A 288,358-nucleotide genomic window follows, 5' to 3' on the forward strand; every position below is an offset into this window, starting at 1 on the left:
AGTCCATGCCACTCTCTCCCTTCGTCCCAGCTTCCCCTTCCCCTTCCCCGTGTCCTCAAGTCCATTTTCTACGTCTGCGTCTTTATTTTCCATTCTTAAGTTGGGCCATCCGTTATTTAACCAACCCCGTATTGTGGGATTTTTAGGTAGCTTCTAATATTTTTTCTATTACACTACTGGCTGAGATGAATATTCTTGAACATAAGACTTGTACATAAATTGGACTTTCACCTTAGGATAAGATGCTAAAAGCAAAACTACTGGCTCACAGTGTATGAACATTTTAAGGCTGTTGATACACAAATTGCCGAATTACCCTGCAGAAGGTTCGCACCAATTTCCATCCCCATCAGCAGCAACAGACGAAAACGTCCTTTTCCTTACATCCTTAGCAGCAAATTTTGTGCATTCTTAAAACTTTCTACCAATGAGATGAGCAAAAAAGAAATAGATTTATAACTTGAATTTCTTTGTTAGGTAGTGAAGTTGAACATCTATCCATATCTATTGGGGATAAGATTCTGTTCTATGGTGACTGCCCTGTCGCAACTTCTACCCGTTTATCTATCACTGTGTTGGGAGATGCTGGGATGCAGAACCTTCTTCGGTGCCTGGTGTGGTTCTGCTCCTGCTGACACAGAGTCCTCTCTCAGTGGAAGATGGCTGCTCCTTAGCACTGAGAAAAGTCAGCACCCCTACAGCCCGCCATGGGCCTGGAAGTGATGTCTCAGTGGCTCTGGAGGAATTACATTCAGGTCCCTGGATTTAGCAACTCACCAGCAACCAGAACTGGTACTTCAGGACTAAATGACTCTGCAGTGTATCAGTTCTCATGAACTTGACCTTCTTCCCACCTTTTCACCCAGTGACTGAATCAGGCCAAGCTGCGGTGGAGACACAGCTTCGTCTCTCTTCTCCCGGGAGTGGGACTGAAAAGCCAGTACAGAGCAGATCATCCCTGCAGACACTCGCTGGGTGACCCCGGGGCACAGCAGGAGGAAAGAAGGGTGATCATCCTCACCCTTCTTGGAGGGTGGAGCCACGTTCCAAAAACAGATGCAGTAAGCACGAACCACACAACCACCCAGATGAACTTGAACTCAGCAGTTGGAATGAATAAATAACCCCTCCTTTCTGCAAGTCACTGCTCACCCTGTGCCTCTCTCCATTGGTGAGTGGTTCCTTCTGGCTTGAACTCACTACTGGTGACTTACCACTGCTGGTGCTTTACATTGTTGTTTCCCCCAGGAGAATGTCAAGTTCAGGGCATCCAGTTCCTCCTCGTGAAACCCTTTGTAGTTGCTCTGGGTGAACGGATGAGTGAGAGATAAATGAACAAAACAATTATTCCCTAGCACTTCCATGCTGTTTCTAAATGACAGATTTCCACAGCTCCCTCCCCCATACAACCACAGACTCTTTGAAGATATTTCTCTCTCTTCCCGCATGCCTGGCACAAAGGGGGATAAATGCAAATCGAGGGAATGAATGAACCAAACCTTATCTGGACCACAATAACGCCTACTTGAGCTCATCTTTCTTCTTTTTTTTTTTGATGTTTCAGTTTAAATTTTATTTCCTGCCCCCAAACATCCATTAAGCGCCCAGGAGAAGGAAAAGGGGATGTGACTAGCAATAGAGAGAAATGTTCTTCACAACAATGGCCATGGCAAGCTTAGGCACTTTTGGTGAAATCTCTCTGGGAAGTACTGGCAGAGGAATAAAAGGCAAACTGACACAGAAGTATTGCTTGGTGTGCATTTCCAGGCTCTGCCTTCTTTCTCATCTCTTGGTGGCAGGCGGAGGAAGAGGAGAAAAGGTTAAACTTTTTGATAAACCGGCAGAATAAGCTTATCACATCCTCTCACTATCTCTGCATAGGTTCTAGTCTCTGCAGCATTATATAAGCTTTGCCCAAAGTAATGAACAGTTGAAAGTCAAATGTAATACTTCACCAAACAACGTAAAAATGCTTGCACACCGGAAAAGATTAAGTTGCAGAGAACACAAATGGACCCAGAGCAGCCTTTGCCAAAAGAGAATATTGTGCTAAATGTACAGCCATAGCTCTTTTCCATATGAAGAAACAGTCAGAAGGATAAAAGAACTTGGTCAAAATCACACAAGTAAGTAGGACAGAATCTGGTCTGTCTGTCTCTCCCAAGGGTTGTGTTCTTTAACCACCAGGCTAGCTTTTCTCAAATCTGATTCATGCATAGAATAACTCTACCCCTCTGTTTGCCTTGAATATTCCCTGTATATACGTATGCCTGCTGCAGTTTTTCACATTGCCCACTTTGACTCCCAAAAGCAACGGAGGATACACAATAATTTGGTCAGTCTCTCCATGGACCACTGTGGTGGGACTGCCCAGGAAGCTTATTAAAAGTGCAGCTTCCAGAGCCCTACTCCAGATCTAGATAAGTTTTCTGAGGGTTGGCTCAAGAATCCAGGTACAAGTCTTTTGAAGTGGTTTTGTGCAACCCCCCAGGTGAGTCTCTCGCTCTCTTAAGTTATTAAACCATTTATTCTGCCTCCCGCAGATGCCCAGCCAGGTCCTGTTAAGGTAGGAGTCCCCGCACCACATCAGAGGGATGCTCCCAGCCAAGTCATCTCTGGAGCCTTGGAGAATCTGGATGGTCTCGTGCTGGCCCACCTGCCATGACAAACCTCCTCCAGAGCATTCCCCTTCCCATTTTACCTTCTACCACTCCCAAAGGCAGTCGGCTCCAATGAGGCCTGACTTCGTCTGTCCTAACGTGCACCCGCTCATTCAAGCAGTTTAGGAATACAAGGTGCTGTGGTTCTCAACCAGGGGGGCCCAACCTCTAAAATAGTAGTCCAAGCAGTCTCTACCTCCTGGGCACATCCCCTCTGCAACAGCCCCAGTAAACGAATGTCCCATCCTTGCTTTTTCAAGGTCGGCAACAGGGAGTCCCCTCCTAAAGAAGGTTCTCTCGCATTGCCACACTCTCAAAGGCTGCCCCCAGTGTGCTTCCTTCCTGTGGGCCTGATCAGGCTAAGGGCAGAGTTGTCTCTTTCCTTCTCTGAGTCGGACCAAATCGTCTTAGTAACACCTCTTCACAGTGGTGACCATGTGTTTCACGGGGGCTGCTGCTGAGCCTTTACCTCATCCTTTCATGGTGGAGAGAGGGAGGATTATACTGATTTTTACTTCTAGGGGAGAGGGGAGTGTAATGATTATGTTGTCATTTTGTATTATGTCCTTTGGTCATGAACTTGTTTTGAATTTCATATGAAAATGGGCCCACCATTCCCACTTTGTGAGGTCATTCAGCACCCTCATTTTGCACCTTTAACGTCTGTCTCAGTATCACTTGGAAATGTTTGAAATGGAATGAGCTTGTCCTCACATTCCTATCAGCTGTAAATCCGGAGCCCCAACATGAACCTAACCATTGAGCAGAACACCTCTCCACTACCTGTGTAACACTGGGTAGGCCCCTTCACCTCTTGCTTTTCTTCAGTCCTCAGTTGTGAAAACGTGAGGGTTCTATGAATTTATATTTGGGGCAGGACAAGGGCGAGGAGAATGTGTCTTTGCTTTTATTCTTCCAAACTGGAATGTCTTCCCTCTCTTCCCCATGGGTCCAAATCTCACTTGTCCTTCAGGCCCACTGCCAAGGAGCCTTCCCTGATTCCCCAGTCCACACAAATCTCTGCCTCTTAGGGTCAGTGCCATACAACCTAGCTCTCTCTTACGTTAATCTTGCCTCTCAAGCCAGTCTCAGAATGTGGGTCTCCTTTGCCTTCCTGGGGCCCCTAGGGCTCTGCCAGCCCACCGGCACGCCCCACCTGGGATGTCTGCTAGACTAGGGCATGGGTGGGGAGGCCCAGGTGTGAGGGGCCAGGCAGAGTACATCTGCCCTCCCCCTGCTCTCCTCCACAAAACTGCCCCTCCTCCTGAAGCCTGACCCCCAAGTCACAGGTTCCTTATTATGACCTCACTGGGTAGTGATGACCTCACAGGCCTTCTCACAGTTTCCATGGCAGCGTAACTGCCAACGTGCTGCCCTCAGACAAACTTCCCTGACAGTTCTCCACCAGAAGTTCTCCAATCTCTTTGGTTGTCTGAGGGAGAATGTGTGACCGGATCCTCTATCTTTACTCGAACCTGAGCTCTGTTCCGTGGGTGGGCAGTGCGGCAGAAACACCGAGACCGGGCATCTCTAGAGGAGCCATGGTGTACACACCACCTCACCTGGCTGCCTCATGTTCCTGTGGGGCTTGCCCACTACGTATACCTGAGCGCGTTCCCAGCTGTAAGTAATACCAATGACCTGGGACATCTTCAGGGACCCACAGTGCTCACTGTTGAGGACAAGTGAAAGGTCATCCCTGGACAAGTGTGCAGGATGGTCCTGATCTTTATAAATCTAGCTTCCCCTTTGGGCTACAGGATGCTTCCATTCAGACCCTTTTCTGATTGGCCTCTTAGCAAAAGACAAGTGCATTTTTGTTGGCAAATGGTAAATGGAGCAGTTTGAGGAAGAGGGCCACTCTTGAAACACACCTTCAAACCCAGGCACCTCTGTGCTGTCATGTAGACATCTACATCGGTGCCCTCAGACACATCCCATCCTGAGCTGCTGAGTACTAGGGGAGAGGGTGGTGCCATATTGATGGGAAGACCGGAAGAACCAAGAGGGGTGTTGAAGTGCTAATGAGACTGGAGGGCTGAGGAGATGGTGTCCCAGGAGGCTGGGTTGATGTGAGCCTAGACTTGGTACCCAGAACGCGGGTCTCAGTCTCCTGATCACTCTGCCTCAGTATTTGGCCTTGTTCTAATCTACATAAAAGTATCAGAGGGCTAGAGTTCAGTGTGGTTGAAACAGGCAATATAAATGGGGCCCAAGAGGGGCTGCCAAGGTGGGAGGGGTCCTTAACCAATTTATATTAGATTAGTTTTTTCCAAGACTTGAAAGACATTTCCATTAAAGCCTCAGAAGTGACAGACTGCAAGAAATGTTTTCTCTGGTGTGGAAGGGAGAGATGGAGAGGCTCATGATTGCAATGACTTTCGGGTTCTACTGTTTTCCCTGGAAACGGTGAAGAGACTTCCTCATGTGCTGCAGCCGTAGGCTCTAGGAATTGCTTTTGCAGCCACTGTCCCTTCTCTAGGGACTCATAGAGGTGATGGGCCAAAGCTGTGTTTTGGATGTCAAGTAGATTAAAGGTCTTCAGCCAGAAAGTGGGAGAGACGTGAGAGAGGGAAATTCTGGCAGGAGGCTGTGTACAGCAGAAGTGACTGATCAGTTCTGATTTTCTTTGCAGCAGCAGTGGCTCCCGTTTCTCCCCCTACCCCTGGTCACTACCATGTCCTCTACCGAGGGTGTGGAGAAACGCAGTTGGGCTGGCATAGGGAGACATACTGCCTGGTTGGTGGCTACCGGGCCTACGGGGATGTTCCTTTGGCCACGCCAGCAAAGGTGGAAGCAGAGAAGCCAGTCCCCAGACGTGCTCCCAAGAGAAAGCACTCTCCGGAAATGTCGCACAAAGATCTGGGTTGCCCCAGACCCAAAATCCGGCGATTGGAGCATTCAAGCCATTTCGGACTAGAAGGTGCTTTGATTCTCAAGCAGGGTGGCCGAACCTCTGGGCACATCCCCTCTGTAACAGCCCCAGTAAACAAATGTCCCATCCTTGCTTTTTCAAGGTCGGCAACAGGGAGTCCCCTCCTAAAGAAGGTTCTCTCGCATTGCCACACTCTCAAAGGCTGCCCCCAGTGTGCTTCCTTCCTGTGGGCCTGATCAGGCTAAGGGCAGAGTTGTCTCTTTCCTTCTCTGAGTCGGACCAAATCGCCTTAGTAACACCTCTTCACAGTGTTGACCATGTGTTTCACGGGGGCTGCTGCTGAGCCTTTATCTCATCCTTTCATGGTGGAGAGAGGATTATAATGATTTTTACTCCTAGCGGAGAGGGTGGTGCCATATTGATGGGAAGACCGGAAGAACCAAGAGGGGTGTTGAAGTGCTAATGAGACTGGAGGGCTGAGGAGATGGTGTCCCAGGAGGCTGGGTTGATGTGAGCCTAGACTTGGTGCCCGGAATACGGTTCTCAGTCTCCTGATCCCTCCGCCTCAGCATTTGGCCTTGTTCTAATCTACATAAAAGTATCAGAGGGCTAGAGTTCAGTGTGGTTGAAACAGGCAGTATAAATGGGGCCCAAGAGGGGTTGCCAAGGTGGGAGGGGTCCTTAACCAATTTATATTAGACTATTTTTTTCCGAAACTTGAAAGAGATTTCCATTAAAGCCTCAGAAGTGACAGACTGCAAGAAATGTTTTCTCTGGTGTGGAAAGGAGAGATGGAGAGGCTCATGATTGCAATGACTTTCGGGTTCTACTGTTTTCCTGGAAACGGTGAAGAGACTTCCTCATGTGCTGCAGCCGTAGGCTCTAGGAATTGCTTTTGCAGCCAGTGTCCCTTCTCTAGGGACTCATGGAGGTGATGGGCCAAGGCTGTGTTCTGGATGTCAAGTAGATTAAAGGTCTTCAGCCAGAAAGTGGGAGAGACATGAGAGAGGGAAATTCTGGCAGGAGACTGTGTACAGCAGAAGTGACTGATCAGTTCTGATTTTCTTTGCAGCAGCAGTTCCTTTGGCCACGCCAGCAAAGGTGGAAGCAGAGAAGCCAGTCCCCAGACGTGCTCCCAAGAGAAAGCACTCTCCGGAAAACTCGCACAAAGATCTGGGTTGCCCTAGACCCAAAATCCGGCGATTGGAGCCCGGTGCCAGGAGGTAGACCCCACAGAATCCTGCTGGCTGAGCCATTCTGAAGACAGAGCAATGGTTTAACTGCCTAAGGCAGCGAATGCCACTTCCTGCTGTCACCCAGCCCGTCCCCCTACTGCCCACTGCCACAGATTAGAACTTTGAAAAGATGGGCACATCTATTAAAATGGCATCATATAAAAATAGGAAATGTTATATACATTTGCTTGATTATGCCAACATATGATGATCCTGCTTGACTTCCCTAACCTAATACGTTCACAAGAATTCTTTACAATCTTTAAAATACTTGATTTGTACACATTGTATATTTATGTATATATGGGTTTCCAACCTGCTCTCGCTGAAAGCGTTCAGACCCAAGCGTGTACATGGAGGGTCTGATTGGTGTAGTTCTGGCAGGGGTCTCATCATAAACATCTAGGGAAACACCAGGGAAATAGCTCCCCTTGAAGGAAGGGCAAACAGATCTGGCTTATACACAAAGGGTCGCAATAAGAGGACCTGAAACAGGAAGGTCAAAGCCAGTAGGAGGTACTGGGGCAGGGGACATACAGCAAGCAAAAGACATACCGTCGGCATTGAATAGAGCCGGGAACACAGAGTGATGGTCCTGGGGCTGCGGCCCTCAGAAGTCCAAGCAGAAAGGAGGCACTGGGCATTAGGACAGTCAGCCAGCAGGGAGCAGGGCCCAAGCCATTGAGCTGGATTTATGTCTAGGACTCATGCCAAGAGTGCCCTAGATGGCAACTAAGTCACCACGATGGGACTCGGGAACAGGACAAGAGAGTTTAACACCTAGCCAAAGTATCCAGTGGTCCATGATGCCAGGATAAGTCTTGAAGCAAGCATGACTGAGGCTGGTTTTAAAACTATCGGGGTAGGGGGGCTTCCCTGGTGGTGCAGTGGTTGAGAATCCGCCTGCCAATGCAGGGGACACGGGTTTGAGCCCTGGTCTGGGAAGATCCCAAATGCCGCGGAGCAACTGGGCCCGTGAGCGACAACTACTGAGCCTGAGCGTCTAGAGCCTCTGCTCTGCAACAAGACAGGCCGCGATAGTGAGAGGCCCGCACGCCGCGAAGAAGAGTGGCCCCCATTTGCCGCAACTGGAGAAATCCCTCGCGCAGAAACGAAGACCCAACACTGCCAAAAATAAAAGTAATAAATAAATAATAAATAAAAAATTTAAAAACAAAACCAGAAACGTAAAATCTGGAAAAAAGTTGAACACCTATATACCCACTGCAGACTTTATAATTAGTATTTTTCTTTTTAATAAATTTATTGATTTATTGATTTATTTTTAGCTGTGTTGGGTCTTCGTTTCTGTGTGAGGGCTTTCTCCAGTTGTGGGGGGGGGGGCACTCTTCATTGCGGTGCGCGGGCCGCTCACTATCGCGGCCTCTCTTGTTGCGGAGCACAGGCTCCAGACGCGCAGGCTCAGTAGTTGTGGCTCACGGGCCCAGTTGCTCCACGGCATGTGGGATCTTCCCAGAGCAGGGCTCGAACCCATGTCCCGTGCATTAGCAGGCAGATTCTCAACCACTGCGCCACCAGGGAAGCCCTACAATTAGTATTTTGAAAAAAAAAAAAAAAAAACAAAGAACCTCAGTAAAAATGACTTGAGTCTTCAAATAATCCTTTTTTTGTCTTAGTAAAAGTTGAGGGAGATAAACAACCTTAGTAATCGTTACGGATAATATCCGGACTATGGGTGTGTCATTGGCAATGATATTATAACCATTCCTGGAGTATTACAATGGGCTGGTCATTGTCAAGGGCACTTTCAAATATCGTGCTGCTCTGCCCTAGCGCACTGCAGTGTAGATGTGATGAGTCCCACTTCACAGAACATAAACTGAGACTCAGAGAGGATATATGATGCTTTATAACACCAAATACAGAAAAAGTTAAAGAAAAAAATGTCCCGTTGTCAAATCAGTACTGTTCTCTTAATCACGTTTTCTGCACTTGTATTATTAAATTTTAACAAAATGAAATACTCCATCTAGTATTTTGTACCCTGCTTTTACTCTACTTCTTCCCACCATTAAATATTCTTGGAGAAAATCATTTTTAATGAATGAACTGTTTTCCATCCTTTTTTTAAAAAAACATCTTTATTGGAGTATAATTGCTTTACAATGGTGTGTTAGTTTCTGCTTTATAACAAAGTGAATCAGCTCTACATACACATATATCCCCATATCTCCTCCCTCTTGCGTCTCCCTCCCACCCTCCCTATCCCACCCCTCTAGGGGACACAAAGCACCGAGCTGATCTCCCTGTGCTACGCGGCTGCTTCCCACTAGCTAGCTATTTTACATTTGGTAGTATATATAAGTCCATGCCACTCTCTCACTTCGTCCCAGCTTCCCCTTCCCCTTCCCCGTGTCCTCAAGTCCATTTTCTACGTCTGCGTCTTTATTTTCCATTCTTAAGTTGGGCCATCCGTTATTTAACCAACCCCGTATTGTGGGATTTTTAGGTAGCTTCTAATATTTTTTCTATTACACTACTGGCTGAGATGAATATTCTTGAACATAAGACTTGTACATAAATTTGACTTTCACCTTAGGATAAGATGCTAAAAGCAAAACTACTGGCTCACAGTGTATGAACATTTTAAGGCTGTTGATACACAAATTGCCGAATTACCCTGCAGAAGGTTCGCACCAATTTCCATCCCCATCAGCAGCAACAGACGAAAACGTCCTTTTCCTTACATCCTTAGCAGCAAATTTTGTGCATTCTTAAAACTTTCTACCAATGAGATGAGCAAAAAAGAAATAGATTTATAACTTGAATTTCTTTGTTAGGTAGTGAAGTTGAACATCTATCCATATCTATTGGGGATAAGATTCTGTTCTATGGTGACTGCCCTGTCGCAACTTCTACCCGTTTATCTATCACTGTGTTGGGAGATGCTGGGATGCAGAACCTTCTTCGGTGCCTGGTGTGGTTCTGTTCCTGCTGACACAGAGTCCTCTCTCAGTGGAAGATGGCTGCTCCTTAGCACTGAGAAAAGTCAGCACCCCTACAGCCCGCCATGGGCCTGGAAGTGATGTCTCAGTGGCTCTGGAGGAATTACATTCAGGTCCCTGGATTTAGCAACTCACCAGCAACCAGAACTGGTACTTCAGGACTAAATGACTCTGCAGTGTATCAGTTCTCATGAACTTGACCTTCTTCCCACCTTTTCACCCAGTGACTGAATCAGGCCAAGCTGCGGTGGAGACACAGCTTCGTCTCTCTTCTCCCGGGAGTGGGACTGAAAAGCCAGTACAGAGCAGATCATCCCTGCAGACACTCGCTGGGTGACCCCGGGGCACAGCAGGAGGAAAGAAGGGTGATCATCCTCACCCTTCTTGGAGGGTGGAGCCACGTTCCAAAAACAGATGCAGTAAGCACGAACCACACAACCACCCAGATGAACTTGAACTCAGCAGTTGGAATGAATAAATAACCCCTCCTTTCTGCAAGTCACTGCTCACCCTGTGCCTCTCTCCATTGGTGAGTGGTTCCTTCTGGCTTGAACTCACTACTGGTGACTTACCACTGCTGGTGCTTTACATTGTTGTTTCCCCCACGAGAATGTCAAGTTCAGGGCATCCAGTTCCTCCTCGTGAAACCCTTTGTAGTTGCTCTGGGTGAACGGATGAGTGAGAGATAAATGAACAAAACAATTTTTCCCTAGCACTTCCATGCTGTTTCTAAATGACAGATTTCCACAGCTCCCTCCCCCATACAACCACAGACTCTTTGAAGATATTTCTCTCTCTTCCCGCATGCCTGGCACAAAGGGGGATAAATGCAAATCGAGGGAATGAATGAACCAAACCTTATCTGGACCACAATAACGCCTACTTGAGCTCATCTTTCTTCTTTTTTTTTTTGATGTTTCAGTTTAAATTTTATTTCCTGCCCCCAAACATCCATTAAGCGCCCAGGAGAAGGAAAAGGGGATGTGACTAGCAATAGAGAGAAATGTTCTTCACAACAATGGCCATGGCAAGCTTAGGCACTTTTGGTGAAATCTCTCTGGGAAGTACTGGCAGAGGAATAAAAGGCAAACTGACACAGAAGTATTGCTTGGTGTGCATTTCCAGGCTCTGCCTTCTTTCTCATCTCTTGGTGGCAGGCGGAGGAAGAGGAGAAAAGGTTAAACTTTTTGATAAACCGGCAGAATAAGCTTATCACATCCTCTCACTATCTCTGCATAGGTTCTAGTCTCTGCAGAATTATATAAGCTTTGCCCAAAGTAATGAACAGTTGAAAGTCAAATGTAATACTTCACCAAACAACTTAAAAATGCTTGCACACCGGAAAAGATTAAGTTGCAGAGAACACAAATGGACCCAGAGCAGCCTTTGCCAAAAGAGAATATTGTGCTAAATGTACAGCCATAGCTCTTTTCCATATGAAGAAACAGTCAGAAGGATAAAAGAACTTGGTCAAAATCACACAAGTAAGTAGGACAGAATCTGGTCTGTCTGTCTCTCCCAAGGGTTGTGTTCTTTAACCACCAGGCTAGCTTTTCTCAAATCTGATTCATGCATAGAATAACTCTACCCCTCTGTTTGCCTTGAATATTCCCTGTATATACGTATGCCTGCTGCAGTTTTTCACATTGCCCACTTTGACTCCCAAAAGCAACGGAGGATACAGAATAATTTGGTCAGTCTCTCCATGGACCACTGTGGTGGGACTGCCCAGGAAGCTTATTAAAAGTGCAGCTTCCAGAGCCCTACTCCAGATCTAGATAAGTTTTCTGAGGGTTGGCTCAAGAATCCAGGTACAAGTCTTTTGAAGTGGTTTTGTGCAACCCCCCAGGTGAGTCTCTCGCTCTCTTAAGTTATTAAACCATTTATTCTGCCTCCCGCAGATGCCCAGCCAGGTCCTGTTAAGGTAGGAGTCCCCGCACCACATCAGAGGGATGCTCCCAGCCAAGTCATCTCTGGAGCCTTGGAGAATCTGGATGGTCTCGTGCTGGCCCACCTGCCATGACAAACCTCCTCCAGAGCATTCCCCTTCCCATTTTACCTTCTACCACTCCCAAAGGCAGTCGGCTCCAATGAGGCCTGACTTCGTCTGTCCTAACGTGCACCCGCTCATTCAAGCAGTTTAGGAATACAAGGTGCTGTGGTTCTCAACCAGGGGGGCCCAACCTCTAAAATAGTAGTCCAAGCAGTCTCTACCTCCTGGGCACATCCCCTCTGCAACAGCCCCAGTAAACGAATGTCCCATCCTTGCTTTTTCAAGGTCGGCAACAGGGAGACCCCTCCTAAAGAAGGTTCTCTCGCATTGCCACACTCTCAAAGGCTGCCCCCAGTGTGCTTCCTTCCTGTGGGCCTGATCAGGCTAAGGGCAGAGTTGTCTCTTTCCTTCTCTGAGTCGGACCAAATCGTCTTAGTAACACCTCTTCACAGTGGTGACCATGTGTTTCACGGGGGCTGCTGCTGAGCCTTTACCTCATCCTTTCATGGTGGAGAGAGGGAGGATTATACTGATTTTTACTTCTAGGGGAGAGGGGAGTGTAATGATTATGTTGTCATTTTGTATTATGTCCTTTGGTCATGAACTTGTTTTGAATTTCATATGAAAATGGGCCCACCATTCCCACTTTGTGAGGTCATTCAGCACCCTCATTTTGCACCTTTAACGTCTCTCTCAGTATCACTTGGAAATGTTTGAAATGGCATGAGCTTGTCCTCACATTCCTATCAGCTGTAAATCCGGAGCCCCAACATGAACCTAACCATTGAGCAGAACACCTCTCCACTACCTGTGTAACACTGGGTAGGCCCCTTCACCTCTTGCTTTTCTTCAGTCCTCAGTTGTGAAAACGTGAGGGTTCTATGAATTTATATTTGGGGCAGGACAAGGGCGAGGAGAATGTGTCTTTGCTTTTATTCTTCCAAACTGGAATGTCTTCCCTCTCTTCCCCATGGGTCCAAATCTCACTTGTCCTTCAGGCCCACTGCCAAGGAGCCTTCCCTGATTCCCCAGTCCACACAAATCTCTGCCTCTTAGGGTCAGTGCCATACAACCTAGCTCTCTCTTACGTTAATCTTGCCTCTCAAGCCAGTCTCAGAATGTGGGTCTCCTTTGCCTTCCTGGGGCCCCTAGGGCTGTGCCAGCCCACCGGCACGCCCCACCTGGGATGTCTGCTAGACTAGGGCATGGGTGGGGAGGCCCAGGTGTGAGGGGCCAGGCAGAGTACCTCTGCCCTCCCCCTGCTCTCCTCCACAAAACTGCCCCTCCTCCTGAAGCCTGACCCCCAAGTCACAGGTTCCTTATTATGACCTCACTGGGTAGTGATGACCTCACAGGCCTTCTCACAGTTTCCATAGCAGCGTAACTGCCACGTGCTGCCCTCAGACAAACTTCCCTGACAGTTCTCCAGCAGAAGTCCTCCAACCTCTTTGGTTGTCTGAGGGAGAATGTGTGACCGGATCCTCTATCTTTACTCGAACCTGAGCTCTGTTCCGTTGGTGGGCAGTGCGGCAGAAACACCGAGACCGGGCATCTCTAGAGGAGCCATGGTGTACACACCACCTCACCTGGCTGCCTCATGTTCCTGTGGGGCTTGCCCACTACGTATACCTGAGCGCGTTCCCAGCTGTAAGTAATACCAATGACCTGGGACATCTTCAGGGACCCACAGTGCTCACTGTTGAGGACAAGTGAAAGGTCATCCCTGGACAAGTGTGCAGGATGGTCCTGATCTTTATAAATCTAGCTTCCCCTTTGGGCTACAGGATGCTTCCATTCAGACCCTTTCCTGATTGGCCTCTTAGCAAAAGACAAGTGCATTTTTGTTGGCAAATGGTAAATGGAGCAGTTTGAGGAAGAGGGCCACTCTTGAAACACACCTTCAAACCCAGGCACCTCTGTGCTGTCATGTAGACATCTACATCGGTGCCCTCAGACACATCCCATCCTGAGCTGCTGAGTACTAGGGGAGAGGGTGGTGCCATATTGACGGGAAGACCGGAAGAACCAAGAGGGGTGTTGAAGTGCTAATGAGACTGGAGGGCTGAGGAGATGGTGTCCCAGGAGGCTGGGTTGATGTGAGCCTAGACTTGTTGCCCGGAATACGGTTCTCAGTCTCCTGATCCCTCCGCCTCAGCATTTGGCCTTGTTCTAATCTACATAAAAGTATCAGAGGGCTAGAGTTCAGTGTGGTTGAAACAGGCAGTATAAATGGGGCCCAAGAGGGGTTGCCAAGGTGGGAGGGGTTCTTAACCAATTTATATTAGACTATTTTTTTCCGAAACTTGAAAGAGATTTCCATTAAAGCCTCAGAAGTGACAGACTGCAAGAAATGTTTTCTCTGGTGTGGAAAGGAGAGATGGAGAGGCTCATGATTGCAATGACTTTCGGGTTCTACTGTTTTCCTGGAAACGGTGAAGAGACTTCCACATGTGCTGCAGCCGTAGGCTCTAGGAATTGCTTTTGCAGCCAGTGTCCCTTCTCTAGGGACTCATGGAGGTGATGGGCCAAGGCTGTGTTCTGGATGTCAAGTAGATTAAAGGTCTTCAGCCAGAAAGTGGGAGAGACATGAGAGAGGGAAAGTCTGGCAGGAGACTGTGTACAGCAGAAGTGACTGATCAGTTCTGATTTTCTTTGCAGCAGCAGTTCCTTTGGCCACGCCAGCAAAGGTGGAAGCAGAGAAGCCAGTCCCCAGACGTGCTCCCAAGAGAAAGCACTCTCCGGAAAACTCGCACAAAGATCTGGGTTGCCCTAGACCCAAAATCCGGCGATTGGAGCCCGGTGCCAGGAGGTAGACCCCACAGAATCCTGCTGGCTGAGACATTCTGAAGACAGAGCAATGGTTTAACTGCCTAAGGCAGCGAATGCCACTTCCTGCTGTGACCCACCCCGTCCCCCTACTGCCCACTGCCACAGATTAGAACTTTGAAAAGATGGGCACATCTATTAAAATGGCATCATATAAAAATAGGAAATGTTATATACATTTGCTTGATTATGCCATCATATGATGATCCTGCTTGACTTCCCTAACCTAATACGTTCACAAGAATTCTTTACAATCTTTAAAATACTTGATTTGTACACATTGTATATTTATGTATATATGGGTTTCCAACCTGCTCTCGCTGAAAGGGTTCAGACCCAAGCGTGTACATGGAGGGTCTGATTGTTGTAGTTCTGGCAGGGGCTCATCATAAGCATCTAGGGAAACACCAGGGAAATAGCTCCCCTTGAAGGAAGGGCAAACAAATCTGGCTTATACACAAAGGGTCGCAATAAGAGGACCTGAAACAGGAAGGTCAAAGCCAGTAGGAGGTACTGGGGCAGGGGACATACAGCAAGCAAAAGACATACCGTCGGCATTGAATAGAGCCAGGAACACAGAGTGAGGGTCCTGGGGCTGCGGCCCTCAGAAGTCCAAGCAGAAAGGAGGCACTGGGCATTAGGACAGTCAGCCAGCAGGGAGCAGGGCCCAAGCCATTGAGCTGGATTCATGTCTAGGACTCATGCCAAGAGTGCCCTAGATGGCAACTAAGTCACCACGATGGGACTCGGGCACAGGACAAGAGAGTTTAACACCCAGCCAAAGTATCCAGTGGTCCATGATGCCAGGATAAGTCTTGAAGCAAGCATGACTGAGCCTGGTTTTAAAATTATCGGGGTGGGGGGGCTTCCCTGGTGGTGCAGTGGTTGAGAATCCGCCTGCCAATGCAGGGGACACGGGTTTGAACCCTGGTCTGGGAAGATCCCACATGCCGCGGAGCAACTGGGCCCGTGAGCCACAACTACTGAGCCTGAGCGTCTAGAGCCTCTGCTCCGCAACAAGACAGGCCGCGATAGTGAGAGGCCCGCGCGCCACGAAGAAGAGTGGCCCCCACTTGCCGCAAGTGGAGAAAGCCCTCGCGCAGAAACGAAGACCCAACACAGCCACAAATAAAAGTAATAAATAAATAATAAATAAAAAATTTAAAAACAAAACCAGAAACGTAAAATCTGGAAAAAAGTTGAACACCTATATACCCACTGCAGACTTTACAATTAGTATTTTTCTTTTTAATAAATTTATTGATTTATTGATTTATTTTTAGCTGTGTTGGGTCTTCGTTTCTGTGTGAGGGCTTTCTCCAGTTGTGGGGAGCGGGGGCCACTCTTCATTGTGGTGCGCGGGCCGCTCACTATCGCGGCCTCTCTTGTTGCGGAGCACAGGCTCCAGACGCGCAGGCTCAGTAGTTGTGGCTCACGGGCCCAGTTGCTCCACGGCATGTGGGATCTTCCCAGAGCAGGGCTCGAACCCATGTCCCGTGCATTAGCAGGCAGATTCTCAACCACTGCGCCACCAGGGAAGCCCTACAATTAGTATTTTGAAAAAAAAACAAAAAAAACAAAGAACCTCAGTAAAAATGACTTAAGAGTCTTCAATTAATCCTTTTTTTGTCTTAGTAAAAGTGGAGGGAGATAAACAACCTTAGTAATCGTTACGGATAATATCCGGACTATGGGTGTGTCATTGGCAATGATATTATAACCATTCCTGGAGTATTACAATGGGCTGGTCATTGTCAAGGGCACTTTCAAATATTGTGCTGCTCTGCCCGAGCGCACTGCAGTGTAGATGTGATGAGTCCCACTTCACAGAACATAAACTGAGACTCAGAGAGGATATATGATGCTTTATAACACCAAATACAGAAAAAGTTAAAGAAAAAAATGTCCCGTTGTCAAATCAGTACTGTTCTCTTAATCACGTTTTCTGCACTTGTATTATTAAATTTTAACAAAATGAAATACTCCATCTAGTATTTTGTACCCTGCTTTTACTCTACTTCTTCCCACCATTAAATATTCTTGGAGAAAATCATTTTTAATGAATGAACTGTTTTCCATCCTTTTTTTAAAAAACATCTTTATTGGAGTATAATTGCTTTACAATGGTGTGTTAGTTTCTGCTTTATAACAAAGTGAATCAGCTCTACATACACATATATCCCCATATCTCCTCCCTCTTGCGTCTCCCTCCCACCCTCCCTATCCCACCCCTCTAGGGGACACAAAGCACCGAGCTGATCTCCCTGTGCTACGCGGCTGCTTCCCACTAGCTAGCTATTTTACATTTGGTAGTATATATAAGTCCATGCCACTCTCTCCCTTCGTCCCAGCTTCCCCTTCCCCTTCCCTGTGTCCTCAAGTCCATTTTCTACGTCTGCGTCTTTATTTTCCATTCTTAAGTTGGGCCATCCGTTATTTAACCAACCCCGTATTGTGGGATTTTTAGGTAGCTTCTAATATTTTTTCTATTACACTACTGGCTGAGATGAATATTCTTGAACATAAGACTTGTACATAAATTTGACTTTCACCTTAGGATAAGATGCTAAAAGCAAAACTACTGGCTCACAGTGTATGAACATTTTAAGGCTGTTGATACACAAATTGCCAAATTACCCTGCAGAAGGTTCGCACCAATTTCCATCCCCATCAGCAGCAACAGACGAAAACGTCCTTTTCCTTACATCCTTAGCAGCAAATTTTGTGCATTCTTAAAACTTTCTACCAATGAGATGAGCAAAAAGAAATAGATTTATAACTTGAATTTCTTTGTTAGGTAGTGAAGTTGAACATCTATCCATATCTATTGGGGATAAGATTCTGTTCTATGGTGACTGCCCTGTCGCAACTTCTACCCGTTTATCTATCACTGTGTTGGGAGATGCTGCGATGCAGAACCTTCTTCGGTGCCTGGTGTGGTTCTGCTCCTGCTGACACAGAGTCCTCTCTCAGTGGAAGATGGCTGCTCCTTAGCACTGAGAAAAGTCAGCACCCCCACAGCCCGCCATGGTCCTGGAAGTGATGTCTCAGTGGCTCTGGAGGAATTACATTCAGGTCCCTGGATTTAGCAACTCACCAGCAACCAGAACTGGTACTTCAGGACTAAATGACTCTGCAGTGTATCAGTTCTCATGAACTTGACCTTCTTCCCACCTTTTCACCCAGTGACTGAATCAGGCCAAGCTGCGGTGGAGACACAGCTTCGTCTCTCTTCTCCCGGGAGTGGGACTGAAAAGCCAGTACAGAGCAGATCATCCCTGCAGACACTCGCTGGGTGACCCCGGGGCACAGCAGGAGGAAAGAAGGGTGATCATCCTCACCCTTCTTGGAGGGTGGAGCCACGTTCCAGAAACAGATGCAGTAAGCACGAACCACACAACCACCCAGATGAACTTGAACTCAGCAGTTGGAATGAATAAATAACCCCTCGTTTCTGCAAGTCACTGCTCACCCTGTGCCTCTCTCCATTGGTGAGTGGTTCCTTCTGGCTTGAACTCACTACTGGTGACTTACCATTGCTGGTGCTTTACATTGTTGTTTCCCCCACGAGAATGTCAAGTTCAGGGCATCCAGTTCCTCCACGTGAAACACTTTGTAGTTGCTCTGGGTGAACGGATGAGTGAGAGATAAATGAACAAAACAATTTTTCCCTAGCACTTCCATGCTGTTTCTAAATGACAGATTTCCACAGCTCCCTCCCCCATACAACCACAGACTCTTTGAAGACATTTCTCTCTCTTCCCGCATGCCTGGCACAAAGGGGGATAAATGCAAATCGAGGGAATGAATGAACCAAACCTTATCTGGACCACAATAACGCCTACTTGAGCTCATCTTTCTTCTTTTTTTTTTTGATGTTTCAGTTTAAATTTTATTTCCTGCCCCCAAACATCCATTAAGCGGCCAGGAGAAGGAAAAGGGGATGTGACTAGCAATAGAGAGAAATGTTCTTCACAGCAATGGCCATGGCAAGCTTAGGCACTTTTGGTGAAATCTCTCTGGGAAGTACTGGCAGAGGAATAAAAGGCAAACTGACACAGAAGTATTGCTTGGTGTGCATTTCCAGGCTCTGCCTTCTTTCTCATCTCTTGGTGGCAGGCGGAGGAAGAGGAGAAAAGGTTAAACTTTTTGATAAACCGGCAGAATAAGCTTATCACATCCTCTCACTATCTCTGCATAGGTTCTAGTCTCTGCAGCATTATATAAGCTTTGCCCAAAGTAATGAACAGTTGAAAGTCAAATGTAATACTTCACCAAACAACTTAAAAATGCTTGCACACCGGAAAAGATTAAGTTGCAGAGAACACAAATGGACCCAGAGCAGCCTTTGCCAAAAGAGAATATTGTGCTAAATGTACAGCCATAGCTCTTTTCCATATGAAGAAACAGTCAGAAGGATAAAAGAACTTGGTCAAAATCACACAAGTAAGTAGGACAGAATCTGGTCTGTCTGTCTCTCCCAAGGGTTGTGTTCTTTAACCACCAGGCTAGCTTTTCTCAAATCTGATTCATGCATAGAATAACTCTACCCCTCTGTTTGCCTTGAATATTCCCTGTATATACGTATGCCTGCTGCAGTTTTTCACATTGCCCACTTTGACTCCCAAAAGCAACGGAGAATCCACAGTAATTTGGTCAGTCTCTCCATGGACCACTGTGGTGGGACTGCCCAGGAAGCTTATTAAAAGTGCAGCTTCCAGAGCCCTACTCCAGATCTAGATAAGTTTTCTGAGGGTTGGCTCAAGAATCCAGGTACAAGTCTTTTGAAGTGGTTTTGTGCAACCCCCCAGGTGAGTCTCTCGCTCTCTTAAGTTAATAAACCATTTATTCTGCCTCCCGCAGATGCCCAGCCAGGTCCTGTTAAGGTAGGAGTCCCCGCACCACATCAGAGGGATGCTCCCAGCCAAGTCATCTCTGGAGCCTTGGAGAATCTGGATGGTCTCGTGCTGGCCCACCTGCCATGACAAACCTCCTCCAGAGCATTCCCCTTCCCATTTTACCTTCTACCACTCCCAAAGGCAGTCGGCTCCAATGAGGCCTGACTTCGTCTGTCCTAACGTGCACCCGCTCATTCAAGCAGTTTAGGAATACAAGGTGCTGTGGTTCTCAACCAGGGGGGCCCAACCTCTAAAATAGTAGTCCAAGCAGTCTCTACCTCCTGGGCACATCCCCTCTGCAACAGCCCCAGTAAACGAATGTCCCATCCTTGCTTTTTCAAGGTCGGCAACAGGGAGTCCCCTCCTAAAGAAGGTTCTCTCGCATTGCCACACTCTCAAAGGCTGCCCCCAGTGTGCTTCCTTCCTGTGGGCCTGATCAGGCTAAGGGCAGAGTTGTCTCTTTCCTTCTCTGAGTCGGACCAAATCGTCTTAGTAACACCTCTTCACAGTGGTGACCATGTGTTTCACGGGGGCTGCTGCTGAGCCTTTACCTCATCCTTTCATGGTGGAGAGAGGGAGGATTATACTGATTTTTACTTCTAGGGGAGAGGGGAGTGTAATGATTATGTTGTCATTTTGTATTATGTCCTTTGGTCATGAACTTGTTTTGAATTTCATATGAAAATGGGCCCACCATTCCCACTTTGTGAGGTCATTCAGCACCCTCATTTTGCACCTTTAACGTCTCTCTCAGTATCACTTGGAAATGTTTGAAATGGCATGAGCTTGTCCTCACATTCCTATCAGCTGTAAATCCGGAGCCCCAACATGAACCTAACCATTGAGCAGAACACCTCTCCACTACCTGTGTAACACTGGGTAGGCCCCTTCACCTCTTGCTTTTCTTGAGTCCTCAGTTGTGAAAACGTGAGGGTTCTATGAATTTATATTTGGGGCAGGACAAGGGCGAGGAGAATGTGTCTTTGCTTTTATTCTTCCAAACTGGAATGTCTTCCCTCTCTTCCCCATGGGTCCAAATCTCACTTGTCCTTCAGGCCCACTGCCAAGGAGCCTTCCCTGATTCCCCAGTCCACACAAATCTCTGCCTCTTAGGGTCAGTGCCATACAACCTAGCTCTCTCTTACGTTAATCTTGCCTCTCAAGCCAATCTCAGAATGTGGGTCTCCTTTGCCTTCCTGGGTCCCCTAGGGCTGTGCCAGCCCACCGGCACGCCCCACCTGGGATGTCTGCTAGACTAGGGCATGGGTGGGGAGGCCCAGGTGTGAGGGGCCAGGCAGAGTACCTCTGCCCTCCCCCTGCTCTCCTCCACAAAACTGCCCCTCCTCCTGAAGCCTGACCCCCAAGTCACAGGTTCCTTATTATGACCTCACTGGGTAGTGATGACCTCACAGGCCTTCTCACAGTTTCCATGGCAGCGTAACTGCCAACGTGCTGCCCTCAGACAAACTTCCCTGACAGTTCTCCACCAGAAGTTCTCCAATCTCTTTGGTTGTCTGAGGAAGAATGTGTGACCGGATCCTCTATCTTTACTCGAACCTGAGCTCTGTTCCGTGGGTGGGCAGTGCGGCAGAAACACCGAGACCGGGCATCTCTAGAGGAGCCATGGTGTACACACCACCTCACCTGGCTGCCTCATGTTCCTGTGGGGCTTGCCCACTACGTATACCTGAGCGCGTTCCCAGCTGTAAGTAATACCAATGACCTGGGACATCTTCAGGGACCCACAGTGCTCACTGTTGAGGACAAGTGAAAGGTCATCCCTGGACAAGTGTGCAGGATGGTCCTGATCTTTATAAATCTAGCTTCCCCTTTGGCCTACAGGATGCTTCCATTCAGACCCTTTCCTGATTGGCCTCTTAGCAAAAGACAAGTGCATTTTTGTTGGCAAATGGTAAATGGAGCAGTTTGAGGAAGAGGGCCACTCTTGAAACACACCTTCAAACCCAGGCACCTCTGTGAAGTCATGTAGACATCTACATCTGTGCCCTCAGACACATCCCATCCTGAGCTGCTGAGTACTAGGGGAGAGGGTGGTGCCATATTGATGGGAAGACCGGAAGAACCAAGAGGGGTGTTGAAGTGCTAATGAGACTGGAGGGCTGAGGAGATGGTGTCCCAGGAGGCTGGGTTGATGTGAGCCTAGACTTGGTACCCAGAACGCGGGTCTCAGTCTCCTGATCACTCTGCCTCAGTATTTGGCCTTGTTCTAATCTACATAAAAGTATCAGAGGGCTAGAGTTCAGTGTGGTTGAAACAGGCAGTATAAATGGGGCCCAAGAGGGGCTGCCAAGATGGGAGGGGTCCTTAACCAATTTATATTAGATTAGTTTTTTCCAAAACTTGAAAGACATTTCCATTAAAGCCTCAGAAGTGACAGACTGCAAGAAATGTTTTCTCTGGTGTGGAAGGGAGAGATGGAGAGGCTCATGATTGCAATGACTTTCGGGTTCTACTGTTTTCCCTGGAAACGGTGAAGAGACTTCCTCATGTGCTGCAGCTGTAGGCTCTAGGAATTGCTTTTGCAGCCAGTGTCCCTTCTCTAGGGACTCATAGAGGTGATGGGCCAAAGCTGTGTTTTGGATGTCAAGTAGATTAAAGGTCTTCAGCCAGAAAGTGGGAGAGACGTGAGAGAGGGAACTTCTGGCAGGAGGCTGTGTACAGCAGAAGTGACTGATCATTTCTGATTTTCTTTGCAGCAGCAGTGGCTCCCGTTTCTCCCCCTACCCCTGGTCACTACCATGTCCTCTACCGAGGGTGTGGAGAAACGCAGTTGGGCTGGCATGGGGAGACATACTGCCTGGTTGGTGGCTACCGGGCCTACGGGGATGTTCCTTTGTCCACGCCAGCAAAGGTGGAAGCAGAGAAGACAGTCCCCAGACGTGCTCCCAAGAGAAAGCACTCTCCGGAAATGTCGCACAAAGATCTGGGTTGCCCCAGACCCAAAATCCGGCGATTGGAGCATTCAAGCCATTTCGGACTAGAAGGTGCTTTGATTCTCAAGCAGGGTGGCCTAACCTCTGGGCACATCCCCTCTGTAACAGCCCCAGTAAACAAATGTCCCATCCTTGCTTTTTCAAGGTCGGCAACAGGGAGTCCCCTCCTAAAGAAGGTTCTCTCGCATTGCCACACTCTCAAAGGCTGCCCCCAGTGTGCTTCCTTCCTGTGGGCCTGATCAGGCTAAGGGCAGAGTTGTCTCTTTCCTTCTCTGAGTCGGACCAAATCGCCTTAGTAACACCTCTTCACAGTGTTGACCATGTGTTTCACGGGGGCTGCTGCTGAGCCTTTATCTCATCCTTTCATGGTGGAGAGAGGATTATAATGATTTTTACTCCTAGCGGAGAGGGTGGTGCCATATTGATGGGAAGACCGGAAGAACCAAGAGGGGTGTTGAAGTGCTAATGAGACTGGAGGGCTGAGGAGATGGTGTCCCAGGAGGCTGGGTTGATGTGAGCCTAGACTTGGTGCCCAGAATACGGTTCTCAGTCTCCTGATCCCTCCGCCTCAGCATTTGGCCTTGTTCTAATCTACATAAAAGTATCAGAGGGCTATAGTTCAGTGTGTTTGAAACAGGCAGTATAAATGGGGCCCAAGAGGGGTTGCCAAGGTGGGAGGGGTTCTTAACCAATTTATATTAGACTATTTTTTTCCGAAACTTGAAAGACATTTCCATTAAAGCCTCAGAAGTGACAGACTGCAAGAAATGTTTTCTCTGTTGTGGAAAGGAGAGATGGAGAGGCTCATGATTGCAATGACTTTCGGGTTCTACTGTTTTCCCTGGAAACGGTGAAGAGACTTCCTCATGTGCTGCAGCCGTAGGCTCTAGGAATTGCTTTTGCAGCTAGTGTCCCTTCTCTAGGGACTCATGGAGCTGATGGGCCAAGGCTGTGTTCTGGATGTCAAGTAGATTAAAGGTCTTCAGCCAGAAAGTGGGAGAGACATGAGAGAGGGAAATTCTGGCAGGAGACTGTGTACAGCAGAAGTGACTGATCAGTTCTGATTTTCTTTGCAGCAGCAGTTCCTTTGGCCACGCCAGCAAAGGTGGAAGCAGAGAAGCCAGTCCCCAGACGTGCTCCCAAGAGAAAGCACTCTCCGGAAAACTCGCACAAAGATCTGGGTTGCCCTAGACCCAAAATCCGGCGATTGGAGCCCGGTGCCAGGAGGTAGACCCCACAGAATCCTGCTGGCTGAGCCATTCTGAAGAGAGAGCAATGTTTTAACTGCCTAAGGCAGCGAATGCCTCTTCCTGCTGTGACCCACCCCGTCCCCCTACTGCCCACTGCCACAGATTAGATCTTTGAAAAGATGGGCACATCTATTAAAATGGCATCATATAAAAATAGGAAATGTTATATACATGTGCTTGATTATGCCATCATATGATGATCCTGCTTGACTTCCCTAACCTAATACGTTCACAAGAATTCTTTACAATCTTTAAAACACTTGATTTGTACACATTGTATATTTATGTATATATGGGTTTCCAACCTGCTCTCGCTGAAAGGGTTCAGACCCAAGCGTGTACATGGAGGGTCTGATTGGTGTAGTTCTGGCAGGGGTCTCATCATAAGCATCTAGGGAAACACCAGGGAAATAGCTCCCCTTGAAGGAAGGGCAAACAGATCTGGCTTATACACAAAGGGTCGCAATAAGAGGACCTGAAACAGGAAGGTCAAAGCCAGTAGGAGGTACTGGGGCAGGGGACATACAGCAAGCCAAAGACATACCGTTGGCATTGAATAGAGCCGGGAACACAGAGTGAGGGTCCTGGGGCTGCGGCCCTCAGAAGTCCAAGCAGAAAGGAGGCACTGGGCATTAGGACAGTCAGCCAGCAGGGAGCAGGGTCCAAGCCATTGAGCTGGATTCATGTCTAGGACTCATGCCAAGAGTTCCCTAGATGGCACCTAAGTCACCAAGATGGGACTCGGGCACAGGACAAGAGAGTTTAACACCTAGCCAAAGTATCCAGTGGTCCATGATGCCAGGATAAGTCTTGAAGCAAGCATGACTGAGGCTGGTTTTAAAACTATCGGGGTGGGGGGGCTTCCCTGGTGGTGCATTGGTTGAGAATCCGCCTGCCAATGCAGGGGACACGGGTTTGAGCCCTGGTCTGGGAAGATCCCACATGCCGCGGAGCAACTGGGCCCGTGAGCCACAACTACTGAGCCTGAGCGTCTAGAGCCTCTGCTCCGCAACAAGACAGGCCGCGATAGTGAGAGGCCCACGCGCCGCGAAGAAGAGTGGCCCCCACTTGCCGCAACTGGAGAAAGCCCTCGCGCAGAAACGAAGACCCAACACAGTCAAAAATAAAAGGAATAAATAAATAATAAATAAAAAATTTAAAAACAAAACCAGAAACGTAAAATCTGGAAAAAATTTGAACACCTATATACCCACTGCAGACTTTACAATTAGTATTTTTCTTTTTAATAAATTTATTGATTTATTGATTTATTTTTAGCTGTGTTGGGTCTTCGTTTCTGTGTGAGGGCTTTCTCCAGTTGTGGGGAGCGGGGGCCACTCTTCATTGCGGTGCGCAGGCCGATCACTATCGCGACCTCTCTTGTTGCGGAGCACAGGCTCCAGACGCGCAGGCTCAGTAGTTGTGGCTCACGGGCCCAGTTGCTCCACGGCATGTGGGATCTTCCCAGAGCAGGGCTCGAACCCATGTCCCGTGCATTAGCAGGCAGATTCTCAACCACTGCGCCACCAGGGAAGCCCTACAATTAGTATTTTGGAAAAAAAAAAAAAAAACAAAGAACCTCAGTAAAAATGACTTAAGAGTCTTCAATTAATCCTTTTTTTGTCTTAGTAAAAGTGGAGGGAGATAAACAACCTTAGTAATCGTTAAGGATAATATCCGGACTATGGGTTTGTCATTGGCAATGATATTATAACCATTCCTGGAGTATTACAATGGGCTGGTCATTGTCAAGGGCACTTTCAAATATTGTGCTGCTCTGCCCGAGCGCACTGCAGTGTAGATGTGATGAGTCCCACTTCATAGAACATAAACTGAGACTCAGAGAGGATATATGATGCTTTATAACACCAAATACAGAAAACTTTAAAGAAAAAAATGTCCCGTAGTCAAATCAGTACTGTTCCCTTAATCACGTTTTCTACACTTGTATTATTAAATTTTAACAAAATGAAATACTCCATCTAGTATTTTGTACCCTGCTTTTACACTACATCTTCCCACCATTAAATATTCTTGTAGAAAATCATTTTTAATGAATGAACTGTTTTCCATCCTTTTTTAAAAAAAATCTTTATTGGAGTATAATTGCTTTACAATGGGGTGTTAGTTTCTGCTTTATAACAAAGTGAATCAGCTCTACATACACATATATCCCCATATCTCCTCCCTCTTGCGTCTCCCTCCCACCCTCCCTATCCCACCCCTCTAGGTGGTCACAAAGCACCGAGCTGATTTCCCTGTGCTACGCGGCTGCTTCCCACTAGCTAGCTATTTTACATTTGGTAGTATATATAAGTCCATGCCACTCTCTCACTTCGTCCCAGCTTCCCCTTCCCCTTCCCCGTGTCCTCAAGTCCATTTTCTACGTCTGCGTCTTTATTTTCCATTCTTAAGTTGGGCCATCCGTTATTTAACCAACCCCGTATTGTGGGATTTTTAGGTAGCTTCTAATATTTTTTCTATTACACTACTGGCTGAGATGAATATTCTTGAACATAAGTCTTGTACATAAATTTGACTTTCACCTTAGGATAAGATGCTAAAAGCAAAACTACTGGCTCAAAGTGTATGAACATTTTAAGGCTGTTGATACACAAATTGCCAAATTACCCTGCAGAAGGTTCGCACCAATTTCCATCCCCATCAGCAGCAACACACGAAAACGGCCTTTTCCTTACATCCTTAGCAGCAAATTTTGTGCATTCTTAAAACTTTATACCAATGAGATGAGCAAAAAAGAAATAGATTTATAACTTGAATTTCTTTGTTAGGTAGTGAAGTTGAACATCTTTCCATATTTATTGGGGATAAGCTTCTGTTCTATTGTGACTGCCCTGTCGCATCTTCTACCCGTTTATCTATCACTGTGTTGGGAGATGCTGGGATGCAGAATCTTCTTCGGTGCCTGGTGTGGTTCTGCTCCTGCTGACACAGAGTCCTCTCTCAGTGGAAGATGGCTGCTCCTTAGCACTGAGAAAAGTCAGCACCCCTACAGCCCGCCATGGGCCTGGAAGTGATGTCTCAGTGGCTCTGGAGGAATTACATTCAGGTCTCTGGATTTAGCAACTCACCAGCAACCAGAACTGGTACTTCAGGACTAAATGACTCTGCAGTGTATCAGTTCTCATGAACTTGACCTTCTTCCCACCTTTTCACCCAGTGACTGAATCAGGCCAAGCTGCGGTGGAGACACAGCTTCGTCTCTCTTCTCCCGGGAGTGGGACTGAAAAGCCAGTACAGAGCAGATCATCCCTGCAGACACTCACTGGGTGACCCCGGGACACAGCAGGAGGAAAGAAGGGTGATCATCCTCACCCTTCTTGGAGGGTGGAGCCACGTTCCAAAAACAGATGCAGTAAGCACGAACCACACAACCACCCAGATGAACTTGCACTCATCAGTTGGAATCAATAAATAACCCCTCCTTTCTCCAAGTCACTGCTCACCCTGTGCCTCTCTCCATTGGTGAGTGGTTCCTTCTGGCTTGAAATCACTACTGGTGACTTACCACTGCTGGTGCTTTACATTGTTGTTTCCCCCACGAGAATGTCAAGTTCAGGGCATCCAGTTCCTCCGCGTGAAACCCTTTGTAGTTGCTCTGGGTGAACGGATGAGTGAGAGATAAATGAACAAAATAATTTTTCCCTAGCCCTTCCATGCTGTTTCTAAATGACAGATTTCCACAGGTCCCTCCCCCATACAACCACAGACTCTTTGAAGACATTTCTCTCTCTCCCCCCATGCCTGGCACAAAGGGGGATAAATGCAAATCGAGGGAATGAATAAACCAAACCTTGGAGATTAACCAAGATGGCGGAGTAGAAGGACGTGCTCTCACTCCCTATTGCGAGAGCACCAGAATCAAAACTGGCGGCTGGACAATCATTGACAGGAAGACCCTGGACTTCACCAAGGAAGATACCCCACGTCCAAGGACAAAGGAGAAGCCACAGTGAGACGGTAGGAGGGGCGCAATCAGAGTAAAATCAAATCCCATAACTGCTGGGTGGGTGACTCACAGACTGGTGAACACTTATACCACAGAAGTCCACACACTGGAGTGAAGGTTCTGAGCCCCACGTCAGGCTTCCCAACCTGGGGGTCCGGCTACGGGAGGAGGAATTCCTAGAGAATCAGACCTTGAAGCCTAGTGGGAATTGATTGCAGGACTTTGACAGGACTGGGGGAAACAGAGACCCCACTCTTGGAGGGCACACACAAAGTAATGTGTTCATCAGGACCCAGGGGAAAGAGCAGTGACCCTGGGGGAGACTGAACCAGACCTACCTGCTGGTGTTGGGGGGTCTCCTGCAGAGGCGAGTGGTGGCTCTGTTTCACCGTGGGGATAAGGACACTGGCAGCCGAGGTTCTGGGAAGTTCTCCTTGGCGTGAGCCCTCCCAGAGTCTGCCATTAACCCCACCAAAGAGCACGGGTAGGCTCCAGTGTTGGGTTGCCTCAGGCAAAACAACCAACAGGGAGGGAACCCAGCCCCACCCATCAACAGTCAAGTGGATTAAGGTTTTACTGAGCTCTGACCGCCACAGCAACAGGGAGGGAACCCAGCCCCACCCATCAACAATCAAGTGGATTAAGGTTTTACTGAGCTCTGACCGCCACAGCAACAGTCAGATCTACCCACCACCAGAGCCTCCCATCAAGCCTCTTAGATAGCCTCAACCACCAGAGGGCAGACAACAGAAGCAAGAAAAACTACAATCCTGCAGCCTGTGGACCAAAAACCACAGTTACAGAAAGATAGAGAAGATGAAAAGGCAGAGGGCTATGTACCAGATGAAGGAACAAGAAAAAACCCCAGAAAAACAACTAAATGAAGTGGAGATAGGCAACCTTCCAGAGAAAGAATTCAGAATAATGATAGTGAAGATGATCCAGGACCTCGGAATAAGAATGGAGGCAAAGATTGAGAAGATGCAAGAAATGATTAACAAAGACCTAGAAGAATTAAAGAACAAACAAACAGAGATGACCAATACAATAACTGAAATGAAAACTACACTAGAAGGAATCAATAGCAGAATAACTGAGGCAGAAGAACGGATAAGTGACCTGGAAGACAGAATGGTGGAATTCACTGCTGCGGAACAGACTAAAGAAAAAAGAATGAAAAGAAATGAAGACAGCCTAAGAGACCTCTGGGACAACATTAAACACAACAACATTCGCATTATAGGGGTCCCAGAAGGAGAAGAGAGAGAGAAAGGACCAGAGAAAATATTTGAAGAGATTATAGTCGAAAACTTCCCTAACATGGGAAAGGAAATAGCCACCCAAGTCCAGGAAGCGCAGAGAGTCCCATACAGAATAAACCCAAGGAGAAACACGCCGAGACACATAGTAATCAAAGTGGCAAAAATTAAAGACAAAGAAAAATTATTGAAAGCAGCAAGGGGAAAACGACAAATAACATACAAGGGAACTCCCATAAGGTTAACAGCTGATTTCTCAGCAGAAACTCTGCAAGCCAGAAGGGAATGGCATGATATACTTAAAGTGATGAAAGGGAAGAACCTACAACCAAGATTACTATACCCGGCAAGGATCTCATTTAGATTTGATGGAGAAATCAAAAGCTTTACAGACAAGCAAAAGCTAAGAGAATTCAGCACCACCAAACCAGCTCTACAACAAATGCTAAAGGAACTTCTCTAAGTGGGAAACACAAGAGAAGAAAAGGACCTACAAAAACAAACCCAAAACAATTAAGAAAATGGTCATAGGAACATACATATCGATAATTACCTTAAACGTGAATGGATTAAACGCCCCAACCAAAAGACATAGACTGGCTGAATGGATACAAAAACAAGACCCATATATATGCTGTCTACAAGAGACCCACTTTAGACCTAGGGACACATACAGACTGAAAGGGAGGGGATGGAAAAAGATATTCCATGCAAATGGAAATCAAAAGAAAGCTGGAGTAGCTATACTCATATCAGATAAAATAGACTTTAAAATAAAGAATGTTACAAGAGACAAGGAAGGACACTACATAATGATCCAGGGATCAATCCAAGAAGAAGATATAACAATTATAAATATATATGCACCCAACATAGGAGCACCTCAATACATAAGGCAACTGCTAACAGCTATAAAAGACGAAATCGACAGTAACACAATAATAGTGGGGGACTTTAACACTTCACTTACACCAATGGACAGATCATCCAAAATGAAAATAAATAAGGAAACAGAAGCTTTAAATGACACAATAGACCAGATAGATTTAATTGATATATATAGGACATTCCATCCCAAAACAGCAGATTACACGTTCTTCTCAAGTGCGCACGGAACATTCTCCAGGATAGATCACATCTTGGGTCACAAATCAAGCCTCAGTAAATTTAAGAAAATTGAAATCATACCAAGCATCTTTTCTGACCACAACGCTATGAGATTAGAAATGAATTACAGGGAAAAAAACGTAAAAAAGACAAACACATGGAGGCTAAACAATACGTTACTAAATAACCAAGAGATCACTGAAGAAATCAAAGAGGAAATAAAAAAATACCTAGAGACAAATGACAATGAAAACACGACGACCCAAAACCTATGGGATGCAGCAAAAGTGGTTCTAAGAGGGAAGTTTATAGCTATACAAGCCTACCTAAAGAAACAAGAAAAATCTCAAGTAAACAATCTAACCTTACACCTAAAGAAACTAGAGAAAGAAGAACAAACAAAACCCAAAGTTAGCAGAAGGAAAGAAATCATAAAGATCAGAGCAGAAATAAATGAAATAGAAACAAAGAAAACAATAGCAAAGATCAATAAAACTAAAAGTTGGTTCTTTGAGAAGATAAACAAAATTGATAAGCCATTAGCCAGACTCATCAAGAAAAAGAGGGAGAGGACTCAAATCAATAAAATCAGAAATGAAAAAGGAGAAGTTACAACAGACACCGCAGAAATACAGAACATCCTAAGAGACTACTATAAGCAACTTTATGCCAATAAAATGGACAACCTGGAAGAAATGGACAAATTCTTAGAAAGGTATAACCTTCCAAGACTGAATCAGGAGGAAACAGAAAATATGAACAGACCAATCACAAGTAATGAAATTGAAACTGTGATTAAAAATCTTCCAACAAACAAAAGTCCAGGACCAGATGGCTTCACAGGTGAATTCTATCAAACATTTAGAGAAGAGCTAACACCCATCCTTCTCAAACTCTTCCAAAAAATTGCAGAGGAAGGAACACTCCCAAACTCATTCTATGAAGCCACCATCACCCTGATACCAAAACCAGATAAAGACACTACAAAAAAAGAAAATTACAGACCAATATCACTGATGAATATAGATGCAAAAATCCTCAACAAAATACTAGCAAACAGAATCCAACAACACATTAAAAGGATCATACACCACGACCAAGTGGGATTTATCCCAGGGATGCAAGGATTCTTCAATATACGCAAATCAATCAATGTGATACACCATATTAACAAATTGAAGAATAAAAACCATATGATCATCTCAACAGATGCAGAAAAAGCTTTTGACAAAATTCAACACCCATTCCTGATAAAAAATCTCCAGAAAGTGGGCATAGAGGGAACCTACCTCAACATAATAAAGGCCATATATGACAAACCCACAGCAAACATCATTCTCAATGGTGAAAAACTGAAAGCATTTCCTCTAAGATCAGGAACGAGACAAGGATGTCCACTCTCACCACTACTATTCAACATAGTTCTGGAAGTCCTAGCCACGGCAATCAGAGAAGAAAAAGAAATAAAAGGAATACAAATTGGAAAAGAGGAAATAAAACTGTCACTGTTTGCGGATGACATGATACTATACATAGAGAATCCTAAAACTGCCACCAGAAAACTGCTAGAGCTAATTAATGAATATGGTAAAGTTGCAGGATACAAAATTAATGCACAGAAATCTCTTGCATTCCTATACACTAATGATGAAAAATCTGAAAGAGAAATTATGGAAACACTCCCATTTACCATTGCAACAAAAAGAATAAAATACCTAGGAATAAACCTACCTAGGGAGACAAAAGACCTGTATGCAGAAAACTATAAGACACTGATGAAAGAAATTAAAGATGATACCAACAGATGGAGAGATATACCATGTTCTTGGATTGGAAGAATTAACATTGTGAAAATGAGTATACTACCCAAAGCAATCTACAGATTCAATGCAATCCCTATCAAATTACCAATGGCATTTTTTACAGAGCTAGAACAAATCATCTTAAAATTTGTACTGAGACACAAAAGACCCCGAATAGCCAAAGCAGTCTTGAGGCAAAAAAATGGAGCTGGAGGAATCAGACTCCCTGACTTCAGACTACACTACAAAGCTACAGTAATCAAGACAATATGGTACTGGCACAAAAACAGAAACATAGATCAATGGAACAAGAGAGAAAGCCCAGAGATTAACCCACGCACCTATGGTCAACTAATCTATGACAAAGGAGGCAAAGATATACAATGGAGAAAAGACAGTCTCTTCAATAAGTGGTGCTGGGAAAACTGGACAGCTACATGTAAAAGAATGAAATTAGAATACTCCCTAACACCATACACAAAAATAAACTCAAAATGGATTAGAGACCTAAATATAAGACTGGACACTCTAAAACTCTTAGAGGAAAACATAGGAAGAACACTCTTTGACATAAATCACAGCAAGATCTTTTTTGATCCACCTCCTAGAGTAATGGAAATAAAAACAAAAATAAACAAGTGGGACCTAATGAAACTTCAAAGCTTTTGCACAGCAAAGGAAACCATAAACAAGACGAAAAGACAACCCTCAGAATGGGAGAAAATATTTGCAAACGAATCAACGGACAAAGGATTAATCTCCAAAATATATAAACAGCTCATTCAGCTCAATATCAAAGAAACAAACACCCCAATCCAAAAATGGGCAGAAGACCTAAATAGACATTTCTCCAAAGAAGACATACAGACGGCCACGAAGCACATGAAAAGCTGCTCAACATCACTAATTATTAGAGAAATGCAAATCAAAACTACAATGAGGTATCACCTCACTCCTGTTAGAATGGGCATCATCAGAAAATCTAGAAACAACAAATGCTGGAGAGGGTGTGGAGAAAAGGGAACCCTCTTGCACTGTTGGTGGGAATGTAAATTGATACAGCCACTCTGGAGAACAATATGGAGGTTCCTTAAAAAACTAAAAATAGAATTACCATATGACCCAGCAATCCCACTACTGGGCATATACCAAGAGAAAACCGTAATTCAAAAAGACACATGCACCCGAATGTTCATTGCAGCACTCTTTACAATAGCCAGGTCATGGAAGCAACCTAAATGCCCATCAACAGACGAATGGATAAAGAAGTTGTGGTACATATATACAATGGAATATTACTCAGCCATAAAAAGGAACGAAATTGAGTCATTTGTTGAGACGTGGATGGATCTAGAGACTGTCATACAGAGTGAAGTAAGTCAGAAAGAGAAAAACAAATATCGTATATTAATGCATGTATGTGGAACCTAGAAAAATGGTACAGATGAGCCAGTTTGCAGGGCAGAAGTTGAGACACAGATGTAGAGAATGGACATATGGACACCAAGGGGGGAAAACTGCAGTGAGGTGGGGAAGGTGGTGTGCTGAATTGGGCGATTGGGATTGACATGTATACACTGATGTGTATAAAATTGATGCCTAATAAGAACCTGCAGTATAAAAAAACAAACAAAACAACTAATACTAAACTTTCATTGGGTTATTTGTATGGAAATATGTTAATATAAATGTTTCAGACATTACAAAAAAAAATAAAATAAAAAAATAAATAAACCAAACCTTATCTGGACCACAATAACGCCTACTTGAGCTCATCTTTCTTCTTTTTTTTTTTTGATGTTTTAGTTTAAATTTTATTTCCTGCCCCCAAACATCCATTAAGCGCCCAGGAGAAGGAAAAGGGGATGTGACTAGCAATAGAGAGAAATGTTCTTCACAACAATGGCCATGGCAAGCTTAGGCACTTTTGGTGAAATCTCTCTGGGAAGTACTGGCAGAGGAATAAAAGGCAAACTGACCCAGAAGTATTGCTTGGTGTGCATTTCCAGGCTCTGCCTTCTTTCTCATCTCTTGGTGGCAGGCGGAGGAAGAGGAGAAAAGGTTAAACTTTTTGATAAACCGGCAGAATAAGCTTATCACATCCTCTCACTATCTCTGCATAGGTTCTAGTCTCTGCAGCATTATATAAGCTTTGCCCAAAGTAATGAACAGTTGAAAGTCAAATGTAATACTTCACCAAACAACTTAAAAATGCTTGCACACCGGAAAAGATTAAGTTGCAGAGAAGACAAATGGACCCAGAGCAGCCTTTGCCAAAAGAGAATATTGTGCTAAATGTACAGCCATAGCTCTTTTCCATATGAAGAAACAGTCAGAAGGATAAAAGAACTTGGTCAAAATCACACAAGTAAGTAGGACAGAATCTGGTCTGTCTGTCTCTCCCAAGGGTTGTGTTCTTTAACCACCAGGCTAGCTTTTCTCAAATCTGATTCATGCATAGAATAACTCTACCCCTCTGTTTGCCTTGAATATTCCCTGTATATACGTATGCCTGCTGCAGTTTTTCACATTGCCCACTTTGACTCCCAAAAGCAACGGAGAATCCACAGTAATTTTGTCAGTCTCTCCATGGACCACTGTGGTGGGACTGCCCAGGAAGCTTATTAAAAGTGCAGCTTCCAGAGCCCTACTCCAGATCTAGATAAGTTTTCTGAGGGTTGGCTCAAGAATCCAGGTACAAGTCTTTTGAAGTGGTTTTGTGCAACCCCCCAGGTGAGTCTCTCGCTCTCTTAAGTTAATAAACCATTTATTCTGCCTCCCGCAGATGCCCAGCCAGGTCCTGTTAAGGTAGGAGTCCCCGCACCACATCAGAGGGATGCTCCCAGCCAAGACATCTCTGGAGCCTTGGAGAATCTGGATGGTCTCGTGCTGGCCCACCTGCCATGACAAACCTCCTCCAGAGCATTCCCCTTCCCATTTTACCTTCTACCACTCCCAAAGGCAGTCGGCTCCAATGAGGCCTGACTTCGTCTGTCCTAACGTGCACCCGCTCATTCAAGCAGTTTAGGAATACAAGGTGCTGTGGTTCTCAACCAGGGGGGCCCAACCTCTAAAATAGTAGTCCAAGCAGTCTCTACCTCCTGGGCACATCCCCTCTGCAACAGCCCCAGTAAACGAATGTCCCATCCTTGCTTTTTCAAGGTCGGCAACAGGGAGTCCCCTCCTAAAGAAGGTTCTCTCGCATTGCCACACTCTCAAAGGCTGCCCCCAGTGTGCTTCCTTCCTGTGGGCCTGATCAGGCTAAGGGCAGAGTTGTCTCTTTCCTTCTCTGAGTCGGACCAAATCGTCTTAGTAACACCTCTTCACAGTGGTGACCATGTGTTTCACGGGGGCTGCTGCTGAGCCTTTACCTCATCCTTTCATGGTGGAGAGAGGGAGGATTATACTGATTTTTACTTCTAGGGGAGAGGGGAGTGTAATGATTATGTTGTCATTTTGTATTATGTCCTTTGGTCATGAACTTGTTTTGAATTTCATATGAAAATGGGCCCACCATTCCCACTTTGTGAGGTCATTCAGCACCCTCATTTTGCACCTTTAACGTCTCTCTCAGTATCACTTGGAAATGTTTGAAATGGCATGAGCTTGTCCTCACATTCCTATCAGCTGTAAATCCGGAGCCCCAACATGAACCTAACCATTGAGCAGAACACCTCTCCACTACCTGTGTAACACTGGGTAGGCCCCTTCACCTCTTGCTTTTCTTCAGTCCTCAGTTGTGAAAATGTGAGGGTTCTATGAATTTATATTTGGGGCAGGAGAAGGGCGAGGAGAATGTGTCTTTGCTTTTATTCTTCCAAACTGGAATGTCTTCCCTCTCTTCCCCATGGGTCCAAATCTCACTTGTCCTTCAGGCCCACTGCCAAGGAGCCTTCCCTGATTCCCCAGTCCACACAAATCTCTGCCTCTTAGGGTCAGTGCCATACAACCTAGCTCTCTCTTACGTTAAGCTTGCCTCTCAAGCCAATCTCAGAATGTGGGTCTCCTTTGCCTTCCTGGGGCCCCTAGGGCTGTGCCAGCCCACCGGCACGCCCCACCTGGGATGTCTGCTAGACTAGGGCATGGGTGGGGAGGCCCAGGTGTGAGGGGCCAGGCAGAGTACCTCTGCCCTCCCCCTGCTCTCCTCCACAAAACTGCCCCTCCTCCTGAAGCCTGACCCCCAAGTCGCAGGTTCCTTATTATGACCTCATTGGGTAGTGATGACCTCACAGGCCTTCTCACAGTTTCCATGGCAGCGTAACTGCCAACGTGCTGCCCTCAGACAAACTTCCCTGACAGTTCTCCAGCAGAAGTCCTCCAACCTCTTTGGTTGTCTGAGGGAGAATGTGTGACCGGATCCTCTATCTTTACTCGAACCTGAGCTCTGTTCCGTGGGTGGGCAGTGCTGCAGAAACACCGAGACCGGGCATCTCTAGAGGAGCCATGGTGTACACACCACCTCACCTGGCTGCCTCATGTTCCTGTGGGGCTTGCCCACTACGTATACCTGAGCGCGTTCCCAGCTGTAAGTAATACCAATGACCTGGGACATCTTCAGGGACCCACAGTGCTCACTGTTGAGGACAAGTGAAAGGTCATCCCTGGACAAGTGTGCAGGATGGTCCTGATCTTTATAAATCTAGCTTCCCCTTTGGCCTACAGGATGCTTCCATTCAGACCCTTTCCTGATTGGCCTCTTAGCAAAAGACAAGTGCATTTTTGTTGGCAAATGGTAAATGGAGCAGTTTGAGGAAGAGGGCCACTCTTGAAACACACCTTCAAACCCAGGCACCTCTGTGCTGTCATGTAGACATCTACATCGGTGCCCTCAGACACATCCCATCCTGAGCTGCTGAGTACTAGGGGAGAGGGTGGTGCCATATTGATGGGAAGACCGGAAGAACCAAGAGTGGTGTTGAAGTGCTAATGAGACTGGAGGGCTGAGGAGATGGTGTCCCAGGAGGCTGGGTTGATGTGAGCCTAGACTTGGTACCCAGAACGCGGGTCTCAGTCTCCTGATCACTCTGCCTCAGTATTTGGCCTTGTTCTAATCTACATAAAAGAATCAGAGGGCTAGAGTTCAGTGTGGTTGAAACAGGCAGTATAAATGGGGCCCAAGAGGGGCTGCCAAGGTGGGAGGGGTCCTTAACCAATTTATATTAGATTAGTTCTTTCCAAAACTTGAAAGACATTTCCATTAAAGCCTCAGAAGTGACAGACTGCAAGCAATGTTTTCTCTGGTGTGCAAGGGAGAGATGGAGAGGCTCATGATTGCAATGACTTTCGGGTTCTACTGTTTTCCCTGGAAACGGTGAAGAGACTTCCTCATGTGCTGCAGCCGTAGGCTCTAGGAATTGCTTTTGCAGCCAGTGTCCCTTCTCTAGGGACTCATAGAGGTGATGGGCCAAAGCTGTGTTTTGGATGTCAAGTAGTTAAAGGTCTTCAGCCAGAAAGTGGGAGAGACGTGAGAGAGGGAAATTCTGGCAGGAGGCTGTGTACAGCAGAAGTGACTGATCAGTTCTGATTTTCCTTGCAGCAGCAGTGGCTCCCGTTTCTCCCCCTACCCCTGGTCACTACCATGTCCTCTACCGAGGGTGTGGAGAAACGCAGTTGGGCTGGCATGGGGAGACATACTGCCTGGTTGGTGGCTACCGGGCCTACGGGGATGTTCCTTTGGCCACGCCAGCAAAGGTGGAAGCAGAGAAGCCAGTCCCCAGACGTGCTCCCAAGAGAAAGCACTCTCCGGAAATGTCGCACAAAGATCTGGGTTGCCCCAGACCCAAAATCCGGCGATTGGAGCATTCAAGCCATTTCAGACTAGAAGGTGCTTTGATTCTCAAGCAGGGTGGCCTAACCTCTGGGCACATCCCCTCTGTAACAGCCCCAGTAAACAAATGTCCCATCCTTGCTTTTTCAAGGTCGGCAACAGGGAGTCCCCTCCTAAAGAAGGTTCTCTCGCATTGCCACACTCTCAAAGGCTGCCCCCAGTGTGCTTCCTTCCTGTGGGCCTGATCAGGCTAAGGGCAGAGTTGTCTCTTTCCTTCTCTGAGTCGGACCAAATCGCCTTAGTAACACCTCTTCACAGTGTTGACCATGTGTTTCACGGGGGCTGCTGCTGAGCCTTTATCTCATCCTTTCATGGTGGTGAGAGGATTATAATGATTTTTACTCCTAGCGGAGAGGGTGGTGCCATATTGATGGGAAGACCGGAAGAACCAAGAGGGGTGTTGAAGTGCTAATGAGACTGGAGGGCTGAGGAGATGGTGTCCCAGGAGGCTGGGTTGATGTGAGCCTAGACTTGGTGCCCAGAATACGGTTCTCAGTCTCCTGATCCCTCCGCCTCAGCATTTGGCCTTGTTCTAATCTACATAAAAGTATCAGAGGGCTATAGTTCAGTGTGTTTGAAACAGGCAGTATAAATGGGGCCCAAGAGGGGCTGCCAAGGTGGGAGGGGTTCTTAACCAATTTATATTAGACTATTTTTTTCTGAAACTTGAAAGACATTTCCATTAAAGCCTCAGAAGTGACAGACTGCAAGAAATGTTTTCTCTGTTGTGGAAAGGAGAGATGGAGAGGCTCATGATTGCAATGACTTTCGGGTTCTACTGTTTTCCCTGGAAACGGTGAAGAGACTTCCTCATGTGCTGCAGCCGTAGGCTCTAGGAATTGCTTTTGCAGCCAGTGTCCCTTCTCTAGGGACTCATAGAGGTGATGGGCCAAAGCTGTGTTTTGGATGTCAAGTAGATTAAAGGTCTTCAGCCAGAAAGTGGGAGAGACATGAGAGAGGGAAATTCTGGCAGGAGACTGTGTACAGCAGAAGTGACTGATCAGTTCTGATTTTCTTTGCAGCAGCAGTTCCTTTGGCCACGCCAGCAAAGGTGGAAGCAGAGAAGCCAGTCCCCAGACGTGCTCCCAAGAGAAAGCACTCTCCGGAAAACTCGCACAAAGATCTGGGTTGCCCCAGACGCAAAATCCGGCAATTGGAGCCCGGTGCCAGGAGGTAGACCCCACAGAATCCTGCTGGCTGAGCCATTCTGAAGAGAGAGCAATGGTTTAACTGCCTAAGGCAGCGAATGCCTCTTCCTGCTGTGACCCACCCCGTCCCCCTACTTGCCACTGCCACAGATTAGAACTTTGAAAAGATGGGCACATCTATTAAAATGGCATCATATAAAAATAGGAAATGTTATATACATGTGCTTGATTATGCCATCATATGATGATCCTGCTTGACTTCCCTAACCTAATACGTTCACAAGAATTCTTTACAATCTTTAAAACACTTGATTTGTACACATTGTATATTTATGTATATATGGGTTTCCAACCTGCTCTCGCTGAAAGGGTTCAGACCCAAGCGTGTACATGGAGGGTCTGATTGGTGTAGTTCTGGCAGGGGTCTCATCATAAGCATCTAGGGAAACACCAGGGAAATAGCTCCCCTTGAAGGAAGGGCAAACAGATCTGGCTTATACACAAAGGGTCGCAATAAGAGGACCTGAAACAGGAAGGTCAAAGCCAGTAGGAGGTACTGGGGCAGGGGACATACAGCAAGCCAAAGACATACCGTTGGCATTGAATAGAGCCGGGAACACAGAGTGAGGGTCCTGGGGCTGCGGCCCTCAGAAGTCCAAGCAGAAAGGAGGCACTGGGCATTAGGACAGTCAGCCAGCAGGGAGCAGGGCCCAAGCCATTGAGCTGGATTCATGTCTAGGACTCATGCCAAGAGTTCCCTAGATGGCACCTAAGTCACCAAGATGGGACTCGGGCACAGGACAAGAGAGTTTAACACCTAGCCAAAGTATCCAGTGGTCCATGATGCCAGGATAAGTCTTGAAGCAAGCATGACTGAGGCTGGTTTTAAAACTATCGGGGTGGGGGAGCTTCCCTGGTGGTGCAGTGGTTGAGAATCCACCTGCCAATGCAGGGGACACGGGTTTGAGCCCTGGTCTGGGAAGATCCCACATGCCGCGGAGCAACTGGGCCCGTGAGCCACAACTAGTGAGCCTGAGCGTCTAGAGCCTCTGCTCCGCAACAAGACAGGCCGCGATAGTGAGATGCCCGCGCGCCGCGAAGAAGAGTGGCCCCCACTTGCCGCAACTGGAGAAAGCCCTCGCGTAGAAACGAAGACCCAACACAGCCAAAAATAAAAGTAATAAATAAATAATAAATAAAAAATTTAAAAACAAAACCAGAAACGTAAAATCTGGAAAAAAGTTGAACACCTATATACCCACTGCAGACTTTACAATTAGTATTTTTCTTTTTAATAAATTTATTGATTTATTGATTTATTTTTAGCTGTGTTGGGTCTTCGTTTCTGTGTGAGGGCTTCCTCCAGTTGTGGGGAGCGGGGGCCACTCTTCATTGCGGTGCGTGGGCCGCTCACTATCGCGGCCTCTCTTGTTGCGGAGCACAGGCTCCAGACGCGCAGGCTCAGTAGTTGTGGCTAACGTGCCCAGTTGCTCCACGGCATGTGGGATCTTCCCAGAGCAGGGCTCGAACCCATGTCCCGTGCATTAGCAGGCAGATTCTCAACCACTGCGCCACCAGGGAAGCCCTACAATTAGTATTTTGAAAAAAAAAAAACAAAACACAAAGAACCTCAGTAAAAATGACTTAAGAGTCTTCAATTAATCCTTTTTTTGTCTTAGTAAAAGTGGAGGGAGATAAACAACCTTCGTAATCGTTACGGATAATATCCGGACTATGGGTGTGTCATTGGCAATGATATTATAACCATTCCTGCAGTATTACAATGGGCTGGTCATTGTCAAGGGCACTTTCAAATATTGTGCTGCTCTGCCCGAGCGCACTGCAGTGTAGATGTGATGAGTCCCACTTCACAGAACATAAACTGAGACTCAGAGAGGATATATGATGCTTTATAACACCAAATACAGAAAAATTTAAAGAAAAAAGTGTCCCGTAGTCAAATCAGTACTGTTCTCCTAATCACGTTTTCTACACTTGTATTATTAAATTTTAACAAAATGAAATACGCCATCTAGTATTTTGTACTCTGCTTTTACACTACATCTTCCCACCATTAAATATTCTTGTAGAAAATCATTTTTAATAAATGAACTGTTTTCCATCCTTTTTTAAAAAAAATCATCTTTATTGGAGTATAATTGCTTTACAATGGTGTGTTAGTTTCTGCTTTATAACAAAGTGAATCAGCTCTACATACACATATATCCCCATATCTCCTCCCTCTTGCGTCTCCCTCCCACCCTCCCTATCCCACCCCTCTAGGGGTCACAAAGCACCGAGCTGATCTCCCTGTGCTACGCGGCTGCTTCCCACTAGCTAGCTATTTTACATTTGGTAATATATATAAGTCCATGCCACTCTCTCACTTCGCCCCAGCTTCCCCTTCCTCTTAACCGTGTCCTCAAGTCCATTTTCTACGTCTGCGTCTTTATTTTCCATTCTTAAGTTGGGCCATCCGTTATTTAACCAACCCCGTATTGTGGGATTTTTAGGTAGCTTCTAATATTTTTTCTATTACACTACTGGCTGAGATGAATATTCTTGAACATAAGTCTTGTACGTAAATTTGACTTTCACCTTAGGATAAGATGCTAAAAGCAAAACTACTGGCTCAAAGTGTATGAACATTTTAAGGCTGTTGATACACAAATTGCCAAATTACCCTGCAGAAGGTTCGCACCAATTTCCATTCCCATCAGCAGAAACAGACGAAAACAGCCTTTTCCTTACATCCTTAGCAGCAAATTTTGTGCATTCTTAAAACTTTCTACCAATGAGATGAGCAAAAAAGAAATAGATTTATAACTTGAATTTCTTTGTTAGGTAGTGAAGTTGAACATCTTTCCATATTTATTGGGGATAAGCTTCTGTTCTATTGTGACTCCCCTGTCGCATCTTCTACCCGTTTATCTATCACTGTGTTGGGAGATGCTGGGATGCAGAACCTTCTTCGGTGCCTGGTGTGGTTCTGCTCCTGCTGACACAGAGTCCCCTCTCAGTGGAAGATGGCTGGTCCTTAGCACTGAGAAAAGTCAGCACCCCTTCAGCCTGCTATGGGCCTAGAAGTGATGTCTCAGTGGCTCTGGAGGAATTACATTCAGGTCCCTGGATTTAGCAACTCACCAGCATCCAGAACTGGTACTTCAGGACTAAATGACTCTGCAGTGTATCAGTTCTCATGAACTTGACCTTCTTCCCACCTTTTCACCCAGTGACTGAATCAGGCCAAGCTGCGGTGGAGACACAGCTTCGTCTATCTTCTCCCGGGAGTGGGACTGAAAAGCCAGTACAGAGCAGATCATCCCTGCAGACACTCGCTGGGTGACCCCGGGGCACAGCAGGAGGAAAGAAGGGTGATCATCCTCACCCTTCTTGGAGGGTGGAGCCACGTTCCAAAAACAGATGCAGTAAGCACGAACCACACAACCACCCAGATGAACTTGAACTCAGCAGTTGGAATGAATAAATAACCCCTCCTTTCTGCAAGTCACTGCTCACCCTGTGCCTCTCTCCATTGGTGACTGGTTCCTTCTGGCTTGAAATCACTACTGGTGACTTACCACTGCTGGTGCTTTACATTGTTGTTTCCCCCAGGAGAATGTCAAGTTCAGGGCATCCAGTTCCTCCTCGTGAAACCCTTTGTAGTTGCTCTGGGTGAACGGATGAGTGAGAGATAAATGAACAAAACAATTTTTCCCTAGCACTTCCATGCTGTTTCTAAATGACAGAGTTCCACAGCTCCCACCCCCATACAACCACAGACTCTTTGAAGACATTTCTCTCTCTCCCCGCATGCCTGGCACAAAGGGGGATAAATGCACATCGAGGGAATGAATGAACCAAACCTTATCTGGACCACAATAACGCCTACTTGAGCTCATGTTTCTTCTTTTTTTTTTTTGATGTTTCAGTTTAAATTTTATTTCCTGCCCCCAAACATCCATTAAGCGCCCAGGAGAAGGAAAAGGGGATGTGACTAGCAATAGAGAGAAATGTTCTTCACAACAATGGCCATGGCAAGCTTAGGCACTTTTGGTGAAATCTCTCTGGGAAGTACTGGCAGAGGAATAAAAGGCAAACTGCCACAGAAGTATTGCTTGGTGTGCATTTCCAGGCTCTGCCTTCTTTCTCATCTCTTGGTGGCAGGCGGAGGAAGAGGAGAAAAGGTTAAACTTTTTGATAAACCGGCAGAATAAGCTTATCACATCCTCTCACTATCTCTGCATAGGTTCTAGTCTCTGCAGCATTATATAAGCTTTCCCAAAGTAATGAACAGTTGAAAGTCAAATGTAATACTTCACCAAACAACTTAAAAATGCTTGCACACCGGAAAAGATTAAGTTGCAGAGAACACAAATGGACCCAGAGCAGCCTTTGCCAAAAGAGAATATTGTGCTAAATGTACAGCCATAGCTCTTTTCCATATGAAGAAATAGTCAGAAGGATAAAAGAACTTGGTCAAAATCACACAAGTAAGTAGGACAGAATCTGGTCTGTCTGTCTCTCCCAAGGGTTGTGTTCTTTAACCACCAGGCTAGCTTTTCTCAAATCTGATTCATGCATAGAATAACTCTACCCGTCTGTTTGCCTTGAATATTCCCTGTATATACGTATGCCTGCTGCAGTTTTTCACATTGCCCACTTTGACTCCCAAAAGCAACGGAGAATCCACAGTAATTTGGTCAGTCTCTCCATGGACCACTGTGGTGGGACTGCCCAGGAAGCTTATTAAAAGTGCAGCTTCCAGAGCCCTACTCCAGATCTAGATAAGTTTTCTGAGGGTTGGCACAAGAATCCAGGTACAAGTGTTTTGAAGTGGTTTTGTGCAACCCCCCAGGTGAGTCTCTCGCTCTCTTAAGTTAATAAACCATTTATTCTGCCTCCCGCAGATGCCCAGCCAGGTCCGGTTAAGGTAGGAGTCCCCGCACCACATCAGAGGGATGCTCCCAGCCAGTCATCTCTGGAGCCTTGGAGAATCTGGATGGTCTCGTGCTGGCCCACCTGCCATGACAAACCTCCTCCAGAGCATTCCCCTTCCCATTTTACCTTCTACCACTCCCTAAGGCAGTCGGCTCCAATGAGGCCTGACTTCGTCTGTCCTAACGTGCACCCGCTCATTCAAGCAGTTTAGGAATACAAGGTGCTGTGGTTCTCAACCAGGGGGGCCCAACCTCTAAAATAGTAGTCCAAGCAGTCTCTACCTCCTGGGCACATCCCCTCTGCAACAGCCCCAGTAAACGAATGTCCCATCCTTGCTTTTTCAAGGTCGGCAACAGGGAGTCCCCTCCTAAAGAAGGTTCTCTCGCATTGCCACACTCTGAAAGTCTGCTCCCAGTGTGCTTCCTTCCTGTGGGCCTGATCAGGCTAAGGGCAGAGTTGTCTCTTTCCTTCTCTGAGTCGGACCAAATCGTCTTAGTAACACCTCTTCACAGTGGTGACCATGTGTTTCACGAGGGCTGCTGCTGAGGCTTTATCTCATCCTTTCATGGTGGAGAGAGGGAGGATTATACTGATTTATACTTCTAGGGGAGAGGGGAGTGTAATGATTATGTTGTCATTTTGTATTATGTCCTTTGGTCATGAACTTGTTTTGAATTTCATATGAAAATGGGCCCACCATTCCCACTTTGTGAGGTCATTCAGCACCCTCATTTTGCACCTTTAACGTCTCTCTCAGCATCACTTGGAAATGTTTGAAATGGCATGAGCTTGTCTTCACATTCCTATCAGCTGTAAATCCAGAGCCCCAACATGAACCTAACCATTGAGCAGAACACCTCTCCACTACCTGTGTAACACTGGGTAGGCCCCTTCACCTCTTGCTTTTCTTCAGTCCTCAGTTGTGAAAATGTGAGGGTTCTATGAATTTATATTTGGGGCAGGACAAGGGCGAGGAGAATGTGTCTTTGCTTTTATTCTTCCAAACTGGAATGTCTTCCCTCTCTTCCCCATGGGTCCAAATCTCACTTGTCCTTCAGGCCCACTGCCAAGGAGCCTTCCCTGATTCCCCAGTCCACACAAATCTCTGCCTCTTAGGGTCAGTGCCATACAACCTAGCTCTCTCTTACGTTAATCTTGCCTCTCAAGCCAATCTCAGAATGTGGGTCTCCTTTGCCTTCCTGGGGCCCCTAGGGCTGTGCCAGCCCACCGGCACGCCCCACCTGGGATGTCTGCTAGACTAGGGCATGGGTGGGGAGGCCCAGGTGTGAGGGGCCAGGCAGAGTACCTCTGCCCTCACCCTGCTCTCCTCCACAAAACTGCCCCTCCTCCTGAAGCCTGACCCCCAAGTCACAGGTTCCTTATTATGACCTCACTGGGTAGTGATGACCTCACAGGCCTTCTCACAGTTTCCATGGCAGCGTAACTGCCAACGTGCTGCCCTCAGACAAACTTCCCTGACAATTCTCCACCAGAAGTTCTCCAATCTCTTTGGTTGTCTGAGGGAGAATGTGTGACCGGATCCTCTATCTTTACTCGAACCTGAGCTCTGTTCCGTGGGTGGGCAGTGCGGCAGAAACACCGAGACCGGGCATCTCTAGAAGAGCCATGGTGTACACACCACCTCACCTGGCTGCCTCATGTTCCTGTGGGGCTTGCCCACTACGTATACCTGAGCGCGTTCCCAGCTGTAAGTAATACCAGTGACCTGGGACATCTTCAGGGACCCACAGTGCTCACTGTTGAGGTCAAGTGAAAGGTCATCCCTGGACTAGTGTGCAGGATGGTCCTGATCTTTATAAATCTAGCTTCCCCTTTGGGCTACAGGATGCTTCCATTCAGGCCCTTTCCTGATTGGCCTCTTAGCAAAAGACAAGTGCATTTTTGTTGGCAAATGGTAAATGGAGCAGTGTGAGGAAGAGGGCCACTCTTGAAACACACCGTCAAACCCAGGCACCTCTGTGCTGTCATGTAGACATCTACATCGGTGCCCTCAGACACATCCCATCCTGAGCTGCTGAGTAGTAAGGGAGAGGGTGGTGCCATATTGATGGGAAGACCGGAAGACCCAAGAGGGGTGTTGAAGTGCTAATGAGACTGGAGGGCTGAGGAGATGGTGTCCCAGGAGGCTGGGTTGATGTGAGCCTAGACTTAGTACCCAGAACGCGGGTCTCAGTCTCCTGATCACTCTGCCTCAGTATTTGGCCTTGTTCTAATCTACATAAAAGAATCAGAGGGCTAGAGTTCAGTGTGGTTGAAACAGGCAGTATAAATGGGGCCCAAGAGGGGCTGCCAAGGTTGGAGGGGTCCTTAACCAATTTATATTTGATTAGTTCTTTCCAAAACTTGAAAGACATTTCCATTAAAGCCTCAGAAGTGACAGACTGCAAGCAATGTTTTCTCTGGTGTGCAAGGGAGAGATGGAGAGGCTCATGATTGCAATGACTTTCGGGTTCTACTGTTTTCCCTGGAAACGGTGAAGAGACTTCCTCATGTGCTGCAGCCGTAGGCTCTAGGAATTGCTTTTGCAGCCAGTGTCCCTTCTCTAGGGACTCATAGAGGTGATGGGCCAAAGCTGTGTTTTGGATGTCAAGTAGATTAAAGGTCTTCAGCCAGAAAGTGGGAGAGACGAGAGAGAGGGAAATTCTGGCAGGAGGCTGTGTACAGCAGAAGTGACTGATCAGTTCTGATTTTCTTTGCAGCAGCAGTGGCTCCCGTTTCTCCCCCTACCCCTGGTCACTACCATGTCCTCTACCCAGGGTGTGGAGAAACGCAGTTGGGCTGGCATTGGGAGACATACTGCCTGGTTGGTGGCTACCGGGCCTACGGGGATGTTCCTTTGGCCACGCCAGCAAAGGTGGAAGCAGAGAAGCCAGTCCCCAGACGTGCTCCCAAGAGAAAGCACTCTCCGGAAATGTCGCACAAAGATCTGGGTTGCCCCAGACCCAAAATCCGGCGATTGGAGCATTCAAGCCATTTCGGACTAGAAGGTGCTTTGATTCTCAAGCAGGGTGGCCTAACCTCTGGGCACATCCCCTCTGTAACAGCCCCAGTAAACAAATTCCCATCCTTGCTTTTTCAAGGTCGGCAACAGGGAGTCCCCTCCTAAAGAAGGTTCTCTCGCATTGCCACACTCTCAAAGGCTGCTCCGAGTGTGCTTCCTTACTGTGGGCCTGATCAGGCTAGGGGCAGAATTGTCTCTTTCCTTCTCTGAGTCGGACCAAATCGCCTTAGTAACACCTCTTCACAGTGTTGACCATGTGTTTCACGGGGGCTGCTGCTGAGCCTTTATCTCATCCTTTCATGGTGGAGAGAAGATTATAATGATTTTTACTCCTAGCGGAGAGGGTGGTGCCATATTGATGGGAACACAGGAAGAACCAAGAGGGGTGTTGAAGTGCTAATGAGACTGGAGGGCTGAGGAGATGGTGTCCCAGGAGGCTGGGTTGATGTGAGCCTAGACTTGGTGCCCAGAATACGGTTCTCAGTCTCCTGATCCCTCCGCCTCAGCATTTGGCCTTGTTCTAATCTACATAAAAGTATCAGAGGGCTAGAGTTCAGTGTGGTTGAAACAGGCAGTATAAATGGGGCCCAAGAGGGGTTGCCAAGGTGGGAGGGGTTCTTAACCAATTTATATTAGACTATTTTTTTCCGAAACTTGAAAGACATTTCCATTAAAGCCTCAGAAGTGACAGACTGCAAGAAATGTTTTCTGTGTTGGGGAAAGGAGAGATAGAGAGGCTCATGATTGCAATGACTTTCGGGTTCTACTGTTTTCCCTGGAAACGGTGAAGAGACTTCCTCATGTGCTGCAGCCGTAGGCTCTAGGAATTGCTTTTGCAGCCAGTGTCCCTTCTCTAGGGACTCATGGAGGTGATGGGCCAAGGCTGTGTTCTGGATGTCAAGTAGATTAAAGGTCTTCAGCCAGAAACTGGGAGAGACATGAGAGAGGGAAATTCTGGCAGGAGACTGTGTACAGCAGAAGTGACTGATCAGTTCTGATTTTCTTTGCAGCAGCAGTTCCTTTGGCCACGCCAGCAAAGGTGGAAGCAGAGAAGCCAGTCCCCAGACGTGCTCCCAAGAGAAAGCACTCTCCGGAAAACTCGCACAAAGATCTGGGTTGCCCCAGACCCAAAATCCGGCGATTGGAGCCCGGTGCCAGGAGGTAGACCCCACAGAATCCTGCTGGCTGAGCCATTCTGAAGACAGAGCAATGGTTTAACTGCCTAAGGCAGCGAATGCCTCTTCCTGCTGTGACCCACCCCGTCCCCCTACTGCCCACTGCCACAGATTAGAACTTTGAAAAGATGGGCACATCTATTAAAATGGCATCATATAAAAATAGGAAATGTTATATACATGTGCTTGATTATGCCATCATATGATGATCCTGCTTGACTTCCCTAACCTAATACGTTCACAAGAATTCTTTACAATCTTTAAAATACTTGATTTGTACACATTGTATATTTATGTATATATGGGTCTCCAACCTGCTCTCGCTGAAAGGGTTCAGACCCAAGCGTGTACATGGAGGGTCTGATTGGTGTAGTTCTGGCAGGGGTCTCATCATAAGCATCTAGGGAAACACCAGGGAAATAGCTCCCCTTGAAGGAAGGGCAAACAGATCTGGCTTATACACAAAGGGTCGCAATAAGAGGACCTGAAACAGGAAGGTCAAAGCCAGTAGGAGGTACTGGGGCAGGGGACATACAGCAAGCAAAAGACATACCGTTGGCATTGAATAGAGCCGGGAACACAGAGTGAGGGTCCTGGGGCTGCGGCCCTCAGAAGTCCAAGCAGAAAAGAGGCACTGGGCATTAGGACAGTCAGCCAGCAGGGAGCAGGGCCCAAGCCACTGAGCTGGATTCATGTCTAGGACTCATGCCAAGAGTGCCCTAGATGGCAACTAAGTCACCACGATGGGACTCGGGCACAGGACAAGAGAGTTTAACACCTAGCCAAAGTATCCAGTGGTCCATGATGCCAGGATAAGTCTTGAAGCAAGCATGACTGAGGCTGGTTTTAAAACTATCGGGGTGGGGGGGCTTCCCTGGTGGTGCAGTGGTTGAGAATCCGCCTGCCAATGCAGGGGACACGGGTTTGAGCCCTGGTCTGGGAAGATCCCACATGCCGCGCAGCAACTGGGCCCGTGAGCCACAACTACTGAGCCTGAGCGTCTAGAGCCTCTGCTCCGCAACAAGACAGGCCGCGATAGTGAGAGGCCCGCGCGCCGCGAAGAAGAGTGGCCCCCACTTGCCACAACTGGAGAAAGCCCTCGCGCAGAAACGAAGACCCAACACAGCCAAAAATAAAAGTAATAAATAAATAATAAATAAAACATTTAAAAACAAAACCAGAAACGTAAAATCTGGAAAAAAGTTGAACACCTATATACCCACTGCAGACTTTACAATTAGTATTTTTCTTTTTAATAAATTTATTGATTTATTGATATTTTTTTAGCTGTGTTGGGTCTTCGTTTCTGTGTGAGGGCTTTCTCCATTTGTGGGGAGCAGAGGCCACTCTTCATTGCGGTGCGCGGGCCGCTCACTATCGCGGCCTCTCTTGTTGCGGAGCACAGGCTCCAGACGCGCAGGCTCAGTAGTTGTGGCTCACGGGCCCAGTTGCTCCACGGCATGTGGGATCTTCCCAGAGCAGGGCTCGAACCCGTGTCCCGTGCATTAGCAGGCAGGTTCTCAACCACTGGGCCAGCAGGGAAGCCCTGCAATTAGTATTTTGAAAAAAAAAAAAAAAACAAAGAACCTCAGTAAAAATGACTTAAGAGTCTTCAATTAATCCTTTTTTTGTCTTAGTAAAAGTGGAGGGAGATAAACAACCTTAGTAATCGTTACGGATAATATCCGGACTATGGGTGTGTCATTGGCAATGATATTATAACCATTCCTGGAGTATTACAATGGGCTGGTCATTGTCAAGGGCACTTTCAAATATTGTGCTGCTCTGCCCGAGCACACTGCAGTGTAGATGTGATGAGTCCCACTTCACAGAACATAAACTGAGACTCAGAGAGGATATATGATGCTTTATAACACCAAATACAGAAAAATTTAAAGAAAAAAAATGTCCCGTAGTCAAATCAGTACTGTTCTCTTAATCATGTTTTCTACACTTGTATTATTAAATTTTAACAAAATGAAATACTCCATCTAGTATTTTGTACCCTGCTTTTACACTACATCTTCCCACCATTAAATATTCTTGTAGAAAATCATTTTTAATGAATGAACTGTTTTCCATCCTTTTTTAAAAAAAACATCTTTATTGGAGTATAATTGCTTTACAATGGTGTGTTAGTTTCTGCTTTATAACAAAGTGAATCAGCTCTACATACACATATATCCCCATATCTCCTCCCTCTTGCGTCTCCCTCCCACCCTCCCTATCCCACCCCTCTAGGTGGTCACAAAGCACCGAGCTGATCTCCCTGTGCTACGCGGCTGCTTCCCACTAGCTAGCTATTTTACATTTGGTAGTATATATAAGTCCATGCCACTCTCTCACTTCGTCCCAGCTTCCCCTTCCCCTTCCCCGTGTCCTCAAGTCCATTTTCTACGTCTGCGTCTTTATTTTCCATTCTTAACTTGGGCCATCCGTTATTTAACCAACCCCGTATTGTGGGATTTTTAGGTAGCTTCTAATATTTTTTCTATTACACTACTGGCTGAGATGAATATTCTTGAACATAAGTCTTGTACATAAATTTGACTTTCACCTTAGGATAAGATGCTAAAAGCAAAACTACTGGCTCAAAGTGTATGAACATTTTAAGGCTGTTGATACACAAATTGCCAAATTACCCTGCAGAAGGTTCGCACCAATTTCCATCCCCATCAGCAGCAACAGACGAAAACAGCCTTTTCCTTACATCCTTAGCAGCAAATTTTGTGCATTCTTAAAACTTTCTACCAATGAGATGAGCAAAAAAGAAATAGATTTATAACTTGAATTTCTTTGTTAGGTAGTGAAGGTGAACATCTTTCCATATTTATTGGGGATAAGCTTCTGTTCTATTGTGACTGCCCTGTCGCATCTTCTACCCGTTTATCTATCACTGTGTTGGGAGATGCTGGGATGCAGAACCTTCTTCGGTGCCTGGTGTGGTTCTGCTCCTGCTGACCCAGAGTCCTCTCTCAGTAGAAGATGGCTGCTCCTTAGCACTGAGAAAAGTCAGCACCCCTACAGCCCGCCATGGTCCTGGAAGTGATGTATCAGTGGCTCTGGAGGAATTACATTCAGGTCCCTGGATTTAGCAACTCACCAGCAACCAGAACTGGTACTTCAGGACTAAATGACTCTGCAGTGTATCAGTTCTCATGAACTTGACCTTCTTCCCACCTTTTCACCCAGTGACTGAATCAGGCCAAGCTGCGGTGGAGACACAGCTTCGTCTCTCTTCTCCCGGGAGTGGGACTGAAAAGCCAGTACAGAGCAGATCATCCCTGCAGACACTCGCTGGGTGACCCCGGGGCACAGCAGGAGGAAAGAAGGGTGATCATCCTCACCCTTCTTGGAGGGTGGAGCCACGTTCCAAAAACAGATGCAGTAAGCACGAACCACACAACCACCCAGATGAACTTGAACTCAGCAGTTGGAATGAATAAATAACCCCTCCTTTCTGCAAGTCACTGCTCACCCTGTGCCTCTCTCCATTGGTGAGTGATTCCTTCTGGCTTGAAATCACTACTGGTGACTTACCACTGCTGGTGCTTTACATTGTTGTTTCCCCCACGAGAATGTCAAGTTCAGGGCATCCAGTTCCTCCGCGTGAAACCCTTTGTAGTTGCTCTGGGTGAACGGATGAGTGAGAGATAAATGAACAAAACAATTTTTCCCTAGCACTTCCATGCTGTTTCTAAATGACAGATTTCCACAGCTCCCTCCCCCATACAACCACAGACTCTTTGAAGACATTTCTCTCTCTCCCCCCATGCCTGGCACAAAGGGGGATAAATGCAAATCGAGGGAATGAATAAACCAAACCTTATCTGGACCACAAAAACGCCTACTTGAGCTCATCTTTCTTCTTTTTTTTTTTTTTGATGTTTTAGTTTAAATTTTATTTCCTGCCCCCAAACATCCATTAAGCGCCCAGGAGAAGGAAAAGGGGATGTGACTAGCAATAGAGAGAAATGTTCTTCACAACAATGGCCATGGCAAGCTTAGGCACTTTTGGTGAAATCTCTCTGGGAAGTACTGGCAGAGGAATAAAAGGCAAACTGACACAGAAGTATTGCTTGGTGTGCATTTCCAGGCTCTGCCTTCTTTCTCATCTCTTGGTGGCAGGCGGAGGAAGAGGAGAAAAGGTTAAACTTTTTGATAAACCGGCAGAATACGCTTATCACATCCTCTCACTATCTCTGCATAGGTTCTAGTCTCTGCCGCATTATATAAGCTTTGCCCAAAGTAATGAACAGTTGAAAGTCAAATGTAATACTTCACCAAACAACTTAAACATGCTTGCACACTGGAAAAGATTAAGTTGCAGAGAACACAAATGGACCCAGAGCAGCCTTTGCCAAAAGAAAATATTGTGCTAAATGTACAGCCATAGCTCTTTTCCATATGAAGAAACAGTCAGAAGGATAAAAGAACTTGGTCAAAATCACACAAGTAAGTAGGACAGAATCTGGTCTGTCTGTCTCTCCCAAGGGTTGTGTTCTTTAACCACCAGGCTAGCTTTTCTCAAATCTGATTCATGCATAGAATAACTCTACCCCTCTGTTTGCCTTGAATATTCCCTGTATATACGTATGCCTGCTGCAGTTTTTCACATTGCCCACTTTGACTCCCAAAAGCAACGGAGAATACACAGTAATTTGGTCAGTCTCTCCATGGACCACTGTGGTGGGACTGCCCAGGAAGCTTATTAAAAGTGCAGCTTCCAGAGCCCTACTCCAGATCTAGATAAGTTTTCTGAGGGTTGGCTCAAGAATCCAGGTACAAGTCTTTTGAAGTGGTTTTGTGCCACCCCCCAGGTGAGTCTCTCGCTCTCTTAAGTTAATAAACCATTTATTCTGCCTCCCGCAGATGCCCAGCCAGGTCCTGTTAAGGTAGGAGTCCCCGCACCACATCAGAGGGATGCTCCCAGCCAAGTCATCTCTGGAGCCTTGGAGAATCTGGATGGTCTCGTGCTGGCCCACCTGCCATGAAAAACCTCCTCCAGAGCATTCCCCTTCCCATTTTACCTTCTACCACTCCCAAAGGCAGTCGGCTCCAATGAGGCCTGACTTCGTCTGTCCTAACGTGCACCCGCTCATTCAAGCAGTTTAGGAATACAAGGTGCTGTGGTTCTCAACCAGGGGGGCCCAACCTCTAAAATAGTAGTCCAAGCAGTCTCTACCTCCTGGGCACATCCCCTCTGCAACAGCCCCAGTAAACGAATGTCCCATCCTTGCTTTTTCAAGGTCGGCAACAGGGAGTCCCCTCCTAAAGAAGGTTCTCTCGCATTGCCACACTCTCAAAGGCAGCCCCCAGTGTGCTCCCTTCCTGTGGGCCTGATCAGGCTAAGGGCAGAGTTGTCTCTTTCCTTCTCTGAGTCGGACCAAATCGTCTTAGTAACACCTCTTCACAGTGGTGACCATGTGTTTCACGGGGGCTGCTGCTGAGCCTTTACCTCATCCTTTCATGGTGGAGAGAGGGAGGATTATACTGATTTTTACTTCTAGGGGAGAGGGGAGTGTAATGATTATGTTGTCATTTTGTATTATGTCCTTTGGTCATGAACTTGTTTTGAATTTCATATGAAAATGGGCCCACCATTCCCACTTTGTGAGGTCATTCAGCACCCTCATTTTGCACCTTTAACGTCTCTCTCAGTATCACTTGGAAATGTTTGAAATGGCATGAGCTTGTCCTCACATTCCTATCAGCTGTAAATCCGGAGCCCCAACATGAACCTAACCATTGAACAGAACACCTCTCCACTACCTGTGTAACACTGGGTAGGCCCCTTCACCTCTTGCTTTTCTTCAGTCCTCAGTTGTGAAAATGTGAGGGTTCTATGAATTTATATTTGGGGCAGGACAAGGGCGAGGAGAATGTGTCTTTGCTTTTATTCTTCCAAACTGGAATGTCTTCCCTCTCTTTCCCATGGGTCCAAATCTCACTTGTCCTTCAGGCCCACTGCCAAGGAGCCTTCCCTGATTCCCCAGTCCACACAAATCTCTGCCTCTTAGGGTCAGTGCCATACAACCTAGCTCTCTCTTACGTTAATCTTGCCTCTCAAGCCAATCTCAGAATGTGAGTCTCCTTTGCCTTCCTGGGGCCCCTAGGTCTGTGCCAGCCCACCGGCACGCCCCACCTGGGATGTCTGCTAGACTAGGGCATGGGTGGGGAGGCCCAGGTGTGAGGGGCCAGGCAGAGTACCTCTGCCCTCCCCCTGCTCTCCTCCACAAAACTGCCCCTCCTCCTGAAGCCAGACCCCCAAGTCACAGGTTCCTTATTATGACCTCACTGGGTAGTGATGACCTCACAGGCCTTCTCACAGTTTCCATGGCAGCGTAACTGCCAACGTGCTGCCCTCAGACAAACTTCCCTGACAGTTCTCCACCAGAAGTCCTCCAACCTCTTTGGTTGTCTGAGGGAGAATGTGTGACCGTATCCTCTATCTTTACTCGAACCTGAGCTCTGATCCGTGGGTGGGCAGTGCTGCAGAAACACCGAGACCGGGCATCTCTAGAGGAGCTATGGTGTACACACCACCTCACCTGGCTGCCTCATGTTCCTGTGGGGCTTGCCCACTACGTATACCTGAGCGCGTTCCCAGCTGTAAGTAATACCAATGACCTGGGACATCTTCAGGGACCCACAGTGCTCACTGTTGAGGACAAGTGAAAGGTCATCCCTGGACAAGTGTGCAGGATGGTCCTGAACTTTATAAATCTAGCTTCCCCTTTGGGCTACAGGATGCTTCCATTCAGGCCCTTTCCTGATTGGCCTCTTAGCAAAAGACAAGTGCATTTTTGTTGGCAAATGGTAAATGGAGCAGTTTGAGGAAGAGGGCCACTCTTGAAACACACCTTCAAACCCAGGCACCTCTGTGCTGTCATGTAGACATCTACATCGGTGCCCTCAGACACATCCCATCCTGAGCTGCTGAGTAGTAAGGGAGAGGGTGGTGCCATATTGATGGGAAGACCGGAAGACCCAAGAGGGGTGTTGAAGTGCTAATGAGACTGGAGGGCTGAGGAGATGGTGTCCCAGGAGGCTGGGTTGATGTGAGCCTAGACTTGGTACCCAGAACGCGGGTCTCAGTCTCCTGATCACTCTGCCTCAGTATTTGGCCTTGTTCTAATCTACATAAAAGAATCAGAGGGCTAGAGTTCAGTGTGGTTGAAACAGGCAGTATAAATGGGGCCCAAGAGGGGCTGCCAAGGTGGGAGGGGTCCTTAACCAATTTATATTAGATTAGTTCTTTCCAAAACTTGAAAGACATTTCCATTAAAGCCTCAGAAGTGACAGACTGCAAGCAATGTTTTCTCTGGTGTGCAAGGGAGAGATGGAGAGGCTCATGATTGCAATGACTTTCGGGTTCTACTGTTTTCCCTGGAAACGGTGAAGAGACTTCCTCATGTGCTGCAGCCGTAGGCTCTAGGAATTGCTTTTGCAGCCAGTGTCCCTTCTCTAGGGACTCATAGAGGTGATGGGCCAAAGCTGTGTTTTGGATGTCAAGTAGATTAAAGGTCTTCAGCCAGAAAGTGGGAGAGACGTGAGAGAGGGAAATTCTGGCAGGAGGCTGTGTACAGCAGAAGTGACTGATCAGTTCTGATTTTCTTTGCAGCAGAAGTGGCTCCCGTTTCTCCCCCTACCCCTGGTCACTACCATGTCCTCTACCCAGGGTGTGGAGAAACGCAGTTGGGCTGGCATTGGGAGACATACTGCCTGGTTGGTGGCTACCGGGCCTACGGGGATGTTCCTTTGGCCACGCCAGCAAAGGTGGAAGCAGAGAAGCCAGTCCCCAGACGTGCTCCCAAGAGAAAGCACTCTCCGGAAATGTCGCACAAAGATCTGGGTTGCCCCAGACCCAAAATCCGGCGATTGGAGCATTCAAGCCATTTCGGACTAGAAGGTGCTTTGATTCTCAAGCAGGGTGGCCTAACCTCTGGGCACATCCCCTCTGTAACAGCCCCAGTAAACAAATTCCCATCCTTGCTTTTTCAAGGTCGGCAACAGGGAGTCCCCTCCTAAAGAAGGTTCTCTCGCATTGCCACACTCTCAAAGGCTGCTCCGAGTGTGCTTCCTTACTGTGGGCCTGATCAGGCTAGGGGCAGAATTGTCTCTTTCCTTCTCTGAGTCGGACCAAATCGCCTTAGTAACACCTCTTCACAGTGTTGACCATGTGTTTCACGGGGGCTGCTGCTGAGCCTTTATCTCATCCTTTCATGGTGGAGAGAAGATTATAATGATTTTTACTCCTAGCGGAGAGGGTGGTGCCATATTGATGGGAACACAGGAAGAACCAAGAGGGGTGTTGAAGTGCTAATGAGACTGGAGGGCTGAGGAGATGGTGTCCCAGGAGGCTGGGTTGATGTGAGCCTAGACTTGGTGCCCAGAATACGGTTCTCAGTCTCCTGATCCCTCCGCCTCAGCATTTGGCCTTGTTCTAATCTACATAAAAGTATCAGAGGGCTAGAGTTCAGTGTGGTTGAAACAGGCAGTATAAATGGGGCCCAAGAGGGGTTGCCAAGGTGGGAGGGGTTCTTAACCAATTTATATTAGACTATTTTTTTCCGAAACTTGAAAGACATTTCCATTAAAGCCTCAGAAGTGACAGACTGCAAGAAATGTTTTCTGTGTTGGGGAAAGGAGAGATAGAGAGGCTCATGATTGCAATGACTTTCGGGTTCTACTGTTTTCCCTGGAAACGGTGAAGAGACTTCCTCATGTGCTGCAGCCGTAGGCTCTAGGAATTGCTTTTGCAGCCAGTGTCCCTTCTCTAGGGACTCATGGAGGTGATGGGCCAAGGCTGTGTTCTGGATGTCAAGTAGATTAAAGGTCTTCAGCCAGAAAGTGGGAGAGACATGAGAGAGGGAAATTCTGGCAGGAGACTGTGTACAGCAGAAGTGACTGATCAGTTCTGATTTTCTTTGCAGCAGCAGTTCCTTTGGCCACGCCAGCAAAGGTGGAAGCAGAGAAGCCAGTCCCCAGACGTGCTCCCAAGAGAAAGCACTCTCCGGAAAACTCGCACAAAGATCTGGGTTGCCCCAGACCCAAAATCCGGCGATTGGAGCCCGGTGCCAGGAGGTAGACCCCACAGAATCCTGCTGGCTGAGCCATTCTGAAGACAGAGCAATGGTTTAACTGCCTAAGGCAGCGAATGCCTCTTCCTGCTGTGACCCACCCCGTCCCCCTACTGCCCACTGCCACAGATTAGAACTTTGAAAAGATGGGCACATCTATTAAAATGGCATCATATAAAAATAGGAAATGTTATATACATGTGCTTGATTATGCCATCATATGATGATCCTGCTTGACTTCCCTAACCTAATACGTTCACAAGAATTCTTTACAATCTTTAAAATACTTGATTTGTACACATTGTATATTTATGTATATATGGGTCTCCAACCTGCTCTCGCTGAAAGGGTTCAGACCCAAGCGTGTACATGGAGGGTCTGATTGGTGTAGTTCTGGCAGGGGTCTCATCATAAGCATCTAGGGAAACACCAGGGAAATAGCTCCCCTTGAAGGAAGGGCAAACAGATCTGGCTTATACACAAAGGGTCGCAATAAGAGGACCTGAAACAGGAAGGTCAAAGCCAGTAGGAGGTACTGGGGCAGGGGACATACAGCAAGCAAAAGACATACCGTTGGCATTGAATAGAGCCGGGAACACAGAGTGAGGGTCCTGGGGCTGCGGCCCTCAGAAGTCCAAGCAGAAAAGAGGCACTGGGCATTAGGACAGTCAGCCAGCAGGGAGCAGGGCCCAAGCCACTGAGCTGGATTCATGTCTAGGACTCATGCCAAGAGTGCCCTAGATGGCAACTAAGTCACCACGATGGGACTCGGGCACAGGACAAGAGAGTTTAACACCTAGCCAAAGTATCCAGTGGTCCATGATGCCAGGATAAGTCTTGAAGCAAGCATGACTGAGGCTGGTTTTAAAACTATCGGGGTGGGGGGGCTTCCCTGGTGGTGCAGTGGTTGAGAATCCGCCTGCCAATGCAGGGGACACGGGTTTGAGCCCTGGTCTGGGAAGATCCCACATGCCGCGCAGCAACTGGGCCCGTGAGCCACAACTACTGAGCCTGAGCGTCTAGAGCCTCTGCTCCGCAACAAGACAGGCCGCGATAGTGAGAGGCCCGCGCGCCGCGAAGAAGAGTGGCCCCCACTTGCCACAACTGGAGAAAGCCCTCGCGCAGAAACGAAGACCCAACACAGCCAAAAATAAAAGTAATAAATAAATAATAAATAAAACATTTAAAAACAAAACCAGAAACGTAAAATCTGGAAAAAAGTTGAACACCTATATACCCACTGCAGACTTTACAATTAGTATTTTTCTTTTTAATAAATTTATTGATTTATTGATATTTTTTTAGCTGTGTTGGGTCTTCGTTTCTGTGTGAGGGCTTTCTCCATTTGTGGGGAGCAGAGGCCACTCTTCATTGCGGTGCGCGGGCCGCTCACTATCGCGGCCTCTCTTGTTGCGGAGCACAGGCTCCAGACGCGCAGGCTCAGTAGTTGTGGCTCACGGGCCCAGTTGCTCCACGGCATGTGGGATCTTCCCAGAGCAGGGCTCGAACCCGTGTCCCGTGCATTAGCAGGCAGGTTCTCAACCACTGGGCCAGCAGGGAAGCCCTGCAATTAGTATTTTGAAAAAAAAAAAAAAAACAAAGAACCTCAGTAAAAATGACTTAAGAGTCTTCAATTAATCCTTTTTTTGTCTTAGTAAAAGTGGAGGGAGATAAACAACCTTAGTAATCGTTACGGATAATATCCGGACTATGGGTGTGTCATTGGCAATGATATTATAACCATTCCTGGAGTATTACAATGGGCTGGTCATTGTCAAGGGCACTTTCAAATATTGTGCTGCTCTGCCCGAGCGCACTGCAGTGTAGATGTGATGAGTCCCACTTCACAGAACATAAACTGAGACTCAGAGAGGATATATGATGCTTTATAACACCAAATACAGAAAAATTTAAAGAAAAAAAATGTCCCGTAGTCAAATCAGTACTGTTCTCTTAATCATGTTTTCTACACTTGTATTATTAAATTTTAACAAAATGAAATACTCCATCTAGTATTTTGTACCCTGCTTTTACACTACATCTTCCCACCATTAAATATTCTTGTAGAAAATCATTTTTAATGAATGAACTGTTTTCCATCCTTTTTTAAAAAAAAATCTTTATTGGAGTATAATTGCTTTACAATGGTGTGTTAGTTTCTGCTTTATAACAAAGTGAATCAGCTCTACATACACATATATCCCCATATCTCCTCCCTCTTGCGTCTCCCTCCCACCCTCCCTATCCCACCCCTCTAGGTGGTCACAAAGCACCGAGCTGATTTCCCTGTGCTACGCGGCTGCTTCCCACTAGCTAGCTATTTTACATTTGGTAGTATATATAAGTCCATGCCACTCTCTCACTTCGTCCCAGCTTCCCCTTCCCCTTCCCCGTGTCCTCAAGTCCATTTTCTACGTCTGCGTCTTTATTTTCCATTCTTAACTTGGGCCATCCGTTATTTAACCAACCCCGTATTGTGGGATTTTTAGGTAGCTTCTAATATTTTTTCTATTACACTACTGGCTGAGATGAATATTCTTGAACATAAGTCTTGTACATAAATTTGACTTTCACCTTAGGATAAGATGCTAAAAGCAAAACTACTGGCTCAAAGTGTATGAACATTTTAAGGCTGTTGATACACAAATTGCCAAATTACCCTGCAGAAGGTTCGCACCAATTTCCATCCCCATCAGCAGCAACAGACGAAAACAGCCTTTTCCTTACATCCTTAGCAGCAAATTTTGTGCATTCTTAAAACTTTCTACCAATGAGATGAGCAAAAAAGAAATAGATTTATAACTTGAATTTCTTTGTTAGGTAGTGAAGTTGAACATCTTTCCATATTTATTGGGGATAAGCTTCTGTTCTATTGTGACTGCCCTGTCGCATCTTCTACCCGTTTATCTATCACTGTGTTGGGAGATGCTGGGATGCAGAACCTTCTTCGGTGCCTGGTGTGGTTCTGCTCCTGCTGACCCAGAGTCCTCTCTCAGTAGAAGATGGCTGCTCCTTAGCACTGAGAAAAGTCAGCACCCCTACAGCCCGCCATGGTCCTGGAAGTGATGTATCAGTGGCTCTGGAGGAATTACATTCAGGTCCCTGGATTTAGCAACTCACCAGCAACCAGAACTGGTACTTCAGGACTAAATGACTCTGCAGTGTATCAGTTCTCATGAACTTGACCTTCTTCCCACCTTTTCACCCAGTGACTGAATCAGGCCAAGCTGCGGTGGAGACACAGCTTCGTCTCTCTTCTCCCGGGAGTGGGACTGAAAAGCCAGTACAGAGCAGATCATCCCTGCAGACACTCGCTGGGTGACCCCGGGGCACAGCAGGAGGAAAGAAGGGTGATCATCCTCACCCTTCTTGGAGGGTGGAGCCACGTTCCAAAAACAGATGCAGTAAGCACGAACCACACAACCACCCAGATGAACTTGAACTCAGCAGTTGGAATGAATAAATAACCCCTACTTTCTGCAAGTCACTGCTCACCCTGTGCCTCTCTCCATTGGTGAGTGATTCCTTCTGGCTTGAAATCACTACTGGTGACTTACCACTGCTGGTGCTTTACATTGTTGTTTCCCCCACGAGAATGTCAAGTTCAGGGCATCCAGTTCCTCCGCGTGAAACCCTTTGTAGTTGCTCTGGGTGAACGGATGAGTGAGAGATAAATGAACAAAAAAATTTTTCCCTAGCCCTTCCATGCTGTTTCTAAATGACAGATTTCCACAGCTCCCTCCCCCATACAACCACAGACTCTTTGAAGACATTTCTCTCTCTCCCCCCATACCTGGCACAAAGGGGGATAAATGCAAATCGAGGGAATGAATAAACCAAACCTTATCTGGACCACAAAAACGCCTACTTGAGCTCATCTTTCTTCTTTTTTTTTTTTTTTGATGTTTTAGTTTAAATTTTATTTCCTGCCCCCAAACATCCATTAAGCGCCCAGGAGAAGGAAAAGGGGATGTGACTAGCAATAGAGAGAAATGTTCTTCACAACAATGGCCATGGCAAGCTTAGGCACTTTTGGTGAAATCTCTCTGGGAAGTACTGGCAGAGGAATAAAAGGCAAACTGACACAGAAGTATTGCTTGGTGTGCATTTCCAGGCTCTGCCTTCTTTCTCATCTCTTGGTGGCAGGCGGAGGAAGAGGAGAAAAGGTTAAACTTTTTGATAAACCGGCAGAATACGCTTATCACATCCTCTCACTATCTCTGCATAGGTTCTAGTCTCTGCCGCATTATATAAGCTTTGCCCAAAGTAATGAACAGTTGAAAGTCAAATGTAATACTTCACCAAACAACTTAAACATGCTTGCACACTGGAAAAGATTAAGTTGCAGAGAACACAAATGGACCCAGAGCAGCCTTTGCCAAAAGAGAATATTGTGCTAAATGTACAGCCATAGCTCTTTTCCGTATGAAGAAACAGTCAGAAGGATAAAAGAACTTGGTCAAAATCACACAAGTAAGTAGGACAGAATCTGGTCTGTCTGTCTCTCCCAAGGGTTGTGTTCTTTAACCACCAGGCTAGCTTTTCTCAAATCTGATTCATGCATAGAATAACTCTACCCCTCTGTTTGCCTTGAATATTCCCTGTATATACGTATGCCTGCTGCAGTTTTTCACATTGCCCACTTTGACTCCCAAAAGCAACGGAGAATACACAGTAATTTGGTCAGTCTCTCCATGGACCACTGTGGTGGGACTGCCCAGGAAGCTTATTAAAAGTGCAGCTTCCAGAGCCCTACTCCAGATCTAGATAAGTTTTCTGAGGGTTGGCTCAAGAATCCAGGTACAAGTCTTTTGAAGTGGTTTTGTGCCACCCCCCAGGTGAGTCTCTCGCTCTCTTAAGTTAATAAACCATTTATTCTGCCTCCCGCAGATGCCCAGCCAGGTCCTGTTAAGGTAGGAGTCCCCGCACCACATCAGAGGGATGCTCCCAGCCAAGTCATCTCTGGAGCCTTGGAGAATCTGGATGGTCTCGTGCTGGCCCACCTGCCATGAAAAACCTCCTCCAGAGCATTCCCCTTCCCATTTTACCTTCTACCACTCCCAAAGGCAGTCGGCTCCAATGAGGCCTGACTTCGTCTGTCCTAACGTGCACCCGCTCATTCAAGCAGTTTAGGAATACAAGGTGCTGTGGTTCTCAACCAGGGGGGCCCAACCTCTAAAATAGTAGTCCAAGCAGTCTCTACCTCCTGGGCACATCCCCTCTGCAACAGCCCCAGTAAACGAATGTCCCATCCTTGCTTTTTCAAGGTCGGCAACAGGGAGTCCCCTCCTAAAGAAGGTTCTCTCGCATTGCCACACTCTCAAAGGCAGCCCCCAGTGTGCTCCCTTCCTGTGGGCCTGATCAGGCTAAGGGCAGAGTTGTCTCTTTCCTTCTCTGAGTCGGACCAAATCGTCTTAGTAACACCTCTTCACAGTGGTGACCATGTGTTTCACGGGGGCTGCTGCTGAGCCTTTACCTCATCCTTTCATGGTGGAGAGAGGGAGGATTATACTGATTTTTACTTCTAGGGGAGAGGGGAGTGTAATGATTATGTTGTCATTTTGTATTATGTCCTTTGGTCATGAACTTGTTTTGAATTTCATATGAAAATGGGCCCACCATTCCCACTTTGTGAGGTCATTCAGCACCCTCATTTTGCACCTTTAACGTCTCTCTCAGTATCAGTTGGAAATGTTTGAAATGGCATGAGCTTGTCCTCACATTCCTATCAGCTGTAAATCCGGAGCCCCAACATGAACCTAACCATTGAACAGAACACCTCTCCACTACCTGTGTAACACTGGGTAGGCCCCTTCACCTCTTGCTTTTCTTCAGTCCTCAGTTGTGAAAATGTGAGGGTTCTATGAATTTATATTTGGGGCAGGACAAGGGCGAGGAGAATGTGTCTTTGTTTTTATTCTTCCAAACTGGAATGTCTTCCCTCTCTTTCCCATGGGTCCAAATCTCACTTGTCCTTCAGGCCCACTGCCAAGGAGCCTTCCCTGATTCCCCAGTCCACACAAATCTCTGCCTCTTAGGGTCAGTGCCATACAACCTAGCTCTCTCTTACGTTAATCTTGCCTCTCAAGCCAATCTCAGAATGTGGGTCTCCTTTGCCTTCCTGGGGCCCCTAGGGCTGTGCCAGCCCACCGGCACGCCCCACCTGGGATGTCTGCTAGACTAGGGCATGGGTGGGGAGGCCCAGGTGTGAGGGGCCAGGCAGAGTACCTCTGCCCTCCCCCTGCTCTCCTCCACAAAACTGCCCCTCCTCCTGAAGCCAGACCCCCAAGTCACAGGTTCCTTATTATGACCTCACTGGGTAGTGATGACCTCACAGGCCTTCTCACAGTTTCCATGGCAGCGTAACTGCCAACGTGCTGCCCTCAGACAAACTTCCCTGACAGTTCTCCACCAGAAGTCCTCCAACCTCTTTGGTTGTCTGAGGGAGAATGTGTGACCGTATCCTCTATCTTTACTCGAACCTGAGCTCTGATCCGTGGGTGGGCAGTGCTGCAGAAACACCGAGACCGGGCATCTCTAGAGGAGCTATGGTGTACACACCACCTCACCTGGCTGCCTCATGTTCCTGTGGGGCTTGCCCACTACGTATACCTGAGCGCGTTCCCAGCTGTAAGTAATACCAATGACCTGGGACATCTTCAGGGACCCACAGTGCTCACTGTTGAGGACAAGTGAAAGGTCATCCCTGGACAAGTGTGCAGGATGGTCCTGATCTTTATAAATCTAGCTTCCCCTTTGGGCTACAGGATGCTTCCATTCAGACCCTTTCCTGATTGGCCTCTTAGCAAAAGACAAGTGCATTTTTGTTGGCAAATGGTAAATGGAGCAGTTTGAGGAAGAGGGCCACTCTTGAAACACACCTTCAAACCCAGGCACCTCTGTGCTGTCATGTAGACATCTACATCGGTGCCCTCAGACACATCCCATCCTGAGCTGCTGAGTACTAGGGGAGCGGGTGGTGCCATATTGATGGGAAGACCGGAAGAACCAAGAGGGGTGTTGAAGTGCTAATGAGACTGGAGGGCTGAGGAGATGGTGTCCCAGGAGGCTGGGTTGATGTGAGCCTAGACATGGTACCCAGAACGCGGGTCTCAGTCTCCTGATCACTCTGCCTCAGTATTTGGCCTTGTTCTAATCTACATAAAAGTATCAGAGGGCTAGAGTTCAGTGTGGTTGAAACAGGCAGTATAAATGGGGCCCAAGAGGGGCTGCCAAGGTGGGAGGGGTCCTTAACCAATTTATATTAGATTAGTTTTTCCCAAAACTTGAAAGACATTTCCATTAAAGCCTCAGAAGTGACAGACTGCAAGAAATGTTTTCTCTGGTGTGGAAGGGAGAGATGGAGAGGCTCATGATTGCAATGACTTTCGGGTTCTACTGTTTTCCCTGGAAACGGTGAAGAGACTTCCTCATGTGCTGCAGCCGTAGGCTCTAGGAATTGCTTTTGCAGCCAGTGTCCCTTCTCTAGATACTCATAGAGGTGATGGGCCAAAGCTGTGTTTTGGATGTCAAGTAGATTAAAGGTTTTCAGCCAGAAAGTGGGAGAGACGTGAGAGAGGGAAATTCTGGCAGGAGGCTGTGTACAGCAGAAGTGACTGATCAGTTCTGATTTTCTTTGCAGCAGCAGTGGCTCCCGTTTCTCCCCCTACCCCTGGTCACTACCATGTCCTCTACCGATGGTGTGGAGAAACGCAGTTGGGCTGGTATGGGGAGACATACTGCCTGGTTGGTGGCTACCGGGCCTACGGGGATGTTCCTTTGGCCACGCCAGCAAAGGTGGAAGCAGAGAAGCCAGTCCCCCGACGTGCTCCCAAGAGAAAGCACTCTCCGGAAATGTCGCACAAAGATCTGGGTTGCCCCAGACCCAAAATCCGGCGATTGGAGCATTCAAGCCATTTCGGACTAGAAGGTGCTTTGATTCTCAAGCAGGGTGGCCTAACCTCTGGGCACATCCCCTCTGTAAAAGCCCCAGTAAACAAATGTCCCATCCTTGCTTTTTCAAGGTCGGCAACAGGGAGTCCCCTCCTAAAGAAGGTTCTCTCGCATTGCCACACTCTCAAAGGCTGCCCCCAGTGTGCTTCCTTCCTGTGGGCCTGATCAGGCTAAGGGCAGAGTTGTCTCTTTCCTTCTCTGAGTCGGACCAAATCGCCTTAGTAACACCTCTTCACAGTGTTGACCATGTGTTTCACGGAGGCTGCTGCTGAGCCTTTATCTCATCCTTTCATGGTGGAGAGAGGATTATAATGATTTTTACTCCTAGCGGAGAGGGTGGTGCCATATTGATGGGAAGACCGGAAGAACCAAGAGGTGTGTTGAAGTGCTAATGAGACTGGCGGGTTGAGCAGATGGTGTCCCAGGAGGCTGGGTTGATGTGAGCCTAGACTTGGTGCCCAGAATACGGTTCTCAGTCTCCTGATCCGTCCGCCTCAGCATTTGGCCTTGTTCTAATCTACATAAAATTATCAGAGGGCTAGAGTTCAGTGTGGTTGAAACAGGCAGTATAAATGGGACCCAAGAGGGGTTGCCAAGGTGGGAGGGGTTCTTAACCAATTTATATTAGACTATTTTTTTCTGAAACTTGAAAGACATTTCCATTAAAGCCTCAGAAGTGACAGACTGCAAGAAATGTTTTCTCTGTTGTGGAAAGGAGAGATGGAGAGGCTCATGATTGCAATGACTTTCGGGTTCTACTGTTTTCGCTGGAAACGGTGAAGAGACTTCCTCATGTGCTGCAGCCGTAGGCTCTAGGAATTGCTTTTGCAGCCAGTGTCCCTTCTCTAGGGACTCATGGAGGTGATGGGCCAAGGCTGTGTTCTGGATGTCAAGTAGATTAAAGGTCTTCAGCCAGAAAGTGGGAGAGACATGAGAGAGGGAAATTCTGGCAGGAGACTGTGTACAGCAGAAGTGACTGATCAGTTCTGATTTTCTTTGCAGCAGCAGTTCCTTTGGCCACGCCAGCAAAGGTGGAAGCAGAGAAGCCAGTCCCCAGACGTGCTCTCAAGAGAAAGCACTCTCCGGAAAACTCGCACAAAGATCTGGGTTGCCCCAGACCCAAAATCCAGCGATTGGAGCCCGGTGCCAGGAGGTAGACCCCACAGAATCCTGCTGGCTGAGCCATTCTGAAGACAGAGCAATGGTTTAACTGCCTAAGGCAGCGCATGCCTCTTCTTGCTGTGACCCACCCCGTCCCCCTACTGCCCACTGCCACAGATTAGAACTTTGAAAAGATGGGCACATCTATTAAAATGGCATCATATAAAAATAGGAAATGTTATATACATGTGCTTGATTATGCCATCATATGATGATCCTGCTTGACTTCCCTAACCTAATACGTTCACAAGAATTCTTTACAATCTTTAAAATACTTGATTTGTACACATTGTATATTTATGTATATATGGGTCTCCAACCTGCTCTCGCTGAAAGGGTTCAGACCCAAGCGTGTACATGGAGGGTCTGATTGGTGTAGTTCTGGCAGGGGTCTCATCATAAATATCTAGGGAAACACCAGGGAAATAGCTCCCCTTGAAGGAAGGGCAAACAGATCTGGCTTATACACAAAGGGTCGCAATAAGAGGACCTGAAACAGGAAGGTCAAAGCCAGTAGGAGGTACTGGGGCGGGGGACATACAGCAAGCAAAAGACATACCGTTGGCATTGAATAGAGCCGGGAACACAGAGTGAGGGTCCTGGGGCTGCGGCCCTCAGAAGTCCAAGCAGAAAAGAGGCACTGGGCATTAGGACAGTCAGCCAGCAGGGAGCAGGGTCCAAGCCACTGAGCTGGATTCATGTCTAGGACTCATGCCAAGAGTGCCCTAGATGGCAACTAAGTCACCACGATGGGACTCGGGCACAGGACAAGAGAGTTTAACACCTAGCCAAAGTATCCAGTGGTCCATGATGCCAGGATAAGTCTTGAAGCAAGCATGACTGAGGCTGGTTTTAAAACTATCGGGGTGGGGGGGCTTCCCTGGTGGTGCAGTGGTTGAGAATCCGCCTGCCAATGCAGGGGACACGGGTTTGAGCCCTGGTCTGGGAAGATCCCACATGCCGCGCAGCAACTGGGCCCGTGAGCCACAACTACTGAGCCTGAGCGTCTAGAGCCTCTGCTCCGCAACAAGACAGGCCGCGATAGTGAGAGGCCCGCGCGCCGCGAAGAAGAGTGGCCCCCACTTGCCACAACTGGAGAAAGCCCTCGCGCAGAAACGAAGACCCAACACAGCCAAAAATAAAAGTAATAAATAAATAATAAATAAAACATTTAAAAACAAAACCAGAAACGTAAAATCTGGAAAAAAGTTGAACACCTATATACCCACTGCAGACTTTACAATTAGTATTTTTCTTTTTAATAAATTTATTGATTTATTGATTTATTTTTAGCTGTGTTGGGTCTTCGTTTCTGTGTGAGGGCTTTCTCCATTTGTGGGGAGCAGAGGCCACTCTTCAGTGCGGTGCGCGGGCCGCTCACTATCGCGGCCTCTCTTGTTGCGGAGCACAGGCTCCAGACGCGCAGGCTCAGTAGTTGTGGCTAACGTGCCCAGTTGCTCCACGGCATGTGGGATCTTCCCAGAGCAGGGCTCGAACCCGTGTCCCGTGCATTAGCAGGCAGGTTCTCAACCACTGGGCCAGCAGGGAAGCCCTGCAATTAGTATTTTGAAAAAAAAAAAAAAAAACAAAGAACCTCAGTAAAAATGACTTAAGAGTCTTCAATTAATCCTTTTTTTGTCTTAGTAAAAGTGGAGGGAGATAAACAACCTTAGTAATCGTTACGGATAATATCCGGACTATGGGTGTGTCATTGGCAATGATATTATAACCATTCCTGGAGTATTACAATGGGCTGGTCACTGTCAAGGGCACTTTCAAATATTGTGCTGCTCTGCCCGAGGGCACTGCAGTGTAGATGTGATGAGTCCCACTTCACAGAACATAAACTGAGACTCAGAGAGGATATATGATGCTTTATAACACCAAATACAGAAAAATTTAAAGAAAAAAAATGTCCCGTAGTCAAATCAGTACTGTTCTCTTAATCACGTTTTCTACACTTGTATTATTAAATTTTAACAAAATGAAATACTCCATCTAGTATTTTGTACCCTGCTTTTACACTACATCTTCCCACCATTAAATATTCTTGGAGAAAATCATTTTTAATGAATGAACTGTTTTCCATCCTTTTTTAAAAAAAACATCCTTATTGGAGTATTATTGCTTTACAATGGTGTGTTAGTTTCTGCTTTATAACAAAGTGAATCAGCTCTACATACACATATATCCCCATATCTCCTCCCTCTTGCGTCTCCCTCCCACCCTCCCTATCCCACCCCTCTAGGTGGTCACAAAGCACCGAGCTGATTTCCCTGTGCTACGTGGCTGCTTCCCACTAGCTAGCTGTTTTACATTTGGTAGTATATATAAGTCCATGCCACTCTCTCACTTCGTCCCAGCTTCCCCTTCCCCTTCCCCGTGTCCTCAAGTCCATTTTCTACGTCTGCGTCTTTATTTTCCATTCTTAACTTGGGCCATCCGTTATTTAACCAACCCCGTATTGTGGGATTTTTAGGTAGCTTCTAATATTTTTTCTATTACACTACTGGCTGAGATGAATATTCTTGAACATAAGTCTTGTACATAAATTTGACTTTCACCTTAGGATAAGATGCTAAAAGCAAAACTACTGGCTCAAAGTGTATGAACATTTTAAGGCTGTTGATACACAAATTGCCAAATTACCCTGCAGAAGGTTCGCACCAATTTCCATCCCCATCTGCAGCAACAGACGAAAACAGCCTTTTCCTTACATCCTTAGCAGCAAATTTTGTGCATTCTTAAAACTTTCTACCAATGAGATGAGCAAAAAAGAAATAGATTTATAACTTGAATTTCTTTGTTAGGTAGTGAAGTTGAACATCTTTCCATATTTATTGGGGATAAGCTTCTGTTCTCTTGTGACTGCCCTGTCGCATCTTCTACCCGTTTATCTATCACTGTGTTGGGAGATGCTGGGATGCAGAACCTTCTTCGGTGCCTGGTGTGGTTCTGCTCCTGCTGACACAGAGTCCTCTCTCAGTAGAAGATGGCTGCTCCTTAGCACTGAGAAAAGTCAGCACCCCTACAGCCTGCCATGGGCCTAGAAGTGATGTCTCAGTGGCTCTGGAGGAATTACATTCAGGTCCCTGGATTTAGCAACTCACCAGCAACCAGAACTGGTACTTCAGGACTAAATGACTCTGCAGTGTATCAGTTCTCATGAACTTGACCTTCTTCCCACCTTTTCACCCAGTGACTGAATCAGGCCAAGCTGTGGTGGAGACACAGCTTCGTCTCTCTTCTCCCGGGAGTGGGACTCAAAAGCCAGTACAGAGCAGATCATCCCTGCAGACACTCGCTGGGTGACCCCGGGGCACAGCAGGAGGAAAGAAGGGTGATCATCCTCACCCTTCTTGGAGGGTGGAGCCACGTTCCAAAAACAGATGCAGTAAGCACGAACCACACAACCACCCAGATGAACTTGAACTCAGCAGTTGGAATGAATAAATAACCCCTCCTTTCTGCAAGTCACTGCTCACCCTGTGCCTCTCTCCATTGGTGAGTGGTTCCTTCTGGCTTGAAATCACTACTGGTGACTTACCACTGCTGGTGCTTTACATTGTTGTTTCCCCCAGGAGAATGTCAAGTTCAGGGCATCCAGTTCCTCCGCGTGAAACCCTTTTTAGTTGCTCTGGGTGAACGGATGAGTGAGAGAGAAATGAACAAAACAATTTTTCCCTAGCACTTCCATGCTGTTTCTAAATGACAGATTTCCACAGCACCCTCCCCCATACAACCACAGACTCTTTGAAGACATTTCTCTCTCTCCCCCCATGCCTGGCACTAAGGCGGATAAATGCAAATCGAGGGAATGAATAAACCAAACCTTATCTGGACCACAATAACGCCTACTTGAGCTCATCTTTCTTCTTTTTTTTTTTTTTGATGTTTTAGTTTAAATTTTATTTCCTGCCCCCAAACATCCATTAAGCGCCCAGGAGAAGGAAAAGGGGATGTGACTAGCAATAGAGAGAAATGTTCTTCACAACAATGGCCATGGCAAGCTTAGGCACTTTTGGTGAAATCTCTCTGGGAAGTACTGGCAGAGGAATAAAAGGCAAACTGACCCAGAAGTATTGCTTGGTGTGCATTTCCAGGCTCTGCCTTCTTTCTCATCTCTTGGTGGCAGGCGGAGGAAGAGGAGAAAAGGTTAAACTTTTTGATAAACCGGCAGAATAAGCTTATCACATCCTCTCACTATCTCTGCATAGGTTCTAGTCTCTGCAGCATTATATAAGCTTTGCCCAAAGTAATGAACAGTTGAAAGTCAAATGTAATACTTCACCAAACAACTTAAAAATGCTTGCACACCGGAAAAGATTAAGTTGCAGAGAACACAAATGGACCCAGAGCAGCCTTTGCCAAAAGAGAATATTGTGCTAAATGTACAGCCATAGCTCTTTTCCATATGAAGAAACAGTCAGAAGGATAAAAGAACTTGGTCAAAATCACACAAGTAAGTAGGACAGAATCTGGTCTGTCTGTCTCTCCCAAGGGTTGTGTTCTTTAACCACCAGGCTAGCTTTTCTCAAATCTGATTCATGCATAGAATAACTCTACCCCTCTGTTTGCCTTGAATATTCCCTGTATATACGTATGCCTGCTGCAGTTCTTCACATTGCCCACTTTGACTCCCAAAAGCAACAGAGAATACACAGTAATTTGGTCAGTCTCTCCATGGACCACTGTGGTGGGACTGCCCAGGAAGCTTATTAAAAGTGCAGCTTCCAGAGCCCTACTCCAGATCTAGATAAGTTTTCTGAGGGTTGGCTCAAGAATCCAGGTACAAGTCTTTTGAAGTGGTTTTGTGCAACCCCCCAGGTGAGTCTCTCGCTCTCTTAAGTTAATAAACCATTTATTCTGCCTCCCGCAGATGCCCAGCCAGGTCCTGTTAAGGTAGGAGTCCCCGCACCACATCAGAGGGATGCTCCCAGCCAAGTCATCTCTGGAGCCTTGGAGAATCTGGATGGTCTCGTGCTGGCCCACCTGCCATGACAAACCTCCTCCAGAGCATTCCCCTTCCCATTTTACCTTCTACCACTCCCAAAGGCAGTCGGCTCCAATGAGGCCTGACTTCGTCTGTCCTAACGTGCACCCGCTCATTCAAGCAGTTTAGGAATACAAGGTGCTGTGGTTCTCAACCAGGGGGGCCCAACCTCTAAAATAGTAGTCCAAGCAGTCTCTACCTCCTGGGCACATCCCCTCTGCAACAGCCCCAGTAAACGAATGTCCCATCCTTGCTTTTTCAAGGTCGGCAACAGGGAGTCCCCTCCTAAAGAAGGTTCTCTCGCATTGCCACACTCTCAAAGGCTGCCCCCAGTGTGCTTCCTTCCTGTGGGCCTGATCAGGCTAAGGGCAGAGTTGTCTCTTTCCTTCTCTGAGTCGGACCAAATTGTCTTAGTAACACCTCTTCACAGTGGTGACCATGTGTTTCACGGGGGCTGCTGCTGAGCCTTTACCTCATCCTTTCATGGTGGAGAGAGGGAGGATTATACTGATTTTTACTTCTAGGGGAGAGGGGAGTGTAATGATTATGTTGTCATTTTGTATTATGTCCTTTGGTCATGAACTTGTTTTAAATTTCATATGAAAATGGGCCCACCATTCCCACTTTGTGAGGTCATTCAGCACCCTCATTTTGCACCTTTAACGTCTCTCTCAGTATCACTTGCAAATGTTTGAAATGGCATGAGCTTGTCCTCACATTCCTATCAGCTGTAAATCCGGAGCCCCAACATGAACCTAACCATTGAGCAGAACACCTCTCCACTACCTGTGTAACACTGGGTAGGCCCCTTCACCTCTTGCTTTTCTTCAGTCCTCAGTTGTGAAAATGTGAGGGTTCTATGAATTTATATTTGGGGCAGGAAAAGGGCGAGGAGAATGTGTCTTTGCTTTTATTCTTCCAAACTGGAATGTCTTCCCTCTCTTCCCCATGGGTCCAAATCTCACTGGTCCTTCAGGCCCACTGCCAAGGAGCCTTCCCTGATTCCCCAGTCCACACAAATCTCTGCCTCTTAGGGTCAGTGCCATACAACCTAGCTCTCTCTTACGTTAATCTTGCCTCTCAAGCCAATCTCAGAATGTGGGTCTCCTTTGCCTTCCTGGGGCCCCTAGGGCTGTGCCAGCCCACCGGCACGCCCCACGTGGGATGTCTGCTAGACTAGGGCATGGGTGGGGAGGCCCAGGTGTGAGGGGCCAGGCAGAGTACCTCTGCCCTCCCCCTGCTCTCCTCCACAAAACTGCCCCTCCTCCTGAAGCCTGACCCCCAAGTCACAGGTTCCTTATTATGACCTCACTGGGTAGTGATGACCTCACAGGCCTTCTCACAGTTTCCATGGCAGCGTAACTGCCAACGTGCTGCCCTCAGACTAACTTCCCTGACAGTTCTCCACCAGAAGTTCTCCAACCACTTTGGTTGCCTGAGGGAGAATGTGTGACTGGATCCTCTATCTTTACTCGAACCTGAGCTCTGTTCCGTGGGTGGGCAGTGCGGCAGAAACACCGAGACCGGGCATCTCTAGAGGAGCCATGGTGTACAAACCACCTCACCTGGCTGCCTCATGTTCCTGTGGGGCTTGCCCACTACGTATACCTGAGCGCGTTCCAGCTGTAAGTAATACCAATGACCTGGGACATCTTCAGGGACCCACAGTGCTCACTGTTGAGGACAAGTGAAAGGTCATCCCTGGACAAGTGTGCAGGATGGTCCTGATCTTTATAAATCTAGCTTCCCCTTCGGGCTACAGGATGCTTCCATTCAGACCCTTTCCTGATTGGCCTCTGAGCAAAAGACAAGTGCATTTTTGTTGGCAAATGGTAAATGGAGCAGTTTGAGGAAGAGGGCCACTCTTGAAACACACCTTCAAACCCAGGCACCTCTGTGCTGTCATGTAGACATCTACATCGGTGCCCTCAGACACATCCCATCCTGAGCTGCTGAGTACTAGGGGAGAGGGTGGTGCCATATTGATGGGAAGACCGGAAGAACCAAGAGGGGTGTTGAAGTGCTAATGAGACTGGAGGGCTGAGGAGATGGTGTCCCAGGAGGCTGGGTTGATGTGAGCCTAGACTTGGTGCCCAGAATACAGTTCTCAGTCTCCTGATCCCTCCGCCTCAGCATTTGGCCTTGTTCTAATCTACATAAAAGTATCAGAGGGCTAGAGTTCAGTGTGGTTGAAACAGGCAGTATAAATGGGGCCCAAGAGGGGTTGCCAAGGTGGGAGGGGTTCTTAACCAATTTATATTAGAGTATTTTTTTCCAAAACTTGAAAGACATTTCCATTAAAGCCTCAGAAGTGACAGACTGCAAGAAATGTTTTCTCTGTTGTGGAAAGGAGAGATGGAGAGGCTCATGATTGCAATGAGTTTCGGGTTCTACTGTTTTCCCTGGAAACGGTGAAGAGACTTCCTCATGTGCTGCAGCCGTAGGCTCTAGGAATTGCTTTTGCAGCCAGTGTCCCTTCTCTAGGGACTCATGGAGGTGATGGGCCAAGGCTGTGTTCTGGATGTCAAGTAGATTAAAGGTCTTCAGCCAGAAAGTGGGAGAGACATGAGAGAGGGAAATTCTGGCAGGAGACTGTGTACAGCAGAAGTGACTGATCAGTTCTGATTTTCTTTGCAGCAGCAGTTCCTTTGGCCACACCAGCAAAGGTGGAAGCAGAGAAGCCAGTCCCCAGACGTGCTCCCAAGAGAAAGCACTCTCCGGAAAACTCGCACAAAGATCTGGGTTGCCCCAGACCCAAAATCCGGCGATTGGAGCCCGGTGCCAGGAGGTAGACCCCACAGAATCCTGCTGGCTGAGCCATTCTGAAGACAGAGCAATGGTTTAACTGCCTAAGGCAGCGAATGCCTCTTCCTGCTGTGACCCACCCCGTCCCCCAACTGCCCACTGCCACAGATTAGAACTCTGAAAAGATGGGCACATCTATTAAAATGGCATCATATAAAAATAGGAAATGTTATATACATGTGCTCGATTATGCCATCATATGATGATCCTGCTTGACTTCCCTAACCTAATACGTTCACAAGAATTCTTTACAATCTTTAAAATACTTGATTTGTACACATTGTATATTTATGTATATATGGGTCTCCAACCTGCTCTCGCTGAAAGGGTTCAGACCCAAGCGTGTACATGGAGGGTCTGATTGGTGTAGTTCTGGCAGGGGTCTCATCATAAGCATCTAGGGAAACACCAGGGAAATAGCTCCCCTTGAAGGAAGGGCAAACAGATCTGGCTTATACACAAAGGGTCGCAATAAGAGGACCTGAAACAGGAAGGTCAAAGCCAGTAGGAGGTACTGGGGCAGGGGACATACAGCAAGCAAAAGACATACCGTTGGCATTGAATAGAGCCGGGAACACAGAGTGAGGGTCCTGGGGCTGCGGCCCTCAGAAGTCCAAGCAGAAAAGAGACACTGGGCATTAGGACAGTCAGCCAGCAGGGAGCAGGGCCCAAGCCACTGAGCTGGATTCATGTCTAGGACTCATGCCAAGAGTGCCCTAGATGGCAACTAAGTCACCACGATGGGACTCGGGCACAGGACAAGAGAGTTTAACACCTAGCCAAAGTATCCAGTGGTCCATGATGCCAGGATAAGTCTTGAAGCAAGCATGACTGAGGTTGGTTTTAAAACTATCGGGTGGGGCGGCTTCCCTGGTGGTGCAGTGGTTGAGAATCCGCCTGCCAATGCAGGGGACACGGGTTTGAGCCCTGGTCTGGGAAGATCCCACATGCCGCGGAGCAACTGGGCCCGTGAGCCACAACTACTGAGCCTGAGCGTCTAGAGCCTCGGCTCCGCAACAAGACAGGCCGCGATAGTGAGAGGCCCGCGCGCCGTGAAGAAGAGTGGCCCCCACTTGCCACAACTGGAGAAAGCCCTCGCGCAGAAACGAAGACCCAACACAGCCAAAAATAAAAGTAATAAATAAATAATAAATAAAAAATTTAAAAACAAAACCAGAAACGTAAAATCTGGAAAAAAGTTGAACACCTATATACCCACTGCAGACTTTACAATTAGTATTTTTCTTTTTAATAAATTTATTGATTTATTGATTTATTTTTAGCTGTGTTGGGTCTTCGTTTCTGTGTGAGGGCTTTCTCCATTTGTTAGGAGCGGAGGCCACTCTTCATTGCGGTGCGCGAGCCGCTCACTATCGCGGCCTCTCTTGTTGCGGAGCACAGGCTCCAGACGCGCAGGCTCAGTAGTTGTGGCTCACGGGCCCAGTTGCTCCACGGCATGTGGGATCTTCCCAGAGCAGGGCTCGAACCCGTGTCCCGTGCATTAGCAGGCAGGTTCTCAACCACTGGGCCAGCAGGGAAGCCCTGCAATTAGTATATTGAAAAAAAAAAACAACAACAAAGAACCTCAGTAAAAATGACTTAAGAGTCTTCAATTAATCCTTTTTTTGTCTTAGTAAAAGTGGAGGGAGATAAACAACCTTAGTAATCGTTACGGATAATATCCGGACTATGGGTGTGTCATTGGCAATGATATTATAACCAGTCGTGGAGTATTACAATGGGCTGGTCATTGTCAATGGCACTTTCAAATATTGTGCTGCTCTGCCCGAGCGCACTGCAGTGTAGATGTGATGAGTCCCACTTCACAGAACATAAACTGAGACTCAGAGAGGATATATGATGCTTTATAACACCAAATACAGAAAAATTTAAAGAAAAAAATGTCCCGTAGTCAAATCAGTACTGTTCTCTTAATCACGTTTTCTACACTTGTATTATTAAATTTTAACAAAATGAAATACTCCATCTAGTATTTTGTACCCTGCTTTTACACTACATCTTCCCACCATTAAATATTCTTGTAGAAAATCATTTTTAATGAATGAACTGTTTTCCATCCTTTTTTAAAAAAAAATCTTTATTGGAGTATAATTGCTTTACAATGGTGTGTTAGTTTCTGCTTTATAACAAAGTGAATCAGCTCTACATACACATATATCCCCATATCTCCTCCCTCTTGCGTCTCCCTCCCACCCTCCCTATCCCACCCCTCTAGGTGGTCACAAAGCACCGAGCTGATCTCCCTGTGCTACGTGGCTGCTTCCCACTAGCTAGCTGTTTTACATTTGGTAGTATATATAAGTCCATGCCACTCTCTCACTTCGTCCCAGCTTCCCCTTCCCCTTCCCCGTGTCCTCAAGTCCATTTTCTACGTCTGCGTCTTTATTTTCCATTCTTAACTTGGGCCATCCGTTATTTAACCAACCCCGTATTGTGGGATTTTTAGGTAGCTTCTAATATTTTTTCTATTACACTACTGGCTGAGATGAATATTCTTGAATATAAGTCTTGTACATAAATTTGACTTTCACCTTAGGATAAGATGCTAAAAGCAAAACTACTGGCTCAAAGTGTATGAACATTTTAAGGCTGTTGATACACAAATTGCCAAATTACCCTGCAGAAGGTTCGCACCAATTTCCATCCCCATCAGCAGCAACAGACGAAAACAGCCTTTTCCTTACATCCTTAGCAGCAAATTTTGTGCATTCTTAAAGCTTTCTACCAATGAGATGAGCAAAAAAGAAATAGATTTATAACTTGAATTTCTTTGTTAGGTAGTGAAGGTGAACATCTTTCCATATTTATTGGGGATAAGCTTCTGTTCTATTGTGACTGCCCTGTCGCATCTTCTACCCGTTTATCTATCACTGTGTTGGGAGATGCTGGGATGCAGAACCTTCTTCGGTGCCTGGTGTGGTTCTGCTCCTGCTGACCCAGAGTCCTCTCTCAGTAGAAGATGGCTGCTCCTTAGCACTGAGAAAAGTCAGCACCCCTACAGCCCGCCATGGTCCTGGAAGTGATGTCTCAGTGGCTCTGGAGGAATTACATTCAGGTCCCTGGATTTAGCAACTCACCAGCAACCAGAACTGGTACTTCAGGACTAAATGACTCTGCAGTGTATCAGTTCTCATGAACTTGACCTTCTTCCCACCTTTTCACCCAGTGACTGAATCAGGCCAAGCTGTGGTGGAGACACAGCTTCGTCTCTCTTCTCCCGGGAGTGGGACTCAAAAGCCAGTACAGAGCAGATCATCCCTGCAGACACTCGCTGGGTGACCCCGGGGCACAGCAGGAGGAAAGAAGGGTGATCATCCTCACCCTTCTTGGAGGGTGGAGCCACGTTCCAAAAACAGATGCAGTAAGCACGAGCCACACAACCACCGAGATGAACTTGAACTCAGCAGTTGGAATGAATAAATAACCCCTCCTTTCTGCAAGTCACTGCTCACCCTGTGCCTCTCTCCATTGGTGAGTGATTCCTTCTGGCTTGAAATCACTACTGGTGACTTACCACTGCTGGTGCTTTACATTGTTGTTTCCCCCAGGAGAATGTCAAGTTCAGGGCATACAGTTCCTCCGCGTGAAACCCTTTGTAGTTGCTCTGGGTGAACGGATGAGTGAGAGAGAAATGAACAAAACAATTTTTCCCTAGCACTTCCATGCTGTTTCTAAATGACAGATTTCCACAGCTCCCTCCCCCATACAAACACAGACTCTTTGAAGACATTTCTCTCTCTCCCCCCATGCCTGGCACTAAGGCGGATAAATGCAAATCGAGGGAATGAATAAACCAAACCTTATCTGGACCACAATAACGCCTACTTGAGCTCATCTTTCTTCTTTTTTTTTTTTTTGATGTTTTAGTTTAAATTTTATTTCCTGCCCCCAAACATCCATTAAGCGCCCAGGAGAAGGAAAAGGGGATGTGACTAGCAATAGAGAGAAATGTTCTTCACAACAATGGCCATGGCAAGCTTAGGCACTTTTGGTGAAATCTCTCTGGGAAGTACTGGCAGAGGAATAAAAGGCAAACTGACCCAGAAGTATTGCTTGGTGTGCATTTCCAGGCTCTGCCTTCTTTCTCATCTCTTGGTGGCAGGCGGAGGAAGAGGAGAAAAGGTTAAAATTTTTGATAAACCGGCAGAATAAGCTTATCACATCCTCTCACTATCTCTGCATAGGTTCTAGTCTCTGCCGCATTATATAAGCTTTGCCCAAAGTAATGAACAGTTGAAAGTCAAATGTAATACTTCACCAAACAACTTAAAAATGCTTGCACACCGGAAAAGATTAAGTTGCAGAGAACACAAATGGACCCAGAGCAGCCTTTGCCAAAAGAGAATATTGTGCTAAATGTACAGCCATAGCTCTTTTCCATATGAAGAAACAGTCAGAAGGATAAAAGAACTTGGTCAAAATCACACAAGTAAGTAGGACAGAATCTGGTCTGTCTGTCTCTCTCAAGGGTTGTGTTCTTTAACCACCAGGCTAGCTTTTCTCAAATCTGATTCATGCATAGAATAACTCTACCCCTCTGTTTGCCTTGAATATTCCCTGTATATACGTATGCCTGCTGCAGTTTTTCACATTGCCCACTTTGACTGCCAAAAGCAACGGAGAATACACAGTAATTTGGTCAGTCTCTCCATGGACCACTGTGGTGGGACTGCCCAGGAAGCTTATTAAAAGTGCAGCTTCCAGAGCCCTACTCCAGATCTAGATAAGTTTTCTGAGGGTTGGCTCAAGAATCCAGGTACAAGTGTTTTGAAGTGGTTTTGTGCAACCCCCCAGGTGAGTCTCTCGCTCTCTTAAGTTAATAAACCATTTATTCTGCCTCCCGCAGATGCCCAGCCAGGTCCTGTTAAGGTAGGAGTCCCCGCACCACATCAGAGGGATGCTCCCAGCCAAGTCATCTCTGGAGCCTTGGAGAATCTGGATGGTCTCGTGCTGGCCCACCTGCCATGACAAACCTCCTCCAGAGCATTCCCCTTCCCATTTTACCTTCTACCACTCCCAAAGGCAGTCGGCTCCAATGAGGCCTGACTTCGTCTGTCCTAACGTGCACCCGCTCATTCAAGCAGTTTAGGAATACAAGGTGCTGTGGTTCTCAACCAGGGGGGCCCAACCTCTAAAATAGTAGTCCAAGCAGTCTCTACCTCCTGGGCACATCCCCTCTGCAACAGCCCCAGTAAACGAATGTCCCATCCTTGCTTTTTCAAGGTCGGCAACAGGGAGTCCCCTCCTAAAGAAGGTTCTCTCGCATTGCCACACTCTCAAAGGCTGCCCCCAGTGTGCTTCCTTCCTGTGGGCCTGATCAGGCTAAGGGCAGAGTTGTCTCTTTCCTTCTCTGAGTCGGACCAAATCGTCTTAGTAACACCTCTTCACAGTGGTGACCATGTGTTTCACGGGGGCTGCTGCTGAGCCTTTACCTCATCCTTTCATGGTGGAGAGAGGGAGGATTATACTGATTTTTACTTCTAGGGGAGAGGGGAGTGTAATGATTATGTTGTCATTTTGTATTATGTCCTTTGGTCATGAACTTGTTTTGAATTTCATATGAAAATGGGCCCACCATTCCCACTTTGTGAGGTCATTCAGCACCCTAATTTTGCACCTTTAACGTCTCTCTCAGTATCACTTGGAAATGTTTGAAATGGCATGAGCTTGTCCTCACATTCCTATCAGCTGTAAATCCGGAGCACCAACATGAACCTAACCATTGAGCAGAACACCTCTCCACTACCTGTGTAACACTGGGTAGGCCCCTTCACCTCTTGCTTTTCTTCAGTCCTCAGTTGTGAAAATGTGAGGGTTCTATGAATTTATATTTGGGGCAGGACAAGGGCGAGGAGAATGTGTCTTTGCTTTTATTCTTCCAAACTGGAATGTCTTCCCTCTCTTCCCCGTGGGTGCAAATCTCACTTGTCCTTCAGGCCCACTGCCAAGGAGCCTTCCCTGATTCCCCAGTCCACACAAATCTCTGCCTCTTAGGGTCAGTGCCATACAACCTAGCTCTCTCTTACGTTAATCTTGCCTCTCAAGCCAATCTCAGAATGTGGGTCTCCTTTGCCTTCCTGGGGCCCCTAGGGCTGTGCTAGACCACCGGCACGCCCCACGTGGGATGTCTGCTAGACTAGGGCATGGGTGGGGAGGCCCAGGTGTGAGGGGCCAGGCAGAGTACCTCTGCCCTCCCCCTGCTCTCCTCCACAAAACTGCCCCTCCTCCTGAAGCCTGACCCCCAAGTCACAGGTTCCTTATTATGACCTCACTGGGTAGTGATGACCTCACATGCCTTCTCACAGTTTCCATGGCAGCGTAACTGCCAACGTGCTGCCCTCAGACTAACTTCCCTGACAGTTCTCCACCAGAAGTTCTCCAACCACTTTGGTTGCCTGAGGGAGAATGTGTGACCGGATCCTCTATCTTTACTCGAACCTGAGCTCTGTTCCGTGGGTGGGCAGTGCGGCAGAAACACCGAGACCGGGCATCTCTAGAGGAGCCATGGTGTACACACCACCTCACCTGGCTGCCTCATGTTCCTGTGGGGCTTGCCCACTACGTATACCTGAGCGCGTTCCCAGCTGTAAGTAATACCAATGACCTGGGACATCTTCAGGGACCCACAGTGCTCACTGTTGAGGACAAGTGAAAGGTCATCCCTGGACAAGTGTGCAGGATGGTCCTGATCTTTATAAATCTAGCTTCCCCTTCGGGCTACAGGATGCTTCCATTCAGACCCTTTCCTGATTGGCCTCTTAGCAAAAGACAAGTGCATTTTTGTTGGCAAATGGTAAATGGAGCAGTTTGAGGAAGAGGGCCACTCTTGAAACACACCTTCAAACCCAGGCACCTCTGTGCTGTCATGTAGACATCTACATCGGTGCCCTCAGACACATCCCATCCTGAGCTGCTGAGTACTAGGGGAGAGGGTGGTGCCATATTGATGGGAAGACCGGAAGAACCAAGAGGGGTGTTGAAGTGCTAATGAGACTGGAGGGCTGAGGAGATGGTGTCCCAGGAGGCTGGGTTGATGTGAGCCTAGACTTGGTACCCAGAACGTGGGTCTCAGTCTCCTGATCACTCTGCCTCAGTATTTGGCCTTGTTCTAATCTACATAAAAGTATCAGAGGGCTAGAGTTCAGTGTGGTTGAAACAGGCAGTATAAATGGGGCCCAAGAGGGGCTGCCAAGGTGGGAGGGGTCCTTAACCAATTTATATTAGATTAGTTTTTTCCAAAACTTGAAAGACATTTCCATTAAAGCCTCAGAAGTGACAGACTGCAAGAAATGTTTTCTCTGGTGTGGAAGGGAGAGATGGAGAGGCTCATGATTGCAATGACTTTCGGGTTCTACTGTTTTCCCTGGAAACGGTGAAGAGACTTCCTCATGTGCTGCAGCCGTAGGCTCTAGGAATTGCTTTTGCAGCCAGTGTCCCTTCTCTAGGGACTCATAGAGGTGATGGGCCAAAGCTGTGTTTTGGATGTCAAGTAGATTAAAGGTCTTCAGCCAGAAAGTGGGAGAGACGTGAGAGAGGGAACTTCTGGCAGGAGGCTGTGTACAGCAGAAGTGACTGATCAGTTCTGATTTTCTTTGCAGCAGCAGTGGCTCCCGTTTCTCCCCCTACCCCTGGTCACTACCATGTCCTCTACCGAGGGTGTGGAGAAACGCAGTTGGGCTGGCATGGGGAGACATACTGCCTGGTTGGTGGCTACCGGGCCTACGGGGATGTTCCTTTGGCCACGCCAGCAAAGGTGGAAGCAGAGAAGCCAGTCCCCAGACGTGCTCCCAAGAGAAAGCACTCTCCGGAAATGTCGCACAAAGATCTGGGTTGCCCCAGACCCAAAATCCGGCGATTGGAGCATTCAAGCCATTTCGGACTAGAAGGTGATTTGATACTCAAGCAGGGTGGCCTAACCTCTGGGGACATCCCTTCTGTAACAGCCCCAGTAAACAAATGTCCCATCCTTGCTTTTTCAAGGTCGGCAACAGGGAGTCCCCTCCTAAAGAAGGTTCTCTCGCATTGCCACACTCTCAAAGGCTGCCCCCAGTGTGCTTCCTTCCTGTGGGCCTGATCAGGCTAAGGGCAGTGTTGTCTCTTTCCTTCTCTGAGTCGGACCAAATCGCCTTAGTAACACCTCTTCACAGTGTTGACCATGTGTTTCACGGGGGCTGCTGCTGAGCCTTTATCTCATCCTTTCATGGTGGAGAGAGGATTATAATGATTTTTACTCCTAGCGGAGATGGTGGTGCCATATTGATGGGAAGACCGGAAGAACCAAGAGGGGTGTTGAAGTGCTAATGAGACTGGAGGGCTGAGGAGATGGTGTCCCAGGAGGCTGGGTTGATGTGAGCCTAGACTTGGTGCCCAGAACACGGTTCTCAGTCTCCTGATCCCTCCGCCTCAGCATTTGGCCTTGTTCTAATCTACATAAAAGTATCAGAGGGCTAGAGTTCAGTGTGGTTGAAACAGGCAGTATAAATGGGGCCCAAGAGGGGTTGCCAAGGTGGGAGGGGTTCTTAACCAATTTATATTAGAGTATTTTTTTCCGAAACTTGAAAGACATTTCCATTAAAGCCTCAGAAGTGACAGACTGCAAGAAATGTTTTCTCTGTTGTGGAAAGGAGAGATGGAGAGGCTCATGATTGCAATGAGTTTCGGGTTCTACTGTTTTCCCTGGAAACGGTGAAGAGACTTCCTCATGTGCTGCAGCCGTAGGCTCTAGGAATTGCTTTTGCAGCCAGTGTCCCTTCTCTAGGGACTCATGGAGGTGATGGGCCAAGGCTGTGTTCTGGATGTCAAGTAGATTAAAGGTCTTCAGCCAGAAAGTGGGAGAGACATGAGAGAGGGAAATTCTGGCAGGAGACTGTGTACAGCAGAAGTGACTGATCAGTTCTGATTTTCTTTGCAGCAGCAGTTCCTTTGGCCACGCCAGCAAAGGTGGAAGCAGAGAAGCCAGTCCCCAGACGTGCTCCCAAGAGAAAGCACTCTCCGGAAAACTCGCACAAAGATCTGGGTTGCCCCAGACCCAAAATCCGGCGATTGGAGCCCGGTGCCAGGAGGTAGACCCCACAGAATCCTGCTGGCTGAGCCATTCTGAAGACAGAGCAATGGTTTAACTGCCTAAGGCAGCGAATGCCTCTTCCTGCTGTGACCCACCCCGTCCCCCTACTGCCCACTGCCACAGATTAGAACTCTGAAAAGATGGGCACATCTATTAAAATGGCATCATATAAAAATAGGAAATGTTATATACATGTGCTTGATTATGCCATCATATGATGATCCTGCTTGACTTCCCTAACCTAATACGTTCACAAGAATTCTTTACAATCTTTAAAATACTTGATTTGTACACATTGTATATTTATGTATATATGGGTCTCCAACCTGCTCTCGCTGAAAGGGTTCAGACCCAAGCGTGTACATGGAGGGTCTGATTGGTGTAGTTCTGGCAGGGGTCTCATCATAAGCATCTAGGGAAACACCAGGGAAATAGCTCCCCTTGAAGGAAGGGCAAACAGATCTGGCTTATACACAAAGGGTCGCAATAAGAGGACCTGAAACAGGAAGGTCAAAGCCAGTAGGAGGTACTGGGGCAGGGGACATACAGCAAGCAAAAGACATACCGTTGGCATTGAATAGAGCCGGGAACACAGAGTGAGGGTCCTGGGGCTGCGGCCCTCAGAAGTCCAAGCAGAAAAGAGGCACTGGGCATTAGGACAGTCAGCCAGCAGGGAGCAGGGCCCAAGCCACTGAGCTGGATTCATGTCTAGGACTCATGCCAAGAGTGCCCTAGATGGCAACTAAGTCACCACGATGGGACTGGGGCACAGGACAAGAGAGTTTAACACCTAGCCAAAGTATCCAGTGGTCCATGATGCCAGGATAAGTCTTGAAGCAAGCATGACTGAGGTTGGTTTTAAAACTATCGGGTGCGGGGGCTTCCCTGGTGGTGCAGTGGTTGAGAATCCGCCTGCCAATGCAGGGGACACGGGTTTGAGCCCTGGTCTGGGAAGATCCCACATGCCGCGGAGCAACTGGGCCCGTGAGCCACAACTACTGAGCCTGAGCGTCTAGAGCCTCGGCTCCGCAACAAGACAGGCCGCGATAGTGAGAGGCCCACGCGCCGTGAAGAAGAGTGGCCCCCACTTGCCACAACTGGAGAAAGCCCTCGCGCAGAAACGAAGACCCAACACAGCCAAAAATAAAAGTAATAAATAAATAATAAATAAAAAATTTAAAAACAAAACCAGAAACGTAAAATCTGGAAAAAAGTTGAACACCTATATACCCACTGCAGACTTTACAATTAGTATTTTTCTTTTTAATAAATTTATTGATTTATTGATTTATTTTTAGCTGTGTTGGGTCTTCGTTTCTGTGTGAGGGCTTTCTCCATTTGTGGGGAGCGGAGGCCACTCTTCATTGCGGTGCGCGGGCCGCTCACTATCGCGGCCTCTCTTGTTGCGGAGCACAGGCTCCAGACGCGCAGGCTCAGTAGTTGTGGCTCACGGGCCCAGTTGCTCCACGGCATGTGGGATCTTCCCAGAGCAGGGCTCGAACCCGTGTCCCGTGCATTAGCAGGCAGGTTCTCAACCACTGGGCCAGCAGGGAAGCCCTGCAATTAGTATATTGAAAAAAAAAAACAACAACAAAGAACCTCAGTAAAAATGACTTAAGAGTCTTCAATTAATCCTTTTTTTGTCTTAGTAAAAGTGGAGGGAGATAAACAACCTTAGTAATCGTTACGGATAATATCCGGACTATGGGTGTGTCATTGGCAATGATATTATAACCATTCCTGGAGTATTACAATGGGCTGGTCATTGTCAAGGGCAATTTCAAATATTGTGCTGCTCTGCCCGAGCGCACTGCAGTGTAGATGTGATGAGTCCCACTTCACAGAACATAAACTGAGACTCAGAGAGGATATATGATGCTTTATAACACCAAATACAGAAAAATTTAAAGAAAAAAAATGTCCCGTAGTCAAATCAGTACTGTTCTCTTAATCACGTTTTCTACACTTGTATTATTAAATTTTAACAAAATGAAATACTCCATCTAGTATTTTGTACCCTGTTTTACACTACATCTTCCCACCATTAAATATTCTTGGAGAAAATCATTTTTAATGAATGAACTGTTTTCCATCCTTTTTTAAAAAAAACATCTTTATTGGAGTATAATTGCTTTACAATGGTGTGTTAGTTTCTGCTTTATAACAAAGTGAATCAGCTCTACATACACATATATCCCCATATCTCCTCCCTCTTGCGTCTCCCTCCCACCCTCCCTATCCCACCCCTCTAGGTGGTCACAAAGCACCGAGCTGATTTCCCTGTGCTACGTGGCTGCTTCCCACTAGCTAGCTGTTTTACATTTGGTAGTATATATAAGTCCATGCCACTCTCTCACTTCGTCCCAGCTTCCCCTTCCCCTTCCCCGTGTCCTCAAGTCCATTTTCTACGTCTGCGTCTTTATTTTCCATTCTTAAGTTGGGCCATCCGTTATTTAACCAACCCCGTATTGTGGGATTTTTAGGTAGCTTCTAATATTTTTTCTATTACACTACTGGCTGAGATGAATATTCTTGAATATAAGTCTTGTACATAAATTTGACTTTCACCTTAGGATAAGATGCTAAAAGCAAAACTACTGGCTCAAAGTGTATGAACATTTTAAGGCTGTTGATACACAAATTGCCAAATTACCCTGCAGAAGGTTCGCACCAATTTCCATCCCCATCAGCAGCAACAGACGAAAACAGCCTTTTCCTTACATCCTTAGCAGCAAATTTTGTGCATTCTTAAAACTTTCTACCAATGAGTTGAGCAAAAAAGAAATAGATTTATAACTTGAATTTCTTTGTTAGGTAGTGAAGGTGAACATCTTTCCATATTTATTGGGGATAAGCTTCTGTTCTATTGTGACTGCCCTGTCGCATCTTCTACCCGTTTATCTATCACTGTGTTGGGAGATGCTGGGATGCAGAACCTTCTTCGGTGCCTGGTGTGGTTCTGCTCCTGCTGACCCAGAGTCCTCTCTCAGTAGAAGATGGCTGCTCCTTAGCACTGAGAAAAGTCAGCACCCCTACAGCCTGCCATGGGCCTAGAAGTGATGTCTCAGTGGCTCTGGAGGAATTACATTCAGGTCCCTGGATTTAGCAACTCACCAGCAACCAGAACTGGTACTTCAGGACTAAATGACTCTGCAGTGTATCAGTTCTCATGAAATTGACCTTCTTCCCACCTTTTCACCCAGTGACTGAATCAGGCCAAGCTGTGGTGGAGACACAGCTTCGTCTCTCTTCTCCCGGGAGTGGGACTCAAAAGCCAGTACAGAGCAGATCATACCTGCAGACACTCGCTGGGTGACCCCGGGGCACAGCAGGAGGAAAGAAGGGTGATCATCCTCACCCTTCTTGGAGGGTGGAGCCACGTTCCAAAAACAGATGCAGTAAGCACGAACCACACAACCACCCAGATGAACTTGAACTCAGCAGTTGGAATGAATAAATAACCCCTCCTTTCTGCAAGTCACTGCTCACCCTGTGCCTCTCTCCATTGGTGAGTGGTTCCTTCTGGCTTGAAATCACTACTGGTGACTTACCACTGCTGGTGCTTTACATTGTTGTTACCCCCAGGAGAATGTCAAGTTCAGGGCATACAGTTCCTCCGCGTGAAACCCTTTGTAGTTGCTCTGGGTGAACGGATGAGTGAGAGAGAAATGAACAAAACAATTTTTCCCTAGCACTTCCATGCTGTTTCTAAATGACAGATTTCCACAGCACCCTCCCCCATACAACCACAGACTCTTTGAAGACATTTCTCTCTCTCCCCCCATGCCTGGCACTAAGGCGGATAAATGCAAATCGAGGGAATGAATAAACCAAACCTTATCTGGACCACAATAACGCCTACTTGAGCTCATCTTTCTTCTTTTTTTTTTTTTTGATGTTTTAGTTTAAATTTTATTTCCTGCCCCCAAACATCCATTAAGCGCCCAGGAGAAGGAAAAGGGGATGTGACTAGCAATAGAGAGAAATGTTCTTCACAACAATGGCCATGGCAAGCTTAGGCACTTTTGGTGAAATCTCTCTGGGAAGTACTGGCAGAGGAATAAAAGGCAAACTGACCCAGAAGTATTGCTTGGTGTGCATTTCCAGGCTCTGCCTTCTTTCTCATCTCTTGGTGGCAGGCGGAGGCAGAGGAGAAAAGGTTAAACTTTTTGATAAACCGGCAGAATAAGCTTATCACATCCTCTCACTATCTCTGCATAGGTTCTAGTCTCTGCAGCATTATATAAGCTTTGCCCAAAGTAATGAACAGTTGAAAGTCAAATGTAATACTTCACCAAACAACTTAAAAATGCTTGCACACCGGAAAAGATTAAGTTGCAGAGAACACAAATGGACCCAGAGCAGCCTTTGCCAAAAGAGAATATTGTGCTAAATGTACAGCCATAGCTCTTTTCCATATGAAGAAACAGTCAGAAGGATAAAAGAACTTGGTCAAAATCACACAAGTAAGTAGGACAGAATCTGGTCTGTCTGTCTCTCCCAAGGGTTGTGTTCTTTAACCACCAGGCTAGCTTTTCTCAAATCTGATTCATGCATAGAATAACTCTACCCCTCTGTTTGCCTTGAATATTCCCTGTATATACGTATGCCTGCTGCAGTTCTTCACATTGCCCACTTTGACTCCCAAAAGCAACAGAGAATACACAGTAATTTGGTCAGTCTCTCCATGGACCACTGTGGTGGGACTGCCCAGGAAGCTTATTAAAAGTGCAGCTTCCAGAGCCCTACTCCAGATCTAGATAAGTTTTCTGAGGGTTGGCTCAAGAATCCAGGTACAAGTGTTTTGAAGTGGTTTTGTGCAACCCCCCAGGTGAGTCTCTCGCTCTCTTAAGTTAATAAACCATTTATTCTGCCTCCCGCAGATGCCCAGCCAGGTCCTGTTAAGGTAGGAGTCCCCGCACCACATCAGAGGGATGCTCCCAGCCAAGTCATCTCTGGAGCCTTGGAGAATCTGGATGGTCTCGTGCTGGCCCACCTGCCATGACAAACCTCCTCCAGAGCATTCCCCTTCCCATTTTACCTTCTACCACTCCCAAAGGCAGTCGGCTCCAATGAGGCCTGACTTCGTCTGTCCTAACGTGCACCCGCTCATTCAAGCAGTTTAGGAATACAAGGTGCTGTGGTTCTCAACCAGGGGGGCCCAACCTCTAAAATAGTAGTCCAAGCAGTCTCTACCTCCTGGGCACATCCCCTCTGCAACAGCCCCAGTAAACGAATGTCCCATCCTTGCTTTTTCAAGGTCGGCAACAGGGAGTCCCCTCCTAAAGAAGGTTCTCTCGCATTGCCACACTCTCAAAGGCTGCCCCCAGTGTGCTTCCTTCCTGTGGGCCTGATCAGGCTAAGGGCAGAGTTGTCTCTTTCCTTCTCTGAGTCGGACCAAATCGTCTTAGTAACACCTCTTCACAGTGGTGACCATGTGTTTCACGGGGGCTGCTGCTGAGCCTTTACCTCATCCTTTCATGGTGGAGAGAGGGAGGATTATACTGATTTTTACTTCTAGGGGAGAGGGGAGTGTAATGATTATGTTGTCATTTTGTATTATGTCCTTTGGTCATGAACTTGTTTTGAATTTCATATGAAAATGGGCCCACCATTCCCACTTTGTGAGGTCATTCAGCACCCTCATTTTGCACCTTTAACGTCTCTCTCAGTATCACTTGCAAATGTTTGAAATGGCATGAGCTTGTCCTCACATTCCTATCAGCTGTAAATCCGGAGCACCAACATGAACCTAACCATTGAGCAGAACACCTCTCCACTACCTGTGTAACACTGGGTAGGCCCCTTCACCTCTTGCTTTTCTTCAGTCCTCAGTTGTGAAAATGTGAGGGTTCTATGAATTTATATTTGGGGCAGGACAAGGGCGAGGAGAATGTGTCTTTGCTTTTATTCTTCCAAACTGGAATGTCTTCCCTCTCTTCCCCGTGGGTGCAAATCTCACTTGTCCTTCAGGCCCACTGCCAAGGAGCCTTCCCTGATTCCCCAGTCCACACAAATCTCTGCCTCTTAGGGTCAGTGCCATACAACCTAGCTCTCTCTTACGTTAATCTTGCCTCTCAAGCCAATCTCAGAATGTGGGTCTCCTTTGCCTTCCTGGGGCCCCTAGGGCTGTGCCAGACCACCGGCACGCCCCACGTGGGATGTCTGCTAGACTAGGGCATGGGTGGGGAGGCCCAGGTGTGAGGGGCCAGGCAGAGTACCTCTGCCCTCCCCCTGCTCTCCTCCACAAAACTGCCCCTCCTCCTGAAGCCTGACCCCCAAGTCACAGGTTCCTTATTATGACCTCACTGGGTAGTGATGACCTCACATGCCTTCTCACAGTTTCCATGGCAGCGTAACTGCCAACGTGCTGCCCTCAGACTAACTTCCCTGACAGTTCTCCACCAGAAGTTCTCCAACCACTTTGGTTGCCTGAGGGAGAATGTGTGACCGGATCCTCTATCTTTACTCGAACCTGAGCTCTGTTCCGTGGGTGGGCAGTGCGGCAGAAACACCGAGACCGGGCATCTCTAGAGGAGCCATGGTGTACACAACACCTCACCTGGCTGCCTCATGTTCCTGTGGGGCTTGCCCACTACGTATACCTGAGCGCGTTCCCAGCTGTAAGTAATACCAATGACCTGGGACATCTTCAGGGACCCACAGTGCTCACTGTTGAGGACAAGTGAAAGGTCATCCCTGGACAAGTGTGCAGGATGGTCCTGATCTTTATAAATCTAGCTTCCCCTTCGGGCTACAGGATGCTTCCAGTCAGACCCTTTACTGATTGGCCTCTTAGCAAAAGACAAGTGCATTTTTGTTGGCAAATGGTAAATGGAGCAGTTTGAGGAAGAGGGCCACTCTTGAAACACACCTTCAAACCCAGGCACCACTGTGCTGTCATGTAGACATCTACATCGGTGCCCTCAGACACATCCCATCCTGAGCTGCTGAGTACTAGGGGAGAGGGTGGTGCCATATTGATGGGAAGACCGGAAGAACCAAGAGGGGTGTTGAAGTGCTAATGAGACTGGAGGGCTGAGGAGATGGTGTCCCAGGAGGCTGGGTTGATGTGAGCCTAGACTTGGTGCCCAGAACGTGGGTCTCAGTCTCCTGATCACTCTGCCTCAGTATTTGGCCTTGTTCTAATCTACATAAAAGTATCAGAGGGCTAGAGTTCAGTGTGGTTGAAACAGGCAGTATAAATGGGGCCCAAGAGGGGCTGCCAAGGTGGGAGGGGTCCTTAACCAATTTATATTAGATTAGTTTTTTCCAAAACTTGAAAGACATTTCCATTAAAGCCTCAGAAGTGACAAACTGCAAGAAATGTTTTCTCTGGTGTGGAAGGGAGAGATGGAGAGGCTCATGATTGCAATGACTTTCGGGTTCTACTGTTTTCCCTGGAAACGGTGAAGAGACTTCCTCATGTGCTGCAGCCGTAGGCTCTAGGAATTGCTTTTGCAGCCAGTGTCCCTTCTCTAGGGACTCATAGAGGTGATGGGCCAAAGCTGTGTTTTGGATGTCAAGTAGATTAAAGGTCTTCAGCCAGAAAGTGGGAGAGACGTGAGAGAGGGAAATTCTGGCAGGAGGCTGTGTACAGCAGAAGTGACTGATCAGTTCTGATTTTCTTTGCAGCAGCAGTGGCTCCCGTTTCTCCCCCTACCCCTGGTCACTACCATGTCCTCTACCGAGGGTGTGGAGAAACGCAGTTGGGCGGGCATGGGGAGACATACTGCCTGGTTGGTGGCTACCGGGCCTACGGGGATGTTCCTTTGGCCACGCCAGCAAAGGTGGAACCAGAGAAGCCAGTCCCCAGACGTGCTCCCAAGATAAAGCACTCTCCGGAAATGTCGCACAAAGATCTGTGTTGCCCCAGACCCAAAATCCGGCGATTGGAGCATTCAAGCCATTTCTGACTAGAAGGTGATTTGATTCTCAAGCAGGGTGGCCTAACCTCTGGGCACATCCCTTCTGTAACAGCCCCAGTAAACAAATGTCCCATCCTTGCTTTTTCAAGGTCGGCAACAGGGAGTCCCCTCCTAAAGAAGGTTCTCTCGCATTGCCACACTCTCAAAGGCTGCCCCCAGTGTGCTTCCTTCCTGTGGGCCTGATCAGGCTAAGGGCAGTGTTGTCTCTTTCCTTCTCTGAGTCGGACCAAATCGCCTTAGTAACACCTCTTCACAGTGTTGACCATGTGTTTCACGGGGGCTGCTGCTGAGCCTTTATCTCATCCTTTCATGGTGGAGAGAGGATTATAATGATTTTTACTCCTAGCGGAGAGGGTGGTGCCATATTGATGGGAAGACCGGAAGAACCAAGAGGGGTGTTGAAGTGCTAATGAGACTGGAGGGCTGAGGAGATGGTGTCCCAGGAGGCTGGGTTGATGTGAGCCTAGACTTGGTGCCCAGAATACGGTTCTCAGTCTCCTGATCCCTCCGCCTCAGCATTTGGCCTTGTTCTAATCTACATAAAAGTATCAGAGGGCTAGAGTTCAGTGTGGTTGAAACAGGCAGTATAAATGGGGCCCAAGAGGGGTTGCCAAGGTGGGAGGGATTCTTAACCAATTTATATTAGACTATTTTTTTCCGAAACTTGAAAGACATTTCCATTAAAGCCTCAGAAGTGACAGACTGCAAGAAATGTTTTCTCTGTTGTGGAAAGGAGAGATGGAGAGTCTCATGATTGCAATGACTTTCGGGTTCTACTGTTTTCCCTGGAAACGGTGAAGAGACTTCCTCATGTGCTGCAGCCGTAGGCTCTAGGAATTGCTTTTGCAGCCAGTGTCCCTTCTCTAGGGACTCATGGAGGTGATGGGCCAAGGCTGTGTTCTGGATGTCAAGTAGATTAAAGGTCTTCAGCCAGAAAGTGGGAGAGACATGAGAGAGGGAAATTCTGGCAGGAGACTGTGTACAGCAGAAGTGACTGATCAGTTCTGATTTTCTTTGCAGCAGCAGTTCCTTTGGCCACGCCAGCAAAGGTGGAAGCAGAGAAGCCAGTCCCCAGACGTGCTCCCAAGAGAAAGCACTCTCCGGAAAACTCGCACAAAGATCTGGGTTGCCCCAGACCCAAAATCCGGCGATTGGAGCCAGGTTCCAGGAGGTAGACCCCACAGATTCCTGCTGGCTGAGCCATTCTGAAGAGAGAGCAATGGTTTAACTGCCTAAGGCAGCGAATGCTTCTTCCTGCTGTGACCCACCCCTTCCCCCTACTGCCCACTGCCACAGATTAGAACTTTGAAAAGATGGGCACATCTATTAAAATGGCATCATATAAAAATAGGAAATGTTATATACATGTGCTTGATTATGCCATCATATGATGATCCTGCTTGACTTCCCTAACCTAATACGTTCACAAGAATTCTTTACAATCTTTAAAATACTTGATTTGTACACATTGTATATTTATGTATATATGGGTCTCCAACCTGCTCTCGCTGAAAGGGTTCAGACCCAAGCGTGTACATGGAGGGTCTGATTGGTGTAGTTCTGGCAGGGGTCTCATCATAAGCATCTAGGGAAACACCAGGGAAATAGCTCCCCTTGAAGGAAGGGCAAACAGATCTGGCTTATACACAAAGGGTTGCAATAAGAGGACCTGAAACAGGAAGGTCAAAGCCAGTAGGAGGTACTGGGGCAGGGGACATACGGCAAGCAAAAGACATACCGTTGGCATTGAATAGAGCCGGGAACACAGAGTGAGGGTCCTGGGGCTGCGGCCCTCAGAAGTCCAAGCAGAAAGGAGGCTCTGGGCATTAGGACTGTCAGCCAGCAGGGAGCAGGGCCCAAGCCATTGAGCTGGATTCATGTCTAGGACTCATGCCAAGAGTGCCCTAGATGGCAACTAAGTCACCACGATGGGACTCGGGCACAGGACAAGAGAGTTTAACACCTAGCCAAAGTATCCAGTGGTCCATGATGCCAGGATAAGTCTTGAAGTAAGCATGACTGAGGCTGGTTGTAAAACTATCGGGGTGGGGGGGCTTCCCTGGTGGTGCAGTGGTTGAGAATCCGCCTGCCAATGCAGGGGACACGGGTTTGAGCCCTGGTCTGGGAAGATCCCACATGCCGCAGATCAACTGGGCCTGTGAGCCACAACTACTGAGCCTGAGCGTCTAGAGCCTCTGCTCCGCAACAAGACAGGCCGCGATAGTGAGAGGCCCGCGGGCCGCGAAGAAGAGTGGCCCCCACTTGCCGCAACTGGAGAAAGCCCTCGCGCAGAAACGAAGACCCAACACAGCCAAAAATAAAAGTAATAAATAAATAATAAATAAAAAATTTAAAAACAAAAGCAGAAACGTAAAATCTGGAAAAAAGTTGAACACCTATATACCCACTGCAGACTTTACAATTAGTATTTTTCTTTTTAATAAATTTATTGATTTATTGATTTATTTTTAGCTGTGTTGGGTCTTCGTTTCTGTGTGAGGGCTTTCTCCAGTTGTGGGGAGCGGGGGCCACTCTTCATTGCGGTGCGCGGGCCACTCACTATTGCGGCCTCTCTTGTTGCGGAGCACAGGCTCCAGACGCGCAGGCTCAGTAGTTGTGGCTCACGGGCCCAGTTGCTCCACGGCATGTGGGATCTTCCCAGAGCAGGGCTCGAACCCGTGTCCCGTGCATTAGCAGGCAGATTCTCAACCACTGTGCCACCAGGGAAGCCCTACAATTAGTATTTTGAAAGAAAAAAAAAAAAAAAACAAAGAACCTCAGTAAAAATGACTTTAGAGTCTTCAATTAATCCTTTTTTTGTCTTAGTAAAAGTGGAGGGAGATAAACAACCTTAGTAATCGTTACGGATAATATCCGGACTATGGGTGTGTCATTGGCAATGATATTATAACCAGTCCTGGAGTATTACAATGGGCTGGTCATTGTCAAGGGCACTTTCAAATATTGTGCTGCTCTGCCCGAGCGCACTGCAGTGTAGATGTGATGAGTCCCACTTCACAGAACATAAACTGAGACTCAGAGAGGATATATGATGCTTTATAACACCAAATACAGAAAAATTTAAAGAAAAAAAATGTCCCGTAGTCAAATCAGTACTGTTCTCTTAATCACGTTTTCTACACTTGTATTATTAAATTTTAACAAAATGAAATACTCCATCTAGTATTTTGTACCCTGCTTTTACACTACATCTTCCCACCATTAAATATTCTTGGAGAAAATCATTTTTAATGAATGAACTGTTTTCCATCCTTTTTTAAAAAAAACATCTTTATTGGAGTATAATTGCTTTACAATGGTGTGTTAGTTTCTGCTTTATAACAAAGTGAATCAGCTCTACATACACATATATCCCCATATCTCCTCCCTCTTGCGTCTCCCTCCCACCCTCCCTATCCCACCCCTCTAGGTGGTCACAAAGCACCGAGCTGATTTCCCTGTGCTACGTGGCTGCTTCCCACTAGCTAGCTGTTTTACATTTGGTAGTATATATAAGTCCATGCCACTCTCTCACTTCGTCCCAGCTTCCCCTTCCCCTTCCCCGTGTCCTCAAGTCCATTTTCTACGTCTGCGTCTTTATTTTCCATTCTTAAGTTGGGCCATCCGTTATTTAACCAACCCCGTATTGTGGGATTTTTAGGTAGCTTCTAATATTTTTTCTATTACACTACTGGCTGAGATGAATATTCTTGAACATAAGTCTTGTACATAAATTTGACTTTCACCTTAGGATAAGATGCTAAAAGCAAAACTACTGGCTCAAAGTGTATGAACATTTTAAGGCTGTTGATACACAAATTGCCAAATTACCCTGCAGAAGGTTCGCACCAATTTCCATCCCCATCAGCAGCAACAGACGAAAACAGCCTTTTCCTTACATCCTTAGCAGCAAATTTTGTGCATTCTTAAAACTTTCTACCAATGAGATGAGCAAAAAAGAAATAGATTTATAACTTGAATTTCTTTGTTAGGTAGTGAAGTTGAACATCTTTCCATATTTATTGGGGATAAGCTTCTGTTCTATTGTGACTGCCCTGTCGCATCTTCTACCCGTTTATCTATCACTGTGTTGGGAGATGCTGGGATGCAGAACCTTCTTCGGTGCCTGGTGTGGTTCTGCTCCTGCTGACACAGAGTCCTCTCTCAGTAGAAGATGGCTGCTCCTTAGCACTGAGAAAAGTCAGCACCCCTACAGCCTGCCATGGGCCTAGAAGTGATGTCTCAGTGGCTCTGGAGGAATTACATTCAGGTCCCTGGATTTAGCAACTCACCAGCAACCAGAACTGGTACTTCAGGACTAAATGACTCTGCAGTGTATCAGTTCTCATGAACTTGACCTTCTTCCCACCTTTTCACCCAGTGACTGAATCAGGCCAAGCTGTGGTGGAGACACAGCTTCGTCTCTCTTCTCCCGGGAGTGGGACTGAAAAGCCAGTACAGAGCAGATCATCCCTGCAGACACTCGCTGGGTGACCCCGGGGCACAGCAGGAGGAAAGAAGGGTGATCATCCTCACCCTTCTTGGAGGGTGGAGCCACGTTCCAAAAACAGATGCAGTAAGCACGAACCACACAACCACCCAGATGAACTTGAACTCAGCAGTTGGAATGAATAAATAACCCCTCCTTTCTGCAAGTCACTGCTCACCCTGTGCCTCTCTCCATTGGTGAGTGGTTCCTTCTGGCTTGAAATCACTACTGGTGACTTACCACTGCTGGTGCTTTACATTGTTGTTTCCCCCAGGAGAATGTCAAGTTCAGGGCATCCAGTTCCTCCGCGTGAAACCCTTTGTAGTTGCTCTGGGTGAACGGATGAGTGAGAGAGAAATGAACAAAACAATTTTTCCCTAGCACTTCCATGCTGTTTCTAAATGACAGATTTCCACAGCACCCTCCCCCATACAACCACAGACTCTTTGAAGACATTTCTCTCTCTCCCCCCATGCCTGGCACTAAGGCGGATAAATGCAAATCGAGGGAATGAATAAACCAAACCTTATCTGGACCACAATAACGCCTACTTGAGCTCATCTTTCTTCTTTTTTTTTTTTTTTGATGTTTTAGTTTAAATTTTATTTCCTGCCCCCAAACATCCATTAAGCGCCCAGGAGAAGGAAAAGGGGATGTGACTAGCAATAGAGAGAAATGTTCTTCACAACAATGGCCATGGCAAGCTTAGGCACTTTTGGTGAAATCTCTCTGGGAAGTACTGGCAGAGGAATAAAAGGCAAACTGACCCAGAAGTATTGCTTGGTGTGCATTTCCAGGCTCTGCCTTCTTTCTCATCTCTTGGTGGCAGGCGGAGGCAGAGGAGAAAAGGTTAAACTTTTTGATAAACCGGCAGAATAAGCTTATCACATCCTCTCACTATCTCTGCATAGGTTCTAGTCTCTGCAGCATTATATAAGCTTTGCCCAAAGTAATGAACAGTTGAAAGTCAAATGTAATACTTCACCAAACAACTTAAAAATGCTTGCACACCGGAAAAGATTAAGTTGCAGAGAACACAAATGGACCCAGAGCAGCCTTTGCCAAAAGAGAATATTGTGCTAAATGTACAGCCATAGCTCTTTTCCATATGAAGAAACAGTCAGAAGGATAAAAGAACTTGGTCAAAATCACACAAGTAAGTAGGACAGAATCTGGTCTGTCTGTCTCTCCCAAGGGTTGTGTTCTTTAACCACCAGGCTAGCTTTTCTCAAATCTGATTCATGCATAGAATAACTCTACCCCTCTGTTTGCCTTGAATATTCCCTGTATATACGTATGCCTGCTGCAGTTTTTCACATTGCCCACTTTGACTGCCAAAAGCAACGGAGAATCCACAGTAATTTGGTCAGTCTCTCCATGGACCACTGTGGTGGGACTGCCCAGGAAGCTTATTAAAAGTGCAGCTTCCAGAGCCCTACTCCAGATCTAGATAAGTTTTCTGAGGGTTGGCTCAAGAATCCAGGTACAAGTGTTTTGAAGTGGTTTTGTGCAACCCCCCAGGTGAGTCTCTCGCTCTCTTAAGTTAAGAAACCATTTATTCTGCCTCCCGCAGATGCCCAGCCAGGTCCTGTTAAGGTAGGAGTCCCCGCACCACATCAGAGGGATGCTCCCAGCCAAGTCATCTCTGGAGCCTTGGAGAATCTGGATGGTCTCGTGCTGGCCCACCTGCCATGACAAACCTCCTCCAGAGCATTCCCCTTCCCATTTTACCTTCTACCACTCCCAAAGGCAGTCGGCTCCAATGAGGCCTGACTTCGTCTGTCCTAACGTGCACCCGCTCATTCAAGCAGTTTAGGAATACAAGGTGCTGTGGTTCTCAACCAGGGGGGCCCAACCTCTAAAATAGTAGTCCAAGCAGTCTCTACCTCCTGGGCACATCCCCTCTGCAACAGCCCCAGTAAACGAATGTCCCATCCTTGCTTTTTCAAGGTCGGCAACAGGGAGTCCCCTCCTAAAGAAGGTTCTCTCGCATTGCCACACTCTCAAAGGCTGCCCCCAGTGTGCTTCCTTCCTGTGGGCCTGATCAGGCTAAGGGCAGAGTTGTCTCTTTCCTTCTCTGAGTCGGACCAAATCGTCTTAGTAACACCTCTTCACAGTGGTGACCATGTGTTTCACGGGGGCTGCTGCTGAGCCTTTACCTCATCCTTTCATGGTGGAGAGAGGGAGGATTATACTGATTTTTACTTCTAGGGGAGAGGGGAGTGTAATGATTATGTTGTCATTTTGTATTATGTCCTTTGGTCATGAACTTGTTTTGAATTTCATATGAAAATGGGCCCACCATTCCCACTTTGTGAGGTCATTCAGCACCCTCATTTTGCACCTTTAACGTCTCTCTCAGTATCACTTGGAAATGTTTGAAATGGCATGAGCTTGTCCTCACATTCCTATCAGCTGTAAATCCGGAGCCCCAACATGAACCGAACCATTGAGCAGAACACCTCTCCACTACCTGTGTAACACTGGGTAGGACCCTTCACCTCTTGCTTTTCTTCAGTCCTCAGTTGTGAAAATGTGAGGGTTCTATGAATTTATATTTGGGGCAGGAAAAGGGCGAGGAGAATGTGTCTTTGCTTTTATTCTTCCAAACTGGAATGTCTTCCCTCTCTTCCCCATGGGTCCAAATCTCACTTGTCCTTCAGGCCCACTGCCAAGGAGCCTTCCCTGATTCCCCAGTCCACACAAATCTCTGCCTCTTAGGGTCAGTGCCATACAACCTAGCTCTCTCTTACGTTAATCTTGCCTCTCAAGCCAATCTCAGAATGTGGGTCTCCTTTGCCTTCCTGGGGCCCCTAGGGCTGTGCCAGCACACCGGCACGCCCCACGTGGGATGTCTGCTAGACTAGGGCATGGGTGGGGAGGCCCAGGTGTGAGGGGCCATGCAGAGTACCTCTGCCCTCCCCCTGCTCTCCTCCACAAAACTGCCCCTCCTCCTGAAGCCTGACCCCCAAGTCACAGGTTCCTTATTATGACCTCACTGGGTAGTGATGACCTCACAGGCCTTCTCACAGTTTCCATGGCAGCGTAACTGCCAACGTGCTGCCCTCAGACTAACTTCCCTGACAGTTCTCCACCAGAAGTTCTCCAACCACTTTGGTTGCCTGAGGGAGAATGTGTGACCGGATCCTCTATCTTTACTCGAACCTGAGCTCTGTTCCGTGGGTGGGCAGTGCGGCAGAAACACCGAGACCGGGCATCTCTAGAGGAGCCATGGTGTACACACCACCTCACCTGGCTGCCTCATGTTCCTGTGGGGCTTGCCCACTACGTATACCTGAGCGCGTTCCCAGCTGTAAGTAATACCAATGACCTGGGACATCTTCAGGGACCCACAGTGCTCACTGTTGAGGACAAGTGAAAGGTCATCCCTGGACAAGTGTGCAGGATGGTCCTGATCTTTATAAATCTAGCTTCCCCTTCGGGCTACAGGATGCTTCCATTCAGACCCTTTCCTGATTGGCCTCTTAGCAAAAGACAAGTGCATTTTTGTTGGCAAATGGTAAATGGAGCAGTTTGAGGAAGAGGGCCACTCTTGAAACACACCTTCAAACCCAGGCACCTCTGTGCTGTCATGTAGACATCTACATCGGTGCCCTCAGACACATCCCATCCTGAGCTGCTGAGTACTAGGGGAGAGGGTGGTGCCATATTGATGGGAAGACCGGAAGAACCAAGAGGGGTGTTGAAGTGCTAATGAGACTGGAGGGCTGAGGAGATGGTGTCCCAGGAGGCTGGGTTGATGTGAGCCTAGACTTGGTACCCAGAACGTGGGTCTCAGTCTCCTGATCACTCTGCCTCAGTATTTGGCCTTGTTCTAATCTACATAAAAGTATCAGAGGGCTAGAGTTCAGTGTGGTTGAAACAGGCAGTATAAATAGGGCCCAAGAGGGGCTGCCAAGGTGGGAGGGGTCCTTAACCAATTTATATTAGATTAGTTTTTTCCAAAACTTGAAAGACATTTCCATTAAAGCCTCAGAAGTGACAGACTGCAAGAAATGTTTTCTCTGGTGTGGAAGGGAGAGATGGAGAGGCTCATGATTGCAATGACTTTCGGGTTCTACTGTTTTCCCTGGAAACGGTGAAGAGACTTCCTCATGTGCTGCAGCCGTAGGCTCTAGGAATTGCTTTTGCAGCCAGTGTCCCTTCTCTAGGGACTCATAGAGGTGATGGGCCAAAGCTGTGTTTTGGATGTCAAGTAGATTAAAGGTCTTCAGCCAGAAAGTGGGAGAGACGTGAGAGAGGGAACTTCTGGCAGGAGGCTGTGTACAGCAGAAGTGACTGATCAGTTCTGATTTTCTTTGCAGCAGCAGTGGCTCCCGTTTCTCCCCCTACCCCTGGTCACTACCATGTCCTCTACCGAGGGTGTGGAGAAACGCAGTTGGGCGGGCATGGGGAGACATACTGCCTGGTTGGTGGCTACCGGGCCTACGGGGATGTTCCTTTGGCCACGCCAGCAAAGGTGGAACCAGAGAAGCCAGTCCCCAGACGTGCTCCCAAGAGAAAGCACTCTCCGGAAATGTCGCACAAAGATCTGGGTTGCCCCAGACCCAAAATCCGGCGATTGGAGCATTCAAGCCATTTCTGACTAGAAGGTGATTTGATTCTCAAGCAGGGTGGCCTAACCTCTGGGCACATCCCTTCTGTAACAGCCCCAGTAAACAAATGTCCCATCCTTGCTTTTTCAAGGTCGGCAACAGGGAGTCCCCTCCTAAAGAAGGTTCTCTCGCATTGCCACACTCTCAAAGGCTGCCCCCAGTGTGCTTCCTTCCTGTGGGCCTGATCAGGCTAAGGGCAGTGTTGTCTCTTTCCTTCTCTGAGTCGGACCAAATCGCCTTAGTAACACCTCTTCACAGTGTTGACCATGTGTTTCACGGGGGCTGCTGCTGAGCCTTTATCTCATCCTTTCATGGTGGAGAGAGGATTATAATGATTTTTACTCCTAGCGGAGAGGGTGGTGCCATATTGATGGGAAGACCGGAAGAACCAAGAGGGGTGTTGAAGTGCTAATGAGACTGGAGGGCTGAGGAGATGGTGTCCCAGGAGGCTGGGTTGATGTGAGCCTAGACTTGGTGCCCAGAATACGGTTCTCAGTCTCCTGATCCCTCCGCCTCAGCATTTGGCCTTGTTCTAATCTACATAAAAGTATCAGAGGGCTAGAGTTCAGTGTGGTTGAAACAGGCAGTATAAATGGGGCCCAAGAGGGGTTGCCAAGGTGGGAGGGATTCTTAACCAATTTATATTAGACTATTTTTTTCCGAAACTTGAAAGACATTTCCATTAAAGCCTCAGAAGTGACAGACTGCAAGAAATGTTTTCTCTGTTGTGGAAAGGAGAGATGGAGAGTCTCATGATTGCAATGACTTTCGGGTTCTACTGTTTTCCCTGGAAACGGTGAAGAGACTTCCTCATGTGCTGCAGCCGTAGGCTCTAGGAATTGCTTTTGCAGCCAGTGTCCCTTCTCTAGGGACTCATGGAGGTGATGGGCCAAGGCTGTGTTCTGGATGTCAAGTAGATTAAAGGTCTTCAGCCAGAAAGTGGGAGAGACATGAGAGAGGGAAATTCTGGCAGGAGACTGTGTACAGCAGAAGTGACTGATCAGTTCTGATTTTCTTTGCAGCAGCAGTTCCTTTGGCCACGCCAGCAAAGGTGGAAGCAGAGAAGCCAGTCCCCAGACGTGCTCCCAAGAGAAAGCACTCTCCGGAAAACTCGCACAAAGATCTGGGTTGCCCCAGACCCAAAATCCGGCGATTGGAGCCAGGTTCCAGGAGGTAGACCCCACAGATTCCTGCTGGCTGAGCCATTCTGAAGAGAGAGCAATGGTTTAACTGCCTAAGGCAGCGAATGCTTCTTCCTGCTGTGACCCACCCCTTCCCCCTACTGCCCACTGCCACAGATTAGAACTTTGAAAAGATGGGCACATCTATTAAAATGGCATCATATAAAAATAGGAAATGTTATATACATGTGCTTGATTATGCCATCATATGATGATCCTGCTTGACTTCCCTAACCTAATACGTTCACAAGAATTCTTTACAATCTTTAAAATACTTGATTTGTACACATTGTATATTTATGTATATATGGGTCTCCAACCTGCTCTCGCTGAAAGGGTTCAGACCCAAGCGTGTACATGGAGGGTCTGATTGGTGTAGTTCTGGCAGGGGTCTCATCATAAGCATCTAGGGAAACACCAGGGAAATAGCTCCCCTTGAAGGAAGGGCAAACAGATCTGGCTTATACACAAAGGGTTGCAATAAGAGGACCTGAAACAGGAAGGTCAAAGCCAGTAGGAGGTACTGGGGCAGGGGACATACGGCAAGCAAAAGACATACCGTTGGCATTGAATAGAGCCGGGAACACAGAGTGAGGGTCCTGGGGCTGCGGCCCTCAGAAGTCCAAGCAGAAAGGAGGCACTGGGCATTAGGACTGTCAGCCAGCAGGGAGCAGGGCCCAAGCCATTGAGCTGGATTCATGTCTAGGACTCATGCCAAGAGTGCCCTAGATGGCAACTAACTCACCACGATGGGACTCGGGCACAGGACAAGAGAGTTTAACACCTAGCCAAAGTATCCAGTGGTCCATGATGCCAGGATAAGTCTTGAAGTAAGCATGACTGAGGCTGGTTGTAAAACTATCGGGGTGGGGGGGCTTCCCTGGTGGTGCAGTGGTTGAGAATCCGCCTGCCAATGCAGGGGACACGGGTTTGAGCCCTGGTCTGGGAAGATCCCACATGCCGCGGATCAACTGGGCCTGTGAGCCACAACTACTGAGCCTGAGCGTCTAGAGCCTCTGCTCCGCAACAAGACAGGCCGCGATAGTGAGAGGCCCGCGGGCCGCGAAGAAGAGTGGCCCCCACTTGCCGCAACTGGAGAAAGCCCTCGCGCAGAAACGAAGACCCAACACAGCCAAAAATAAAAGTAATAAATAAATAATAAATAAAAAATTTAAAAACAAAAGCAGAAACGTAAAATCTGGAAAAAAGTTGAACACCTATATACCCACTGCAGACTTTACAATTAGTATTTTTCTTTTTAATAAATTTATTGATTTATTGATTTATTTTTAGCTGTGTTGGGTCTTCGTTTCTGTGTGAGGGCTTTCTCCAGTTGTGGGGAGCGGGGGCCACTCTTCATTGCGGTGCGCGGGCCACTCACTATTGCGGCCTCTCTTGTTGCGGAGCACAGGCTCCAGACGCGCAGGCTCAGTAGTTGTGGCTCACGGGCCCAGTTGCTCCACGGCATGTGGGATCTTCCCAGAGCAGGGCTCGAACCCGTGTCCCGTGCATTAGCAGGCAGATTCTCAACCACTGTGCCACCAGGGAAGCCCTACAATTAGTATTTTGAAAGAAAAAAAAAAAAAAAACAAAGAACCTCAGTAAAAATGACTTTAGAGTCTTCAATTAATCCTTTTTTTGTCTTAGTAAAAGTGGAGGGAGATAAACAACCTTAGTAATCGTTACGGATAATATCCGGACTATGGGTGTGTCATTGGCAATGATATTATAACCAGTCCTGGAGTATTACAATGGGCTGGTCATTGTCAAGGGCACTTTCAAATATTGTGCTGCTCTGCCCGAGCGCACTGCAGTGTAGATGTGATGAGTCCCACTTCACAGAACATAAACTGAGACTCAGAGAGGATATATGATGCTTTATAACACCAAATACAGAAAAATTTAAAGAAAAAAAATGTCCCGTAGTCAAATCAGTACTGTTCTCTTAATCACGTTTTCTACACTTGTATTATTAAATTTTAACAAAATGAAATACTCCATCTAGTATTTTGTACCCTGCTTTTACACTACATCTTCCCACCATTAAATATTCTTGGAGAAAATCATTTTTAATGAATGAACTGTTTTCCATCCTTTTTTAAAAAAAACATCTTTATTGGAGTATAATTGCTTTACAATGGTGTGTTAGTTTCTGCTTTATAACAAAGTGAATCAGCTCTACATACACATATATCCCCATATCTCCTCCCTCTTGCGTCTCCCTCCCACCCTCCCTATCCCACCCCTCTAGGTGGTCACAAAGCACCGAGCTGATTTCCCTGTGCTACGTGGCTGCTTCCCACTAGCTAGCTGTTTTACATTTGGTAGTATATATAAGTCCATGCCACTCTCTCACTTCGTCCCAGCTTCCCCTTCCCCTTCCCCGTGTCCTCAAGTCCATTTTCTACGTCTGCGTCTTTATTTTCCATTCTTAAGTTGGGCCATCCGTTATTTAACCAACCCCGTATTGTGGGATTTTTAGGTAGCTTCTAATATTTTTTCTATTACACTACTGGCTGAGATGAATATTCTTGAACATAAGTCTTGTACATAAATTTGACTTTCACCTTAGGATAAGATGCTAAAAGCAAAACTACTGGCTCAAAGTGTTTGAACATTTTAAGGCTGTTGATACACAAATTGCCAAATTACCCTGCAGAAGGTTCGCACCAATTTCCATCCCCATCAGCAGCAACAGACGAAAACAGCCTTTTCCTTACATCCTTAGCAGCAAATTTTGTGCATTCTTAAAACTTTCTACCAATGAGATGAGCAAAAAAGAAATAGATTTATAACTTGAATTTCTTTGTTAGGTAGTGAAGTTGAACATCTTTCCATATTTATTGGGGATAAGCTTCTGTTCTATTGTGACTGCCCTGTCGCATCTTCTACCCGTTTATCTATCACTGTGTTGGGAGATGCTGGGATGCAGAACCTTCTTCGGTGCCTGGTGTGGTTCTGCTCCTGCTGACACAGAGTCCTCTCTCAGTAGAAGATGGCTGCTCCTTAGCACTGAGAAAAGTCAGCACCCCTACAGCCTGCCATGGGCCTAGAAGTGATGTCTCAGTGGCTCTGGAGGAATTACATTCAGGTCCCTGGATTTAGCAACTCACCAGCAACCAGAACTGGTACTTCAGGACTAAATGACTCTGCAGTGTATCAGTTCTCATGAACTTGACCTTCTTCCCACCTTTTCACCCAGTGACTGAATCAGGCCAAGCTGTGGTGGAGACACAGCTTCGTCTCTCTTCTCCCGGGAGTGGGACTGAAAAGCCAGTACAGAGCAGATCATCCCTGCAGACACTCGCTGGGTGACCCCGGGGCACAGCAGGAGGAAAGAAGGGTGATCATCCTCACCCTTCTTGGAGGGTGGAGCCACGTTCCAAAAACAGATGCAGTAAGCACGAACCACACAACCACCCAGATGAACTTGAACTCAGCAGTTGGAATGAATAAATAACCCCTCCTTTCTGCAAGTCACTGCTCACCCTGTGCCTCTCTCCATTGGTGAGTGGTTCCTTCTGGCTTGAAATCACTACTGGTGACTTACCACTGCTGGTGCTTTACATTGTTGTTTCCCCCAGGAGAATGTCATGTTCAGGGCATCCAGTTCCTCCGCGTGAAACCCTTTGTAGTTGCTCTGGGTGAACGGATGAGTGAGAGAGAAATGAACAAAACAATTTTTCCCTAGCACTTCCATGCTGTTTCTAAATGACAGATTTCCACAGCACCCTCCCCCATACAACCACAGACTCTTTGAAGACATTTCTCTCTCTCCCCCCATGCCTGGCACTAAGGCGGATAAATGCAAATCGAGGGAATGAATAAACCAAACCTTATCTGGACCACAATAACGCCTACTTGAGCTCATCTTTCTTCTTTTTTTTTTTTTTTGATGTTTTAGTTTAAATTTTATTTCCTGCCCCCAAACATCCATTAAGCGCCCAGGAGAAGGAAAAGGGGATGTGACTAGCAATAGAGAGAAATGTTCTTCACAACAATGGCCATGGCAAGCTTAGGCACTTTTGGTGAAATCTCTCTGGGAAGTACTGGCAGAGGAATAAAAGGCAAACTGACCCAGAAGTATTGCTTGGTGTGCATTTCCAGGCTCTGCCTTCTTTCTCATCTCTTGGTGGCAGGCGGAGGCAGAGGAGAAAAGGTTAAACTTTTTGATAAACCGGCAGAATAAGCTTATCACATCCTCTCACTATCTCTGCATAGGTTCTAGTCTCTGCAGCATTATATAAGCTTTGCCCAAAGTAATGAACAGTTGAAAGTCAAATGTAATACTTCACCAAACAACTTAAAAATGCTTGCACACCGGAAAAGATTAAGTTGCAGAGAACACAAATGGACCCAGAGCAGCCTTTGCCAAAAGAGAATATTGTGCTAAATGTACAGCCATAGCTCTTTTCCATATGAAGAAACAGTCAGAAGGATAAAAGAACTTGGTCAAAATCACACAAGTAAGTAGGACAGAATCTGGTCTGTCTGTCTCTCCCAAGGGTTGTGTTCTTTAACCACCAGGCTAGCTTTTCTCAAATCTGATTCATGCATAGAATAACTCTACCCCTCTGTTTGCCTTGAATATTCCCTGTATATACGTATGCCTGCTGCAGTTTTTCACATTGCCCACTTTGACTGCCAAAAGCAACGGAGAATACACAGTAATTTGGTCAGTCTCTCCATGGACCACTGTGGTGGGACTGCCCAGGAAGCTTATTAAAAGTGCAGCTTCCAGAGCCCTACTCCAGATCTAGATAAGTTTTCTGAGGGTTGGCTCAAGAATCCAGGTACAAGTGTTTTGAAGTGGTTTTGTGCAACCCCCCAGGTGAGTCTCTCGCTCTCTTAAGTTAAGAAACCATTTATTCTGCCTCCCGCAGATGCCCAGCCAGGTCCTGTTAAGGTAGGAGTCCCCGCACCACATCAGAGGGATGCTCCCAGCCAAGTCATCTCTGGAGCCTTGGAGAATCTGGATGGTCTCGTGCTGGCCCACCTGCCATGACAAACCTCCTCCAGAGCATTCCCCTTCCCATTTTACCTTCTACCACTCCCAAAGGCAGTCGGCTCCAATGAGGCCTGACTTCGTCTGTCCTAACGTGCACCCGCTCATTCAAGCAGTTTAGGAATACAAGGTGCTGTGGTTCTCAACCAGGGGGGCCCAACCTCTAAAATAGTAGTCCAAGCAGTCTCTACCTCCTGGGCACATCCCCTCTGCAACAGCCCCAGTAAACGAATGTCCCATCCTTGCTTTTTCAAGGTCGGCAACAGGGAGTCCCCTCCTAAAGAAGGTTCTCTCGCATTGCCACACTCTCAAAGGCTGCCCCCAGTGTGCTTCCTTCCTGTGGGCCTGATCAGGCTAAGGGCAGAGTTGTCTCTTTCCTTCTCTGAGTTGGACCAAATCGTCTTAGTAACACCTCTTCACAGTGGTGACCATGTGTTTCACGGGGGCTGCTGCTGAGCCTTTACCTCATCCTTTCATGGTGGAGAGAGGGAGGATTATACTGATTTTTACTTCTAGGGGAGAGGGGAGTGTAATGATTATGTTGTCATTTTGTATTATGTCCTTTGGTCATGAACTTGTTTTGAATTTCATATGAAAATGGGCCCACCATTCCCACTTTGTGAGGTCATTCAGCACCCTCATTTTGCACCTTTAACGTCTCTCTCAGTATCACATGGAAATGTTTGAAATGGCATGAGCTTGTCCTCACATTCCTATCAGCTGTAAATCCGGAGCCCCAACATGAACCGAACCATTGAGCAGAACACCTCTCCACTACCTGTGTAACACTGGGTAGGCCCCTTCACCTCTTGCTTTTCTTCAGTCCTCAGTTGTGAAAATGTGAGGGTTCTATGAATTTATATTTGGGGCAGGAAAAGGGCGAGGAGAATGTGTCTTTGCTTTTATTCTTCCAAACTGGAATGTCTTCCCTCTCTTCCCCATGGGTCCAAATCTCACTTGTCCTTCAGGCCCACTGCCAAGGAGCCTTCCCTGATTCCCCAGTCCACACAAATCTCTGCCTCTTAGGGTCAGTGCCATACAACCTAGCTCTCTCTTACGTTAATCTTGCCTCTCAAGCCAATCTCAGAATGTGGGTCTCCTTTGCCTTCCTGGGGCCCCTAGGGCTGTGCCAGCACACCGGCACGCCCCACGTGGGATGTCTGCTAGACTAGGGCATGGGTGGGGAGGCCCAGGTGTGAGGGGCCATGCAGAGTACCTCTGCCCTCCCCCTGCTCTCCTCCACAAAACTGCCCCTCCTCCTGAAGCCTGACCCCCAAGTCACAGGTTCCTTATTATGACCTCACTGGGTAGTGATGACCTCACAGGCCTTCTCACAGTTTCCATGGCAGCGTAACTGCCAACGTGCTGCCCTCAGACTAACTTCCCTGACAGTTCTCCACCAGAAGTTCTCCAACCACTTTGGTTGCCTGAGGGAGAATGTGTGACCGGATCCTCTATCTTTACTCGAACCTGAGCTCTGTTCCGTGGGTGGGCAGTGCGGCAGAAACACCGAGACCGGGCATCTCTAGAGGAGCCATGGTGTACACACCACCTCACCTGGCTGCCTCATGTTCCTGTGGGGCTTGCCCACTACGTATACCTGAGCGCGTTCCCAGCTGTAAGTAATACCAATGACCTGGGACATCTTCAGGGACCCACAGTGCTCACTGTTGAGGACAAGTGAAAGGTCATCCCTGGACAAGTGTGCAGGATGGTCCTGATCTTTATAAATCTAGCTTCCCCTTCGGGCTACAGGATGCTTCCATTCAGACCCTTTCCTGATTGGCCTCTTAGCAAAAGACAAGTGCATTTTTGTTGGCAAATGGTAAATGGAGCAGTTTGAGGAAGAGGGCCACTCTTGAAACACACCTTCAAACCCAGGCACCTCTGTGCTGTCATGTAGACATCTACATCGGTGCCCTCAGACACATCCCATCCTGAGCTGCTGAGTACTAGGGGAGAGGGTGGTGCCATATTGATGGGAAGACCGGAAGAACCAAGAGGGGTGTTGAAGTGCTAATGAGACTGGAGGGCTGAGGAGATGGTGTCCCAGGAGGCTGGGTTGATGTGAGCCTAGACTTGGTACCCAGAACGTGGGTCTCAGTCTCCTGATCACTCTGCCTCAGTATTTGGCCTTGTTCTAATCTACATAAAAGTATCAGAGGGCTAGAGTTCAGTGTGGTTGAAACAGGCAGTATAAATAGGGCCCAAGAGGGGCTGCCAAGGTGGGAGGGGTCCTTAACCAATTTATATTAGATTAGTTTTTTCCAAAACTTGAAAGACATTTCCATTAAAGCCTCAGAAGTGACAGACTGCAAGAAATGTTTTCTCTGGTGTGGAAGGGAGAGATGGAGAGGCTCATGATTGCAATGACTTTCGGGTTCTACTGTTTTCCCTGGAAACGGTGAAGAGACTTCCTCATGTGCTGCAGCCGTAGGCTCTAGGAATTGCTTTTGCAGCCAGTGTCCCTTCTCTAGGGACTCATAGAGGTGATGGGCCAAAGCTGTGTTTTGGATGTCAAGTAGATTAAAGGTCTTCAGCCAGAAAGTGGGAGAGACGTGAGAGAGGGAACTTCTGGCAGGAGGCTGTGTACAGCAGAAGTGACTGATCAGTTCTGATTTTCTTTGCAGCAGCAGTGGCTCCCGTTTCTCCCCCTACCCCTGGTCACTACCATGTCCTCTACCGAGGGTGTGGAGAAACGCAGTTGGGCTGGCATGGGGAGACATACTGCCTGGTTGGTGGCTACCGGGCCTACGGGGATGTTCCTTTGGCCACGCCAGCAAAGGTGGAAGCAGAGAAGCCAGTCCCCAGACGTGCTCCCAAGAGAAAGCACTCTCCGGAAATGTCGCACAAAGATCTGGGTTGCCCCAGACCCAAAATCCGGCGATTGGAGCATTCAAGCCATTTCGGACTAGAAGGTGATTTGATTCTCAAGCAGGGTGGCCTAACCTCTGGGGACATCCCTTCTGTAACAGCCCCAGTAAACAAATGTCCCATCCTTGCTTTTTCAAGGTCGGCAACAGGGAGTCCCCTCCTAAAGAAGGTTCTCTCGCATTGCCACACTCTCAAAGGCTGCCCCCAGTGTGCTTCCTTCCTGTGGGCCTGATCAGGCTAAGGGCAGTGTTGTCTCTTTCCTTCTCTGAGTCGGACCAAATCGCCTTAGTAACACCTCTTCACAGTGTTGACCATGTGTTTCACGGGGGCTGCTGCTGAGCCTTTATCTCATCCTTTCATGGTGGAGAGAGGATTATAATGATTTTTACTCCTAGCGGAGAGGGTGGTGCCATATTGATGGGAAGACCGGAAGAACCAAGAGGGGTGTTGAAGTGCTAATGAGACTGGAGGGCTGAGGAGATGGTGTCCCAGGAGGCTGGGTTGATGTGAGCCTAGACTTGGTGCCCAGAATACGGTTCTCAGTCTCCTGATCCCTCCGCCTCAGCATTTGGCCTTGTTCTAATCTACATAAAAGTATCAGAGGGCTAGAGTTCAGTGTGGTTGAAACAGGCAGTATAAATGGGGCCCAAGAGGGGTTGCCAAGGTGGGAGGGGTTCTTAACCAATTTATATTAGACTATTTTTTTCCGAAACTTGAAAGACATTTCCATTAAAGCCTCAGAAGTGACAGACTGCAAGAAATGTTTTCTCTGTTGTGGAAAGGAGAGATGGAGAGGCTCATGATTGCAATGACTTTCGGGTTCTACTGTTTTCCCTGGAAACGGTGAAGAGACTTCCTCATGTGCTGCAGCCGTAGGCTCTAGGAATTGCTTTTGCAGCCAGTGTCCCTTATCTAGGGACTCATGGAGGTGATGGGCCAAGGCTGTGTTCTGGATGTCAAGTAGATTAAAGGTCTTCAGCCAGAAAGTGGGAGAGACATGAGAGAGGGAAATTCTGGCAGGAGACTGTGTACAGCAGAAGTGACTGATCAGTTCTGATTTTCTTTGCAGCAGCAGTTCCTTTGGCCACGCCAGCAAAGGTGGAAGCAGAGAAGCCAGTCCCCAGACGTGCTCTCAAGAGAAAGCACTCTCCGGAAAACTCGCACAAAGATCTGGGTTGCCCCAGACCCAAAATCCAGCGATTGGAGCCCGGTGCCAGGAGGTAGACCCCACAGAATCCTGCTGGCTGAGCCATTCTGAAGACAGAGCAATGGTTTAACTGCCTAAGGCAGCGAATGCCTCTTCCTGCTGTGACCCACCCCGTCCCCCTACTGCCCACTGCCACAGATTACAACTCTGAAAAGATGGGCACATCTATTAAAATGGCATCATATAAAAATAGGAAATGTTATATACATGTGATTGATTATGCCATCATATGATGATCCTGCTTGACTTCCCTAACCTAATACGTTCACAAGAATTCTTTACAATCTTTAAAATACTTGATTTGTACACATTGTATATTTATGTATATATGGGTCTCCAACCTGCTCTCGCTGAAAGGGTTCAGACCCAAGCGTGTACATGGAGGGTCTGATTGGTGTAGTTCTGGCAGAGGTCTCATCATAAGCATCTAGGGAAACACCAGGGAAATAGCTCCCCTTGAAGGAAAGGCAAACAGATCTGGCTTATACACAAAGGGTCGCAATAAGATGACCTGAAACAGGAAGGTCAAATCCAGTAGGAGGTACTGGGGCAGGGGACATACAGCAAGCAAAAGACATACCGTTGGCATTGAATAGAGCCGGGAACACAGAGTGAGGGTCCTGGGGCTGCGGCCCTCAGAAGTCCAAGCAGAAAGGAGGCACTGGGCATTAGGACTGTCAGCCAGCAGGGAGCAGGGCCCAAGCCATTGAGCTGGATTCATGTCTAGGACTCATGCCAAGAGTGCCCTAGATGGCAACTAAGTCACCACGATGGGACTCGGGCACAGGACAAGAGAGTTTAACACCTAGCCAAAGTATCCAGTGGTCCATGATGCCAGGATAAGTCTTGAAGTAAGCATGACTGAGGCTGGTTGTAAAACTATCGGGGTGGGGGGGCTTCCCTGGTGGTGCAGTGGTTGAGAATCCGCCTGCCAATGCAGGGGACACGGGTTTGAGCCCTGGTCTGGGAAGATCCCACATGCCGCGGAGCAAATGGGCCTGTGAGCCACAACTACTGAGCCTGAGCGTCTAGAGCCTCTGCTCCGCAACAAGACAGGCCGCGATAGTGAGAGGCCCGCGGGCCGCGAAGAAGAGTGGCCCCCACTTGCCGCAACTGGAGAAAGCCCTCGCGCAGAAACGAAGACCCAACACAGCCAAAAATAAAAGTAATAAATAAATAATAAATAAAAAATTTAAAAACAAAACCAGAAACGTAAAATCTGGAAAAAAGTTGAACACCTATATACCCACTGCAGACTTTACAATTAGTATTTTTCTTTTTAATAAATTTATTGATTTATTGATTTATTTTTAGCTGTGTTGGGTCGTCGTTTCTGTGTGAGGGCTTTCTCCAGTTGTGGGGAGCGGGGGCCACTCTTCATTGCGGTGCGCGGGCCACTCACTATCGCGGCCTCTCATGTTGCGGAGCACAGGCTCCAGACGCGCAGGCTCAGTAGTTGTGGCTCACGGGCCCAGTTGCTCCATGGCATGTGGGATCTTCCCAGACCAGGGCTCAAACCCGTGTCCCCTGCATTAGCAGGCAGATTCTCAACCACTGCGCCACCAGGGAAGCCCTACAATTAGTATTTTGAAAAAAAAAAAAAAAAAAAACAAAGAACCTCAGTAAAAATGACTTAAGAGTCTTCAATTAATCCTTTTTTTGTCTTAGTAAAAGTGGAGGGAGATAAACAACCTTAGTAATCGTTACGGATAATATCCGGACTATGGGTGTGTCATTGGCAATGATATTATAACCATTCCTGGAGTATTACAATGGGCTGGTCATTGTCAAGGGCACTTTCAAATATTGTGCTGCTCTGCCCGAGCACACTGCAGTGTAGATGTGATGAGTCCCACTTCACAGAACATAAACTGAGACTCAGAGAGGATATATGATGCTTTATAACACCAAATACAGAAAAATTTAAAGAAAAAAAATGTCCCGTAGTCAAATCAGTACTGTTCTCTTAATCACGTTTTCTACACTTGTATTATTAAATTTTAACAAAATGAAATACTCCATCTAGTATTTTGTACCCTGTTTTACACTACATCTTCCCACCATTAAATATTCTTGGAGAAAATCATTTTTAATGAATGAACTGTTTTCCATCCTTTTTTAAAAAAAACATCTTTATTGGAGTATAATTGCTTTACAATGGTGTGTTAGTTTCTGCTTTATAACAAAGTGAATCAGCTCTACATACACATATATCCCCATATCTCCTCCCTCTTGCGTCTCCCTCCCACCCTCCCTATCCCACCCCTCTAGGTGGTCACAAAGCACCGAGCTGATTTCCCTGTGCTACGTGGCTGCTTCCCACTAGCTAGCTGTTTTACATTTGGTAGTATATATAAGTCCATGCCACTCTCTCACTTCGTCCCAGCTTCCCCTTCCCCTTCCCCGTGTCCTCAAGTCCATTTTCTACGTCTGCGTCTTTATTTTCCATTCTTAAGTTGGGCCATCCGTTATTTAACCAACCCCGTATTGTGGGATTTTTAGGTAGCTTCTAATATTTTTTCTATTACACTACTGGCTGAGATGAATATTCTTGAACATAAGTCTTGTACATAAATTTGACTTTCACCTTAGGATAAGATGCTAAAAGCAAAACTACTGGCTCAAAGTGTTTGAACATTTTAAGGCTGTTGATACACAAATTGCCAAATTACCCTGCAGAAGGTTCGCACCAATTTCCATCCCCATCAGCAGCAACAGACGAAAACAGCCTTTTCCTTACATCCTTAGCAGCAAATTTTGTGCATTCTTAAAACTTTCTACCAATGAGATGAGCAAAAAAGAAATAGATTTATAACTTGAATTTCTTTGTTAGGTAGTGAAGTTGAACATCTTTCCATATTTATTGGGGATAAGCTTCTGTTCTATTGTGACTGCCCTGTCGCATCTTCTACCCGTTTATCTATCACTGTGTTGGGAGATGCTGGGATGCAGAACCTTCTTCGGTGCCTGGTGTGGTTCTGCTCCTGCTGACACAGAGTCCTCTCTCAGTAGAAGATGGCTGCTCCTTAGCACTGAGAAAAGTCAGCACCCCTACAGCCTGCCATGGGCCTAGAAGTGATGTCTCAGTGGCTCTGGAGGAATTACATTCAGGTCCCTGGATTTAGCAACTCACCAGCAACCAGAACTGGTACTTCAGGACTAAATGACTCTGCAGTGTATCAGTTCTCATGAACTTGACCTTCTTCCCACCTTTTCACCCAGTGACTGAATCAGGCCAAGCTGTGGTGGAGACACAGCTTCGTCTCTCTTCTCCCGGGAGTGGGACTGAAAAGCCAGTACAGAGCAGATCATCCCTGCAGACACTCGCTGGGTGACCCCGGGGCACAGCAGGAGGAAAGAAGGGTGATCATCCTCACCCTTCTTGGAGGGTGGAGCCACGTTCCAAAAACAGATGCAGTAAGCACGAACCACACAACCACCCAGATGAACTTGAACTCAGCAGTTGGAATGAATAAATAACCCCTCCTTTCTGCAAGTCACTGCTCACCCTGTGCCTCTCTCCATTGGTGAGTGGTTCCTTCTGGCTTGAAATCACTACTGGTGACTTACCACTGCTGGTGCTTTACATTGTTGTTTCCCCCAGGAGAATGTCAAGTTCAGGGCATCCAGTTCCTCCGCGTGAAACCCTTTGTAGTTGCTCTGGGTGAACGGATGAGTGAGAGAGAAATGAACAAAACAATTTTTCCCTAGCACTTCCATGCTGTTTCTAAATGACAGATTTCCACAGCACCCTCCCCCATACAACCACAGACTCTTTGAAGACATTTCTCTCTCTCCCCCCATGCCTGGCACTAAGGCGGATAAATGCAAATCGAGGGAATGAATAAACCAAACCTTATCTGGACCACAATAACGCCTACTTGAGCTCATCTTTCTTCTTTTTTTTTTTTTTTGATGTTTTAGTTTAAATTTTATTTCCTGCCCCCAAACATCCATTAAGCGCCCAGGAGAAGGAAAAGGGGATGTGACTAGCAATAGAGAGAAATGTTATTCACAACAATGGCCATGGCAAGCTTAGGCACTTTTGGTGAAATCTCTCTGGGAAGTACTGGCAGAGGAATAAAAGGCAAACTGACACAGAAGTATTGCTTGGTGTGCATTTCCAGGCTCTGCCTTCTTTCTCATCTCTTGGTGGCAGGCGGAGGCAGAGGAGAAAAGGTTAAACTTTTTGATAAACCGGCAGAATAAGCTTATCACATCCTCTCACTATCTCTGCATAGGTTCTAGTCTCTGCAGCATTATATAAGCTTTGCCCAAAGTAATGAACAGTTGAAAGTCAAATGTAATACTTCACCAAACAACTTAAAAATGCTTGCACACCGGAAAAGATTAAGTTGCAGAGAACACAAATGGACCCAGAGCAGCCTTTGCCAAAAGAGAATATTGTGCTAAATGTACAGCCATAGCTCTTTTCCATATGAAGAAACAGTCAGAAGGATAAAAGAACTTGGTCAAAATCACACAAGTAAGTAGGACAGAATCTGGTCTGTCTGTCTCTCCCAAGGGTTGTGTTCTTTAACCACCAGGCTAGCTTTTCTCAAATCTGATTCATGCATAGAATAACTCTACCCCTCTGTTTGCCTTGAATATTCCCTGTATATACGTATGCCTGCTGCAGTTCTTCACATTGCCCACTTTGACTCCCAAAAGCAACAGAGAATACACAGTAATTTGGTCAGTCTCTCCATGGACCACTGTGGTGGGACTGCCCAGGAAGCTTATTAAAAGTGCAGCTTCCAGAGCCCTACTCCAGATCTAGATAAGTTTTCTGAGGGTTGGCTCAAGAATCCAGGTACAAGTCTTTTGAAGTGGTTTTGTGCAACCCCCCAGGTGAGTCTCTCGCTCTCTTAAGTTAATAAACCATTTATTCTGCCTCCCGCAGATACCCAGCCAGGTCCTGTTAAGGTAGGAGTCCCCGCACCACATCAGAGGGATGCTCCCAGCCAAGTCATCTCTGGAGCCTTGGAGAATCTGGATGGTCTCGTGCTGGCCCACCTGCCATGACAAACCTCCTCCAGAGCATTCCCCTTCCCATTTTACCTTCTACCACTCCCAAAGGCAGTCGGCTCCAATGAGGCCTGACTTCGTCTGTCCTAACATGCACCCGCTCATTCAAGCAGTTTAGGAATACAAGGTGCTGTGGTTCTCAACCAGGGGGGCCCAACCTCTAAAATAGTAGTCCAAGCAGTCTCTACCTCCTGGGCACATCCCCTCTGCAACAGCCCCAGTAAACGAATGTCCCATCCTTGCTTTTTCAAGGTCGGCAACAGGGAGTCCCCTCCTAAAGAAGGTTCTCTCGCATTGCCACACTCTCAAAGGCTGCCCCCAGTGTGCTTCCTTCCTGTGGGCCTGATCAGGCTAAGGGCAGAGTTGTCTCTTTCCTTCTCTGAGTCGGACCAAATCGTCTTAGTAACACCTCTTCACAGTGGTGACCATGTGTTTCACGGGGGCTGCTGCTGAGCCTTTACCTCATCCTTTCATGGTGGAGAGAGGGAGGATTATACTGATTTTTACTTCTAGGGGAGAGGGGAGTGTAATGATTATGTTGTCATTTTGTATTATGTCCTTTGGTCATGAACTTGTTTTAAATTTCATATGAAAATGGGCCCACCATTCCCACTTTGTGAGGTCATTCAGCACCCTCATTTTGCACCTTTAACGTCTCTCTCAGTATCACTTGGAAATGTTTGAAATGGCATGAGCTTGTCCTCACATTCCTATCAGCTGTAAATCCGGAGCTCCAACATGAACCTAACCATTGAGCAGAACACCTCTCCACTACCTGTGTAACACTGGGTAGGCCCCTTCACCTCTTGCTTTTCTTCAGTCCTCAGTTGTGAAAATGTGAGGGTTCTATGAATTTATATTTGGGGCAGGAAAAGGGCGAGGAGAATGTGTCTTTGCTTTTATTCTTCCAAACTGGAATGTCTTCCCTCTCTTCCCCATGGGTCCAAATCTCACTTGTCCTTCAGGCCCACTGCCAAGGAGCCTTCCCTGATTCCCCAGTCCACACAAATCTCTGCCTCTTAGGGTCAGTGCCATACAACCTAGCTCTCTCTTACGTTAATCTTGCCTCTCAAGCCAATCTCAGAATGTGGGTCTCCTTTGCCTTCCTGGGGCCCCTAGGGCTGTGCCAGCCCACCGGCACGCCCCACGCGGGATGTCTGCTAGACTAGGGCATGGGTGGGGAGGCCCAGGTGTGAGGGGCCAGGCAGAGTACCTCTGCCCTCCCCCTGCTCTCCTCCACAAAACTGCCCCTCCTCCTGAAGCCTGACCCCCAAGTCACAGGTTCCTTATTATGACCTCACTGGGTAGTGATGACCTCACAGGCCTTCTCACAGTTTCCATGGCAGCGTAACTGCCAACGTGCTGCCCTCAGACTAACTTCCCTGACAGTTCTCCACCAGAAGTTCTCCAACCACTTTGTTTGCCTGAGGGAGAATGTGTGATCGGATCCTCTATCTTTACTCGAACCTGAGCTCTGTTCCGTGGGTGGGCAGTGCGGCAGAAACACCGAGACCGGGCATCTCTAGAGGAGCCATGGTGTACACACCACCTCACCTGGCTGCCTCATGTTCCTGTGGGGCTTGCCCACTACGTATACCTGAGCGCGTTCCCAGCTGTAAGTAATACCAATGACCTGGGACATCTTCAGGGACCCACAGTGCTCACTGTTGAGGACAAGTGAAAGGTCATCCCTGGACAAGTGTGCAGGATGGTCCTGATCTTTATAAATCTAGCTTCCCCTTCGGGCTACAGGATGCTTCCATTCAGACCCTTTCCTGATTGGCCTCTTAGCAAAAGACAAGTGCATTTTTGTTGGCAAATGGTAAATGGAGCAGTTTGAGGAAGAGGGCCACTCTTGAAACACACCTTCAAACCCAGGCACCTCTGTGCTGTCATGTAGACATCTACATCGGTGCCCTCAGACACATCCCATCCTGAGCTGCTGAGTACTAGGGGAGAGGGTGGTGCCATATTGATGGGAAGACCGGAAGAACCAAGAGGGGTGTTGAAGTGCTAATGAGACTGGAGGGCTGAGGAGATGGTGTCCCAGGAGGCTGGGTTGATGTGAGCCTAGACTTGGTACCCAGAACGTGGGTCTCAGTCTCCTGATCACTCTGCCTCAGTATTTGGCCTTGTTCTAATCTACATAAAAGTATCAGAGGGCTAGAGTTCAGTGTGGTTGAAACAGGCAGTATAAATAGGGCCCAAGAGGGGCTGCCAAGGTGGGAGGGGTCCTTAACCAATTTATATTAGATTAGTTTTTTCCAAAACTTGAAAGACATTTCCATTAAAGCCTCAGAAGTGACAGACTGCAAGAAATGTTTTCTCTGGTGTGGAAGGGAGAGATGGAGAGGCTCATGATTGCAATGACTTTCGGGTTCTACTGTTTTCCCTGGAAACGGTGAAGAGACTTCCTCATGTGCTGCAGCCGTAGGCTCTAGGAATTGCTTTTGCAGCCAGTGTCCCTTCTCTAGGGACTCATAGAGGTGATGGGCCAAAGCTGTGTTTTGGATGTCAAGTAGATTAAAGGTCTTCAGCCAGAAAGTGGGAGAGGCGTGAGAGAGGGAACTTCTGGCAGGAGGCTGTGTACAGCAGAAGTGACTGATCAGTTCTGATTTTCTTTGCAGCAGCAGTGGCTCCCGTTTCTCCCCCTACCTCTGGTCACTACCATGTCCTCTACAGAGGGTGTGGAGAAACGCAGTTGGGCTGGCATGGGGAGACATACTGCCTGGTTGGTGGCTACCGGGCCTACGGGGATGTTCCTTTGGCCACGCCAGCAAAGGTGGAAGCAGAGAAGCCAGTCCCCAGACGTGCTCCCAAGAGAAAGCACTCTCCGGAAATGTCGCACAAAGATCTGGGTTGCCCCAGACCCAAAATCCGGCGATTGGAGCATTCAAGCCATTTCGGACTAGAAGGTGATTTGATTCTCAAGCAGGGTGGCCTAACCTCTGGGGACATCCCTTCTGTAACAGCCCCAGTAAACAAATGTCCCATCCTTGCTTTTTCAAGGTCGGCAACAGGGAGTCCCCTCCTAAAGAAGGTTCTCTCGCATTGCCACACTCTCAAAGGCTGCCCCCAGTGTGCTTCCTTCCTGTGGGCCTGATCAGGCTAAGGGCAGTGTTGTCTCTTTCCTTCTCTGAGTCGGACCAAATCGCCTTAGTAACACCTCTTCACAGTGTTGACCATGTGTTTCACGGGGGCTGCTGCTGAGCCTTTATCTCATCCTTTCATGGTGGAGAGAGGATTATAATGATTTTTACTCCTAGCGGAGAGGGTGGTGCCATATTGATGGGAAGACCGGAAGAACCAAGAGGGGTGTTGAAGTGCTAATGAGACTGGAGGGCTGAGGAGATGGTGTCCCAGGAGGCTGGGTTGATGTGAGCCTAGACTTGGTGCCCAGAATACGGTTCTCAGTCTCCTGATCCCTCCGCCTCAGCATTTGGCCTTGTTCTAATCTACATAAAAGTATCAGAGGGCTAGAGTTCAGTGTGGTTGAAACAGGCAGTATAAATGGGGCCCAAGAGGGGTTGCCAAGGTGGGAGGGGTTCTTAACCAATTTATATTAGACTATTTTTTTCCGAAACTTGAAAGACATTTCCATTAAAGCCTCAGAAGTGACAGACTGCAAGAAATGTTTTCTCTGTTGTGGAAAGGAGAGATGGAGAGGCTCATGATTGCAATGACTTTCGGGTTCTACTGTTTTCCCTGGAAACGGTGAAGAGACTTCCTCATGTGCTGCAGCCGTAGGCTCTAGGAATTGCTTTTGCAGCCAGTGTCCCTTATCTAGGGACTCATGGAGGTGATGGGCCAAGGCTGTGTTCTGGATGTCAAGTAGATTAAAGGTCTTCAGCCAGAAAGTGGGAGAGACATGAGAGAGGGAAATTCTGGCAGGAGACTGTGTACAGCAGAAGTGACTGATCAGTTCTGATTTTCTTTGCAGCAGCAGTTCCTTTGGCCACGCCAGCAAAGGTGGAAGCAGAGAAGCCAGTCCCCAGACGTGCTCTCAAGAGAAAGCACTCTCCGGAAAACTCGCACAAAGATCTGGGTTGCCCCAGACCCAAAATCCAGCGATTGGAGCCCGGTGCCAGGAGGTAGACCCCACAGAATCCTGCTGGCTGAGCCATTCTGAAGACAGAGCAATGGTTTAACTGCCTAAGGCAGCGAATGCCTCTTCCTGCTGTGACCCACCCCGTCCCCCTACTGCCCACTGCCACAGATTACAACTCTGAAAAGATGGGCACATCTATTAAAATGGCATCATATAAAAATAGGAAATGTTATATACATGTGATTGATTATGCCATCATATGATGATCCTGCTTGACTTCCCTAACCTAATACGTTCACAAGAATTCTTTACAATCTTTAAAATACTTGATTTGTACACATTGTATATTTATGTATATATGGGTCTCCAACCTGCTCTCGCTGAAAGGGTTCAGACCCAAGCGTGTACATGGAGGGTCTGATTGGTGTAGTTCTGGCAGAGGTCTCATCATAAGCATCTAGGGAAACACCAGGGAAATAGCTCCCCTTGAAGGAAAGGCAAACAGATCTGGCTTATACACAAAGGGTCGCAATAAGATGACCTGAAACAGGAAGGTCAAATCCAGTAGGAGGTACTGGGGCAGGGGACATACAGCAAGCAAAAGACATACCGTTGGCATTGAATAGAGCCGGGAACACAGAGTGAGGGTCCTGGGGCTGCGGCCCTCAGAAGTCCAAGCAGAAAGGAGGCACTGGGCATTAGGACTGTCAGCCAGCAGGGAGCAGGGCCCAAGCCATTGAGCTGGATTCATGTCTAGGACTCATGCCAAGAGTGCCCTAGATGGCAACTAAGTCACCACGATGGGACTCGGGCACAGGACAAGAGAGTTTAACACCTAGCCAAAGTATCCAGTGGTCCATGATGCCAGGATAAGTCTTGAAGTAAGCATGACTGAGGCTGGTTGTAAAACTATCGGGGTGGGGGGGCTTCCCTGGTGGTGCAGTGGTTGAGAATCCGCCTGCCAATGCAGGGGACACGGGTTTGAGCCCTGGTCTGGGAAGATCCCACATGCCGCGGAGCAAATGGGCCTGTGAGCCACAACTACTGAGCCTGAGCGTCTAGAGCCTCTGCTCCGCAACAAGACAGGCCGCGATAGTGAGAGGCCCGCGGGCCGCGAAGAAGAGTGGCCCCCACTTGCCGCAACTGGAGAAAGCCCTCGCGCAGAAACGAAGACCCAACACAGCCAAAAATAAAAGTAATAAATAAATAATAAATAAAAAATTTAAAAACAAAACCAGAAACGTAAAATCTGGAAAAAAGTTGAACACCTATATACCCACTGCAGACTTTACAATTAGTATTTTTCTTTTTAATAAATTTATTGATTTATTGATTTATTTTTAGCTGTGTTGGGTCGTCGTTTCTGTGTGAGGGCTTTCTCCAGTTGTGGGGAGCGGGGGCCACTCTTCATTGCGGTGCGCGGGCCACTCACTATCGCGGCCTCTCATGTTGCGGAGCACAGGCTCCAGACGCGCAGGCTCAGTAGTTGTGGCTCACGGGCCCAGTTGCTCCATGGCATGTGGGATCTTCCCAGACCAGGGCTCAAACCCGTGTCCCCTGCATTAGCAGGCAGATTCTCAACCACTGCGCCACCAGGGAAGCCCTACAATTAGTATTTTGAAAAAAAAAAAAAAAAAAAAACAAAGAACCTCAGTAAAAATGACTTAAGAGTCTTCAATTAATTCTTTTTTTGTCTTAGTAAAAGTGGAGGGAGATAAACAACCTTAGTAATCGTTACGGATAATATCCGGACTATGGGTGTGTCATTGGCAATGATATTATAACCATTCCTGGAGTATTACAATGGGCTGGTCATTGTCAAGGGCACTTTCAAATATTGTGCTGCTCTGCCCGAGCACACTGCAGTGTAGATGTGATGAGTCCCACTTCACAGAACATAAACTGAGACTCAGAGAGGATATATGATGCTTTATAACACCAAATACAGAAAAATTTAAAGAAAAAAAATGTCCCGTAGTCAAATCAGTACTGTTCTCTTAATCACGTTTTCTACACTTGTATTATTAAATTTTAACAAAATGAAATACTCCATCTAGTATTTTGTACCCTGTTTTACACTACATCTTCCCACCATTAAATATTCTTGGAGAAAATCATTTTTAATGAATGAACTGTTTTCCATCCTTTTTTAAAAAAAACATCTTTATTGGAGTATAATTGCTTTACAATGGTGTGTTAGTTTCTGCTTTATAACAAAGTGAATCAGCTCTACATACACATATATCCCCATATCTCCTCCCTCTTGCGTCTCCCTCCCACCCTCCCTATCCCACCCCTCTAGGTGGTCACAAAGCACCGAGCTGATTTCCCTGTGCTACGTGGCTGCTTCCCACTAGCTAGCTGTTTTACATTTGGTAGTATATATAAGTCCATGCCACTCTCTCACTTCGTCCCAGCTTCCCCTTCCCCTTCCCCGTGTCCTCAAGTCCATTTTCTACGTCTGCGTCTTTATTTTCCATTCTTAAGTTGGGCCATCCGTTATTTAACCAACCCCGTATTGTGGGATTTTTAGGTAGCTTCTAATATTTTTTCTATTACACTACTGGCTGAGATGAATATTCTTGAACATAAGTCTTGTACATAAATTTGACTTTCACCTTAGGATAAGATGCTAAAAGCAAAACTACTGGCTCAAAGTGTTTGAACATTTTAAGGCTGTTGATACACAAATTGCCAAATTACCCTGCAGAAGGTTCGCACCAATTTCCATCCCCATCAGCAGCAACAGACGAAAACAGCCTTTTCCTTACATCCTTAGCAGCAAATTTTGTGCATTCTTAAAACTTTCTACCAATGAGATGAGCAAAAAAGAAATAGATTTATAACTTGAATTTCTTTGTTAGGTAGTGAAGTTGAACATCTTTCCATATTTATTGGGGATAAGCTTCTGTTCTATTGTGACTGCCCTGTCGCATCTTCTACCCGTTTATCTATCACTGTGTTGGGAGATGCTGGGATGCAGAACCTTCTTCGGTGCCTGGTGTGGTTCTGCTCCTGCTGACACAGAGTCCTCTCTCAGTAGAAGATGGCTGCTCCTTAGCACTGAGAAAAGTCAGCACCCCTACAGCCTGCCATGGGCCTAGAAGTGATGTCTCAGTGGCTCTGGAGGAATTACATTCAGGTCCCTGGATTTAGCAACTCACCAGCAACCAGAACTGGTACTTCAGGACTAAATGACTCTGCAGTGTATCAGTTCTCATGAACTTGACCTTCTTCCCACCTTTTCACCCAGTGACTGAATCAGGCCAAGCTGTGGTGGAGACACAGCTTCGTCTCTCTTCTCCCGGGAGTGGGACTGAAAAGCCAGTACAGAGCAGATCATCCCTGCAGACACTCGCTGGGTGACCCCGGGGCACAGCAGGAGGAAAGAAGGGTGATCATCCTCACCCTTCTTGGAGGGTGGAGCCACGTTCCAAAAATAGATGCAGTAAGCACGAACCACACAACCACCCAGATGAACTTGAACTCAGCAGTTGGAATGAATAAATAACCCCTCCTTTCTGCAAGTCACTGCTCACCCTGTGCCTCTCTCCATTGGTGAGTGGTTCCTTCTGGCTTGAAATCACTACTGGTGACTTACCACTGCTGGTGCTTTACATTGTTGTTTCCCCCAGGAGAATGTCAAGTTCAGGGCATCCAGTTCCTCCGCGTGAAACCCTTTGTAGTTGCTCTGGGTGAACGGATGAGTGAGAGAGAAATGAACAAAACAATTTTTCCCTAGCACTTCCATGCTGTTTCTAAATGACAGATTTCCACAGCACCCTCCCCCATACAACCACAGACTCTTTGAAGACATTTCTCTCTCTCCCCCCATGCCTGGCACTAAGGCGGATAAATGCAAATCGAGGGAATGAATAAACCAAACCTTATCTGGACCACAATAACGCCTACTTGAGCTCATCTTTCTTCTTTTTTTTTTTTTTTGATGTTTTAGTTTAAATTTTATTTCCTGCCCCCAAACATCCATTAAGCGCCCAGGAGAAGGAAAAGGGGATGTGACTAGCAATAGAGAGAAATGTTATTCACAACAATGGCCATGGCAAGCTTAGGCACTTTTGGTGAAATCTCTCTGGGAAGTACTGGCAGAGGAATAAAAGGCAAACTGACACAGAAGTATTGCTTGGTGTGCATTTCCAGGCTCTGCCTTCTTTCTCATCTCTTGGTGGCAGGCGGAGGCAGAGGAGAAAAGGTTAAACTTTTTGATAAACCGGCAGAATAAGCTTATCACATCCTCTCACTATCTCTGCATAGGTTCTAGTCTCTGCAGCATTATATAAGCTTTGCCCAAAGTAATGAACAGTTGAAAGTCAAATGTAATACTTCACCAAACAACTTAAAAATGCTTGCACACCGGAAAAGATTAAGTTGCAGAGAACACAAATGGACCCAGAGCAGCCTTTGCCAAAAGAGAATATTGTGCTAAATGTACAGCCATAGCTCTTTTCCATATGAAGAAACAGTCAGAAGGATAAAAGAACTTGGTCAAAATCACACAAGTAAGTAGGACAGAATCTGGTCTGTCTGTCTCTCCCAAGGGTTGTGTTCTTTAACCACCAGGCTAGCTTTTCTCAAATCTGATTCATGCATAGAATAACTCTACCCCTCTGTTTGCCTTGAATATTCCCTGTATATACGTATGCCTGCTGCAGTTCTTCACATTGCCCACTTTGACTCCCAAAAGCAACAGAGAATACACAGTAATTTGGTCAGTCTCTCCATGGACCACTGTGGTGGGACTGCCCAGGAAGCTTATTAAAAGTGCAGCTTCCAGAGCCCTACTCCAGATCTAGATAAGTTTTCTGAGGGTTGGCTCAAGAATCCAGGTACAAGTCTTTTGAAGTGGTTTTGTGCAACCCCCCAGGTGAGTCTCTCGCTCTCTTAAGTTAATAAACCATTTATTCTGCCTCCCGCAGATACCCAGCCAGGTCCTGTTAAGGTAGGAGTCCCCGCACCACATCAGAGGGATGCTCCCAGCCAAGTCATCTCTGGAGCCTTGGAGAATCTGGATGGTCTCGTGCTGGCCCACCTGCCATGACAAACCTCCTCCAGAGCATTCCCCTTCCCATTTTACCTTCTACCACTCCCAAAGGCAGTCGGCTCCAATGAGGCCTGACTTCGTCTGTCCTAACGTGCACCCGCTCATTCAAGCAGTTTAGGAATACAAGGTGCTGTGGTTCTCAACCAGGGGGGCCCAACCTCTAAAATAGTAGTCCAAGCAGTCTCTACCTCCTGGGCACATCCCCTCTGCAACAGCCCCAGTAAACGAATGTCCCATCCTTGCTTTTTCAAGGTCGGCAACAGGGAGTCCCCTCCTAAAGAAGGTTCTCTCGCATTGCCACACTCTCAAAGGCTGCCCCCAGTGTGCTTCCTTCCTGTGGGCCTGATCAGGCTAAGGGCAGAGTTGTCTCTTTCCTTCTCTGAGTCGGACCAAATCGTCTTAGTAACACCTCTTCACAGTGGTGACCATGTGTTTCACGGGGGCTGCTGCTGAGCCTTTACCTCATCCTTTCATGGTGGAGAGAGGGAGGATTATACTGATTTTTACTTCTAGGGGAGAGGGGAGTGTAATGATTATGTTGTCATTTTGTATTATGTCCTTTGGTCATGAACTTGTTTTAAATTTCATATGAAAATGGGCCCACCATTCCCACTTTGTGAGGTCATTCAGCACCCTCATTTTGCACCTTTAACGTCTCTCTCAGTATCACTTGGAAATGTTTGAAATGGCATGAGCTTGTCCTCACATTCCTATCAGCTGTAAATCCGGAGCTCCAACATGAACCTAACCATTGAGCAGAACACCTCTCCACTACCTGTGTAACACTGGGTAGGCCCCTTCACCTCTTGCTTTTCTTCAGTCCTCAGTTGTGAAAATGTGAGGGTTCTATGAATTTATATTTGGGGCAGGAAAAGGGCGAGGAGAATGTGTCTTTGCTTTTATTCTTCCAAACTGGAATGTCTTCCCTCTCTTCCCCATGGGTCCAAATCTCACTTGTCCTTCAGGCCCACTGCCAAGGAGCCTTCCCTGATTCCCCAGTCCACACAAATCTCTGCCTCTTAGGGTCAGTGCCATACAACCTAGCTCTCTCTTACGTTAATCTTGCCTCTCAAGCCAATCTCAGAATGTGGGTCTCCTTTGCCTTCCTGGGGCCCCTAGGGCTGTGCCAGCCCACCGGCACGCCCCACGCGGGATGTCTGCTAGACTAGGGCATGGGTGGGGAGGCCCAGGTGTGAGGGGCCAGGCAGAGTACCTCTGCCCTCCCCCTGCTCTCCTCCACAAAACTGCCCCTCCTCCTGAAGCCTGACCCCCAAGTCACAGGTTCCTTATTATGACCTCACTGGGTAGTGATGACCTCACAGGCCTTCTCACAGTTTCCATGGCAGCGTAACTGCCAACGTGCTGCCCTCAGACTAACTTCCCTGACAGTTCTCCACCAGAAGTTCTCCAACCACTTTGTTTGCCTGAGGGAGAATGTGTGATCGGATCCTCTATCTTTACTCGAACCTGAGCTCTGTTCCGTGGGTGGGCAGTGCGGCAGAAACACCGAGACCGGGCATCTCTAGAGGAGCCATGGTGTACACACCACCTCACCTGGCTGCCTCATGTTCCTGTGGGGCTTGCCCACTACGTATACCTGAGCGCGTTCCCAGCTGTAAGTAATACCAATGACCTGGGACATCTTCAGGGACCCACAGTGCTCACTGTTGAGGACAAGTGAAAGGTCATCCCTGGACAAGTGTGCAGGATGGTCCTGATCTTTATAAATCTAGCTTCCCCTTCGGGCTACAGGATGCTTCCATTCAGACCCTTTCCTGATTGGCCTCTTAGCAAAAGACAAGTGCATTTTTGTTGGCAAATGGTAAATGGAGCAGTTTGAGGAAGAGGGCCACTCTTGAAACACACCTTCAAACCCAGGCACCTCTGTGCTGTCATGTAGACATCTACATCGGTGCCCTCAGACACATCCCATCCTGAGCTGCTGAGTACTAGGGGAGAGGGTGGTGCCATATTGATGGGAAGACCGGAAGAACCAAGAGGGGTGTTGAAGTGCTAATGAGACTAGAGGGCTGAGGAGATGGTGTCCCAGGAGGCTGGGTTGATGTGAGCCTAGACTTGGTACCCAGAACGTGGGTCTCAGTCTCCTGATCACTCTGCCTCAGTATTTGGCCTTGTTCTAATCTACATAAAAGTATCAGAGGGCTAGAGTTCAGTGTGGTTGAAACAGGCAGTATAAATGGGGCCCAAGAGGGGCTGCCAAGGTGGGAGGGGTCCTTAACCAATTTATATTAGATTAGTTTTTTCCAAAACTTGAAAGACATTTCCATTAAAGCCTCAGAAGTGACAGACTGCAAGAAATGTTTTCTCTGGTGTGGAAGGGAGAGATGGAGAGGCTCATGATTGCAATGACTTTCGGGTTCTACTGTTTTCCCTGGAAACGATGAAGAGACTTCCTCATGTGCTGCAGCCGTAGGCTCTAGGAATTGCTTTTGCAGCCAGTGTCCCTTCTCTAGGGACTCATAGAGGTGATGGGCCAAAGCTGTGTTTTGGATGTCAAGTAGATTAAAGGTCTTCAGCCAGAAAGTGAGAGAGACGTGAGAGAGGGAAATTCTGGCAGGAGGCTGTGTACAGCAGAAGTGACTGATCAGTTCTGATTTTCTTTGCAGCAGCAGTGGCTCCCGTTTCTCCCCCTACCCCTGGTCACTACCATGTCCTCTACCGAGGGTGTGGAGAAACGCAGTTGGGCTGGCATGGGGAGACATACTGCCTGGTTGGTGGCTACCGGGCCTACGGGGATGTTCCTTTGGCCACGCCAGCAAAGGTGGAAGCAGAGAAGCCAGTCCCCAGACGTGCTCCCAAGAGAAAGCACTCTCCGGAAATGTCGCACAGAGATCTGTGTTGCCCCAGACCCAAAATCCGGCGATTGGAGCATTCAAGCCATTTCGGACTAGAAGGTGACTTGATTCTCAAGCAGGGTGGCCTAACCTCTGGGCACATCCCTTCTGTAACAGCCCCAGTAAACAAATGTCCCATCCTTGCTTTTTCAAGGTCGGCAACAGGGAGTCCCCTCCTAAAGAAGGTTCTCTCGCATTGCCACACTCTCAAAGGCTGCCCCCAGTGTGCTTCCTTCCTGTGGGCCTGATCAGGCTAAGGGCAGTGTTGTCTCTTTCCTTCTCTGAGTCGGACCAAATCGCCTTAGTAACACCTCTTCACAGTGTTGACCATGTGTTTCACGGGGGCTGCTGCTGAGCCTTTATCTCATCCTTTCATGGTGGAGAGAGGATTATAATGATTTTTACTCCTAGCGGAGAGGGTGGTGCCATATTGATGGGAAGACCGGAAGAACCAAGAGGGGTGTTGAAGTGCTAATGAGACTGGAGGGCTGAGGAGATGGTGTCCCAGGAGGCTGGGTTGATGTGAGCCTAGACTTGGTGCCCAGAATACGGTTCTCAGTCTCCTGATCCCTCCGCCTCAGCATTTGGCCTTGTTCTAATCTACATAAAAGTATCAGAGGGCTAGAGTTCAGTGTGGTTGAAACAGGCAGTATAAATGGGGCCCAAGAGGGGTTGCCAAGGTGGGAGGGGTTCTTAACCAATTTATATTAGACTATTTTTTTCCGAAACTTGAAAGACATTTCCATGAAAGCCTCAGAAGTGACAGACTGCAAGAAATGTTTTCTCTGTTGTGGAAAGGAGAGATGGAGAGGCTCATGATTGCAATGACTTTCGGGTTCTACTGTTTTCCCTGGAAACGGTGAAGAGACTTCCTCATGTGCTACAGCCGTAGGCTCTAGGAATTGCTTTTGCAGCCAGTGTCCCTTCTCTAGGCACTCATGGAGGTGATGGGCCAAGGCTGTGTTCTGGATGTCAAGTAGATTAAAGGTCTTCAGCCAGAAAGTGGGAGAGACATGAGAGAGGGAAATTCTGGCAGGAGACTGTGTACAGCAGAAGTGACTGATCAGTTCTGATTTTCTTTGCAGCAGCAGTACCTTTGGCCACGCCAGCAAAGGTGGAAGCAGAGAAGCCAGTCCCCAGACGTGCTCCCAAGAGAAAGCACTCTCCGGAAAACTCGCACAAAGATCTGGGTTGCCCCAGACCCAAAATCCGGCGATTGGAGCCCGGTGCCAGGAGGTAGACCCCACAGAATCCTGCTGGCTGAGCCATTCTGAAGAGAGAGCAATGGTTTAACTGCCTAAGGCAGTGAATGCCTCTTCCTGCTGTGACCCACCCCTTCCCCCTACTGCCCACTGCCACAGATTAGAACTTTGAAAAGATGGGCACATCTATTAAAATGGCATCATATAAAAATAGGAAATGTTATATACATGTGCTTGATTATGCCATCATATGATGATCCTGCTTGACTTCCCTAACCTAATACGTTCACAAGAATTCTTTACAATCTTTAAAATACTTGATTTGTACACATTGTATATTTATGTATATATGGGTCTCCAACCTGCTCTCGCTGAAAGGGTTCAGACCCAAGCGTGTACATGGAGGGTCTGATTGGTGTAGTTCTGGCAGGGGTCTCATCATAAGCATCTAGGGAAACACCAGGGAAATAGCTCCCCTTGAAGGAAGGGCAAACAGATCTGGCTTATACACAAAGGGTCGCAATAAGAGGACCTGAAACAGGAAGGTCAAAGCCAGTAGGAGGTACTGGGGCAGGGGACATACAGCAAGCAAAAGACATACCGTTGGCATTGAATAGAGCCTGGAACACAGAGTGAGGGTCCTGGGGCTGCGGCCCTCAGAAGTCCAAGCAGAAAGGAGGCACTGGGCATTAGGACTGTCAGCCAGCAGGGAGCAGGGCCCAAGCCATTGAGCTGGATTCATGTCTAGGACTCATGCCAAGAGTGCCCTAGATGGCAACTAAGTCACCACGATGGGACTCGGGCACAGGACAAGAGAGTTTAACACCTAGCCAAAGTATCCAGTGGTCCATGATGCCAGGATAAGTCTTGAAGTAAGCATGACTGAGGCTGGTTGTAAAACTATCGGGGTGGGGGGGCTTCCCTGGTGGTGCAGTGGTTGAGAATCCGCCTGCCAATGCAGGGGACACGGGTTTGAGCCCTGGTCTGGGAAGATCCCACATGCCGCGGAGCAACTGGGCCTGTGAGCCACAACTACTGAGCCTGAGCGTCTAGAGCCTCTGCTCCGCAACAAGACAGGCCGCGATAGTGAGAGGCCCGCGCGCCGCGAAGAAGAGTGGCCCCCACTTGCCGCAACTGGAGAAAGCCCTCGCGCAGAAACGAAGACCCAACACAGCCAAAATTAAAAGTAATAAATAATTAATAAATAAAAAATTTAAAAACAAAACCAGAAACGTAAAATCTGGAAAAAAGTTGAACACCTATATACCCACTGCAGACTTTACAATTAGTACTTTTCTTTTTAATACATTTATTGATTTATTGATTTATTTTTAGCTGTGTTGGGTCTTCGTTTCTGTGTGAGGGCTTTCTCCAGTTGTGGGGAGCGGGGGTCACTCTTCATTGCGGTGCGCGGGCCACTCACTATCGCGGCCTCTCTTGTTGCGGAGCACAGGCTCCAGACGCGCAGGCTCAGTAGTTGTGGCTCACGGGCCCAGTTGCTCCATGGCATGTGGGATCTTCCCAGACCAGGGCTCGAACCTGTGTCCCCTGCATTAGCAGGCAGATTCTCAACCACTGCGCCACCAGGGAAGCCCTACAATTAGTATTTTGAGAAAAAAAAAAAAAAAAAAACAAAGAACCTCAGTAAAAATGACTTAAGAGTCTTCAATTAATCCTTTTTTTGTCTTAGTAAAAGTGGAGGGAGATAAACAACCTTAGTAATCGTTACGGATAATATCCGGACTATGGGTGTGTCATTGGCAATGATATTATAACCAGTCCTGGAGTATTACAATGGGCTGGTCATTGTCAAGGGCACTTTCAAATATTGTGCTGCTCTGCCCGAGCGCACTGCAGTGTAGATGTGATGAGTCCCACTTCACAGAACATAAACTGAGACTCAGAGAGGATATATGATGCTTTATAACACCAAATACAGAAAAATTTAAAGAAAAAAAATGTCCCGTAGTCAAATCAGTACTGTTCTCTTAATCACGTTTTCTACACTTGTATTATTAAATTTTAACAAAATGAAATACTCCATCTAGTATTTTGTACCCTGCTTTTTCACTACATCTTCCCACCATTAAATATTCTTGGAGAAAATCATTTTTAATGAATGAACTGTTTTTCATCCTTTTTTAAAAAAAAAAATCTTTATTGGAGTATAATTGCTTTACAATGGTGTGTTAGTTTCTGCTTTATAACAAAGTGAATCAGCTCTACATACACATATATCCCCATATCTCCTCCCTCTTGCGTCTCCCTCCCACCCTCCCTATCCCACCCCTCTAGGTGGTCACAAAGCACCGAGCTGATTTCCCTGTGCTACGTGGCTGCTTCCCACTAGCTAGCTGTTTTACATTTGGTAGTATATATAAGTCCATGCCACTCTCTCACTTCGTCCCAGCTTCCCCTTCCCCTTCCCCGTGTCCTCAAGTCCATTTTCTACGTCTGCGTCTTTATTTTCCATTCTTAACTTGGGCCATCCGTTATTTAACCAACCCCGTATTGTGGGATTTTTAGGTAGCTTCTAATATTTTTTCTATTACACTACTGGCTGAGATGAATATTCTTGAACATAAGTCTTGTACATAAATTTGACTTTCACCTTAGGATAAGATGCTAAAAGCAAAACTACTGGCTCAAAGTGTATGAACATTTTAAGGCTGTTGATACACAAATTGCCAAATTACCCTGCAGAAGGTTCGCACCAATTTCCATCCCCATCAGCAGCAACACACGAAAACGGCCTTTTCCTTACATCCTTAGCAGCAAATTTTGTGCATTCTTAAAACTTTCTACCAATGAGATGAGCAAAAAAGAAATAGATTTATAACTTGAATTTATTTGTTAGGTAGTGAAGTTGAACATCTTTCCATATTTATTGGGGATAAGCTTCTGTTCTATTGTGACTGCCCGGTCGCATCTTCTACCCGTTTATCTATCACTGTGTTGGGAGATGCTGGGATGCAGAATCTTCTTCGGTGCCTGGTGCCGTTCTGATCCTGCTGACACAGAGTCCTCACTCAGTAGAAGATGGCTGCTCCTTAGCACTGAGAAAAGTCAGCACCCCTACAGCCTGCCATGGGCCTGGAAGTGATGTCTCTGTGGCTCTGGAGGAATTACATTCAGGTCCCTGGATTTAGCAACTCACCAGCAACCAGAACTGGTACTTCAGGACTAAATGACTCTGCAGTGTATCATTTCTCATGAACTTGACCTTCTTCCCACCTTTTCACCCACTGACTGAATCAGGCCAAGCTGCGGTGGAGACACAGCTTCATCTCTCTTCTCCCGGGAGTGGGACTGAAAAGCCAGTACAGAGCAGATCATCCCTGCAGACACTCGCTGGGTGACCCCGGGGCACAGCAGGAGGAAAGAAGGGTGATCATCCTCACCCTTCTTGGAGGGTGGAGGCACGTTCCAAAAACAGATGCAGTAAGCACGAACCACACAACCACCCAGATGAACTTGAACTCAGCAGTTGCAATGAATAAATAACCCCTCCTTTCTGCAAGTCACTGCTCACCCTGTGCCTCTCTCCATTGGTGAGTGGTTCCTTCTGGCTTGAAATCACTACTGGTGATTTACCACTGCTGGTGCTTTACATTGTTGTTTCCCCCACGAGAATGTCAAGTTCAGGGCATCCAGTTCCTCCGCGTGAAACCCTTTGTAGTTGCTCTGGGTGAACGGATGAGTGAGAGATAAATGAAAAAAACAATATTTCCCTAGCACTTCCATGCTGTTTCTAAATGACAGATTTCCACAGCTCCCTCCCCCATACAACCACAGACTCTTTGAAGACATTTCTCTCTCTCCCCGCATGCCTGGCACTAAGGCGGATAAATGCAAATCGAGGGAATGAATGAACCAAACCTTATCTGGACCACAATAACGCCTACTTGAGCTCATCTTTCTTCTTTTTTTTTTTGATGTTTCAGTTTAAATTTTATTTCCTGCCCCCAAACATCCATTAAGCGCCCAGGAGAAGGAAATGGGGATGTGACTAGCAATAGAGAGAAATGTTCTTCACAACAATGGCCATGGCAAGCTTAGGCATTTTTGGTGAAATCTCTCTGGGAAGTACTAACAGAGGAATAAAAGGCAAAGTGACACAGAAGTATTGCTTGGTGTGCATTTCCAGGATCTGCCTTCTTTCTCATCTCTTGGTGGCAGGAGGAGGAAGAGGAGAAAAGGTTAAACTTTTTGATAAACCGGCAGAATAAGCTTATCACATCCTCTCACTATCTCTGCATAGGTTCTAGTCTCTGCAGCATTATATAAGCTTTGCCCAAAGTAATGAACAGTTTAAAGTCAAATGTAATACTTCACCAAACAACTTAAAAATGCTTGCACACCGGAAAAGATTAAGTTGCAGAGAACACAAATAGACCCAGAGCAACATTTGCCAAAAGAGAATATTGTGCTAAATGTACAGCCATAGCTCTTTTCCATATGAAGAAACAGTCAGAAGGATAAAAGAACTTGGTCAAAATCACACAAGTAAGTAGGACAGAATCTGGTCTGTCTGTCTCTCCCAAGGGTTGTGTTCTTTAACCACCAGGCTAGCTTTTCTCAAATCTGATTCATGCATAGAATAACTCTACCCCTCTGTTTGCCTTGAATATTCCCTGTATATACGTATGCCTGCTGCAGTTTTTCACATTGCCCACTTTGACTCCCAAAAGCAACGGAGAATCCACAGTAATTTGGTCAGTCTCTCCATGGACCACTGTGGTGGGACTGCCCAGGAAGCTTATTAAAAGTGCAGCTTCCAGAGCCCTACTCCAGATCTAGATAAGTTTTCTGAGGGTTGGCTCAAGAATCCAGGTACAAGTGTTTTGAAGTGGTTTTGTGCAACCCCCCAGGTGAGTCTCTCGCTCTCTTAAGTTAAGAAACCATTTATTCTGCCTCCCGCAGATGCCCAGCCAGGTCCTGTTAAGGTAGGAGTCCCCGCACCACATCAGAGGGATGCTCCCAGCCAAGGCATCTCTGGAGCCTTGGAGAATCTGGATGGTCTCGTGCTGTCCCAGCTGCCATGACAAACCTCCTCCAGAGCATTCCCCTTCCCATTTTACCTTCTACCACTCCCAAAGGCAGTCGGCTCCAATGAGGCCTGACTTCGTCTGTCCTAACTTGCACCCGCTCATTCAAGCAGTTTAGGAATACAAGGTGCTGTGGTTCTCAACCAGGGGGGCCCAACCTCTAAAATAGTAGTCGAAGCAGTCTCTACCTCCTGGGCACATCCCCTCTGCAACAGCCCCAGTAAACGAATGTCCCATCCTTGCTTTTTCAAGGTCGGCAACAGGGAGTCCCCTCCTAAAGAAGGTTCTCTCGCATTGCCACACTCTCAAAGGCTGCCCCCAGTGTGCTTCCTTCCTGTGGGCCTGATCAGGCTAAGGGCAGAGTTGTCTCTTTCCTTCTCTGAGTCGGACCAAATCGTCTTAGTAACACCTCTTCACAGTGGTGACCATGTGTTTCACGGGGGCTGCTGCTGAGCCTTTACCTCATCCTTTCATGGTGGAGAGAGGGAGGATTATACTGATTTTTACTTCTAGGGGAGAGGGGAGTGCAATGATTATGTTGTCATTTTGTATTATGTCCTTTGGTCATGAACTTGTTTTGAATTTCATATGAAAATGGGCCCACCATTCCCACTTTGTGAGGTCATTCAGCAACCTCATTTTGCACCTTTAACGTCTCTCTCAGTATCACTTGGAAATGTTTGAAATGGCATGAGCTTGTCCTCACATTCCTATCAGCTGTAAATCCGGAGCCCCAACATGAACCTAACCATTGAGCAGAACACCTCTCCACTACCTGTGTAACACTGGGTAGGCCCCTTCACCTCTTGCTTTTCTTCAGTCCTCAGTTGTGAAAATGTGAGGGTTCTATGAATTTATATTTGGGGCAGGACAAGGGCGAGGAGAATGTGTCTTTGCTTTTATTCTTCCAAACTGGAATGTCTTCCCTCTCTTCCCCATGGGTCCAAATCTCACTTGTCCTTCAGGCCCACTGCCAAGGAGCCTTCCCTGATTCCCCAGTCCACACAAATCTCTGCCTCTTAGGGTCAGTGCCATACAACCTAGCTCTCTCTTACGTTAATCTTGCCTCTCAAGCCAATCTCAGAATGTGGGTCTCCTTTGCCTTCCTGGGGCCCCTAGGGCTGTGCCAGCCCACCGGCACGCCCCACCTGGGATGTCTGCTAGACTAGGGCATGGGTGGGGAGGCCCAGGTGTGAGGGGCCAGGCAGAGTACCTCTGCCCTCCCCCTGCTCTCCTCCACAAAACTGCCCCTCCTCCTGAAGCCTGACCCCCAAGTCACAGGTTCCTTATTATGACCTCACTGGGTAGTGATGACCTCACAGGCCTTCTCACAGTTTCCATAGCAGCGTAACTGCCACGTGCTGCCCTCAGACAAACTTCCCTGACAGTTCTCCAGCAGAAGTCCTCCAACCTCTTTGGTTGTCTGAGGGAGAATGTGTGACCGGATCCTCTATCTTTACTCGAACCTGAGCTCTGTTCCGTTGGTGGGCAGTGCGGCAGAAACACCGAGACCGGGCATCTCTAGAGGAGCCATGGTGTACACACCACCTCACCTGGCTGCCTCATGTTCCTGTGGGGCTTGCCCACTACGTATACCTGAGCGCGTTCCCAGCTGTAAGTAATACCAATGACCTGGGACATCTTCAGGGACCCACAGTGCTCACTGTTGAGGACAAGTGAAAGGTCATCCCTGGACAAGTGTGCAGGATGATCCTGATCTTTATAAATCTAGCTTCCCCTTTGGGCTACAGGATGCTTCCATTCAGACCGTTTCCTGATTGGCCTCTTAGCAAAAGACAAGTGCATTTTTGTTGGCAAATGGTAAATAGAGCAGTTTGAGGAAGAGGGCCACTCTTGAAACACACCTTCAAACCCAGGCACCTCTGTGCTGTCATGTAGACATCTACATCGGTGCCCTCAGACACATCCCACCCTGAGCTGCTGAGTACTAGGGGAGAGGGTGGTGCCATATTGATGGGAAGACCGGAAGAACCAAGAGGGGTGTTGAAGTGCTAATGAGACTGGAGGGCTGAGGAGATGGTGTCCCAGGAGGCTGGGTTGATGTGAGCCTAGACTTGGTACCAAGAACACGGGTCTCAGTCTCCTGATCACTCTGCCTCAGTATTTGGCCTTGTTCTAATCTACATAAAAGTATCAGAGGGCTAGAGTTCAGTGTGGTTGAAACAGGCAGTATAAATGGGGCCCAAGAGGGGCTGCCAAGGTGGGAGGGGTCCTTAATCAATGTATATTAGATTAGTTTTTTCCAAAACTTGAAAGACATTTCCATTAAAGCCTCAGAAGTGACAGACTGCAAGAAATGTTTTCTCTGGTGTGGAAGGGAGAGATGGAGAGGCTCATGATTGCAATGACTTTCGGGTTCTACTGTTTTCCCTGGAAACGGTGAAGAGACTTCCTCATGTGCTGCAGCCGTAGGCTCTAGGAATTGCTTTTGCAGCCAGTGTCCCTTCTCTAGGGAATCATAGAGGTGATGGGCCAAAGCTGTGTTTTGGATGTCAAGTAGATTAAAGGTCTTCAGCCAGATAGTGGGAGAGACGTGAGAGTGGGAAATTCTGTCAGGAGGCTGTATACAGCAGAAGTGACTGATCAGTTCTGATTTTCTTTGCAGCAGCAGTGGCTCCCGTTTCTCCCCCTACCCCTGGTCACTACCATGTCCTCTACCGAGGGTGTGGAGAAACGCAGTTGGGCTGGCATGGGGAGACATACTGCCTGGTTGGTGGCTACCGGGCCTACGGGGATGTTCCTTTGGCCACGCCAGCATAGGTGGAAGCAGAGAAGCCAGTCCCCAGACGTGCTCCCAAGAGAAAGTACTCTCCGGAAATGTCGCACAAAGATCTGGGTTGCCCCAGACCCAAAATCCGGCGATTGGAGCATTCAAGCCATTTCGGACTAGAAGGTGCTTTGATTCTCAAGCAGGGTGGCCTAACCTCTGGGCACATCCCCTCTGTAACAGCCCCAGTAACAAATGTCCCATCCTTGCTTTTTCAAGGTCGGCAACAGGGAGTCCCCTCCTAAAGAAGGTTCTCTCGCATTGCCACACTCTCAAAGGCTGTCCCCAGTGTGCCTCCTTCCTGTGGGCCTGATCAGGCTAAGGGCAGAGTTGTCTCTTACCTTCTCTGAGTCGGACCAAATCGCCTTAGTAACACCTCTTCACAGTGTTGACCATGTGTTTCACGGGGGCTGCTGCTGAGCCTTTATCTCATCCTTTCATGGTGGAGAGAGGATTATAATGATTTTTACTCCTAGCGGAGAGGGTGGTGCCATATTGATGGGAAGACCGGAAGAACCAAGAGGGGTGTTGAAGTGCTAATGAGACTGGAGGGCTGAGGAGATGGTGTCCCAGGAGGATGGGTTGATGTGAGCCTAGACTTGGTGCCCAGAATACGGTTCTCAGTCTCCTGATCCCTCCGCCTCAGCATTTGGCCTTGTTCTAATCTACATAAAAGTATCACAGGGCTAGAGTTCAGTGTGGTTGAAACAGGCAGTATAAATGGGGCCCAAGAGGGGTTGCCAAGGTGGGAGGGGTTCTTAACCAATTTATATTAGACTACTTTTTTCCGAAACTTGAAAGACATTTCCATTAAAGACTCAGAAGTGACAGACTGCAAGAAATGTTTTCTGTTTTGTGGAAAGGAGAGATGGAGAGGCTCATGATTGCAATGACTTTCGGGTTCTACTGTTTTCCCTGGAAACGGTGAAGAGACTTCCTCATGTGCTGCAGCCGTAGGCTCTAGGAATTGCTTTTGCAGCCAGTGTCCCTTCTCTAGAGACTCATGGAGGTGGTGGGCCAAGGCTGTGTTCTGGATGTCAAGTAGATTAAAGGTCTTCAGCCAGAAACTGGGAGAAATATGAGAGAGGGAAATTCTGGCAGGAGACTGTGTACAGCAGAAGTGACTGATCAGTTCTGATTTTCTTTGCAGCAACAGTTCCTTTGGCCACGCCAGCAAAGGTGGAAGCAGAGAAGACAGTCCCCAGACGTGCTCCCAAGAGAAAGCACTCTCCGGAAAACTCGCACAAAGATCTGGGTTGCCCCAGACCCAAAATCCGGCGATTGGAGCCCGGTGCCAGGAGGTAGACCCCACAGAATCCTGCTGGCTGAGCCATTCTGAAGAGAGAGCAATGGTTTAACTGCCTAAGGCAGCGAATGCCTCTTCCTGCTGTGACCCACCCCGTCCACCTACTGCCCACTGCCACAGATTAGAACTTTGAAAAGATGGGCACATCTATTAAAATGGTATCATATAAAAATAGGAAATGTTATATACATGTGCTTGATTAGGCCATCATATGATGATCCTGCTTGACTTCGCTAAACTAATACGTTCACAAGAATTCTTTACAATCTTTAAAATACTTGATTTGTACACATTGTATATTTATGTATATATGGGTCTCCAACCTGCTCTCGCTGAAAGGGTTCAGACCCAAGCGTGTACATGGAGGGTCTGATTGGTGTAGTTCTGGCAGGGGTCTCATCATAAGCATCTAGGGAAACACCAGGGATATAGCTCCCCTTGAAGGAAGGGCAAACAGATCTGGCTTATACACAAAGGGTCGCAATAAGAGGACCTGAAACAGGAAGGTCAAAGCCAGTAGGAGGTACTGGGGCAGGTGACATACAGCAAGCAAAAGACATACCGTTGGCATTGAATAGAGCCGGGAACACAGAGTGAGGGTCCTGGGGCTGCGGCCCTCAGAAGTCCAAGCAGAAAGGAGGCACTGGGCATTAGGACAGTCAGCCAGCAGGGAGCAGGGCCCAATCCATTGAGCTGGATTCATGTCTAGGACTCATGCCAAGAGTGCCCTAGATGGCAACTAAGTCACCACAATGGGACTCGGGCACAGGACAAGAGAGTTTAACACCTAGCCAAAGTATCCAGTGGTCCATGATGCCAGGATAAGTCTTGAAGCAAGCATGACTGAGGCTGGTTTTAAAACTATCGGGGTTGGGGGGCTTCCCTGGTGGTGCAGTGGTTGAGAATCCGCCTGCCAATGCAGGGGACACGGGTTTGAGCCCTGGTCTGGGAAGATCCCACATGCCGCGGAGCAACTGGGCCCGTGAGCGACAAATACTGAGCCTGAGCGTCTAGAGCCTCTGCTCCGCAACAAGACAGGCCGCGATAGTGAGAGTCCCGCGCGCCGCGAAGAAGAGTGGCCCCCACTTGCCGCAACTGGAGAAAGCCCTCGCGCAGAAACGAAGACCCAACACAGCCAAAAATAAAAGTAATAAATAAATAATAAATAAAAAATTTAAAAACAAAACCAGAAACGTAAAATCTGGAAAAAAGTTGAACACCTATATACCCACTGCAGACTTTACAATTAGTATTTTTCTTTTTAATAAATTTATTGATTTATTGATTTATTTTTAGCTGTGTTGAGTCTTCGTTTCTGTGTGAGGGATTTCTCCAGTTGTGGGGAGCGGGGGCCACTCTTCATTGTGGTGCGCGGGCCGTTCACTATCGCGGCCTCTCTTGTTGCGGAGCACAGGCTCCAGACGCGCAGGCTCAGTAGTTGTGGCTCACGGGCCCAGTTGCTCCACGGCATGTGGGATCTTCCCAGAGGAGGGCTCGAACCCATGTCCCGTGCATTAGCAGGCAGATTCTCAACCACTGCGCCACCAGGGAAGCCCTACAATTAGTATTTTGAAAAAAAAAAAAAAAAACAACGAACCTCAGTAAAAATGACTTAACAGTCTTCAATTAATCCTTTTTTTGTCTTAGTAAAAGTGCAGGGAGATAAACAACCTTCGTAATCGTTACGGATAATATCCGGACTATGGGTGTGTCATTGGCAATGATATTATAACCATTCCTGGAGTATTACAATGGGCTGGTCACTGTCAAGGGCACTTTCAAATATTGTGCTGCTCTGCCCGAGCGCACTGCAGTGTAGATGTGATGAGTCCCACTTCACAAAACATAAACTGAGACTCAGAGAGGATATATGATGCTTTATAACACCAAATACAGAAAAATTTAAAGAAAAAAAAATGTCCCGTAGTCAAATCAGTACTGTTCTCTTAATCACGTTTTCTACACTTGTATTATTAAATTTTAACAAAATGAAATACTCCGTCTAGTATTTTGTACCCTGCTTTTACACTACATCTTCCCACCATTAAATATTCTTGGAGAAAATCATTTTTAATGAATGAACTGTTTTCCATCCTTTTTTAAAAAAAAACATCTTTATTGGAGTATAATTGCTTTACAATGGTGTGTTAGTTTCTGCTTTATAACAAAGTGAATCAGCTCTACATACACATATATCCCCATATCTCCTCCCTCTTGCGTCTCCCTCCCACCCTCCCTATCCCACCCCTCTAGGTGGTCACAAAGCACCGAGCTGATTTCCCTGTGCTACGCGGCTGCTTCCCACTAGCTAGCTATTTTACATTTGGTAGTATATATAAGTCCATGCCACTCTCTCACTTCGTCCCAGCTTCCCCTTCCCCTTCCCCGTGTCCTCAAGTCCATTTTCTACGTCTGCGTCTTTATTTTCCATTCTTAAGTTGGGCCATCCGTTATTTAACCAACCCCGTATTGTGGGATTTTTAGGTAGCTTCTAATATTTTTTCTATTACACTACTGGCTGAGATGAATATTCTTGAACATAAGTCTTGTACATAAATTTGACTTTCACCTTAGGATAAGATGCTAAAAGCAAAACTACTGGCTCAAAGTGTATGAACATTTTAAGGCTGTTGATACACAAATTGCCAAATTACCCTGCAGAAGGGTCGCACCAATTTCCATCCCCATCAGCAGCAACAGACGAAAACAGCCTTTTCCTTACATCCTTAGCAGCAAATTTTGTGCATTCTTAAAACTTTCTACCAATGAGATGAGCAAAAAAGAAATAGATTTATAACTTGAATTTCTTTGTTAGGTAGTGAAGTTGAACATCTTTCCATATTTATTGGGGATAAGCTTCTGTTCTATTGTGACTGCCCGGTCGCATCTTCTACCCGTTTATCTATCACTGTGTTGGGAGATGCTGGGATGCAGAATCTTCTTCGGTGCCTGGTGCGGTTCTGCTCCTGCTGACACAGAGTCCTCTCTCAGTAGAAGATGGCTGCTCCTTAGCACTGAGAAAAGTCAGCACCCCTACAGCCTGTCATGGGCCTAGAAGTGATGTCTCAGTGGCTCTGGAGGAATTACATTCAGGTCCCTGGATTTAGCAACTCACCAGCAACCAGAACTGGTACTTCAGGACTAAATGACTCTGCAGTGTATCAGTTCTCATGAACTTGACCTTCTTCCCACCTTTTCACCCAGTGACTGAATCAGGCCAAGCTGTGGTGGAGACACAGCTTCCTCTCTCTTCTCCCGGGAGTGGGACTGAAAAGCCAGTACAGAGCAGATCATCCCTGCAGACACTCGCTGGGTGACCCCGGGGCACAGCAGGAGGAAAGAAGGGTGATCATCCTCACCCTTCTTGGAGGGTGGAGCCACGTTCCAAAAACAGATGCAGTAAGCACGAACCACACAACCACCCAGATGAACTTGAACTCAGCAGTTGCAATGAATAAATAACCCCTCCTTTCTGCAAGTCACTGCTCACCCTGTGCCTCTCTCCATTGGTGAGTGGTTCCTTCTGGCTTGAAATCACTACTGGTGACTTACCACTGCTGGTGCTTTACATTGTTGTTTCCCCCACGAGAATGTCAAGTTCAGGGCATCCAGTTCCTCCGCGTGAAACCCTTTGTAGTTGCACTTGGTGAACGGATGAGTGAGAGAGAAATGAACAAAACAATTTTTCCCTAGCACTTCCATGCTGTTTCTAAATGACAGATTTCCACAGCGCCCTCCCCCATACAACCACAGACTCTTTGAAGACATTTCTCTCTCTCCCCCCATGCCTGGCACTAAGGCGGATAAATGCAAATCGAGGGAATGAATAAACCAAACCTTATCTGGACCACAATAACGCCTACTTGAGCTCATCTCTCTTCTTTTTTTTTTTTTGATGTTTTAGTTTAAATTTTATTTCCTGCCCCCAAACATCCATTAAGCGCCCAGGAGAAGGAAAAGGGGATGTGACTAGCAATAGAGAGAAATGTTCTTCACAACAATGGCCATGGCAAGCTTAGGCACTTTTGGTGAAATCTCTCTGGGAAGTACTGGCAGAGGAATAAAAGGCAAACTGCCACAGAAGTATTGCTTGGTGTGCATTTCCAGGCTCTGCCTTCTTTCTCATCTCTTGGTGGCAGGCGGAGGAAGAGGAGAAAAGGTTAAACTTTTTGATAAACCAGCAGAATAAGCTTATCACATCCTCTCACTATCTCTGCATAGGTTCTAGTCTCTGCAGCATTATATAAGCTTTGCCCAAATTAATGAACAGTTGAAAGTCAAATGTAATACTTCACCAAACAATTTAAAAATGCTTGCACACCGGAAAAGATTAAGTTGCAGAGAACACAAATGGACCCAGAGCAGCCTTTGCCAAAAGAGAATATTGTGCTAAATGTACAGCCATAGCTCTTTTCCATATGAAGAAACAGTCAGAAGGATAAAAGAACTTGGTCAAAATCACACAAGTAAGTAGGACAGAATCTGGTCTGTCTGTCTCTCCCAAGGGTTGTGTTCTTTAACCACCAGGCTAGCTTTTCTCAAATCTGATTCATGCATAGAATAACTCTACCCCTCTGTTTGCCTTGAATATTCCCTGTATATACGTATGCCTGCTGCAGTTTTTCACATTGCCCACTTTGACTCCCAAAAGCAACGGAGAATCCACAGTAATTTGGTCAGTCTCTCCATGGACCACTGTGGTGGGACTGCCCAGGAAGCTTATTAAAAGTGCAGCTTCCAGAGCCCTACTCCAGATCTAGATAAGTTTTCTGAGGGTTGGCTCAAGAATCCAGGTACAAGTCTTTTGAAGTGGTTTTGTGCAACCCCCCAGGTGAGTCTCTCGCTCTCTAAAGTTAATAAACCATTTATTCTGCCTCCCGCAGATGCCCAGCCAGGTCCTGTTAAGGTAGGAGTCCCCGCACCACATCAGAGGGATGCTCCCAGTCAAGTCATCTCTGGAGCCTTGGAGAATCTGGATGGTCTCGTGCTGGCCCACCTGCCATGACAAACCTCCTCCTGAGCATTCCCCTTCCCATTTTACCTTCTACCACTCCCAAAGGCAGTCGGCTCCAATGAGGCCTGACTTCGTCTGTCCTAACGTGCACCCGCTCATTCAAGCAGTTTAGGAATACAAGGTGCTGTGGTTCTCAACCAGGGGGGCCCAACCTCTAAAATAGTAGTCCAAGCAGTCTCTACCTCCTGGGCACATCCCCTCTGCAACAGCCCCAGTAAACGAATGTCCCATCCTTGCTTTTTCAAGGTCGGCAACAGGGAGTCCCCTCCTAAAGAAGGTTCTCTCGCATTGCCACACTCTCAAAGGCTGCCCCCAGTGTGCTTCCTTCCTGTGGGCCTGATCAGGCTAAGGGCAGAGTTGTCTCTTTCCTTCTCTGAGTCGGACCAAATCGTCTTAGTAACACCTCTTCACAGTGGTGACCATGTGTTTCACGGGGGCTGCTGCTGAGCCTTTACCTCATCCTTTCATGGTGGAGAGAGGGAGGATTATACTGATTTTTACTTCTAGGGGAGAGGGGAGTGCAATGATTATGTTGTCATTTTGTATTATGTCCTTTGGTCATGAACTTGTTTTGAATTTCATATGAAAATGGGCCCACGATTCCCACTTTGTGAGGTCATTCAGCAACCTCATTTTGCACCTTTAACGTCTCTCTCAGTATCACTTGGAAATGTTTGAAATGGCATGAGCTTGTCCTCACATTCCTATCAGCTGTAAATCCGGAGCCCCAACATGAACCTAACCATTGAGCAGAACACCTCTCCACTACCTGTGTAACACTGGGTAGGCCCCTTCACCTCTTGCTTTTCTTCAGTCCTCAGTTGTGAAAATGTGAGGGTTCTATGAATTTATATTTGGGGCAGGACAAGGGCGAGGAGAATGTGTCTTTGCTTTTATTCTTCCAAACTGGAATGTCTTCCCTCTCTTCCCCATGGGTCCAAATCTCACTTGTCCTTCAGGCCCACTGCCAAGGAGCCTTCCCTGATTCCCCAGTCCACACAAATCTCTGCCTCTTAGGGTCAGTGCCATACAACCTAGCTCTCTCTTACGTTAATCTTGCCTCTCAAGCCAATCTCAGAATGTGGGTCTCCTTTGCCTTCCTGGGGCCCCTAGGGCTGTGCCAGCCCACCGGCACGCCCCACCTGGGATGTCTGCTAGACTAGGGGATGGGTGGGGAGGCCCAGGTGTGAGGGGCCAGGCAGAGTACCTCTGCCCTCCCCCTGCTCTCCTCCACAAAATTGCCCCTCCTCCTGAAGCCTGACCCCCAAGTCACAGGTTCATTATTATGACCTCACTGGGTAGTGATGACCTCACAGGCCTTCTCACAGTTTCCATAGCAGCGTAACTGCCACGTGCTGCCCTCAGACAAACTTCCCTGACAGTTCTCCACCAGAAGTCCTCCAACCTCTTTGGTTGTCTGAGGGAGAATGTGTGACCGGATCCTCTATCTTTACTCGAACCTGAGCTCTGTTCCGTGGGTGGGCAGTGCGGCAGAAACACCGAGACCGGGCATCTCTAGAGGAGCCATGGTGTACACACCACCTCACCTGGCTGCCTCATGTTCCTGTGGGGCTTGCCCACTACGTATACCTGAGCGCGTTCCCAGCTGTAAGTAATACCAATGACCTGGGACATCTTCAGGGACCCACAGTGCTCACTGTTGAGGACAAGTGAAAGGTCATCCTTGGACAAGTGTGCAGGATGGTCCTGATCTTTATAAATCTAGCTTCCCCTTTGGGCTACAGGATGCTTCCATTCAGACCCTTTCCTGATTGGCCTCTTAGCAAAAGACAAGTGCATATTTGTTGGCAAATGGTAAATGGAGCAGTTTGAGGAAGAGGGCCACACTTGAAACACACCTTCAAACCCAGGCACCTCTGTGCTGTCATGTAGACATCTACATCGGTGCCCTCAGACACATCCCATCCTGAGCTGCTGAGTACTAGGGGAGAGGGTGGTGCCATATTGATGGGAAGACCGGAAGAACCAAGAGGGGTGTTGAAGTGCTAATGAGACTGGAGGGCTGAGGAGATGGTGTCCCAGGAGGCTGGGTTGATGTGAGCCTAGACTTGGTACCAAGAACGCGGGTCTCAGTCTCCTGATCACTCTGCCTCAGTATTTGGCCGTGTTCTAATCTACATAAAAGTATCAGAGGGCTAGAGTTCAGTGTGGTTGAAACAGGCAGTATAAATGGGGCCCAAGAGGGGCTGCCAGGGTGGGAGCGGTCCTTAACCAATTTATATTAGATTAGTTTTTCCCAAAACTTGAAAGACATTTCCATTAAAGCCTCAGAAGTGACAGACTGCAAGAAATGTTTTCTCTGGTGTGGAAGGGAGAGATGGAGAGGCTCATGATTGCAATGACTTTCGGGTTCTACTGTTTTCCCTGGAAACGGTGAAGAGACTTCCTCATGTGCTGCAGCCGTAGGCTCTAGGAATTGCTTTTGCAGCCAGTGTCCCTTCTCTAGGGACTCATAGAGGTGATGGGCAAAAGCTGTGTTTTGGATGTCAAGTAGATTAAAGGTCTTCAGCCAGAAAGTGGGAGAGACGTGAGAGAGGGAAATTCTGGCAGGAGGCTGTGTACAGCAGAAGTGACTGATCAGTTCTGATTTTCTTTGCAGCAGCAGTGGCTCCCGTTTCTCCCCCTACCCCTGGTCACTACCATGTCCTCTACCGAGGGTGTGGAGAAACGCAGTTGGGCTGGTATGGGGAGACATACTGCCTGGTTGGTGGCTACCGGGCCTACGGGGATGTTCTTTTGGCCACGCCAGCAAAGGTGGAAGCAGAGAAGCCAGTCCCCAGACGTGCTCCCAAGAGAAAGCACTCTCCGGAAATGTCGCACAAAGATCTGGGTTGCCCCAGACCCAAAATCCGGCGATTGGAGCATTCAAGCCATTTCGGACTAGAAGGTGCTTTGATTCTCAAGCAGGGTGGCCTAACCTCTGGGCACATCCCCTCTGTAACAGCCCCAGTAACAAATGTCCCATCCTTGCTTTTTCAAGGTCGGCAACAGGGAGTCCCCTCCTAAAGAAGGTTCTCTCGCATTGCCACACTCTCAAAGGCTGTCCCCAGTGTGCTTCCTTCCTGTGGGCCTGATCAGGCTAAGGGCAGAGTTGTCTCTTACCTTCTCTGAGTCGGACCAAATCGCCTTAGTAACACCTCTTCACAGTGTTGACCATGTGTTTCACGGGGGCTGCTGCTGAGCCTTTATCTCATCCTTTCATGGTGGAGAGAGGATTATAATGATTTTTACTCCTAGCGGAGAGGGTGGTGCCATATTGATGGGAAGACCGGAAGAACCAAGAGGGGTGTTGAAGTGCTAATGAGACTGGAGGGCTGAGGAGATGGTGTCCCAGGAGGATGGGTTGATGTGAGCCTAAACTTGGTGCCCAGAATACGGTTCTCAGTCTCCTGATCCCTCCGCCTCAGCATTTGGCCTTGTTCTAATCTACATAAAAGTATCACAGGGCTAGAGTTCAGTGTGGTTGGAACAGGCAGTATAAATGGGGCCCAAGAGGGGTTGCCAAGGTGGGAGGGGTTCTTAACCAATTTATATTAGACTACTTTTTTCCGAAACTTGAAAGACATTTCCATTAAAGACTCAGAAGTGACAGACTGCAAGAAATGTTTTCTGTTTTGTGGAAAGGAGAGATGGAGAGGCTCATGATTGCAATGACTTTCGGGTTCTACTGTTTTCCCTGGAAACGGTGAAGAGACTTCCTCATGTGCTGCAGCCGTAGGCTCTAGGAATTGCTTTTGCAGCCAGTGTCCCTTCTCTAGAGACTCATGGAGGTGGTGGGCCAAGGCTGTGTTCTGGATGTCAAGTAGATTAAAGGTCTTCAGCCAGAAACTGGGAGAAATATGAGAGAGGGAAATTCTGGCAGGAGACTGTGTACAGCAGAAGTGACTGATCAGTTCTGATTTTCTTTGCAGCAGCAGTTCCTTTGGCCACGCCAGCAAAGGTGGAAGCAGAGAAGCCAGTCCCCAGACGTGCTCCCAAGAGAAAGCACTCTCCGGAAAACTCGCACAAAGATCTGGGTTGCCCCAGACCCAAAATCCGGCGATTGGAGCCCGGTGCCAGGAGGTAGACCCCACAGAATCCTGCTGGCTGAGCCATTCTGAAGAGAGAGCAATGGTTTAACTGCCTAAGGCAGCGAATGCCTCTTCCTGCTGTGACCCACCCCGTCCACCTACTGCCCACTGCCACAGATTAGAACTTTGAAAAGATGGGCACATCTATTAAAATGGTATCATATAAAAATAGGAAATGTTATATACATGTGCTTGATTAGGCCATCATATGATGATCCTGCTTGACTTCGCTAAACTAATACGTTCACAAGAATTCTTTACAATCTTTAAAATACTTGATTTGTACACATTGTATATTTATGTATATATGGGTCTCCAACCTGCTCTCGCTGAAAGGGTTCAGACCCAAGCGTGTACATGGAGGGTCTGATTGGTGTAGTTCTGGCAGGGGTCTCATCATAAGCATCTAGGGAAACACCAGGGATATAGCTCCCCTTGAAGGAAGGGCAAACAGATCTGGCTTATACAGAAAGGGTCGCAATAAGAGGACCTGAAACAGGAAGGTCAAAGCCAGTAGGAGGTACTGGGGCAGGTGACATACAGCAAGTAAAAGACATACCGTTGGCATTGAATAGAGCCGGGAACACAGAGTGAGGATCCTGGGGCTGCGGCCCTCAGAAGTCCAAGCAGAAAGGAGGCACTGGGCATTAGGACAGTCAGCCAGCAGGGAGCAGGGCCCAATCCATTGAGCTGGATTCATGTCTAGGACTCATGCCAAGAGTGCCCTAGATGGCAACTAAGTCACCACAATGGGACTCGGGCACAGGACAAGAGAGTTTAACACCTAGCCAAAGTATCCAGTGGTCCATGATGCCAGGATAAGTCTTGAAGCAAGCATGACTGAGGCTGGTTTTAAAACTATCGGGGTTGGGGGGCTTCCCTGGTGGTGCAGTGGTTGAGAATCCGCCTGCCAATGCAGGGGACACGGGTTTGAGCCCTGGTCTGGGAAGATCCCACATGCCGCGGAGCAACTGGGCCCGTGAGCGACAAATACTGAGCCTGAGCGTCTAGAGCCTCTGCTCCGCAACAAGACAGGCCGCGATAGTGAGAGTCCCGCGCGCCGCGAAGAAGAGTGGCCCCCACTTGCCGCAACTGGAGAAAGCCCTCGCGCAGAAACGAAGACCCAACACAGCCAAAAATAAAAGTAATAAATAAATAATAAATAAAAAATTTAAAAACAAAACCAGAAACGTAAAATCTGGAAAAAAGTTGAACACCTATATACCCACTGCAGACTTTACAATTAGTATTTTTCTTTTTAATAAATTTATTGATTTATTGATTTATTTTTAGCTGTGTTGAGTCTTCGTTTCTGTGTGAGGGATTTCTCCAGTTGTGGGGAGCGGGGGCCACTCTTCATTGCGGTGCGCGGGCCGTTCACTATCGCGGCCTCTCTTGTTGCGGAGCACAGGCTCCAGACGCGCAGGCTCAGTAGTTGTGGCTCACGGGCCCAGTTGCTCCACGGCATGTGGGATCTTCCCAGAGGAGGGCTCGAACCCATGTCCCGTGCATTAGCAGGCAGATTCTCAACCACTGCGCCACCAGGGAAGCCCTACAATTAGTATTTTGAAAAAAAAAAAAAAAAACAACGAACCTCAGTAAAAATGACTTAAGAGTCTTCAATTAATCCTTTTTTTGTCTTAGTAAAAGTGCAGGGAGATAAACAACCTTCGTAATCGTTACGGATAATATCCGGACTATGGGTGTGTCATTGGCAATGATATTATAACCATTCCTGGAGTATTACAATGGGCTGGTCACTGTCAAGGGCACTTTCAAATATTGTGCTGCTCTGCCCGAGCGCACTGCAGTGTAGATGTGATGAGTCCCACTTCACAAAACATAAACTGAGACTCAGAGAGGATATATGATGCTTTATAACACCAAATACAGAAAAATTTAAAGAAAAAAAAATGTCCCGTAGTCAAATCAGTACTGTTCTCTTAATCACGTTTTCTACACTTGTATTATTAAATTTTAACAAAATGAAATACTCCGTCTAGTATTTTGTACCCTGCTTTTACACTACATCTTCCCACCATTAAATATTCTTGGAGAAAATCATTTTTAATGAATGAACTGTTTTCCATCCTTTTTTAAAAAAAACATCTTTATTGGAGTATAATTGCTTTACAATGGTGTGTTAGTTTCTGCTTTATAACAAAGTGAATCAGCTCTACATACACATATATCCCCATATCTCCTCCCTCTTGCGTCTCCCTCCCACCCTCCCTATCCCACCCCTCTAGGTGGTCACAAAGCACCGAGCTGATTTCCCTGTGCTACGCGGCTGCTTCCCACTAGCTAGCTATTTTACATTTGGTAGTATATATAAGTCCATGCCACTCTCTCACTTCGTCCCAGCTTCCCCTTCCCCTTCCCCGTGTCCTCAAGTCCATTTTCTACGTCTGCGTCTTTATTTTCCATTCTTAAGTTGGGCCATCCGTTATTTAACCAACCCCGTATTGTGGGATTTTTAGGTAGCTTCTAATATTTTTTCTATTACACTACTGGCTGAGATGAATATTCTTGAACATAAGTCTTGTACATAAATTTGACTTTCACCTTAGGATAAGATGCTAAAAGCAAAACTACTGGCTCAAAGTGTATGAACATTTTAAGGCTGTTGATACACAAATTGCCAAATTACCCTGCAGAAGGGTCGCACCAATTTCCATCCCCATCAGCAGCAACAGACGAAAACAGCCTTTTCCTTACATCCTTAGCAGCAAATTTTGTGCATTCTTAAAACTTTCTACCAATGAGATGAGCAAAAAAGAAATAGATTTATAACTTGAATTTCTTTGTTAGGTAGTGAAGTTGAACATCTTTCCATATTTATTGGGGATAAGCTTCTGTTCTATTGTGACTGCCCGGTCGCATCTTCTACCCGTTTATCTATCACTGTGTTGGGAGATGCTGGGATGCAGAATCTTCTTCGGTGCCTGGTGCGGTTCTGCTCCTGCTGACACAGAGTCCTCTCTCAGTAGAAGATGGCTGCTCCATAGCACTGAGAAAAGTCAGCACCCCTACAGCCTGCCATGGGCCTAGAAGTGATGTCTCAGTGGCTCTGGAGGAATTACATTCAGGTCCCTGGATTTAGCAACTCACCAGCAACCAGAACTGGTACTTCAGGACTAAATGACTCTGCAGTGTATCAGTTCTCATGAACTTGACCTTCTTCCCACCTTTTCACCCAGTGACTGAATCAGGCCAAGCTGTGGTGGAGACACAGCTTCCTCTCTCTTCTCCCGGGAGTGGGACTGAAAAGCCAGTACAGAGCAGATCATCCCTGCAGACACTCGCTGGGTGACCCCGGGGCACAGCAGGAGGAAAGAAGGGTGATCATCCTCACCCTTCTTGGAGGGTGGAGCCACGTTCCAAAAACAGATGCAGTAAGCACGAACCACACAACCACCCAGATGAACTTGAACTCAGCAGTTGCAATGAATAAATAACCCCTCCTTTCTGCAAGTCACTGCTCACCCTGTGCCTCTCTCCATTGGTGAGTGGTTCCTTCTGGCTTGAAATCACTACTGGTGACTTACCACTGCTGGTGCTTTACATTGTTGTTTCCCCCACGAGAATGTCAAGTTCAGGGCATCCAGTTCCTCCGCGTGAAACCCTTTGTAGTTGCTCTGGGTGAACGGATGAGTGAGAGAGAAATGAACAAAACAATTTTTCCCTAGCACTTCCATGCTGTTTCTAAATGACAGATTTCCACAGCACCCTCCCCCATACAACCACAGACTCTTTGAAGACATTTCTCTCTCTCCCCCCATGCCTGGCACTAAGGCGGATAAATGCAAATCGAGGGAATGAATAAACCAAACCTTATCTGGACCACAATAACGCCTACTTGAGCTCATCTTTCTTCTTTTTTTTTTTTTGATGTTTTAGTTTAAATTTTATTTCCTGCCCCCAAACATCCATTAAGCGCCCAGGAGAAGGAAAAGGGGATGTGACTAGCAATAGAGAGAAATGTTCTTCACAACAATGGCCATGGCAAGCTTAGGCACTTTTGGTGAAATCTCTCTGGGAAGTACTGGCAGAGGAATAAAAGGCAAACTGCCACAGAAGTATTGCTTGGTGTGCATTTCCAGGCTCTGCCTTCTTTCTCATCTCTTGTTGGCAGGCGGAGGAAGAGGAGAAAAGGTTAAACTTTTTGATAAACCAGCAGAATAAGCTTATCACATCCTCTCACTATCTCTGCATAGGTTCTAGTCTCTGCAGCATTATATAAGCTTTGCCCAAAGTAATGAACAGTTGAAAGTCAAATGTAATACTTCACCAAACAATTTAAAAATGCTTGCACACCGGAAAAGATTAAGTTGCAGAGAACACAAATGGACCCAGAGCAGCCTTTGCCAAAAGAGAATATTGTGCTAAATGTACAGCCATAGCTCTTTTCCATATGAAGAAACAGTCAGAAGGATAAAAGAACTTGGTCAAAATCACACAAGTAAGTAGGACAGAATCTGGTCTGTCTGTCTCTCCCAAGGGTTGTGTTCTTTAACCACCAGGCTAGCTTTTCTCAAATCTGATTCATGCATAGAATAACTCTACCCCTCTGTTTGCCTTGAATATTCCCTGTATATACGTATGCCTGCTGCAGTTTTTCACATTGCCCACTTTGACTCCCAAAAGCAACGGAGAATCCACAGTAATTTGGTCAGTCTCTCCATGGACCACTGTGGTGGGACTGCCCAGGAAGCTTATTAAAAGTGCAGCTTCCAGAGCCCTACTCCAGATCTAGATAAGTTTTCTGAGGGTTGGCTCAAGAATCCAGGTACAAGTCTTTTGAAGTGGTTTTGTGCAACCCCCCAGGTGAGTCTCTCGCTCTCTTAAGTTAATAAACCATTTATTCTGCCTCCCGCAGATGCCCAGCCAGGTCCTGTTAAGGTAGGAGTCCCCGCACCACATCAGAGGGATGCTCCCAGCCAAGTCATCTCTGGAGCCTTGGAGAATCTGGATGGTCTCGTGCTGGCCCACCTGCCATGACAAACCTCCTCCAGAGCATTCCCCTTCCCATTTTACCTTCTACCACTCCCAAAGGCAGTCGGCTCCAATGAGGCCTGACTTCGTCTGTCCTAACGTGCACCCGCTCATTCAAGCAGTTTAGGAATACAAGGTGCTGTGGTTCTCAACCAGGGGGGCCCAACCTCTAAAATAGTAGTCCAAGCAGTCTCTACCTCCTGGGCACATCCCCTCTGCAACAGCCCCAGTAAACGAATGTCCCATCCTTGCTTTTTCAAGGTCGGCAACAGGGAGTCCCCTCCTAAAGAAGGTTCTCTCGCATTGCCACACTCTCAAAGGCTGCCCCCAGTGTGCTTCCTTCCTGTGGGCCTGATCAGGCTAAGGGCAGAGTTGTCTCTTTCCTTCTCTGAGTCGGACCAAATCGTCTTAGTAACACCTCTTCACAGTGGTGACCATGTGTTTCACGGGGGCTGCTGCTGAGCCTTTACCTCATCCTTTCATGGTGGAGAGAGGGAGGATTATACTGATTTTTACTTCTAGGGGAGAGGGGAGTGCAATGATTATGTTGTCATTTTGTATTATGTCCTTTGGTCATGAACTTGTTTTGAATTTCATATGAAAATGGGCCCACGATTCCCACTTTGTGAGGTCATTCAGCAACCTCATTTTGCACCTTTAACGTCTCTCTCAGTATCACTTGGAAATGTTTGAAATGGCATGAGCTTGTCCTCACATTCCTATCAGCTGTAAATCCGGAGCCCCAACATGAACCTAACCATTGAGCAGAACACCTCTCCACTACCTGTGTAACACTGGGTAGGCCCCTTCACCTCTTGCTTTTCTTCAGTCCTCAGTTGTGAAAATGTGAGGGTTCTATGAATTTATATTTGGGGCAGGACAAGGGCGAGGAGAATGTGTCTTTGCTTTTATTCTTCCAAACTGGAATGTCTTCCCTCTCTTCCCCATGGGTCCAAATCTCACTTGTCCTTCAGGCCCACTGCCAAGGAGCCTTCCCTGATTCCCCAGTCCACACAAATCTCTGCCTCTTAGGGTCAGTGCCATACAACCTAGCTCTCTCTTACGTTAATCTTGCCTCTCAACCCAATCTCAGAATGTGGGTCTCCTTTGCCTTCCTGGGGCCCCTAGGGCTGTGCCAGCCCACCGGCACGCCCCACCTGGGATGTCTGCTAGACTAGGGGATGGGTGGGGAGGCCCAGGTGTGAGGGGCCAGGCAGAGTACCTCTGCCCTCCCCCTGCTCTCCTCCACAAAACTGCCCCTCCTCCTGAAGCCTGACCCCCAAGTCACAGGTTCATTATTATGACCTCACTGGGTAGTGATGACCTCACAGGCCTTCTCACAGTTTCCATAGCAGCGTAACTGCCACGTGCTGCCCTCAGACAAACTTCCCTGACAGTTCTCCACCAGAAGTCCTCCAACCTCTTTGGTTGTCTGAGGGAGAATGTGTGACCGGATCCTCTATCTTTACTCGAACCTGAGCTCTGTTCCGTGGGTGGGCAGTGCGGCAGAAACACCGAGACCGGGCATCTCTAGAGGAGCCATGGTGTACACACCACCTCACCTGGCTGCCTCATGTTCCTGTGGGGCTTGCCCACTACGTATACCTGAGCGCGTTCCCAGCTGTAAGTAATACCAATGACCTGGGACATCTTCAGGGACCCACAGTGCTCACTGTTGAGGACAAGTGAAAGGTCATCCTTGGACAAGTGTGCAGGATGGTCCTGATCTTTATAAATCTAGCTTCCCCTTTGGGCTACAGGATGCTTCCATTCAGACCCTTTCCTGATTGGCCTCTTAGCAAAAGACAAGTGCATTTTTGTTGGCAAATGGTAAATGGAGCAGTTTGAGGAAGAGGGCCACACTTGAAACACACCTTCAAACCCAGGCACCTCTGTGCTGTCATGTAGACATCTACATCGGTGCCCTCAGACACATCCCATCCTGAGCTGCTGAGTACTAGGGGAGAGGGTGGTGCCATATTGATGGGAAGACCGGAAGAACCAAGAGGGGTGTTGAAGTGCTAATGAGACTGGAGGGCTGAGGAGATGGTGTCCCAGGAGGCTGGGTTGATGTGAGCCTAGACTTGGTACCAAGAACGCGGGTCTCAGTCTCCTGATCACTCTGCCTCAGTATTTGGCCGTGTTCTAATCTACATAAAAGTATCAGAGGGCTAGAGTTCAGTGTGGTTGAAACAGGCAGTATAAATGGGGCCCAAGAGGGGCTGCCAGGGTGGGAGCGGTCCTTAACCAATTTATATTAGATTAGTTTTTCCCAAAACTTGAAAGACATTTCCATTAAAGCCTCAGAAGTGACAGACTGCAAGAAATGTTTTCTCTGGTGTGGAAGGGAGAGATGGAGAGGCTCATGATTGCAATGACTTTCGGGTTCTACTGTTTTCCCTGGAAACGGTGAAGAGACTTCCTCATGTGCTGCAGCCGTAGGCTCTAGGAATTGCTTTTGCAGCCAGTGTCCCTTCTCTAGGGACTCATAGAGGTGATGGGCAAAAGCTGTGTTTTGGATGTCAAGTAGATTAAAGGTCTTCAGCCAGAAAGTGGGAGAGACGTGAGAGAGGGAAATTCTGGCAGGAGGCTGTGTACAGCAGAAGTGACTGATCAGTTCTGATTTTCTTTGCAGCAGCAGTGGCTCCCGTTTCTCCCCCTACCCCTGGTCACTACCATGTCCTCTACCGAGGGTGTGGAGAAACGCAGTTGGGCTGGTATGGGGAGACATACTGCCTGGTTGGTGGCTACCGGGCCTACGGGGATGTTCTTTTGGCCACGCCAGCAAAGGTGGAAGCAGAGAAGCCAGTCCCCAGACGTGCTCCCAAGAGAAAGCACTCTCCGGAAATGTCGCACAAAGATCTGGGTTGCCCCAGACCCAAAATCCGGCGATTGGAGCATTCAAGCCATTTCGGACTAGAAGGTGCTTTGATTCTCAAGCAGGGTGGCCTAACCTCTGGGCACATCCCCTCTGTAACAGCCCCAGTAACAAATGTCCCATCCTTGCTTTTTCAAGGTCGGCAACAGGGAGTCCCCTCCTAAAGAAGGTTCTCTCGCATTGCCACACTCTCAAAGGCTGCCCCCAGTGTGCTTCCTTCCTGTGGGCCTGATCAGGCTAAGGGCAGAGTTGTCTCTTTCCTTCTCTGAGTCGGACCAAATCGCCTTAGTAACACCTCTTCACAGTGTTGACCATGTGTTTCACGGGGGCTGCTGCTGAGCCTTTATCTCATCCTTTCATGGTGGAGAGAGGATTATAATGATTTTTACTCCTAGCGGAGAGGGTGGTGCCATATTGATGGGAAGACCTGAAGAACCAAGAGGGGTGTTGAAGTGCTAATGAGACTGGAGGGCTGAGGAGATGGTGTCCCAGGAGGCTAGGTTGATGTGAGCCTAGACTTGGTGCCCAGAATACGGTTCTCAGTCTCCTGATCCCTCCGCCTCAGCATTTGGCCTTGTTCTAATCTACATAAAAGTATCAGAGGGCTAGAGTTCAGTGTGGTTGAAACAGGCAGTATAAATGGGGCCCAAGAGGGGTTGCCAAGGTGGGAGGGGTTCTTAACCAATTTATATTAGACTATTTTTTTCCGAAACTTGAAAGACATTTCCATTAAAGCCTCAGAAGTGACAGACTGCAAGAAATGTTTTCTCTGTTGTGGAAAGGAGAGATGGAGAGGCTCATGATTGCAATGACTTTCGGGTTCTACTGTTTTCCCTGGAAACGGTGAAGAGACTTCCTCATGTGCTGCAGCCGTAGGCTCTAGGAATTACTTTTGCAGCCAGTGTCCCTTCTCTAGGGACTCATGGAGGTGATGGGCCAAGGCTGTGTTCTGGATGTCAAGTAGATTAAAGGTCTTCAGCCAGAAAGTGGGAGAGACATGAGAGAGGGAAATTCTGGCAGGAGACTGTGTACAGCAGAAGTGACTGATCAGTTCTGATTTTCTTTGCAGCAGCAGTTCCTTTGGCCACGCCAGCAAAGGTGGAAGCAGAGAAGCCAGTCCCCAGACGTGCTCCCAAGAGAAAGCACTCTCCGGAAAACTCGCACAAAGATCTGGGTTGTCCCAGACCCAAAATCCGGCTATTATAGCCCGGTGCCAGGAGGTAGTTCCCACAGAATCCTGCTGGCTGAGCCATTCTGAAGAGAGAGCAATGGTTTAACTGCCTAAGGGAGCGAATGCCTCTTCCTGCTGTGACCCACCCCGTCCCCCTACTGCCCACTGCCACAGATTAGAACTTTGAAAAGATGGGCACATCTATTAAAATGGCATCATATAAAAACAGGAAATGTTATATACATGTGCTTGATTATGCCATCATATGATGATCCTGCTTGACTTCCCTAACCTAATACGTTCACAAGAATTCTTTACAATCTTTAAAATACTTGATTTGTACACATTGTATATTTATGTATATATGGGTTTCCAACCTGCTCTCGCTGACAGGGTTCAGACCCAAGCGTGTACATGGAGGGTCTGATTGGTGTAGTTCTGGCAGGGGTCTCATCATAAGCATCTAGGGAAACACCAGGGATATAGCTCCCCTTGAAGGAAGGGCAAACAGATCTGGCTTATACAGAAAGGGTCGCAATAAGAGGACCTGAAACAGGAAGGTCAAAGCCAGTAGGAGGTACTGGGGCAGGTGACATACAGCAAGTAAAAGACATACCGTTGGCATTGAATAGAGCCGGGAACACAGAGTGAGGGTCCTGGGGCTGCGGCCCTCAGAAGTCCAAGCAGAAAGGAGGCACTGGGCATTAGGACAGTCAGCCAGCAGGGAGCAGGGCCCAATCCATTGAGCTGGATTCATGTCTAGGACTCATGCCAAGAGTGCCCTAGATGGCAACTAAGTCACCACAATGGGACTCGGGCACAGGACAAGAGAGTTTAACACCTAGCCAAAGTATCCAGTGGTCCATGATGCCAGGATAAGTCTTGAAGCAAGCATGACTGAGGCTGGTTTTAAAACTATCGGGGTTGGGGGGCTTCCCTGGTGGTGCAGTGGTTGAGAATCCGCCTGCCAATGCAGGGGACACGGGTTTGAGCCCTGGTCTGGGAAGATCCCACATGCCGCGGAGCAACTGGGCCCGTGAGCGACAAATACTGAGCCTGAGCGTCTAGAGCCTCTGCTCCGCAACAAGACAGGCCGCGATAGTGAGAGTCCCGCGCGCCGCGAAGAAGAGTGGCCCCCACTTGCCGCAACTGGAGAAAGCCCTCGCGCAGAAACGAAGACCCAACACAGCCAAAAATAAAAGTAATAAATAAATAATAAATAAAAAATTTAAAAACAAAACCAGAAACGTAAAATCTGGAAAAAAGTTGAACACCTATATACCCACTGCAGACTTTACAATTAGTATTTTTCTTTTTAATAAATTTATTGATTTATTGATTTATTTTTAGCTGTGTTGAGTCTTCGTTTCTGTGTGAGGGATTTCTCCAGTTGTGGGGAGCGGGGGCCACTCTTCATTGCGGTGCGCGGGCCGTTCACTATCGCGGCCTCTCTTGTTGCGGAGCACAGGCTCCAGACGCGCAGGCTCAGTAGTTGTGGCTCACGGGCCCAGTTGCTCCACGGCATGTGGGATCTTCCCAGAGGAGGGCTCGAACCCATGTCCCGTGCATTAGCAGGCAGATTCTCAACCACTGCGCCACCAGGGAAGCCCTACAATTAGTATTTTGAAAAAAAAAAAAAAAACAACGAACCTCAGTAAAAATGACTTAAGAGTCTTCAATTAATCCTTTTTTTGTCTTAGTAAAAGTGCAGGGAGATAAACAACCTTCGTAATCGTTACGGATAATATCCGGACTATGGGTGTGTCATTGGCAATGATATTATAACCATTCCTGGAGTATTACAATGGGCTGGTCACTGTCAAGGGCACTTTCAAATATTGTGCTGCTCTGCCCGAGCGCACTGCAGTGTAGATGTGATGAGTCCCACTTCACAAAACATAAACTGAGACTCAGAGAGGATATATGATGCTTTATAACACCAAATACAGAAAAATTTAAAGAAAAAAAAATGTCCCGTAGTCAAATCAGTACTGTTCTCTTAATCACGTTTTCTACACTTGTATTATTAAATTTTAACAAAATGAAATACTCCGTCTAGTATTTTGTACCCTGCTTTTACACTACATCTTCCCACCATTAAATATTCTTGGAGAAAATCATTTTTAATGAATGAACTGTTTTCCATCCTTTTTTAAAAAAAACATCTTTATTGGAGTATAATTGCTTTACAATGGTGTGTTAGTTTCTGCTTTATAACAAAGTGAATCAGCTCTACATACACATATATCCCCATATCTCCTCCCTCTTGCGTCTCCCTCCCACCCTCCCTATCCCACCCCTCTAGGTGGTCACAAAGCACCGAGCTGATTTCCCTGTGCTACGCGGCTGCTTCCCACTAGCTAGCTATTTTACATTTGGTAGTATATATAAGTCCATGCCACTCTCTCACTTCGTCCCAGCTTCCCCTTCCCCTTCCCCGTGTCCTCAAGTCCATTTTCTACGTCTGCGTCTTTATTTTCCATTCTTAAGTTGGGCCATCCGTTATTTAACCAACCCCGTATTGTGGGATTTTTAGGTAGCTTCTAATATTTTTTCTATTACACTACTGGCTGAGATGAATATTCTTGAACATAAGTCTTGTACATAAATTTGACTTTCACCTTAGGATAAGATGCTAAAAGCAAAACTACTGGCTCAAAGTGTATGAACATTTTAAGGCTGTTGATACACAAATTGCCAAATTACCCTGCAGAAGGGTCGCACCAATTTCCATCCCCATCAGCAGCAACAGACGAAAACAGCCTTTTCCTTACATCCTTAGCAGCAAATTTTGTGCATTCTTAAAACTTTCTACCAATGAGATGAGCAAAAAAGAAATAGATTTATAACTTGAATTTCTTTGTTAGGTAGTGAAGTTGAACATCTTTCCATATTTATTGGGGATAAGCTTCTGTTCTATTGTGACTGCCCGGTCGCATCTTCTACCCGTTTATCTATCACTGTGTTGGGAGATGCTGGGATGCAGAATCTTCTTCGGTGCCTGGTGCGGTTCTGCTCCTGCTGACACAGAGTCCTCTCTCAGTAGAAGATGGCTGCTCCATAGCACTGAGAAAAGTCAGCACCCCTACAGCCTGCCATGGGCCTAGAAGTGATGTCTCAGTGGCTCTGGAGGAATTACATTCAGGTCCCTGGATTTAGCAACTCACCAGCAACCAGAACTGGTACTTCAGGACTAAATGACTCTGCAGTGTATCAGTTCTCATGAACTTGACCTTCTTCCCACCTTTTCACCCAGTGACTGAATCAGGCCAAGCTGTGGTGGAGACACAGCTTCCTCTCTCTTCTCCCGGGAGTGGGACTGAAAAGCCAGTACAGAGCAGATCATCCCTGCAGACACTCGCTGGGTGACCCCGGGGCACAGCAGGAGGAAAGAAGGGTGATCATCCTCACCCTTCTTGGAGGGTGGAGCCACGTTCCAAAAACAGATGCAGTAAGCACGAACCACACAACCACCCAGATGAACTTGAACTCAGCAGTTGCAATGAATAAATAACCCCTCCTTTCTGCAAGTCACTGCTCACCCTGTGCCTCTCTCCATTGGTGAGTGGTTCCTTCTGGCTTGAAATCACTACTGGTGACTTACCACTGCTGGTGCTTTACATTGTTGTTTCCCCCACGAGAATGTCAAGTTCAGGGCATCCAGTTCCTCCGCGTGAAACCCTTTGTAGTTGCTCTGGGTGAACGGATGAGTGAGAGAGAAATGAACAAAACAATTTTTCCCTAGCACTTCCATGCTGTTTCTAAATGACAGATTTCCACAGCGCCCTCCCCCATACAACCACAGACTCTTTGAAGACATTTCTCTCTCTCCCCCCATGCCTGGCACTAAGGCGGATAAATGCAAATCGAGGGAATGAATAAACCAAACCTTATCTGGACCACAATAACGCCTACTTGAGCTCATCTTTCTTCTTTTTTTTTTTTTGATGTTTTAGTTTAAATTTTATTTCCTGCCCCCAAACATCCATTAAGCGCCCAGGAGAAGGAAAAGGGGATGTGACTAGCAATAGAGAGAAATGTTCTTCACAACAATGGCCATGGCAAGCTTAGGCACTTTTGGTGAAATCTCTCTGGGAAGTACTGGCAGAGGAATAAAAGGCAAACTGCCACAGAAGTATTGCTTGGTGTGCATTTCCAGGCTCTGCCTTCTTTCTCATCTCTTGTTGGCAGGCGGAGGAAGAGGAGAAAAGGTTAAACTTTTTGATAAACCAGCAGAATAAGCTTATCACATCCTCTCACTATCTCTGCATAGGTTCTAGTCTCTGCAGCATTATATAAGCTTTGCCCAAAGTAATGAACAGTTGAAAGTCAAATGTAATACTTCACCAAACAATTTAAAAATGCTTGCACACCGGAAAAGATTAAGTTGCAGAGAACACAAATGGACCCAGAGCAGCCTTTGCCAAAAGAGAATATTGTGCTAAATGTACAGCCATAGCTCTTTTCCATATGAAGAAACAGTCAGAAGGATAAAAGAACTTGGTCAAAATCACACAAGTAAGTAGGACAGAATCTGGTCTGTCTGTCTCTCCCAAGGGTTGTGTTCTTTAACCACCAGGCTAGCTTTTCTCAAATCTGATTCATGCATAGAATAACTCTACCCCTCTGTTTGCCTTGAATATTCCCTGTATATACGTATGCCTGCTGCAGTTTTTCACATTGCCCACTTTGACTCCCAAAAGCAACGGAGAATCCACAGTAATTTGGTCAGTCTCTCCATGGACCACTGTGGTGGGACTGCCCAGGAAGCTTATTAAAAGTGCAGCTTCCAGAGCCCTACTCCAGATCTAGATAAGTTTTCTGAGGGTTGGCTCAAGAATCCAGGTACAAGTCTTTTGAAGTGGTTTTGTGCAACCCCCCAGGTGAGTCTCTCGCTCTCTTAAGTTAATAAACCATTTATTCTGCCTCCCGCAGATGCCCAGCCAGGTCCTGTTAAGGTAGGAGTCCCCGCACCACATCAGAGGGATGCTCCCAGCCAAGTCATCTCTGGAGCCTTGGAGAATCTGGATGGTCTCGTGCTGGCCCACCTGCCATGACAAACCTCCTCCAGAGCATTCCCCTTCCCATTTTACCTTCTACCACTCCCAAAGGCAGTCGGCTCCAATGAGGCCTGACTTCGTCTGTCCTAACGTGCACCCGCTCATTCAAGCAGTTTAGGAATACAAGGTGCTGTGGTTCTCAACCAGGGGGGCCCAACCTCTAAAATAGTAGTCCAAGCAGTCTCTACCTCCTGGGCACATCCCCTCTGCAACAGCCCCAGTAAACGAATGTCCCATCCTTGCTTTTTCAAGGTCGGCAACAGGGAGTCCCCTCTTAAAGAAGGTTCTCTCGCATTGCCACACTCTCAAAGGCTGCCCCCAGTGTGCTTCCTTCCTGTGGGCCTGATCAGGCTAAGGGCAGAGTTGTCTCTTTCCTTCTCTGAGTCGGACCAAATCGTCTTAGTAACACCTCTTCACAGTGGTGACCATGTGTTTCACGGGGGCTGCTGCTGAGCCTTTACCTCATCCTTTCATGGTGGAGAGAGGGAGGATTATACTGATTTTTACTTCTAGGGGAGAGGGGAGTGCAATGATTATGTTGTCATTTTGTATTATGTCCTTTGGTCATGAACTTGTTTTGAATTTCATATGAAAATGGGCCCACGATTCCCACTTTGTGAGGTCATTCAGCAACCTCATTTTGCACCTTTAACGTCTCTCTCAGTATCACTTGGAAATGTTTGAAATGGCATGAGCTTGTCCTCACATTCCTATCAGCTGTAAATCCGGAGCCCCAACATGAACCTAACCATTGAGCAGAACACCTCTCCACTACCTGTGTAACACTGGGTAGGCCCCTTCACCTCTTGCTTTTCTTCAGTCCTCAGTTGTGAAAATGTGAGGGTTCTATGAATTTATATTTGGGGCAGGACAAGGGCGAGGAGAATGTGTCTTTGCTTTTATTCTTCCAAACTGGAATGTCTTCCCTCTCTTCCCCATGGGTCCAAATCTCACTTGTCCTTCAGGCCCACTGCCAAGGAGCCTTCCCTGATTCCCCAGTCCACACAAATCTCTGCCTCTTAGGGTCAGTGCCATACAACCTAGCTCTCTCTTACGTTAATCTTGCCTCTCAACCCAATCTCAGAATGTGGGTCTCCTTTGCCTTCCTGGGGCCCCTAGGGCTGTGCCAGCCCACCGGCACGCCCCACCTGGGATGTCTGCTAGACTAGGGGATGGGTGGGGAGGCCCAGGTGTGAGGGGCCAGGCAGAGTACCTCTGCCCTCCCCCTGCTCTCCTCCACAAAACTGCCCCTCCTCCTGAAGCCTGACCCCCAAGTCACAGGTTCATTATTATGACCTCACTGGGTAGTGATGACCTCACAGGCCTTCTCACAGTTTCCATAGCAGCGTAACTGCCACGTGCTGCCCTCAGACAAACTTCCCTGACAGTTCTCCACCAGAAGTCCTCCAACCTCTTTGGTTGTCTGAGGGAGAATGTGTGACCGGATCCTCTATCTTTACTCGAACCTGAGCTCTGTTCCGTGGGTGGGCAGTGCGGCAGAAACACCGAGACCGGGCATCTCTAGAGGAGCCATGGTGTACACACCACCACACCTGGCTGCCTCATGTTCCTGTGGGGCTTGCCCACTACGTATACCTGAGCGCGTTCCCAGCTGTAAGTAATACGAATGACCTGGGACATCTTCAGGGACCCACAGTGCTCACTGTTGAGGACAAGTGAAAGGTCATCCTTGGACAAGTGTGCAGGATGGTCCTGATCTTTATAAATCTAGCTTCCCCTTTGGGCTACAGGATGCTTCCATTCAGACCCTTTCCTGATTGGCCTCTTAGCAAAAGACAAGTGCATTTTTGTTGGCAAATGGTAAATGGAGCAGTTTGAGGAAGAGGGCCACACTTGAAACACACCTTCAAACCCAGGCACCTCTGTGCTGTCATGTAGACATCTACATCGGTGCCCTCAGACACATCCCATCCTGAGCTGCTGAGTACTAGGGGAGAGGGTGGTGCCATATTGATGGGAAGACCGGAAGAACCAAGAGGGGTGTTGAAGTGCTAATGAGACTGGAGGGCTGAGGAGATGGTGTCCCAGGAGGCTGGGTTGATGTGAGCCTAGACTTGGTACCAAGAACGCGGGTCTCAGTCTCCTGATCACTCTGCCTCAGTATTTGGCCGTGTTCTAATCTACATAAAAGTATCAGAGGGCTAGAGTTCAGTGTGGTTGAAACAGGCAGTATAAATGGGGCCCAAGAGGGGCTGCCAGGGTGGGAGCGGTCCTTAACCAATTTATATTAGATTAGTTTTTCCCAAAACTTGAAAGACATTTCCATTAAAGCCTCAGAAGTGACAGACTGCAAGAAATGTTTTCTCTGGTGTGGAAGGGAGAGATGGAGAGGCTCATGATTGCAATGACTTTCGGGTTCTACTGTTTTCCCTGGAAACGGTGAAGAGACTTCCTCATGTGCTGCAGCCGTAGGCTCTAGGAATTGCTTTTGCAGCCAGTGTCCCTTCTCTAGGGACTCATAGAGGTGATGGGCAAAAGCTGTGTTTTGGATGTCAAGTAGATTAAAGGTCTTCAGCCAGAAAGTGGGAGAGACGTGAGAGAGGGAAATTCTGGCAGGAGGCTGTGTACAGCAGAAGTGACTGATCAGTTCTGATTTTCTTTGCAGCAGCAGTGGCTCCCGTTTCTCCCCCTACCCCTGGTCACTACCATGTCCTCTACCGAGGGTGTGGAGAAACGCAGTTGGGCTGGTATGGGGAGACATACTGCCTGGTTGGTGGCTACCGGGCCTACGGGGATGTTCTTTTGGCCACGCCAGCAAAGGTGGAAGCAGAGAAGCCAGTCCCCAGACGTGCTCCCAAGAGAAAGCACTCTCCGGAAATGTCGCACAAAGATCTGGGTTGCCCCAGACCCAAAATCCGGCGATTGGAGCATTCAAGCCATTTCGGACTAGAAGGTGCTTTGATTCTCAAGCAGGGTGGCCTAACCTCTGGGCACATCCCCTCTGTAACAGCCCCAGTAACAAATGTCCCATCCTTGCTTTTTCAAGGTCGGCAACAGGGAGTCCCCTCCTAAAGAAGGTTCTCTCGCATTGCCACACTCTCAAAGGCTGCCCCCAGTGTGCTTCCTTCCTGTGGGCCTGATCAGGCTAAGGGCAGAGTTGTCTCTTTCCTTCTCTGAGTCGGACCAAATCGCCTTAGTAACACCTCTTCACAGTGTTGACCATGTGTTTCACGGGGGCTGCTGCTGAGCCTTTATCTCATCCTTTCATGGTGGAGAGAGGATTATAATGATTTTTACTCCTAGCGGAGAGGGTGGTGCCATATTGATGGGAAGACCTGAAGAACCAAGAGGGGTGTTGAAGTGCTAATGAGACTGGAGGGCTGAGGAGATGGTGTCCCAGGAGGCTAGGTTGATGTGAGCCTAGACTTGGTGCCCAGAATACGGTTCTCAGTCTCCTGATCCCTCCGCCTCAGCATTTGGCCTTGTTCTAATCTACATAAAAGTATCAGAGGGCTAGAGTTCAGTGTGGTTGAAACAGGCAGTATAAATGGGGCCCAAGAGGGGTTGCCAAGGTGGGAGGGGTTCTTAACCAATTTATATTAGACTATTTTTTTCCGAAACTTGAAAGACATTTCCATTAAAGCCTCAGAAGTGACAGACTGCAAGAAATGTTTTCTCTGTTGTGGAAAGGAGAGATGGAGAGGCTCATGATTGCAATGACTTTCGGGTTCTACTGTTTTCCCTGGAAACGGTGAAGAGACTTCCTCATGTGCTGCAGCCGTAGGCTCTAGGAATTACTTTTGCAGCCAGTGTCCCTTCTCTAGGGACTCATGGAGGTGATGGGCCAAGGCTGTGTTCTGGATGTCAAGTAGATTAAAGGTCTTCAGCCAGAAAGTGGGAGAGACATGAGAGAGGGAAATTCTGGCAGGAGACTGTGTACAGCAGAAGTGACTGATCAGTTCTGATTTTCTTTGCAGCAGCAGTTCCTTTGGCCACGCCAGCAAAGGTGGAAGCAGAGAAGCCAGTCCCCAGACGTGCTCCCAAGAGAAAGCACTCTCCGGAAAACTCGCACAAAGATCTGGGTTGTCCCAGACCCAAAATCCGGCTATTATAGCCCGGTGCCAGGAGGTAGTTCCCACAGAATCCTGCTGGCTGAGCCATTCTGAAGAGAGAGCAATGGTTTAACTGCCTAAGGGAGCGAATGCCTCTTCCTGCTGTGACCCACCCCGTCCCCCTACTGCCCACTGCCACAGATTAGAACTTTGAAAAGATGGGCACATCTATTAAAATGGCATCATATAAAAACAGGAAATGTTATATACATGTGCTTGATTATGCCATCATATGATGATCCTGCTTGACTTCCCTAACCTAATACGTTCACAAGAATTCTTTACAATCTTTAAAATACTTGATTTGTACACATTGTATATTTATGTATATATGGGTTTCCAACCTGCTCTCGCTGACAGGGTTCAGACCCAAGCGTGTACATGGAGGGTCTGATTGGTGTAGTTCTGGCAGGGGTCTCATCATAAGCATCTAGGGAAACACCAGGGAAGTAGCTCCCCTTGAAGGAAGGGCAAACAGATCTGGCTTATACACAAAGGGTCGCAATAAGAGGACCTGAAACAGGAAGGTCAAAGCAGGTAGGAGGTACTGGGGCAGGGGACATACAGCAAGCAAAAGACATACCGTTGGCATTGAATAGAGCCGGGAACACAGAGTGAGGGTCCTGGGGCTGCGGCCCTCAGAAGTCCAAGCAGAAAGGAGGCACTGGGCATTAGGACAGTCAGCCAGCAGGGAGCAGGGCCCAAGCCATTGAGCTGGATTCATGTCTAGGACTCATGCCAAGAGTGCCCTAGATGGCAACTAAGTCTCCACGATGGGACTCGGGCACAGGACAAGAGAGTTTAACACCTAGCCAAAGTATCCAGTGGTCCATGATGCCAGGATAAGTCTTGAAGCAAGCATGACTGAGGCTGGTTTTAAAACTATCGGGGTGGGGGGGCTTCCCTGGTGGTGCAGTGGTTGAGAATCCGCCTGCCAATGCAGGGGACACGGGTTTGAGCCCTGGTCTGGGAAGATCCCACATGCCGCGGAGCAACTGGGCCCGTGAGCCACAACTACTGAGCCTGAGCGTCTAGAGCCTCTGCTCCGCAACAAGACAGGCCGCGATAGTGAGAGGCCCACGCGCCGCGAAGAAGAGTGGCCCCCACTTGCCGCAACTGGAGAAAGCCCTCGCGCAGAAACGAAGACCCAACACAGCCAAAAATAAAAGTAATAAATAAATAATAAATAAAAAATTTAAAAACAAAACCAGAAACGTAAAATCTGGAAAAAAGTTGAACACCTATATACCCACGGAAGACTTTACAATTAGTATTTTTCTTTTTAATAAATTTATTGATTTATTGATTTATTTTTAGCTGTGTTGGGTCTTCGTTTCTGTGTGAGGGCTTTCTCCAGTTGTGGGGAGCGGGGGCCACTCTTCATTGCAGTGCGCGGGTCGCTCACTATCGCGGCCTGTCTTGTTGCGGAGCACAGGCTCCAGACGCGCGGGCTCAGTAGTTGTGGCTCACGGGCCCAGTTGTTCCACGGCATGTGGGATCTTCCCAGAGCAGGGCTCGAACCCATGTCCCGTGCATTAGCAGGCAGATTCTCAACCACTACGCCACCAGGGAAGCACTACAATTAGTATTTTGAAAAAAAAAAACAAAAACAAAAACCTCAGTAAAAATGACTTAAGAGTCTTCAATTAATCCTTTTTTTGTCTTAGTAAAATTGGAGGGAGATAAACAACCTTCGTAATCGTTATGGATAATATCCGGACTATGGGTGTGTCATTGGCAATGATATTATAACCATTCCTGGAGTATTACAATGGGCTGGTCATTGTCAAGGGCACTTTCAAATATTGTGCTGCTCTGCCCGAGCGCACTGCAGTGTAGATGTCATGAGTCCCACTTCACAGAACATAAACTGAGACTCAGAGAGGATATATGATGCTTTATAACACCAAATACAGAAAAATTTAAAGAAAAAAATGTCCCGTAGTCAAATCAGTACTGTTATCTTAATCACGTTTTCTGCACTTGTATTATTAAATTTTAACAAAATGAAATACTCCATCTAGTATTTTGTACCCTGCTTTTACACTACATCTTCCCACCATTAAATATTCTTGGAGAAAATGATTTTTAATGAATGAACTGTTTTCCATCCTTTTTAAAAAAAAACATCTTTATTGGAGTATAATTGCTTTACAATGGTGTGTTAGTTTCTGCTTTATAACACAGTGAATCAGCTCTACATACACATATATCCCCATATCTCCTCCCTCTTGTGTCTCCCTCCCACCCTCCCTATCCCACCCCTCTAGGTGGTCACAAAGCACCGAGCTGATCTCCCTGTGCTATGCGGCTGCTTCCCACTAGCTAGGTATTTTACATTTGGTAGTATATATAAGTCCATGCAACTCTCTCACTTCGTCCCAGCTTCCCCTTCCCCTTCCCCGTGTCCTCAAGTCCATTTTCTACGTCTGCGTCTTTATTTTCCATTCTTAAGTTGGGCCATCCGTTATTTAACCAACCCCGTATTGTGGGATTTTTAGGTAGCTTCTAATATTTTTTCTATTACACTACTGGCTGAGATGAATATTCTTGAACATAAATCTTGTACATAAATTTGACTTTCACCTTAGGATAAGATGCTAAAAGCAAAACTACTGGCTCAAAGTGTATGAACATTTTAAGGCTGTTGATACACAAATTGCCAAATTACCCTGCAGAAGGTTCGCACCAATTTCCATCCCCATCAGCAGCAACACACGAAAACGGCCTTTTCCTTACATCCTTAGCAGCAAATTTTGTGCATTCTTAAAACTTTCTACCAATGAGATGAGCAAAAAAGAAATAGATTTATAACTTGAATTTCTTTGTTAGGTAGTGAAGTTGAACATCTTTCCATATTTATTGGGGATAAGCTTCTGTTCTATTGTGACTGCCCTGTCACATCTTCTACTCGTTTATCTATCACTGTGTTGGGAGATGCAGGGATGCAGAATCTTCTTCGGTGCCGGTGTGGTATTGCTCCTGCTGACACAGAGTCCTCTCTCAGTGGAAGATGGCTGCTCCTTAGCACTGAGAAAAGTCAGCACCCCTACAGCCCGCCATGGGCCTGGAAGTGATGTCTCAGTGGCTCTGGAGGAATTACATTCAGGTCCCTGGATTTAGCAACTCACCAGCAAACAGAACTGGTACTTCAGGACTAAATGACTCTGCAGTGTATCAGTTCTCATGAACTTGACCTTCTTCCCACCTTTTCACCCAGTGACTGAATCAGGCCAAGCTGTGGTGGAGACACAGCTTCGTCTCTCTTCTCCCGGGAGTGGGACTGAAAAGCCAGTACAGAGCAGATCAACCCTGCAGACACTCGCTGGGTGACCCCGGGGCACAGCAGGAGGAAAGAAGTGTGATCATCCTCACCCTTCTTGGAGGGTGGAGCCACGTTCCAAAAACAGATGCAGTAAGCACGAACCACACAACCACCCAGATGAACTTGAACTCAGCAGTTGGAATGAATAAATAACCCCTCCTTTCTGCAAGTCACTGCTCACCCTGTGCCTCTCTCCATTGGTGAGTGGTTCCTTCTGGCTTGAAATCACTACTGGTGACTTACCACTGCTGGTGCTTTACATTGTTGTTTCCCCCACGAGAATGTCAAGTTCAGGGCATCCAGTTCCTCCGCATGAAACCCTTTGTAGTTGCTCTGGGTGAACGGATGAGTGAGAGATAAATGAACAAAACAATTTTTCCCTAGCACTTCCATGGTGTTTCTAAATGACAGATTTCCACAGCTCCCTCCCCCATACAACCACAGACTCTTTGAAGACATTTCTCTCTCTCCCCCCATGCCTGGCACAAAGGGGGATAAATGCAAATCGAGGGAATGAATGAACCAAACCTTATCTGGACCACAATAACGCCTACTTGAGCTCATCTTTCTTCTTTTTTTTTTTTTGATGTTTTAGTTTAAATTTTATTTCCTGCCCCCAAACATCCATTAAGCGCCCAGGAGAAGGAAAAGGGGATGTGACTAGCAATAGAGAGAAATGTTCTTCACAACAATGGCCATGGCAAACTTAGGCACTTTTGGTGAAATCTCTCTGGGAAGTACTGGCAGAGGAATAAAAGGCAAACTGACACAGAAGTATTGCTTGGTGTGCATTTCCAGGCTCTGCCTTCTTTCTCATCTCTTGGTTTCAGGCGGAGGAAGAGGAGAAAAGGTTAAACTTTTTGATAAACCGGCAGAATAAGCTTATCACACCCTCTCACTATCTCTGCATAGGTTCTAGTCTCTGCAGCATTATATAAGCTTTGCCCAAAGTAATGAACAGTTGAAAGTCAAATGTAATACTTCACCAAACAACTTAAAAATGCTTGCACACCGGAAAAGATTAAGTTGCAGAGAACACAAATGGACCCAGAGCAGCCTTTGCCAAAAGAGAATATTGTGCTAAATGTACAGCCATAGCTCTTTTCCATATGAAGAAACAGTCAGAAGGATAAAAGAACTTGGTCAAAATCACACAAGTAAGTAGGACAGAATCTGGTCTGTCTGTCTCTCCCAAGGGTTGTGTTCTTTAACCACCAGGCTAGCTTTTCTCAAATCTGATTCATGCATAGAATAACTCTACCCCTCTGTTTGCCTTGAATATTCCCTGTATATACGTATGCCTGCTGCAGTTTTTCACATTGCCCACTTTGACTCCCAAAAGCAACGGAGAATACACAGTAATTTGGTCAGTCTCTCCATGGACCACTGTGGTGGGACTGCCCAGGAAGCTTATTAAAAGTGCAGCTTCCAGAGCCCTACTCCAGATCTAGATAAGTTTTGTGAGGGTTGGCTCAAGAATCCAGGTACAAGTCTTTTGAAGTGGTTTTGTGCAACCCCCCAGGTGAGTCTCTCGCTCTCTTAAGTCAATAAACCATTTATTCTGCCTCCCGCAGATGCCCAGCCAGGTCCTGTTAAGGTAGGAGTCCCCGCACCACATCAGAGGGATGCTCCCAGCCAAGTCATCTCTGGAGCCTTGGAGAATCTGGATGGTCTCGTGCTGGCCCACCTGCCATGACAAACCTCCTCCAGAGCATTCCCCTTCCCATTTTACCTTCTACCACTCCCAAAGGCAGTCGGCTCCAATGAGGCCTGACTTCGTCTGTCCTAACGTGCACCCGCTCATTCAAGCAGTTTAGGAATACAAGGTGCTGTGGTTCTCAACCAGGGGGGCCCAACCTCTAAAATAGTAGTCCAAGCAGTCTCTACCTCCTGGGCACATCCCCTCTGCAACAGCCCCAGTAAACGAATGTCCCATCCTTGCTTTTTCAAGGTCGGCAACAGGGAGTCCCCTCCTAAAGAAGGTTCTCTCGCATTGCCACACTCTCAAAGGCTGCCCCCAGTGTGCTTCCTTCCTGTGGGCCAGATCAGGCTAAGGGCAGAGTTGTCTCTTTCCTTCTCTGAGTCGGACCAAATCGTCTTAGTAACACCTCTTCACAGTGGTGACCATGTGTTTCACGGGGGCTGCTGCTGAGCCTTTACCTCAACCTTTCATGGTGGAGAGAGGGAGGATTATACTGATTTTTACTTCTAGGGGAGAGGGGAGTGTAATGATTATGTTGTCATTTTGTATTATGTCCTTTGGTCATGAACTTGTTTTGAATTTCATATGAAAATGGGCCCACCATTCCCACTTTGTGAGGTCATTCAGCACCCTCATTTTGCACCTTTAACGTCTCTCTCAGTATCACTTGGAAATGTTTGAAATGGCATGAGCTTGTCCTCACATTCCTATCAGCTGTAAATCCGGAGCCCCAACATGAACCTAACCATTGAGCAGAACACCTCTCCACTACCTGTGTAACACTGGGTAGGCCCCTTCACCTCTTCCTTTTCTTCAGTCCTCAGTTGTGAAAATGTGAGGGTTCTATGAATTTATATTTGGGGCAGGACAAGGGCGAGGAGAATGTGTCTTTGCTTTTATTCTTCCAAACTGGAATGTCTTCCCTCTCTTCCCCATGGGTCCAAATCTCACTTGTCCTTCAGGCCCACTGCCAAGGAGCCTTCCCTGATTCCCCAGTCCACACAAATCTCTGCCTCTTAGGGTCAGTGCCATACAACCTAGCTCTCTCTTACGTTAATCTTGCCTCTCAAGCCAATCTCAGAATGTGGGTCTCCTTTGCCTTCCTGGGGCCCCTAGGGCTGTGCCAGCCCACCGGCACGCCCCACGTGGGATGTCTGCTAGACTAGGGCATGGGTGGGGAGGCCCAGGTGTGAGGGGCCAGGCAGAGTACCTCTGCCCTCCCCCTGCTCTCCTCCACAAAACTGCCCCTCCTCCTGAAGCCTGACCCCCAAGTCACAGGTTCCTTATTATGACCTCACTGGGTAGTGATGACCTCACAGGCCTTCTCACAGTTTCCATGGCAGCGTAACTGCCAACGTGCTGCCCTCAGACAAACTTCCCTGACAGTTCTCCAGCAGAAGTCCTCCAACCTCTTTGGTTGTCTGAGGGAGAATGTGTGACCGGATTCTCTATCTTTACTCGAACCTGAGCTCTGTTCCGTGGGTGGGCAGTGCGGCAGAAACACCGAGACCGGGCATCTCTAGAGGAGCCATGGTGTACACACCACCTCACCTGGCTGCCTCATGTTCCTGTGGGGCTTGCCCACTACGTATACCTGAGCGCGTTCCCAGCTGTAAGTAATACCAATGACCTGGGACATCTTCAGGGACCCACAGTGCTCACTGTTGAGGACAAGTGAAAGGTCATCCCTGGACAAGTGTGCAGGATGGTCCTTATCTTTACAAATATAGCTTCCCCTTTGGGCTACAGGATGCTTCCATTCAGACCCTTTCCTGATTGTCCTCTTAGCAAAAGACAAGTGCATTTTTGTTGGCAAATGGTAAATGGAGCAGTTTGAGGAAGAGGGCCACTCTTGAAACACACCTTCAAACCCAGGCACCTCTGTGCTGTCATGTAGACATCTACATCGGTGCCCTCAGACACATCCCATCCTGAGCTGCTGAGTACTAGGGGAGAGGGTGGTGCCATATTGATGGGAAGACCGGCAGAACCAAGAGGGGTGTTGAAGTGCTAATGAGACTGGAGGGCTGAGGAGATGGTGTCCCAGGAGGCTGGGTTGATGTGAGCCTAGACTTGGTACCCAGAACACGGGTCTCCGTCACCTGATCACTCTGCCTCAGTATTTGGCCGTGTTCTAATCTACATAAAAGTATCAGAGGGCTAGCGTTCAGTGTGGTTGAAACAGGCAGTATAAATGGGGCCCAAGCGGGGCTGCCAAGGTGGGAGGGGTCCTTAACCAATGTATATTAGAGTAGTTTTTCCCAAAACTTGAAAGACATTTCCATTAAAGCCTCAGAAGTGACAGACTGCAAGAAATGTTTTCTCTGGTGTGGAAGGGAGAGATGGAGATGCTCATGTTTGCAATGACTTTCGGGTTCTACTGTTTTCCCTGGAAACGGTGAAGAGACTTCCTCATGTGCTGCAGCCGTAGGCTCTAGGAATTGCTTTTGCAGCCAGTGTCCCTTCTCTAGGGACTCATAGAGGTGATGGGCCAAAGCTGTGTTTTGGATGTCAAGTAGATTAAAGGTCTTCAGCCAGAAAGTGGGAGAGACGTGAGAGAGGGAATTTCTGGCAGGAGGCTGTGTACAGCAGAAGTGACTGATCAGTTCTGATTTTCTTTGCAGCAGCAGTGGCTCCCGTTTCTCCCCCTACCCCTGGTCACTACCATGTCCTCTACCGAGGGTGTGGAGAAACGCAGTTGGGCTGACATGGGGAGACATACTGCCTGGTTGGTGACTACCGGGCCTACGGGGATGTTCCCTTGGCCACGCCAGCAAAGGTGGAAGCAGAGAAGCCAGTCCCCAGACGTGCTCCCAAGAGAAAGCACTCTCCGGAAATGTCTCACAAAGATCTGGGTTGGCCCAGACCCAAAATCCGGCGATTGGAGCATTCAAGCCATTTCGGACTAGAAGGTGCTTTGATTCGCAAGCAGGGTGGCCTAACCTCTGGGCACATCCCCTCTGTAACAGCCCCAGTAAACAAATGTCCCATCCTTGCTTTCTCAAGGTCGGCAACAGGGAGTCCCCTCCTAAAGAAGGTTCTCTCGCATTGCCACACTCTCAAAGGCTGCCCCCAGTGTGCTTCCTTCCTGTGGGCCTGATCAGGCTAAGGGCAGAGTTGTCTCTTTCCTTCTCTGAGTCGGACCAAATCGCCTTAATAACACCTCTTCACAGTGTTGACCATGTGTTTCACGGGGGCTGCTGCTGAGCCTTTATCTCATCCTTTCATGGTGGAGAGAGGATTATAATGATTTTTACTCCTAGCGGAGAGGGTGGTGCCATATTGATGGGAAGACTGGAAGAACCAAGAGGGGTGTTGAAGTGCTAATGAGACAGGAGGGCTGAGGAGATGGTGTCCCAGGAGGCTGGGTTGATGTGAGCCTAGACTTGGTGCCCAGAATACGGTTCTCAGTCTCCTGATCCCTCCGCCTCAGCATTTGGCCTTGTTCTAATCTACATAAAAGTATCACAGGGCTAGAGTTCAGTGTGGTTGAAACAGGCAGTATAAATGGGGCCCAAGAGGGGTTGCCAAGGTGGGAGGGGTTCTTAACCAATTTATATTAGACTATTTTTTCCCGAAACTTGAAAGACATTTCCATTAAAGCCTCAGAAGTGACAGACTGCAAGAAATGTTTTCTCTGTTGTGGAAAGGAGAGATGGAGAGGCTCATGATTGCAATGACTTTCGGGTTCTACTGTTTTCCCTGGAAACGGTGAAGAGACTTCCTCATGTGCTGCAGCCGTAGGCTCTAGGAATTGCTTTTGCAGCCAGTGTCCCTTCTCTAGAGACTCATGGAGGTGGCGGGCCAAGGCTGTGTTCTGGATGTCAAGTAGATTAAAGGTCTTCAGCCAGAAACTGGGAGAAATATGAGAGAGGGAAATTCTGGCAGGAGACTGTGTACAGCAGAAGTGACTGATCAGTTCTGATTTTCTTTGCAGCAGCAGTTCCTTTGGCCACGCCTGCAAAGGTGGAAGCAGAGAAGCCAGTCCCCAGACGTGCTCCCAAGAGAAAGCACTCTCCGGAAAACTCGCACAAAGATCTGGGTTGCCCCAGACCCAAAATCCGGCGATTGGAGCCCGGTGCCAGGAGGTAGACCCCACAGAATCCTGCTGGCTGAGCCATTCTGAAGAGAGAGCAATGGTTTAACTGCCTAAGGCAGCGAATGCCTCTTCCTGCTGTGACCCACCCCGTCCACCTACTGCCCACTGCCACAGATTAGAACTTTGAAAAGATGGGCACATCTATTAAAATGGTATCATATAAAAATAGGAAATGTTATATACATGTGCTTGATTAGGCCATCATATGATGATCCTGCTTGACTTCGCTAAACTAATACGTTCACAAGAATTCTTTACAATCTTTAAAATACTTGATTTGTACACATTGTATATTTATGTATATATGGGTCTCCAACCTGCTCTCGCTGAAAGGGTTCAGACCCAAGCGTGTACATGGAGGGTCTGATTGGTGTAGTTCTGGCAGGGGTCTCATCATAAGCATCTAGGGAAACACCAGGGATATAGCTCCCCTTGAAGGAAGGGCAAACAGATCTGGCTTATACACAAAGGGTCGCAATAAGAGGACCTGAAACAGGAAGGTCAAAGCCAGTAGGAGGTACTGGGGCAGGTGACATACAGCAAGCAAAAGACATACCGTTGGCATTGAATAGAGCCGGGAACACAGAGTGAGGGTCCTGGGGCTGCGGCCCTCAGAAGTCCAAGCAGAAAGGAGGCACCGGGCATTAGGACAGTCAGCCAGCAGGGAGCAGGGCCCAATCCATTGAGCTGGATTCATGTCTAGGACTCATGCCAAGAGTGCCCTAGATGGCAACTAAGTCACCACGATGGGACTCGGGCACAGGACAAGAGAGTTTAACACCTAGCCAAAGTATCCAGTGGTCCATGATGCCAGGATAAGTCTTGAAGCAAGCATGACTGAGGCTGGTTTTAAAACTATCGGGGTGGGGGGGCTTCCCTGGTGGTGCAGTGGTTGAGAATCCGCCTGCCAATGCAGGGGACACGGGTTTGAGCCCTGGTCTGGGAAGATCCCACATGCCGCGGAGCAACTGGGCCCGTGAGCGACAAATACTGAGCCTGAGCGTCTAGAGCCTCTGCTCCGCAACAAGACAGGCCGCGATAGTGAGAGGCCCGCGCGCCGCGAAGAAGAGTGGCCCCCACTTGCCGCAACTGGAGAAAGCCCTCGCGCAGAAACGAAGACCCAACACAGCCAAAAATAAAAGTAATAAATAAATAATAAATAAAAAATTTAAAAACAAAACCAGAAACGTAAAATCTGGAAAAAAGTTGAACACCTATATACCCACTGCAGACTTTACAATTAGTATTTTTCTTTTTAATAAATTTATTGATTTATTGATTTATTTTTAGCTGTGTTGGGTCTTCGTTTCTGTGTGAGGGATTTCTCCAGTTGTGGGGAGTGGGGGCCACTCTTCATTGCGGTGCGCGGGCCGCTCACTATCGCGGGCTCTCTTGTTGCGGAGCACAGCCTCCAGACGCGCAGGCTCAGTAGTTGTGGCTCACGGGCCCAGTTGCTCCACGGCATGTGGGATCTTCCCAGAGCAGGGCTCGAACCCATGTCCTGTGCATTAGCAGGCAGATTCTCAACCACTGCGCCACCAGGGAAGCCCTACAATTAGTATTTTGAAAAAAAAAAAAAAAACAACGAACCTCAGTAAAAATGACTTAAGAGTCTTCAATTAATTCTTTTTTTGTCTTAGTAAAAGTGGAGGGAGATAAACAACCTTAGTAATCGTTACGGATAATATCCGGACTATGGGTGTGTCATTGGCAATGATATTATAACCATTCCTGGAGTATTACAATGGGCTGGTCACTGTCAAGGGCACTTTCAAATATTGTGCTGCTCTGCCCGAGCGCACTGCAGTGTAGATGTGATGAGTCCCACTTCACAGAACATAAACTGAGACTCAGAGAGGATATATGATGCTTTATAACACCAAATACAGAAAAAGTTAAAGAAAAAAATGTCCCGTTGTCAAATCAGTACTGTTCTCTTAATCACGTTTTCTGCACTTGTATTATTAAATTTTAACAAAATGAAATACTCCATCTAGTATTTTGTACCCTGCTTTTACACTACATCTTCCCATCATTAAATATTCTTGGAGAAAATCATTTTTAATGAATGAACTGTTTTCCATCCTTTTTTAAAAAAAACATCTTTATTGGAGTATAATTGCTTTACAATGGTGTGTTAGTTTCTGCTTTATAACAAGTGTGTTAGTTTCTGCTTTATAACAAAGTGAATCAGCTCTACATACACATATATCCCCATATCTCCTCCCTCTTGCGTCTCCCTCCCACCCTCCCTATCCCACCCCTCTAGGTGGTCACAAAGCACCGAGCTGATTTCCCTGTGCTACGCGGCTGCTTCCCACTAGCTAGCTATTTTACATTTGGTAGTATATATAAGTCCATGCCACTCTCTCACTTCGTCCCAGCTTCCCCTTCCCCTTCCCCGTGTCCTCAAGTCCATTTTCTACGTCTGCGTCTTTATTTTCCATTCTTAAGTTGGGCCATCCGTTATTTAACCAACCCCGTATTGTGGGATTTTTAGGTAGCTTCTAATATTTTTTCTATTACACTACTGGCTGAGATGAATATTCTTGAACATAAGTCTTGTACATAAATTTGACTTTCACCTTAGGATAAGATGCTAAAAGCAAAACTACTGGCTCAAAGTGTATGAACATTTTAAGGCTGTTGATACACAAATTGCCAAATTACCCTGCAGAAGGGTCGCACCAATTTCCATCCCCATCAGCAGCAACAGACGAAAACAGCCTTTTCCTTACATCCTTAGCAGCAAATTTTGTGCATTCTTAAAACTTTCTACCAATGAGATGAGCAAAAAAGAAATAGATTTATAACTTGAATTTCTTTGTTAGGTAGTGAAGTTGAACATCTTTCCATATTTATTGGGGATAAGCTTCTGTTCTATTGTGACTGCCCGGTCGCATCTTCTACCCGTTTATCTATCACTGTGTTGGGAGATGCTGGGATGCAGAATCTTCTTCGGTGCCTGGTGCGGTTCTGCTCCTGCTGACACAGAGTCCTCTCTCAGTAGAAGATGGCTGCTCCATAGCACTGAGAAAAGTCAGCACCCCTACAGCCTGCCATGGGCCTAGAAGTGATGTCTCAGTGGCTCTGGAGGAATTACATTCAGGTCCCTGGATTTAGCAACTCACCAGCAACCAGAACTGGTACTTCAGGACTAAATGACTCTGCAGTGTATCAGTTCTCATGAACTTGACCTTCTTCCCACCTTTTCACCCAGTGACTGAATCAGGCCAAGCTGTGGTGGAGACACAGCTTCCTCTCTCTTCTCCCGGGAGTGGGACTGAAAAGCCAGTACAGAGCAGATCATCCCTGCAGACACTCGCTGGGTGACCCCGGGGGACAGCAGGAGGAAAGAAGGGTGATCATCCTCACCCTTCTTGGAGGGTGGAGCCACGTTCCAAAAACAGATGCAGTAAGCACGAACCACACAACCACCCAGATGAACTTGAACTCAGCAGTTGCAATGAATAAATAACCCCTCCTTTCTGCAAGTCACTGCTCACCCTGTGCCTCTCTCCATTGGTGAGTGGTTCCTTCTGGCTTGAAATCACTACTGGTGACTTACCACTGCTGGTGCTTTACATTGTTGTTTCCCCCACGAGAATGTCAAGTTCAGGGCATCCAGTTCCTCCGCGTGAAACCCTTTGTAGTTGCTCTGGGTGAACGGATGAGTGAGAGAGAAATGAACAAAACAATTTTTCCCTAGCACTTCCATGCTGTTTCTAAATGACAGATTTCCACAGCGCCCTCCCCCATACAACCACAGACTCTTTGAAGACATTTCTCTCTCTCCCCCCATGCCTGGCACTAAGGCGGATAAATGCAAATCGAGGGAATGAATAAACCAAACCTTATCTGGACCACAATAACGCCTACTTGAGCTCATCTTTCTTCTTTTTTTTTTTTTGATGTTTTAGTTTAAATTTTATTTCCTGCCCCCAAACATCCATTAAGCGCCCAGGAGAAGGAAAAGGGGATGTGACTAGCAATAGAGAGAAATGTTCTTCACAACAATGGCCATGGCAAGCTTAGGCACTTTTGGTGAAATCTCTCTGGGAAGTACTGGCAGAGGAATAAAAGGCAAACTGCCACAGAAGTATTGCTTGGTGTGCATTTCCAGGCTCTGCCTTCTTTCTCATCTCTTGTTGGCAGGCGGAGGAAGAGGAGAAAAGGTTAAACTTTTTGATAAACCAGCAGAATAAGCTTATCACATCCTCTCACTATCTCTGCATAGGTTCTAGTCTCTGCAGCATTATATAAGCTTTGCCCAAAGTAATGAACAGTTGAAAGTCAAATGTAATACTTCACCAAACAATTTAAAAATGCTTGCACACCGGAAAAGATTAAGTTGCAGAGAACACAAATGGACCCAGAGCAGCCTTTGCCAAAAGAGAATATTGTGCTAAATGTACAGCCATAGCTCTTTTCCATATGAAGAAACAGTCAGAAGGATAAAAGAACTTGGTCAAAATCACACAAGTAAGTAGGACAGAATCTGGTCTGTCTGTCTCTCCCAAGGGTTGTGTTCTTTAACCACCAGGCTAGCTTTTCTCAAATCTGATTCATGCATAGAATAACTCTACCCCTCTGTTTGCCTTGAATATTCCCTGTATATACGTATGCCTGCTGCAGTTTTTCACATTGCCCACTTTGACTCCCAAAAGCAACGGAGAATCCACAGTAATTTGGTCAGTCTCTCCATGGACCACTGTGGTGGGACTGCCCAGGAAGCTTATTAAAAGTGCAGCTTCCAGAGCCCTACTCCAGATCTAGATAAGTTTTCTGAGGGTTGGCTCAAGAATCCAGGTACAAGTCTTTTGAAGTGGTTTTGTGCAACCCCCCAGGTGAGTCTCTCGCTCTCTTAAGTTAATAAACCATTTATTCTGCCTCCCGCAGATGCCCAGCCAGGTCCTGTTAAGGTAGGAGTCCCCGCACCACATCAGAGGGATGCTCCCAGCCAAGTCATCTCTGGAGCCTTGGAGAATCTGGATGGTCTCGTGCTGGCCCACCTGCCATGACAAACCTCCTCCAGAGCATTCCCCTTCCCATTTTACCTTCTACCACTCCCAAAGGCAGTCGGCTCCAATGAGGCCTGACTTCGTCTGTCCTAACGTGCACCCGCTCATTCAAGCAGTTTAGGAATACAAGGTGCTGTGGTTCTCAACCAGGGGGGCCCAACCTCTAAAATAGTAGTCCAAGCAGTCTCTACCTCCTGGGCACATCCCCTCTGCAACAGCCCCAGTAAACGAATGTCCCATCCTTGCTTTTTCAAGGTCGGCAACAGGGAGTCCCCTCCTAAAGAAGGTTCTCTCGCATTGCCACACTCTCAAAGGCTGCCCCCAGTGTGCTTCCTTCCTGTGGGCCTGATCAGGCTAAGGGCAGAGTTGTCTCTTTCCTTCTCTGAGTCGGACCAAATCGTCTTAGTAACACCTCTTCACAGTGGTGACCATGTGTTTCACGGGGGCTGCTGCTGAGCCTTTACCTCATCCTTTCATGGTGGAGAGAGGGAGGATTATACTGATTTTTACTTCTAGGGGAGAGGGGAGTGCAATGATTATGTTGTCATTTTGTATTATGTCCTTTGGTCATGAACTTGTTTTGAATTTCATATGAAAATGGGCCCACGATTCCCACTTTGTGAGGTCATTCAGCAACCTCATTTTGCACCTTTAACGTCTCTCTCAGTATCACTTGGAAATGTTTGAAATGGCATGAGCTTGTCCTCACATTCCTATCAGCTGTAAATCCGGAGCCCCAACATGAACCTAACCATTGAGCAGAACACCTCTCCACTACCTGTGTAACACTGGGTAGGCCCCTTCACCTCTTGCTTTTCTTCAGTCCTCAGTTGTGAAAATGTGAGGGTTCTATGAATTTATATTTGGGGCAGGACAAGGGCGAGGAGAATGTGTCTTTGCTTTTATTCTTCCAAACTGGAATGTCTTCCCTCTCTTCCCCATGGGTCCAAATCTCACTTGTCCTTCAGGCCCACTGCCAAGGAGCCTTCCCTGATTCCCCAGTCCACACAAATCTCTGCCTCTTAGGGTCAGTGCCATACAACCTAGCTCTCTCTTACGTTAATCTTGCCTCTCAACCCAATCTCAGAATGTGGGTCTCCTTTGCCTTCCTGGGGCCCCTAGGGCTGTGCCAGCCCACCGGCACGCCCCACCTGGGATGTCTGCTAGACTAGGGGATGGGTGGGGAGGCCCAGGTGTGAGGGGCCAGGCAGAGTACCTCTGCCCTCCCCCTGCTCTCCTCCACAAAACTGCCCCTCCTCCTGAAGCCTGACCCCCAAGTCACAGGTTCATTATTATGACCTCACTGGGTAGTGATGACCTCACAGGCCTTCTCACAGTTTCCATAGCAGCGTAACTGCCACGTGCTGCCCTCAGACAAACTTCCCTGACAGTTCTCCAGCAGAAGTCCTCCAACCTCTTTGGTTGTCTGAGGGAGAATGTGTGACCGGATCCTCTATCTTTACTCGAACCTGAGCTCTGTTCCGTGGGTGGGCAGTGCGGCAGAAACACCGAGACCGGGCATCTCTAGAGGAGCCATGGTGTACACACCACCTCACCTGGCTGCCTCATGTTCCTGTGGGGCTTGCCCACTACGTATACCTGAGCGCGTTCCCAGCTGTAAGTAATACCAATGACCTGGGACATCTTCAGGGACCCACAGTGCTCACTGTTGAGGACAAGTGAAAGGTCATCCCTGGACAAGTGTGCAGGATGGTCCTGATCTTTATAAATCTAGCTTCCCCTTTGGGCTACAGGATGCTTCCATTCAGACCCTTTCCTGATTGGCCTCTTAGCAAAAGACAAGTGCATTTTTGTTGGCAAATGGTAAATGGAGCAGTTTGAGGAAGAGGGCCACTCTTGAAACACACCTTCAAACCCAGGCACCTCTGTGCTGTCATGTAGACATCTACATCGGTGCCCTCAGACACATCCCACCCTGAGCTGCTGAGTACTAGGGGAGAGGGTGGTGCCATAATGATGGGAAGACCGGAAGAACCAAGAGGGGTGTTGAAGTGCTAATGAGACTGGAGGGCTGAGGAGATGGTGTCCCAGGAGGCTGGGTTGATGTGAGCCTAGACTTGGTACCAAGAACGTGGGTCTCAGTGTCCTGATCACTCTGCCTCAGTATTTGGCCTTGTTCTAATCTACATAAAAGTATCAGAGGGCTAGAGTTCAGTGTGGTTAAAACAGGCAGTATAAATGGGGCCCAAGAGGGGCTGCCAAGGTGGGAGGGGTCCTTAACCAATTTATATTAGATTAGTTTTTTCCAAAACTTGAAAGACATTTCCATTAAAGCCTCAGAAGTGACAGACTGCAAGAAATGTTTTCTCTGGTGTGGAAGGGAGAGATGGAGAGGCTCATGATTGCAATGACTTTCGGGTTCTACTGTTTTCCCTGGAAACGGTGAAGAGACTTCCTCATGTGCTGCAGCCGTAGGCTCTAGGAATTGCTTTTGCAGCCAGTGTCCCTTCTCTAGGGACTCATAGAGGTGATGGGCCAAAGCTGTGTTTTGGATGTCAAGTAGATTAAAGGTCTTCAGCCAGAAAGTGGGAGAGACGGGAGAGAGGGAAATTCTGGCAGGAGGCTGTGTACAGCAGAAGTGACTGATCAGTTCTGATTTTCTTTGCAGCAGCAGTGGCTCCCGTTTCTCCCCCTACCCCTGGTCACTACCATGTCCTCTACCGAGGGTGTGGAGAAACGCAGTTGGGCTGGCATGGGGAGACATACTGCCTGGTTGGTGGCTACCGGGCCTACGGGGATGTTCCTTTGGCCACGCCAGCAAAGGTGGAAGCAGAGAAGCCAGTCCCCAGACGTGCTCCCAAGAGAAAGCACTCTCTGGAAAGGTCGCACAAAGATCTGGGTTGCCCCAGACCCAATATCCGGCGATTGGAGCATTCAAGCCATTTCGGACTAGAAGGTGCTTTGATTCTCAAGCAGGGTGGCGTAACCTCTGGGCACATCCCCTCTGTAACAGCCCCAGTAAACAAATGTCCTATCCTTGCTTTTTCAAGGTCGGCAACAGGGAGTCCCCTCCTAAAGAAGGTTCTCTCGCATTGCCACACTCTCAAAGGCTGCCCCCAGTGTGCTTCCTTCCTGTGGGCCTGATCAGGCTAAGGGCAGAGTTGTCTCTTTCCTTCTCTGAGTCGGACCAACTCGCCTTAGTAACACCTCTTCACAGTGTTGACCATGTGTTTCACGGGGCCTGCTGCTGAGCCTTTATCTCATTCTTTCATGGTGGAGAGAGGATTATAATGATTTCTACTCCTAGCGGAGAGCGTGGTGCCATATTGATGGGAAGACCGGAAGAACCATGAGGGGTGTTGAAGTGCTAATGAGACTGGAGGGCTGAGGAGATGGTGTCCCAGGAAGCTGGGTTGATGTGAGCCTAGACTTGGTGCCCAGAATACGGTTCTCAGTCTCCTGATCCCTCTGCCTCAGCATTTGGCCTTGTTCTAATCTACATAGAAGTATCACAGGGCTAGAGTTCAGTGTGGTTGAAACAGGCAGTATAAATGGGGCCCAAGAGGGGTTGCCAAGGTGGGAGGGGTTCTTAACCAATTTATATTAGACTATTTTTTTCCGAAACTTGAAAGACATTTCCATTAAAGCCTCAGAAGTGACAGACTGCAAGAAATGTTTTCTCTGTTGTGGAAAGGAGAGATGGAGAGGCTCATGATTGCAATGACTTTGGGTTCTACTGTTTTCCCTGGAAACGGTGAAGAGACTTCCTCATGTGCTGCAGCCGTAGGCTCTAGGAATTGCTTTTGCAGCCAGTGTCCCTTCTCTAGGGACTCATGGAGGTGATGGGCCAAGGCTGTGTTCTGGATGTCAAGTAGATTAAAGGTCTTCAGCCAGAAACTGGGAGAGACATGAGAGAGGGAAATTCTGGCAGGAGACTGTGTACAGCAGAAGTGACTGATCAGTTCTGATTTTCTTTGCAGCAGCAGTTCCTTTGGCCACGCCAGCAAAGGTGGAAGCAGAGAAGCCAGTCCCCAGACGTGCTCCCAAGAGAATGCACTCTCCGGAAAACTCGCACAAAGATCTGGGTTGCCCCAGACCCAAAATCCGGCGATTGGAGCCCGGTGCCAGGAGGTAGACCCCACAGAATCCTGCTGGCTGAGCCATTCTGAAGAGAGAGCAATGGTTTAACTGCCTAAGGCAGCAAAGGCCTCTTCCTGCTGTGACCCACCCCGTCCACCTACTGCCCACTGCCACAGATTAGAACTTTGAAAAGATGGGCACATCTATTAAAATGGTATCATATAAAAATAGGAAATGTTATATACATGTGCTTGATTAGGCCATCATATGATGATCCTGCTTGACTTCGCTAAACTAATACGTTCACAAGAATTCTTTACAATCTTTAAAATACTTGATTTGTACACATTGTATATTTATGTATATATGGGTCTCCAACCTGCTCTCGCTGAAAGGGTTCAGACCCAAGCGTGTACATGAAGGGTCTGATTGGTGTAGTTCTGGCAGGGGTCTCATCATAAGCATCTAGGGAAACACCAGGGATGTAGCTCCCCTTGAAGGAAGGGCAAACAGATCTGGCTTATACACAAAGGGTCGCAATAAGAGGACCTGAAACTGGAAGGTCAAAGCCAGTAGGAGGTACTGGGGCAGGGGACATACAGCAAGCAAAAGACATACCGTTGGCATTGAATAGAGCCGGGAACACAGAGTGAGGGTCCTGGGGCTGCGGCCCTCAGAAGTCCAAGCAGAAAGGAGGCACTGGGCATTAGGACAGTCAGCCAGCAGGGAGCAGGGCCCAATCCATTGAGCTGGATTCATGTCTAGGACTCATGCCAAGAGTGCCCTAGATGGCAACTAAGTCACCACGATGGGACTCGGGCACAGGACAAAAGAGTTTAACACCTAGCCAAAGTATCCAGTGGTCCATGATGCCAGGATAAGTCTTGAAGCAAGCATGACTGAGGCTGGTTTTAAAACTATCGGGGTGGGGGGGCTTCCCTGGTGGTGCAGTGGTTGAGAATCCGCCTGCCAATGCAGGGGACACGGGTTTGAGCCCTGGTCTGGGAAGATCCCACATGCCGCGGAGCAACTGGGCCCGTGAGCGACAAATACTGAGCCTGAGCGTCTAGAGCCTCTGCTCCGCAACAAGACAGGCCGCGATAGTGAGAGGCCCGCGCGCCGCGAAGAAGAGTGGCCCCCCACTTGCCGCAACTGAAGAAAGCCCTCGCGCAGAAACGAAGACCCAACACAGCCAAAAATAAAAGTAATAAATAAATAATAAATAAAAAATTTAAAAACAAAACCAGAAACGTAAAATCTGGAAAAAAGTTGAACACCTATATACCCACTGCAGACTTTACAATTAGTATTTTTCTTTTTAATAAATTTATTGATTTATTGATTTATTTTTAGCTGTGTTGGGTCTTCGTTTCTGTGTGAGGGATTTCTCCAGTTGTGGGGAGCGGGGGCCACTCTTCATTGCGGTGCGCGGGCCGCTCACTATCGCGGCCTCTCTTGTTGCGGAGCACAGGCTCCAGACGCGCAGGCTCAGTAGTTGTGGCTCACGGGCCCAGTTGCTCCACGGCATGTGGGATCTTCCCAGAGCAGGGCTCGAACCCATGTCCCGTGCATTAGCAGGCAGATTCTCAACCACTGCGCCACCAGGGAAGCCCTACAATTAGTATTTTGAAAAAAAAAAAAAAAAAACAACGAACCTCAGTAAAAATGACTTAAGAGTCTTCAATTAATCCTTTTTTTGTCTTAGTAAAAGTGCAGGGAGATAAACAACCTTCGTAATCGTTACGGATAATATCCGGACTATGGGTGTGTCATTGGCAATGATATTATAACCATTCCTGGAGTATTACAATGGGCTGGTCACTGTCAAGGGCACTTTCAAATATTGTGCTGCTCTGCCCGAGCGCACTGCAGTGTAGATGTGATGAGTCCCACTTCACAAAACATAAACTGAGACTCAGAGAGGATATATGATGCTTTATAACACCAAATACAGAAAAATTTAAAGAAAAAAAAATGTCCCGTAGTCAAATCAGTACTGTTCTCTTAATCACGTTTTCTACACTTGTATTATTAAATTTTAACAAAATGAAATACTCCGTCTAGTATTTTGTACCCTGCTTTTACACTACATCTTCCCACCATTAAATATTCTTGGAGAAAATCATTTTTAATGAATGAACTGTTTTCCATCCTTTTTAAAAAAAAACATCTTTATTGGAGTATAATTGCTTTACAATGGTGTGTTAGTTTCTGCTTTATAACAAAGTGAATCAGCTCTACATACACATATATCCCCATATCTCCTCCCTCTTGCGTCTCCCTCCCACCCTCCCTATCCCACCCCTCTAGGTGGTCACAAAGCACCGAGCTGATTTCCCTGTGCTACGCGGCTGCTTCCCACTAGCTAGCTATTTTACATTTGGTAGTATATATAAGTCCATGCCACTCTCTCACTTCGTCCCAGCTTCCCCTTCCCCTTCCCCGTGTCCTCAAGTCCATTTTCTACGTCTGCGTCTTTATTTTCCATTCTTAAGTTGGGCCATCCGTTATTTAACCAACCCCGTATTGTGGGATTTTTAGGTAGCTTCTAATATTTTTTCTATTACACTACTGGCTGAGATGAATATTCTTGAACATAAGTCTTGTACATAAATTTGACTTTCACCTTAGGATAAGATGCTAAAAGCAAAACTACTGGCTCAAAGTGTATGAACATTTTAAGGCTGTTGATACACAAATTGCCAAATTACCCTGCAGAAGGGTCGCACCAATTTCCATCCCCATCAGCAGCAACAGACGAAAACAGCCTTTTCCTTACATCCTTAGCAGCAAATTTTGTGCATTCTTAAAACTTTCTACCAATGAGATGAGCAAAAAAGAAATAGATTTATAACTTGAATTTCTTTGTTAGGTAGTGAAGTTGAACATCTTTCCATATTTATTGGGGATAAGCTTCTGTTCTATTGTGACTGCCCGGTCGCATCTTCTACCCGTTTATCTATCACTGTGTTGGGAGATGCTGGGATGCAGAATCTTCTTCGGTGCCTGGTGCGGTTCTGCTCCTGCTGACACAGAGTCCTCTCTCAGTAGAAGATGGCTGCTCCATAGCACTGAGAAAAGTCAGCACCCCTACAGCCTGCCATGGGCCTAGAAGTGATGTCTCAGTGGCTCTGGAGGAATTACATTCAGGTCCCTGGATTTAGCAACTCACCAGCAACCAGAACTGGTACTTCAGGACTAAATGACTCTGCAGTGTATCAGTTCTCATGAACTTGACCTTCTTCCCACCTTTTCACCCAGTGACTGAATCAGGCCAAGCTGTGGTGGAGACACAGCTTCCTCTCTCTTCTCCCGGGAGTGGGACTGAAAAGCCAGTACAGAGCAGATCATCCCTGCAGACACTCGCTGGGTGACCCCGGGGGACAGCAGGAGGAAAGAAGGGTGATCATCCTCACCCTTCTTGGAGGGTGGAGCCACGTTCCAAAAACAGATGCAGTAAGCACGAACCACACAACCACCCAGATGAACTTGAACTCAGCAGTTGCAATGAATAAATAACCCCTCCTTTCTGCAAGTCACTGCTCACCCTGTGCCTCTCTCCATTGGTGAGTGGTTCCTTCTGGCTTGAAATCACTACTGGTGACTTACCACTGCTGGTGCTTTACATTGTTGTTTCCCCCACGAGAATGTCAAGTTCAGGGCATCCAGTTCCTCCGCGTGAAACCCTTTGTAGTTGCTCTGGGTGAACGGATGAGTGAGAGAGAAATGAACAAAACAATTTTTCCCTAGCACTTCCATGCTGTTTCTAAATGACAGATTTCCACAGCGCCCTCCCCCATACAACCACAGACTCTTTGAAGACATTTCTCTCTCTCCCCCCATGCCTGGCACTAAGGCGGATAAATGCAAATCGAGGGAATGAATAAACCAAACCTTATCTGGACCACAATAACGCCTACTTGAGCTCATCTTTCTTCTTTTTTTTTTTTTGATGTTTTAGTTTAAATTTTATTTCCTGCCCCCAAACATCCATTAAGCGCCCAGGAGAAGGAAAAGGGGATGTGACTAGCAATAGAGAGAAATGTTCTTCACAACAATGGCCATGGCAAGCTTAGGCACTTTTGGTGAAATCTCTCTGGGAAGTACTGGCAGAGGAATAAAAGGCAAACTGCCACAGAAGTATTGCTTGGTGTGCATTTCCAGGCTCTGCCTTCTTTCTCATCTCTTGTTGGCAGGCGGAGGAAGAGGAGAAAAGGTTAAACTTTTTGATAAACCAGCAGAATAAGCTTATCACATCCTCTCACTATCTCTGCATAGGTTCTAGTCTCTGCAGCATTATATAAGCTTTGCCCAAAGTAATGAACAGTTGAAAGTCAAATGTAATACTTCACCAAACAATTTAAAAATGCTTGCACACCGGAAAAGATTAAGTTGCAGAGAACACAAATGGACCCAGAGCAGCCTTTGCCAAAAGAGAATATTGTGCTAAATGTACAGCCATAGCTCTTTTCCATATGAAGAAACAGTCAGAAGGATAAAAGAACTTGGTCAAAATCACACAAGTAAGTAGGACAGAATCTGGTCTGTCTGTCTCTCCCAAGGGTTGTGTTCTTTAACCACCAGGCTAGCTTTTCTCAAATCTGATTCATGCATAGAATAACTCTACCCCTCTGTTTGCCTTGAATATTCCCTGTATATACGTATGCCTGCTGCAGTTTTTCACATTGCCCACTTTGACTCCCAAAAGCAACGGAGAATCCACAGTAATTTGGTCAGTCTCTCCATGGACCACTGTGGTGGGACTGCCCAGGAAGCTTATTAAAAGTGCAGCTTCCAGAGCCCTACTCCAGATCTAGATAAGTTTTCTGAGGGTTGGCTCAAGAATCCAGGTACAAGTCTTTTGAAGTGGTTTTGTGCAACCCCCCAGGTGAGTCTCTCGCTCTCTTAAGTTAATAAACCATTTATTCTGCCTCCCGCAGATGCCCAGCCAGGTCCTGTTAAGGTAGGAGTCCCCGCACCACATCAGAGGGATGCTCCCAGCCAAGTCATCTCTGGAGCCTTGGAGAATCTGGATGGTCTCGTGCTGGCCCACCTGCCATGACAAACCTCCTCCAGAGCATTCCCCTTCCCATTTTACCTTCTACCACTCCCAAAGGCAGTCGGCTCCAATGAGGCCTGACTTCGTCTGTCCTAACGTGCACCCGCTCATTCAAGCAGTTTAGGAATACAAGGTGCTGTGGTTCTCAACCAGGGGGGCCCAACCTCTAAAATAGTAGTCCAAGCAGTCTCTACCTCCTGGGCACATCCCCTCTGCAACAGCCCCAGTAAACGAATGTCCCATCCTTGCTTTTTCAAGGTCGGCAACAGGGAGTCCCCTCCTAAAGAAGGTTCTCTCGCATTGCCACACTCTCAAAGGCTGCCCCCAGTGTGCTTCCTTCCTGTGGGCCTGATCAGGCTAAGGGCAGAGTTGTCTCTTTCCTTCTCTGAGTCGGACCAAATCGTCTTAGTAACACCTCTTCACAGTGGTGACCATGTGTTTCACGGGGGCTGCTGCTGAGCCTTTACCTCATCCTTTCATGGTGGAGAGAGGGAGGATTATACTGATTTTTACTTCTAGGGGAGAGGGGAGTGCAATGATTATGTTGTCATTTTGTATTATGTCCTTTGGTCATGAACTTGTTTTGAATTTCATATGAAAATGGGCCCACGATTCCCACTTTGTGAGGTCATTCAGCAACCTCATTTTGCACCTTTAACGTCTCTCTCAGTATCACTTGGAAATGTTTGAAATGGCATGAGCTTGTCCTCACATTCCTATCAGCTGTAAATCCGGAGCCCCAACATGAACCTAACCATTGAGCAGAACACCTCTCCACTACCTGTGTAACACTGGGTAGGCCCCTTCACCTCTTGCTTTTCTTCAGTCCTCAGTTGTGAAAATGTGAGGGTTCTATGAATTTATATTTGGGGCAGGACAAGGGCGAGGAGAATGTGTCTTTGCTTTTATTCTTCCAAACTGGAATGTCTTCCCTCTCTTCCCCATGGGTCCAAATCTCACTTGTCCTTCAGGCCCACTGCCAAGGAGCCTTCCCTGATTCCCCAGTCCACACAAATCTCTGCCTCTTAGGGTCAGTGCCATACAACCTAGCTCTCTCTTACGTTAATCTTGCCTCTCAACCCAATCTCAGAATGTGGGTCTCCTTTGCCTTCCTGGGGCCCCTAGGGCTGTGCCAGCCCACCGGCACGCCCCACCTGGGATGTCTGCTAGACTAGGGGATGGGTGGGGAGGCCCAGGTGTGAGGGGCCAGGCAGAGTACCTCTGCCCTCCCCCTGCTCTCCTCCACAAAACTGCCCCTCCTCCTGAAGCCTGACCCCCAAGTCACAGGTTCATTATTATGACCTCACTGGGTAGTGATGACCTCACAGGCCTTCTCACAGTTTCCATAGCAGCGTAACTGCCACGTGCTGCCCTCAGACAAACTTCCCTGACAGTTCTCCAGCAGAAGTCCTCCAACCTCTTTGGTTGTCTGAGGGAGAATGTGTGACCGGATCCTCTATCTTTACTCGAACCTGAGCTCTGTTCCGTGGGTGGGCAGTGCGGCAGAAACACCGAGACCGGGCATCTCTAGAGGAGCCATGGTGTACACACCACCTCACCTGGCTGCCTCATGTTCCTGTGGGGCTTGCCCACTACGTATACCTGAGCGCGTTCCCAGCTGTAAGTAATACCAATGACCTGGGACATCTTCAGGGACCCACAGTGCTCACTGTTGAGGACAAGTGAAAGGTCATCCTTGGACAAGTGTGCAGGATGGTCCTGATCTTTACAAATATAGCTTCCCCTTTGGGCTACAGGATGCTTCCATTCAGACCCTTTCCTGATTGTCCTCTTAGCAAAAGACAAGTGCATTTTTGTTGGCAAATGGTAAATGGAGCAGTTTGAGGAAGAGGGCCACTCTTGAAACACACCTTCAAACCCAGGCACCTCTGTGCTGTCATGTAGACATCTACATCGGTGCCCTCAGACACATCCCATCCTGAGCTGCTGAGTACTAGGGGAGAGGGTGGTGCCATATTGATGGGAAGACCGGAAGAACCAAGAGGGGTGTTGAAGTGCTAATGAGACTGGAGGGCTGAGGAGATGGTGTCCCAGGAGGCTGGGTTGATGTGAGCCTAGACTTGGTACCCAGAACGCGGGTCTCCGTCTCCTGATCACTCTGCCTCAGTATTTGGCCGTGTTCTAATCTACATAAAAGTATCAGAGGGCTAGCGTTCAGTGTGGTTGAAACAGGCAGTATAAATGGGGCCCAAGCGGGGCTGCCAAGGTGGGAGGGGTCCTTAACCAATGTATATTAGAGTAGTTTTTCCCAAAACTTGAAAGACATTTCCATTAAAGCCTCAGAAGTGACAGACTGCAAGAAATGTTTTCTCTGGTGTGGAAGGGAGAGATGGAGATGCTCATGTTTGCAATGACTTTCGGGTTCTACTGTTTTCCCTGGAAACGGTGAAGAGACTTCCTCATGTGCTGCAGCCGTAGGCTCTAGGAATTGCTTTTGCAGCCAGTGTCCCTTCTCTAGGGACTCATAGAGGTGATGGGCCAAAGCTGTGTTTTGGATGTCAAGTAGATTAAAGGTCTTCAGCCAGAAAGTGGGAGAGACGTGAGAGAGGGAATTTCTGGCAGGAGGCTGTGTACAGCAGAAGTGACTGATCAGTTCTGATTTTCTTTGCAGCAGCAGTGGCTCCCGTTTCTCCCCCTACCCCTGGTCACTACCATGTCCTCTACCGAGGGTGTGGAGAAACGCAGTTGGGCTGACATGGGGAGACATACTGCCTGGTTGGTGACTACCGGGCCTACGGGGATGTTCCCTTGGCCACGCCAGCAAAGGTGGAAGCAGAGAAGCCAGTCCCCAGACGTGCTCCCAAGAGAAAGCACTCTCCGGAAATGTCTCACAAAGATCTGGGTTGGCCCAGACCCAAAATCCGGCGATTGGAGCATTCAAGCCATTTCGGACTAGAAGGTGCTTTGATTCGCAAGCAGGGTGGCCTAACCTCTGGGCACATCCCCTCTGTAACAGCCCCAGTAAACAAATGTCCCATCCTTGCTTTCTCAAGGTCGGCAACAGGGAGTCCCCTCCTAAAGAAGGTTCTCTCGCATTGCCACACTCTCAAAGGCTGCCCCCAGTGTGCTTCCTTCCTGTGGGCCTGATCAGGCTAAGGGCAGAGTTGTCTCTTTCCTTCTCTGAGTCGGACCAAATCGCCTTAATAACACCTCTTCACAGTGTTGACCATGTGTTTCACGGGGGCTGCTGCTGAGCCTTTATCTCATCCTTTCATGGTGGAGAGAGGATTATAATGATTTTTACTCCTAGCGGAGAGGGTGGTGCCATATTGATGGGAAGACTGGAAGAACCAAGAGGGGTGTTGAAGTGCTAATGAGACAGGAGGGCTGAGGAGATGGTGTCCCAGGAGGCTGGGTTGATGTGAGCCTAGACTTGGTGCCCAGAATACGGTTCTCAGTCTCCTGATCCCTCCGCCTCAGCATTTGGCCTTGTTCTAATCTACATAAAAGTATCACAGGGCTAGAGTTCAGTGTGGTTGAAACAGGCAGTATAAATGGGGCCCAAGAGGGGTTGCCAAGGTGGGAGGGGTTCTTAACCAATTTATATTAGACTATTTTTTCCCGAAACTTGAAAGACATTTCCATTAAAGCCTCAGAAGTGACAGACTGCAAGAAATGTTTTCTCTGTTGTGGAAAGGAGAGATGGAGAGGCTCATGATTGCAATGACTTTCGGGTTCTACTGTTTTCCCTGGAAACGGTGAAGAGACTTCCTCATGTGCTGCAGCCGTAGGCTCTAGGAATTGCTTTTGCAGCCAGTGTCCCTTCTCTAGAGACTCATGGAGGTGGCGGGCCAAGGCTGTGTTCTGGATGTCAAGTAGATTAAAGGTCTTCAGCCAGAAACTGGGAGAAATATGAGAGAGGGAAATTCTGGCAGGAGACTGTGTACAGCAGAAGTGACTGATCAGTTCTGATTTTCTTTGCAGCAGCAGTTCCTTTGGCCACGCCTGCAAAGGTGGAAGCAGAGAAGCCAGTCCCCAGACGTGCTCCCAAGAGAAAGCACTCTCCGGAAAACTCGCACAAAGATCTGGGTTGCCCCAGACCCAAAATCCGGCGATTGGAGCCCGGTGCCAGGAGGTAGACCCCACAGAATCCTGCTGGCTGAGCCATTCTGAAGAGAGAGCAATGGTTTAACTGCCTAAGGCAGCGAATGCCTCTTCCTGCTGTGACCCACCCCGTCCACCTACTGCCCACTGCCACAGATTAGAACTTTGAAAAGATGGGCACATCTATTAAAATGGTATCATATAAAAATAGGAAATGTTATATACATGTGCTTGATTAGGCCATCATATGATGATCCTGCTTGACTTCGCTAAACTAATACGTTCACAAGAATTCTTTACAATCTTTAAAATACTTGATTTGTACACATTGTATATTTATGTATATATGGGTCTCCAACCTGCTCTCGCTGACAGGGTTCAGACCCAAGCGTGTACATGGAGGGTCTGATTGGTGTAGTTCTGGCAGGGGTCTCATCATAAGCATCTAGGGAAACACCAGGGATATAGCTCCCCTTGAAGGAAGGGCAAACAGATCTGGCTTATACACAAAGGGTCGCAATAAGAGGACCTGAAACAGGAAGGTCAAAGCCAGTAGGAGGTACTGGGGCAGGGGACATACAGCAAGCAAAAGACATACCGTTGGCATTGAATAGAGCCGGGAACACAGAGTGAGGGTCCTGGGGCTGCGGCCCTCAGAAGTCCAAGCAGAAAGGAGGCACCGGGCATTAGGACAGTCAGCCAGCAGGGAGCAGGGCCCAATCCATTGAGCTGGATTCATGTCTAGGACTCATGCCAAGAGTGCCCTAGATGGCAACTAAGTCACCACGATGGGACTCGGGCACAGGACAAGAGAGTTTAACACCTAGCCAAAGTATCCAGTGGTCCATGATGCCAGGATAAGTCTTGAAGCAAGCATGACTGAGGCTGGTTTTAAAACTATCGGGGTGGGGGGGCTTCCCTGGTGGTGCAGTGGTTGAGAATCCGCCTGCCAATGCAGGGGACACGGGTTTGAGCCCTGGTCTGGGAAGATCCCACATGCCGCGGAGCAACTGGGCCCGTGAGCGACAAATACTGAGCCTGAGCGTCTAGAGCCTCTGCTCCGCAACAAGACAGGCCGCGATAGTGAGAGGCCCGCGCGCCGCGAAGAAGAGTGGCCCCCACTTGCCGCAACTGGAGAAAGCCCTCGCGCAGAAACGAAGACCCAACACAGCCAAAAATAAAAGTAATAAATAAATAATAAATAAAAAATTTAAAAACAAAACCAGAAACGTAAAATCTGGAAAAAAGTTGAACACCTATATACCCACTGCAGACTTTACAATTAGTATTTTTCTTTTTAATAAATTTATTGATTTATTGATTTATTTTTAGCTGTGTTGGGTCTTCGTTTCTGTGTGAGGGATTTCTCCAGTTGTGGGGAGTGGGGGCCACTCTTCATTGCGGTGCGCGGGCCGCTCACTATCGCGGCCTCTCTTGTTGCGGAGCACAGCCTCCAGACGCGCAGGCTCAGTAGTTGTGGCTCACGGGCCCAGTTGCTCCACGGCATGTGGGATCTTCCCAGAGCAGGGCTCGAACCCATGTCCTGTGCATTAGCAGGCAGATTCTCAACCACTGCGCACCAGGGAAGCCCTACAATTAGTATTTTGAAAAAAAAAAAAAAAACAACGAACCTCAGTAAAAATGACTTAAGAGTCTTCAATTAATTCTTTTTTTGTCTTAGTAAAAGTGGAGGGAGATAAACAACCTTAGTAATCGTTACGGATAATATCCGGACTATGGGTGTGTCATTGGCAATGATATTATAACCATTCCTGGAGTATTACAATGGGCTGGTCACTGTCAAGGGCACTTTCAAATATTGTGCTGCTCTGCCCGAGCGCACTGCAGTGTAGATGTGATGAGTCCCACTTCACAGAACATAAACTGAGACTCAGAGAGGATATATGATGCTTTATAACACCAAATACAGAAAAAGTTAAAGAAAAAAATGTCCCGTAGTCAAATCAGTACTGTTCTCTTAATCACGTTTTCTGCACTTGTATTATTAAATTTTAACAAAATGAAATACTCCATCTAGTATTTTGTACCCTGCTTTTACACTACATCTTCCCACCATTAAATATTCTTGGAGAAAATGATTTTTAATGAATGAACTGTTTTCCATCCTTTTTAAAAAAAAACATCTTTATTGGAGTATAATTGCTTTACAATGGTGTGTTAGTTTCTGCTTTATAACACAGTGAATCAGCTCTACATACACATATATCCCCATATCTCCTCCCTCTTGTGTCTCCCTCCCACCCTCCCTATCCCACCCCTCTAGGTGGTCACAAAGCACCGAGCTGATCTCCCTGTGCTATGCGGCTGCTTCCCACTAGCTAGGTATTTTACATTTGGTAGTATATATAAGTCCATGCAACTCTCTCACTTCGTCCCAGCTTCCCCTTCCCCTTCCCCGTGTCCTCAAGTCCATTTTCTACGTCTGCGTCTTTATTTTCCATTCTTAAGTTGGGCCATCCGTTATTTAACCAACCCCGTATTGTGGGATTTTTAGGTAGCTTCTAATATTTTTTCTATTACACTACTGGCTGAGATGAATATTCTTGAACATAAATCTTGTACATAAATTTGACTTTCACCTTAGGATAAGATGCTAAAAGCAAAACTACTGGCTCAAAGTGTATGAACATTTTAAGGCTGTTGATACACAAATTGCCAAATTACCCTGCAGAAGGTTCGCACTAATTTCCATCCTCATCAGCAGCAACAGAAGAAAACGGCCTTTTCCTTACATCCTTAGCAGCAAATTTTGTGCATTCTTAAAACTTTCTACCAATGAGATGAGCAAAAAAGAAATAGATTTATAACTTGAATTTCTTTGTTAGGTAGTGAAGTTGAACATCTTTCCATATTTATTGGGGATAAGCTTCTGTTCTATTGTGACTGCCCTGTCACATCTTCTACTCGTTTATCTATCACTGTGTTGGGAGATGCAGGGATGCAGAATCTTCTTCGGTGCCGGTGTGGTTTTGCTCCTGCTGACACAGAGTCCTCTCTCAGTGGAAGATGGCTGCTCCTTAGCACTGAGAAAAGTCAGCACCCCTACAGCCCGCCATGGGCCTGGAAGTGATGTCTCAGTGGCTCTGGAGGAATTACATTCAGGTCCCTGGATTTAGCAACTCACCAGCAACCAGAACTGGTACTTCAGGACTAAATGACTCTGCAGTGTATCAGTTCTCATGAACTTGACCTTCTTCCCACCTTTTCACCCAGTGACTGAATCAGGCCAAGCTGTGGTGGAGACACAGCTTCGTCTCTCTTCTCCCGGGAGTGGGACTGAAAAGCCAGTACAGAGCAGATCAACCCTGCAGACACTCGCTGGGTGACCCCGGGGCACAGCAGGAGGAAAGAAGTGTGATCATCCTCACCCTTCTTGGAGGGTGGAGCCACGTTCCTAAAACAGATGCAGTAAGCACGAACCACACAACCACCCAGATGAACTTGAACTCAGCAGTTGGAATGAATAAATAACCCCTCCTTTCTGCAAGTCACTGCTCACCCTGTGCCTCTCTCCATTGGTGAGTGGTTCCTTCTGGCTTGAAATCACTACTGGTGACTTACCACTGCTGGTGCTTTACATTGTTGTTTCCCCCACGAGAATGTCAAGTTCAGGGCATCCAGTTCCTCCGCATGAAACCCTTTGTAGTTGCTCTGGGTGAACGGATGAGTGAGAGATAAATGAACAAAACAATTTTTCCCTAGCACTTCCATGGTGTTTCTAAATGACAGATTTCCACAGCTCCCTCCCCCATACAACCACAGACTCTTTGAAGACATTTCTCTCTCTCCCCCCATGCCTGGCACAAAGGGGGATAAATGCAAATCGAGGGAATGAATGAACCAAACCTTATCTGGACCACAATAACGCCTACTTGAGCTCATCTTTCTTCTTTTTTTTTTTTTGATGTTTTAGTTTAAATTTTATTTCCTGCCCCCAAACATCCATTAAGCGCCCAGGAGAAGGAAAAGGGGATGTGACTAGCAATAGAGAGAAATGTTCTTCACAACAATGGCCATGGCAAGCTTAGGCACTTTTGGTGAAATCTCTCTGGGAAGTACTGACAGAGGAATAAAAGGCAAAGTGACACAGAAGTATTGCTTGGTGTGCATTTCCAGGCTCTGCCTTCTTTCTCATCTCTTGGTGGCACGCGGAGGAAGAGGAGAAAAGGTTAAATTTTTTGATAAACCGGCAGAATAAGCTTATCACATCCTCTCACTATCTCTGCATAGGTTCTAGTCTCTGCAGCATTATATAAGCTTTGCCCAAAGTAATGAACAGTTGAAAGTCAAATGTAATACTTCACCAAACAACTTAAAAATGCTTGCACAACGGAAAAGATTAAGTTGCAGAGAACACAAATGGACCCAGAGCAGCCTTTGCCAAAAGAGAATATTGTGCTAAATGTACAGCCATAGCTCTTTTCCACATGAAGAAATAGTCAGAAGGATAAAAGAACTTGGTCAAAATCACACAAGTAAGTAGGACAGAATCTGGTCTGTCTGTCTCTCCCAAGGGTTGTGTTCTTTAACCACCAGGCTAGCTTTTCTCAAATCTGATTCATGCTTAGAATAATTCTACCCCTCTGTTTGCCTTGAATATTCCCTGTATATACGTATGCCTGCTGCAGTTTTTCACATTGCCCACTTTGACACCCAAAAGCAACGGAGAATCCACAGTAATTTGGTCAGTCTCTCCATGGACCACTGTGGTGGGACTGCCCAGGAAGCTTATTAAAAGTGCAGCTTCCAGAGCCCTACTCCAGATCTAGATAAGTTTTCTGAGGGTTGGCTCAAGAATCCAGGTACAAGTGTTTTGAAGTGGTTTTGTGCAACCCCCCAGGTGAGTCTCTCGCTCTCTTAAGTTAATAAACCATTTATTCTGCCTCCCGCAGATGCCCAGCCAGGTCCTGTTAAGGTAGGAGTCCCCGCACCACATCAGAGGGATGCTCCCAGCCAAGTCATCTCTGGAGCCTTGGAGAATCTGGATGGTCTCGTGCTGTCCCACCTGCCATGACAAACCTCCTCCAGAGCATTCCCCTTCCCATTTTACCTTCTACCACTCCCAAAGGCAGTCGGCTCCAATGAGGCCTGACTTCGTCTGTCCTAACGTGCAGCCGCTCATTCAAGCAGTTTAGGAATACAAGGTGCTGTGGTTCTCAACCAGGGGGGCCCAACCTCTAAAATAGTAGTCCAAGCAGTCTCTACCTCCTGGGCACATCCCCTCTGCAACAGCCCCAGTAAACGAATGTCCCATCCTTGCTTTTTCAAGGTCGGCAACAGGGAGTCCCCTCCTAAAGAAGGTTCTCTCGCATTGCCACACTCTCAAAGCCTGCCCCCAGTGTGCTTCCTTCCTGTGGGCCTGATCAGGCTAAGGGCAGAGTTGTCTCTTTCCTTCTCTGAGTCAGACCAAATCGTCTTAGTAACACCTCTTCACAGTGGTGACCATGTGTTTCACGGGGGCTGCTGCTGAGCCTTTACCTCATCCTTTCATGGTGGAGAGAGGGAGGATTATACTGATTTTTACTTCTAGGGGAGAGGGGAGTGCAATGATTATGTTGTCATTTTGTATTATGTCCTTTGGTCATGAACTTGTTTTGAATTTCATATGAAAATGGGCCCACCATTCCCACTTTGTGAGGTCATTCAGCACCCTCATTTTGCACCTTTAACGTCTCTCTCAGTATCACTTGGAAATGTTTGAAATGGCATGAGCTTGTCCTCACATTCCTATCAGCTGTAAATCCGGAGCCCCAACATGAACCTAACCATTGAGCAGAACACCTCTCCACTACCTGTGTAACACTGGGTAGGCCCCTTCACCTCTTGCTTTTCTTCAGTCCTCAGTTGTGAAAATGTGAGGGTTCTATGAATTTATATTTGGGGCAGGACAAGGGCGAGGAGAATGTGTCTTTGCTTTTATTCTTCCAAACTGGAATGTCTTCCCTCTCTTCCCCATGGGTCCAAATCTCACTTGTCCTTCAGGCCCACTGCCAAGGAGCCTTCCCTGATTCCCCAGTCCACACAAGTCTCTGCCTCTTAGGGTCAGTGCCATACAACCTAGCTCTCTCTTACGTTAATCTTGCCTCTCAAGCCAATCTCAGAATGTGGGTCTCCTTTGCCTTCCTGGGGCCCCTAGGGCTGTGCCAGCCCACCGGCACGCCCCACGTGGGATGTCTGCTAGACTAGGGCATGGGTGGGGAGGCCCAGGTGTGAGGGGCCAGGCAGAGTACCTCTGCCCTCCCCCTGCTCTCCTCCACAAAACTGCCCTCCTCCTGAAGCCTGACCCCCAAGTCACAGGTTCCTTATTATGACCTCACTGGGTAGTGATGACCTCACAGGCCTTCTCACAGTTTCCATGGCAGCGTAACTGCCAAAGTGCTGCCCTCAGACAAACTTCCCTGACAGTTCTCCACCAGAAGTTCTCCAACCTCTTTGGTTGTCTGAGGGAGAATGTGTGACCGGATCCTCTATCTTTACTCGAACCTGAGCTCTGTTCCGTGGGTGGGCAGTGCGGCAGAAACACCGAGACCGGGCATCTCTAGAGGAGCCATGGTGTACACACCACCTCACCTGGCTGCCTCATGTTCCTGTCGGGCTTGCCCACTACGTATACCTGAGCGCGTTCCCAGCTGTAAGTAATACCAATGACCTGGGACATCTTCAGGGACCCACAGTGCTCACTGTTGAGGACAAGTGAAAGGTCATCCCTGGACAAGTGTGCAGGATGGTCCTGATCTTTATAAATCTAGCTTCCCCTTTGGGCTACAGGATGCTTCCATTCAGACCCTTTCCTGATTGGCCTCTTAGCAAAAGACAAGTGCATTTTTGTTGGCAAATGGTAAATGGAGCAGTTTGAGGAAGAGGGCCACTCTTGAAACACACCTTCAAACCCAGGCACCTCTGTGCTGTCATGTAGACATCTACATCGGTGCCCTCAGACACATCCCACCCTGAGCTGCTGAGTACTAGGGGAGAGGGTTGTGCCATATTGATGGGAAGACCGGAAGAACCAAGAGGGGTGTTGAAGTGCTAATGAGACTGGAGGGCTGAGGAGATGGTGTCCCAGGAGGCTGGGTTGATGTGAGCCTAGACTTGGTAACAAGAACGCGGGTCTCAGTCTCCTGATCACTCTGCCTCAGTATTTGGCCTTGTTCTAATCTACATAAAAGTATCAGAGGGCTAGAGTTCAGTGTGGTTAAAACAGGCAGTATAAATGGGGCCCAAGAGGGGCTGCCAAGGTGGGAGGGGTCCTTAACCAATTTATATTAGATTAGTTTTTTCCAAAACTTGAAAGACATTTCCATTAAAGCCTCAGAAGTGACAGACTGCAAGAAATGTTTTCTCTGGTGTGGAAGGGAGAGATGGAGAGGCTCATGATTGCAATGACTTTCGGGTTCTACTGTTTTCCCTGGAAACGGTGAAGAGACTTCCTCATGTGCTGCAGCCGTAGGCTCTAGGAATTGCTTTTGCAGCCAGTGTCCCTTCTCTAGGGACTCATAGAGGTGATGGGCCAAAGCTGTGTTTTGGATGTCAAGTAGATTAAAGGTCTTCAGCCAGAAAGTGGGAGAGACGGGAGAGAGGGAAATTCTGGCAGGAGGCTGTGTACAGCAGAAGTGACTGATCAGTTCTGATTTTCTTTGCAGCAGCAGTGGCTCCCGTTTCTCCCCCTACCCCTGGTCACTACCTTGTCCTCTACCGAGGGTGTGGAGAAACGCAGTTGGGGTGGCATGGGGAGACATACTGCCTGGTTGGTGGCTACCGGGCCTACGGGGATGTTCCTTTGGCCACGCCAGCAAAGGTGGAAGCAGAGAAGCCAGTCCCCAGACGTGCTCCCAAGAGAAAGCACTCTCCGGAAATGTCGCACAAAGATCTGGGTTGCCCCAGACCCAAATTCCGGCGATTGGAGCATTCAAGCCATTTCGGACTAGAAGGTGCTTTGATTCTCAAGCAGGGTGGCCTAACCTCTGGGCACATCCCCTCTCTAACAGCCCCAGTAAACAAATGTCCTATCCTTGCTTTTTCAAGGTCGGCAACAGGGAGTCCCCTCCTAAAGAAGGTTCTCTCGCATTGCCACACTCTCAAAGGCTGCCCCCAGTGTGCTTCCTTCCTGTGGGCCTGATCAGGCTAAGGGCAGAGTTGTCTCTTTCCTTCTCTGAGTCGGACCAACTCGCCTTAGTAACACCTCTTCACAGTGTTGACCATGTGTTTCACGGGGGCTGCTGCTGAGCCTTTATCTCATCCATTCATGGTGGAGAGAGGATTATAATGATTTCTACTCCTAGCGGAGAGCGTGGTGCCATATTGATGGGAAGACCGGAAGAACCAATATGGGTGTTGAAGTGCTAATGAGACTGGAGGGCTGAGGAGATGGTGTCCCAGGAGGCTGGGTTGATGTGAGCCTAGACTTGGTGCCCAGAATACGGTTCTCAGTCTCCTGATCCCTCCGCCTCAGCATTTGGCCTTGTTCTAATCTACATAAAAGTATCAGAGGGCTAGAGTTCAGTGTGGTTGAAACAGGCAGTATAAATGGGGCCCAAGAGGGGTTGCCAAGGTGGGAGGGGTTCTTAACCAATTTATATTAGACTATTTTTTTCCGAAACTTGAAAGACATTTCCATTAAAGCCTCAGAAGTGACAGACTGCAAGAAATGTTTTCTCTGTTGCGGAAAGGAGAGATGGAGAGGCTCATGATTGCAATGACTTTGGGTTCTACTGTTTTCCCTGGAAACGGTGAAGAGACTTCCTCATGTGCTGCAGCCGTAGGCTCTAGGAATTGCTTTTGCAGCCAGTGTCCCTTCTCTAGGGACTCATGGAGGTGATGGGCCAAGGCTGTGTTCTGGATGTCAAGTAGATTAAAGGTCTTCAGCCAGAAAGTGGGAGAGACATGAGAGAGGGAAATTCTGGCAGGAGACTGTGTACAGCAGAAGTGACTGATCAATTCTGATTTTCTTTGCAGCAGCAGTTCCTTTGGCCACGCCAGCAAAGGTGGAAGCAGAGAAGCCAGTCCCCAGACGTGCTCTCAAGAGAAAGCACTCTACGGAAAACTCACACAAAGATCTGGGTTGCCCCAGACCCAAAATCCGACGATTGGAGCCCGGTGCCAGGAGGTAGACCCCACAGAATCCTGCTGGCTGAGCCATTCTGAAGAGAGAGCAATGGTTTAACTGCCTAAGGCAGCGAATGCCTCTTCCTGCTGTGACCCACCCCGTCCACCTACTGCCCACTGCCACAGATTAGAACTTTGAAAAGATGGGCACATCTATTAAAATGGTATCATATAAAAATAGGAAATTTTATATACATGTGCTTGATTAGGCCATCATATGATGATCCTGCTTGACTTCCCTAAACTAATACGTTCACAAGAATTCTTTACAATCTTTAAAATACTTGATTTGTACACATTGTATATTTATGTATATATGGGTCTCCAACCTGCTCTCGCTGAAAGGGTTCAGACCCAAGCGTGTACATGGAGGGTCTGATTGGTGTAGTTCTGGCAGGGGTCTCATCATAAGCATCTAGGGAAACACCAGGGATATAGCTCCCCTTGAAGGAAGGGCAAACAGATCTGGCTTATACACAAAGGGTCGCAATAAGAGGACCTGAAACAGGAAGGTCAAAGCCAGTAGGAGGTACTGGGGCAGGGGACATACAGCAAGCAAAAGACACACCGTTGGCATTGAATAGAGCCGGGAACACAGAGTGAGGGTCCTGGGGCTGCGGCCCTCAGAAGTCCAAGCAGAAAGGAGGCACTGGGCATTAGGACAGTCAGCCAGCAGGGAGCAGGGCCCAATCCATTGAGCTGGATTCATGTCTAGGACTCATGCCAAGAGTGCCCTAGATGGCAACTAAGTCACCACGATGGGACTCGGGCACAGGACAAAAGAGTTTAACACCTAGCCAAAGTATCCAGTGGTCCATGATGCCAGGATAAGTCTTGAAGCAAGCATGACTGAGGCTGGTTTTAAAACTATCGGGGTGGGGGGGCTTCCCTGGTGGTGCAGTGGTTGAGAATCCGCCTGCCAATGCAGGGGACACGGGTTTGAGCCCTGGTCTGGGAAGATCCCACATGCCGCGGAGCAACTGGGCCCGTGAGCGACAAATACTGAGCCTGAGCGTCTAGAGCCTCTGCTCCGCAACAAGACAGGCCGCGATAGTGAGAGGCCCGCGCACCGCGAAGAAGAGTGGCCCCCACTTGCCGCAACTGGAGAAAGCCCTCGCGCAGAAACGAAGACCCAACACAGCCAAAAATAAAAGTAATAAATAAATAATAAATAAAAAATTTAAAAACAAAACCAGAAACGTAAAATCTGGAAAAAAGTTGAACACCTATATACCCACTGCAGACTTTACAATTAGTATTTTTCTTTTTAATAAATTTATTGATTTATTGATTTATTTTTAGCTGTGTTGGGTCTTCGTTTCTGTGTGAGGGATTTCTCCAGTTGTGGGGAGCGGGGGCCACTCTTCATTGCGGTGCGCGGGCCGCTCACTATCGCGGCCTCTCTTGTTGCGGAGCACAGGCTCCAGACGCGCAGGCTCAGTAGTTGTGGCTCACGGGCCCAGTTGCTCCACGGCATGTGGGATCTTCCCAGAGCAGGGCTCGAACCCATGTCCCGTGCATTAGCAGGCAGATTCTCAACCACTGCGCCACCAGGGAAGCCCTACAATTAGTATTTTGAAAAAAAAAAAAAAAACAACGAACCTCAGTAAAAATGACTTAAGAGTCTTCAATTAATCCTTTTTTTGTCTTAGTAAAAGTGCAGGGAGATAAACAACCTTCGTAATCGTTACGGATAATATCCGGACTATGGGTGTGTCATTGGCAATGATATTATAACCATTCCTGGAGTATTGCAATGGGCTGGTCACTGTCAAGGGCACTTTCAAATATTGTGCTGCTCTGCCCGAGCGCACTGCAGTGTAGATGTGATGAGTCCCACTTCACAGAACATAAACTGAGACTCAGAGAGGATATATGATGCTTTATAACACCAAATACAGAAAAAGTTAAAGAAAAAAATGTCCCGTTGTCAAATCAGTACTGTTCCCTTAATCACGTTTTCTGCACTTGTAGTATTAAATTTTAACAAAATGAAATACTCCATCTAGTATTTTGTACCCTGCTTTTACACTACATCTTCCCACCATTAAATATTCTTGTAGAAAATCATTTTTAATGAATGAACTGTTTTCCATCCTTTTTTAAAAAAAACATCTTTATTGGAGTATAATTGCTTTACAATGGTGTGTTAGTTTCTGCTTTATAACAAAGTGAATCAGCTCTACATACACATATATCCCCATATCTCCTCCCTCTTGCGTCTCCCTCCCACCCTCCCTATCCCACCCCTCTAGGTGGTCACAAAGCACCGAGCTGATTTCCCTGTGCTACGCGGCTGCTTCCCACTAGCTAGCTATTTTACATTTGGTAGTATATATAAGTCCATGCCACTCTCTCACTTCGCCCCAGCTTCCCCTTCCCCTTCCCCGTGTACTCAAGTCCATTTTCTACGTCTGCGTCTTTATTTTCCATTCTTAAGTTGGGCCATCCGTTATTTAACCAACCCCGTATTGTGGGATTTTTAGGTAGCTTCTAATATTTTTTCTATTACACTACTGGCTGAGATGAATATTCTTGAACATAAGTCTTGTACATAAATTTGACTTTCACCTTAGGATAAGATGCTAAAAGCAAAACTACTGGCTCAAAGTGTACGAACATTTTAAGGCTGTTGATACACAAATTGCCAAATTACCCTGCAGAAGGTTCGCACCAATTTCCATCCCCATCAGCAGCAACAGAAGAAAACGGCCTTTTCCTTACATCCTTAGCAGCAAATTTTGTGCATTCTTAAAACTTTCTACCAATGAGATGAGCAAAAAAGAAATAGATTTATAACTTGAATTTCTTTGTTAGGTAGTGAAGTTGAACATCTTTCCATATTTATTGGGGATAAGCTTCTGTTCTATTGTGACTGCCCTGTCGCATCTTCTACACGTTTATCTATCACTGTGTTGGGAGATGCTGGGATGCAGAACCTTCTTCGGTGCCTGGTGTGGTTCTGCTCCTGCTGACACAGAGTCCTCTCTCAGTGGAAGATGGCTGCTCCTTAGCACTGAGAAAAGTCAGCACCCCTACAGCCTGCCATGGGCCTGGAAGTGATGTCTCTGTGGCTCTGGAGGAATTACATTCAGGTCCCTGGATTTAGCAACTCACCAGCAACCAGAACTGGTACTTCAGGACTAAATGACTCTGCAGTGTATCAGTTCTCATGAACTTGACCTTCTTCCCACCTTTTCACCCAGTGACTGAATCAGGCCAAGCTGCGGTGGAGACACAGCTTCGTCTCTCTTCTCCCGGGAGTGGGACTGAAAAGCCAGTACAGAGCAGATCATCCCTGCAGACACTCGCTGGGTGACCCCGGGGCACAGCAGGAGGAAAGAAGGGTGATCATCCTCACCCTTCTTGGAGGGTGGAGCCACGTTCCAAAAACAGATGCAGTAAGCACGAACCACACAACCACCCAGATGAACTTGAACTCAGCAGTTGGAATGAATAAATAACCCCACCTTTCTGCAAGTCACTGCTCACCCTGTGCCTCTCTCCAATGGTGAGTGGTTCCTTCTGGCTTGAAATCACTACTGGTGGCTTACCACTGCTGGTGCTTTACATTGTTGTTTCCCCCACGAGAATGTCAAGTTCAGGGCATCCAGTTCCTCCGCGTGAAACCCTTTGTAGTTGCTCTGGGTGAACGGATGAGTGAGAGATAAATGAACAAAACAATTTTTCCCTAGCACTTCCATGCTGTTTCTAAATGAAAGATTTCCACAGCTCCCTCCCCCATACAACCACAGACTCTTTGAAGACATTTCTCTCTCTCCCCGCATGCCTGGCACAAAGGGGGATAAATGCAAATCGAGGGAATGAATGAACCAAACCTTATCTGGACCACAATAACGCCTACTTGAGCTCATCTTTCTTCTTTTTTTTTTTTGATGTTTCAGTTTAAATTTTATTTCCTGCCCCCAAACATCCATTAAGCGCCCAGGAGAAGGAAAAGGGGATGTGACTAGCAATAGAGAGAAATGTTCTTCACAACAATGGCCATGGCAAGCTTAGGCACTTTTGGTGAAATCTCTCTGGGAAGTACTGACAGAGGAATAAAAGGCAAAGTGACACAGAAGTATTGCTTGGTGTGCATTTCCAGGCTCTGCCTTCTATCTCATCTCTTGGTGGCAGGGGGAGGAAGAGGAGAAAAGGTTAAACTCTTTGATAAACCGGCAGAATAAGCTTATCACATCCTCTCACTATCTCTGCATAGGTTCTAGTCTCTGCCGCATTATATAAGCTTTGCCCAAAGTAATGAACAGTTGAAAGTCAAATGTAATACTTCACCAAACAACTTAAAAATGCTTGCACACCGGAAAAGATTAAGTTGCAGAGAACACAAATGGACCCAGAGCAGCCTTTGCCAAAAGAGAATATTGTGCTAAATGTACAGCCATAGCTCTTTTCCATATGAAGAAACAGTCAGAAGGATAAAAGAACTTGGTCAAAATCACACAAGTAAGTAGGACAGAATCTGGTCTGTCTGTCTCTCCCAGGGTTGTGTTCTTTAACCACCAGGCTAGCTTTTCTCAAATCTGATTCATGCATAGAATAACTCTACCCCTCTGTTTGCCTTGAATATTCCCTGTATATACGTATGCCTGCTGCAGTTTTTCACATTGCCCACTTTGACTCCCAAAAGCAATGGAGAATACACAGTAATTTGGTCAGTCTCTCCATGGACCACTGTGGTGGGACTGCCCAGGAAGCTTATTAAAAGTGCAGCTTCCAGAGCCCTACTCCAGATCTAGATAAGTTTTCTGAGGGTTGGCTCAAGAATCCAGGTACAAGTGTTTTGAAGTGGTTTTGTGCAACCCCCCAGGTGAGTCTCTCGCTCTCTTAAGTTAATAAACCATTTATTCTGCCTCCCGCAGATGCCCAGCCAGGTCCTGTTAAGGTAGGAGTCCCCGCACCACATCAGAGGGATGCTCCCAGCCAAGTCATCTCTGGAGCCTTGGAGAATCTGGATGGTCTCGTGCTGGCCCACCTGCCATGACAAACCTCTTCCAGAGCATTCCCCTTCCCATTTTACCTTCTACCACTCCCAAAGGCAGTCGGGTCCAATGAGGCCTGACTTCGTCTGTCCTAACGTGCACCCGCTCATTCAAGCAGTTTAGGAATACAAGGTGCTGTGGTTCTCAACCAGGGGGGCCCAACCTCTAAAATAGTAGTCCAAGCAGTCTCTACCTCCTGGGCACATCCCCTCTGCAACAGCCCCAGTAAACGAATGTCCCATCCTTGCTTTTTCAAGGTCGGCAACAGGGAGTCCCCTCCTAAAGAAGGTTCTCTCGCATTGCCACACTCTCAAAGGCTGCCCCCAGTGTGCTTCCTTCCTGTGGGCCTGATCAGGCTAAGGGCAGAGTTGTCTCTTTCCTTCTCTGAGTCGGACCAAATCGTCTTAGTAACACCTCTTCACAGTGGTGACCATGTGTTTCACGGGGGCTGCTGCTGAGCCTTTACCTCATCCTTCAATGGTGGAGAGAGGGAGGATTATACTGATTTTTACTTCTAGGGGAGAGGGGAGTGCAATGATTATGTTGTCATTTTGTATTATGTCCTTTGGTCATGAACTTGTTTTGAATTTCATATGAAAATGGGCCCACCATTCCCACTTTGTGAGGTCATTCAGCACCCTCATTTTGCACCTTTAACGTCTCTCTCAGTATCACTTGGAAATGTTTGAAATGGCATGAGCTTGTCCTCACATTCCTATCAGCTGTAAATCCGGAGCCCCAACATGAACCTAACCATTGAGCAGAGCACCTCTCCACTACCTGTGTAACACTGGGTAGGCCCCTTCACCTCTTGCTTTTCTTCAGTCCTCAGTTGTGAAAATGTGAGGGTTCTATGAATTTATATTTGGGGCAGGACAAGAGCGAGGAGAATGTGTCTTTGCTTTTATTCTTCCAAACTGGAATGTCTTCCCTCTCTTCCCCATGGGTCCAAATCTCACTTGTCCTTCAGGCCCACTGCCAAGGAGCCTTCCCTGATTCCCCAGTCCACACAAGTCTCTGCCTCTTAGGGTCAGTGCCATACAACCTAGCTCTCTCTTACGTTAATCTTGCCTCTCAAGCCAATCTCAGAATGTGGGTCTCCTTTGCCTTCCTGGGGCCCCTAGGGCTGTGCCAGCCCACCGGCACGCCCCACGTGGGATGTCTGCTAGACTAGGGCATGGGTGGGGAGGCCCAGGTGTGAGGGGCCAGGCAGAGTACCTCTGCCCTCCCCCTGCTCTCCTCCACAAAACTGCCCCTCCTCCTGAAGCCTGACCCCCAAGTCACAGGTTCCTTATTATGACCTCACTGGGTAGTGATGACCTCACAGGCCTTCTCACAGTTTCCATGGCAGCGTAACTGCCAACGTGCTGCCCTCAGACAAACTTCCCTGACAGTTCTCCACCAGAAGTTCTCCAACCTCTTTGGTTGTCTCAGGGATAATGTGTGACCGGATCCTCTATCTTTACTCGAACCTGAGCTCTGTTCCGTGGGTGGGCAGTGCGGCAGAAACACCGAGACCGGGCATCTCTAGAGGAGCCATGGTGTACACACCACCTCACCTGGCTGCCTCATGTTCCTGTGGGGCTTGCCCACTACGTATACCTGAGCGCGTTCCCAGCTGTAAGTAATACCAATGACCTGGGACATCTTCAGGGACCCACAGTGCTCACTGTTGAGGACAAGTGAAAGGTCATCCCTGGACAAGTGTGCAGGATGGTCCTGATCTTTATAAATCTAGCTTCCCCTTTGGGCTACAGGATGCTTCCATTCAGACCCTTTCCTGATTGGCCTCTTAGCAAAAGACAAGTGCATTTTTGTTGGCAAATGGTAAATGGAGCAGTTTGAGGAAGAGGGCCACTCTTGAAACACACCTTCAAACCCAGGCACCTCTGTGCTGTCATGTAGACATCTACATCGGTGCCCTCAGACACATCCCACCCTGAGCTGCTGAGTACTAGGGGAGAGGGTGGTGCCATAATGATGGGAAGACCGGAAAAACCAAGAGGGGTGTTGAAGTGCTAATGAGACTGGAGGGCTGAGGAGATGGTGTCCCAGGAGGCTGGGTTGATGTGAGCCTAGACTTGGTACCAAGAACGTGGGTCTCAGTGTCCTGATCACTCTGCCTCAGTATTTGGCCTTGTTCTAATCTACATAAAAGTATCAGAGGGCTAGAGTTCAGTGTGGTTAAAACAGGCAGTATAAATGGGGCCCAAGAGGGGCTGCCAAGGTGGGAGGGGTCCTTAACCAATTTATATTAGATTAGTTTTTTCCAAAACTTGAAAGACATTTCCATTAAAGCCTCAGAAGTGACAGACTGCAAGAAATGTTTTCTCTGGTGTGGAAGGGAGAGATGGAGAGGCTCATGATTGCAATGACTTTCGGGTTCTACTGTTTTCCCTGGAAACGGTGAAGAGACTTCCTCATGTGCTGCAGCCGTAGGCTCTAGGAATTGCTTTTGCAGCCAGTGTCCCTTCTCTAGGGACTCATAGAGGTGATGGGCCAAAGCTGTGTTTTGGATGTCAAGTAGATTAAAGGTCTTCAGCCAGAAAGTGGGAGAGACGGGAGAGAGGGAAATTCTGGCAGGAGGCTGTGTACAGCAGAAGTGACTGATCAGTTCTGATTTTCTTTGCAGCAGCAGTGGCTCCCGTTTCTCCCCCTACCCCTGGTCACTACCATGTCCTCTACCGAGGGTGTGGAGAAACGCAGTTGGGCTGGCATGGGGAGACATACTGCCTGGTTGGTGGCTACCGGGCCTACGGGGATGTTCCTTTGGCCACGCCAGCAAAGGTGGAAGCAGAGAAGCCAGTCCCCAGACGTGCTCCCAAGAGAAAGCACTCTCTGGAAAGGTCGCACAAAGATCTGGGTTGCCCCAGACCCAATATCCGGCGATTGGAGCATTCAAGCCATTTCGGACTAGAAGGTGCTTTGATTCTCAAGCAGGGTGGCGTAACCTCTGGGCACATCCCCTCTGTAACAGCCCCAGTAAACAAATGTCCTATCCTTGCTTTTTCAAGGTCGGCAACAGGGAGTCCCCTCCTAAAGAAGGTTCTCTCGCATTGCCACACTCTCAAAGGCTGCCCCCAGTGTGCTTCCTTCCTGTGGGCCTGATCAGGCTAAGGGCAGAGTTGTCTCTTTCCTTCTCTGAGTCGGACCAACTCGCCTTAGTAACACCTCTTCACAGTGTTGACCATGTGTTTCACGGGGCCTGCTGCTGAGCCTTTATCTCATTCTTTCATGGTGGAGAGAGGATTATAATGATTTCTACTCCTAGCGGAGAGCGTGGTGCCATATTGATGGGAAGACCGGAAGAACCAAGAGGGGTGTTGAAGTGCTAATGAGACTGGAGGGCTGAGGAGATGGTGTCCCAGGAGGCTGGGTTGATGTGAGCCTAGACTTGGTGCCCAGAATACGGTTCTCAGTCTCCTGATCCCTCTGCCTCAGCATTTGGCCTTGTTCTAATCTACATAGAAGTATCAGAGGGCTAGAGTTCAGTGTGGTTGAAACAGGCAGTATAAATGGGGCCCAAGAGGGGTTGCCAAGGTGGGAGGGGTTCTTAACCAATTTATATTAGACTATTTTTTTCCGAAACTTGAAAGACATTTCCATTAAAGCCTCAGAAGTGACAGACTGCAAGAAATGTTTTCTCTGTTGTGGAAAGGAGAGATGGAGAGGCTCATGATTGCAATGACTTTGGGTTCTACTGTTTTCCCTGGAAACGGTGAAGAGACTTCCTCATGTGCTGCAGCCGTAGGCTCTAGGAATTGCTTTTGCAGCCAGTGTCCCTTCTCTAGGGACTCATGGAGGTGATGGGCCAAGGCTGTGTTCTGGATGTCAAGTAGATTAAAGGTCTTCAGCCAGAAACTGGGAGAGACATGAGAGAGGGAAATTCTGGCAGGAGACTGTGTACAGCAGAAGTGACTGATCAGTTCTGATTTTCTTTGCAGCAGCAGTTCCTTTGGCCACGCCAGCAAAGGTGGAAGCAGAGAAGCCAGTCCCCAGACGTGCTCCCAAGAGAATGCACTCTCCGGAAAACTCGCACAAAGATCTGGGTTGCCCCAGACCCAAAATCCGGCGATTGGAGCCCGGTGCCAGGAGGTAGACCCCACAGAATCCTGCTGGCTGAGCCATTCTGAAGAGAGAGCAATGGTTTAACTGCCTAAGGCAGCAAATGCCTCTTCCTGCTGTGACCCACCCCGTCCACCTACTGCCCACTGCCACAGATTAGAACTTTGAAAAGATGGGCACATCTATTAAAATGGTATCATATAAAAATAGGAAATGTTATATACATGTGCTTGATTAGGCCATCATATGATGATCCTGCTTGACTTCGCTAAACTAATACGTTCACAAGAATTCTTTACAATCTTTAAAATACTTGATTTGTACACATTGTATATTTATGTATATATGGGTCTGCAACCTGCTCTCGCTGAAAGGGTTCAGACCCAAGCGTGTACATGAAGGGTCTGATTGGTGTAGTTCTGGCAGGGGTCTCATCATAAGCATCTAGGGAAACACCAGGGATGTAGCTCCCCTTGAAGGAAGGGCAAACAGATCTGGCTTATACACAAAGGGTCGCAATAAGAGGACCTGAAACTGGAAGGTCAAAGCCAGTAGGAGGTACTGGGGCAGGGGACATACAGCAAGCAAAAGACATACCGTTGGCATTGAATAGAGCCGGGAACACAGAGTGAGGGTCCTGGGGCTGCGGCCCTCAGAAGTCCAAGCAGAAAGGAGGCACTGGGCATTAGGACAGTCAGCCAGCAGGGAGCAGGGCCCAATCCATTGAGCTGGATTCATGTCTAGGACTCATGCCAAGAGTGCCCTAGATGGCAACTAAGTCACCACGATGGGACTCGGGCACAGGACAAAAGAGTTTAACACCTAGCCAAAGTATCCAGTGGTCCATGATGCCAGGATAAGTCTTGAAGCAAGCATGACTGAGGCTGGTTTTAAAACTATCGGGGTGGGGGGGCTTCCCTGGTGGTGCAGTGGTTGAGAATCCGCCTGCCAATGCAGGGGACACGGGTTTGAGCCCTGGTCTGGGAAGATCCCACATGCCGCGGAGCAACTGGGCCCGTGAGCGACAAATACTGAGCCTGAGCGTCTAGAGCCTCTGCTCCGCAACAAGACAGGCCGCGATAGTGAGAGGCCGGCGCGCCGCGAAGAAGAGTGGCCCCCCACTTGCCGCAACTGGAGAAAGCCCTCGCGCAGAAACGAAGACCCAACACAGCCAAAAATAAAAGTAATAAATAAATAATAAATAAAAAATTTAAAAACAAAACCAGAAACGTAAAATCTGGAAAAAAGTTGAACACCTATATACCCACTGCAGACTTTACAATTAGTATTTTTCTTTTTAATAAATTTATTGATTTATTGATTTATTTTTAGCTGTGTTGGGTCTTCGTTTCTGTGTGAGGGATTTCTCCAGTTGTGGGGAGCGGGGGCCACTCTTCATTGCGGTGCGCGGGCCGCTCACTATCGCGGCCTCTCTTGTTGCGGAGCACAGGCTCCAGACGCGCAGGCTCAGTAGTTGTGGCTCACGGGCCCAGTTGCTCCACGGGATGTGGGATCTTCCCAGAGCAGGGCTCGAACCCATGTCCCGTGCATTAGCAGGCAGATTCTCAACCACTGCGCCACCAGGGAAGCCCTACAATTAGTATTTTGAAAAAAAAAAAAAAAAACAACGAACCTCAGTAAAAATGACTTAAGAGTCTTCAATTAATCTTTTTTTTGTCTTAGTAAAAGTGCAGGGAGATAAACAACCTTCGTAATCGTTACGGATAATATCCGGACTATGGGTGTGTCATTGGCAATGATATTATAACCATTCCTGGAGTATTACAATGGGCTGGTCACTGTCAAGGGCACTTTCAAATATTGTGCTGCTCTGCCCGAGCGCACTGCAGTGTAGATGTGATGAGTCCCACTTCACAGAACATAAACTGAGACTCAGAGAGGATATATGATGCTTTATAACACCAAATACAGAAAAAGTTAAAGAAAAAAATGTCCCGTTGTCAAATCAGTACTGTTCCCTTAATCACGTTTTCTGCACTTGTATTATTAAATTTTAACAAAATGAAATACTCCATCTAGTATTTTGTACCCTGCTTTTACACTACATCTTCCCAAAATTAAATATTCTTGGAGAAAATCATTTTTAATGAATGAACTGTTTTCCATCCTTTTTAAAAAAAAACATCTTTATTGGAGTATAATTGCTTTACAATGGTGTGTTAGTTTCTGCTTTATAACAAGTGTGTTAATTTCTGCTTTATAACAAAGTGAATCAGCTCTACATACACATATATCCCCATATCTCCTCCCTCTTGCGTCTCCCTCCCACCCTCCCTATCCCACCCCTCTAGGTGGTCACAAAGCACCGAGCGGATCGCCCTGTGCTACGCGGCTGCTTCCCACTAGCTAGCTATTTTACATTTGGTAGTATATATAAGTCAATGCCACTCTCTCACTTCGCCCCAGCTTCCCCTTCCCCTTCCCCGTGTACTCAAGTCCATTTTCTACGTCTGCGTCTTTATTTTCCATTCTTAAGTTGTGCCATCCGTTATTTAACCAACCCCGTATTGTGGGATTTTTAGGTAGCTTCTAATATTTTTTCTATTACACTACTGGCTGAGATGAATATTCTTGAACATAAGTCTTGTACATAAATTTGACTTTCACCTTAGGATAAGATGCTAAAAGCAAAACTACTGGCTCAAAGTGTACGAACATTTTAAGGCTGTTGATACACAAATTGCCAAATTACCCTGCAGAAGGTTCGCACCAATTTCCATCCCCATCAGCAGCAACAGAAGAAAACGGCCTTTTCCTTACATCCTTAGCAGCAAATTTTGTGCATTCTTAAAACTTTCTACCAATGAGATGAGCAAAAAAGAAATAGATTTATAACTTGAATTTCTTTGTTAGGTAGTGAAGTTGAACATCTTTCCATATTTATTGGGGATAAGCTTCTGTTCTATTGTGACTGCCCTGTCGCATCTTCTACCCGTTTATCTATCACTGTGTTGGGAGATGCTGGGATGCAGAACCTTCTTCGGTGCCTGGTGTGGTTCTGCTCCTGCTGACACAGAGTCCTCTCTCAGTGGAAGATGGCTGCTCCTTAGCACTGAGAAAAGTCAGCACCCCTACAGCCTGCCATGGGCCTGGAAGTGATGTCTCTGTGGCTCTGGAGGAATTACATTCAGGTCCCTGGATTTAGCAACTCACCAGCAACCAGAACTGGTACTTCAGGACTAAATGACTCTGCAGTGTATCAGTTCTCATGAACTTGACCTTCTTCCCACCTTTTCACCCAGTGACTGAATCAGGCCAAGCTGCGGTGGAGACACAGCTTCGTCTCTCTTCTCCCGGGAGTGGGACTGAAAAGCCAGTACAGAGCAGATCATCCCTGCAGACACTCGCTGGGTGACCCCGGGGCACAGCAGGAGGAAAGAAGGGTGATCATCCTCACCCTTCTTGGAGGGTGGAGCCACGTTCCAAAAACAGATGCAGTAAGCACGAACCACACAACCACCCAGATGAACTTGAACTCAGCAGTTGGAATGAATAAATAACCCCACCTTTCTGCAAGTCACTGCTCACCCTGTGCCTCTCTCCAATGGTGAGTGGTTCCTTCTGGCTTGAAATCACTACTGGTGGCTTACCACTGCTGGTGCTTTACATTGTTGTTTCCCCCACGAGAATGTCAAGTTCAGGGCATCCAGTTCCTCCGCGTGAAACCCTTTGTAGTTGCTCTGGGTGAACGGATGAGTGAGAGATAAATGAACAAAACAATTTTTCCCTAGCACTTCCATGCTGTTTCTAAATGAAAGATTTCCACAGCTCCCTCCCCCATACAACCACAGACTCTTTGAAGACATTTCTCTCTCTCCCCGCATGCCTGGCACAAAGGGGGATAAATGCAAATCGAGGGAATGAATGAACCAAACCTTATCTGGACCACAATAACGCCTACTTGAGCTCATCTTTCTTCTTTTTTTTTTTTGATGTTTCAGTTTAAATTTTATTTTCTGCCCCCAAACATCCATTAAGCGCCCAGGAGAAGGAAAAGGGGATGTGACTAGCAATAGAGAGAAATGTTCTTCACAACAATGGCCATGGCAAGCTTAGGCACTTTTGGTGAAATCTCTCTGGGAAGTACTGACAGAGGAATAAAAGGCAAAGTGACACAGAAGTATTGCTTGGTGTGCATTTCCAGGCTCTACCTTCTTTCTCATCTCTTGGTGGCACGCGGAGGAAGAGGAGAAAAGGTTAAATTTTTTGATAAACCGGCAGAATAAGCTTATCACATCCTCTCACTATCTCTGCATAGGTTCTAGTCTCTGCAGCATTATATAAGCTTTGCCCAAAGTAATGAACAGTTGAAAGTCAAATGTAATACTTCACCAAACAACTTAAAAATGCTTGCACAACGGAAAAGATTAAGTTGCAGAGAACACAAATGGACCCAGAGCAGCCTTTGCCAAAAGAGAATATTGTGCTAAATGTACAGCCATAGCTCTTTTCCACATGAAGAAACAGTCAGAAGGATAAAAGAACTTGGTCAAAATCACACAAGTAAGTAGGACAGAATCTGGTCTGTCTGTCTCTCCCAAGGGTTGTGTTCTTTAACCACCAGGCTAGCTTTTCTCAAATCTGATTCATGCTTAGAATAATTCTACCCCTCTGTTTGCCTTGAATATTCCCTGTATATACGTATGCCTGCTGCAGTTTTTCACATTGCCCACTTTGACACCCAAAAGCAACGGAGAATCCACAGTAATTTGGTCAGTCTCTCCATGGACCACTGTGGTGGGACTGCCCAGGAAGCTTATTAAAAGTGCAGCTTCCAGAGCCCTACTCCAGATCTAGATAAGTTTTCTGAGGGTTGGCTCAAGAATCCAGGTACAAGTGTTTTGAAGTGGTTTTGTGCAACCCCCCAGGTGAGTCTCTCGCTCTCTTAAGTTAATAAACCATTTATTCTGCCTCCCGCAGATGCCCAGCCAGGTCCTGTTAAGGTAGGAGTCCCCGCACCACATCAGAGGGATGCTCCCAGCCAAGTCATCTCTGGAGCCTTGGAGAATCTGGATGGTCTCGTGCTGTCCCACCTGCCATGACAAACCTCCTCCAGAGCATTCCCCTTCCCATTTTACCTTCTACCACTCCCAAAGGCAGTCGGCTCCAATGAGGCCTGACTTCGTCTGTCCTAACGTGCAGCCGCTCATTCAAGCAGTTTAGGAATACAAGGTGCTGTGGTTCTCAACCAGGGGGGCCCAACCTCTAAAATAGTAGTCCAAGCAGTCTCTACCTCCTGGGCACATCCCCTCTGCAACAGCCCCAGTAAACGAATGTCCCATCCTTGCTTTTTCAAGGTCGGCAACAGGGAGTCCCCTCCTAAAGAAGGTTCTCTCGCATTGCCACACTCTCAAAGCCTGCCCCCAGTGTGCTTCCTTCCTGTGGGCCTGATCAGGCTAAGGGCAGAGTTGTCTCTTTCCTTCTCTGAGTCAGACCAAATCGTCTTAGTAACACCTCTTCACAGTGGTGACCATGTGTTTCACGGGGGCTGATGCTGAGCCTTTACCTCATCCTTTCATGGTGGAGAGAGGGAGGATTATACTGATTTTTACTTCTAGGGGAGAGGGGAGTGCAATGATTATGTTGTCATTTTGTATTATGTCCTTTGGTCATGAACTTGTTTTGAATTTCATATGAAAATGGGCCCACCATTCCCACTTTGTGAGGTCATTCAGCAACCTCATTTTGCACCTTTAACGTCTCTCTCAGTATCACTTGGAAATGTTTGAAATGGCATGAGCTTGTCCTCACATTCCTATCAGCTGTAAATCCGGAGCCCCAACATGAACCTAACCATTGAGCAGAACACCTCTCCACTACCTGTGTAACACTGGGTAGGCCCCTTCACCTCTTGCTTTTCTTCAGTCCTCAGTTGTGAAAATGTGAGGGTTCTATGAATTTATATTTGGGGCAGGACAAGGGCGAGGAGAATGTGTCTTTGCTTTTATTCTTCCAAACTGGAATGTCTTCCCTCTCTTCCCCATGGGTCCAAATCTCACTTGTCCTTCAGGCCCACTGCCAAGGAGCCTTCCCTGATTCCCCAGTCCACACAAGTCTCTGCCTCTTAGGGTCAGTGCCATACAACCTAGCTCTCTCTTACGTTAATCTTGCCTCTCAAGCCAATCTCAGAATGTGGGTCTCCTTTGCCTTCCTGGGGCCCCTAGGGCTGTGCCAGCCCACCGGCACGCCCCACGTGGGATGTCTGCTAGACTAGGGCATGGGTGGGGAGGCCCAGGTGTGAGGGGCCAGGCAGAGTACCTCTGCCCTCCCCCTGCTCTCCTCCACAAAACTGCCCCTCCTCCTGAAGCCTGACCCCCAAGTCACAGGTTCCTTATTATGACCTCACTGGGTAGTGATGACCTCACAGGCCTTCTCACAGTTTCCATGGCAGCGTAACTGCCAACGTGCTGCCCTCAGACAAACTTCCCTGACAGTTCTCCACCAGAAGTTCTCCAACCTCTTTGGTTGTCTGAGGGAGAATGTGTGACCGGATCCTCTATCTTTACTCGAACCTGAGCTCTGTTCCGTGGGTGGGCAGTGCGGCAGAAACACCGAGACCGGGCATCTCTAGAGGAGCCATGGTGTACACACCACCTCACCTGGCTGCCTCATGTTCCTGTCGGGCTTGCCCACTACGTATACCTGAGCGCGTTCCCAGCTGTAAGTAATACCAATGACCTGGGACATCTTCAGGGACCCACAGTGCTCACTGTTGAGGACAAGTGAAAGGTCATCCCTGGACAAGTGTGCAGGATGGTCCTGATCTTTATAAATCTAGCTTCCCCTTTGGGCTACAGGATGCTTCCATTCAGACCCTTTCCTGATTGGCCTCTTAGCAAAAGACAAGTGCATTTTTGTTGGCAAATGGTAAATGGAGCAGTTTGAGGAAGAGAGCCACTCTTGAAACACACCTTCAAACCCAGGCACCTCTGTGCTGTCATGTAGACATCTACATCGGTGCCCTCAGACACATCCCACCCTGAGCTGCTGAGTACTAGGGGAGAGGGTTGTGCCATATTGATGGGAAGACCGGAAAAACCAAGAGGGGTGTTGAAGTGCTAATGAGACTGGAGGGCTGAGGAGATGGTGTCCCAGGAGGCTGGGTTGATGTGAGCCTAGACTTGGTACCAAGAACGCGGGTCTCAGTCTCCTGATCACTCTGCCTCAGTATTTGGCCTTGTTCTAATCTACATAAAAGTATCAGAGGGCTAGAGTTCAGTGTGGTTAAAACAGGCAGTATAAATGGGGCCCAAGAGGGGCTGCCAAGGTGGGAGGGGTCCTTAACCAATTTATATTAGATTAGTTTTTTCCAAAACTTGAAAGACATTTCCATTAAAGCCTCAGAAGTGACAGACTGCAAGAAATGTTTTCTCTGGTGTGGAAGGGAGAGATGGAGAGGCTCATGATTGCAATGACTTTCGGGTTCTACTGTTTTCCCTGGAAACGGTGAAGAGACTTCCTCATGTGCTGCAGCCGTAGGCTCTAGGAATTGCTTTTGCAGCCAGTGTCCCTTCTCTAGGGACTCATAGAGGTGATGGGCCAAAGCTGTGTTTTGGATGTCAAGTAGATTAAAGGTCTTCAGCCAGAAAGTGGGAGAGACGGGAGAGAGGGAAATTCTGGCAGGAGGCTGTGTACAGCAGAAGTGACTGATCAGTTCTGATTTTCTTTGCAGCAGCAGTGGCTCCCGTTTCTCCCCCTACCCCTGGTCACTACCTTGTCCTCTACCGAGGGTGTGGAGAAACGCAGTTGGGGTGGCATGGGGAGACATACTGCCTGGTTGGTGGCTACCGGGCCTACGGGGATGTTCCTTTGGCCACGCCAGCAAAGGTGGAAGCAGAGAAGCCAGTCCCCAGACGTGCTCCCAAGAGAAAGCACTCTCCGGAAATGTCGCACAAAGATCTGGGTTGCCCCAGACCCAAATTCCGGCGATTGGAGCATTCAAGCCATTTCGGACTAGAAGGTGCTTTGATTCTCAAGCAGGGTGGCCTAACCTCTGGGCACATCCCCTCTGTAACAGCCCCAGTAAACAAATGTCCTATCCTTGCTTTTTCAAGGTCGGCAACAGGGAGTCCCCTCCTAAAGAAGGTTCTCTCGCATTGCCACACTCTCAAAGGCTGCCCCCAGTGTGCTTCCTTCCTGTGGGCCTGATCAGGCTAAGGGCAGAGTTGTCTCTTTCCTTCTCTGAGTCGGACCAACTCGCCTTAGTAACACCTCTTCACAGTGTTGACCATGTGTTTCACGGGGGCTGCTGCTGAGCCTTTATCTCATCCATTCATGGTGGAGAGAGGATTATAATGATTTCTACTCCTAGCGGAGAGCGTGGTGCCATATTGATGGGAAGACCGGAAGAACCAATATGGGTGTTGAAGTGCTAATGAGACTGGAGGGCTGAGGAGATGGTGTCCCAGGAGGCTGGGTTGATGTGAGCCTAGACTTGGTGCCCAGAATACGGTTCTCAGTCTCCTGATCCCTCCGCCTCAGCATTTGGCCTTGTTCTAATCTACATAAAAGTATCAGAGGGCTAGAGTTCAGTGTGGTTGAAACAGGCAGTATAAATGGGGCCCAAGAGGGGTTGCCAAGGTGGGAGGGGTTCTTAACCAATTTATATTAGACTATTTTTTTCCGAAACTTGAAAGACATTTCCATTAAAGCCTCAGAAGTGACAGACTGCAAGAAATGTTTTCTCTGTTGCGGAAAGGAGAGATGGAGAGGCTCATGATTGCAATGACTTTGGGTTCTACTGTTTTCCCTGGAAACGGTGAAGAGACTTCCTCATGTGCTGCAGCCGTAGGCTCTAGGAATTGCTTTTGCAGCCAGTGTCCCTTCTCTAGGGACTCATGGAGGTGATGGGCCAAGGCTGTGTTCTGGATGTCAAGTAGATTAAAGGTCTTCAGCCAGAAAGTGGGAGAGACATGAGAGAGGGAAATTCTGGCAGGAGACTGTGTACAGCAGAAGTGACTGATCAATTCTGATTTTCTTTGCAGCAGCAGTTCCTTTGGCCACGCCAGCAAAGGTGGAAGCAGAGAAGCCAGTCCCCAGACGTGCTCCCAAGAGAAAGCACTCTACGGAAAACTCACACAAAGATCTGTGTTGCCCCAGACCCAAAATCCGACGATTGGAGCCCGGTGCCAGGAGGTAGACCCCACAGAATCCTGCTGGCTGAGCCATTCTGAAGAGAGAGCAATGGTTTAACTGCCTAAGGCAGCGAATGCCTCTTCCTGCTGTGACCCACCCCGTCCACCTACTGCCCACTGCCACAGATTAGAACTTTGAAAAGATGGGCACATCTATTAAAATGGTATCATATAAAAATAGGAAATTTTATATACATGTGCTTGATTAGGCCATCATATGATGATCCTGCTTGACTTCCCTAAACTAATACGTTCACAAGAATTCTTTACAATCTTTAAAATACTTGATTTGTACACATTGTATATTTATGTATATATGGGTCTCCAACCTGCTCTCGCTGAAAGGGTTCAGACCCAAGCGTGTACATGGAGGGTCTGATTGGTGTAGTTCTGGCAGGGGTCTCATCATAAGCATCTAGGGAAACACCAGGGATATAGCTCCCCTTGAAGGAAGGGCAAACAGATCTGGCTTATACACAAAGGGTCGCAATAAGAGGACCTGAAACAGGAAGGTCAAAGCCAGTAGGAGGTACTGGGGCAGGGGACATACAGCAAGCAAAAGACACACCGTTGGCATTGAATAGAGCCGGGAACACAGAGTGAGGGTCCTGGGGCTGCGGCCCTCAGAAGTCCAAGCAGAAAGGAGGCACTGGGCATTAGGACAGTCAGCCAGCAGGGAGCAGGGCCCAATCCATTGAGCTGGATTCATGTCTAGGACTCATGCCAAGAGTGCCCTAGATGGCAACTAAGTCACCACGATGGGACTCGGGCACAGGACAAAAGAGTTTAACACCTAGCCAAAGTATCCAGTGGTCCATGATGCCAGGATAAGTCTTGAAGCAAGCATGACTGAGGCTGGTTTTAAAACTATCGGGGTGGGGGGGCTTCCCTGGTGGTGCAGTGGTTGAGAATCCGCCTGCCAATGCAGGGGACACGGGTTTGAGCCCTGGTCTGGGAAGATCCCACATGCCGCGGAGCAACTGGGCCCGTGAGCGACAAATACTGAGCCTGAGCGTCTAGAGCCTCTGCTCCGCAACAAGACAGGCCGCGATAGTGAGAGGCCCGCGCGCCGCGAAGAAGAGTGGCCCCCACTTGCCGCAACTGGAGAAAGCCCTCGCGCAGAAACGAAGACCCAACACAGCCAAAAATAAAAGTAATAAATAAATAATAAATAAAAAATTTAAAAACAAAACCAGAAACGTAAAATCTGGAAAAAAGTTGAACACCTATATACCCACTGCAGACTTTACAATTAGTATTTTTCTTTTTAATAAATTTATTGATTTATTGATTTATTTTTAGCTGTGTTGGGTCTTCGTTTCTGTGTGAGGGATTTCTCCAGTTGTGGGGAGCGGGGGCCACTCTTCATTGCGGTGCGCGGGCCGCTCACTATCGCGGCCTCTCTTGTTGCGGAGCACAGGCTCCAGACGCGCAGGCTCAGTAGTTGTGGCTCACGGGCCCAGTTGCTCCACGGCATGTGGGATCTTCCCAGAGCAGGGCTCGAACCCATGTCCCGTGCATTAGCAGGCAGATTCTCAACCACTGCGCCACCAGGGAAGCCCTACAATTAGTATTTTGAAAAAAAAAAAAAAAACAACGAACCTCAGTAAAAATGACTTAAGAGTCTTCAATTAATCCTTTTTTTGTCTTAGTAAAAGTGCAGGGAGATAAACAACCTTCGTAATCGTTACGGATAATATCCGGACTATGGGTGTGTCATTGGCAATGATATTATAACCATTCCTGGAGTATTGCAATGGGCTGGTCACTGTCAAGGGCACTTTCAAATATTGTGCTGCTCTGCCCGAGCGCACTGCAGTGTAGATGTGATGAGTCCCACTTCACAGAACATAAACTGAGACTCAGAGAGGATATATGATGCTTTATAACACCAAATACAGAAAAAGTTAAAGAAAAAAATGTCCCGTTGTCAAATCAGTACTGTTCCCTTAATCACGTTTTCTGCACTTGTATTATTAAATTTTAACAAAATGAAATACTCCATCTAGTATTTTGTACCCTGCTTTTACACTACATCTTCCCAAAATTAAATATTCTTGGAGAAAATCATTTTTAATGAATGAACTGTTTTCCATCCTTTTTAAAAAAAAAATCTTTATTGGAGTATAATTGCTTTACAATGGTGTGTTAGTTTCTGCTTTATAACAAGTGTGTTAATTTCTGCTTTATAACAAAGTGAATCAGCTCTACATACACATATATCCCCATATCTCCTCCCTCTTGCGTCTCCCTCCCACCCTCCCTATCCCACCCCTCGAGGTGGTCACAAAGCACCGAGCGGATCGCCCTGTGCTACGCGGCTGCTTCCCACTAGCTAGCTATTTTACATTTGGTAGTATATATAAGTCCATGCCACTCTCTCACTTCGCCCCAGCTTCCCCTTCCCCTTCCCCGTGTACTCAAGTCCATTTTCTACGTCTGCGTCTTTATTTTCCATTCTTAAGTTGGGCCATCCGTTATTTAACCAACCCCGTATTGTGGGATTTTTAGGTAGCTTCTAATATTTTTTCTATTACACTACTGGCTGAGATGAATATTCTTGAACATAAGTCTTGTACATAAATTTGACTTTCACCTTAGGATAAGATGCTAAAAGCAAAACTACTGGCTCAAAGTGTACGAACATTTTAAGGCTGTTGATACACAAATTGCCAAATTACCCTGCAGAAGGTTCGCACCAATTTCCATCCCCATCAGCAGCAACAGAAGAAAACGGCCTTTTCCTTACATCCTTAGCAGCAAATTTTGTGCATTCTTAAAACTTTCTACCAATGAGATGAGCAAAAAAGAAATAGATTTATAACTTGAATTTCTTTGTTAGGTAGTGAAGTTGAACATCTTTCCATATTTATTGGGGATAAGCTTCTGTTCTATTGTGACTGCCCTGTCGCATCTTCTACCCGTTTATCTATCACTGTGTTGGGAGATGCTGGGATGCAGAACCTTCTTCGGTGCCTGGTGTGGTTCTGCTCCTGCTGACACAGAGTCCTCTCTCAGTGGAAGATGGCTGCTCCTTAGCACTGAGAAAAGTCAGCACCCCTACAGCCTGCCATGGGCCTGGAAGTGATGTCTCTGTGGCTCTGGAGGAATTACATTCAGGTCCCTGGATTTAGCAACTCACCAGCAACCAGAACTGGTACTTCAGGACTAAATGACTCTGCAGTGTATCAGTTCTCATGAACTTGACCTTCTTCCCACCTTTTCACCCAGTGACTGAATCAGGCCAAGCTGCGGTGGAGACACAGCTTCGTCTCTCTTCTCCCGGGAGTGGGACTGAAAAGCCAGTACAGAGCAGATCATCCCTGCAGACACTCGCTGGGTGACCCCGGGGCACAGCAGGAGGAAAGAAGGGTGATCATCCTCACCCTTCTTGGAGGGTGGAGCCACGTTCCAAAAACAGATGCAGTAAGCACGAACCACACAACCACCCAGATGAACTTGAACTCAGCAGTTGGAATGAATAAATAACCCCACCTTTCTGCAAGTCACTGCTCACCCTGTGCCTCTCTCCAATGGTGAGTGGTTCCTTCTGGCTTGAAATCACTACTGGTGGCTTACCACTGCTGGTGCTTTACATTGTTGTTTCCCCCACGAGAATGTCAAGTTCAGGGCATCCAGTTCCTCCGCGTGAAACCCTTTGTAGTTGCTCTGGGTGAACGGATGAGTGAGAGATAAATGAACAAAACAATTTTTCCCTAGCACTTCCATGCTGTTTCTAAATGAAAGATTTCCACAGCTCCCTCCCCCATACAACCACAGACTCTTTGAAGACATTTCTCTCTCTCCCCGCATGCCTGGCACAAAGGGGGATAAATGCAAATCGAGGGAATGAATGAACCAAACCTTATCTGGACCACAATAACGCCTACTTGAGCTCATCTTTCTTCTTTTTTTTTTTTGATGTTTCAGTTTAAATTTTATTTCCTGCCCCCAAACATCCATTAAGCGCCCAGGAGAAGGAAAAGGGGATGTGACTAGCAATAGAGAGAAATGTTCTTCACAACAATGGCCATGGCAAGCTTAGGCACTTTTGGTGAAATCTCTCTGGGAAGTACTGACAGAGGAATAAAAGGCAAAGTGACACAGAAGTATTGCTTGGTGTGCATTTCCAGGCTCTGCCTTCTATCTCATCTCTTGGTGGCAGGGGGAGGAAGAGGAGAAAAGGTTAAACTCTTTGATAAACCGGCAGAATAAGCTTATCACATCCTCTCACTATCTCTGCATAGGTTCTAGTCTCTGCCGCATTATATAAGCTTTGCCCAAAGTAATGAACAGTTGAAAGTCAAATGTAATACTTCACCAAACAACTTAAAAATGCTTGCACACCGGAAAAGATTAAGTTGCAGAGAACACAAATGGACCCAGAGCAGCCTTTGCCAAAAGAGAATATTGTGCTAAATGTACAGCCATAGCTCTTTTCCATATGAAGAAACAGTCAGAAGGATAAAAGAACTTGGTCAAAATCACACAAGTAAGTAGGACAGAATCTGGTCTGTCTGTCTCTCCCAGGGTTGTGTTCTTTAACCACCAGGCTAGCTTTTCTCAAATCTGATTCATGCATAGAATAACTCTACCCCTCTGTTTGCCTTGAATATTCCCTGTATATACGTATGCCTGCTGCAGTTTTTCACATTGCCCACTTTGACTCCCAAAAGCAATGGAGAATACACAGTAATTTGGTCAGTCTCTCCATGGACCACTGTGGTGGGACTGCCCAGGAAGCTTATTAAAAGTGCAGCTTCCAGAGCCCTACTCCAGATCTAGATAAGTTTTCTGAGGGTTGGCTCAAGAATCCAGGTACAAGTGTTTTGAAGTGGTTTTGTGCAACCCCCCAGGTGAGTCTCTCGCTCTCTTAAGTTAATAAACCATTTATTCTGCCTCCCGCAGATGCCCAGCCAGGTCCTGTTAAGGTAGGAGTCCCCGCACCACATCAGAGGGATGCTCCCAGCCAAGTCATCTCTGGAGCCTTGGAGAATCTGGATGGTCTCGTGCTGGCCCACCTGCCATGACAAACCTCTTCCAGAGCATTCCCCTTCCCATTTTACCTTCTACCACTCCCAAAGGCAGTCGGCTCCAATGAGGCCTGACTTCGTCTGTCCTAACGTGCACCCGCTCATTCAAGCAGTTTAGGAATACAAGGTGCTGTGGTTCTCAACCAGGGGGGCCCAACCTCTAAAATAGTAGTCCAAGCAGTCTCTACCTCCTGGGCACATCCCCTCTGCAACAGCCCCAGTAAACGAATGTCCCATCCTTGCTTTTTCAAGGTCGGCAACAGGGAGTCCCCTCCTAAAGAAGGTTCTCTCGCATTGCCACACTCTCAAAGGCTGCCCCCAGTGTGCTTCCTTCCTGTGGGCCTGATCAGGCTAAGGGCAGAGTTGTCTCTTTCCTTCTCTGAGTCGGACCAAATCGTCTTAGTAACACCTCTTCACAGTGGTGACCATGTGTTTCACGGGGGCTGCTGCTGAGCCTTTACCTCATCCTTCAATGGTGGAGAGAGGGAGGATTATACTGATTTTTACTTCTAGGGGAGAGGGGAGTGCAATGATTATGTTGTCATTTTGTATTATGTCCTTTGGTCATGAACTTGTTTTGAATTTCATATGAAAATGGGCCCACCATTCCCACTTTGTGAGGTCATTCAGCACCCTCATTTTGCACCTTTAACGTCTCTCTCAGTATCACTTGGAAATGTTTGAAATGGCATGAGCTTGTCCTCACATTCCTATCAGCTGTAAATCCGGAGCCCCAACATGAACCTAACCATTGAGCAGAGCACCTCTCCACTACCTGTGTAACACTGGGTAGGCCCCTTCACCTCTTGCTTTTCTTCAGTCCTCAGTTGTGAAAATGTGAGGGTTCTATGAATTTATATTTGGGGCAGGACAAGAGCGAGGAGAATGTGTCTTTGCTTTTATTCTTCCAAACTGGAATGTCTTCCCTCTCTTCCCCATGGGTCCAAATCTCACTTGTCCTTCAGGCCCACTGCCAAGGAGCCTTCCCTGATTCCCCAGTCCACACAAGTCTCTGCCTCTTAGGGTCAGTGCCATACAACCTAGCTCTCTCTTACGTTAATCTTGCCTCTCAAGCCAATCTCAGAATGTGGGTCTCCTTTGCCTTCCTGGGGCCCCTAGGGCTGTGCCAGCCCACCGGCACGCCCCACGTGGGATGTCTGCTAGACTAGGGCATGGGTGGGGAGGCCCAGGTGTGAGGGGCCAGGCAGAGTACCTCTGCCCTCCCCCTGCTCTCCTCCACAAAACTGCCCCTCCTCCTGAAGCCTGACCCCCAAGTCACAGGTTCCTTATTATGACCTCACTGGGTAGTGATGACCTCACAGGCCTTCTCACAGTTTCCATGGCAGCGTAACTGCCAACGTGCTGCCCTCAGACAAACTTCCCTGACAGTTCTCCACCAGAAGTTCTCCAACCTCTTTGGTTGTCTCAGGGATAATGTGTGACCGGATCCTCTATCTTTACTCGAACCTGAGCTCTGTTCCGTGGGTGGGCAGTGCGGCAGAAACACCGAGACCGGGCATCTCTAGAGGAGCCATGGTGTACACACCACCTCACCTGGCTGCCTCATGTTCCTGTGGGGCTTGCCCACTACGTATACCTGAGCGCGTTCCCAGCTGTAAGTAATACCAATGACCTGGGACATCTTCAGGGACCCACAGTGCTCACTGTTGAGGACAAGTGAAAGGTCATCCCTGGACAAGTGTGCAGGATGGTCCTGATCTTTATAAATCTAGCTTCCCCTTTGGGCTACAGGATGCTTCCATTCAGACCCTTTCCTGATTGGCCTCTTAGCAAAAGACAAGTGCACTTTTGTTGGCAAATGGTAAATGGAGCAGTTTGAGGAAGAGGGCCACTCTTGAAACACACCTTCAAACCCAGGCACCTCTGTGCTGTCATGTAGACATCTACATCGGTGCCCTCAGACACATCCCACCCTGAGCTGCTGAGTACTAGGGGAGAGGGTGGTGCCATATTGATGGGAAGACCGGAAGAACCAAGAGGGGTGTTGAAGTGCTAATGAGACTGGAGGGCTGAGGAGATGGTGTCCCAGGAGGCTGGGTTGATGTGAGCCTAGACTTGGTACCAAGAACGCGGGTCTCAGTCTCCTGATCACTCTGCCTCAGTATTTGGCCTTGTTCTAATCTACATAAAAGTATCAGAGGGCTAGAGTTCAGTGTGGTTAAAACAGGCAGTATAAATGGGGCCCAAGAGGGGCTGCCAAGGTGGGAGGGGTCCTTAACCAATTTATATTAGATTAGTTTTTTCCAAAACTTGAAAGACATTTCCATTAAAGCCTCAGAAGTGACAGACTGCAAGAAATGTTTTCTCTGGTGTGGAAGGGAGAGATGGAGAGGCTCATGATTGCAATGACTTTCGGGTTCTACTGTTTTCCCTGGAAACGGTGAAGAGACTTCCTCATGTGCTGCAGCCGTAGGCTCTAGGAATTGCTTTTGCAGCCAGTGTCCCTTCTCTAGGGACTCATAGAGGTGATGGGCCAAAGCTGTGTTTTGGATGTCAAGTAGATTAAAGGTCTTCAGCCAGAAAGTGGGAGAGACGGGAGAGAGGGAAATTCTGGCAGGAGGCTGTGTACAGCAGAAGTGACTGATCAGTTCTGATTTTCTTTGCAGCAGCAGTGGCTCCCGTTTCTCCCCCTACCCCTGGTCACTACCATGTCCTCTACCGAGGGTGTGGAGAAACGCAGTTGGGGTGGCATGGGGAGACATACTGCCTGGTTGGTGGCTACCGGGCCTACGGGGATGTTCCTTTGGCCACGCCAGCAAAGGTGGAAGCAGAGAAGCCAGTCCCCAGACGTGCTCCCAAGAGAAAGCACTCTCCGGAAATGTCGCACAAAGATCTGGGTTGCCCCAGACCCAAATTCCGGCGATTGGAGCATTCAAGCCATTTCGGACTAGAAGGTGCTTTGATTCTCAAGCAGGGTGGCCTAACCTCTGGGCACATCCCCTCTGTAACAGCCCCAGTAAACAAATGTCCTATCCTTGCTTTTTCAAGGTCGGCAACAGGGAGTCCCCTCCTAAAGAAGGTTCTCTCGCATTGCCACACTCTCAAAGGCTGCCCCCAGTGTGCTTCCTTCCTGTGGGCCTGATCAGGCTAAGGGCAGAGTTGTCTCTTTCCTTCTCTGAGTCGGACCAACTCGCCTTAGTAACACCTCTTCACAGTGTTGACCATGTGTTTCACGGGGGCTGCTGCTGAGCCTTTATCTCATCCATTCATGGTGGAGAGAGGATTATAATGATTTCTACTCCTAGCGGAGAGCGTGGTGCCATATTGATGGGAAGACCGGAAGAACCAATATGGGTGTTGAAGTGCTAATGAGACTGGAGGGCTGAGGAGATGGTGTCCCAGGAGGCTGGGTTGATGTGAGCCTAGACTTGGTGCCCAGAATACGGTTCTCAGTCTCCTGATCCCTCCGCCTCAGCATTTGGCCTTGTTCTAATCTACATAAAAGTATCAGAGGGCTAGAGTTCAGTGTGGTTGAAACAGGCAGTATAAATGGGGCCCAAGAGGGGTTGCCAAGGTGGGAGGGGTTCTTAACCAATTTATATTAGACTATTTTTTTCCGAAACTTGAAAGACATTTCCATTAAAGCCTCAGAAGTGACAGACTGCAAGAAATGTTTTCTCTGTTGCGGAAAGGAGAGATGGAGAGGCTCATGATTGCAATGACTTTGGGTTCTACTGTTTTCCCTGGAAACGGTGAAGAGACTTCCTCATGTGCTGCAGCCGTAGGCTCTAGGAATTGCTTTTGCAGCCAGTGTCCCTTCTCTAGGGACTCATGGAGGTGATGGGCCAAGGCTGTGTTCTGGATGTCAAGTAGATTAAAGGTCTTCAGCCAGAAAGTGGGAGAGACATGAGAGAGGGAAATTCTGGCAGGAGACTGTGTACAGCAGAAGTGACTGATCAATTCTGATTTTCTTTGCAGCAGCAGTTCCTTTGGCCACGCCAGCAAAGGTGGAAGCAGAGAAGCCAGTCCCCAGACGTGCTCCCAAGAGAAAGCACTCTACGGAAAACTCACACAAAGATCTGGGTTGCCCCAGACCCAAAATCCGACGATTGGAGCCCGGTGCCAGGAGGTAGACCCCACAGAATCCTGCTGGCTGAGCCATTCTGAAGAGAGAGCAATGGTTTAACTGCCTAAGGCAGCGAATGCCTCTTCCTGCTGTGACCCACCCCGTCCACCTACTGCCCACTGCCACAGATTAGAACTTTGAAAAGATGGGCACATCTATTAAAATGGTATCATATAAAAATAGGAAATTTTATATACATGTGCTTGATTAGGCCATCATATGATGATCCTGCTTGACTTCCCTAAACTAATACGTTCACAAGAATTCTTTACAATCTTTAAAATACTTGATTTGTACACATTGTATATTTATGTATATATGGGTCTCCAACCTGCTCTCGCTGAAAGGGTTCAGACCCAAGCGTGTACATGGAGGGTCTGATTGGTGTAGTTCTGGCAGGGGTCTCATCATAAGCATCTAGGGAAACACCAGGGATATAGCTCCCCTTGAAGGAAGGGCAAACAGATCTGGCTTATACACAAAGGGTCGCAATAAGAGGACCTGAAACAGGAAGGTCAAAGCCAGTAGGAGGTACTGGGGCAGGGGACATACAGCAAGCAAAAGACACACCGTTGGCATTGAATAGAGCCGGGAACACAGAGTGAGGGTCCTGGGGCTGCGGCCCTCAGAAGTCCAAGCAGAAAGGAGGCACTGGGCATTAGGACAGTCAGCCAGCAGGGAGCAGGGCCCAATCCATTGAGCTGGATTCATGTCTAGGACTCATGCCAAGAGTGCCCTAGATGGCAACTAAGTCACCACGATGGGACTCGGGCACAGGACAAAAGAGTTTAACACCTAGCCAAAGTATCCAGTGGTCCATGATGCCAGGATAAGTCTTGAAGCAAGCATGACTGAGGCTGGTTTTAAAACTATCGGGGTGGGGGGGCTTCCCTGGTGGTGCAGTGGTTGAGAATCCGCCTGCCAATGCAGGGGACACGGGTTTGAGCCCTGGTCTGGGAAGATCCCACATGCCGCGGAGCAACTGGGCCCGTGAGCGACAAATACTGAGCCTGAGCGTCTAGAGCCTCTGCTCCGCAACAAGACAGGCCGCGATAGTGAGAGGCCCGCGCGCCGCGAAGAAGAGTGGCCCCCACTTGCCGCAACTGGAGAAAGCCCTCGCGCAGAAACGAAGACCCAACACAGCCAAAAATAAAAGTAATAAATAAATAATAAATAAAAAATTTAAAAACAAAACCAGAAACGTAAAATCTGGAAAAAAGTTGAACACCTATATACCCACTGCAGACTTTACAATTAGTATTTTTCTTTTTAATAAATTTATTGATTTATTGATTTATTTTTAGCTGTGTTGGGTCTTCGTTTCTGTGTGAGGGATTTCTCCAGTTGTGGGGAGCGGGGGCCACTCTTCATTGCGGTGCGCGGGCCGCTCACTATCGCGGCCTCTCTTGTTGCGGAGCACAGGCTCCAGACGCGCAGGCTCAGTAGTTGTGGCTCACGGGCCCAGTTGCTCCACGGCATGTGGGATCTTCCCAGAGCAGGGCTCGAACCCATGTCCCGTGCATTAGCAGGCAGATTCTCAACCACTGCGCCACCAGGGAAGCCCTACAATTAGTATTTTGAAAAAAAAAAAAAAAACAACGAACCTCAGTAAAAATGACTTAAGAGTCTTCAATTAATCCTTTTTTTGTCTTAGTAAAAGTGCAGGGAGATAAACAACCTTCGTAATCGTTACGGATAATATCCGGACTATGGGTGTGTCATTGGCAATGATATTATAACCATTCCTGGAGTATTGCAATGGGCTGGTCACTGTCAAGGGCACTTTCAAATATTGTGCTGCTCTGCCCGAGCGCACTGCAGTGTAGATGTGATGAGTCCCACTTCACAGAACATAAACTGAGACTCAGAGAGGATATATGATGCTTTATAACACCAAATACAGAAAAAGTTAAAGAAAAAAATGTCCCGTTGTCAAATCAGTACTGTTCCCTTAATCACGTTTTCTGCACTTGTATTATTAAATTTTAACAAAATGAAATACTCCATCTAGTATTTTGTACCCTGCTTTTACACTACATCTTCCCAAAATTAAATATTCTTGGAGAAAATCATTTTTAATGAATGAACTGTTTTCCATCCTTTTTAAAAAAAAAATCTTTATTGGAGTATAATTGCTTTACAATGGTGTGTTAGTTTCTGCTTTATAACAAGTGTGTTAATTTCTGCTTTATAACAAAGTGAATCAGCTCTACATACACATATATCCCCATATCTCCTCCCTCTTGCGTCTCCCTCCCACCCTCCCTATCCCACCCCTCGAGGTGGTCACAAAGCACCGAGCGGATCGCCCTGTGCTACGCGGCTGCTTCCCACTAGCTAGCTATTTTACATTTGGTAGTATATATAAGTCCATGCCACTCTCTCACTTCGCCCCAGCTTCCCCTTCCCCTTCCCCGTGTACTCAAGTCCATTTTCTACGTCTGCGTCTTTATTTTCCATTCTTAAGTTGGGCCATCCGTTATTTAACCAACCCCGTATTGTGGGATTTTTAGGTAGCTTCTAATATTTTTTCTATTACACTACTGGCTGAGATGAATATTCTTGAACATAAGTCTTGTACATAAATTTGACTTTCACCTTAGGATAAGATGCTAAAAGCAAAACTACTGGCTCAAAGTGTACGAACATTTTAAGGCTGTTGATACACAAATTGCCAAATTACCCTGCAGAAGGTTCGCACCAATTTCCATCCCCATCAGCAGCAACAGAAGAAAACGGCCTTTTCCTTACATCCTTAGCAGCAAATTTTGTGCATTCTTAAAACTTTCTACCAATGAGATGAGCAAAAAAGAAATAGATTTATAACTTGAATTTCTTTGTTAGGTAGTGAAGTTGAACATCTTTCCATATTTATTGGGGATAAGCTTCTGTTCTATTGTGACTGCCCTGTCGCATCTTCTACCCGTTTATCTATCACTGTGTTGGGAGATGCTGGGATGCAGAACCTTCTTCGGTGCCTGGTGTGGTTCTGCTCCTGCTGACACAGAGTCCTCTCTCAGTGGAAGATGGCTGCTCCTTAGCACTGAGAAAAGTCAGCACCCCTACAGCCTGCCATGGGCCTGGAAGTGATGTCTCTGTGGCTCTGGAGGAATTACATTCAGGTCCCTGGATTTAGCAACTCACCAGCAACCAGAACTGGTACTTCAGGACTAAATGACTCTGCAGTGTATCAGTTCTCATGAACTTGACCTTCTTCCCACCTTTTCACCCAGTGACTGAATCAGGCCAAGCTGCGGTGGAGACACAGCTTCGTCTCTCTTCTCCCGGGAGTGGGACTGAAAAGCCAGTACAGAGCAGATCATCCCTGCAGACACTCGCTGGGTGACCCCGGGGCACAGCAGGAGGAAAGAAGGGTGATCATCCTCACCCTTCTTGGAGGGTGGAGCCACGTTCCAAAAACAGATGCAGTAAGCACGAACCACACAACCACCCAGATGAACTTGAACTCAGCAGTTGGAATGAATAAATAACCCCACCTTTCTGCAAGTCACTGCTCACCCTGTGCCTCTCTCCAATGGTGAGTGGTTCCTTCTGGCTTGAAATCACTACTGGTGGCTTACCACTGCTGGTGCTTTACATTGTTGTTTCCCCCACGAGAATGTCAAGTTCAGGGCATCCAGTTCCTCCGCGTGAAACCCTTTGTAGTTGCTCTGGGTGAACGGATGAGTGAGAGATAAATGAACAAAACAATTTTTCCCTAGCACTTCCATGCTGTTTCTAAATGAAAGATTTCCACAGCTCCCTCCCCCATACAACCACAGACTCTTTGAAGACATTTCTCTCTCTCCCCGCATGCCTGGCACAAAGGGGGATAAATGCAAATCGAGGGAATGAATGAACCAAACCTTATCTGGACCACAATAACGCCTACTTGAGCTCATCTTTCTTCTTTTTTTTTTTTGATGTTTCAGTTTAAATTTTATTTCCTGCCCCCAAACATCCATTAAGCGCCCAGGAGAAGGAAAAGGGGATGTGACTAGCAATAGAGAGAAATGTTCTTCACAACAATGGCCATGGCAAGCTTAGGCACTTTTGGTGAAATCTCTCTGGGAAGTACTGACAGAGGAATAAAAGGCAAAGTGACACAGAAGTATTGCTTGGTGTGCATTTCCAGGCTCTGCCTTCTATCTCATCTCTTGGTGGCAGGGGGAGGAAGAGGAGAAAAGGTTAAACTCTTTGATAAACCGGCAGAATAAGCTTATCACATCCTCTCACTATCTCTGCATAGGTTCTAGTCTCTGCCGCATTATATAAGCTTTGCCCAAAGTAATGAACAGTTGAAAGTCAAATGTAATACTTCACCAAACAACTTAAAAATGCTTGCACACCGGAAAAGATTAAGTTGCAGAGAACACAAATGGACCCAGAGCAGCCTTTGCCAAAAGAGAATATTGTGCTAAATGTACAGCCATAGCTCTTTTCCATATGAAGAAACAGTCAGAAGGATAAAAGAACTTGGTCAAAATCACACAAGTAAGTAGGACAGAATCTGGTCTGTCTGTCTCTCCCAGGGTTGTGTTCTTTAACCACCAGGCTAGCTTTTCTCAAATCTGATTCATGCATAGAATAACTCTACCCCTCTGTTTGCCTTGAATATTCCCTGTATATACGTATGCCTGCTGCAGTTTTTCACATTGCCCACTTTGACTCCCAAAAGCAATGGAGAATACACAGTAATTTGGTCAGTCTCTCCATGGACCACTGTGGTGGGACTGCCCAGGAAGCTTATTAAAAGTGCAGCTTCCAGAGCCCTACTCCAGATCTAGATAAGTTTTCTGAGGGTTGGCTCAAGAATCCAGGTACAAGTGTTTTGAAGTGGTTTTGTGCAACCCCCCAGGTGAGTCTCTCGCTCTCTTAAGTTAATAAACCATTTATTCTGCCTCCCGCAGATGCCCAGCCAGGTCCTGTTAAGGTAGGAGTCCCCGCACCACATCAGAGGGATGCTCCCAGCCAAGTCATCTCTGGAGCCTTGGAGAATCTGGATGGTCTCGTGCTGGCCCACCTGCCATGACAAACCTCTTCCAGAGCATTCCCCTTCCCATTTTACCTTCTACCACTCCCAAAGGCAGTCGGCTCCAATGAGGCCTGACTTCGTCTGTCCTAACGTGCACCCGCTCATTCAAGCAGTTTAGGAATACAAGGTGCTGTGGTTCTCAACCAGGGGGGCCCAACCTCTAAAATAGTAGTCCAAGCAGTCTCTACCTCCTGGGCACATCCCCTCTGCAACAGCCCCAGTAAACGAATGTCCCATCCTTGCTTTTTCAAGGTCGGCAACAGGGAGTCCCCTCCTAAAGAAGGTTCTCTCGCATTGCCACACTCTCAAAGGCTGCCCCCAGTGTGCTTCCTTCCTGTGGGCCTGATCAGGCTAAGGGCAGAGTTGTCTCTTTCCTTCTCTGAGTCGGACCAAATCGTCTTAGTAACACCTCTTCACAGTGGTGACCATGTGTTTCACGGGGGCTGCTGCTGAGCCTTTACCTCATCCTTCAATGGTGGAGAGAGGGAGGATTATACTGATTTTTACTTCTAGGGGAGAGGGGAGTGCAATGATTATGTTGTCATTTTGTATTATGTCCTTTGGTCATGAACTTGTTTTGAATTTCATATGAAAATGGGCCCACCATTCCCACTTTGTGAGGTCATTCAGCACCCTCATTTTGCACCTTTAACGTCTCTCTCAGTATCACTTGGAAATGTTTGAAATGGCATGAGCTTGTCCTCACATTCCTATCAGCTGTAAATCCGGAGCCCCAACATGAACCTAACCATTGAGCAGAGCACCTCTCCACTACCTGTGTAACACTGGGTAGGCCCCTTCACCTCTTGCTTTTCTTCAGTCCTCAGTTGTGAAAATGTGAGGGTTCTATGAATTTATATTTGGGGCAGGACAAGAGCGAGGAGAATGTGTCTTTGCTTTTATTCTTCCAAACTGGAATGTCTTCCCTCTCTTCCCCATGGGTCCAAATCTCACTTGTCCTTCAGGCCCACTGCCAAGGAGCCTTCCCTGATTCCCCAGTCCACACAAGTCTCTGCCTCTTAGGGTCAGTGCCATACAACCTAGCTCTCTCTTACGTTAATCTTGCCTCTCAAGCCAATCTCAGAATGTGGGTCTCCTTTGCCTTCCTGGGGCCCCTAGGGCTGTGCCAGCCCACCGGCACGCCCCACGTGGGATGTCTGCTAGACTAGGGCATGGGTGGGGAGGCCCAGGTGTGAGGGGCCAGGCAGAGTACCTCTGCCCTCCCCCTGCTCTCCTCCACAAAACTGCCCCTCCTCCTGAAGCCTGACCCCCAAGTCACAGGTTCCTTATTATGACCTCACTGGGTAGTGATGACCTCACAGGCCTTCTCACAGTTTCCATGGCAGCGTAACTGCCAACGTGCTGCCCTCAGACAAACTTCCCTGACAGTTCTCCACCAGAAGTTCTCCAACCTCTTTGGTTGTCTCAGGGATAATGTGTGACCGGATCCTCTATCTTTACTCGAACCTGAGCTCTGTTCCGTGGGTGGGCAGTGCGGCAGAAACACCGAGACCGGGCATCTCTAGAGGAGCCATGGTGTACACACCACCTCACCTGGCTGCCTCATGTTCCTGTGGGGCTTGCCCACTACGTATACCTGAGCGCGTTCCCAGCTGTAAGTAATACCAATGACCTGGGACATCTTCAGGGACCCACAGTGCTCACTGTTGAGGACAAGTGAAAGGTCATCCCTGGACAAGTGTGCAGGATGGTCCTGATCTTTATAAATCTAGCTTCCCCTTTGGGCTACAGGATGCTTCCATTCAGACCCTTTCCTGATTGGCCTCTTAGCAAAAGACAAGTGCATTTTTGTTGGCAAATGGTAAATGGAGCAGTTTGAGGAAGAGGGCCACTCTTGAAACACACCTTCAAACCCAGGCACCTCTGTGCTGTCATGTAGACATCTACATCGGTGCCCTCAGACACATCCCACCCTGAGCTGCTGAGTACTAGGGGAGAGGGTGGTGCCATATTGATGGGAAGACCGGAAGAACCAAGAGGGGTGTTGAAGTGCTAATGAGACTGGAGGGCTGAGGAGATGGTGTCCCAGGAGGCTGGGTTGATGTGAGCCTAGACTTGGTACCAAGAACGCGGGTCTCAGTCTCCTGATCACTCTGCCTCAGTATTTGGCCTTGTTCTAATCTACATAAAAGTATCAGAGGGCTAGAGTTCAGTGTGGTTAAAACAGGCAGTATAAATGGGGCCCAAGAGGGGCTGCCAAGGTGGGAGGGGTCCTTAACCAATTTATATTAGATTAGTTTTTTCCAAAACTTGAAAGACATTTCCATTAAAGCCTCAGAAGTGACAGACTGCAAGAAATGTTTTCTCTGGTGTGGAAGGGAGAGATGGAGAGGCTCATGATTGCAATGACTTTCGGGTTCTACTGTTTTCCCTGGAAACGGTGAAGAGACTTCCTCATGTGCTGCAGCCGTAGGCTCTAGGAATTGCTTTTGCAGCCAGTGTCCCTTCTCTAGGGACTCATAGAGGTGATGGGCCAAAGCTGTGTTTTGGATGTCAAGTAGATTAAAGGTCTTCAGCCAGAAAGTGGGAGAGACGGGAGAGAGGGAAATTCTGGCAGGAGGCTGTGTACAGCAGAAGTGACTGATCAGTTCTGATTTTCTTTGCAGCAGCAGTGGCTCCCGTTTCTCCCCCTACCCCTGGTCACTACCATGTCCTCTACCGAGGGTGTGGAGAAACGCAGTTGGGGTGGCATGGGGAGACATACTGCCTGGTTGGTGGCTACCGGGCCTACGGGGATGTTCCTTTGGCCACGCCAGCAAAGGTGGAAGCAGAGAAGCCAGTCCCCAGACGTGCTCCCAAGAGAAAGCACTCTCCGGAAATGTCGCACAAAGATCTGGGTTGCCCCAGACCCAAATTCCGGCGATTGGAGCATTCAAGCCATTTCGGACTAGAAGGTGCTTTGATTCTCAAGCAGGGTGGCCTAACCTCTGGGCACATCCCCTCTGTAACAGCCCCAGTAAACAAATGTCCTATCCTTGCTTTTTCAAGGTCGGCAACAGGGAGTCCCCTCCTAAAGAAGGTTCTCTCGCATTGCCACACTCTCAAAGGCTGCCCCCAGTGTGCTTCCTTCCTGTGGGCCTGATCAGGCTAAGGGCAGAGTTGTCTCTTTCCTTCTCTGAGTCGGACCAACTCGCCTTAGTAACACCTCTTCACAGTGTTGACCATGTGTTTCACGGGGGCTGCTGCTGAGCCTTTATCTCATCCATTCATGGTGGAGAGAGGATTATAATGATTTCTACTCCTAGCGGAGAGCGTGGTGCCATATTGATGGGAAGACCGGAAGAACCAATATGGGTGTTGAAGTGCTAATGAGACTGGAGGGCTGAGGAGATGGTGTCCCAGGAGGCTGGGTTGATGTGAGCCTAGACTTGGTGCCCAGAATACGGTTCTCAGTCTCCTGATCCCTCCGCCTCAGCATTTGGCCTTGTTCTAATCTACATAAAAGTATCAGAGGGCTAGAGTTCAGTGTGGTTGAAACAGGCAGTATAAATGGGGCCCAAGAGGGGTTGCCAAGGTGGGAGGGGTTCTTAACCAATTTATATTAGACTATTTTTTTCCGAAACTTGAAAGACATTTCCATTAAAGCCTCAGAAGTGACAGACTGCAAGAAATGTTTTCTCTGTTGCGGAAAGGAGAGATGGAGAGGCTCATGATTGCAATGACTTTGGGTTCTACTGTTTTCCCTGGAAACGGTGAAGAGACTTCCTCATGTGCTGCAGCCGTAGGCTCTAGGAATTGCTTTTGCAGCCAGTGTCCCTTCTCTAGGGACTCATGGAGGTGATGGGCCAAGGCTGTGTTCTGGATGTCAAGTAGATTAAAGGTCTTCAGCCAGAAAGTGGGAGAGACATGAGAGAGGGAAATTCTGGCAGGAGACTGTGTACAGCAGAAGTGACTGATCAATTCTGATTTTCTTTGCAGCAGCAGTTCCTTTGGCCACGCCAGCAAAGGTGGAAGCAGAGAAGCCAGTCCCCAGACGTGCTCCCAAGAGAAAGCACTCTACGGAAAACTCACACAAAGATCTGGGTTGCCCCAGACCCAAAATCCGACGATTGGAGCCCGGTGCCAGGAGGTAGACCCCACAGAATCCTGCTGGCTGAGCCATTCTGAAGAGAGAGCAATGGTTTAACTGCCTAAGGCAGCGAATGCCTCTTCCTGCTGTGACCCACCCCGTCCACCTACTGCCCACTGCCACAGATTAGAACTTTGAAAAGATGGGCACATCTATTAAAATGGTATCATATAAAAATAGGAAATTTTATATACATGTGCTTGATTAGGCCATCATATGATGATCCTGCTTGACTTCCCTAAACTAATACGTTCACAAGAATTCTTTACAATCTTTAAAATACTTGATTTGTACACATTGTATATTTATGTATATATGGGTCTCCAACCTGCTCTCGCTGAAAGGGTTCAGACCCAAGCGTGTACATGGAGGGTCTGATTGGTGTAGTTCTGGCAGGGGTCTCATCATAAGCATCTAGGGAAACACCAGGGATATAGCTCCCCTTGAAGGAAGGGCAAACAGATCTGGCTTATACACAAAGGGTCGCAATAAGAGGACCTGAAACAGGAAGGTCAAAGCCAGTAGGAGGTACTGGGGCAGGGGACATACAGCAAGCAAAAGACACACCGTTGGCATTGAATAGAGCCGGGAACACAGAGTGAGGGTCCTGGGGCTGCGGCCCTCAGAAGTCCAAGCAGAAAGGAGGCACTGGGCATTAGGACAGTCAGCCAGCAGGGAGCAGGGCCCAATCCATTGAGCTGGATTCATGTCTAGGACTCATGCCAAGAGTGCCCTAGATGGCAACTAAGTCACCACGATGGGACTCGGGCACAGGACAAAAGAGTTTAACACCTAGCCAAAGTATCCAGTGGTCCATGATGCCAGGATAAGTCTTGAAGCAAGCATGACTGAGGCTGGTTTTCAAACTATCGGGGTGGGGGGGCTTCCCTGGTGGTGCAGTGGTTGAGAATCCGCCTGCCAATGCAGGGGACACGGGTTTGAGCCCTGGTCTGGGAAGATCCCACATGCCGCGGAGCAACTGGGCCCGTGAGCGACAAATACTGAGCCTGAGCGTCTAGAGCCTCTGCTCCGCAACAAGACAGGCCGCGATAGTGAGAGGCCCGCGCGCCGCGAAGAAGAGTGGCCCCCACTTGCCGCAACTGGAGAAAGCCCTCGCGCAGAAACGAAGACCCAACACAGCCAAAAATAAAAGTAATAAATAAATAATAAATAAAAAATTTAAAAACAAAACCAGAAACGTAAAATCTGGAAAAAAGTTGAACACCTATATACCCACTGCAGACTTTACAATTAGTATTTTTCTTTTTAATAAATTTATTGATTTATTGATTTATTTTTAGCTGTGTTGGGTCTTCGTTTCTGTGTGAGGGATTTCTCCAGTTGTGGGGAGCGGGGGCCACTCTTCATTGCGGTGCGCGGGCCGCTCACTATCGCGGCCTCTCTTGTTGCGGAGCACAGGCTCCAGACGCGCAGGCTCAGTAGTTGTGGCTCACGGGCCCAGTTGCTCCACGGCATGTGGGATCTTCCCAGAGCAGGGCTCGAACCCATGTCCCGTGCATTAGCAGGCAGATTCTCAACCACTGCGCCACCAGGGAAGCCCTACAATTAGTATTTTGAAAAAAAAAAAAAAAACAACGAACCTCAGTAAAAATGACTTAAGAGTCTTCAATTAATCCTTTTTTTGTCTTAGTAAAAGTGCAGGGAGATAAACAACCTTCGTAATCGTTACGGATAATATCCGGACTATGGGTGTGTCATTGGCAATGATATTATAACCATTCCTGGAGTATTACAATGGGCTGGTCACTGTCAAGGGCACTTTCAAATATTGTGCTGCTCTGCCCGAGCGCACTGCAGTGTAGATGTGATGAGTCCCACTTCACAGAACATAAACTGAGACTCAGAGAGGATATATGATGCTTTATAACACCAAATACAGAAAAAGTTAAAGAAAAAAATGTCCCGTTGTCAAATCAGTACTGTTCCCTTAATCACGTTTTCTGCACTTGTATTATTAAATTTTAACAAAATGAAATACTCCATCTAGTATTTTGTACCCTGCTTTTACACTACATCTTCCCAAAATTAAATATTCTTGGAGAAAATCATTTTTAATGAATGAACTGTTTTCCATCCTTTTTAAAAAAAAACATCTTTATTGGAGTATAATTGCTTTACAATGGTGTGTTAGTTTCTGCTTTATAACAAGTGTGTTAATTTCTGCTTTATAACAAAGTGAATCAGCTCTACATACACATATATCCCCATATCTCCTCCCTCTTGCGTCTCCCTCCCACCCTCCCTATCCCACCCCTCGAGGTGGTCACAAAGCACCGAGCGGATCGCCCTGTGCTACGCGGCTGCTTCCCACTAGCTAGCTATTTTACATTTGGTAGTATATATAAGTCCATGCCACTCTCTCACTTCGCCCCAGCTTCCCCTTCCCCTTCCCCGTGTACTCAAGTCCATTTTCTACGTCTGCGTCTTTATTTTCCATTCTTAAGTTGGGCCATCCGTTATTTAACCAACCCCGTATTGTGGGATTTTTAGGTAGCTTCTAATATTTTTTCTATTACACTACTGGCTGAGATGAATATTCTTGAACATAAGTCTTGTACATAAATTTGACTTTCACCTTAGGATAAGATGCTAAAAGCAAAACTACTGGCTCAAAGTGTACGAACATTTTAAGGCTGTTGATACACAAATTGCCAAATTACCCTGCAGAATGTTCGCACCAATTTCCATCCCCATCAGCAGCAACAGAAGAAAACGGGCTTTTCCTTACATCCTTAGCAGCAAATTTTGTGCATTCTTAAAACTTTCTACCAATGAGATGAGCAAAAAAGAAATAGATTTATAACTTGAATTTCTTTGTTAGGTAGTGAAGTTGAACATCTTTCCATATTTATTGGGGATAAGCTTCTGTTCTATTGTGACTGCCCTGTCGCATCTTCTACCCGTTTATCTATCACTGTGTTGGGAGATGCTGGGATGCAGAACCTTCTTCGGTGCCTGGTGTGGTTCTGCTCCTGCTGACACAGAGTCCTCTCTCAGTGGAAGATGGCTGCCCCTTAGCACTGAGAAAAGTCAGCACCCCTACAGCCTGCCATGGTCCTGGAAGTGATGTCTCAGTGGCTCTGGAGGAATTACATTCAGGTCCCTGGATTTAGCAACTCACCAGCAACCAGAACTGGTACTTCAGGACTAAATGACTCTGCAGTGTATCAGTTCTCATGAACTTGACCTTCTTCCCACCTTTTCACCCAGTGACTGAATCAGGCCAAGCTGCGGTGGAGACACAGCTTCGTCTCTCTTCTCCCGGGAGTGGGACTGAAAAGCCAGTACAGAGCAGATCATCCCTGCAGACACTCGCTGGGTGACCCCGGGGCACAGCAGGAGGAAAGAAGGGTGATCATCCTCACCCTTCTTGGAGGGTGGAGCCACGTTCCAAAAACAGATGCAGTAAGCACGAACCACACAACCACCCAGATGAACTTGAACTCAGCAGTTGGAATGAATAAATAACCCCACCTTTCTGCAAGTCACTGCTCACCCTGTGCCTCTCTCCAATGGTGAGTGGTTCCTTCTGGCTTGAAATCACTACTGGTGGCTTACCACTGCTGGTGCTTTACATTGTTGTTTCCCCCACGAGAATGTCAAGTTCAGGGCATCCAGTTCCTCCGCGTGAAACCCTTTGTAGTTGCTCTGGGTGAACGGATGAGTGAGAGATAAATGAACAAAACAATTTTTCCCTAGCACTTCCATGCTGTTTCTAAATGAAAGATTTCCACAGCTCCCTCCCCCATACAACCACAGACTCTTTGAAGACATTTCTCTCTCTCCCCGCATGCCTGGCACAAAGGGGGATAAATGCAAATCGAGGGAATGAATGAACCAAACCTTATCTGGACCACAATAACGCCTACTTGAGCTCATCTTTCTTCTTTTTTTTTTTTGATGTTTCAGTTTAAATTTTATTTCCTGCCCCCAAACATCCATTAAGCGCCCAGGAGAAGGAAAAGGGGATGTGACTAGCAATAGAGAGAAATGTTCTTCACAACAATGGCCATGGCAAGCTTAGGCACTTTTGGTGAAATCTCTCTGGGAAGTACTGACAGAGGAATAAAAGGCAAAGTGACACAGAAGTATTGCTTGGTGTGCATTTCCAGGCTCTGCCTTCTATCTCATCTCTTGGTGGCAGGGGGAGGAAGAGGAGAAAAGGTTAAACTCTTTGATAAACCGGCAGAATAAGCTTATCACATCCTCTCACTATCTCTGCATAGGTTCTAGTCTCTGCCGCATTATATAAGCTTTGCCCAAAGTAATGAACAGTTGAAAGTCAAATGTAATACTTCACCAAACAACTTAAAAATGCTTGCACACCGGAAAAGATTAAGTTGCAGAGAACACAAATGGACCCAGAGCAGCCTTTGCCAAAAGAGAATATTGTGCTAAATGTACAGCCATAGCTCTTTTCCATATGAAGAAACAGTCAGAAGGATAAAAGAACTTGGTCAAAATCACACAAGTAAGTAGGACAGAATCTGGTCTGTCTGTCTCTCCCAGGGTTGTGTTCTTTAACCACCAGGCTAGCTTTTCTCAAATCTGATTCATGCATAGAATAACTCTACCCCTCTGTTTGCCTTGAATATTCCCTGTATATACGTATGCCTGCTGCAGTTTTTCACATTGCCCACTTTGACTCCCAAAAGCAATGGAGAATACACAGTAATTTGGTCAGTCTCTCCATGGACCACTGTGGTGGGACTGCCCAGGAAGCTTATTAAAAGTGCAGCTTCCAGAGCCCTACTCCAGATCTAGATAAGTTTTCTGAGGGTTGGCTCAAGAATCCAGGTACAAGTGTTTTGAAGTGGTTTTGTGCAACCCCCCAGGTGAGTCTCTCGCTCTCTTAAGTTAATAAACCATTTATTCTGCCTCCCGCAGATGCCCAGCCAGGTCCTGTTAAGGTAGGAGTCCCCGCACCACATCAGAGGGATGCTCCCAGCCAAGTCATCTCTGGAGCCTTGGAGAATCTGGATGGTCTCGTGCTGGCCCACCTGCCATGACAAACCTCTTCCAGAGCATTCCCCTTCCCATTTTACCTTCTACCACTCCCAAAGGCAGTCGGGTCCAATGAGGCCTGACTTCGTCTGTCCTAACGTGCACCCGCTCATTCAAGCAGTTTAGGAATACAAGGTGCTGTGGTTCTCAACCAGGGGGGCCCAACCTCTAAAATAGTAGTCCAAGCAGTCTCTACCTCCTGGGCACATCCCCTCTGCAACAGCCCCAGTAAACGAATGTCCCATCCTTGCTTTTTCAAGGTCGGCAACAGGGAGTCCCCTCCTAAAGAAGGTTCTCTCGCATTGCCACACTCTCAAAGGCTGCCCCCAGTGTGCTTCCTTCCTGTGGGCCTGATCAGGCTAAGGGCAGAGTTGTCTCTTTCCTTCTCTGAGTCGGACCAAATCGTCTTAGTAACACCTCTTCACAGTGGTGACCATGTGTTTCACGGGGGCTGCTGCTGAGCCTTTACCTCATCCTTCAATGGTGGAGAGAGGGAGGATTATACTGATTTTTACTTCTAGGGGAGAGGGGAGTGCAATGATTATGTTGTCATTTTGTATTATGTCCTTTGGTCATGAACTTGTTTTGAATTTCATATGAAAATGGGCCCACCATTCCCACTTTGTGAGGTCATTCAGCACCCTCATTTTGCACCTTTAACGTCTCTCTCAGTATCACTTGGAAATGTTTGAAATGGCATGAGCTTGTCCTCACATTCCTATCAGCTGTAAATCCGGAGCCCCAACATGAACCTAACCATTGAGCAGAGCACCTCTCCACTACCTGTGTAACACTGGGTAGGCCCCTTCACCTCTTGCTTTTCTTCAGTCCTCAGTTGTGAAAATGTGAGGGTTCTATGAATTTATATTTGGGGCAGGACAAGAGCGAGGAGAATGTGTCTTTGCTTTTATTCTTCCAAACTGGAATGTCTTCCCTCTCTTCCCCATGGGTCCAAATCTCACTTGTCCTTCAGGCCCACTGCCAAGGAGCCTTCCCTGATTCCCCAGTCCACACAAGTCTCTGCCTCTTAGGGTCAGTGCCATACAACCTAGCTCTCTCTTACGTTAATCTTGCCTCTCAAGCCAATCTCAGAATGTGGGTCTCCTTTGCCTTCCTGGGGCCCCTAGGGCTGTGCCAGCCCACCGGCACGCCCCACGTGGGATGTCTGCTAGACTAGGGCATGGGTGGGGAGGCCCAGGTGTGAGGGGCCAGGCAGAGTACCTCTGCCCTCCCCCTGCTCTCCTCCACAAAACTGCCCCTCCTCCTGAAGCCTGACCCCCAAGTCACAGGTTCCTTATTATGACCTCACTGGGTAGTGATGACCTCACAGGCCTTCTCACAGTTTCCATGGCAGCGTAACTGCCAACGTGCTGCCCTCAGACAAACTTCCCTGACAGTTCTCCACCAGAAGTTCTCCAACCTCTTTGGTTGTCTCAGGGATAATGTGTGACCGGATCCTCTATCTTTACTCGAACCTGAGCTCTGTTCCGTGGGTGGGCAGTGCGGCAGAAACACCGAGACCGGGCATCTCTAGAGGAGCCATGGTGTACACACCACCTCACCTGGCTGCCTCATGTTCCTGTGGGGCTTGCCCACTACGTATACCTGAGCGCGTTCCCAGCTGTAAGTAATAGCAATGACCTGGGACATCTTCAGGGACCCACAGTGCTCACTGTTGAGGACAAGTGAAAGGTCATCCCTGGACAAGTGTGCAGGATGGTCCTGATCTTTATAAATCTAGCTTCCCCTTTGGGCTACAGGATGCTTCCATTCAGACCCTTTCCTGATTGGCCTCTTAGCAAAAGACAAGTGCATTTTTGTTGGCAAATGGTAAATGGAGCAGTTTGAGGAAGAGGGCCACTCTTGAAACACACCTTCAAACCCAGGCACCTCTGTGCTGTCATGTAGACATCTACATCGGTGCCCTCAGACACATCCCACCCTGAGCTGCTGAGTACTAGGGGAGAGGGTGGTGCCATATTGATGGGAAGACCGGAAGAACCAAGAGGGGTGTTGAAGTGCTAATGAGACTGGAGGGCTGAGGAGATGGTGTCCCAGGAGGCTGGGTTGATGTGAGCCTAGACTTGGTACCAAGAACGCGGGTCTCAGTCTCCTGATCACTCTGCCTCAGTATTTGGCCTTGTTCTAATCTACATAAAAGTATCAGAGGGCTAGAGTTCAGTGTGGTTAAAACAGGCAGTATAAATGGGGCCCAAGAGGGGCTGCCAAGGTGGGAGGGGTCCTTAACCAATTTATATTAGATTAGTTTTTTCCAAAACTTGAAAGACATTTCCATTAAAGCCTCAGAAGTGACAGACTGCAAGAAATGTTTTCTCTGGTGTGGAAGGGAGAGATGGAGAGGCTCATGATTGCAATGACTTTCGGGTTCTACTGTTTTCCCTGGAAACGGTGAAGAGACTTCCTCATGTGCTGCAGCCGTAGGCTCTAGGAATTGCTTTTGCAGCCAGTGTCCCTTCTCTAGGGACTCATAGAGGTGATGGGCCAAAGCTGTGTTTTGGATGTCAAGTAGATTAAAGGTCTTCAGCCAGAAAGTGGGAGAGACGGGAGAGAGGGAAATTCTGGCAGGAGGCTGTGTACAGCAGAAGTGACTGATCAGTTCTGATTTTCTTTGCAGCAGCAGTGGCTCCCGTTTCTCCCCCTACCCCTGGTCACTACCATGTCCTCTACCGAGGGTGTGGAGAAACGCAGTTGGGGTGGCATGGGGAGACATACTGCCTGGTTGGTGGCTACCGGGCCTACGGGGATGTTCCTTTGGCCACGCCAGCAAAGGTGGAAGCAGAGAAGCCAGTCCCCAGACGTGCTCCCAAGAGAAAGCACTCTCCGGAAATGTCGCACAAAGATCTGGGTTGCCCCAGACCCAAATTCCGGCGATTGGAGCATTCAAGCCATTTCGGACTAGAAGGTGCTTTGATTCTCAAGCAGGGTGGCCTAACCTCTGGGCACATCCCCTCTGTAACAGCCCCAGTAAACAAATGTCCTATCCTTGCTTTTTCAAGGTCGGCAACAGGGAGTCCCCTCCTAAAGAAGGTTCTCTCGCATTGCCACACTCTCAAAGGCTGCCCCCAGTGTGCTTCCTTCCTGTGGGCCTGATCAGGCTAAGGGCAGAGTTGTCTCTTTCCTTCTCTGAGTCGGACCAACTCGCCTTAGTAACACCTCTTCACAGTGTTGACCATGTGTTTCACGGGGGCTGCTGCTGAGCCTTTATCTCATCCATTCATGGTGGAGAGAGGATTATAATGATTTCTACTCCTAGCGGAGAGCGTGGTGCCATATTGATGGGAAGACCGGAAGAACCAATATGGGTGTTGAAGTGCTAATGAGACTGGAGGGCTGAGGAGATGGTGTCCCAGGAGGCTGGGTTGATGTGAGCCTAGACTTGGTGCCCAGAATACGGTTCTCAGTCTCCTGATCCCTCCGCCTCAGCATTTGGCCTTGTTCTAATCTACATAAAAGTATCAGAGGGCTAGAGTTCAGTGTGGTTGAAACAGGCAGTATAAATGGGGCCCAAGAGGGGTTGCCAAGGTGGGAGGGGTTCTTAACCAATTTATATTAGACTATTTTTTTCCGAAACTTGAAAGACATTTCCATTAAAGCCTCAGAAGTGACAGACTGCAAGAAATGTTTTCTCTGTTGCAGAAAGGAGAGATGGAGAGGCTCATGATTGCAATGACTTTGGGTTCTACTGTTTTCCCTGGAAACGGTGAAGAGACTTCCTCATGTGCTGCAGCCGTAGGCTCTAGGAATTGCTTTTGCAGCCAGTGTCCCTTCTCTAGGGACTCATGGAGGTGATGGGCCAAGGCTGTGTTCTGGATGTCAAGTAGATTAAAGGTCTTCAGCCAGAAAGTGGGAGAGACATGAGAGAGGGAAATTCTGGCAGGAGACTGTGTACAGCAGAAGTGACTGATCAATTCTGATTTTCTTTGCAGCAGCAGTTCCTTTGGCCACGCCAGCAAAGGTGGAAGCAGAGAAGCCAGTCCCCAGACGTGCTCCCAAGAGAAAGCACTCTACGGAAAACTCACACAAAGATCTGGGTTGCCCCAGACCCAAAATCCGACGATTGGAGCCCGGTGCCAGGAGGTAGACCCCACAGAATCCTGCTGGCTGAGCCATTCTGAAGAGAGAGCAATGGTTTAACTGCCTAAGGCAGCGAATGCCTCTTCCTGCTGTGACCCACCCCGTCCACCTACTGCCCACTGCCACAGATTAGAACTTTGAAAAGATGGGCACATCTATTAAAATGGTATCATATAAAAATAGGAAATTTTATATACATGTGCTTGATTAGGCCATCATATGATGATCCTGCTTGACTTCCCTAAACTAATACGTTCACAAGAATTCTTTACAATCTTTAAAATACTTGATTTGTACACATTGTATATTTATGTATATATGGGTCTCCAACCTGCTCTCGCTGAAAGGGTTCAGACCCAAGCGTGTACATGGAGGGTCTGATTGGTGTAGTTCTGGCAGGGGTCTCATCATAAGCATCTAGGGAAACAACAGGGATATAGCTCCCCTTGAAGGAAGGGCAAACAGATCTGGCTTATACACAAAGGGTCGCAATAAGAGGACCTGAAACAGGAAGGTCAAAGCCAGTAGGAGGTACTGGGGCAGGGGACATACAGCAAGCAAAAGACATACCGTTGGCATTGAATAGAGCCGGGAACACAGAGTGAGGGTCCTGGGGCTGCGGCCCTCAGAAATCCAAGCAGAAAGGAGGCACTGGGCATTAGGACAGTCAGCCAGCAGGGAGCAGGGCCCAATCCATTGAGCTGGATTCATGTCTAGGACTCATGCCAAGAGTGCCCTAGATGGCAACTAAGTCACCACGATGGGACTCGGGCACAGGACAAAAGAGTTTAACACCTAGCCAAAGTATCCAGTGGTCCATGATGCCAGGATAAGTCTTGAAGCAAGCATGACTGAGGCTGGTTTTCAAACTATCGGGGTGGGGGGGCTTCCCTGGTGGTGCAGTGGTTGAGAATCCGCCTGGCAATGCAGGGGACACGGGTTTGATCCCTGGTCTGGGAAGATCCCACATGCCGCGGAGCAACTGGGCCCGTGAGCGACAAATACTGAGCCTGAGCGTCTAGAGCCTCTGCTCCGCAACAAGACAGGCCGCGATAGTGAGAGGCCCGCGCGCCGCGAAGAAGAGTGGCCCCCACTTGCCGCAACTGGAGAAAGCCCTCGCGCAGAAACGAAGACCCAACACAGCCAAAAATAAAAGTAATAAATAAATAATAAATAAAAAATTTAAAAACAAAACCAGAAACGTAAAATCTGGAAAAAAGTTGAACACCTATATACCCACTGCAGACTTTACAATTAGTATTTTTCTTTTTAATAAATTTATTGATTTATTGATTTATTTTTAGCTGTGTTGGGTCTTCGTTTCTGTGTGAGGGATTTCTCCAGTTGTGGGGAGCGGGGGCCACTCTTCATTGCGGTGCGCGGGCCGCTCACTATCGCGGCCTCTCTTGTTGCGGAGCACAGGCTCCAGACGCGCAGGCTCAGTAGTTGTGGCTCACGGGCCCAGTTGCTCCACGGCATGTGGGATCTTCCCAGAGCAGGGCTCGAACCCATGTCCCGTGCATTAGCAGGCAGATTCTCAACCACTGCGCCACCAGGGAAGCCCTACAATTAGTATTTTGAAAAAAAAAAAAAAAACAACGAACCTCAGTAAAAATGACTTAAGAGTCTTCAATTAATCCTTTTTTTGTCTTAGTAAAAGTGCAGGGAGATAAACAACCTTCGTAATCGTTACGGATAATATCCGGACTATGGGTGTGTCATTGGCAATGATATTATAACCATTCCTGGAGTATTACAATGGGCTGGTCACTGTCAAGGGCACTTTCAAATATTGTGCTGCTCTGCCCGAGCGCACTGCAGTGTAGATGTGATGAGTCCCACTTCACAGAACATAAACTGAGACTCAGAGAGGATATATGATGCTTTATAACACCAAATACAGAAAAAGTTAAAGAAAAAAATGTCCCGTTGTCAAATCAGTACTGTTCCCTTAATCACGTTTTCTGCACTTGTATTATTAAATTTTAACAAAATGAAATACTCCATCTAGTATTTTGTACCCTGCTTTTACACTACATCTTCCCAAAATTAAATATTCTTGGAGAAAATCATTTTTAATGAATGAACTGTTTTCCATCCTTTTTAAAAAAAAACATCTTTATTGGAGTATAATTGCTTTACAATGGTGTGTTAGTTTCTGCTTTATAACAAGTGTGTTAATTTCTGCTTTATAACAAAGTGAATCAGCTCTACATACACATATATCCCCATATCTCCTCCCTCTTGCGTCTCCCTCCCACCCTCCCTATCCCACCCCTCGAGGTGGTCACAAAGCACCGAGCGGATCGCCCTGTGCTACGCGGCTGCTTCCCACTAGCTAGCTATTTTACATTTGGTAGTATATATAAGTCCATGCCACTCTCTCACTTCGCCCCAGCTTCCCCTTCCCCTTCCCCGTGTACTCAAGTCCATTTTCTACGTCTGCGTCTTTATTTTCCATTCTTAAGTTGGGCCATCCGTTATTTAACCAACCCCGTATTGTGGGATTTTTAGGTAGCTTCTAATATTTTTTCTATTACACTACTGGCTGAGATGAATATTCTTGAACATAAGTCTTGTACATAAATTTGACTTTCACCTTAGGATAAGATGCTAAAAGCAAAACTACTGGCTCAAAGTGTACGAACATTTTAAGGCTGTTGATACACAAATTGCCAAATTACCCTGCAGAATGTTCGCACCAATTTCCATCCCCATCAGCAGCAACAGAAGAAAACGGGCTTTTCCTTACATCCTTAGCAGCAAATTTTGTGCATTCTTAAAACTTTCTACCAATGAGATGAGCAAAAAAGAAATAGATTTATAACTTGAATTTCTTTGTTAGGTAGTGAAGTTGAACATCTTTCCATATTTATTGGGGATAAGCTTCTGTTCTATTGTGACTGCCCTGTCGCATCTTCTACCCGTTTATCTATCACTGTGTTGGGAGATGCTGGGATGCAGAACCTTCTTCGGTGCCTGGTGTGGTTCTGCTCCTGCTGACACAGAGTCCTCTCTCAGTGGAAGATGGCTGCCCCTTAGCACTGAGAAAAGTCAGCACCCCTACAGCCTGCCATGGTCCTGGAAGTGATGTCTCAGTGGCTCTGGAGGAATTACATTCAGGTCCCTGGATTTAGCAACTCACCAGCAACCAGAACTGGTACTTCAGGACTAAATGACTCTGCAGTGTATCAGTTCTCATGAACTTGACCTTCTTCCCACCTTTTCACCCAGTGACTGAATCAGGCCAAGCTGCGGTGGAGACACAGCTTCGTCTCTCTTCTCCCGGGAGTGGGACTGAAAAGCCAGTACAGAGCAGATCATCCCTGCAGACACTCGCTGGGTGACCCCGGGGCACAGCAGGAGGAAAGAAGGGTGATCATCCTCACCCTTCTTGGAGGGTGGAGCCACGTTCCAAAAACAGATGCAGTAAGCACGAACCACACAACCACCCAGATGAACTTGAACTCAGCAGTTGGAATGAATAAATAACCCCACCTTTCTGCAAGTCACTGCTCACCCTGTGCCTCTCTCCAATGGTGAGTGGTTCCTTCTGGCTTGAAATCACTACTGGTGGCTTACCACTGCTGGTGCTTTACATTGTTGTTTCCCCCACGAGAATGTCAAGTTCAGGGCATCCAGTTCCTCCGCGTGAAACCCTTTGTAGTTGCTCTGGGTGAACGGATGAGTGAGAGATAAATGAACAAAACAATTTTTCCCTAGCACTTCCATGCTGTTTCTAAATGAAAGATTTCCACAGCTCCCTCCCCCATACAACCACAGACTCTTTGAAGACATTTCTCTCTCTCCCCGCATGCCTGGCACAAAGGGGGATAAATGCAAATCGAGGGAATGAATGAACCAAACCTTATCTGGACCACAATAACGCCTACTTGAGCTCATCTTTCTTCTTTTTTTTTTTTGATGTTTCAGTTTAAATTTTATTTCCTGCCCCCAAACATCCATTAAGCGCCCAGGAGAAGGAAAAGGGGATGTGACTAGCAATAGAGAGAAATGTTCTTCACAACAATGGCCATGGCAAGCTTAGGCACTTTTGGTGAAATCTCTCTGGGAAGTACTGACAGAGGAATAAAAGGCAAAGTGACACAGAAGTATTGCTTGGTGTGCATTTCCAGGCTCTGCCTTCTATCTCATCTCTTGGTGGCAGGGGGAGGAAGAGGAGAAAAGGTTAAACTCTTTGATAAACCGGCAGAATAAGCTTATCACATCCTCTCACTATCTCTGCATAGGTTCTAGTCTCTGCCGCATTATATAAGCTTTGCCCAAAGTAATGAACAGTTGAAAGTCAAATGTAATACTTCACCAAACAACTTAAAAATGCTTGCACACCGGAAAAGATTAAGTTGCAGAGAACACAAATGGACCCAGAGCAGCCTTTGCCAAAAGAGAATATTGTGCTAAATGTACAGCCATAGCTCTTTTCCATATGAAGAAACAGTCAGAAGGATAAAAGAACTTGGTCAAAATCACACAAGTAAGTAGGACAGAATCTGGTCTGTCTGTCTCTCCCAGGGTTGTGTTCTTTAACCACCAGGCTAGCTTTTCTCAAATCTGATTCATGCATAGAATAACTCTACCCCTCTGTTTGCCTTGAATATTCCCTGTATATACGTATGCCTGCTGCAGTTTTTCACATTGCCCACTTTGACTCCCAAAAGCAATGGAGAATACACAGTAATTTGGTCAGTCTCTCCATGGACCACTGTGGTGGGACTGCCCAGGAAGCTTATTAAAAGTGCAGCTTCCAGAGCCCTACTCCAGATCTAGATAAGTTTTCTGAGGGTTGGCTCAAGAATCCAGGTACAAGTGTTTTGAAGTGGTTTTGTGCAACCCCCCAGGTGAGTCTCTCGCTCTCTTAAGTTAATAAACCATTTATTCTGCCTCCCGCAGATGCCCAGCCAGGTCCTGTTAAGGTAGGAGTCCCCGCACCACATCAGAGGGATGCTCCCAGCCAAGTCATCTCTGGAGCCTTGGAGAATCTGGATGGTCTCGTGCTGGCCCACCTGCCATGACAAACCTCTTCCAGAGCATTCCCCTTCCCATTTTACCTTCTACCACTCCCAAAGGCAGTCGGGTCCAATGAGGCCTGACTTCGTCTGTCCTAACGTGCACCCGCTCATTCAAGCAGTTTAGGAATACAAGGTGCTGTGGTTCTCAACCAGGGGGGCCCAACCTCTAAAATAGTAGTCCAAGCAGTCTCTACCTCCTGGGCACATCCCCTCTGCAACAGCCCCAGTAAACGAATGTCCCATCCTTGCTTTTTCAAGGTCGGCAACAGGGAGTCCCCTCCTAAAGAAGGTTCTCTCGCATTGCCACACTCTCAAAGGCTGCCCCCAGTGTGCTTCCTTCCTGTGGGCCTGATCAGGCTAAGGGCAGAGTTGTCTCTTTCCTTCTCTGAGTCGGACCAAATCGTCTTAGTAACACCTCTTCACAGTGGTGACCATGTGTTTCACGGGGGCTGCTGCTGAGCCTTTACCTCATCCTTCAATGGTGGAGAGAGGGAGGATTATACTGATTTTTACTTCTAGGGGAGAGGGGAGTGCAATGATTATGTTGTCATTTTGTATTATGTCCTTTGGTCATGAAATTGTTTTGAATTTCATATGAAAATGGGCCCACCATTCCCACTTTGTGAGGTCATTCAGCACCCTCATTTTGCACCTTTAACGTCTCTCTCAGTATCACTTGGAAATGTTTGAAATGGCATGAGCTTGTCCTCACATTCCTATCAGCTGTAAATCCGGAGCCCCAACATGAGCCTAACCATTGAGCAGAGCACCTCTCCACTACCTGTGTAACACTGGGTAGGCCCCTTCACCTCTTGCTTTTCTTCAGTCCTCAGTTGTGAAAATGTGAGGGTTCTATGAATTTATATTTGGGGCAGGACAAGAGCGAGGAGAATGTGTCTTTGCTTTTATTCTTCCAAACTGGAATGTCTTCCCTCTCTTCCCCATGGGTCCAAATCTCACTTGTCCTTCAGGCCCACTGCCAAGGAGCCTTCCCTGATTCCCCAGTCCACACAAATCTCTGCCTCTTAGGGTCAGTGCCATACAACCTAGCTCTCTCTTACGTTAATCTTGCCTCTCAAGCCAATCTCAGAATGTGGGTCTCCTTTGCCTTCCTGGGGCCCCTAGGGCTGTGCCACCCCATCGGCACGCCCCACCTGGGATGTCTGCTAGACTAGGGCATGGGTGGGGAGGCCCAGGTGTGAGGGGCTAGGCAGAGTACCTCTGCCCTCCCCCTGCTCTCCTCCACAAAAGTGCCCCTCCTCCTGAAGCCTGACCCCCAAGTCACAGGTTCCTTATTATGACCTCACTGGGTAGTGATGACCTCACAGGCCTTCTCACAGTATCCATGGCAGCGTAACTGCCAACGTGCTGCCCTCAGGCAAACTTCCCTGAGAGTTCTCCACCAGAAGACCTCCAACCTCTTTGGTTGTCTGAGGGAGAATGTGTGACCGGATCCTCTATCTTTACTCGAACCTGAGCTCTGTTCCGTGGGTAGGCAGTGCGGCAGAAACACCGAGACCGGGCATCTCTAGAGGAGCCATGGTGTACACACCACCTCACCTGGCTGCCTCATGTTCCTGTGGGGCTTGCCCACTACGTATACCTGAGCGCGTTCCCAGCTGTAAGTAATACCAATGACCTGGGACATCTTCAGGGACCCACAGTGCTCACTGTTGAGGACAAGTGAAAGGTCATCCCTGGACAAGTGTGCAGGATGGTCCTGATCTTTATAAATCTAGCTTCCCCTTTGGGCTACAGGATGCTTCCATTCAGACCCTTTCCTGATTGGCCTCTTAGCAAAAGACAAGTGCATTTTTGTTGGCAAATGGTAAATGGAGCAGTTTGAGGAAGAGGGCCACTCTTGAAACACACCTTCAAACCCAGGCACCTCTGTGCTGTCATGTAGACATCTACATCGGTGCCCTCAGACACATCCCACCCTGAGCTGCTGAGTACTAAGGGAGAGGGTGGTGCCATAATGATGGGAAGACCGGAAGAACCAAGAGGGGTGTTGAAGTGCTAATGAGACTGGAGGGCTGAGGAGATGGTGTCCCAGGAGGCTGGGTTGATGTGAGCCTAGACTTGGTACCAAGAACGTGGGTCTCAGTCTCCTGATCACTCTGCCTCAGTATTTGGCCTTGTTCTAATCTACATAAAAGTATCAGAGGGCTAGAGTTCAGTGTGGTTAAAACAGGCAGTATAAATGGGGCCCAAGAGGGGCTGCCAAGGTGGGAGGGGTCCTTAACCAGTTTATATTAGATTAGTTTTTTCCAAAACTTGAAAGACATTTCCATTAAAGCCTCAGAAGTGACAGACTGCAAGAAATGTTTTCTCTGGTGTGGAAGGGAGAGATGGAGAGGCTCATGATTGCAATGACTTTCGGGTTCTACTGTTTTCCCTGGAAACGGTGAAGAGACTTCCTCATGTGCTGCAGCCGTAGGCTCTAGGAATTGCTTTTGCAGCCAGTGTCCCTTCTCTAGGGACTCATAGAGGTGATGGGCCAAAGCTGTGTTTTGGATGTCAAGTAGATTAAAGGTCTTCAGCCAGAAAGTGGGAGAGACGGGAGAGAGGGAAATTCTGGCAGGAGGCTGTGTACAGCAGAAGTGACTGATCAGTTCTGATTTTCTTTGCAGCAGCAGTGGCTCCCGTTTCTCCCCCTACCCCTGGTCACTACCTTGTCCTCTACCGAGGGTGTGGAGAAACGCAGTTGGGCTGGCATGGGGAGACATACTGCCTGGTTGGTGGCTACCGGGCCTACGGGGATGTTCCTTTGGCCACGCCAGCAAAGGTGGAAGCAGAGAAGCCAGTCCCCAGACGTGCTCCCAAGAGAAAGCACTCTCTGGAAAGGTCGCACAAAGATCTGGGTTGCCCCAGACCCAAAATCCGGCGATTGGAGCATTCAAGCCATTTCGGACTAGAAGGTGCTTTGATTCTCAAGCAGGGTGGCCTAACCTCTGGGCACATCCACTCTGTAACAGCCCCAGTAAACAAATGTCCTATCCTTGCTTTTTCAAGGTCGGCAACAGGGAGTCCCCTCCTAAAGAAGGTTCTCTCGCATTGCCACACTCTCAAAGGCTGCCCCCAGTGTGCTTCCTTCCTGTGGGCCTGATCAGGCTAAGGGCAGAGTTGTCTCTTTCCTTCTCTGAGTCGGACCAACTCGCCTTAGTAACACCTCTTCACAGTGTTGACCATGTGTTTCACGGGGGCTGCTGCTGAGCCTTTATCTCATTCTTTCATGGTGGAGAGAGGATTATAATGATTTCTACTCCTAGCGGAGAGCGTGGTGCCATATTGATGGGAAGACCGGAAGAACCAAGAGGGGTGTTGAAGTGCTAATGAGACTGGAGGGTTGAGGAGATGGTGTCCCAGGAGGCTGGGTTGATGTGAGCCTAGACTTGGTGCCCAGAATACGGTTCTCAGTCTCCTGATCCCTCCGCCTCAGCATTTGGCCTTGTTCTAATCTACATAGAAGTATCAGAGGGCTAGAGTTCAGTGTGGTTGAAACAGGCAGTATAAATGGGGCCCAAGAGGGGTTGCCAAGGTGGGAGGGGTTCTTAACCAATTTATATTAGACTATTTTTTTCCGAAACTTGAAAGACATTTCCATTAAAGCCTCAGAAGTGACAGACTGCAAGAAATGTTTTCTCTGTTGTGGAAAGGAGAGATGGAGAGGCTCATGATTGCAATGACTTTGGGTTCTACTGTTTTCCCTGGAAACGGTGAAGAGACTTCCTCATGTGCTGCAGCCGTAGGCTCTAGGAATTGCTTTTGCAGCCAGTGTCCCTTCTCTAGGGACTCATGGAGGTGATGGGCCAAGGCTGTGTTCTGGATGTCAAGTAGATTAAAGGTCTTCAGCCAGAAACTGGGAGAGACATGAGAGAGGGAAATTCTGGCAGGAGACTGTGTACAGCAGAAGTGACTGATCAGTTCTGATTTTCTTTGCAGCAGCAGTTCCTTTGGCCACGCCAGCAAAGGTGGAAGCAGAGAAGCCAGTCCCCAGACGTGCTCCCAAGAGAATGCACTCTCCGGAAAACTCGCACAAAGATCTGGGTTGCCCCAGACCCAAAATCCGGCGATTGGAGCCCGGTGCCAGGAGGTAGACCCCACAGAATCCTGCTGGCTGAGCCATTCTGAAGAGAGAGCAATGGTTTAACTGCCTAAGGCAGCGAATGCCTCTTCCTGCTGTGACCCACCCCGTCCACCTACTGCCCACTGCCACAGATTAGAACTTTGAAAAGATGGGCACATCTATTAAAATGGTATCATATAAAAATAGGAAATGTTATATACATGTGCTTGATTAGGCCATCATATGATGATCCTGCTTGACTTCGCTAAACTAATACGTTCACAAGAATTCTTTACAATCTTTAAAATACTTGATGTGTACACATTGTATATTTATGTATATATGGGTCTCCAACCTGCTCTCGCTGAAAGGGTTCAGACCCAAGCGTGTACATGGAGGGTCTGATTGGTGTAGTTCTGGCAGGGGTCTCATCATAAGCATCTAGGGAAACACCAGGGATATAGCTCCCCTTGAAGGAAGGGCAAACAGATCTGGCTTATACACAAAGGGTCGCAATAAGAGGACCTGAAACTGGAAGGTCAAAGCCAGTAGGAGGTACTGGGGCAGGGGACATACAGCAAGCAAAAGACATACCGTTGGCATTGAATAGAGCCGGGAACACAGAGTGAGGGTCCTGGGGCTGCGGCCCTCAGAAGTCCAAGCAGAAAGGAGGCACTGGGCATTAGGACAGTCAGCCAGCAGGGAGCAGGGCCCAATCCATTGAGCTGGATTCATGTCTAGGACTCATGCCAAGAGTGCCCTAGATGGCAACTAAGTCACCACGATGGGACTCGGGCACAGGACAAAAGAGTTTAACACCTAGCCAAAGTATCCAGTGGTCCATGATGCCAGGATAAGTCTTGAAGCAAGCATGACTGAGGCTGGTTTTAAAACTATCGGCGTGGGGGGGCTTCCCTGGTGGTGCAGTGGTTGAGAATCCGCCTGCCAATGCAGGGGACACGGGTTTGAGCCCTGGTCTGGGAAGATCCCACATGCCGCGGAGCAACTGGGCCCGTGAGCGACAAATACTGAGCCTGAGCGTCTAGAGCCTCTGCTCCGCAACAAGACAGGCCGCGATAGTGAGAGGCCCGCGCGCCACGAAGAAGAGTGGCCCCCACTTGCCGCAACTGGAGAAAGCCCTCGCGCAGAAACGAAGACCCAACACAGCCAAAAATAAAAGTAATAAATAAATAATAAATAAAAAATTTAAAAACAAAACCAGAAACGTAAAATCTGGAAAAAAGTTGAACACCTATATACCCACTGCAGACTTTACAATTAGTATTTTTCTTTTTAATAAATTTATTGATTTATTGATTTATTTTTAGCTGTGTTGGGTCTTCGTTTCTGTGTGAGGGATTTCTCCAGTTGTGGGGAGCGGGGGCCACTCTTCATTGCGGTGCGCGGGCCGCTCACTATCGCGGCCTCTCTTGTTGTGGAGCACAGGCTCTAGACGCGCAGGCTCAGTAGTTGTGGCTCACGGGCCCAGTTGCTCCACGGCATGTGGGATCTTCCCAGAGCAGGGCTCGAACCCATGTCCCGTGCATTAGCAGGCAGATTCTCAACCACTGCGCCACCAGGGAAGCCCTACAATTAGTATTTTGAAAAAAAAACAAAGAACCTCAGTAAAAATGACTTAAGAGTCTTCAATTAATCCTTTTTTTGTCTTAGTAAAAGTGGAGGGAGATAAGCAACCTTAGTAATCGTTACGGATAATATCCGAACTATGGGTGTGTCATTGGCAATGATATTATAACCTGTCCTGGAGTATTACAATGGGCTGGTCATTGTCAAGGGCACTTTCAAATATTGTGCTGCTCTGCCCGAGCGCACTGCAGTGTAGATGTCATGAGTCCCACTTCACAGAACATAAACTGAGACTCAGAGAGGATATATGATGCTTTATAACACCAAATACAGAAAAATTTAAAGAAAAAAATGTCCCGTAGTCAAATCAGTACTCTTCTCTTATTCACGTTTTCTACACTTGTATTATTAAATTTTAACAAAATGAAATACTCCATCTAGTATTTTGTACCCTGCTTTTACACTACATCTTCCCACCATTAAATATTCTTGTAGAAAATCATTTTTAATGAATGAACTGTTTTCCATCCTTTTTTAAAAAAAAACATCTTTATTGGAGTATAACTGCTTTACAATGGTGTGTTAGTTTCTGCTTTATAACAAAGTGAATCAGCTCTACATACACATATATCCCCATATCTCCTCCCTCTTGCGTCTCCCTCCCACCCTCCCTATCCCACCCCTCTAGGTGGTCACAAAGCACCGAGCTGATTTCCCTGTGCTACGCGGCTGCTTCCCACTAGCTAGCTATTTTACATTTGGTAGTATATATAAATCCATGCCACTCTCTCACTTCGTCCCAGCTTCCCCTTCCCCTTCCCCGTGTCCTCAAGTCCATTTTCTACGTCTGCGTCTTTATTTTCCATTCTTAAGTTGGGCCATCCGTTATTTAACCAACCCCGTATTGTGGGATTTTTAGGTAGCTTCTAATATTTTTTCTATTACACTACTGGCTGAGATGAATATTCTTGAACATAAGTCTTGTACATAAATTTGACTTTCACCTTAGGATAAGATGCTAAAAGCAAAACTACTGGCTCAAAGTGTATGAACATTTTAAGGCTGTTGATACACAAATTGCCAAATTACCCTGCAGAATGTTCGCACCAATTTCCATCCCCATCAGCAGCAACAGACGAAAACGGCCTTTTCCTTACATCCTTAGCAGCAAATTTTGTGCATTCTTAAAACTTTCTACCAATGAGATGAGCAAAAAAGAAATAGATTTATAACTTGAATTTCTTTGTTAGGTAGTGAAGTTGAACATCTTTCCATATTTATTGGGGATAAGCTTCTGTTCTATTGTGACTGCCCTGTCGCATCTTCTAGCCGTTTATCTATCACTCTGTTGGGAGATGCTGGGATGCAGAATATTCTTCGGTGCCTGGTGTGGTTCTGCTCCTGCTGACACAGAGTCCTCTCTCTGTGGAAGATGGCTGCTCCTTAGCACTGAGAAAAGTCAGCACCCCTACAGCCCGCCATGGGCCTAGAAGTGATGTCTCAGTGGCTCTGTAGGAATTACATTCAGGTCCCTGGATTTAGCAACTCACCAGCAACCAGAACTGGTACTTCAGGACTACATGACTCTGCAGTGTATCAGTTCTCATGAACTTGACCTTCTTCCCACCTTTTCATCCAGTGACTGAATCAGGCCAAGCTGCGGTGGAGACACAGCTTCGTCTCTCTTCTCCCGGGAGTGAGACTGAAAAGCCAGTACAGAGCAGATCATCCCTGCAGACACTCGCTGGGTGACCCCGGGGCACAGCAGGAGGAAAGAAGGGTGATCATCCTCACCCTTCTTGGAGGGTGGAGCCACGTTCCAAAAACAGATGCAGTAAGCACGAACCACACAACCACCCAGATGAACTTGAACTCAGCAGTTGGAATGAATAAATAACCCCTCCTTTCTGCAAGTCACTGCTCACCCTGTGCCTCTCTCCATTGATGAGTGGTTCCTTCTGGCTTGAAATCACTACTGGTGACTTACCACTGCTGGTGCTTTACATTGTTGTTTCCCCCACGAGAATGTCAAGTTCAGGGCATCCAGTTCCTCCGCGTGAAACCCTTTGTAGTTGCTCTGGGTGAACGGATGAGTGAGAGATAAATGAACAAAACAATTTTTCCCTAGCACTTCCATGCTGTTTCTAAATGAAAGACTTCCACAGCTCCCTCCCCCATACAACCACAGACTCTTTGAAGACATTTCTCTCTCTCCCCTCATGCCTGGCACAAAGGGGGATAAATGCAAATCGAGGGAATGAATGAACCAAACCTTATCTGGACCACAATAACGCCTACTTGAGCTCATCTTTCTTCTTTTTTTTTTTTGATGTTTCAGTTTAAATTTTATTTCCTGCCCCCAAACATCCATTAAGCGCCCAGGAGAAGGAAAAGGGGATGTGACTAGCAATAGAGAGAAATGTTCTTCACAACAATGGCCATGGCAAGCTTAGGCACTTTTGGTGAAATCTCTCTGGGAAGTACTGGCAGAGGAATAAAAGGCAAACTGCCACAGAAGTATTGCTTGGTGTGCATTTCCAGGCTCTGCCTTCTTTCTCATCTCTTGGTGGCAGGCGGAGGAAGAGGAGAAAAGGTTAAACTTTTTGATAAACCGGCAGGATAAGCTTATCACATCCTCTCACTATCTCTGCATAGGTTCTAGTCTCTGCAGCATTATATAAGCTTTGCCCAAAGTAATGAACAGTTGAAAGTCAAATGTAATACTTCACCAAACAACTTAAAAATGCTTGCACACCGGAAAAGATTAAGTTGCAGAGAACACAAATGGACCCAGAGCAGCCTTTGCCAAAAGAGAATATTGTGCTAAATGTACAGCCATAGCTCTTTTCCATATGAAGAAACAGTCAGAAGGATAAAAGAACTTGGTCAAAATCACACAAGTAAGTAGGACAGAATCTGGTCTGTCTGTCTCTCCCAGGGTTGTGTTCTTTAACCACCAGGCTAGCTTTTCTCAAATCTGATTCATGCATAGAATAACTCTACCCCTCTGTTTGCCTTGAATATTCCCTGTATATACGTATGCCTGCTGCAGTTTTTCACATTGCCCACTTTGACTCCCTAAAGCAACGGAGAATACACAGTAATTTGGTCAGTCTCTCCATGGACCACTGTTGTGGGACTGCCCAGGAAGCTTATTAAAAGTGCAGCTTCCAGAGCCCTACTCCAGATCTAGATAAGTTTTCTGAGGGTTGGCTCAAGAATCCAGGTACAAGTGTTTTGAAGTGGTTTTGTGCAACCCCCCAGGTGAGTCTCTCGCTCTCTTAAGTTAATAAACCATTTATTCTGCCTCCCGCAGATGCCCAGCCAGGTCCTGTTAAGGTAGGAGTCCCCGCACCACATCAGAGGGATGCTCCCAGCCAAGTCATCTCTGGAGCCTTGGAGAATCTGGATGGTCTCGTGCTGGCCCACCTGCCATGACAAACCTCCTCCAGAGCATTCCCCTTCCCATTTTACCTTCTACCACTCCCAAAGGCAGTCGGCTCCAATGAGGCCTGACTTCGTCTGTCCTAACGTGCACCCGCTCATTCAAGCAGTTTAGGAATACAAGGTGCTGTGGTTCTCAACCAGGGGGGCCCAACCTCTAAAATAGTAGTCCAAGCAGTCTCTACCTCCTGGGCACATCCCCTCTGCAACAGCCCCAGTAAACGAATGTCCCATCCTTGCTTTTTCAAGGTCGGCAACAGGGAGTCCCCTCCTAAAGAAGGTTCTCTCGCATTGCCACACTCTCAAAGGCTGCCCCCAGTGTGCTTCCTTCCTGTGGGCCTGATCAGGCTAAGGGCAGAGTTGTCTCTTTCCTTCTCTGAGTCGGACCGAATCGTCTTAGTAACACCTCTTCACAGTGGTGACCATGTGTTTCACGGGGGCTGCTGCTGAGCCTTTACCTCATCCTTTCATGGTGGAGAGAGGGAGGATTATACTGATTTTTACTTCTAGGGGAGAGGGGAGTGTAATGATTATGTTGTCATTTTGTATTATGTCCTTTGGTCATGAACTTGTTTTGAATTTCATATGAAAATGGGCCCACCATTCCCACTTTGTGAGGTCATTCAGCACCCTCATTTTGCACCTTTAACGTCTCTCTCAGTATCACTTGGAAATGTTTGAAATGGCATGAGCTTGTCCTCACATTCCTATCAGCTGTAAATCCGGAGCCCCAACATGAACCTAACCATTGAGCAGAACACCTCTCCACTACCTGTGTAACACTGGGTAGGCCCCTTCACCTCTTGCTTTTCTTCAGTCCTCAGTTGTGAAAATGTGAGGGTTCTATGAATTTATATTTGGGGCAGGACAAGGGCGAGGAGAATGTGTCTTTGCTTTTATTCTTCCAAACTGGAATGTCTTCCCTCTCTTCCCTATGGGTCCAAATCTCACTTGTCCTTCAGGCTCACTGCCAAGGAGCCTTCCCTGATTCCCCAGTCCACACAAATCTCTGCCTCTTAGGGTCAGTGCCATACAACCTAGCTCTCTCTTACGTTAATCTTGCCTCTCAAGCCAATCTCAGAATGTGGGTCTCCTTTGCCTTCCTGGGGCCCCTAGGGCTGTGCCAGCCCACCGGCACGCCCCACGTGGGATGTCTGCTAGACTAGGGCATGAGTGGGGAGGCCCAGGTGTGAGGGGTCAGGCAGAGTACCTCTGCCCTCCCCCTGCTCTCCTCCACAAAACTGCCCCTCCTCCTGAAGCCTGACCCCCAAGTCACAGGTTCCTTATTATGACCTCACTGGGTAGTGATGACCTCACAGGCCTTCTCACAGTTTCCATGGCAGCGCAACTGCCAACGTGCTGCCCTCAGACAAACTTCCCTGACAGTTCTCCAGCAGAAGTTCTCCAACCTCTTTGGTTGTCTGAGGGAGAATGTGTGACCGGATCCTCTATCTTTACTCGAACCTGAGCTCTGTTCCGTGGGTGGGCAGTGCGTTAGAAACACCGAGACCGGGCATCTCTAGAGGAGCCATGGTGTACACACCACCTCACCTGGCTGCCTCATGTTCCTGTGGGGCTTGCCCACTACGTATACCTGAGCGCGTTCCCAGCTGTAAGTAATACCAATGACCTGGGACATCTTCAGGGATCCACAGTGCTCACTGTTGAGGACAAGTGAAAGGTCATCCCTGGACAAGTGTGCAGGATGGTCCTGATCTTTATAAATCTAGCTTCCCCTTTGGGTTACAGGATGCTTCCATTCAGACCCTTTCCTGATTGGCCTCTTAGCAAAAGACAAGTGCATTTTTGTTGGCAAATGGTAAATGGAGCAGTTTGAGGAAGAGGGCCACTCTTGAAACACACCTTCAAACCCAGGCACCTCTGTGCTGTCATGTAGACATCTACATCGGTGCCCTCAGACACATCCCATCCTGAGCTGCTGAGTACTAGGGGAGAGGGTGGTGCCATATTGATGGGAAGACCGGAAGAACCAAGAGGGGTGTTGAAGTGCTAATGAGACTGGAGGGCTGAGGAGATGGTGTCCCAGGAGGCTGGGTTGATGTGAGCCTAGACTTGGTACCCAGAACGCGGGTCTCAGTCTCCTGATCACTCTGCCTCAGTATTTGGCCTTGTCCTAATCTACATAAAAGTATCAGAGGGCTAGAGTTCAGTGTGGTTGAAACAGGCAGTATAAATGGGGCCCAAGAGGGGCTGCCAAGGTGGGAGGGGTCCTTAAGCAATGTATATTAGATTAGTTTTTTCCAAAACTTGAAAGACATTTCCATTAAAGCCTCAGAAGTGACAGACTGCAAGAAATGTTTTCTCTGGTGTGGAAGGGAGAGATGGAGAGGCTCATGATTGCAATGAATTTCGGGTTCTACTGTTTTCCCTGAAAACGGTGAAGAGACTTCCTCATGTGCTGCAGCTGTAGGCTCTAGGAATTGCTTTTGCAGTCAGTGTCCCTTCTCTAGGGACTCATAGAGGTGATGGGCCAAAGCTGTGTTTTGGATGTCAAGTAGATTAAAGGTCTTCAGCCAGAAAGTGGGAGAGACGTGAGAGAGGAAAATTCTGGCAGGAGGCTGTGTACAGCAGAAGTGACTGATCAGTTCTGATTTTCTTTGCAGCAGCAGTGGCTCCCGTTTCTCCCCCTACCCCTGGTCACTACCATGTCCTCTACAGAGGGTGTGGAGAAACGCATTTGGGCTGGCATGGGGAGACATACTGCCTGGTTGGTGGCTACCGGGCCTACGAGGTTGTTCCTTTGGCCACGCCAGCAAAGGTGGAAGCAGAGAAGCCAGTCCCCAGACGTGCTCCCAAGAGAAAGCACTCTCCGGAAATGTCGCACAAAGATCTGGGTTTCCCCAGACCCAAAATCCGGCGATTGGAGCATTCAAGCCATTTCGGACTAGAAGGTGCTTTGATTCTCAAGCAGGGTGGCCTAACCTCTGGGCACATCCCCTCTGTAACAGCCCCAGTAAACAAATGTCCCATCCTTGCTTTTTCAAGGTCGGCAACAGGGAGTCCCCTCCTAAAGAAGGTTCTCTCGCATTGCCACACTCTCAAAGGCTGCCCCCAGTGTGCTTCCTTCCTGTGGGCCTGATCAGGCTAAGGGCAGAGTTGTCTCTTTCCTTCTCTGAGTCGGACCAAATCGCCTTAGTAACACCTCTTCACAGTGTTGACCATGTGTTTCACGGGGGCTGCTGCTGAGCCTTTATCTCATCCTTTCATGGTGCAGAGAGGATTATAATGATTTTTACTCCTAGCGGAGAGGGTGGTGCCATATTGATGGGAAGACCGGAAGAACCAAGAGGGGTGTTGAAGTGCTAATGAGACTGGAGGGCTGAGGAAATGGTTTCCCAGGAGGCTGGGTTGATGTGAGCCTAGACTTGGTGCCCAGAATACGGTTCTCAGTCTCCTGATCCCTCCGCCTCAGCATTTGGCCTTGTTCTAATCTACATAAAAGTATCAGAGGGCTAGAGTTCAGTGTGGTTGAAACAGGCAGTATAAATGGGGCCCAAGAGGGGTTGCCAAGGTGGGAGGGGTTCTTAACCAATTTATATTAGACTATTTTTTTCTGAAACTTGAAAGACATTTCCATTAAAGCCTCAGAAGTGACAGACTGCAAGAAATATTTTCTCTGTTGTGGAAAGGAGAGATGGAGAGGCTCATGATTGCAATGACTTTCGGGTTCTACTGTTTTCCCTGGAAACGGTGAAGAGACTTCCTCATGTGCTGCAGCCGTAGGCTCTAGGAATTGCTTTTGCAGCCAGTGTCCCTTCTCTAGGGATTCATGGAGGTGATGGGCCAAGGCTGTGTTCTGGATGTCAAGTAGATTAAAGGTCTTCAGCCAGAAAGTGGGAGAGACATGAGAGAGGGAAATTCTGGCAGGAGACTGTGTACAGCAGAAGTGACTGATCAGTTCTGATTTTCTTTGCAGCAGCAGTTCCTTTGGCCACGCCAGCAAAGGTGGAAGCAGAGAAGCCAGTCCCCAGACGTGCTCCCAAGAGAAAGCACTCTCCGGAAAACTCGCACAAAGATCTGGGTTGCCCCAGACCCAAAATCCGGCGATTGGAGCCCGGTGCCAGGAGGTAGACCCCACAGAATCCTGCTGGCTGAGCCATTCTGAAGAGAGAGCAATGGTTTAACTGCCTAAGGCAGCGAATGCCTCTTCCTGCTGTGACCCACCCCGTCCCCCTACTGCCCACTGCCACAGATTAGAACTTTGAAAAGATGGGCACATCTATTAAAATGGCATCATATAAAAACAGGAAATGTTATATACATGTGCTTGATTATGCCATCATATGATGATCCTGCTTGACTTCCCTAACCTAATACGTTCACAAGAATTCTTTACAATCTTTAAAATACTTGATTTGTACACATTGTATATTTATGTATATATGGGTTTCCAACCTGCTCTCGCTGAAAGGGTTCAGACCCAAGCGTGTACATGGAGGGTCTGATTGGTGTAGTTCTGGCAGGGGTCTCATCATAAGCATCTAGGGAAACACCAGGGAAATAGCTCCCCTTGAAGGAAGGGCAAACAGATCTGGCTTATACACAAAGGGTCGCAATAAGAGGACCTGAAACAGGAAGGTCAAAGCCAGTACGAGGTACTGGGGCAGGGGACATACAGCAAGCAAAAGACATACCGTTGGCATTGAATAGAGCCGGGAAAACAGAGTGAGGTTCCTGGGGCTGCGGCCCTCAGAAGTCCAAGCAGAAAGGAGGCACTGGGCATTAGGACAGTCAGCCAGCAGGGAGCAGGGCCCAAGCCATTGAGCTGGATTCATGTCTAGGACTCATGCCAAGAGTGCCCTAGATGGCAACTAAGTCACCACGATGGGACTCGGGCACAGGACAAGAGAGTTTAACACCTAGCCAAAGTATCCAGTGGTCCATGATGCCAGGATAAGTCTTGAAGCAAGCATGACTGAGGCTGGTTTTAAAACTATCGGGGTGGGGGGGCTTCCCTGGTGGTGCAGTGGTTGAGAATCCGCCTGCCAATGCAGGGGACACGGGTTTGAGCCCTGGTCTGGGAAGATCCCACATGCCGCGGAGCAACTGGGCCCGTGAGCCACAACTACTGAGCCTGAGCGTCTAGAGCCTCTGCTCCGCAACAAGACAGGCCGCGATAGTGAGAGGCCCGCGCGCCGCGAAGAAGAGTGGCCCCCACTTGCCGCAACTGGAGAAAGCCCTCGCGCAGAAATGAAGACCCAACACAGCCAAAAATAAAAGTAATAAATAAATAATAAATAAAAAATTTAAAAACAAAACCAGAAACGTAAAATCTGGAAAAAAGTTGAACACCTATATACCCACTGCAGACTTTACAATTAGTATTTTTCTTTTTAATAAATTTATTGATTTATTGATATTTTTTTAGCTGTGTTGGGTCTTCGTTTCTGTGTGAGGGCTTTCTCCAGTTGTGGGGAGCGGGGGCCACTCTTCATTGCGGTGCGCGGGCCGCTCACTATCGCGGCCTCTCTTGTTGCGGAGCACAGGCTCCAGACGCGCAGGCTCAGTAGTTGTGGCTCACGGGCCCAGTTGCTCCACGGCATGTGGGATCTTCCCAGAGCAGGGCTCGAACCCGTGTCCCGTGCATTTGCAGGCAGATTCTCAACCACTGCACCACCAGGGAAGCCCTACAATTAGTATTTTGAAAAAAAAACAAAGAACCTCAGTAAAAATGACTTAAGGGTCTTCAATTAATCCTTTTTTGGTCTTAGTAAAAGTGGAGGGAGATAAACAACCTTAGTAATCTTTACGGATAATATCCGAACTATGGGTGTGTCATTGGCAATGATATTATAACCTGTCCTGGAGTATTACAATGGGCTGGTCATTGTCAAGGGCACTTTCAAATATTGTGCTGCTCTGCCCGAGCGCACTGCAGTGTAGATGTGATGAGTCCCACTTCACAGAACATAAACTGAGACTCAGAGAGGATATATGATGCTTTATAACACCAAATACAGAAAAATTTAAAGAAAAAAATGTCCCGTAGTCAAATCAGTACTCTTCTCTTATTCACGTTTTCTACACTTGTATTATTAAATTTTAACAAAATGAAATACTCCATCTAGTATTTTGTACCCTGCTTTTACACTACATCTTCCCACCATTAAATATTCTTGTAGAAAATCATTTTTAATGAATGAACTGTTTTCCATCCTTTTTTAAAAAAAAAATCTTTATTGGAGTATAATTGCTTTACAATGGTGTGTTAGTTTCTGCTTTATAACAAAGTGAATCAGCTCTACATACACATATATCCCCATATCTCCTCCCTCTTGCGTCTCCCTCCCACCCTCCCTATCCCACCCCTCTAGGTGGTCACAAAGCACCGAGCTGATTTCCCTGTGCTACGCGGCTGCTTCCCACTAGCTAGCTATTTTACATTTGGTAGTATATATAAGTCCATGCCACTCTCTCACTTCGTCCCAGCTTCCCCTTCCCCTTCCCCGTGTCCTCAAGTCCATTTTCTACGTCTGCGTCTTTATTTTCCATTCTTAAGTTGGGCCATCCGTTATTTAACCAACCCCGTATTGTGGGATTTTTAGGTAGCTTCTAATATTTTTTCTATTACACTACTGGCTGAGATGAATATTCTTGAACATAAGTCTTGTACATAAATTTGACTTTCACCTTGTGATAAGATGCTAAAAGCAAAACTACTGGCTCAAAGTGTATGAACATTTTAAGGCTGTTGATACACAAATTGCCAAATTACCCTGCAGAAGGTTCGCACCAATTTCCATCCCCATCAGCAGCAACAGACGAAAACGGCCTTTTCCTTACATCCTTAGCAGCAAATTTTGTGCATTCTTAAAACTTTCTACCAATGAGATGAGCAAAAAAGAAATAGATTTATAACTTGAATTTCTTTGTTAGGTAGTGAAGTTGAACATCTTTCCATATTTATTGGGGATAAGCTTCTGTTCTATTGTGACTGCCCTGTCGCATCTTCTACCCGTTTATCTATCACTGTGTTGGGAGATGCTGGGATGCAGAATCTTCTTCGGTGCCTGGTGTGGTTCTGCTCCTGCTGACACAGAGTCCTCTCTCTGTGGAAGATGGCTGCTCCTTAGCACTGAGAAAAGTCAGCACCCCTACAGCCCGCCATGGGCCTAGAAGTGATGTCTCAGTGGCTCTGGAGGAATTACATTCAGGTCCCTGGATTTAGCAACTCACCAGCAACCAGAACTGGTACTTCAGGACTACATGACTCTGCAGTGTATCAGTTCTCATGAACTTGACCTTCTTCCCACCTTTTCACCCAGTGACTGAATCAGGCCAAGCTGCGGTGGAGACACAGCTTCGTCTCTCTTCTCCCGGGAGTGAGACTGAAAAGCCAGTACAGAGCAGATCATCCCTGCAGACACTCGCTGGGTGACCCCGGGGCACAGCAGGAGGAAAGAAGGGTGATCATCCTCACCCTTCTTGGAGGGTGGAGCCACGTTCCAAAAACAGATGCAGTAAGCACGAACCACACAACCACCCAGATGAACTTGAACTCAGCAGTTGGAATGAATAAATAACCCCTCCTTTCTGCAAGTCACTGCTCACCCTGTGCCTCTCTCCATTGGTGAGTGGTTCCTTCTGGCTTGAAATCACTACTGGTGACTTACCACTGCTGGTGCTTTACATTGTTGTTTCCCCCACGAGAATGTCAAGTTCAGGGCATCCAGTTCCTCCGCGTGAAACCCTTTGTAGTTGCTCTGGGTGAACGGATGAGTGAGAGATAAATGAACAAAACAATTTTTCCCTAGCACTTCCATGCTGTTTCTAAATGACAGATTTCCACAGCTCCCTCCCCCATACAACCACAGACTCTTTGAAGACATTTCTCTCTCTCCCCTCATGCCTGGCACAAAGGGGGATAAATGCAAATCGAGGGAATGAATGAACCAAACCTTATCTGGACCACAATAACGCCTACTTGAGCTAATCTTTCTTCTTTTTTTTTTTTTGATGTTTCAGTTTAAATTTTATTTCCTGCCCCCAAACATCCATTAAGCGCCCAGGAGAAGGAAAAGGGGATGTGACTAGCAATAGAGAGAAATGTTCTTCACAACAATGGCCATGGCAAGCTTAGGCACTTTTGGTGAAATCTCTCTGGGAAGTACTGGCAGAGGAATAAAAGGCAAACTGACACAGAAGTATTGCTTGGTGTGCATTTCCAGGCTCTGCCTTCTTTCTCATCTCTTGGTGGCAGGCGGAGGAAGAGGAGAAAAGGTTAAACTTTTTGATAAACCGGCAGAATAAGCTTATCACATCCTCTCACTATCTCTGCATAGGTTCTAGTCTCTGCAGCATTATATAAGCTTTGCCCAAAGTAATGAACAGTTGAAAGTCAAATGTAATACTTCCCCAAACAACTTAAAAATGTTTGCACACCAGAAAAGATTAAGTTGCAGAGAACACAAATGGACCCAGAGCAGCCTTTGACAAAAGAGAATATTGTGCTAAATGTACAGCCATAGCTCTTTTCCATATGAAGAAACAGTCAGAAGGATAAAAGAACTTGGTCAAAATCACACAAGTAAGTAGGACAGAATCTGGTCTGTCTGTCTCTCCCAGGGTTGTGTTCTTTAACCACCAGGCTAGCTTTTCTCAAATCTGATTCATGCATAGAATAACTCTACCCCTCTGTTTGCCTTGAATATTCCCTGTATATACGTATGCCTGCTGCAGTTTTTCACATTGCCCACTTTGACTCCCTAAAGCAACGGAGAATACACAGTAATTTGGTCAGTCTCTCCATGGACCACTGTTGTGGGACTGCCCAGGAAGCTTATTAAAAGTGCAGCTTCCAGAGCCCTACTCCAGATCTAGATAAGTTTTCTGAGGGTTGGCTCAAGAATCCAGGTACAAGTGTTTTGAAGTGGTTTTGTGCAACCCACCAGGTGAGTCTCTCGCTCTCTTAAGTTAATAAACCATTTATTCTGCCTCCCGCAGATGCCCAGCCAGGTCCTGTTAAGGTAGGAGTCCCCGCACCACATCAGAGGGATGCTCCCAGCCAAGTCATCTCTGGAGCCTTGGAGAATCTGGATGGTCTCGTGCTGGCCCACCTGCCATGACAAACCTCCTCCAGAGCATTCCCCTTCCCATTTTACCTTCTACCACTCCCAAAGGCAGTCGGCTCCAATGAGGCCTGACTTCGTCTGTCCTAACGTGCACCCGCTCATTCAAGCAGTTTAGGAATACAAGGTGCTGTGGTTCTCAACCAGGGGGGCCCAACCTCTAAAATAGTAGTCCAAGCAGTCTCTACCTCCTGGGCACATCCCCTCTGCAACAGCCCCAGTAAACAAATGTCCCATCCTTGCTTTTTCAAGGTCGGCAACAGGGAGTCCCCTCCTAAAGAAGGTTCTCTCGCATTGCCACACTCTCAAAGGCTGCCCCCAGTGTGCTTCCTTCCTGTGGGCCTGATCAGGCTAAGGGCAGAGTTGTCTCTTTCCTTCTCTGAGTCGGACCGAATCGTCTTAGTAACACCTCTTCACAGTGGTGACCATGTGTTTCACGGGGGCTGCTGCTGAGCCTTTACCTCATCCTTTCATGGTGGAGAGAGGGAGGATTATACTGATTTTTACTTCTAGGGGAGAGGGGAGTGTAATGATTATGTTGTCATTTTGTATTATGTCCTTTGGTCATGAACTTGTTTTGAATTTCATATGAAAATGGGCCCACCATTCCCACTTTGTGAGGTCATTCAGCACCCTCATTTTGCACCTTTAACGTCTCTCTCAGTATCACTTGGAAATGTTTGAAATGGCATGAGCTTGTCCTCACATTCCTATCAGCTGTAAATCCGGAGCCCCAACATGAACCTAACCATTGAGCAGAACACCTCTCCACTACCTGTGTAACACTGGGTAGGCCCCTTCACCTCTTGCTTTTCTTCAGTCCTCAGTTGTGAAAATGTGAGGGTTCTATGAATTTATATTTGGGGCAGGACAAGGGCGAGGAGAATGTGTCTTTGCTTTTATTCTTCCAAACTGGAATGTCTTCCCTCTCTTCCCCATGGGTCCAAATCTCACTTGTCCTTCAGGCCCACTGCCAAGGAGCCTTCCCTGATTCCCCAGTCCACGCAAATCTCTGCCTCTTAGGGTCAGTGCCATACAACCTAGCTCTCTCTTACGTTAATCTTGCCTCTCAAGCCAATCTCAGAATGTGGGTCTCCTTTGCCTTCCTGGGGCCCCTAGGGCTGTGCCAGCCCACAGGCACACCCCACGTGGGATGTCTGCTAGACTAGGGCATGGGTGGGGAGGCCCAGGTGTGAGGGGCCAGGCAGAGTACCTCTGCCCTCCCCCTGCTCTCCTCCACAAAACTGCCCCTCCTCCTGAAGCCTGACCCCCAAGTCACAGGTTCCTTATTATGACCTCACTGGGTAGTGATGACCTCACAGGCCTTCTCACAGTTTCCATGGCAGCGCAACTGCCAACGTGCTGCCCTCAGACAAACTTCCCTGACAGTTCTCCAGCAGAAGTTCTCCAACCTCTTTGGTTGTCTGAGGGAGAATGTGTGACCGGATCCTCTATCTTTACTCGAACCTGAGCTCTGTTCCGTGGGTGGGCAGTGCGTTAGAAACACCGAGACCGGGCATCTCTAGAGGAGTCATGGTGTACACACCACCTCACCTGGCTGCCTCATGTTCCTGTGGGGCTTGCCCACTACGTATACCTGAGCGCGTTCCCAGCTGTAAGTAATACCAATGACCTGGGACATCTTCAGGGACCCACAGTGCTCACTGTTGAGGACAAGTGAAAGGTCATCCCTGGATAAGTGTGCAGGATGGTCCTGATCTTTATAAATCTAGCTTCCCCTTTGGGTTACAGGATGCTTCCATTCAGACCCTTTCCTGATTGGCCTCTTAGCAAAAGACAAGTGCATTTTTGTTGGCAAATGGTAAATGGAGCAGTTTGAGGAAGAGGGCCACTCTTGAAACACACCTTCAAACCCAGGCACCTCTGTGCTGTCATGTAGACATCTACATCGGTGCCCTCAGACACATCCCATCCTGAGCTGCTGAGTACTAGGGGAGAGGGTGGTGCCATATTGATGGGAAGACCGGAAGAACCAAGAGGGGTGTTGAAGTGCTAATGAGACTGGAGGGCTGAGGAGATGGTGTCCCAGGAGGCTGGGTTGATGTGAGCCTAGACTTGGTACCCAGAACGCGGGTCTCAGTCTCCTGATCACTCTGCCTCAGTATTTGGCCTTGTCCTAATCTACATAAAAGTATCAGAGGGCTAGAGTTCAGTGTGGTTGAAACAGGCAGTATAAATGGGGCCCAAGAGGGGCTGCCAAGGTGGGAGGGGTCCTTAAGCAATGTATATTAGATTAGTTTTTTCCAAAACTTGAAAGACATTTCCATTAAAGCCTCAGAAGTGACAGACTGCAAGAAATGTTTTCTCTGGTGTGGAAGGGAGAGATGGAGAGGCTCATGATTGCAATGAATTTCGGGTTCTACTGTTTTCCCTGAAAACGGTGAAGAGACTTCCTCATGTGCTGCAGCTGTAGGCTCTAGGAATTGCTTTTGCAGTCAGTGTCCCTTCTCTAGGGACTCATAGAGGTGATGGGCCAAAGCTGTGTTTTGGATGTCAAGTAGATTAAAGGTCTTCAGCCAGAAAGTGGGAGAGACGTGAGAGAGGAAAATTCTGGCAGGAGGCTGTGTACAGCAGAAGTGACTGATCAGTTCTGATTTTCTTTGCAGCAGCAGTGGCTCCCGTTTCTCCCCCTACCCCTGGTCACTACCATGTCCTCTACAGAGGGTGTGGAGAAACGCATTTGGGCTGGCATGGGGAGACATACTGCCTGGTTGGTGGCTACCGGGCCTACGGGGTTGTTCCTTTGGCCACGCCAGCAAAGGTGGAAGCAGAGAAGCCAGTCCCCAGACGTGCTCCCAAGAGAAAGCACTCTCCGGAAATGTCGCACAAAGATCTGGGTTTCCCCAGACCCAAAATCCGGCGATTGGAGCATTCAAGCCATTTCGGACTAGAAGGTGCTTTGATTCTCAAGCAGGGTGGCCTAACCTCTGGGCACATCCCCTCTGTAACAGCCCCAGTAAACAAATGTCCCATCCTTGCTTTTTCAAGGTCGGCAACAGGGAGTCCCCTCCTAAAGAAGGTTCTCTCGCATTGCCACACTCTCAAAGGCGGCCCCCAGTGTGCTTCCTTCCTGTGGGCCTGATCAGGCTAAGGGCAGAGTTGTCTCTTTCCTTCTCTGAGTCGGACCAAATCGCCTTAGTAACACCTCTTCACAGTGTTGACCATGTGTTTCACGGGGGCTGCTGCTGAGCCTTTATCTCATCCTTTCATGGTGCAGAGAGGATTATAATGATTTTTACTCCTAGCGGAGAGGGTGGTGCCATATTGATGGGAAGACCGGAAGAACCAAGAGGGGTGTTGAAGTGCTAATGAGACTGGAGGGCTGAGGAAATGGTTTCCCAGGAGGCTGGGTTGATGTGAGCCTAGACTTGGTGCCCAGAATACGGTTCTCAGTCTCCTGATCCCTCCGCCTCAGCATTTGGCCTTGTTCTAATCTACATAAAAGTATCAGAGGGCTAGAGTTCAGTGTGGTTGAAACAGGCAGTATAAATGGGGCCCAAGAGGGGTTGCCAAGGTGGGAGGGGTTCTTAACCAATTTATATTAGACTATTTTTTTCTGAAACTTGAAAGACATTTCCATTAAAGCCTCAGAAGTGACAGACTGCAAGAAATATTTTCTCTGTTGTGGAAAGGAGAGATGGAGAGGCTCATGATTGCAATGACTTTCGGGTTCTACTGTTTTCCCTGGAAACGGTGAAGAGACTTCCTCATGTGCTGCAGCCGTAGGCTCTAGGAATTGCTTTTGCAGCCAGTGTCCCTTCTCTAGGGATTCATGGAGGTGATGGGCCAAGGCTGTGTTCTGGATGTCAAGTAGATTAAAGGTCTTCAGCCAGAAAGTGGGAGAGACATGAGAGAGGGAAATTCTGGCAGGAGACTGTGTACAGCAGAAGTGACTGATCAGTTCTGATTTTCTTTGCAGCAGCAGTTCCTTTGGCCACGCCAGCAAAGGTGGAAGCAGAGAAGCCAGTCCCCAGACGTGCTCCCAAGAGAAAGCACTCTCCGGAAAACTCGCACAAAGATCTGGGTTGCCCCAGACCCAAAATCCGGCGATTGGAGCCCGGTGCCAGGAGGTAGACCCCACAGAATCCTGCTGGCTGAGCCATTCTGAAGAGAGAGCAATGGTTTAACTGCCTAAGGCAGCGAATGCCTCTTCCTGCTGTGACCCACCCCGTCCCCCTACTGCCCACTGCCACAGATTAGAACTTTGAAAAGATGGGCACATCTATTAAAATGGCATCATATAAAAACAGGAAATGTTATATACATGTGCTTGATTATGCCATCATATGATGATCCTGCTTGACTTCCCTAACCTAATACGTTCACAAGAATTCTTTACAATCTTTAAAATACTTGATTTGTACACATTGTATATTTATGTATATATGGGTTTCCAACCTGCTCTCGCTGAAAGGGTTCAGACCCAAGCGTGTACATGGAGGGTCTGATTGGTGTAGTTCTGGCAGGGGTCTCATCATAAGCATCTAGGGAAACACCAGGGAAATAGCTCCCCTTGAAGGAAGGGCAAACAGATCTGGCTTATACACAAAGGGTCGCAATAAGAGGACCTGAAACAGGAAGGTCAAAGCCAGTACGAGGTACTGGGGCAGGGGACATACAGCAAGCAAAAGACATACCGTTGGCATTGAATAGAGCCGGGAAAACAGAGTGAGGTTCCTGGGGCTGCGGCCCTCAGAAGTCCAAGCAGAAAGGAGGCACTGGGCATTAGGACAGTCAGCCAGCAGGGAGCAGGGCCCAAGCCATTGAGCTGGATTCATGTCTAGGACTCATGCCAAGAGTGCCCTAGATGGCAACTAAGTCACCACGATGGGACTCGGGCACAGGACAAGAGAGTTTAACACCTAGCCAAAGTATCCAGTGGTCCATGATGCCAGGATAAGTCTTGAAGCAAGCATGACTGAGGCTGGTTTTAAAACTATCGGGGTGGGGGGGCTTCCCTGGTGGTGCAGTGGTTGAGAATCCGCCTGCCAATGCAGGGGACACGGGTTTGAGCCCTGGTCTGGGAAGATCCCACATGCCGCGGAGCAACTGGGCCCGTGAGCCACAACTACTGAGCCTGAGCGTCTAGAGCCTCTGCTCCGCAACAAGACAGGCCGCGATAGTGAGAGGCCCGCGCGCCGCGAAGAAGAGTGGCCCCCACTTGCCGCAACTGGAGAAAGCCCTCGCGCAGAAATGAAGACCCAACACAGCCAAAAATAAAAGTAATAAATAAATAATAAATAAAAAATTTAAAAACAAAACCAGAAACGTAAAATCTGGAAAAAAGTTGAACACCTATATACCCACTGCAGACTTTACAATTAGTATTTTTCTTTTTAATAAATTTATTGATTTATTGATATTTTTTTAGCTGTGTTGGGTCTTCGTTTCTGGTTGAGGGCTTTCTCCAGTTGTGGGGAGCGGGGGCCACTCTTTATTGCGGTGCGCGGGCCGCTCACTATCGCGGCCTCTCTTGTTGCGGAGCACAGGCTCCAGACGCGCAGGCTCAGTAGTTGTGGCTCACGGGCCCAGTTGCTCCACGGCATGTGGGATCTTCCCAGAGCAGGGCTCGAACCCGTGTCCCGTGCATTTGCAGGCAGATTCTCAACCACTGCACCACCAGGGAAGCCCTACAATTAGTATTTTGAAAAAAAAACAAAGAACCTCAGTAAAAATGACTTAAGGGTCTTCAATTAATCCTTTTTTGGTCTTAGTAAAAGTGGAGGGAGATAAACAACCTTAGTAATCTTTACGGATAATATCCGAACTATGGGTGTGTCATTGGCAATGATATTATAACCTGTCCTGGAGTATTACAATGGGCTGGTCATTGTCAAGGGCACTTTCAAATATTGTGCTGCTCTGCCCGAGCGCACTGCAGTGTAGATGTGATGAGTCCCACTTCACAGAACATAAACTGAGACTCAGAGAGGATATATGATGCTTTATAACACCAAATACAGAAAAATTTAAAGAAAAAAATGTCCCGTAGTCAAATCAGTACTCTTCTCTTATTCACGTTTTCTACACTTGTATTATTAAATTTTAACAAAATGAAATACTCCATCTAGTATTTTGTACCCTGCTTTTACACTACATCTTCCCACCATTAAATATTCTTGTAGAAAATCATTTTTAATGAATGAACTGTTTTCCATCCTTTTTTAAAAAAAAAATCTTTATTGGAGTATAATTGCTTTACAATGGTGTGTTAGTTTCTGCTTTATAACAAAGTGAATCAGCTCTACATACACATATATCCCCATATCTCCTCCCTCTTGCGTCTCCCTCCCACCCTCCCTATCCCACCCCTCTAGGTGGTCACAAAGCACCGAGCTGATTTCCCTGTGCTACGCGGCTGCTTCCCACTAGCTAGCTATTTTACATTTGGTAGTATATATAAATCCATGCCACTCTCTCACTTCGTCCCAGCTTCCCCTTCCCCTTCCCCGTGTCCTCAAGTCCATTTTCTACGTCTGCGTCTTTATTTTCCATTCTTAAGTTGGGCCATCCGTTATTTAACCAACCCCGTATTGTGGGATTTTTAGGTAGCTTCTAATATTTTTTCTATTACACTACTGGCTGAGATGAATATTCTTGAACATAAGTCTTGTACATAAATTTGACTTTCACCTTAGGATAAGATGCTAAAAGCAAAACTACTGGCTCAAAGTGTATGAACATTTTAAGGCTGTTGATACACAAATTGCCAAATTACCCTGCAGAAGGTTCGCACCAATTTCCATCCCCATCAGCAGCAACAGACGAAAACGGCCTTTTCCTTACATCCTTAGCAGCAAATTTTGTGCATTCTTAAAACTTTCTACCAATGAGATGAGCAAAAAAGAAATAGATTTATAACTTGAATTTCTTTGTTAGGTAGTGAAGTTGAACATCTTTCCATATTTATTGGGGATAAGCTTCTGTTCTATTGTGACTGCCCTGTCGCATCTTCTACCCGTTTATCTATCACTGTGTTGGGAGATGCTGGGATGCAGAATCTTCTTCGGTGCCTGGTGTGGTTCTGCTCCTGCTGACACAGAGTCCTCTCTCTGTGGAAGATGGCTGCTCCTTAGCACTGAGAAAAGTCAGCACCCCTACAGCCCGCCATGGGCCTAGAAGTGATGTCTCAGTGGCTCTGGAGGAATTACATTCAGGTCCCTGGATTTAGCAACTCACCAGCAACCAGAACTGGTACTTCAGGACTACATGACTCTGCAGTGTATCAGTTCTCATGAACTTGACCTTCTTCCCACCTTTTCACCCAGTGACTGAATCAGGCCAAGCTGCGGTGGAGACACAGCTTCGTCTCTCTTCTCCCGGGAGTGAGACTGAAAAGCCAGTACAGAGCAGATCATCCCTGCAGACACTCGCTGGGTGACCCCGGGGCACAGCAGGAGGAAAGAAGGGTGATCATCCTCACCCTTCTTGGAGGGTGGAGCCACGTTCCAAAAACAGATGCAGTAAGCACGAACCACACAACCACCCAGATGAACTTGAACTCAGCAGTTGGAATGAATAAATAACCCCTCCTTTCTGCAAGTCACTGCTCACCCTGTGCCTCTCTCCATTGGTGAGTGGTTCCTTCTGGCTTGAAATCACTACTGGTGACTTACCACTGCTGGTGCTTTACATTGTTGTTTCCCCCACGAGAATGTCAAGTTCAGGGCATCCAGTTCCTCCGCGTGAAACCCTTTGTAGTTGCTCTGGGTGAACGGATGAGTGAGAGATAAATGAACAAAACAATTTTTCCCTAGCACTTCCATGCTGTTTCTAAATGACAGATTTCCACAGCTCCCTCCCCCATACAACCACAGACTCTTTGAAGACATTTCTCTCTCTCCCCTCATGCCTGGCACAAAGGGGGATAAATGCAAATCGAGGGAATGAATGAACCAAACCTTATCTGGACCACAATAACGCCTACTTGAGCTAATCTTTCTTCTTTTTTTTTTTTTGATGTTTCAGTTTAAATTTTATTTCCTGCCCCCAAACATCCATTAAGCGCCCAGGAGAAGGAAAAGGGGATGTGACTAGCAATAGAGAGAAATGTTCTTCACAACAATGGCCATGGCAAGCTTAGGCACTTTTGGTGAAATCTCTCTGGGAAGTACTGGCAGAGGAATAAAAGGCAAACTGACACAGAAGTATTGCTTGGTGTGCATTTCCAGGCTCTGCCTTCTTTCTCATCTCTTGGTGGCAGGCGGAGGAAGAGGAGAAAAGGTTAAACTTTTTGATAAACCGGCAGAATAAGCTTATCACATCCTCTCACTATCTCTGCATAGGTTCTAGTCTCTGCAGCATTATATAAGCTTTGCCCAAAGTAATGAACAGTTGAAAGTCAAATGTAATACTTCCCCAAACAACTTAAAAATGTTTGCACACCAGAAAAGATTAAGTTGCAGAGAACACAAATGGACCCAGAGCAGCCTTTGACAAAAGAGAATATTGTGCTAAATGTACAGCCATAGCTCTTTTCCATATGAAGAAACAGTCAGAAGGATAAAAGAACTTGGTCAAAATCACACAAGTAAGTAGGACAGAATCTGGTCTGTCTGTCTCTCCCAGGGTTGTGTTCTTTAACCACCAGGCTAGCTTTTCTCAAATCTGATTCATGCATAGAATAACTCTACCCCTCTGTTTGCCTTGAATATTCCCTGTATATACGTATGCCTGCTGCAGTTTTTCACATTGCCCACTTTGACTCCCTAAAGCAACGGAGAATACACAGTAATTTGGTCAGTCTCTCCATGGACCACTGTTGTGGGACTGCCCAGGAAGCTTATTAAAAGTGCAGCTTCCAGAGCCCTACTCCAGATCTAGATAAGTTTTCTGAGGGTTGGCTCAAGAATCCAGGTACAAGTGTTTTGAAGTGGTTTTGTGCAACCCACCAGGTGAGTCTCTCGCTCTCTTAAGTTAATAAACCATTTATTCTGCCTCCCGCAGATGCCCAGCCAGGTCCTGTTAAGGTAGGAGTCCCCGCACCACATCAGAGGGATGCTCCCAGCCAAGTCATCTCTGGAGCCTTGGAGAATCTGGATGGTCTCGTGCTGGCCCACCTGCCATGACAAACCTCCTCCAGAGCATTCCCCTTCCCATTTTACCTTCTACCACTCCCAAAGGCAGTCGGCTCCAATGAGGCCTGACTTCGTCTGTCCTAACGTGCACCCGCTCATTCAAGCAGTTTAGGAATACAAGGTGCTGTGGTTCTCAACCAGGGGGGCCCAACCTCTAAAATAGTAGTCCAAGCAGTCTCTACCTCCTGGGCACATCCCCTCTGCAACAGCCCCAGTAAACGAATGTCCCATCCTTGCTTTTTCAAGGTCGGCAACAGGGAGTCCCCTCCTAAAGAAGGTTCTCTCGCATTGCCACACTCTCAAAGGCTGCCCCCAGTGTGCTTCCTTCCTGTGGGCCTGATCAGGCTAAGGGCAGAGTTGTCTCTTTCCTTCTCTGAGTCGGACCGAATCGTCTTAGTAACACCTCTTCACAGTGGTGACCATGTGTTTCACGGGGGCTGCTGCTGAGCCTTTACCTCATCCTTTCATGGTGGAGAGAGGGAGGATTATACTGATTTTTACTTCTAGGGGAGAGGGGAGTGTAATGATTATGTTGTCATTTTGTATTATGTCCTTTGGTCATGAACTTGTTTTGAATTTCATATGAAAATGGGCCCACCATTCCCACTTTGTGAGGTCATTCAGCACCCTCATTTTGCACCTTTAACGTCTCTCTCAGTATCACTTGGAAATGTTTGAAATGGCATGAGCTTGTCCTCACATTCCTATCAGCTGTAAATCCGGAGCCCCAACATGAACCTAACCATTGAGCAGAACACCTCTCCACTACCTGTGTAACACTGGGTAGGCCCCTTCACCTCTTGCTTTTCTTCAGTCCTCAGTTGTGAAAATGTGAGGGTTCTATGAATTTATATTTGGGGCAGGACAAGGGCGAGGAGAATGTGTCTTTGCTTTTATTCTTCCAAACTGGAATGTCTTCCCTCTCTTCCCCATGGGTCCAAATCTCACTTGTCCTTCAGGCCCACTGCCAAGGAGCCTTCCCTGATTCCCCAGTCCACGCAAATCTCTGCCTCTTAGGGTCAGTGCCATACAACCTAGCTCTCTCTTACGTTAATCTTGCCTCTCAAGCCAATCTCAGAATGTGGGTCTCCTTTGCCTTCCTGGGGCCCCTAGGGCTGTGCCAGCCCACAGGCACACCCCACGTGGGATGTCTGCTAGACTAGGGCATGGGTGGGGAGGCCCAGGTGTGAGGGGCCAGGCAGAGTACCTCTGCCCTCCCCCTGCTCTCCTCCACAAAACTGCCCCTCCTCCTGAAGCCTGACCCCCAAGTCACAGGTTCCTTATTATGACCTCACTGGGTAGTGATGACCTCACAGGCCTTCTCACAGTTTCCATGGCAGCGCAACTGCCAACGTGCTGCCCTCAGACAAACTTCCCTGACAGTTCTCCAGCAGAAGTTCTCCAACCTCTTTGGTTGTCTGAGGGAGAATGTGTGACCGGATCCTCTATCTTTACTCGAACCTGAGCTCTGTTCCGTGGGTGGGCAGTGCGTTAGAAACACCGAGACCGGGCATCTCTAGAGGAGTCATGGTGTACACACCACCTCACCTGGCTGCCTCATGTTCCTGTGGGGCTTGCCCACTACGTATACCTGAGCGCGTTCCCAGCTGTAAGTAATACCAATGACCTGGGACATCTTCAGGGACCCACAGTGCTCACTGTTGAGGACAAGTGAAAGGTCATCCCTGGATAAGTGTGCAGGATGGTCCTGATCTTTATAAATCTAGCTTCCCCTTTGGGTTACAGGATGCTTCCATTCAGACCCTTTCCTGATTGGCCTCTTAGCAAAAGACAAGTGCATTTTTGTTGGCAAATGGTAAATGGAGCAGTTTGAGGAAGAGGGCCACTCTTGAAACACACCTTCAAACCCAGGCACCTCTGTGCTGTCATGTAGACATCTACATCGGTGCCCTCAGACACATCCCATCCTGAGCTGCTGAGTACTAGGGGAGAGGGTGGTGCCATATTGATGGGAAGACCGGAAGAACCAAGAGGGGTGTTGAAGTGCTAATGAGACTGGAGGGCTGAGGAGATGGTGTCCCAGGAGGCTGGGTTGATGTGAGCCTAGACTTGGTACCCAGAACGCGGGTCTCAGTCTCCTGATCACTCTGCCTCAGTATTTGGCCTTGTCCTAATCTACATAAAAGTATCAGAGGGCTAGAGTTCAGTGTGGTTGAAACAGGCAGTATAAATGGGGCCCAAGAGAGGCTGCCAAGGTGGGAGGGGTCCTTAACCAATGTATATTAGATTAGTTTTTTCCAAAACTTGAAAGACATTTCCATTAAAGCCTCAGAAGTGACAGACTGCAAGAAATGTTTTCTCTGGTGTGGAAGGGAGAGATGGAGAGGCTCATGATTGCAATGAATTTCGGGTTCTACTGTTTTCCCTGGAAACGGTGAAGAGACTTCCTCATGTGCTGCAGCTGTAGGCTCTAGGAATTGCTTTTGCAGTCAGTGTCCCTTCTCTAGGGACTCATAGAGGTGATGGGCCAAAGCTGTGTTTTGGATGTCAAGTAGATTAAAGGTCTTCAGCCAGAAAGTGGGAGAGACATGAGAGAGGGAAATTCTGGCAGGAGGCTGTGTACAGCAGAAGTGACTGATCAGTTCTGATTTTCTTTGCAGCAGCAGTGGCTCCCGTTTCTCCCCCTACCCCTGGTCACTACCATGTCCTCTATCGAGGGTGTGGAGAAACGCATTTGTGCTGGCATGGGGAGACATACTGCCTGGTTGGTGGCTACCGGGCCTACGGGGATGTTCCTTTGGCCACGCCAGCAAAGGTGGAAGCAGAGAAGCCAGTCCCCCGACGTGCTCCCAAGAGAAAGCACTCTCCGGAAATGTCGCACAAAGATCTGGGTTTCCCCAGACCCAAAATCCGGCGATTGGAGCATTCAAGCCATTTCGGACTAGAAGGTGCTTTGATTCTCAAGCAGGGTGGCCTAACCTCTGGGCACATCCCCTCTGTAACAGCCCCAGTAAACAAATGTCCCATCCTTGCTTTTTCAAGGTCGGCAACAGGGAGTCCCGTCCTAAAGAAGGTTCTCTCGCATTGCCACACTCTCAAAGGCTGCCCCCAGTGTGCTTCCTTCCTGTGGGCCTGATCAGGCTAAGGGCAGAGTTGTCTCTTTCCTTCTCTGAGTCGGACCAAATCGCCTTAGTAACACCTCTTCACAGTGTTGACCATGTGTTTCACGGGGGCTGCTGCTGAGCCTTTATCTCATCCTTTCATGGTGCAGAGAGGATTATAATGATTTTTACTCCTAGCGGAGAGGGTGGTGCCATATTGATGGGAAGACCGGAAGAACCAAGAGGGGTGTTGAAGTGCTAATGAGACTGGAGGGCTGAGGAAATGGTTTCCCAGGAGGCTGGGTTGATGTGAGCCTAGACTTGGTGCCCAGAATACGGTTCTCAGTCTCCTGATCCCTCCGCCTCAGCATTTGGCCTTGTTCTAATCTACATAAAAGTATCAGAGGGCTAGAGTTCAGTGTGGTTGAAACAGGCAGTATAAATGGGGCCCAAGAGGGGTTGCCAAGGTGGGAGGGGTTCTTAACCAATTTATATTAGACTATTTTTTTCTGAAACTTGAAAGACATTTCCATTAAAGCCTCAGAAGTGACAGACTGCAAGAAATATTTTCTCTGTTGTGGAAAGGAGAGATGGAGAGGCTCATGATTGCAATGACTTTCGGGTTCTACTGTTTTCCCTGGAAACGGTGAAGAGACTTCCTCATGTGCTGCAGCCGTAGGCTCTAGGAATTGCTTTTGCAGCCAGTGTCCCTTCTCTAGGGATTCATGGAGGTGATGGGCCAAGGCTGTGTTCTGGATGTCAAGTAGATTAAAGGTCTTCAGCCAGAAAGTGGGAGAGACATGAGAGAGGGAAATTCTGGCAGGAGACTGTGTACAGCAGAAGTGACTGATCAGTTCTGATTTTCTTTGCAGCAGCAGTTCCTTTGGCCACGCCAGCAAAGGTGGAAGCAGAGAAGCCAGTCCCCAGACGTGCTCCCAAGAGAAAGCACTCTCCGGAAAACTCGCACAAAGATCTGGGTTGCCCCAGACCCAAAATCCGGCGATTGGAGCCCGGTGCCAGGAGGTAGACCCCACAGAATCCTGCTGGCTGAGCCATTCTGAAGAGAGAGCAATGGTTTAACTGCCTAAGGCAGCGAATGCCTCTTCCTGCTGTGACCCACCCCGTCCCCCTACTGCCCACTGCCACAGATTAGAACTTTGAAAAGATGGGCACATCTTTTAAAATGGCATCATATAAAAATAGGAAATGTTATATACATGTGCTTGATTATGCCATCATATGATGATCCTGCTTGACTTCCCTAACCTAATACGTTCACAAGAATTCTTTACAATCTTTAAAATACTTGATTTGTACACATTGTATATTTATGTATATATGGGTTTCCAACCTGCTCTCGCTGAAAGGGTTCATACCCAAGCGTGTACATGGAGGGTCTGATTGGTGTAGTTCTGGCAGGGGTCTCATCATAAGCATCTAGGGAAACACCAGGGAAATAGCTCCCCTTGAAGGAAGGGCAAACAGATCTGGCTTATACACAAAGGGTCGCAATAAGAGGACCTGAAACAGGAAGGTCAAAGCCAGTAGGAGGTACTGGGGCAGGGGACATACAGCAAGCAAAAGACATACCGTTGGCATTGAATAGAGCCGGGAAAACAGAGTGAGGGTCCTGGGGCTGCGGCCCTCAGAAGTCCAAGCAGAAAGGAGGCACTGGGCATTAGGACAGTCAGCCAGCAGGGAGCAGGGCCCAAGCCATTGAGCTGGATTCATGTCTAGGACTCATGCCAAGAGTGCCCTAGATGGCAACTAAGTCACCACGATGGGACTCGGGCACAGGACAAGAGAGTTTAACACCTAGCCAAAGTATCCAGTGGTCCATGATGCCAGGATAAGTCTTGAAGCAAGCATGACTGAGGCTGGTTTTAAAACTATCGGGGTGGGGAGGCTTCCCTGGTGGTGCAGTGGTTGAGAATCCGCCTGCCAATGCAGGGGACACAGGTTTGAGCCCTGGCCTGGGAAGATCCCATATGCCGCGGAGCAACTGGGCCCGTGAGCCACAACTACTGAGCCTGAGCGTCTAGAGCCTCTGCTCCGCAACAAGACAGGCCGCGATAGTGAGAGGCCCGCGCGCCGCGAAGAAGAGTGGCCCCCACTTGCCGCAACTGGAGAAAGCCCTCGCGCAGAAATGAAGACCCAACACAGCCAAAAATAAAAGTAATAAATAAATAATAAATAAAAAATTTAAAAACAAAACCAGAAACGTAAAATCTGGAAAAAAGTTGAACACCTATATACCCACTGCAGACTTTACAATTAGTATTTTTCTTTTTAATAAATTTATTGATTTATTGATTTATTTTTAGCCTTGTTGGGTCTTCGTTTCTGTGTGAGGGCTTTCTCCAGTTGTGGGGAGTGGGGGCCACTCTTCATTGCGGTGCGCGGGCCGCTCACTATCGCGGGCTCTCTTGTTGCGGAGCACAGGCTCCAGACGCGCAGGCTCAGTAGTTGTGGCTCACGGGCCCAGTTGCTCCACGGCATGTGGGATCTTCCCAGAGCAGGGCTCGAACACGTGTCCCGTGCATTAGCAGGCAGATTCTCAACCACTGCACCACCAGGGAAGCCCTACAATTAGTATTTTGAAAAAAAAACAAAGAACCTCAGTAAAAATGACTTAAGAGTCTTCAATTAATCCTTTTTTTGTCTTAGTAAAAGTGGAGGGAGATAAGCAACCTTAGTAATCGTTACGGATAATATCCGAACTATGGGTGTGTCATTGGCAATGATATTATAACCTGTCCTGGAGTATTACAATGGGCTGGTCATTGTCAAGGGCACTTTCAAATATTGTGCTGCTCTGCCCGAGCGCACTGCAGTGTAGATGTGATGAGTCCCACTTCACAGAATATAAACTGAGACTCAGAGAGGATATATGATGCTTTATAACACCAAATACAGAAAAATTTAATGAAAAAAATGTCCCGTAGTCAAATCAGTACTCTTCTCTTATTCACGTTTTCTACACTTGTATTATTAAATTTTAACAAAATGAAATACTCCATCTAGTATTTTGTACCCTGCTTTTACACTACATCTTCCCACCATTAAATATTCTTGTAGAAAATCATTTTTAATGAATGAACTGTTTTCCATCCTTTTTTAAAAAAAAACATCTTTATTGGAGTATAACTGCTTTACAATGGTGTGTTAGTTTCTGCTTTATAACAAAGTGAATCAGCTCTACATACACATATATCACCATATCTCCTCCCTCTTGCGTCTCCCTCCCACCCTCCCTATCCCACCCCTCTAGGTGGTCACAAAGCACCGAGCTGATTTCCCTGTGCTACGCGGCTGCTTCCCACTAGCTAGCTATTTTACATTTGGTAGTATATATAAATCCATGCCACTCTCTCACTTCGTCCCAGCTTCCCCTTCCCCTTCCCCGTGTCCTCAAGTCCATTTTCTACGTCTGCGTCTTTATTTTCCATTCTTAAGTTGGGCCATCCGTTATTTAACCAACCCCGTATTGTGGGATTTTTAGGTAGCTTCTAATATTTTTTCTATTACACTACTGGCTGAGATGAATATTCTTGAACATAAGTCTTGTACATAAATTTGACTTTCACCTTAGGATAAGATGCTAAAAGCAAAACTACTGGCTCAAAGTGTATGAACATTTTAAGGCTGTTGATACACAAATTGCCAAATTACCCTGCAGAAGGTTCGCACCAATTTCCATCCCCATCAGCAGCAACAGACGAAAACGGCCTTTTCCTTACATCCTTAGCAGCAAATTTTGTGCATTCTTAAAACTTTCTACCAATGAGATGAGCAAAAAAGAAATAGATTTATAACTTGAATTTCTTTGTTAGGTAGTGAAGTTGAACATATTTCCATATTTATTGGGGATAAGCTTCTGTTCTATTGTGACTGCCCTGTCGCATCTTCTAGCCGTTTATCTATCACTCTGTTGGGAGATGCTGGGATGCAGAATATTCTTCGGTGCCTGGTGTGGTTCTGCTCCTGCTGACACAGAGTCCTCTCTCTGTGGAAGATGGCTGCTCCTTAGCACTGAGAAAAGTCAGCACCCCTACAGCCCGCCATGGGCCTAGAAGTGATGTCTCAGTGGCTCTGGAGGAATTACATTCAGGTCCCTGGATTTAGCAACTCACCAGCAACCAGAACTGGTACTTCAGGACTACATGACTCTGCAGTGTATCAGTTCTCATGAACTTGACCTTCTTCCCACCTTTTCACCCAGTGACTGAATCAGGCCAAGCTGCGGTGGAGACACAGCTTCGTCTCTCTTCTCCCGGGAGTGAGACTGAAAAGCCAGTACAGAGCAGATCATCCCTGCAGACACTCGCTGGGTGACCCCGGGGCACAGCAGGAGGAAAGAAGGGTGATCATCCTCACCCTTCTTGGAGGGTGGAGCCACGTTCCAAAAACAGATGCAGTAAGCACGAACCACACAACCACCCAGATGAACTTGAACTCAGCAGTTGGAATGAATAAATAACCCCTCCTTTCTGCAAGTCACTGCTCACCCTGTGCCTCTCTCCATTGGTGAGTGGTTCCTTCTGGCTTGAAATCACTACTGGTGACTTACCACTGCTGGTGCTTTACATTGTTGTTTCCCCCACGAGAATGTCAAGTTCAGGGCATCCAGTTCCTCCGCGTGAAACCCTTTGTAGTTGCTCTGGGTGAACGGATGAGTGAGAGATAAATGAACAAAACAATTTTTCCCTAGCACTTCCATGCTGTTTCTAAATGAAAGACTTCCACAGCTCCCTCCCCCATACAACCACAGACTCTTTGAAGACATTTCTCTCTCTCCCCTCATGCCTGGCACAAAGGGGGATAAATGCAAATCGAGGGAATGAATGAACCAAACCTTATCTGGACCACAATAACGCCTACTTGAGCTCATCTTTCTTCTTTTTTTTTTTTGATGTTTCAGTTTAAATTTTATTTCCTGCCCCCAAACATCCATTAAGCGCCCAGGAGAAGGAAAAGGGGATGTGACTAGCAATAGAGAGAAATGTTCTTCACAACAATGGCCATGGCAAGCTTAGGCACTTTTGGTGAAATCTCTCTGGGAAGTACTGGCAGAGGAATAAAAGGCAAACTGACACAGAAGTATTGCTTGGTGTGCATTTCCAGGCTCTGCCTTCTTTCTCATCTCTTGGTGGCAGGCGGAGGAAGAGGAGAAAAGGTTAAACTTTTTGATAAACCGGCAGGATAAGCTTATCACATCCTCTCACTATCTCTGCATAGGTTCTAGTCTCTGCAGCATTATATAAGCTTTGCCCAAAGTAATGAACAGTTGAAAGTCAAATGTAATACTTCACCAAACAACTTAAAAATGCTTGCACACCAGAAAAGATTAAGTTGCAGAGAACACAAATGGACCCAGAGCAGCCTTTGCCAAAAGAGAATATTGTGCTAAATGTACAGCCATAGCTCTTTTCCATATGAAGAAACAGTCAGAAGGATAAAAGAACTTGGTCAAAATCACACAAGTAAGTAGGACAGAATCTGGTCTGTCTGTCTCTCCCAGGGTTGTGTTCTTTAACCACCAGGCTAGCTTTTCTCAAATCTGATTCATGCATAGAATAACTCTACCCCTCTGTTTGCCTTGAATATTCCCTGTATATACGTATGCCTGCTGCAGTTTTTCACATTGCCCACTTTGACTCCCTAAAGCAACGGAGAATACACAGTAATTTGGTCAGTCTCTCCATGGACCACTGTTGTGGGACTGCCCAGGAAGCTTATTAAAAGTGCAGCTTCCAGAGCCCTACTCCAGATCTAGATAAGTTTTCTGAGGGTTGGCTCAAGAATCCAGGTACAAGTGTTTTGAAGTGGTTTTGTGCAACCCCCCAGGTGAGTCTCTCGCTCTCTTAAGTTAATAAACCATTTATTCTGCCTCCCGCAGATGCCCAGCCAGGTCCTGTTAAGGTAGGAGTCCCCGCACCACATCAGACGGATGCTCCCAGCCAAGTCATCTCTGGAGCCTTGGAGAATCTGGATGGTCTCGTGCTGGCCCACCTGCCATGACAAACCTCCTCCAGAGCATTCCCCTTCC

Source organism: Balaenoptera physalus, assembly GCF_965194825.1.
Source record: "Balaenoptera physalus genome assembly, chromosome: 21".
NCBI classification, from domain to species: Eukaryota; Metazoa; Chordata; class Mammalia; order Artiodactyla; family Balaenopteridae; genus Balaenoptera; species Balaenoptera physalus.